Consider the following 280,044-nt stretch of genomic DNA (forward strand, 5'->3'; position numbering starts at 1 on the left):
GTCTTCTGTAGCATTTTTCCCTACACACACCCCTTCTGTGAGCAAATGGGCTTTACAGCTCATGCAGACAAGATTCCACCAGGGGAAGCTGCAGATAGGCTCGCAGAGGCCTCTGGAATGAGTAACTGAGTCTGGGTCCTTTTCTGAGGCCCTAAAGGACACTGGTATTGCTTTTCTCGAGTAGCCTATGTGGCCTAGAAGTGAACTCCCCACCTACCAGCTACTCCTCCGCGAAAGATAAGGGCAAGGAGGCAGGAAAGAGCAGAAGGAAAGAGCAGAGGAATCCTTTCGTTGAATCCTTACAAAAGGCCTTTATTATTATTATTTTAGGATTTTATTTATTTACTCATGAGAGAGACACAGAGAGAGGCAGTGACACAGGCAGAAGGAGAAGCAGGCTCTCTGGGGGAGCCTGATGTGGGACTCCATCCCAGGACCCGGGGGTCATGCCCCAAGGCGAAGGCAGATGCTCAACCACTGAGCCACCCAGGGGTCCCAGGAAAGGCCTTTTTAAAAATTTTATTTTTTTAAAAAGATTTTATTTATTTATTCATGAGAGATACAGGGAGAGAGAGAGAGAGGCAGAGACACAGGCAGAGGGAGAAACAGAGAGAGAGAGAGAGGCAGAGAGAGAAGCAGGCTCCATGCAGGGGGCCCGACATGGGACTCGATCCCAGGACTCCAGGATCACACCCTGAGCCAAAGGCAGGGGCTCAACCACTGAGCCACCCGGGCTGCCCAGAAAGGCCTTTAAAGAGAGTGGGGCATCCTCTGTATCCCAAACAAACCCTTGGCTCCTAGCAGCAAGTAAACATTACCTGGGGTGAGACCATTCACTCAGTCTTTATTGAGCATCTATTGTGCACCGGGGCCTGTGCTAGGTGCTGAGGATATAGCAGTGAAGTTATTCCCCTTGAGATGCTGCTAGGATAGCAGACAGTATTTATGTGTTTTCATTTTGTTATTGTTGTGTAATAAATCACCACCAACTCAGAGGCTGAAAACAACCTCTCTTACCTTCCTACCCAACTCCAGCCTATCAGCAAGTCCCGCCAGATGGACCTGTCAACCCACCTATACCTGTCCTCTTTTTCTCCATATCCATCGCACCTGTTCAGTTCATCTCCGCCCCTCCCCTAGATTGTGATCAGCCTCCATTCTGGTCTTCCTCCCTCATTCTTGGCCTTCGCAGGATACTCTTTTTGAAAAAAAAAAAAAAAAAAAAAATCAGTGTTGCTGTGATGATTCATGCATCATACAATTCACCCACTTAGGGTGGATAATTGAGTAGTTTTTAGCATATTCGTGGAGTTGTGCAACCATTACCAGAGTCAAATTTTAGGATATTTTCAGAACACCCCAAGAGAAAATCCGGTGCCTGGGAGCTGACACTGCTCAGATGCCTAACCCCTCAGCCTCTAATCTGCTTTCTGCCTCTATAGACTGATTTGCCTGCTCTGGGTGTTTCCTGTAACGGGGAGTCATTCGCTCTGGGGGTCTTTTGTGTCTGGCTTCTTTCCCTGGGTACCATGTTTTCAAGGCTTATCTATGTTGGTAGCATCTCCCAGTTCTCCTTTTCTTTTTTTTTTTTTAATTTTTATTTATTTATGATAGTCACAGAGAGAGAGAGAGAGAGGCACAGAGACATAGGCAGAGGGAGAAGCAGGCTCCATGCAACGGGAGCCTGATGTGGGATTTGATCCCGGGTCTCCAGGATCGCGCCCTGGGCCAAAGGCAGGCGCCAAACCGCTGCGCCACCCAGGGATCCCCCAGTTCCTCCTTTTTAATTGCCAAATAGTATTTCATGGGATGGGAGTAATACCACATTGGATTCGCCCACCAGGCCGGGCCTCCCTTTTAACTCATTGACTTCCAGGGTTCGTTTTGAACCAGGCCCCAAAGACAGGTTGGGTGGCACGGAACTGGGTAGGCATCACTTGTCACTCCCTGCCACCCCTCCCTCCACCCCGAGGTTCCTTTCTGCCCTCCCCCAAGCCTCTTGGGAGCTGGAAGGGAGGATTCCTTTGCATCTGAGAGCCGCTCATTAGCATTTGTGAGAATTTGTGTGAATAACAACACCTCTTGGGGATCTGGGGGTGACCCGGGGACTGGGATGGATTCCTGGTGAAGTCACTCCTTCCCTCTTGTTTGCTGCCTTCCTCGGTTCTAGCAAGAAATTCCCCTGGTGGGAAACCTTCGGGTGTATGAAATGCCCGTGTGCGTGTGGTGGGGGTGGTGGGGTGCCCCGTCACAGGTGAATCATACATTCATCTAACAGGTTCTTATTGGGTCCTTGTTGTGTCCTACGCATCTGGGACACCGCAGCGGAGAACGAAACGTTCTTTTTGGGGTGGGGAGATGGGACAGTTGCTGCCCGGCGGGAAAACTGGATAAAAGTGCAGGGAAAGGAGATCGGGCGATATAGGAGGGAGGTGCGAAGTGGGACGGGAACCACGACTTCTGGGCCACTTTGGGGCAGAATCGTATTCTCCCTTGAGACGGTCACCTGGGTGGACAGGTGCGTGGACGGGTCTATGCTTTCGCCCACGTTCTCATCCACCTGCGCTGCCTCGGTCACCCCAGGAAAAGACGCTGAGACGCCGCGGTTACAGCAGTCGGAGCTCCTGGGGCGGCGGTGAGGGGCTCCACTACTTGGCTTGGGCCGCAGCGAGAGCCCGGTTGTCCCCGCGGGCTCCTGGGGCCCGCGGGACCGCGGCGGGTGCGGGTGCGGGTGCGGGTGCCGGCCTCCCGCCTGGGTCCCCCGCCCTGCTCGCCGCCCCGGGTCACGCGGAGGGGCCCCGGGGTCGGGTGGTCGGGCCCGGGCCGGGCTGCGGCGCTCGCCCCCTACCGCCGGGAGGCCGGGGGGTCCGGGGACCCGCAGCGCCGCGCCCCGGGGCTCAGCAGCTCGGCGGGGGCGGGGGGCGCGGGGGGCGCGGGGAGCGCGGGGGGCGCGGCGCCCGGGAGCCGGAGCCCGAGCCCCCAGCCCGAACCCCGGTCCCGACCCGAGCCCCTGCCCCAGCCGCAGCCCCGAGCTCCAGCCCGAGCCCCCAGCCCCAGCTCCGACCCGAGCCCCCAGCACGAGCCCCTGCCCCAGCCCCAGCCGCAGCCCCGAGTTCCAGCCCCAGCTGCGGCCCGAACTCCGGTCCCGACCCGAGCCCCGAGCCCCGAGCCCCCAGCACGAGCCCCAGCCCGAGCCCGAGCCCCCAGCCCCCAGCCCCCAGCCCCAGCTCCGGCCCTAGCCTTCGAGCCCCTGCCCCCAGCCCCAGCTCCCCTGGTCCCGACCCGAGCCCCTGTCCGAGCCCCGAGCCCCGGCCCCAGTCCCGGCCGGAGCCCCGAGCCCCGAGCCCCGAGCCCCGAGCCCCCAGCTCGAGCCCCCGCCCCAGCCCGAGCCCGAGCCGAGCCGCAGCCGCAGCCTCGGTCCCCCGGCCCCAGTGCCCCCGCCCCGGGTCCCCGAGCCCCGGCCCGAGCGCAGCCGCGGCGGGCGGGCGGGCGGCGGTCCGAGGCGGCGGCGGCGGCGGCGGGCGGTCCGCCGGGCGCCCCGCCTCCCTGCTCCGCCCTCCGCGCCCGCCGCCTGCGCCGCCCGCCCGCTCCCGGCTCGCCGCTCGCTCTCGGGCCCCCCATGCGGATGTGACATTTCACGCCGCCGCCATTTTGAGAGCGAGCCGAGCCGAGCCGAGCCGCCGGGCGCCGCGTCCGCTGCCGGAGCCCCGACGCCGCCGAGGAGGCGGAGGCCGCAGCGCCCCGAGCGCGGCCCGCCCGCCGCCGCCGCCGCCGCCGCCTCCGCCCCCGCCCGCCGCCGCCGCCGCCGCCCCGGCCCCGGCCCCGGCCCCGGCCCCGGCCCCGCAGGCCCGCCGCGGCCGCCCGGGCCTCCTCCTCCGCCGCCGCCTCCGCCTCCGCCGCCGCCCGCCGCCGGCCCGAGGCGGGGCTGACCCCGCGGCCCGCGCCCGGCCGCCCTCCGCGCCCCGCCGGCCCGCGGCCCCGCAGCCCCGGCCCCGGCCCCGGCCCCGGCCCCGGCCCCGGCCCCGGCCCCGGCCCCGGCGGCGCAGGAGGCGGGAGCAGGCGGGCCCCGCGGCGGCGGCGGAGGCGGCGGCGGCGGCGGCCGCAGGGAGCGACGAGGCCGCCCGGCCCGGCCCGCCGGCCGCCCGCCCGCCTCGGCGCCGAGATTGGGCGAATCGCGAGCAAGTACGTGCGCGTCTCCCTGCCGCCGCCGCCGCCGCCGCCGCCCGCCGCCCGCCGCCCCGGGGCCGCCGCCGCCGACGACGCGCGGGAGGAGGACGAGGAGGCCGCCCCGCCGCCGCCGCCGCCGCCGCCGCCGCCGCCCGCAGGCGAGGCCCGGGCCGCGGCCGACATGAACCACCAGCAGCAGCAGCAGCAGCAGCAGCAGCAGCAGAAAGCGGGCGAGCAGCAGCTGAGCGAGCCCGAGGACATGGAGATGGAAGGTGAGGCCATTGTGGCCGGGGGAGCCGCGGCGCCACGCGGGGGGCTCGCCATCTTTACGCGGCGGCCGGGCCGGGTCGGGCCGGGGCCGGGGCCGGGCCGGGGCCGGGCGGGCGGGAGGCTGCACCGGGCCGCTCCGGGCCGCACCGTCACGCCGGCCCGCGCGGGCGGCGCCCGGAGACCCCGGCCCGGCCCATTGTCCGCGGCCCCGCGCGGGCGGGCGGGGGGGCGGGCGGGCGGCCCGGGGTCGCCGGGGGTCGCGGGGTCGCGGGGTCGCGGCGGCCCGGCCCCTCCGCGGACGCGGGGCCCGCCCGCACCTGCCCGCGCGCCGCCCGGAGAGCCCGCCCCGGGGCAGCCGCGGCGCGTCCCCCCACCCCACCCCACCCCACCCCACCCCACCCCACCCCCACCCCACCAAACCCGGGTCGCTTCTTTCTTTAAAAAGAAACAAAACAAAACAAAACCGGGCACTTCCTAGCTTGCTTCGGGCTTCATTTTTAAAAACACCTGCAAGAGGAAGGGCACATGCTCTCCGCGCTTGCTCCGGGCCCGAGCTCTGAGCCCAGCGAGCACTGTTGGTCGATCAGTTGTTTGCTTCTGGTTTTTTTTGGGGGGGGGGGTAGGGGGGGTGGGCAGTTTGGTACCTGACTCTGTGCAGCGCCTCTCCGCATCCGGCCAGGTGTGCGTGTGTATGTGTGTGAAAAACTGCGAGCCGCTGCACATGGCTACCTGCGGCCGAATCAGAGCTGACTCCCCGAGGTAACTGGATTTTCTGTCCATGTGGCAGCGGTTCTCCCAGGTGCCTTGAGGTGTGCAAGGTCCTGGTTGCAAAGGTTTGGCGTCAGGCGTCTTTGGTTTGCAGGGCTGAGGCAGAGGGGGCCTTGGAAGGCATCTCTTATGGTTCATGCCCCACCCCCGCAACTGCTTTTAAGGGCTGAGAAGCCAAAGAGGTCTCAAAAGGTCCTAGCTCTCTCTCACCTGCCTTCAGGGGTCCAGAAGGAAGGGGGGTACCTGAATGAGCAGGGGGGCAGCGAGTGTTATTACTTTGCTTTGAGCAGAGGTCTTGGGTTGTATAAATGAATGGAACCTTGCTCGGGAAGCTGAGTGAGGCCAAGCACCCCTCGTCCCGTGGGGTGGCCACACGTGTGGGACGCTGCACCCTGGTTGGTGGGAACGCTTTAGCCGTGACTGGTATTTCCCTGCGAATAACTTACCACGGGTAATTGGATGTTCACCGAAAAAAAAAAAAAAGGCTTGCCAGATTGCAGAGGGCAAAGCAGTGGAAATGCCTGCAGAAAGCGCTTCCCGGTGGTACTTAACAATGGCAGTAATGGGGGACAGGAGAGCAGAGTCCACGCCAAGGACCGGCCTCTGTGTTTCACTTGGCCTCAGCAAGGCAGTAGCTCCACAGAGCCTTTGGCACGTGTGACCTCACCAGCTAGTCGCAGGCATGTGTTGCCGAGACAGTTTTGTGTATTCTTTCTAGGCCGCGTAACAAAAAAGCCTTGCTTCTCTGGTTTCTTGTTGGATATCACTCAGTCCAGACAAAAGTCCAGTTAGTGCTGGCACACGGATTGCCCCTGTACGTTGTCTTAACCGCTTTGCAAGTGTCTTTGAACATGAGTGAGAAGTAATAGACATGGACCTCGCTGAAGAGCCTATTTCTGGTACAGAGCTGTGTGTTTGGGGAAATAGTCATGCCCACGAGTGCTAAAGGCTTTTCTTTCTGTAAGGTGGGAGAGCTGTTGAAGGGTGGTGGAAGATTTTTCAGAAGTCCGTGCATGCTTCCAAGACTACTCTCTCTCCTCCTAGGGTTTTATTTTTACATCAGAGTTTGCGTTAGAAAGGCCACCCCTAAAATCAGTAAGGTGCACGTTCGCTAGTGTCTCAAAGTTGGGTGGCAAAGGTTGCGGTTATTGCCGATTCCTTAAACTTAAGGATCTCGTTTCTTTTGAGCGGACCTCTGTCGCAGATTCATTATCCAGAAGGTACCTTGTCTCTGTGGGACCTGCGATCGTCAGCGCCCGGTGAGCACCTGCAGGTGTGTGGTTTAAAAAGCTGCCTGTATCTTTGGCAGTCTGTGCCAGCCCTTCTTAGCCTTCCCACTGCTGAAACGAGGTGGTGGGTTTAGATAGCGTAGTCTAGGATCCGGAAGCGTGAAGGAATCCTGGCTATTAAAAGCTAGAGGGGTGGGATTTAGCGAACGTCAACTCTAGTTGGCTTCGTATGCCAGGCTGTGGTAGTGCCTTGAACCTGCCCGGTATCTTTGCCCTGAGTCCAGTTGAATCAGCAGCTGGAACCTGTCAGGGTTCTGGACAGCCTGAGGAAGGGAAGGCTTTGTCAGTGAGGAGCATCCTACCCGCCCCTCCTGGGCAGGGCGGGTTTCGAAGGAGCTTGGGAGACTGGTTTGGTTGGTTGGTTTCTCCACCCCCCCCCCCCCCCCCATCAATAAGTCAATGTTAGTTTGCTCTCCTGCTCCACTTTATTGGGATAGCATTTGCTTTCAACCCAACTCTGCACAGCCCTTGCATATCCGCTGGAGAATAACAACGCTCGGGATTAGTTATTTTAAAAATGTCTCACTCTGAGCCGTTGGGAAAGTTATGAAGGGTGAAGGACAGAGAGGGAGAAGATGGGGGGTACGTGCTGGCAGTTCACTGGGGTCAGGCCACATGCTTCCTGTAAGGCCCGGAGCAGTTGATCGCACGTTTCGGGTTGGGAGGCAGATGAACTGTGGACGGGTGGCGTTATTAGGTCTGGCCAGGAAGGAATTTGCCTAGCAGTTTATTCATTGTCTTAACTCCGAGGAGGCCGCACAGGCCTCTGCCCTCTGAGTACTTGGGGAGGTGATAATCTGGTCTGTGTTAATGCCCTGTCCAGTCAACAGGAAGTTTTCCCGAGGCCTTGTTTCTGCTGCATAGACCAGCAGGCACAAATGTAAATACCCTGGTGTTTGTTCCCTGGTTCTCCTGCCTGTGTGAGCAGTCTCTGTTTCAGAGTGTAATCTCTCAGACTAATGGGGACAGACGGTTTCGTTAGACTTTTTTTTTTTTTTTTTTTTTGTACGACACCCAGACCCCTGCCATCAGGACACCAAGCTGGGAGCAAATCAATGAGTCATCTGCAGTTTTTGCAAAGAATTGATCATTGACGTCTGTGTTTTTGTCGTGGGGGGGGGGGGCGGCAGCAGTGCTAGTGGGTTTCTGTTTCTTTCAAACACGTGTGGGTAGGTGGAGTTTCAAGTTACTCTTCTGCTGAGGCAGGTTTGGGAGCGGAAAGTGAGTTGCCTTGCACACGTGCACGCAGGTAAACCAAACATGCACATTTTATTCTATTTAAAATGCAGTTTCCTCTCCAGGGAGCACCGTAACAAGACAAAAATCACAGAATATGAGAGTATTGATTCTTCTCTCACCTTAGCTTTGGTTGGTAAAAGAACTCTGCGGAGCTCCAGAGTCGAAGATCAACTCTGAGAACCTAGAAAAAATACAGACAAAATTAGGCCAAACCTAGAAATGTCTGACACAGAGCCTGTCAGGTTTTGATAGGATTGGGAGTTAACTCTCCGTGGGTATTGGCCCTCCTGATTTTCTCAGGCTGCTGATTTTGATCATCTCTGAACAAATACAAGATTGAGAACAGACAAATATGGGAAGGAAGCAAACACCTCCTCCTTGATTTTTTTTTTCTTTTTTTTTTTTTCTTTTTGGAATTAGTCTTGCGGAAAGGGAGGAGGAGGGACCATTGAGTAAAGAGCTCTTCGTGGCGGGGCAGTTGTGGTGCCTGAGCACAGCCTCGGCCCGCCTGAGTTTGAGTGTGGACTTTGCCTTTTAATTGTTGTGTGACCTCACGCACGTTGCTTAAGCTCTTGATGCCTCAGTTTTTCTGCTTCCTTGAAAAGGAGGTCAGTCTTATCTTGCCAGGTAATTGTGAGGGTGGAGGCACAGAGCGCTTGTCAGGTGCTGCACACCACAACCATGAACGTGGATGTTCAGTTCATGGTGTTTTTGTGTGATGGTAAAGCCTCGCCCCCCAGGAAGGGAACAAAGCATGTGATTTTCGGGGGTGTGCAAAAATGCCCTGGGGTCATTATATCCTAATGGGCATTGGGAAGAAAACCTAACCAGCCTCAATTTCGGCACCACTATGGACCCCTGGGCTTGAGATGCCTCAGTAGCTACTTAAGGTTCATTGTCTTAATATTTTAAGAAACGTGACACGGGTAATAGAGGAGATGGGACCCGGGGCATTGCAGTACGTGGGTACTGCCGTGTACTCAGCTGAGTGGCCCTCTGATAAGAGTATTCTCGTTCTTGGGAAACTTTTAGAGCATCTAGTGATGACTCTGGAGTTGGGAAATCGAGTCACCGAATCTCCAGACTTTGGGAGTCGGCCCTCTCTCTGGATCCCCACATTCTGTTACCAAGCCCTTTTGGTTTTCCAGCCACCACCCTAAGTGAGGCCCCTGTTGCCTCATGCTGGGACTTTGCAATAGCCTTCTTACTGGTCTCTGCCTCCATCCTTCCTGCAGCTCACACAGCTGTGAATGAAGATGGACTGCCCACAGGACTGCTTTGCCCTATCACTGCCCTGCTTAAGGGGGTGCAGGTGTGCTGCCTTCCCTGGATGTGGGAAGTCGCAGAGTCCAGGCTAGGCCACGAGGACCCTCAGGATTGGCCTTGGTCTCCTTTGTGCTTTGAGTGCCGAGCACACGCAGACTTGTGCTTCGTGGGGTGCAGCCCCAGCTTTGGGGCCGATGGCTTCTCCTTCTGGAATGCAAACAGGACATGTACCCCAGGACAGTGGTTCGGAACCGCTTCCAGTGCCATCATCTTCTCCTTAAACCTTTCTGCTTGTCTCGGCTGCTTGGCCTGCAGTTAGAGTCCTGTGGACCTTGTGGTCATCACTTCTGTACACCCCCCCCTTCCTTGATGTTGGATTGTTTGTGTGGAAGGTGACATCTTCTGTTCCTTTTCTGGTCAGTGTACTTGGGAGATACTCATTCAGGAAACAGCAATTCTGAGCCTGAACCGTGGGATGGTGGCTGGCTGGCTGGCAAACAAGGTGGTGTGTGAAAGAGAAAGCTGAAGCCATAAACCTGATGTTGCTTTGATAGCTTCTAATTCGGTTTTATTGCTTTGAACGTAAGTTGCTTCAAATGGCATTTTTGATCCTTTTGGAAGGAAAAGGTGGTTTTCCAGACAAGGGCATTGCTGGACCTTCATAAATTACGGAAGGTCTCGTCTGAGTATTTTAAATTTCTTTTCGTCACTCTCTCTGGTTTTTTGGAGGAGTCGTATGCAACCTGGGTATTTATTTCTGTTTGATTTCCAAGGCAGAGGGATCTCACTCTGGAGACCCAAATGTTGGAACAAGGTATTTCTTCACGCGCCCTGTGACAGAGTTAAGTGTTCAATGTCACCTGCTTCATGAACTTGTTCTGAACTATTTTGAACTTAAGAAAGTTAGAGGAAGCAGGATTTTAAGTGTCATGCGTAGGCAAGAGTCAGTTATGCCATTTTTCTAGTAAGTTAACACATGCCTTGGCTAATGAGAAGTCAGACGTGTTGAAATTCTCTTGAAGAGAAGCAGGCCTGGGGATCCCTGGGTGGCGCAGCGGTTTGGCGCCTGCCTTTGGCCCAGGGCGCGATCCTGGAGACCCGGGATCGAATCCCACATCGGGCTCCCGGTGCATGGAGCCTGCTTCTTCCTCTGCCTGTGTCTCTGCCTCTCTCTCTCTCTGTGACTATCATAAATAAATAAAAATTAAAAAAAATTAAAAAAAAAAAAAAAAAAGAGAAGCAGGCCTGCTTCTGAGGGTCGGTGAATTAAACTTGGGTGTTGGAGAAAGTTTCTTATGTCAGGAAATACACTGACCTGGGCAAGAGCTGAATGCTTCCAGAACATAGTGAGGTGAGGGCAGGGCCCAGTGAGGCACCAGTGGGAGCCTGGGGAGGGAGAGCAGTGTCTGGGAGGACACACCCTGAGAAGTGGAGTCCCGTCCTCCTCTGGGTGGAGGCTGGCTGAGGAGAGCGTGCTCCGGGGGTTGCGGTGAGTGCAGAGCTCGGTGCCTGGCGTGGGCTGGGCCCTCCCTGGGCTGTGCGAACGCTGCATGGTAGCCAGTTCAGTTCTCAGGGCGACCTTGAGGTGTGCAGCCCACACTTCTGAGGTGGCGGCTGCTAATAGTGACCGAGATGCCCAAGTGTCCTTTAGAAGAGCCCAGGTCACCTGCCTGAGGGGCTTCACCTACCCAGTGTTTGAAGCCTGAGTGTCAACTTGGAGTCTCAAGAATGGCCGGTTCTTTTGGGGGAGGAGGGCATGGAGAATCTAAAAGCTGTAGAGAGGGGATCCCTGGGTGGCTCAGCGGTTTGGTGCCTGCCTTTGGCCCAGGGTGTGATCTGGGAGTCCTGGGATCGAGTCCCACATCAGGCTCCCTGCAGGGAGCCTGCTTCTCCTCTGTGTCTCTGCCTCTCTCTCTCTCTCTCTCTCTCTCTCTCTCTGTCTCTCAAGAATAAATAAATAAAATCTTTAAAAAATAAGTAAATAAAAGCTGTAGAGAATTAGATTCCACTGTGCCACCACAACAGTTCTGTGTGGTTGTCCTGCCTGGCATAGAATATTCAAAACCCAGGTCCTCCCCTGGTTTGAATTGCATGCGGGTGGCTAAATCCCTTTTCCTGACTGGTACTGATACTGGTAGGGCAGTGCCAGGCCTCAGAACATCCACCGGGGCAAGTCTGGCTCTCCGAACAGGTTGCTAAACTGGCTTCTGGTTTGGAAATCGGTTGTATGAGTTTATTAAGGTGACCCATACTGCAGAGCGTGATACACCCCAGGGTGGAGCCACAGGTGTCTGGGTGGTAATCCGACTTCCCTTGGCTCCCCCTCCTGCCACCCGATTCATCGTACTTTCAGGAGTCGATGGGGGGCTTTTCCAGGGGGAAATGGGGTGCTGTTGCTCTGCTGTGTCTGCTGAGCAAACCCCGTCAGTGGAAGGCCTTCCCTTATTAAAAGGCTCGCGGGCCGTGTCGCTGGGGTTGCAGGTATATTTCATCAATGCACTTGGGGGAATTCCTTCTCTCTCAAGGCACTTAATTGACCCTGGGCACTGGCTGTCTTAAAACAAGTACGTGTAACACGTCTTGACTGTTCCCGCGGCTGCATAGTCCTGCTCGTCGTCCTAATGCTTGCTGCTTACGTTAGGTCCTTCTTACATTCTTACTGTGGAGGAGACAGGTGACGTGGAGGAGACAGGAGATGGTATTCAGTCAAAGAAACTGTATGTGAAGTGGTTAAAAACATTCCTCAATCCATATCTCTGTTTTGTAACCATCGTAGACACTTGTAAGAAATACCCCCAAAGATTCTCCGCCATTCTCTCTTATATTTTGAGGAGTGTGTTAAGGATTAAGAGGATGCACAAATAGGGTGGGAAAAGCCTGACTAGCAGAATGCCCTCAGAAGCATCTGGGAGGAGGGGCAGGTGGTTGTGGCCTCCTCTTTGTGAGCCCCAGCCTTGGATCTGCCCCTTCCCCTCAAGGCTGGGAACTGTGGTGGCTGAGGAGCTGCTTGGATTGGATTGGAGTCGTGTGCTGCTCTAGCCAGAAGGATTCCTCATTTCTCTGAAGCATTCCAGGTCTCTACCTGGTTCTGCTGAGAACAGATTGAGATCACGTTCCTACGTTAGACCCATCTTTCTCCAGAAATCCACTGGTTTTCTTTTTTTTTTTTTTTTATAAATTTTTATTTATTTATGATAGTCACACAGAGAGAGGGAGAGAGAGGCAGAGACACAGGCAGAGGGAGAAGCAGGCTCCATGCACCGGGAGCCCGACGTGGGATTCGATCCCGGGACTCCAGGATCGCGCCCTGGGCCAAAGGCAGGCGCCAAACTGCTGCGCCACCCAGGGATCCCAAATCCACTGGTTTTCACATGAGGGCAGGAGCAGATGCCCTGTGGGGGGAAGGGCCTGTGTGGTGCATGACAGCAGCCACCAGTTGCAGGGCCGCAGTTTCAGGTTTAAAATAAAATTGGGGTGCCTGGTGGCTCATTTGGTGGAGTACACGACTCTTGATCTCAGGGTTGTGAGTTTGAGCCCCACGTTGGTTATAGGGCTTACATTAAAAAGAAAAAAAATCCCATTCCTCAACCAACTAGCCACATTTCAAGTGTTCCATAGGCACATGTGGCTGATGGCCATCACATGGGACAGCAAGGTGCACAGCACATCTGCCAACCGGAGAAAGTGTTAGTAGCTGGTGCTGACCTACATGATCTGGTTGGATCCTTGGCTGGAGGTGTTCCTGGTAGCATTGGTATCGTGTTGGTAGTTGTTGGGCAAACCCTATAGAGCAGGGCTTCTCCATTTATTTGTGGTGAAGAACCAGGTTCCCCCCCGCCTTAATTTCTAGCCCATTGTGGACAATTTCTTTCTTTCTTTTTTTTTTTTTAGATTGATTTATTTATTCATTCATGAGAGACAGGGAGAGAGAGAGAGGCAGAGACACAGGCAGAGGGAGAAGCAGGCTCCACGCAGGGAGCCCGATGTGGGACTCGATCCCAGGTCTCCAGGATCCCACCCTGGACTGAAGGTGGCACCAAACCGCTGAGCCACCAGGGCTGCCCCATTGTGGACAATTTCTAAGTCATATTTTGTAGAAATACAGCGCAAATTACTTAAGTGAAATAAAATTGATCCACAAAATACAAGCCCCGGTTTATTATTAAATTCAACAAATGTAACATTAACTGTTGAAATCAGTTATTAGAACAAACATACATACAGAGAAAGAAAATTACAGAAACTGTTTATGTTCGTTGAAAGTGTGGGTATAGGCCATTAATACAGAGAAACTCGATTACACTTGTAACTCTGTCGTTCCACCATGGTAACCAAGCACAATTTTGTGTGAAATAGCAATTCCCCCGTATTGAAAGCCTATACGCACACTTTGAAGGAATGCGCACACTTTGAAGGAATGCGGCATACATGAGTAGTTTTTAAAGTAACAGTCTTGCTTCCTGCTCAGGTGGATGGCACGTCTGCTGCTCACAGGGATGATATTTATCCAGACCACTTCTGTTTTGCTAATACACCTATGAGTCCGGTGCTACAGAGGTACACTGAGAATGGGGGAGCGGGTTTCTAAAGCAATTTTGCAGAATTTATCTGTGGACAGCTTCAACTATCCTGTTAAATGTATAGCCAAGTTATCTTTCATTCAAATAAATGGATTGCGGGTTATATATACTTTTGGGTTACAATTAACAAATGAACACTAAAGTCTCACAAGGTGTAATGGGGTCCTATGAACACTAAAGTCTCACAAGGTGTAATGGGGTCCTATGTGACGTCCTGCCCAGTTTGACAACTCCCAGACTGCCCCGTGCTTCCGTGTTGTGGGAAAGTCAGGTGGCTGGAAAGTTTCTCCGCTTGCTTTTTGTTGTGCTTAGGTCCACAGACGGCACCTTTTTTTGTGGGCTCCGCACAGGGCATGTCATCTTTAGCCCTATTCTCTTGGCTTTCCTGTCTGGTTTCCACACAGTCGAAGGACTGAGCCTTGCTCCTGACTCCATTGCACCCTAGTGGCAGCAGAGCTGTCTTTGCTGTGGCGCTCACAGATCCCAGTTTGCAGGACAGACACATAGGAGTCCCCTCTGAACTGACAGGTAGGGTGCTGGCCACCCCTGGGTGTGACTGCCTGAGTGCAGGTGCCCAGATGCATGTGTGCAGGGGAAGCCCTTAGGGGAGGGCTCTGGGGGAGCAGTGGACAGGAGGGGGCTGGGCCACAAAGTAGGGATGGGACTGGCTTCCCTGGGGAAGGGTCGGTCAGCTGAGGCTTAGCTGAGGAGGGGACACAGCTGAATTTGAGGAGGAGGCTGATGTAGAATAGCACGATGAGGTTGGCTGGATCAGGACCTGTGACTGACAGGTGTAGGATCTGTGGTAGGTGGAATAATAGCCTCCAAAGATGTCCAGGTCCTGATCCCTGGGGCCTGTGACTCTTACTTACATGGCAAAGGGGATTGAGGACCCGTAAAGGGAAGTTTATCCAGCGCTACCTGGGCGGGCCCCGTGTAATGTCAAGGGTCCTTATGTGTGAAAGGAGGAGGTCGGGGTTGGGGTGTGTTGGGTGTGGGTGTGGTGTGGGAAGGCCATTGCTGGCTCTGAGGACGCAAAGGGGAACCAAGGAATGGGGGAGGTCTCTAGAAGCTGGAAAAGGCAAGAAAAGAGATTCTCCCCTGGAGCCTCCAGAAGGGACACAGCCCTGCTCTTGACACCTTGATTTTAGCCCAGTGAGCCCCGTTTTCAGACTTCTGTCTCCAGAACTGAAAAAGGAAACGTGTGTGTTGTTTAAGCCACTGTTTATGCTAATCCGTTCCAGCAGCAATCAGAAATACAGGATGCAGGGATGTGGGTGAGAAGCAGCAGAGGTGTGCCCCACATAGGTAGCTGGCCTCAAACCTGTAGGAGGCTTTGGAGAGGCTGGAGGAGCGTGTGGCGGCTCACCCTCCCTGAGGACTTCTCTCTCTGTGCCCGGCTGTCCACATATTATTAACTCCTGTGCTTCTTACTACGACTCGGGGATAGGTGCGTCATCATCCTTGGGTTACAGTAGTGCAAAACCAGGCATTGAGTCATTACTCGGGGTCAGTGATAGGATTTGAACCCTTGCAGTCTGGCTTCACGGCCATTTGCAATTCGTCATTCCCCTTGGTCGGGAGAGTTGTGGTTACTGCTTCTTAGTTGAAACACCTGTGCCGCCTTCTCCCACGTCTTACTCCACCGCCCCAAAGTGGTATGCTGCGATTGGGCATCGTAGCTGAACGTTTCTGTGTGGTTCACCACATGCTTTGAATATAGAAAGTAGCTCACTGCCAGACCTGGCTGGGGTCGCGTGTACGTTTCAGCAAGTTGAGTATGGTGGCAGGAGAAGACACAGAACAAAATAGTAGGTTTTTAGAGGTAGATTCCTCCTCCTTTGAGAATGAAGGTAACTGAATCAGGTATTCAGTAACACATTATAATAAGAGCCTGAGCTCAAATAAATCATCCCCAAAGCAAACCATTCAGGATTCTGGGTATATGGAGAGATGAAAAATTGAAATTGAGAAGGCTTAGTGGGGGCCGAGGGCACAGTCATACTGCATTTCAGAGTCCCTGATTCTGCGGACCTGGGTACCAGAGCCCTGGATTCCTTAATGAGGCAGGGGCTCAAAGAAGCGGGGTGACCTGGGTGGCCACCCTCCTTGCCTCATTAGCTGCCAGCTAGCTGTGTGGCATTGTTTTTATGGCATATTTTGAATTTTTCCTTCTGGGCGTCTTTCCCTGACAGGGGGTTCAGGGGAAAAAATATATTCATAGGCTACTTTGGGAAGCACATTTAATTTGGAAAGTGATTGTAGCAGTCAAAAACTATAGCAGAACAGTTTTAAATAAACCCTTACATGGCTGGATGCTAGTCTTTGCTTATTACGTACCTGATTGAAGGCAACTCAAGTGAATGTGGCCTTTTGGTCTTAGCTTTCCTGAATGTCCCCTCTGCTCACACAGTGCAATACAAGATCTTTTATTGTGTGAGCACAGGATCTTTCATTTCTATAATTTCCTCCAAAAGTATATATTTTTGGACATCATACCAGATGGGTGTTTTCAACTCGTGGCTCAGATAATAGATTTAGGATATTTATTGGTCATCATTTGTCCTTGAGTTTCTGCAGGAAAGAAAGAGGAAGATGGGAGACGCAAATTCTGGCCTCAAGGGGAAGCGGCCAGGAGTGAAGATGTCTAGAACAAAGGATAACGTGCATTGATGCCCAGGTAGCTGCTACCACATTGAGCAGCATGTAGGCAAAATTGAGGCCTTCAGGCAAGGTGACTTGCGGGGGGGCGGGGGGGGGGGGAGAAGATGCAGATAAGTGCTGTGGCTCTCAGGTGTCCTAGTTGGGGGTGCGTCTCATCTTGAGGTGAGCGTCACGGTGCCTGGTGCCAGTCCCACAGCGTCAGCGTCTGTGTATCCAACACAGCAGTGTGTGTGCTACCCAGCATGGGTGGGTACTGGTGGCCATCTTCAGTACTCAGTCCCAGTACTGAAGGGTGATGTGAAAGGCATGGTCCCTGCCATGCTACTGAGTCGTTAGGATGACTTTAGAGTTGGTTCTGAATGACCTTGGAGGGTATATGTCAAGAAGGAGGACTACTACTAACACATCTCAATGTTTTAGGGCCAGTGTTTCCTGGGGAATCGGAGGCTGTTACTTACAGTCTGTTTTCTCTTTTGATGAATTAAGTCCTTTCGTTGTTTTTTTTGTTTGCTTGTTTGTGTTTTTTTTTAAGGCCTTTTATTTTCCTTGAAATGCTGCGTCCATTTTGGGTATGTTATCAGAAGGTACTTGGTCACAGAATTTTGCTTTCACGCAGAAAAGTATCTGTCCAGCCCCCTGCTCTGCAGCTGAAGAGACCAAGGCTTAGAGGGATGCAGTGATTTCTAGCCTTATGCTGTCCAGTACTGTAGCCAGTAGCCACTCACAGCCGAGTAGATTGAAGTGAATTAAAATTAAATCTTCAGTTCCGCTGAGGGGGGCACTAGACGGAATGAGCACTGGGTGTTACATGTTGGCAAATCGAACTCCAGTAAAAAAAATATATACAAAAAATATTCAGTTCCTCAGTCTCGCTGGTTATCTTTCAGGGGCTCCAGAGCTGCCTCATGGGGGTGCTGACTTTGGTATTGGGTGGCACAGCTCTGGAATGTGACCATTAGCACAGAACATTCGATGGGGCAGGGATGCTGCGGCCCCAGCCTGTGAGCTGAATTTTAGCTCTGCCTCTCTCGTGCATGCTGCCTTGAACAGGATCGGCTGGCACAATGGAAAACCAAGCATTTTCTTCTGTAATTACTGAGGAAGAAGGTTCCCCCAAACCGGCTCAGCGGAGTGCAGACTTGCTGGTAATCTTGCAATCAGGGCCTTGGGCGGTGGGGGTGGTTCGCAAAGACACAAAAGTAATAAGATGTCTTTGCTTAAGGAAAGTCATCGGGACATAGATAGGTCCTGTGCGCACATAATTACTGCAGGGTAGAAAGCGAGTGCCACCAGAGGTGAGGAGGTAGGGTTCTGGAAGTGAAGAGCAAGATTACATCGGCTGTGGGGAAACAGGGAGACCTGGCACGATGGTGCTGGGGAGTGGGCTGAGAGGGACTGGTGCCTGGATGCCTAGCGTGTGTTCCAGGGAATTTAAGGTGAAAGCCAGAGGCAAGGCTTCTGGTAGATGCTAGGAATGGCACCTCTGTACTTCCGGGACGTGGTCATTGTAGTGTAATTAACATACTGTGTGCTGGCTGCTTGCTTTGTTCCCCATCAGACTTTGAGGTCAGAGGACCAGGGGAGAGCCTGGGTCGATTTCTGTGCTGTGAACAGTAGTTTCTCTCCAGGGAGTACAGACCATTCGGTGCACTGCATTTTTGTATTTTAGTTTCAATCAGATGGGAACATGCCACAATGTTTAACGCTAACTCTTGATTTTACCTGCTTTGGTAACAGTTATAAATGGTTAGATTTACACCACCCTTCTAGAAGTCTTTTGATAAAATGTGTTAGTCACCATGATTTTTAAAATAGCAGCTTATGTCCAGGCATAATCCACATACATCACCATCCACCCATTGACCGCATACCATCCAGTGGGCTCCAGTATAGTCAGTTGTTCAACCCTCAACAATCAGATTTTGAACATTTTCATTACCCCCAGATGAGATCCTATATTCATTAGGGACACTCCCTTCTCCCTACAGCCTCTGTGGTCAGCAGTCTCTTCTCCCTTCAGATAGCTTCCCAACGTTTCCTATAAGTGCAATCCTACATTATGTGTTGTTTTGTGTCCAGCTTCTTGCGCCAAGAGTCCTGTTGTCTGCTTTCTCTACCGCAGAGTTGTATCCATGTGCCGTCGTGTGGAGCCTCACTCGTGTGCGTTGGCTCAGGCAGATGTGTGGGCTCTCCTGGTTCTGTCATCTGCACTAGGTTTTCGTCAACATGTTTTAAAGGGATTTGGAACTTTTTTCTGTGGTTCTGCATGCGCTTCAGTACTACATTGAGTTAACTGGGTTGTGCAGGGTGGGGATAGCAGTGTCATTTGAGGGTTCAAGCAGAGTAGCAGTAGAGTTGAGGGATTTGTTAGATTTTACCATGCACAACCGTGGGACCTGCTCACAGCCTGTTGCTAATGGTGCTGGAGTCCATTGGGCATGTAGTCTGCGAGGGACGGTTAGTGTTAGTGGGAAGCAGGGTAAGTGAGGCTGAGCTGGAGCCACATCCCTGTGAGCGTCTCCTGACTTCCAGGTTCCCTAGCAGCCTGGCAGGCAGGGAAACCCCCACGCCTACAGGGATGTGGGCTCCATGGCTTCCACCTTCCAGATGGCTAGTATGGTGGCTCCTGAGGTAGGGCACATGGGTGTGTACACTGGAGTGTAGCTAACTCAGCACACCACACAAATCCACCATTTGGTCTGGCCTTCGGACTGTCAAACTTTTTGTTACTGGGATCCTGTTACAGTTTTAAAATTGATGAGAACCCCAAAGAGCTTTCAGGTAGTGGGTTATATCTGTCACTATTTGCTGTCTTAAAAAGCTATAACTATGACCAGTCTTACTCATTTAGGAATAATAAACCAATACATGGCAACACAAATAATGTGCATTTTATAGGAAATAAATATTTCCCAAACAAAAAAAATTTAATGAGGAATGGCATTATTTTTATATTTTTACAAATTTCTTTATTGTCTGGCTTAATAGAAGACAGCTGGATTCTGCTTTCTCTCTGCCTCTGCTTTCTATCACTTGCACTGTATTTTAGTGGAAATAGAAAACCCAGTCTTACAGAGGTGTCTGGTTCATAAAGGGAGCAGTAGTTTAATAGCCTTTTAAGATAATTGTGACAGTTCTTTGATACTACACCAAATTTGGTAGCTTCTTAAGGTTAATTGCAGTGTGCCAGTTTGAAACCCTACAAAGTAACTTTTTTTTTTTTTTTTTTAGATTTTATTTATTCATAAGAAATACAGAGAGAGAGGTAGAGACATAGGCAGAGGGAGGCTCCCCTGTGGGGACCCCAATGCGGGACTTGACCCCAGGACCCTGGGATTACACCCTGAGCCAAAGGCAGATGCTTAGCTGCTGAACCACCTAGGTGTCCCCAAATTAATTATTATACTAAGATTCATTGGTATGTATGTATGTATGTATGTAAGTATGTATTTATTTGAGAGAGAATAAGAGCATGAGTGGAGGGGGGTGGAGGGGTGGAGAGAGGGACAAGCAGATTTGTGCTGAATGCAGAGCCCAGGACCCTCAGATCATGGCCTAAGCTGAAATGAAGAGTGGCTTAACCAGCTCAGCCACCCAGGTACCCCTGTCTTATACTTGGAATGGACCTTTTCTATATGATTCATTGGTCGTTTGGAAAAGTTTGATTCACTGAGTTACCCAGATCTTGTAAATATTGACACATTGCACCGTACAGTTAACATTTAAAAAAAAAATGAGTGTAAGTCCCCTAAGTCACATTTATGTGTCCCAGCAACCTTGTGCTGTTACTTAATTGGGAACAGGGTTGTAGTTACAATTCGAGAAAGCTCTTTGGGACAAAGAGAGCTGTGACTTCGCTGAGTGAAGTAAGTCAGTCGGAGAAGGACAAACCTTATATGTTCTCATTCATTTGGGGAATATAAATAATAGTGAAAGGGAATATAAGGGAAGGGAGAAGAAATGTGTGGGAAATATCAGAAAGGGAGACAGAACGTAAAGACTGCTAACTCTGGGAAACGAACTAGGGGTGGTAGAAGGGGAGGAGGGCGGGGGGTGGGGGTGAATGGGTGACGGGCACTGGGGGTTATTCTGTATGTTGGTAAATTGAACACCAATAAAAAATAAATTAAAAAAAAAAAAAGAGAGCTGTGACTTCTGTTAGGTATGAAAAGTCTTAATACTTCCCAGAAGCATGGGTGAAGATGGTTGGGTGGTATTTAGGGTAGCCTGACTGTCCCCACCAGCAGGGTGGCCACTTTATGTGCATGGGCCGCTGCCATCGGGTGGGAGCAGGTGTTGTTGTTTGGCCCCCTGTGATGGGGAAGTGCCATGGACAGGGGTGTGGGCACCAGATTTGTCCATCTTCTCCCCATCACTTGCAGGTGTTTATAAGATGATCCTGTTAAGATGAGTAACAGATTGCATGAGAATTCAAGGAGGGAGCACTTAAACCAAAAATAACTTGTAATTTTTATTATTTTCCTTTCTAACCCTTTATAAGGGCTACCATTCCACTTGTTAATATCTGTTTTGTTTCTCTCCTCCATGCTCCCTCCCCCTCGCCACTTTCTCTATTTTCCAGGAGCTTGTATGGAACAGTTGGAACTCATTGGGAAATCATTCTGGATTCACTTTATTTTTAAAAAGATTTTATTTATATATTCATGAGAGAGAGGCAGAGGGAGAAGCAGGCTCCATGCAGGGAGCCAGATGTGAGACTCGAACCCGGGACTCCGAGATCACACCCTGAGCCAAAGGCAGGCGCTCAACCGCTGAGCCACCCAGGCGTCCATCATTCTGGATTTAAACATGATTTGTAAAACAGCACACTTCTTGATGTTCCTCAGTTTATTGACACATAGTATGCGCCTGTTATTAAACATACTGGCTTTCAGTTCTGAGCTCTCACTTCCCTGGCTCCTTCACATTTGCAGCTCCTTCTCCCCCCCCCCCAAAAAAAATTTGATGCAGACATTTGTGCACTGCTTTGTACAAGACCATCTGAAGGTCTTGGGGCAAAGAAGATTCAGACCGTCCATCTTTTGTATAAAATCTTTTAGTTCTCTTTTTCCCAGATAGTTAAAAGGATCTGAAACCATATATCCAGGGAGTGTTGTTTTAAAGAGTTAGTAGGTTATTTCTTATCTCTGCCCTACAGATGAATTTTTTTCCCTTTTGTTTTTTAAATTACTATAAAGTGAAATTGACTTGCAGGCGGGTTTCTGTGACTTTAACACCTGTACAGATTTGTGTAACCATCACCTCAATCAGGATACATAGCGGTTCCCTCCCTGCAAAATGCTCCTCAGGCTTTTCCTGTGTAGTCACATCTTCCATCTAGTGCAAACCCCTGGCAACCACTGATATGTCCTCTGTCCCTTACTGTTTTGTCATTTTGCAAATGTCATGTAAAAGGAGTCATACCATGTAAACTTTTAGATTGGCTGCTTTCTTCAGGGTAGTATCCACGCTGGGTGTGTCAGTCCTTCATTCCCTTCTGTGGCTCAGTAGTATTCCCATGTACACGTGCACCAGGGTTTATCCCTGTTCCCATGGAAAGACATCTGGCTTGCCTCCAGTATTTGGTCAGTTATGAATGAAGCCACTCTAAATATCTGTGGCAGGTTTTGTGTGGACGGAGTTTTCCTTTCTTTAGAGTAAGATGCAGAATGGTTGGGTCGTCTGGCACAGTATGTGAACCTTACACCAAACTGCTAAACTCTGACTGCTGTGCCATCTGCGTCCCACATTATTGTATGAGAGAGCCGGTTGGTCCACATCCTTGTCAGCACTTGATATTGTCAGTATTTTAAGTTTTAGGCACCCAAGTGTGTGGGTAGTAATACCTTACTGTGGTTCTCATTTGCACACACCTAACAGTCAGACAACTTTCCATGTGCTTATTTGCCATCCCTATATCCTGTTTGAAGTGTCCTTTCAAGTATTGGGTGGTTTGATTGCTGTCAAGTGTTGAGAGCCCTTTAAGTATTTGAGATGCAAGCCCTCGGTCAGGGAAGTGATATACACCCATTTTGTCCTAATCTGTAGCTTGTCCTTTCTCATATGGTCGGAGCAAAACCTTTTAGTTTTAGCAAAGTCTAGCTTGTCAAAATGTTCTTGTATGGATTCTTTGCCCCATCCCACGTGTTTTCTTCTTAAAGTCTTATGGTGTTAGGTTTTATATTTATATCTAAGCTCCATTATGAGTTAGTGTCTGTGTAACGTGTGTGGTGGAGATTCCTTTTTGTGGCTTATGGATGTCCAGCTGTTCCTTTACTATTTGTTATAAAGACTATTCCTTTTCCATTGAGTTGCTTACCCCTTTGTCAAAAATAGTAACATTTGTGTGGGTCTGTTACTGGACTCTACTGTCCTGTCATCTCTGTGCTCATTCCTTGGCTAAGACAATACTCTTCTTTTTTTTTTTTTTTTTTTTTTTAAGATTTTATTTATTTATTCATGACAGTCACACAGAGAGAGAGAGAGGCAGAGACATAGGCAGAGGGAGAAGCAGGCTCCATGCAGGGAGCCCGACGTGGGATTCGATCCCGGGTCTCCAGGATCGCGCCCTGGGCCAAAGGCAGGCGCCAAACCGCTGCGCCACCCAGGGATCCCAGACAATACTCTTCTGTGATTACTTTGGTTGCCATGTTGATTACTGAAGCTTTTGAGTGAGTTTAATCGGGTGGTATAATTCCTCAAACTGTGTTCTTTCCAAAATTGTTTAATTTACTGTATGTATCTCCTTCATTTTTCCACAAAAACTTAGAATCAGCTTATCTGTAAGTATAAAAAAAATCTTGGGATTTTGACCGGAATTGTGTTCAAACAGAAGGACGAGTTTGTAGAGAGCTGATATGTTGACTAGGAGTCTTCAGTCCACGAGCATGTTGTCTCCTCTTCTAATGACCCTGCCTTTTGAATGTCCAGTTCTCAAAGGGACGTTGCTTGTGCACAGCAGGTCAAGGTCTCCACTGGTTTGTGGACTGAAGTGTCTTGTCCCCATGGTTTTTTTTTTTTTTTTTTAAACCACATTTCCTTTGCTGTTCTCTGGGAAACTAGTCTTCCTCCTAGGAACAGTTTAAACAATTTCTGTGGCCACTGGTGTTTTACAAAGTCTTGAATGTGGCTGTTTCTTGATAGCTCTGGTGGGTCTGTTCAACAGGAGGGCAAGAAGGAGGTGTGGTGAGTGGTGATCAGCCTGCTCCAGTGTGTTAAGGAATCCAGAAACAACCTAGGGTTCTATCTTAGGTTGCTGTTTGCTTATTTATGTTTATTTTGAAAAGTTCTTTCTACCCCCTAGATGGGGCTTGAACTCATGACCTGACAGAGAGCAAGAGCTACATGCTCTGTCAACTGAGCCAGCCAGGGGCCCCTCTAGGTTGCTCTTTGTGGTGTTATTCAAATAGAGAACCCATTTGAAATGGCTCTATTTGACTACCTAAAAAAATTTTTTTTTAAATATTTTATTTATTCATGAGAGAGAGAGAGGCAGAGACACAGGCAGAGGGAGAAGCAGGCTCCATGCAGAGAGCCTGATCCGGGACTTGATCCCGGATCCCAGGATCACGACCCGAACCAAAGGCAGACGCTCAACCACTGAGCCACTTAGGTGTCCCTACTTTTTAAAAGTTTTAATTAGCACAATCAGGAGTTTGCTTAAAATCTCTCCTCTGTGTCTGACCTCACCCCCAGCCCCTAGAATCCTTTTTTTTTTTTTTTTTTTTTAAGTTCTTAAGGGAAATCCAGACATTAAAAAGATGCTGCCATCTGCCAAGGTGTAGACAGCTTCCAGACCACAAATAGTTGAGGCAATCTCTGCTCCGTGACTGTCCCAGAACTCCCACTCCTTCCTGACTCTGCATGTGCCGCCAGTACACCCTCTTTTTCCTTCTCTGGTGTACCTTCTAAGGACTCTTGGGCTGGTGTTAGGACGTATTTGGTTTGTACCCTTTGTTCTCTGTTTTGCTCTGTGTGTGTTTTTACATTGTTAAAAGATAGTAAGTATTCTCTGAACCTTCTAAACTAACAACATGGAAGCAAGATGGCAAGGAAGAAAGATGCCATTCCCCAGAAGTAAGCATTGTGCGCTTAATGTCTGGTGGGTCTAGTGGGTCTACGTCGTTATGTCGTGGATACATACACTTGCCTCACTCATTCTGTAGGGACGTCCTGGTAACTCAGGGATGCCTGTCTTGGTGGGATACCCCCTTAACTACAGTTTTACTTTCTTTAAAACTACATGAGTGTAAAGTGAACTTCTACACATAAGTAAATTTTGTAGATAATTAAAATTTTAAAATACCAAAATGTTTACTCTTTTTAGACCAATACTGCAGAAAGTAGAACAAGTGTGTTTCAGCTGACGTGACTCAGTTGTTTAGTACATCATTTGCTGTTGCGGGAGCCCTCAGAACTCTGTCCCCATGCAAAGTAGCTTATTTCTATTAAGTGCTCTTCTCGTTTTAGATACAGCTTTATTGAGATACAATTTGCAGTTCTCTCATCCCAAGTGGACAATGCAGTGGCAGTTAGCATACCTACAGAGTTGTGCAGCTGTCACCGTAGTCAATCTTGGAAGATTTTTTTTGCCAAAAAGAAACTCCTGCACTCCCTCGCCATGACCCCTCCTGCCTTCCCATCCTCCAGCTCCATGCAACCTCTGATCAGCATCCTATACATTTGCCTGTTCTGGACACTTCATACTATATGTAACCCTTCGTATTAGGCATTAACTGTTCTCTGTAAAAAAAATGGTGTTTCATTGTAAGAAATGCTTGTCTAGATCTTTGGACATGGATGTTAGTTTTCTTTGGAATAGATTCCTAGGAATGACATTTGAATAAAAGGATATTCAGCTTTTTGGTTTTAATAAATACAGCTTTTGGGTTGAATAGTTGACAGCCATTTGACACCACTCATTTTGTGACACTCTCCATCAGTGTGCATTTCCAGTATTTTTCACTGTTAATCTGGTACATAAACAGTGGTTTCGCCTTAGAGAAGTTGAGCATATGTATTAGTTGTATGTATATTTTTTTCTTTAGGATTTTATTATTTGAGAAGAGAGAGAGAGCACATGCACAGGTGGGGGAGAGGGACAGAGGGAGAGAGAGAAGCAGACTAGACTCCCCGGTGAGTAGGGATCCCAGTGCAGGGCTCGATCCCAGGACCCTGAGATCATGACCTGAGCCAAAGGCAGATGCTTAACCAACTGAGCCACCCAGGCACCAGAGTCATTTGTATTTTTTATGAATTTCTCCCTTGTGGTAGTTGGGTTGTTTCATTCATTCATTCATTCATTCATTCATTCATTCATTCATTGTTGGGTTGTTTCTTCTGGAGTTTTAGGAACTGTGTGTATTCTGGATATTAATCCTTTGGCCATTGTGTGATACAAATACTTCCCACCTTTGTCCTGTGGCTTCCCTGAAACTCGGTCTCTGCTGGGCATGCTGGGACTTCCTTTTCTTTTCCACAAGTGGTCTGTGCTGTACAAGCAGATAAGTGGCATTTCTCTTTTTCTGTGGAACAGGACAGTGTGTGTGAGCAAGCAACACAGACATAATTACAAGCTCTTCAGCCACGCAGTGTAGCCCTCTCCGTGCCTGCCAGCATTCACGCCAGTCGCCAGAGTGTGTGATATGACTGGCAGTTAGGGCGATCCTCTTGGGAATAGATGATTTTTTTACATAATCAAGCCAGACTGGAGGCCCCAAACAAATATTTTTATTTAAGGTACACAAATTTATATATGGCTGTCTTTGGGGGTTTTATTTTCATATACCTAATTTAAATCAGGATTGTTTCAGGGTATAGAGTTGTCAGGTCTCAACACAGTGGGTCTGCTTTGAACCTTCAGGCTCCATGAAGCTGTGTGTGCACTGCCCCTGGGCCCTGCAGTGGCCCACCAACGGCAGAGGACCAGAGACCTCCCTGGTTAGTAGGACAGGACTGCACTTGAAAGTGGGCTCCCAGCCAGCCTCATGGGGGACGCATATAGCCAAATTGTATATAAAATCATAAAAGGAGTAAAACCAGACACTTTAGAGTTGTGGTATTGATTAAGCCATGGTTTCATTGTTAACAGTACTGGCAGGCTAGCCCCGGGGGCAAGATAGTAAAAAAAACAGTAACAAAACCAAACCACCTCATCCACATCCTCTGTGGACGCAGAGGAGCTTCTGATGGAACCCACCTGCCTGTGATGGTTGGGACAGGCTCGACCAGGTGGATGCTTGGGGGTGGTGGCCCTGGTCTGGGAACTGGGACCATCTCAGGTCGCAATGCCCTGAAGGGCACGGGAGGCCTGCCCTGCTAGCGAGCCCTTATTGTAGCCATCAGGGCCCTCCGTGGCCTTGGCCCTGCCTGCCTTCTATCTGGACCTCCTCTTCCTCTTTTCCCCTCGCCCAGTGCCCTTGTCCCTGTTGGCTCTGTCCAGGGTGTGCTTCTCTGGGGTCTCTGCCAGCCTGGCTCCTTTGCACTCTGGGGTCTCCACGCAGATGTCACCTGTTCCCACGAGGTAGTGTTCTGCGGCTCTGTGACTGTGCTCTCTCCTCCCGTCTTGGCAGTTGTCCCTTCTTGTCTCCTCCCACAAGAAAGCGAGCAGCAGGAGACCAGGGGGCTTATCTCTCTGTTCCCTCCTGAACCCCAAGGCCCAGCCCAGCTCTGGGCACAGAGGAGACACTCGATAAGTAGGTTGACTGACTACTGAGAAAGGTGCCGGCTCTGCCTTGCCCGGCCTCAGGTGCCTGCTGTTCAACATCCTCCCCCACCTGGAAAGGACGGCACGCAGCAAGGAAGTAATGAAGGTGTTGTTTTAGTTAGTAGTTACTGTAATTGCAGGCGCCCAGGGCATGCCCGTGTTTTAGGGAGATGTATTGAATCCCTGGTAATGTAATGATGATGGACTAGGGAGGAACTTTTTGAAGCACAGTTGAAGCTTGCCATCTAGGACCTCATTCAGAAACTGCGTCTGAGAGGCTCCCCTTTCCTCGCCAGGCACGGAGAGCTGGCAGGGAGGCATCTGTGTTTCCTCCCGGTCCCCAGGTGTGTGGTCTTTGTGACTGGGGAGGCGAGGGTGGCAAACAGGCAGCATTCCTGGTCAGCACCTGCTGCTTTGCACCCGGTGGCTGGGAGGAGTGGTCACTCTTAGGGACCACTCTTTTCCTGGAAGAGAGAGGCCAGTTGCAGAGGCCTTGGGGCCCACCATCCTCACCTTATTGTCTCCTTGGGTGACTGTCACCCCTTTGTGACCTCCATGTTCTGCCTGAGGCCCAGTGTTGCCCTAGAAGAATCCCCCAGAGGGCCTGGAGTTGACTCCATAGCTTCTGAGGCTTCCCAGATACTGTGTTTGCCAGGAGCATTTCCCAGCTCTCAGGGGTCTCTGGTTACTTGGGGAGTGTCCCGCCTCTCCCTTCCCTGCACAGGGGCCTGCTCAGGACTGCCTTCCCTGTGCCACTTGTGGGGTCCCACGCATCAGTCGCCTGCTCTGTCTCCTGGTCTGCCTCTGTCTGTAGCCAGCCCTGCGCTCTGCCTCTCACTGTTGTTGGGTTATCAGCTATCACTTTGCTCCTCTCAGTGAGCTTAGTTCTAGGTCCTGTACATTAGGATTTATGCTGTGGGCCAGAGCATCAACAGATGAGTTGTATTTGAATTCTCCAAAGCAGGAATGAGGGAGCTGGGGCTAAGAGTTGGAAGAGCTCTCCTGAAAAGTGCATGAACGTTGCGCAGGACGTGGGTCATCTGATACATTGCTCTGTGTCACTTGGCAGCCTTGTAGTCTTGGATGCTCTGCCACTCGTTGCCATCGGGAGGAGTCTGGCTATCTACTGGTTGTGGGCGGTGGCGGGGAGTCCAACGTGTTTGGGAACGACAACCTGGTGATAAAATGTAGCAGGACCGAAATCATAGTACAGATGGTGGCATCATTCAAGTGGCAAAAAATCTAAAATAGATAACTGGAGGTAGTCTTGGTCCGAGGATGGTTGAGTAAATCATGGCATGTTGTGGGTGCTATTCAGAATTAAGTTCCTATGCATATTTATGTGTACCGACTTGGGGTAGCTCTAGTTTATTCGTGTAATGTTAATACCATTTTTTGTTCATCAGAAAACGCATGTATGTTGCTGCATACACATATATAGGAATAGTAAGGATGCCTGAAAGAGGATGCGTAAGACAGTGACTTCTTCCTTCACATCAGGATTGGAGTGGACAAATCATTTCCCTTAATTCATCTCTGTTCTTCCTGCCTTGCTACTGTGAGCATTTCATTCTTTCAAATCCAAAAGTAAAAATAAATATAGAACCAGGACCTGCACAAAAATGTTTATAGCAGCTTTGTTTGTAATAGCCTCAAATTGGAAACAGCCCAGATGTTCTCAGGTTCAGATGGTGTGTCCCTGCCATGGAATCCTACTCAGCGGTATATAAAGAAACCAGTTGTTGGGATCCTTGGGTGGAGCAGCGGTTTAGCGCCTGCCTTTGGCCCAGGGCACGATCCTGGAGACCCGTGATCGCATCCCACGTTGGGCTCCCGGTGCATGGAGCCTGCTTCTCCCTCTGCCTGTGTCTCTGCCTCTCTCTCTCTCTGTGTGTGTGTGACTATCATAAATAAATAAAAATTAAAAAAAAAAAAAAAAAGAAACCAGTTGTTGACCTGAGTCTCAAGGGAATTGTGCTGAGTGAGGAGGGCATTCCAAAAGGTTATATACTGTATCCATTTATATAACATTCTTGAAATGACAAAATTATGGGGACAGAGAAGGTTCATCATTTCCAGGGGTTATGGGAGAAGAGTGTGCACAAAGGGGATGGTGTGTGGGTGGCTATAAAAGGGCAATCCAGGGCAGCCCGGGTGGCGCAGCGGTTTAGCGCCGCCTGCAGCCCAGGGTGTGATCTTGGAGACCCAGGATCGAGTCCCACGTCGGGCTCCCTGCAAGGAGCCTGCTTCTCCCTCTGCCTGTGTCTCTGCCTCTCTCTCTCTCTCTCTCTCTCTCTCTCTCTCTCTCAATAAATAAATAAATCTAAAAAAAAAAAAAAAGGGCAACCCAAGGGTCCTTATGTTGGAACTGTTCATGTCTTGACTGGACAGCCACACCTATGCATGTCTTACAAGTTCAAGTGAACAGTAACAGGGTTAGTGTGTTGCATCAGTGTCGGTGTCCTGATTGTGAATTGAACTATGATTTCCCAAAATGGTGCCAGGGGAACTGGGTGAAGGGAAGTGGATCTCTATTATTTCTATAATTGTGAATCTATGGGACACTGGGTGGCTCCTTTGGTTAAATGGCTGCCTTTGGCTTGGGTCGTGATGCCAGGGTTCTGGGATGGAGCCCTATATGGGGGCTCCCTGCTCAGCAGGGAGTCTCCTCCCTCTGCCCTCCCATGTTCTCTTGCTTGCTCACTCTCAAATAAATAAGATCTTGGGCAGCCCCGGTGGCGCAGCGGTTTAGCGCCGCCTGCAGCCGGGGGCGTGATCCTGGAGACCCGGGATCGAGTCCCACATCGGGCTCCCTGCATGGAGCCTGCTTCTCCCTCTGCCTGTGTCTCTGCCTCTCTCTCTAGCTGTGTCTCTATGAATAAATAAATAAAATCTTTAAAAAAAAATAAGATCTTAAAAAAATAGTTATCTCAACAGTTATCCACAGTTATCTCAACAGTATGTTGGTTTTTTTTTTTTTTCTAAACATTTATTCACGAGAGAGACGGGCAGAGACATAGGTAGCCGAAGAAGCAGGCTCCATGCGGGGAGCCTAATGTAGGACTCAATCCCAGGACCCCAGGATCGCGCCGTAAGCTGAAGGCAGAGCCACCCAGGAATCCCTCAACAGTATGTTTAATACAGAATTAAGTCAGGGTGATCTAGTAGAAATTTGTAGGAGTATAGGTTATGTTGGGAGTAGACACTTAAAAAAGCATATCAAGAAATTCAGCCTTCAAAACAGCATCAGGCCCTGGTGCCTGGGTGGTTCAGTCAGGTCAGCATCTGCCTCTTGGTTTCAGCTCAGGTTATGATCTCAGGGTCATGAGATGGAGTCCTGCACTGGGCTCTGCACTTAGCAGGGAGTTGGCTTGATCTCTCTCTCTCTCTCTCCCGCTGGCCCCCCCTCCCCAGCTCTCTCTCTCTCTCTCTCTTTTATTTTATTTTAAGATTTTTTATTTATTTATTCATGAGAGACACAGAGAGAGAGGCAGAGACACAGGCTGAGGGAGAAGCAGGCTCCATGCGGGGAGCCCAACGTGGGACTTGATCCCAGGTCTCCAGGATCAGGCCCTGGGCCAAAGGCAGGCGCTAAACCGCTGAGTCACCGAGGGATCCCCCCCCCCCCTTTCTTTTAAATAAACAACAACGGCAAAAAGAAAACAGCACCATGCCTCTTTCCTCAGGACTTTTTACTTTATTTCTTCCTGCCTGGTGCCTCTGGGTTCATTTGGGGGCTCCATCTAACATGTACTGTATCTAAGAAGTGAGCACTCCTTCTGGAGGACAGACCACGTGGGCAGAGCTGGTCTTCTGGAGGAAGAGCCAAGAATGTGGACGGGGCTCCCCTGGGGACAGTGCCCCTCATGTCCAGCTGTAGCCTGAAGCCAGTGAGTCCACTGGTAAAGGGAGCTTGTGGTTGTTACCTGAGAATGTCTGCACTGGGCCTGGCACTCAGTGGGGGCTCAGTAAGTAAATGGAGTTTTACAGATTCATGAAACACTCCAGCAGACTTGACATCCTGTTTCCTCTGCTGCCCTGCTCCAGCACAGACCACGCTCGCTCTCAGGCGGCTCTTTTCTCCCTTGAATTGTGTGAGAATTGCAGGCTGCTGAGGTGGATGCTTCATGTCTAGATTTTCCACATAAAAATTTAATATCAGTTACATTCCTTGCTTCTTATGCTTAAGGGTTTTCTGTTTTGTCTTCTTTCAAGTAAACTTTCACTTTTGGATGAATTCTGGGTTTACAGGAGAAAGGTACTACATGAGCTCTAGGTCTGTGTTCCCCTCAGCCAGGTTCCCACGCTGTTAGGGACCCACAGCAGCAGCTGAGGAACCTAGTAATAGTAACCCCACTGTCGACTTTTTTCCCCATTAACATCCTCTTTCTGTTTCTGGACCACTTTGCCTTTTGGAAGTGATTATCTAAATTGATGAGATTGCTTGAATATATTCCTTGTCCTGAACCCAAGAATTGAGTGTGTGTGGGGGGGGAGGGGGCTTTAACAAAAAGAATGCTGAGGTGGAGCTCCTAGAGATTCTATGCAGTCACTCTGATGTGGAGATGAGAGAACCCTCCCCTCCCTAGCCCCTGCAGACACTACTATCAAGCCATGCAGACATGGCGGGGAATCACAAGCTTGGACAAGAAGGTGACTGGGGGGAGGCTCAGATGGGGCTTCTTATTAGGTGCTAATGGATTTCCAGAACCAGTACTGTTATTTCTGAACTGCCCCTACTAAACATATTTGGGATTGTTAATTAAGAGATCAATATGCAGGGAGATACCAGTGTTCTCATTTACCATGATAACCTCTACTTTATGTAAGGTTCTTTTTTTTTTTTTAAGATTTTATTTATTTATTCATGATAGACATAGAGAGGCAGAGACACAGGTAGAGGGAGAAGGAGGCTCCATGCAGGGAGCCCGACGCGGGACTTGATCCCAGGTCTCCAGGATCGTGCCCTGGGCCAAAGGCAGGCGCTAAACCGCTGAGCCACCCAGGGATCGATCCCCTGTAAGGTTCCTTAAACTGAGTTCGGTGCCAGGAGAGGAGACCAGGTAAGGAGGACTCACAGAAGTCAGAGGGCTTTTGACTTGGAATTCCAGATGAACTGGAGTTAGACTGTGTACTCTGTGTTGGCACCCATATAGTCTAGCCTTTTAACTGAGCTAGTGTTTTGTTCACTGGCTTGTATCACACTAGTTGGAAAGTTTGAGGAGGAATCTGGGGCCTGAGCAGAGACTGAATCTGAGGTGTGGCTGGATCTTTGTGGTCTAGGCACCACCTGGTGGCGGTACACGAATTTCTTACTTGGAAGGCTGCTGCGAGGTCTTAACTGTGTTGGTTTGTCCCCTCATCTCGGGCTGTTTGGGGAGAGGTTTCAGTAATTTTTGTAAAGTGACAGAAAATGTTAAAGCCAGCAAATTGAAATTCTGCTCGCTCTTATTTCATCCAGGAGTGAGATTCAGACGCTGAATTAGCACCACCTCATTTCCATAGCAATTGGCAAGTGTTCTTTGTTGAGTAGGTACTGTGTTATGACCTCACAAATGGAAGTTAGTGGGAAGGGAAGCTGAATATAAGCATGGGCTCCTCAGTAGAAAGAGGAGGAAGTGTATTGGGTCTGTAACCAACCACCCTAGCCTCCTGTGTATTTCTAGTCTTCAGAAAAGGCATTTTGTGTCCTATTGTATATATATTAAAATTGTGCCTCTGGTACTTAAGCTTTACCAGTCTCAAGTAATGGAAATGATCTTTGATTGTATTTGAGTGTCATAAATATATTTTGAAATAATCACTGCTTCTCCCCCTCAGATATTTGGCACATTTGGGACCTTTTGTCTTTTTATTTGAAGCATGCCATATTGTTCTTGGAAGTGCTCACCAAGCATTTTCCCAATCTTATTTGAGACCATTGTGTGTCAAAAAAGTAGTGCTGTGGTTCAGATTTGACCAAATGAGAGTTAACACATTTGGGGAAATTCCAACTAGATGAGACTTAAAATTCAGGAATAGGATCACCGTATGTATAGCAATAAATGCATATACACGCCAATCTTGCACTTCTTTGATGATAATGAAGGAAGCCATTTGAGATATTTCTGGAAGTCTAATACAGAGTTTTTGTGGGCTTTGGGTGCTTTCATCATTGAATTCAGGTCCAGGGATTTACTGTGTCTTAATTAAAAATTTAATCCTCCTGCTGAATTAACTCATTTATGAGGAGCTTTTTTTAACTGGATATTCAGTCCCTTAGGAGCTAGACTTGAGTTGCCAACTTTTTCTACCAAGGCCTTGTGGCAGTTGGTTGGGAGCATCAGTGGGGCCTGTTATTGGCCAGATTCTCATGTACGTGGTGGACCTACCAGGGACTTTTTGTCATTTCACAGCTACTGGCTTGGACCACCATCTTCATGCTTAAGGAGGGTAGAAAAGAGCAAATTGAACAGACCAGTACAGATGTGTAAAAAGGTGGGATATTGCTCAGGAGAACCTCAGTTCAAATGTAGAACTCTCTTACTTTGCCTTTAGGGGCCAACTGATCCTGTCTTATAATTTTTTTTTAAAATTTTTATTTATTTATGATAGTCACAGAGAGAGAGAGGCAGAGACACAGGCAGAGGGAGAAGCAGGCTCCATGCACCGGGAGCCTGATGTGGGATTCGATCCCGGGTCTCCAGGATCGCGCCCTGGGCCAAAGGCAGGCGCCAAACCGCTGCGCCACCCAGGGATCCCCATGATCCTGTCTTAATTAACACTAGAATAGGATCCCTCATTTGTAAAATATTAGATTTTTGTCAGTGCACTGTAGTTAATCCTACTTCCAAAAAACTGTGGCTCACTTTTTTTCCTACCCTACACAGTCAAGTGCTGTGATCCATAGATCTTTTGACTTGGTCTTGATTTGATTTTTTTTTTTTTTTTTTTAAGATTTATTTATTTGAGGGCAGCCCAGGTTGCTCAGTGGTTTAGCGCCACCTTCAGCCCAGGGTGTGATCCTGGAGACCCGGGATCGAGTCCCACGTCAGGCTCCCTGCATGGAGCCTGCTTCTCCCTTTGCCTGTGTCTCTGCCTCTCGCACTCTCTCTCTCTCTCTCTCTCTCTGTGTCTTTCATGAATAAATAAATGAAATCTAAAAAAAAAGATCTATTTATTTGAGAGAAAGAGCACATGAGAGTGCAGGGAGAGGGAGAGGGCAAAGCATACTCCACATTGAGCGTGGAGCCCCATGCAGGGCTTCATCTCACCACCCTGAGATCACAACCTGGCCAAAATCAAGAGTCAGGCACTTAACCAACTGAGCCACCCAGATGCTCCAGTCTGATCTTGATTTTTCTTTTTTTTTTTAATTACCATAACTCCTGGTTTAAAAAAAAAAAAAGGACTCTTATTTCAAGTATCTTTTAAAGAAGATACCTTGTTTCAGTTATAATCTGAATTCACTTGGATCTCAGAATCTTCAGGATTACAGGTCATTTGGAGAATTCTATGACCTGCTGTGGTTTATAGACTGCTTACATTTACATAGCATCCTTGTTACAGGTGTGATGCTCTATTTTGTATAGAGATTTTTGTTTTTGCAGTCATGCACTAAAAACTGTATTTTAAGGCAATTGTAGTAGGAGAGATTTCAACCGAGGAACTAAATTAAAATACCAGGCATACATCAAGCAAAGTATTTTAAGATTTATGGTATATTCATGTGATGTGAGTCTGTGTATAGTGCAGACTCCTACTACCAGTGCTTCTGGAGAGCCTTTTAATACTTTATGTGCCCTTCCAATGTTTATCATGTAAAGGGAAATGAGAATTTGTTCTTATTCCAACAAACTGTCTTTTATAACCAAAGGTTGCTTAGTATCTTTTTCTTTTTTGTAACTTAGCATAGCTTAGAGAACTTTGCATATGGGTACATTGAGAACTTTTATAAAACACTGCTGCATAATATTTCTATTGGTGGAATGTGCCATAATCTATTTCATAGGGCTTCATAGGGGTTTTTCCTCATAAAATATTTTTTAAAAGATTTTATTTATTTATTCATGACAGACACACACAGAGAGAGGCAGAGACACAGGCAGAGGGAGAAGCAGGCTCCATGCAGGGAGCCTGACGTGGGACTCAATCCCGGGTGTCCAGGATCACACCTTGGGCTGAAGGCAGTGCTAAACCACTGGGCTACGGGAGCTGCCCTAAAATATTTTTAATGATGGTTTGATGTTAATTTAGGATGATAAATGTGTATAAAAGACATTTCAAAGTACCGTATCTTTCATGTTGCTTTTTAAACACATATGTTTTAAGAGTTTAGAGTTTTAGCTAATTAAGCAACTTCAAAAAGGATTTCTCTTCCTCACCCCCCACCCCAGGTTTTTTTTTGTGTGTTTGCGTGAGGGTATGATGGTGGAGGAACCATTTCAAAAATGTATATGTTTGGGGATCCCTGGGTGGCTCAGCGGTTTAGTGCCTGCCTTCAGCCCAGAGCATGATCCTGGAGTCCCAGGATCGAGTCCCGCATCAGGCTCCCTGCATGGAGCCTGCTTCTCCCTCTGCCTGTGTCTCTGCCCCTCTCTCTCCCTGTGTGTCTCTCATGAATAAATAAATAAAATATTTAAAAAAAAATGTATATGTTTGTTTCTATTTTTATTTTTTTAAGGTTTTTTTTTTTTTTTTTAATTTATTCATGAGAGACGCAGAGAGAGAGAGGCAGAGACATAGGCAAAGTGAGAAGCAGGCTCCTCGCAGGGAGCCGGATGTGGGACTTGATCCCAGATGCCAGGATCATGCCCTGAGCCAAAGGTAGACTATTCAACCACTGAGCCACCCAGACGTCTGTTTTTAAAAATAACTTTAATACAAGTGTTAATTGTATATATTGATAATAGTTAATAAAACAAGAGTATCAGGATTAGAAGTGACACAAATTTGGTAATACTGGTTTCTTGGCCTCCAAGGATTTCTGAGTTGTGTTTTGAGATGCTTAAGGGGGAAAGACATGGTTTATATTCAGGAATTACTTGAGAGATGTAATCTGATAATTGGGGGTTTGGGAGAGTGTCTAGAGGGGAACGGGGAGGGTGCTGTCCGTGGTGCTGAATCAGACCCGCTGACGATCTGATGGGGGAAATGTTTTGAAAAGTTGAAGGCCTAGGACACACTTAGGTAGCTGTTTTAAAAACCGCATCTCCTATTTGTAGCTGAGACTGTTGATTTCAGTCAGAATGCATACAGGAAACATAAGGGGGCCACATTAGTTGCAGTGAGCTGTTCTGACATGTGGAAGAAGGAGAGGGTTTACATATGAAAGATGGACCCTGTTTGCCACCGAAGGCTATTTAAATCCCAACACTTGACCTAGCATTTTGTTTTGTTTTTTTCCTTTTAAGCCAACGACCTACATCAGTGTAAGAAGATTGCTTTTAAATAGAGATGAGAATGATATTTGCCATTCATTGCTTCAGAGTTTTGAATCCATGCCTTTGATTATATATAAATGTTTGTCAAGCCATATTTCAGCAAGCATTTAGAAATCTGTAGCACATCTTTTTATGTGCTTCTCAATCCTCCTAGGGACCCCCTTTCACATACCTTCTGCCCCACCTCCCCCATTCTGGTTTTTGCATGGATTTATACTTCAGTTACTACAATAATTGTCCAATGGCACTTTAGGACTCACAGTTTTTTGCTGTTTTAAAGCATTAACATGTGGTAGAAAGTTCCATTGCACGTTGCTATGTATGTATTTAGTTAACCATGTTTTTTCTAGGATTGAGTTTTATTTTTATTTTTAAAAGTATTTTATTTATTTGAGAGAGAGAGAGAGAGCACGCATGAGCGGGGAGAGGAACAGTGGGAAGGGGAGAAGTGGGATCCCAGCTGAGCAGGGAGCTTGACCTGAGCTGAAGGCAGACACTTCACTGACTAACCCAGGTGCCTCTTGGGGTTGAGTTTTAATGAGTAGGAAGCCTATTTCAAAATATCATTGCAAATGGAGCAAATGTGGTATACTGGTTGTTCGTGTCCCATTTAGCATTTTGAAAGCAATGAAAATTCGTAGTAAACATATTAGTAAATACCTTTTGGGATAGGGCATGTTTATTATGGCACATTTGGATCATATTAGTGACTAGAAATCGTCAGAAGTACAAATATGTTTTTATTTATTTAATTCAAGACCTAAAGGTAAAAACCATGGAATTTCTTTTTCTTTTTCTTTTTTTTTTTTTTTTAAAGCTGGAGACACAGATGACCCACCAAGAATTACTCAAAACCCTGTTATCAACGGGAATGTAGCCATGAGTGATGGGCACAACAACACAGAGGAAGATATGGAGGATGGTGAGTACTTGTGGTTTGTTTACTTGCATTGGGCAGAAAACAATCAGAAACACATTTCTTCCTTGAGTACTTCTGAGTTTCTTAGGCATAGCTAGTTTTCAGGAGGTCTATATCCGAAGAAAATTTAGGAGCCCGTTTTGGATTTGAATTTCAAGATTACCTGCTTATTTCAGGGTAAGGTGGTTCTCCCCAGCCTAGGCAAGAAGGTTTAAATACAGAAGTTTGTAGCAGATGGGGATTTACTCAGGCTTGCAATTTCCCAGCCACTGTTAGTGTTCAGAACAAGTGTATCTTACTCTCCTTTCCTTTTTATCTGCAGCAAGATACTTCTAGACATTGGAACTTGGGTTTCCATTGCATTCTTACTGTAGTTGTCTGTAGCTGGTAATTCCTCCCCGCTCCCATTAGGTGTGAAATTAGAATCGAGCTTTGGGTTTCATTCTCCCACACTAACTTTTGGTCTATATCTTCTGTGCCAAACGTGTATGCAGAGGTATATGCATGGACATTTTGTGCCCAGGAAATCACTTTCTTTTGAGGCCATTTCTTCTATATAATTTATCAGATAGGTGACCTGTACATTTATTTGCAAGGTCAAAATCGTGAGTCGATAGCAGCCAGTAATCACTTTATGCAGTCCCTGGAATCTTGCAGTGTAATATAAAACCATGTTCTGTCAAAAGCCTGTCCATCAATCCTCATGAGGGTTGTGTCCTTCCCAGGGGAGTAACGGGGCAATTGAAAGGAACCATCAGTCCCGGGCTGCGCCACCAGAAGGACTGCTGTTCAGACCTCCTGCCAAAAGTTCAGCCTCCATGAGAAACTGCAGCCGTAGTTGAGAGTTCTCTCACAGTGCGGTTTACCCCCTGGCAGCTGGCTGAGGCAATATCTGAGGAAGGTAAAGAGGCGTGGTCTAAACCCCGCTGCTTTGTTACCTGTGGAGTGCGCTTCCCACCGTAGATCAAGGGCAACGGTGTGGGTGTGGTCTCTTTGGTTGCTGGGCTCTTGGTTTCATTTCAGACACCGGAGATGCCAAAAGTGATTCAGAGCGTGCAGTTGGGAAGGTGCAGCCAGGCCCGGTGGGCCCGGTGTGAATCAGAGAGGGCTTCCAGTCACTTGAGCAGTAACTGGCTTACCCCAGGCAGAGAGCTCCCTGTCTAGTTCCACAGAGCAATTCTAAACGAATATTTCTGCACGTGTTTTTTTTTGGGGGGGGGAAGGCTTGGGATGAGGCACAGATGTAGATAAAGGGCAGGGTTTCTCTACCTTGGCACTGTTGCCTTTTTGGGCGCATCATTCTTGGTTTTAGGGGTCTGTTCTAGTGTGATCAGATGTCAGTGTCATCCCTGCAGTCATGCCCACTCCCTGCAGTCCCGACAACCAGAAATGTCTCTAGACACAGCCAGGTGTCTCTGGGGGTCCAGATTGCCTCACTTGAGAACCACTGTTAGGAGATTATAGTATACATAAAACCTCTTTCCTTTTGAGGCAATTTTTACTAAATCAGTAGTAATAAGTAATAGTGCCAAACCATAGAACCTAAAAGTGAAAATACTCCCATAGTGAGTTACCAGACAGGTAAAAGGCATTATAGGACAAAGCAGAGTGGTCTTCAGTGGCACTGTATTCCTTCCTGATTTGGGATTTTAGCTGTCTTTTGAAAGGCCCAGGCTAGGAGAGTGAAAAGATTGTCTCTCTATGATGATAAGGGGATGGAAAGGAGATTGTTCTGCTTCTAGGAGTAGAAGCCTTAGTTTAGGGCAGCATTTTCCCAATCCCAATAGGTATTTTGAAACTCTCTTCTGTGGGATGTTAGCATGTGATGAGAAATATTCAGTGGTCTAGGAAGTTGGAGCGGTGTTGGGTCAAGCAAATGTCCATATCATGGAGCTTCTCTGGACTGTCCACACCTTAAAATCTTTTTCCAAAAGACTCGTTTTGTTAGTGATTCCCCAACACTGAACTTTAGAACCCCCTTTGCTGAATCTGCTTTTGACATTGTAAAATAGGGCATGCAATCTGGGAAATATTGGATTAGGCTTATATCTACTGGGCAGAAGGGCCTTTTTTGGGAGGGCAGTTTCTCTACAAAAGTTAAGTAGCTGACAGCACAGGCAGGAATTTGGTTGAGATAGAGCCGTATTTAAAAGTCCTATTAAAAAAAAATATAAAAGTCCTATTAATGGAATTATGAGCAAGAGTCAGAGTCGTTTTCTGGTTGCACTTACTATGCTACTTTGATTTTGGTTTCTTACTCAGTTTTTCCTTAGATAATGATGAGAAGTTTTAGAGTAAATGCAGCCTCTGCAAATGTAGATTATCAGTACCCATGAAACAAAAGTAATTTCTGAGGGCCAACTAGGACTTGCAAAGAATAAAAAATTGAGGTTTGATAAAATTAACTGCAAGAGCGCCATTTGGGGACTCTTTAGGCTAATCTTCTGATTTAAAACAAAAGATTGTATCTTCCTCTACCTTTTTCATGCAACTGGATCCTAGTCTGTTACATTGGCCTTTGCCCTGGGAAGATAAGGTTGGAGTACAAAGGGCATGGTGGACGCTGCTCTGTAAGGGCAAGAGTGGAGGTGGAGGGTAACCAAGTTTTTATGTTGAGAATGTATGGTGACCGCAGGTAGCAGAAACTCCTCATCCTGTCCTTGTCAATAAAAAGAGGCATGGAGTAATGCACTAAATTCAGCATTCAGGCAGGGTATAGAGTCTCTGTTTGGATGAAACACTAATTCTGCAGGATGTGGGGCATCCTTCAGAATCTCAAGTGTACTGCTTTAAGTTTTTTTTTAATTTTGAAGTAATTATATATAGACACAGGGAAGTTGCAAAAATAGGATCTTGGAGTACCTTTTATCTCTTTTCTTGGGCAAAGATGTTTATGGCTCCCGTAATTCCTCATGGGAGTGTGATCAGGCCAGGTCTTTCTGCCAAAGATAGGTTTCAAGTCTGCTCTGCTTTTTTGTAGGCCCTCCTGTCTTGACCTTTTGGTATATAATGTTATTTTTCATTTATGTAATTAGTTTAAAAAGAGTTGAGAGCCATAAGGTGACATTTTTATTCGCATGAAATCTCATGTTAAATGTCCTGGTTGGCATTTTTCAGAAGTAAGTCTGTCCTAAGGGTGTGCCTTGAATGTGAGGTGGAATCTCACATCTAGCTCACATCCATTTGTGTGAGCTGAGCTCTGTGAGGCAGGATGGTGCCAGGCATGGGCTCCTGAACCTCTCTCTGCCTCTGAAGGAAGGGCCTGCCATCTTGTGGATTCGGTACCATGCTGAGTTTTGTTTGGGCCTATTTGATATTTAAGATTAATTTTGGAATTTGACTGAAGTGGGGTAAAACAAAAAGCATTTCTGATGGGCTTTGACTTTTGTCTGTAAAAATGTAATCGTACAGAGAGTGGAATTGTATCTGAAAACAAATGGGTGAGTTAGAAGAGAGGCAGAACTTGGGAACACTGAACACTTTAGGATCTCATGAGTACATGCCCTGAGGTGATTTTTATTTGGTTAATTGCAGTTCTTTGGTCCCCAAAAAAGAGGACCAGTTTTATTGAGATCTGCTTTTGGGGGATATTAAACTCTGGGATATGACATTTTACTTACCAGAGGCAAGGTCACTGTTAAGGTGCCACAGATCTCAGGTCCCGAAACCTGCTGTGCTCATTTTGTGAAACACCTCAGATAAGATAAACCACTTAGCTTCAGCAAGCCTCAGTTTCCTCATCTGTAAAGTGGGAGTACATCTGCACTTGCCTACCTTGCAGAATTGAAATGCTGCTCACATGTGATTTGAGTCTGTGAAATAGTGGCTAAGCCAGTCTAAGACATGACCTTGAACCTATCTCTTGCCTTTTCTATCTTTTTGCCCCTCAAAGGGGTTGAGGTCATACCTACCACTTAATGATGCTTGAGTACATGCTGCATCTCTTAGGTAGGACTCACACCTCCTGAGCAGCCCTTGTTTCTGAAGGGCTGTAGCTCTACATGAGCAGGGCTACATGTAGCAGAAAAATTGGGGATAAAGAATGTTGAAAGAAGGGGTCAGTGCCAAACTCTCAAGCTTACTTTTGGTTCTTATTTCTTTGGTAAAGAATACTACCCTCTCATGAGGATTGATGGACATGTTTTTCTTAAAAGCAAATTCAGATAGTCACAAACATAAGCAATTTCCATACCCCCGAGAAGTCCTTATCCTGAGCACCTGGTTGTCTTGGGGAAATTTGGAGACCGAAGAATGAAGGAGGGCAGTATGTTTTGCTTAACGTGCTCTTACCTCAAGCCTGAGAGTCCCCCTAGGTGCTTCAGTAGCCTGGGGATGAGAGATGCCAAGCCACAAAATGCCTTCCATGTACCTTAGAGTATTCTGGAGACCTACTGTGTCTCTCTGAGATATGGCTCCTGACCTGCCACCCTGTGAACTGTAGCCCTTCTGCAATCAGATAGGTACTGAAACGGAGAGCAAGCATTTAGAGACTTGTATAGAAGTTTGACCTCGTTGTAGCAGCTTCCTGATGTTTTATAAAAGTGCCAGCCGGTAAGATTGGCGCGGTGACCTGGGGAGGGCTGCTCCTTCACATGACTTTGAGAAGCATCCATCTGGACACTGCTGAGGTTGTCAGGGCTAATCAGCAGCCAGTGTCACTTGTAAATGAATAGTCACCGTCAGTCAGAGGTGAAATACGAAAGTGTGACTTTTAATTGAAAGTCTGCTAAGAGAGGCACCATATCAATACATCACTTTCTACTGGAGGAAACCTTAATTCCTTAAATTGGCCTTCACGTCTTGTTGAGTAAATTTAACAATTTTGACGATTCATGTGGATAAGAATACCAATTTCTTTCTCTTTAAGTTAATCCTCCTTAGGGAGTCCAGGCTGGTATTTCACAAAAATTGTGGACTGATGAAGTTAACATTTATTTGGGGGCTCACTTCTTAGCCAGACTTATGTCTCAAACAGTGCTCCCCTGCAGCAGGAGTGGCCGGGGCACTGCTCCCTCTGCACCCACGAGTGCATGGCCCCTTCACTGCTCCTCTCGGGGCCCACCCGGTGGCCTAACACCCAGGCCCACTCCGGCCCACCCCAGCCCGGCACAGGGGAGCAGATGTCACCCGAGCTGCTCCAGGCCTTCTCTGCCAAGCCCGTCTGCTCACCAAGGAGGACTCGGGAATTGCCAGAGTAGAGTAGATGAGTTCTTACCCAACTGTGGGATTGAGGAGAGCCGGCAGGTGTGTGTTAGCCCTCTGGGTTTGGGATTTCACTCACCCAGAAGCTGTGTGTCACCTCACTGTTCTAGCTCATCGGCACTTCCCTCAGAGTCAGGCTCTCGCATTCGGGTCGCCCGCAGTTGGTGGTGGTCCCACGCGGTGTCCCATGGCCGTCGGTGCTGTCTCCCAATGTCCAAGCCCTGTGACTGATGTGGCCTTTTCTTGCAGACACAAGTTGGCGCTCCGAGGCCACGTTTCAGTTCACTGTGGAGCGCTTCAGCAGACTGAGTGAGTCGGTCCTTAGCCCTCCGTGTTTTGTGCGAAATCTGCCATGGAAGATTATGGTGATGCCACGCTTTTATCCAGACAGACCACACCAAAAAAGCGTAGGATTCTTTCTCCAGTGCAATGCTGAATCTGATTCCACGTAAGACAGTTTAAATGATGCGATTACAAACCCACAAATAGTTACGCTACGTGATCGATCAGAGGCCCGATCTGATCGGCCTCTCTGAACTTAACAGTTTTGAATTTCCTTGCTGCCTCTGCATAGCCCTTTTGACATTACATTCGGTGACATACATTTCCCTCTTTAAAATTCACTGGTAGGTATTCTATCCAAACTAGAAAAGGTGTGTGTTGCAACTAAAAACACAAAAGTTCACATGTTAGAATCTACCAGCCCATGGAACATGGAATTGGGGCCCATGTGGCCTGGCTCACCGCTGGACTGCGGGCTTTCCCGTCCTCCCAGAAACTGCCTGAGAGGACAACTGTAGTTAAGGAAGATCCCTCAGGTCCTGCAGCTTCCCCTTCGGTGTGTCAACCAGTTCCTCTGTGTTAAATCAGAAAGTTGGAATCAAAACCTTTGAGGGCTTTATAACAGGAGCCTCTCCAGCTTATTTTAAGAAAATTGTTTTGTTCCTATAATTTTTAAAAAAGAAGTGTGCAATAAAATGTCTTCAAATTGAGAAAAGTCTCCATGGTCCCTTTATTCAGATGAAACCAAAGATAAGAGGCTTCACATTTTCTACCTATTGATTCATTCTCAAAAGTTTGATTCTTCCCTTAATTAAAAACTGTCACTGTTCAGCATCTATCAGAAGCTTAGTTGATATGGTTTGAGAGGGTCACTTGTCCCCCATTGTCCTTCTCGTTCCATGTCGAGGAGCCCATGAGAAGGCTGCTTTCTTGGCCCACGTCTGTCCAGTCACCCCCAGACTGAGGCCCTTTAGAGCACTCATGAAGGCTATTGCCCAAGGGCTCTGGCCCTCGCTGCTCTGTCCAGGTTCCAGGGAACATAGTGCATTTCCTTGGTTTTTTTTACGTGACTATATAAGAAATGCACACGTGATTATGTGCTGCTGCCAGGGCCTGTATGTAGGTTAAATTTTTTCTTCCCATGTTCACATTATGATCTGATTTCTGGTGAGTATTTGGGCTACACTGTAGTCTGACAGACAACTTTAGCCTGACAGTAGTTTGGGAGAACAGTGAGCTGTCTGTGTGCAGTACAGGCGGCCTGCGCCCGCAGCAGCAAAAATGCCAACATCGGCTCTTTCCGCTGAGCCGCGCGCGTCTGCGCTGACATGGATTCGGAACTGTCTTGCCATGTTGCTTCTGGGCAGTTCTCCTTTAGCACCAGGTCCTTAGCGGACCTTTAGAGGGCCGGATCTTTTTGGTTTTCAAATACTGCTCTAGAGGCCCTTTAGTGATCTGTGCCCAACTTGACAGTAGTGGGGACACTTCTGTGGCTGGGATTTGGTGCCCAGCACAGCCCTGCCCCAGAACCTGTGTGTGAGAGGGGGCTCTTGGACGGCATGGCCTTCATCTTTTCATTCTCTTCTTTTCACCTAACACCCTGATCAGATCCTAAAACTACCATGTGATCAGGAAACTAGTCACTCACAGAATCTAAAGACCAGTATCTAAAATGCAAAAATTTCTTTTTTATTGAGACCAATTTAAAAAAATAGCACCTGATTTAAAACTTTTTAAGGAAATAAGACCATAGGTCACGACACTACAGATGGCATAGGGGCACCCCAAACCCTTTTAGATGCTTTCTCCATTAAAGGTAAATGTGCCCCTCCCAAAAAAAAAAAAAAAGAGATAAAAGAAAAACGTGGGCATTTTTGTGTGCTGTGATTTTAAAAGTACAAACATTAGTTAAATAGGTCAACTGAGGCTTAGATTTTCTTTGAACAGGTCGTGGTCTTGCCATGCGCAAGCTGTGCTGAAGATAATAAATTACAGAGACGATGAGAAGTCGTTCAGCCGACGCATTAGCCACTTGTTCTTCCACAAGGAGAATGATTGGGGGTTTTCCAATTTCATGGCCTGGAGCGTAAGTAACCAAGTATTTATGCAGAATGATCTGAGCATTACTCCGTCTTCCCAAGTCCTTCACTCTTCAGAGCCTTCTCTTCATTCTAGAATCAAAACGTGTGCTTCCTAAGTAGGACAGGTGTCCGAAAACGTGTTTTCTCCAGTTTGCTAGCTGAGATTTTTATTTTTAAGCAGCCAACAAGGCAGCATTGGTGGGGCCCCCAAGTGAGGCATAGTTTCGGGGAACCTCCTCAGTTCTTGGTTCTCCAGCGTGGGTTCTTCAGAACCTCTGCAAGCCCTTGCTCTGGAAAGTGGGACTGATGCCTCGGGAGCCATGCCTCAAGGCCGTGCCCTGGCGATGAGCCCCCATTGCCTCCCGCATGCCTCCTACGGGAACCAGGCTCTTACTGATTTTGTTCAGAGGACGCTAGTTAACACAAACCAAACACTGCAAAATTAGCACAATTTGAGGGTTAGAAAAAGTAATGTTTTCCTCTAAGTAGAGGGCACCAGGGTTATTTTCTCTGGAATGAAGTGGGCATTCGTGTGTTCTCATGCAAGTTGGATATTCTTATTTTTTATAGGAAGTGACTGATCCTGAGAAAGGATTTATAGATGATGACAAAGTTACTTTTGAAGTCTTTGTACAGGCGGATGCTCCCCATGGAGTTGCGTAAGTTTTTCTTTAATTGGGTGCTATTAAGAAATGCCTTCTCTGCTGTGGTGAAAGACGCACTAGCATGTTAACAGATGCATATACTTAACAGATACGCACCCTCTCTGCGCTTGCCCCTTGGCACACATATGGGGGATACCCAGCTGTGTCTGCCAACTTCACCTTCGCCCCTTCGCCTGGCATAGTTTATGGAGTGGGTTCTGTCTGCCAGACATTGCTGTGCACTAGGAAGGTGATTGTGGTTGGCAAGACAGCCACAGGTTTCTGTCCTCAAAGAATGTTCAGACTGGTGGGACGGAGGAAGTTCATGCCAGTTCATAAATAACTACAGAGGAAACACCCTGGTTTTATTTTGAGGAAGGCAGGGATGTGAAGGTCTGGGAGTGGCGGGTATGATGAGGAAGCAGAGGAGGAATGATGGGTTGGAGGTGGTGAGCGAGGTGGAGCCGAGGTCGGAGGACCTGCAAGAGAAGCGATTATGCCTCTGTGGTGGCCGGTCTATGTGCCCGAGCAGTGTCCGGCCCTACAGGAAGCGTGGGCTTGGGTTACTTGTCACGGGGAGGGTAAGGGATTGGGACCAGAGAGAGCAACAGGAGCAGAGACACCGGCAGGAAAGTGTGGGGTTGGGCAGCACATCCAGAAGGTGTGGAGGCTGAGCCGAAAGCTGGAATCGGGCTGTGGGGCCCTACTGACTTCAAGGCCCAGGAGTGAGGCCGTCAAGTGCAATCTGGGAAGAAGTTGAGCGGCAGGTGCCAGTTTCTTGCCCACGTCACTTTGTCTTCACGTGGCTCTGGCACGAGTGTGTGTGTGGGATGACCTGGATAGACTGGGACAGAGAGCCGTGGGGCTGCCGAGAAGCAACTGTTACTTGGTCCGGGTCCTGGCTGGTGTGGTCCCGGAGTGTGTTCGGGAGGAATCGAGCTTTTCTTGACTAGCCTTTTCAGAGTTCAAACTGTATTCAGATGTCAGGAGTGGGGGCAAAAGCAAGAAACTAAATTTTTTGTGAGGGCGCTCCCCACCCCCATTTTGAAAACCTTTCCTCTGTTTATGATATACTTCTCTTGACTAAAAAAGTGGATTGGGTTTTTCAGCCTTCCCAATCAAAACAGATTTTTACTTTAGTCTTACCAAAACCTATTCAACCATTATCACCTAAATCTTTGATTATGTTTTTTTTTTTTTTTTGATTATGGTTTTTAAAATAACCTCTATAATGTAGGATTCTTAGATTTTCCTGCCAATTCTTAAAATTATCCACGGATAGGTGCACACACCCACCCACACACTTTAACCAGGGCACTTTGGCACGTGTGAGCGTGTCAGCAAGGTCATGGAGTAACCCCTGGAAGTACTATTGACCCTGACCGCAACCAACAATAAACATCTCTAATGTTGCTCACACTTGATGGCAAATGTGTTTGTGTCTTTGTATTATGTACAGAGGGAGATGGGGAAGGGGGTGGTTTCAACTGGCATTCTCTCTGGCTTATTGTTACGATGGGGGCAGCAAGCAGTGAGGGCTGCTAACTCTGAGAATATGTACCTCTTCTCCTCAGCAACCCCCACCGTAGACTAGGGAAAAAGCACTAGGAGTTGAGAAGCCCAAACTAACACTTGGCCCAGTGTATGTGCCTGTCTCAGCTTTATGTGTATGACTGCAGAAAAGACGGGTTTCGTCTGTTGGCATTTCATGCTGACTCCACACTGGGAGCCAGTACACACGCAGTGGGACCACACTGGGAGCCAGTCTGATAGGATTCAATGACTCCTGTGAGCGGTGATCTTGGGAAAAGGCAGCATTAAGCCGCTTCCTCCAGCACCGGGTTCATGCACTTGGGTGGACAGGGCCCATGACCGTGCTAAGAACTCCTGGCCCTGGTGCCCCTGGCGCCCTGGGGGCCTGGCGGTGAGTTTCTGCCATGGCGGGGTGCGTGGCCGTCGTTCCTGTGTCAGGATGGTGGGAGAGAGGTGATGGTGCACAGCAGTGCGGTGTCGGCCACACGCCGGCGTCTCGCCAGAACACTCCACACACACTGCAGAAGCGAGGAGGTGTCCTGTGCGGTTTTCCCTCAACCTCGAACTGATCTTGTAGGTGGGATTCAAAGAAGCACACGGGCTATGTCGGTTTAAAGAATCAGGGAGCGACTTGTTACATGAACAGCCTGCTGCAGACTTTATTTTTCACAAATCAACTACGAAAGGTAAATGGATGGTATTTCTCTCCCTCAACTTTCCACCCACCCTTTTGCTCAAGTACTGAGGGTCAGGCAGAGAGTCCTGCCCCCCAGCTTTGCCGTGTCTCTCCCAGTACCACAGTGCTGTCTCCAGAGAGGGGCCCCACTTCCAGCGTGTGGAAGCTCGTAAAGCTAACTTGGGTGATCAGACGTTTGCCAGCTAACAGACCTAGCTTTGGCGGGCTCTGTAGCCCCATGATAAAGTTGTTCTTTTTTTTTTTTTTAAATATGAAAGCCATTGGTAGGGACATTTGGGAAGTTTTATATCCAATCTGAATTGAAAAGCCCCTGGCTATGAAGTGTAGTTTTCACTTACAGGTAAAACTTAACGTTCATGAGAATTCTAGTAGAAACCACAGATGTCCCTTGCATCCAGTGTAGCTAGTCGTCTGTCCTAGCTAGTCGTCTGTCCTTTAGGAATGCCGTGTGAACAGCATGGAGCAGTACAGACAACATGTACTCCTGGTCATGGGGGGGCCGCTGGCTGGTCTGCTGGCTTCTCCTGTTCCGTCGGCACAGCACCGTAGCTGCCCCGACAGGATGGTGTGGGGACAGCTGGATGTGGATCATTACAGTGGCACTTAGGTCTTATCACATCTGTTCACGAGTAATGTTAAGCTAAAAAGTGTTGCTCCAAGAGGTATGAACTCAAAGTGGTTCTCTTTGGATGGTGAGCCGTGGGTAATTTTTAAATTCCTTTTTACTTTCTTGTATTTTTTTTTATATTGCCTCTCAAGACTTTCATGATTTAAAAAAAAAAAAAAAAAACTTTCTGCCCTATTTTGGGGGATAGTTAGAAGCCCAACCAACTACCGTAGCCATTGTGATACTAGAAATGTTACTTTCACATAAAATTCCACTTTTATTTCTTAATCAATTATTTTAGGCTGTGTACATGATGCCAACAGAGGGTGATGATTCATCCAAAAGCGTCCCCTTAGCATTACAAAGAGTGTTCTACGAATTACAGCACAGCGATAAGCCTGTAGGAACAAAAAAGCTAACGAAGTCCTTCGGGTATGTATCGGATATCTGCCTTTCTGTTCTGCTTCCTTCTGCAAGGAAGAATAAAGAGCGCATAGTAGGAGAATCCAGAGTGTAGTGTATGCATTTAAGTTTTAAGTCCATCTGAGTGTTTTTATCACCATATTTTTGCTTTGTCCTCTTGGGACATAAAGGCTCTTTTCAGAGTTTTGCTTGAGACCTGATTCTCCACCTGACAGCATCCTCTCACACACAGCAAGGTGTTCAGAACAGGACAAAGCTGTGAAGGTGTTGGTGGCCTGATAAAATCCAATATATCTTTTAATCTGGGCCCCCCAAAATAAATAATCTCAAAAAATGAATTGAAGAATAATGGCCGAGTATGCAGTTTACCCCCCCCCCCCAGTTTACCTTTTTAAGTCTGAGTTGCCTAATTTGTTCTTGCTTGAAATTTGGAAATTTAAATATAAACGTTCCTTTTCTCTTTCCAAGGTGGGAAACTTTAGATAGCTTCATGCAGCACGACGTTCAAGAGCTGTGTCGAGTGGTAAGTTCTGCGCTGTAATCCTGCACTCCTTAACATTGGCTGTTGTGAAGCACTTTCAGAAGTGGTAACCGAGTCAAAGCTCAGGCCTGCTTCACGCCAGTGCAACTCAGATGTGCCCATCCTTTCTCGGGACACAACCAGGCCAGGAAGAAGAGGCAGCATCTGTCTCATTTTCAAGCCAGAAAGCTTGAAAAGAAAATTGTTGGAGAGGGCAGTATGAGGGGAAACTTGGATTTCAGTAGCAATAGGTAGTAGCATCGTTTGAATTTGTTGAGTTGGTACATCTGCCTGAGTTACTAATCGGAGGAACCACAGATCAGCTTAGGTAGCTGTCCCGAGCTCTTGAGCTCTCTGCTTCGCTGTAGAATAGTGCTTCCATTGTTACTCTGTAGCGTCCAGACTCCTGGGCACAGAAGTTCTAACTGAGCAGCCATCTGTACAGGTGATTCTCCCCAGAGCCATCTTTAGGCACTAGCAAAATCCCGTCCTTCCAGTTGTAACCAGAGACACACAGACACACACACAGACACACATACACAACATGAAATGGTTATTCAAGGTGATTGGCTGGGCAAGGTGTGTTTTCTTTTTTGCAGCACTAGCTGGATTGAATCCAGTTCATTAAATATCCATGGACAAACCAGTCAATCCTGTTGACAGGCTCAACCTCATTAATCTCTTGGTGTGGACCAATACGAGTTAAGTTTAGTGCTCAATTTACATGCTTTTCCACAGAGGTAAAATGAATATAAAAAATGCTTCTAAAGGCACTACAGATTACTAATTCATTCCAAAGGCTGTATAGAGGTTAATCTCAACTGTTGCATGTAGATATTTTTGTAAATATCCAACCAAGAAAGAAGACTTTGTATGTTTTCATAATTGCATGCTAAAGGTCATAATATTTATAGTCTAGATCTTCTTTGACCATTGAAATTTCTTAGTCAAGTTTCAAATTATGGTATGTTAATTGAGCATAACATTTTCTTAAAGTCAAAACTTTCTCTTCCAGTTGCTTGATAATGTGGAGAATAAGATGAAAGGCACGTGTGTGGAGGGCACCATACCTAAATTATTCAGAGGCAAAATGGTGGTATGTGGTTACCAGTTTTCACCAATGATTTTATTTTATTTTATTTTTTTTTTCACCAATGATTTTAAACGATTTAAGAATGCTACTATTTTGACAATCAGTACTTAAGCCATCTTATTTTCCTTATTTGTAGTCCTATATCCAGTGCAAAGAAGTAGACTATCGATCTGATAGAAGAGAAGATTATTACGATATCCAGCTAAGTATAAAAGGAAAGAAAAATAGTAAGTTTTGAACGTCATGGCACAACCTTTTGCTAATTTCTGTTTTGGTTTAATACTTCATTTCCCCAAGTGGTTTTTGTTGAAATATGGCACAGCTAGAGAACATTGCCCAGGTGATAGGCGTGCAGCTACCCACGTGCACACAGGCTCGTGCCCGCACACAGGTCAAGCACCTCAGCATTTGCAGCACAGATGTTGGCCCTTCCTGGCCATGACCACCTCTTCTCAAAGGAAACCACTGTTTGGGCTTTTAACACCCCCCCCCCAAAAAAAAAACACCCCCCCCAGGTTATTTTTGCATGTTTAAAATATAAAGATCAGATCGTGTTGGATATAGCCTCTGTTTTACATTTCCTGTGCTCCACATCCTATGGACGAGAGAAGCAATAGTGTGATGTTTTTGCTGCTTTCCAGTATTCCACATGAGGAGTATTCATGGGTGTTTCCAGACCACACCTTCCTTGATAGACATTTGGGTTTTCAGGGTGTGGCTGTTGGGCTTGAGGCTCCCCCACTGCTCTTGGGCCCGGCTCCCATATGTGTTTGTGCGTTCACGGTGAGCGTAATTGTTGGCTCTAAGGGGGGGTGTCCATTCAGAACATGTTCATCACACTGAACATCATAGTGGGCGTATGGGGCTGTCTCCGCTTTAATATATGTTCCCCTGAAGGGCAGTCACCTTGTCACCTCTCCAAGTGGTTGCTGGTCTTTGGGATATCTTCTTGAATGTCAGGAATAGTTCCTAGTAACTTAATGTCCTAGTTGACCAGTTCTGTCACCTGTGATTTATGGATCTGTTTCTGTGGATTTACTTTTCTCTCTATTGGGGGCTGTTTTCCGGCTTCCTAGCATGTCTGGGCATCTTCTTGGATGCCTGCTATGGTAATTCTTCTCTCATTGGGTATTGGATGTTCTTGACCTTTGTTCTGGAGCACGTTGAGATGACTTGGACATGGTGTAGTTCTTTGGAGGCTGGTTTTCATGCCGTCAGATGGGAGCTCCACAGTGTTTAGTTAGGGCTACTGGTGCCTACGGCTGGGCAGCGCCATTCTGGGCCTTCTGCCTGGAGCTTCACGTACAAGGAGGCTTTTCACTGTGGGTGGAGGGAGCAGAGCCCCCATTGTCAGGCAGGTGTAAGCTCTGGGGACTGTCATCCTGTCCTGGGCGGTTCCTCCCCTGGCCTCAAATCATGTCATCCTTCTGCTTGCTGATGACCACCCCACAAGGCTCCAGGAGAGCCTTCTACAAACTGCTGCCGCCGTCTTCCTGTGCACTCTGTGCACTACAGAGTCCAGCTGCCTTGGGCCCTCAGGCTCTCAGGAGATAGGGCCCCATTTGGGTTTCTTTCCACACAGTGAGCTGGACAGTTGAAGGGCTTTCTGAGGCTCACAGTCCTGTACCGCCCATGGTCCAGGGTGTGAACTTGTTCAGCGCAGGAGAGAGAGTTGAGCGGGTGCCAGGCGGGGCAGGAACAGGGAGGAGGGGGGTTCCACACTCCACTCTGGATGCTGGCCTGGCTGCAGGTAGAGCCGCTCCCCTATGTGGGGCTCACCTCTGTTCACTCTTTGAGGGGTGCTGCTCCTTTAAGGGCATTTCAGAATTTTAGTGAAATCAAGCCTTTCGTTCTTTGCTTTTTATGTTAAGAACACCTGCCCTGAAGTCATAAGATATTCCCTTAGTTGTTGTTGTTTTATCTTTTCTATGTATACATAATCCACCCAGAATGGTTTTTTTTTTTTTTTTTTTTTTTTTTTTTTTTTTTTTTTAAGATTTTATTTATTTATGAGAGAGAGAGGCAGAGGGAGAAGCAGGCTCCATGCAGGGAGCCCGACGTGGGACTCGATCCGGGTCTCCAGGATCAGGCCCTGGGCTGAAGGTGGCACTAAACCGCTGAGCCACCCGGGCTGCCCCCAGAATGGGTTGTATGCATGTGGTAGGATGTCAAGACTGATCCTCCGCATGTGGGTCTCTGGTGAACCCATCACCTTCTCCCCTTGCTCTGCAACTTTGTCAGCAGTCAGGTGTTCATATCTGTGTGGATTTGTTTTTAGACTCTTTCTTCTGGGACATGGGTCATCCTTGCACGAATTCTACACCCTCCCCCACACCCTCCGGCATTACTGTGGTTTAGTTGACCAAATTGTAAGATGTTCACAGCATGCGTTGTGATTTTTCTGGACGTACTATGAAAGGAGCACTCCATCCTAGTGAGCACATCTATGCCTGTACATCGTCCTCTTTGTGTGCGTGTCAGAGCATTTGAGTTCTGATCTCGTAGCGAATTTCATTTACTCAATAGGAGGCTAGCGGCTCTAGTCCCCGTGCTCCCCATGTGGTCCTTAGCCCCAATTCATCTTATTACTTACTGTCCCAGCCTGTCCCTCTCGTCCCCACCTTCCCCTTCTCTACCTGTACTGTCTTGATTATAGCTTTGGTAAGTGTTTGGGTCAAACTGTGCACTTTAATGTTACTTGGTCATGTTAAAGTTAGTAAAACATTTGACTCCACATTATCACTTGCAACACCCTGAAGAAACCGTGTCTGTGTTCTTAGAGGTTCGGGACTCCTGTGGAGCAGTGGCAGGGTCACAGTGGGTGTTGGTGGGTCTCGGGCAGAGGCCAGGAGCTGCGGTTCTCTGCTTTCCTCCAGCAGGCCCAAGTAATCGGGACGGTGGTGTCACCATCAAGACTTTAGTGAAATCATTAGCTGACTTTCTTCTCTTTCTCTCTTTCAAGTATTTGAATCATTCGTGGATTACGTGGCCGTAGAGCAACTAGATGGTGACAATAAATACGACGCCGGGGAACACGGCTTGCAGGTAACGTGGGAACTGTGTGCCACCTTACCTGCCACGGCACTCACTGTGTTTCCACATCCTCTGTGTCACTTGTGGATGAAACAGTTACTTGTACCTTTTCATGTGCTGCTCAACTTTAGAGCTCAAAGGATTTTATTTCTTAGTGCACACACTGTATTTGGGGCCTCCGATTGTGCAGCTGCTCAGGCGGGCCTGGCGCACGAGAGGCCCTGTCCTGGTGCTCTGTGGTGTTGTCTCTGTTGCATCCAAGACCCCGCTCCTCACCTCACTGGTGTCCCTGGGAACTTTCCCTCAGCTTCCTGTTGTTGTAGACTTTCTTATTTGCTTGGGCTCTGCTTTTGCTTGTGGTGTACTTTGGCACATATATGTGTGATGTAGTTAGTTTTCTTGTTTACTTTTAAAGATTTATTTATTCATGAGAGAGTTTTCTAAAGGATCCTTACTTGTAGAATGAGCAGCGTGTTTTCTCTTGCTTGTTCTGTGAACACAGGGTGTCCCTGCTTGTCTTCCACAAGGCCTTGCAGGGACTCTAAGCTTCTGGCAGTGCAGTGAGCATTATGGACAGGTGACTGGTCAGTCCACAGTTGGGTGGAGAGACATGGACTATATGTTCCTGCCTGCCAGTCAGGCGAATGAGTGGATCAGCAGCATCCTCCAAGATGCAGCCATCCAGAGTCTGTGTTGCAGGTGCATAACCTGGACACGTGGGCTCAGCCAGTTTATAATTTCCCAGACCATCCTGTGTTTACCATACCAAGCTTGCTAATTTACAGTTTGTGGCGCTGATGTGCCTATTTTGCAGTTGGCCACAGATCTGCTCTTCTGCTTAGGCCGCTCAGGATGCTGTGTTGTGGATCAGAAAGTCACTTTGCAAACCTGCAACTAGATTCGCTTAGGGAACACTCTGGTCAACTCACAAGAATTGCCTTGGTCCACACTGGATAGTTTGGGGTCTGAGTGAGCAATACATATTTTGGAATCGTAGCCTCAAGGGACCATGGTAGAGAAACAATTCTTTTATTGTCCTTTAAAGTTTATCAAAACCATGCCACTCCTTTGTGTGGCAGGAAGCTCCTGGGTTTTCATTTTTCCAAAGATAATTTGTCCTCTTAATTACACTAATGTGATGTCAAAGAACCTTGTCTGTGATGGTTCTTCCGACTGGACCTAGCCAGCCCCAGAGGGAAGGCCTGAATTGGAAGCTGAGCTATGATGAGAGCCCCCGTGGTCTGGTAGTGGTTGGGTTATCAGAGGGTTATTTACAGGAGGAAACCAGAGTTGGCTGAGGTGAGGGCAGGGCTGTGGGAGCTACGGAGTCGGTTGGTCCCCTCCAGGGGAGGCCTTGTTCAGAAGCAGGGCACATCCCACTCCACAGAGGCCACGTTGCTAGTGTGAGGGTCTTGCTGCTCTTGAGTGAGGACAGTCTTCGGAAGTGGGTTGGACTGTAAGCATCCAGTGCGCACTCTGCAACATGTGCTCTGAATTGAAGGTGCTGAGAGCCCAGGGGCAGGAAGCCGGTTAGTAGCGTCCTCCTGACCCCTACCTCTGAGCACCTGTGCTTATTCCAGCCAGGTGTCTGGTTTTTTGTTTTGTTTTAAAGATTTTATTTATTTATCCATGACAGAGAGAGAGAGAGAGAGAGAGGAAGGGAGGGAGAGAGAAGCAGGCTCCATGCAGGGAGCCCAATGTGGGACTCGAACCTGGGTCTACAGGATCACACCCTGGGCCGAAGGTGGCGCTAAACCGCTGGGCCACCGGGGCTGCCCCAGCCAGGTGTCTGTAAGCACAGGTGATCACATCATTGTAGTCCTGAGCTTCTGCTTTTCCCATTAATGATTTTTGGTGTTCTTTTCATATTTCTTTCCCATAGTGTTTAATGATTGTGTAAAACAGCCCCAAGTGATTAAGCCCCAATTTGCTTAGCCGTTCCCCTGTTGGGCATCAGAATATAATGCAAAGTAAATCTCTCCCATGCAAGCTACTGTAGCAAACCTGAGAGAATGATCTAAGCAGAACATTGTATGTTTTTTATTTTAAAGATCTTATCTGGGATCCCTGGGTGGCGCAGCGGTTTGGCGCCTGCCTTTGGCCCAGGGCGCGATCCTGGAGACCCGGGATCGAATCCCATATCGGGCTCCCGGTGCGTGGAGCCTGCTTCTCCCTCTGCCTGTGTCTCTGCCTCTCTCTCTCTCTGTGACTATCATAAGTAAATAAATAAAAAATAAAAATAAAAATAAAAAAAAATAAAGATCTTATTTATTTATTCTGTGGACCTCGATCCCAGGACCCGGGATCATGACCTGAGCCGAAGGCAGACACTCAACCACTGAGCCACCCAGGCCATCCCTTTATTTTTTAATTGCAGTCTCATCGATGTGCAGTATTAATATTAGTGTCAGGTGTGCCACATAGTGATTTGATGTTTTACATACATTAGGAAGTGCTCACCACAGCACAGTGTTGCCAGACTGTCCCTATAATGTACTTTGTATCTGTGACCTATTTTTTAACTGGAATTTTGTATCTCTTGATCCTCCCTCACTTGTTTCACCCCTCCCCCACCCCTGCCCTCTGACAACCACCAGTTTGTTCACTGTTGATAAGCCTGGTTCTCTTTTTGTCTTTGGGGTTTTGGTTTTCTTTAACATCTTACTTATTTATCTGGGGGGGAGAGTGTGCGCATGTGTGAACTGGGGAGAGGGAGGGGGAAATAGAATCTCAAGCAGACTCCCCACTGAGCATGGCGGCCAACACAGGTTTGGATCTCCCGACCTTAAGATCTCGATTGGAACCCAAATCAAGAGTTAGACGCTTAACCAACTGAGCCATCCAGGCTTTTCTTAAACAATTTAAAAGCACCCCTGCTGGATACCTAATAAACCCCTTCCTCTCCCACCAGATTTCACCGACCACTATTGCTGTCCTTGCTTCAAGGACTAAGTAGGGCTGAACTAAACTTGCATTTCTTTTTCAATGTTCAGGAAGCAGAGAAAGGTGTGAAATTCCTAACTTTGCCACCAGTGTTACATCTACAGCTGATGAGATTTATGTATGACCCTCAGACGGACCAAAATATCAAGATCAATGATAGGTAATCTATAGTGGGATGTGAAAGTTAAGATTGAACATCGCCTGCCCTTGGGGGTCAGTCCCAGTGCTTTATTTCGTCTGTTTATGTTTTCAGTTCAACTCTGATGTATTTCGGTCTCTCTCCTGCCTCAGTATCCCAAGAACTATGGTTTTAAAGGATAATTTCCCTTATGAGATTTCAGAGGCTGCTCCTTCCATAGCTCCCTCTTAGGGAACACCAGCCTCCTCCACACTGTGGCAGGAGGAGGTCCCTGAGGGAAGGGTGCATTCACCAGAATATCACTGTTACCTCAGGAGTGGAATTTGATGTTGCTATATTTGTTTAAATAGGATTCTCCAATACTTTGTAACCTCTCAGTTGGCATTGACTTCTAGAATATGCTGGAATTTTCAGGAAGATGATGTAGATGTACGTGTGTGCTTTATTCCAGGTGTTTTCCAGATTCCTAAAATGCCAGGTTAAAAAAAGTGATAGTACATACTACCTTCCCTGGTTTAGAATATAGAAGTTTTGTCCTGGTTAGTTTGGGCACAGGATAGAGGTTGGTTATTCACCAATCAAACTTGAAGGAGGACGGGATCCAAATTATTTGCCACCAGCCAGGTCTTTGCTCTTTCATTCTTGCCCATCACTGTGGAATTTATAAGGAACTGTCTCCACCAGACCTCACATACTGGCGTCTTGTAGACTAAGTCCACCCTGCTCAGGTGTTTCATTGGGTCCTTACCTTGCTTTTGTTTCTGTTTTTATTGGCATTAGTTGCCAGCGTTTAAAAAAAAATCATGAGATTTCACGTAAAAGCCCAGATTCCTGGCATCCTTTAGGAATTTTGAACATTTGGCAGCCCAGCCAGATTTGCTGAGTGCAGCATTGGGCTAGTGCCGGGGCAGTTGCCCCTTCGGACTCTGTGCACACGCTCTCCTCTGAGTCCTTGCCGGCCCCCTCTCAAGGCACTCCTCGTGACCAATTTTGACTGTGTTAAAATATTTATGGACCCAGTAATCTAAAAATGAATCGAGTTCAGGATGTGTTTAGAAATCAGAAGGTTATAGGGGATCCTTTCTTACATATCTTCCCCGTTCAGATTCAATTTCCCATGTTTCCCAAACCTACAGTATATCCTCTGTGGTCTGATTCCTGGACAGCTGGAATTATCCGTTAATAACATTTGGAATTACGCACATCCTAGAAAAGTCATGGTGTGTATCCATCCCAAGGCTGGCTGTTGTGTAATACCCTCAGCTTAAAATTCTGTTAGGCATCTCAGTGCATGTAGAAGCATTTCCATCTACCTAACTTCAAATTTTGTACTGCTGTATGGAGAATTAACTTGTTCAGATGAATAGAAGCTACCTTAGAAATTGTTCAGGGGCCTCCTGAGTCACATTGATACTTCCTTGTCCAAATAAAGATGAGTCAGTAAATTAGAACGCCTAGCAATAAGTAAAGCCTAAAAGGTAAACTATTTCACATGTTAATAAACCTGGATTTCTTTTAAAATGTTTTTCAATAGGTTTGAATTCCCAGAACAGTTACCACTCGATGAATTTTTGCAAAAAACAGATCCTAAGGACCCTGCAAATTATATTCTTCATGCAGTCCTGGTTCACAGTGGAGATAATCATGGTGGACATTATGTGGTTTATCTAAACCCCAAAGGGGATGGCAAAGTAAGTGCTGGGCAGGGGGCAGAGTTGGATGTGATGGCATGTAGGCATTCACCCTGACGCTCAGCTTCGCCTTTTCCTCTTCCTGCCCGATTGCCTGGGTAGCAAAAGATTTCACCCTGGGCTCTGATTTATCTGTGTGCTCTCCTGCATTAGTTGCTGATACTTAAAGGTGGATAGTGAATTAGTGTTTGTGCTTTGTGTATGCCTCTCCTTATTAGTATCCAATGTTGGACCTTTATCCCCTCATGTAAAGTGAGGCACAAATTTTGCACTTATGAATACCAGCAGAATAATCACCCACGGCCTGGGGCCGGGCAGGCGAGGCAGTGATGATTTACGTGCCTGGTTGTCCGCAGTTGTGATGCTTCATCTTCCCCTGGTTTGCATGGATCTGCTCTCAGAGTCTTCCTGAGAGGATGAGGGTCTCCTTGGGGTCTGTGTCCAGGACCATAGGGCCAGTGAAGAACAGAACAGAGGCCGAGCCTGCCTCACTCCAGCTGAGATTTGGTAGAGGGACCCACACAGCACCAGACCACGATGAACCTTTCACTGCAGGATGTAGCAGCATGTAAAATGACTCAGCCCACAGTGAAGAGATTGAAAATAAGTATTACATAGAACTCTGCTGATTTTTTTTTTTTTAAGTCTGGCCCTCACTTGGCTGTGGTATGTCATGAGATAGGATCAAATGTCTCATTTAATTTTATAGCTATACCGTAAAATTTCCATTTTACTAGCAGAGTTGGGTGTGCCCTGAATGATTTTCTCAAATCTGTAAAGAGTTGTACTGGCAGTAGATTGAATCTAAATTGAAATGGGCCGTTGGAGTATATGACAGGGTCGCCATCAGAGGCACCTTCACGGTTCCGGCCGAGGTGCCGGTGAGCTTCGTGACGGGGCCAGTTGCCTGCAGCCGTGCCTGGGCCTGCACACCATCACCTCACAGGTTGGAGGAATACACTGCCTTTTGCTCCGTGTGCTTCTCAGAGCGCTTTATCTCTGCCGCGTCTCGTTGCTTCCCTCGCCAGTGGTGTAAATTTGACGACGACGTGGTGTCCAGGTGTACGAAGGAGGAGGCCATCGAGCACAACTACGGGGGGCACGATGACGACCTGTCTGTGCGGCACTGCACGAACGCATACATGCTGGTGTACATCAGGGAATCAAAGCTGAGTGAGTAGAGCTGGGGCGTGCCCTGCGTCCCCGTGGCCCTGACCTCTGCTGCTTGTCCTCGTGTGGCCTCGGTCACGGCGTCTCCGGGCCAACTGGATGGCGCATGCGGGTTCTGATGTGGCCTCGAGGTCCCTAGTAACCTCACTCGGATAAGATTGTGTGTTAACCACGACAGGACCCTGGAGCCTCATAAGGGTGGTGGGGGGAGGAGGTGGGAGACAGAGAGGAGAGCCTGTACACAGGTGAGCAGGGCCACATTTGTCGTGCAGGTGAGGTTTTACAAGCTGTCACCGACCACGACATCCCCCAGCAGTTGGTAGAGCGACTCCAAGAAGAGAAGAGGATCGAGGCCCAAAAGCGGAAGGAGCGGCAGGAAGCCCACCTCTACATGCAGGTTCAGGTCAGCCAGGCTTCCACGCACTCTTGCCTCATCGGGGCGGGGCTGCCACCTGAGCATCTGCACCTGAGGGGCCGCTCAGGGCCCCCGGCCAGCAGCGCTGTGTCAGGGTGTGGATGAGGAGCGCAGGGGGGCAGAGAGGGGAGCACCTCAGGAGGGGTGCACGGGAGGGCGAGCTCCCGGTGGGCCAAGGAGAGGCGTGACCGGTGATGGGCAGGGAAGGAGAGCTAGACGGGGAGGTGAGTTTCCAGACGGTTTGGCTTCCTGGTTCGGTTGCAATATTGGGAAGCAGCTGTTGCTTTCAGCAGGTTGGTTGCCGGGGAAGAGGTGCTCGTGCACGCGTTCTGACCGCGTGGTCTCCAGACGCTGGCACACAGCGGGCCTCCGGCTAGTGCTCAGGGGAGGGAGGAGTGGCCGTGTGGACGTGGAGCTCTTGGCACTTTGTAACTGAACACCGGATTCTGTCCTTCGTCATCCTGATGCTTTTCTCCTCGGGCCTCTCGAGGAAGGTTCATGGAAGCAAAAAACCAGCTCTTCCTTGCATTTTACTGTGGAAACTTTGTTCTCCTTGGGGTGGTCTCCTGGCATTTGTGCGTCCGTTGGGAACTCTGTTGTGTGTTTTCTTGTGTATTTTCAGATAGTCGCAGAGGACCAGTTTTGTGGCCACCAGGGAAATGATATGTACGATGAAGAAAAAGTGAAATACACTGTGTTCAAAGTATTGAAAAATTCTTCCCTGGCTGAATTTGTGCAGAACCTCTCGCAGACCATGGTGAGTGCCGGTCATGCTGGGGAGGGTTGTTTTGGCCTCCGGGGGCCGCCTGCCCTCCTTCCTAAGTGGACGGCGTGGCACCGGGCATCGAAGCCCTGGCACTGGGAACCCTGAAGGCCAGGTCTCCGTTGTCCACGTCAGCAGGGAGAGCTGTAACGGTCTTTTCCCTTCTAATCCTAGAACCATTACATTCCTACGGAATTAAAATATGAGCTTATTTTGTTTTTAATTAATTTAGTTTTAACTTTTTTTTTCAGGGATTTCCCCAAGATCAAATTCGATTATGGCCCATGCAGGCAAGGAGCAACGGAACCAAACGGCCGGCGATGTTGGATAACGAGGCAGACGGCAACAAGACGGTGAGGGTCACGGGCGCTGTGTGTCTTGGTTGGAGTCCCGGGAGGTGCTGGGGACTGTGCGCTGCTGCAGCCTATTGGTCCGCCTCTGGCCCACCTACGTGCAGGCAGGTGTGGTCTTCGCTCTCACTTAGCTACTGAAATATTCTAAAACCGGCATCTCTTCTGGAAATAGATGATTGAGCTGAGTGATAATGAAAACCCGTGGACGATATTCCTGGAAACCGTTGATCCAGAGCTGGCTGCCAGTGGAGCCACGTTACCCAAATTTGACAAAGATCGTAAGTGCTCTCCACGCAGCAGAGCTGGCTTCCCATACCAGCGTCTAGACACACACGGGGTTAGGCATTCCTCCCTTGCCAAGAAGTCTGGTTCCAGAAATGTCCCCCAACCCCTCCTCATGCTCAGGCTTCCTGGCGAAGCCCGGTGGGCCTCCCAGACTACTGGTGGCGGGAAAGTGGTGGCACCTCGCCTGGTGCCGTCCGAGGTGGAGGTGCCATCCGAGGGCTGGGTCCTCGTGTCCGCCCTTGCCGCGTGCCTCACGGGGGCTGCGACAGAGCAGGGCTGGCAGCCTCTTCCTGCCGAGGGCCAGGGAGTGAATATTCACGCCTGGGAGCCACTGTGGACCACTGTCCAAAGGCGGCCGCAGAGAATGCGTCGGCGAGCGGGTTGGCTCTGTTCTGGCACAGCGCTGTCTGACCCACGGCAGATGGGTCTGCTGACGCTCACCGTAAAGTGCTCAGTTGTTTGTGCTGACAGACACACATGCTGCCATTTTCTCATGGCGACGCTCAGCTAGCTAGTTGGTACCTGGCCTGGAAAATAAGACGCCTCATTAGTTCACTGCCTCGGATTAGTGTTTCCCAGGGGCTCGATGGTCGGAGTGGTGCCGTAGTCCTCAGCTCAGCCTTTTTGATTAACCTCGCCTGACACTGTAGGTTTCGGGTGCCGTAGGCTGTCATTTTGATTGCCACTAAGCTTAACATTAATATTTTTAAAACGTCATCCCAAGTGTTAAGATTCTAACAAAACCTGTTTATTAACCTTATAGATGATGTCATGCTATTTTTGAAGATGTATGACCCCAAAACACGGAGCTTAAATTACTGTGGGCACATCTACACACCAATATCCTGTAAAATACGTAAGTCCTCACTGCGCTCACCCCTGGAGCTGGTCATGCTGAAGTCTTGGTCCATTACAGCTTTGAACTCTGTTTTCCTTGAACCCAGGTGACCTGCTTCCGGTTATGTGTGACAGAGCAGGATTTATCCAGGATACTAGCCTTATCCTCTATGAGGTTTGGATGGCTCATTTTTCCATAATCAGTGTATCTATCCTGGGTGGTTTGGGGAGGGCTCTTGTTTGTTCTGCTAGCCCTGACTTGGTTGTCATGGGAAGTCTGCCACAAAGTGGTGGGGGCCTCGGGCGGGGTCGAGCTGAGGGTCACATCTGAAAGTCTCAGATTTTTCCTCAGTAAGGCTCACTGATCGTTATGTCTTTGTGGATTGTAACGTTCCCATTAGCGTCTTCACTCACTAGAAACGTAGGGCAGAGAGAAGAGGATGCTCGGGGAGGACATTAGACAGACGCTCACCTGCAACCACTCATCTCGTTTACTGTAGGAAGTTAAACCGAATTTAACAGAGAGAATTCAGGACTACGACGTGTCTCTCGATAAAGCCCTTGATGAACTAATGGACGGTGACATTATCGTCTTCCAGAAGTGAGTAGTGTTTGAAGGACTCTATCGCTTTGTACTAGGAGCCCCAGAACCAAGAAACAGAACTGGATTGAAACCCTGAGTTACATTTTGTTTGAAGTAGCTGAGAATGTTGACAGAAGTCGGCCTTCTCTTGGTTTGTGGGGGTCACAGGCAGTGAACCTTTCCCTCATTTGACGAATGGTCTCAGGTCCTAAGAATCAGTGATGAGCATGGCAGCTCTTAGGAGGATGGTTTCCCTGGCCTTTCACGTGAGGTTCCCCGGTGTGCACTTGCACGCGTTAAATCCGTGTGCGTGTCAAAGCAGCAGCCCTGCGGTCTTAGACGCCTTGTCTGAAAGCAGCCTTTCCCGTGCTCTTGAAGGAGCCATCTGGCTGCGGCATCCTGCAGCACTGGTTGTGGGGGGCCCCCGAGTGCAGTGGCTGAGAGCGGGGCTTGGCCAGGTAGTGAATATTTTAGGCTTAGCGACGACTCAGCCTGGCTGCCCTAGTGTGACAGTGGTCGCCTGCCAGCCCCTGGTTAAGGAGCATGGTCCAGAGTCCTTCCCTGTGCGTGAAACGTGTTTGTATCGAGTCAGGGAGCAGGCCGTCTGCACTGGCGCTGCGCGAGGCTCAGAGCACACACACAGCACCCTCGCCTGGGACAGACTCCCAGCATCCTCGAATGTTAGTCAGAACTTCTGTGCACACCTGTCCTGTGGTTTGAGAGGTGATGCCAGTTTGCTTTTTACCAATACCCCTGGCCTGGACTTCGGTTCAGTCCGGAAACTGTTTCTTTCTCCCCCCAGGGATGACCCTGAGAATGATAACAGTGAATTACCCACTGCAAAAGAATATTTCCGAGACCTCTACCACCGTGTTGATGTCATTTTCTGTGATAAAACAATCCCTAATGATCCTGGATTTGTGGTTACATTATCAAACCGAATGAATTATTTTCAGGTATTTGATAAATAAAAGCCCTTTCCCCTTCAGATTCCATACCTGAGAGCTTGTTATTTTTAAAAAGAAAGGGTTGCTGAAGAGGCTGATGGGTTTGGTTCTGGAAGAAGGGTAACAGCCCCATAGTCTGAGATGGTTCGGGGGCCGGGGGGGGTGGGTGGGTAGTGCTGTCGCTGCCACGAGGCTAGCAGCTGCTCGTCACCCTCCCGGCCCCCACCCCATCTACCTCGGCATAATTCGGTTTCAGAGATGATTGTTGTTACAGCCACTTGGCCTCAGTTAGAACATGCCATTGGAAATTAAACCTGTAGTCCTCACCATTAAATGTGAGAAACCCTTGGGGCACCCGGCTGGCTCAGTTGGAGGAGCTCGGAGTCATGAGCTGGAGCCCCACGTTTATAGAGTTTACTTAAGTAACCTTCAAAAGAAAAGGTGGCACCTGGGTGGCTCAGTCGGTTAGGGGTCTGCCTCTTGATCTCAGCTCAGGTCTTAATCTCAGAGTTCTGGGTTCAGGCTACTTAAAAGGGGGGCAGTGGCACAAAAATCCTTTAGCAGCTAATTTCCCCTCCCCATGGGGATACACTGGGGAGTTTATCCCTGGTAGATGGTGGATGTTGAGGCCATGTAAATTCAGGCTGTACATTTCACATTTTTTTAAGAACATTGGGTAAATGGTTAATGATAAAGTTTGTAAGCAGATCTCCGTTGATTCCCCAAGATGAGCCTTCTTTTCTGACTTTGTGTCCCTTCCCTCCTCCCAGGTCGCAAAGACAGTAGCACAGAGACTCAACACTGACCCCATGTTGCTCCAGTTTTTCAAGTCTCAAGGGTAAGGCACGCCCGCGGTCACTCGCTGTTGGTCTGTACTGCAAACCGTCCACAGTTGACCCGCCTATGGTTTAACTACTTCTAATAAGTAGCTGGCCATGGCAGCTGGCATGCCATTGCTTAGTTTCCGATAGCCGTCACCACGCACGTCCTGACCACACTGCTCGCAGATGTCCTAGTAATTGGCAGCCTCCTCTAAAGCCGGGCTTCCGGTAGCGACAGCACCCACACGTGTCCCATGCATCGAGATGGGGCCCGTCCCAGCCGTGGTGGCCCCGCACTGTGTCACCATTGCTGAGGGCACGCAGGTGGGCCGCCTGAGGGATTTGAGGCTTGGGAAACAGGAGTCTTGAGGGAAGCCAGGCCCAAATTTTGAATGTAGGCATAAGGCCAGAGTTTGCTTTTATGCTCACTCGTGGATATTTGTTGTAGGCAAATAAACAAGTCGTTTGTTGTATATGCTGTTTTCTTGTGCAGCTATAGGGACGGCCCAGGTAACCCTCTTAGACATAATTACGAAGGGACTTTAAGAGATCTCCTACAGTTCTTCAAGCCTAGACAACCTAAGAAGCTTTACTATCAGCAGGTAAGAGTCCCATTTCATGTAACCATGGGTCATAAGGAGAAGGCTTGGGTTTTGTGGAAATGTATCTAACAGTCTCTCTTTTCTTACTAGCTTAAGATGAAAATCACAGACTTTGAAAACAGACGAAGTTTTAAGTGTATTTGGTTAAACAGCCAGTTTAGGGAAGAGGTATGTGCTTTCCAATGATAGGATTTTTTTTCATGGGCGTGTGTTTCTGTCTGTCTAGCCCTTGAAAACTAAAACAGGAAGGTGTTAGAGGCCCTCTGTCCCCCTCCTGCCACCACCGCCGCTTCTCGAACCATTTCTGCCTCTGCTGGCCCCCTGGCCGTGAGCAGCCAGCCTGAGGGCGGGTGGGTGCTGGCGCCCACTGTTAACTGAGGGCATGCCCGCCCACTTGAGGTGGTGGTTTTAGAAAGTCTGTCCCTGTTTGCACTCAAGTGTTTCGTTGTTGTAGCTCTGCCAACCCTGTGCCATAAACATGCTCTTTGGGGCTGAACCGACAGCCTGAAATCCTCAGGTCCACCTGTGGTCACCACCTAGGCTGACACTGTGTCCCGTTGTCACTTTGCTGGGACAAGCAGGCTAGGAGATGGCCCTCCGTGGGCAGCGTCCTGAGAAGCTGTCCTATAAATGGCAACCTTTTTGCATCCAAGTGGCATTTCTTAAACTCTCCTCCGGGCCTAGGGTGAAGCCCTGGGGGTGGGGGCGACAGGGCGACAGTGGTGGGTAGCCAGAGACCACTGAACGTCTCTACAGTTTCTTCTCCAGCAAAGTGGATGGGTTCAAGCACACCCCTCAGGTTTTCTTTCAAATCTTGTCGTTTCCTAGGAAATAACACTATATCCCGATAAGCATGGGTGTGTCCGGGACCTGCTGGAAGAATGTAAAAAGGCTGTTGAGCTCGGGGAGAAGGCGTCAGGGAAGCTTAGGCAAGTATTTCTGAAGCCGAATGTGGCCGGGGGTGGAGGGGGGCGCCTGGCCCGTGGCGCAGAGCGTCAGACCAGCTCTTGGCCTGGCTTTCGTGGCAGTTTATAAATATTTCACAGTTGAGCCATATCCTCCTTCCCGTCTCTTGATTATTATTAAGCTGTTGTACACATGAGATGCAGGTAGAAAAGCCACACGCGGTGAAGAGGATCCAGATGGAATATCAGCTGGAAGTGGACAGAGCTGCTCTTGGTTGCATTTGAGAAATCAGGGCGCTTCTGATCCACGTCGCTAATGCTCCGGCTAAAGACAGAGGCCCAGGCTTGATGGGCTGGGCTTGTTTCAGAGGCAGGCATTCTCCCGGTGCCCTGCCGTCTGCTCATAGGACACAACAGGCCATGAGGCTATTTGGTTCCGGGAATGTTTGCCCCGTGATATTAATAAAAGAATGAGATCCTTATTCTCTAACGGGTGCGGGAGAAAAACACCCCCAGTCCCGCCCTGTTGGAACCGTTGTGGGAACGATGTGAGCGGTTCCTGGAGACTTGCTTTCAGCTCCATCCCTGTGCCCAGATGGGGCCGCCACGCAGGGTTCTGTGTGCTCCCCAGGGACGCCTGCGTTTTGGACATTTCAGCTCTAAAAGGGAGAAAATAAGCAAATGTCAGTAGCTTTTTACTAAAGAATTGTTTCAGGAAGCTACTTAACCTTCCTTCCTCTCGCACGAATTGATATGGTTCCCCCCCTCTTGTGTGCAGGCTGCTAGAAATCGTAAGCTACAAGATCATTGGTGTGCACCAGGAAGATGAGCTGCTGGAATGCTTATCTCCGGCGACGAGTAGAACGTTTCGAATAGAGGTAACCGGCCCGTCCTCGCCCTCGTCGGCGTCCTGGCCGGGTGGGACGGCCACCTGCCCGCCTCCTCACGTATCACCGACTTGCAGACGTGGCCCAAGTGTTTATGGTACCAGTAGAGGTGATCCCTGCAGTTAATTTTATTCTTCCAGATTTTGAGAAATTAATGTTTTATTGTGATACAATAGACGCAAAATTTTCCATTGTAAGCACTTAAAGGGTGTACAGTTCGGCGGCGTGAAGCCCGCTGACCGTGTTGAGCGGCCCCCTGCTGTCCATCTCACAGCTGCCTGCCTGCCCTGGCACCAGCATTGTCCCGTCTCTGGGTCTGACTCCTCGGGGTCCCCATATAAGGAAGGATCGCAGAGGATTTGTATTTGTGCTCGGGTGTAAATTTTAAATATGGGCCCCAAGTAAATGTGGTCAGAAGCTGGGCCTCCCTATTGATTTTAGAGCAGCTGAAATTTCCATAGTTACTGGAATAGTCCATTATCCGGTCCCTGAAAATCCAGAGCTTCCTTTAAAAATGCAGAGAGCGTCCAGCTCTTGAGTTCTCGTCATTCTTGGGGCAGAGATAGGACCTGACTGCCTTGTTGGAGCAGTGAGTCAAAAGCAGATGCGGCGTTTGTCCTGCATAGACGGAGTCGCTCAGCTCCATGTGTCTCCTTCCATGTCCCCAGGAAATCCCTTTGGACCAGGTGGACATAGACAAGGAGAATGAGATGCTGGTCACCGTGGCTCACTTCCACAAAGAGGTGTTCGGGACATTCGGGATTCCATTTTTGCTCAGGATACACCAGGTGAGGGTGTTTGGTAATTGGTCGAGTATCTATCTGCTCGCCAAAACGTGACGTCTCGTGGTGCCTTGAGATTCATGCTGCTGAATGTGGCCTCCTGCCCCGTGGGCTGATGATGGGCTTTGGTGGCATCCACAAAGGGGCACAGGCGAGTGTGCGCACACGTGTCCTTTACCGTTTGTAGGGCGAACATTTCAGAGAAGTCATGAAACGGATTCAGAGTCTGCTAGACATCCAGGAAAAGGAGTTTGAGAAGGTAACACACGTCCTGGGCACTTGCGAGGGAAGTAGGGGCAGCACCCCAAAATCTTGGCTCATGAGGCAGCCAATGTACACCAACTGGCCAGAGGTGTGTGTTTGCTCGTGCCCAGAGTTCACGGAGGAGGGCCCCTTCTGTCTTTCAGTTTAAATTTGCCATTGTGATGATGGGCCGACACCAGTACATAAATGAGGATGAGTATGAAGTGAACTTGAAAGACTTTGAGCCCCAACCTGGTAAGAGCCCTCCCGCGGCCCTGGGGTCCAGTTCCGTCTGAGGCAGGGAGGAACGGCGTGTGACTGGGGTTCCTCTAGGACACAGGCGGGGTGGAGGTGCCCTGGGCTCTGGGGTGGCCGTCCGTCCGGTCTCAGCCATGTCTCTCTCTCCACCAGGTAACATGTCTCATCCTCGGCCTTGGCTAGGGCTCGACCACTTCAACAAAGCCCCAAAGAGGAGTCGCTACACTTACCTGGAAAAGGCCATTAAAATCCATAACTGACTTCCTTACTCAGTGTGTGCAGGGCGAGGGGCCGTGCGTGGGTGTGTGCCCCCTTTTACCAGCCTAGAACTTTGGTACACGTGCACTCTATCCGAAGTCTTCAGCAAGAGGATTTGCTGCTGATGTTAATTTTATTTTGTTGAGGCTGTTCAGTTTGGCTTCTCTGTATCTATTGACTGCCCTTTTTGAGCAAAATGAAGGTGTTTTTATAAAGCTTGGATGCCAATGAGAGTTATTTTCTGGTAACCACAGTGCAAGGCGACTGCCAGCGTAGCGGGGGAGCAGAGGCGAGGGCCGCGCAGCTGTGAGCCTCTGGTGTGTTCGCAGCCAGCGAGGCTGCCTGGCTGCCTTCCTGGGGCCGCAGTCACCGGCCCCTGCGGCCGCTCGTACGTATAGGCTCGTCTGACGTATTTCCCTCAGTTCTACTTGCCATGACCTTTTGTGCATCTGTAAAGGCAAAACAGAGAAACTCACAACCTAATAAATAGTGCTCTTTCCTTCACTGCGTGTACTGTTCCCCTTCCTCGGTCCCCCGCCCGCTGCCTGGTCTCCGTCCCCGTGTCCTCACTCCGCCAGCCGCCGCCGTGCTGCAGCCCGTTCGCCACGTGGAGGCCCCGAGCACCAGTACACACCAGTACAGTCCCGACAGGCAGTCCGGGGGCTTTTCTGACATTGAGAGCCCCACCGAGTACGATCACGGTGTCCTCTGCTGCCCCTTCTCCACAGTTGACTCGTGTGGGGGAAGCAGTTGCCCGTAGAGGTTCCTCGAGACGGAACAGACGGAACGAGAAAAGGAAGGAGAGCCTTTTAGCAAAGAGGGCATGCTCACTAGTCAGTAAGCTGTTGACTTTGTAAAAAAGTTAAAAGGAAAAAAAAAAAGAGAAATGAAATTGTATATTTAATGAATGAACATGTACAATTCGCCACTGGGAGGAGGTGACTTTGTTGGGTGCATCTAAGTGACTCACCGATGTCGATATTCATTGTGTGTAGTTTTATTTCAGTCCCAGCCTTGTTTCCTTTTATTTTGGAGCTAATGCCGGCTGCGTGTCTAGTTTTGAGTGCAGTAAAATAGAATCAGCAGATCACACTTATTTTTCATCCTTTTCCAGGATTTTTGTTTGTTTCTGTAGCAGCAATGTACACCAACTCTTCCTGTATATTGCCTTTTTGCTGGAAAATGTTGTATGTTGAATAAAATTTTCTATAAAAACGACAATTCGGTGAGTGACGTGGAGGTTGAGGGAGGCCCATGTCCCCCCCACCGCCGGTCATGTTGCTCACTCGACAGCCCTGGTTTCCTGCGGGTGTTTGATCCTGCCTCTTCCTAGTTAGGTCTGAGCTCAAGCAAGAGGAGGTTTTCCAGGGGGAACCTGGGCACAAGTGAGGCGACTCGGAAATACTGCCGGCACCGTGGGAGGCATAGCCCTGGGGAGCCGGCCGCGCGGCCCACCCGGCGCGGGTTTCTGGACTCTGGGCTGGTCTGTTTCCAGGTCCAGGTGTAGGCCTCGGGCCGTAGGGAGGGTAGGTGTGCCCAGGCCGGCGAGGATCTTTCTCTGCATGTTTGACGTTGAGCGTGAAGGGTTGACGTTCCGTTCAGCTGGACTTCAGTTCTGGTCCTGGCCAGGTAGCTGGCACAGCGCGTGCTCGGGTTATCAAGGGACTTTTTACGAAAGACTTGACGGTGTGGCCACGTGCGTTTACTGCTCCGTTCCCTCCCAGCTCTGGGGTTGGGCGTCTGAGCTCACAGTGTTTGTGGGGGGCACAGGGGGGAACAGCTTCCGCTCACTCTACACCCCGAGGACGTTCCCGTCAGTTGACGAGGAGGAGCCCCTTGGGAAGCGTGATGTGACCTGTGACCTGCAACCTGGGTGCAAGTGGGCAGAGAAAGGCGGCCTCAGTCCACCCGTGAGCAGCATACCAGCCTTGCCATCTCCTTCCAGAACAGTCCCCGTAGGCAGGAAGCGCCTTCCCGAGGCGACGGAGGTGGCGGGGGCGCTGGCCTTTCTCTAGGAGCGCCCAGGCCGCGGTCCCAGGGACCAGCCCTTCCAGCGAGAGGGGGCGCGTGTTGCTCCAGCGCCCAACAGCGGGGTCCGCGGGCCTGCCCCTGGGAGGTGCGGCTCTGGTGCGAGACGGAGCCCACGTCTGGGATGGAACCTACGGACGGTGGGTTCGGGACCGTGTCTTCCGAGCAGGCCTCAGGCCTTTCCTGCCGCCATCTCCGCTCTGAGGCACGTGGTTGAGGGCTGCGTGGCTCTGGGGACGGAGACCTGGGGGGCGCTGGCCATGGGTGCCCCGGGGCGGGGGGCTCCACGCCACGGGAGCCTGGAAGCAGCCACGCACTGCAGGCAGCACACGGCCAAGCCCGGGGTCCCGCGGCACCTGGTACCGACAGGCAGAGGCCGTCCGAGCTCGCGGCCCCGACGTGGCAGGGAAGGAGGCCTGCGTGGCAGCTGGGCCGGTGGGGAGCCGGTGCCCGGGACAGCCCCCTCACGGACGACACAGGGAACATCTCCGGCACCTCGAGCATCCGCCCGCCGTGTAACTCCAGGTGCCACAAGCGGCGGGCATGTGCCGCGTCGGGAAAGCCGCGCTGACCGCTCTTGCCCGTGTCGGCGTTGCTCAGCCTGACCTGCCGTCCCCGCGAAGCCTGCGGCGCTCCTTTTCCGGTGGGAGCAAAGTGCAATCGAGACCTTCCCGGCGCCCTTTGCCTTGCCGCCCTCCCCGCCGTCCTTGAGGTCCTTGAGGAGGCCGTGAGGCCAGGCCCCCGGGGTGTGGAGAGCCATTAGAGCAAGGCTGGCGGGGAGGGCCCCTACCAGGGGTGCCCCGAAGGGCCCTGAGCTGGATCCAGGCTGCACACGCCGTCTGGCCGGAGTTGCCTTAGGCTCAGAGATGTGGTAGGTGCTGGCAGGGAGGGTACCTCAGGGGCCCCGTCCTCGCCGTGGGGAGCTGGTCCAGGGCTGCATCTGGCTGCTGCGTGGGGGCTGGTCGCCTCCAAGCCTGGCTTGAGTGCCCCCCCGCGCCCCACCGCCGCTCAGCTTCCTGAGCGCTCCAGGCTGGGGGCTCGCCTGCACCTGCAGGCCGCGCGGGGTGGGCCCCAGTCCCGTCCCTGGGCTTTGGCCAAGCGCGGGGGAGAGAGTAGCTGAGAAAGCTCCGTCAGCCACCCTGTAACAGTCGTCACCGTGGAGCACGCCGTGCAGCCTCCGGGCAGCCCAGGGTGACCAGCATGTGCCACCTGGCCGGGCTCCCCGCTTGCTCCGTGCAGACCTGGCCGCCTCAGCCCCCGCACCCCGGACGTCGAGGGCATCCCAGGGACCCACTTGCCCCCGAAGAGGAGCACGGCTATGGCCGAGCCAAGCCAGTGAAGGAGGCCCCCCAAACTCAGCACCCTGAGGCCCCACAAGCAGTGCCGCATGTACGTCGAGAGGCACCTGTCCTAGGACCGGCTGCCACCGCCCGTGGACCTCTCTGGGAATCCCAGTCAGAACCAGCGAGTTGCTTAGTGAGCCTGGAGTCCGTCCAAGAGCCTCGAGGCAAGTTCTGCAGATGCATCCAGCTCCGGCTCCAGTTCCAGACAGTCTTGGCCTCGTCAGCGGAGCCAGGCACGCCTGTGACTGTCCCCACGTGGCCTGGCCGCCTCTGCACAGGCATGCAGCTCCTCCAAACCAGAGACGGGCCCAGTCCCAGGAAGACTCCCCTGGGTGCTGGGGGCTGGCGGGCCTGCCCTGGCCTCGCTCCCCGCCGCCCGCCTCCCCCAGTAACGGCGTCCTGCCATGTGTGGGACGCGCCGTCTCCTTCAGGCGCTGAGCCTAGGTGGGCGGCCACCTGTGTTGTCTGCCTGGGGCCCTTCTGTCTCCCCGGGTGCACCTGGCCGGCCCGCTGTATCACAGACAGGGGCTGGTCCCTCCTTACGGAGTGCCCCCCATGGGTCAGATGCTTCACCTCGTCCTGGACACCTTGCTGGGAAAGAGGAGCTGGCTCGGGAACCAGTGCTCCCCCTGTCCTCCAGGGCCCCTGGGGTTCGGCCGGAGGCCTGGCTGACATCCAGAGGCAGAGATCCGGCCCCAGAGCTCGTGCAGCCCCCTGGGTAGTGTGACACCAGGCCAGGGCTGTCCCCACAGGCTGTGTGACCTCGTGAGGCTTCCGGGAACTTCTTCCACACGCACACACGCACACACACACACACACCCTCCCATCTCTGCTGCAGGGGGACAGGCCCTGGACCTGCAGCCGCGGGTCACTGGAGCCGAGGGCTCTTCTGCCTGGGCCTTTGCATCTGTAGGACCGGGGCACCCTGCCCTCCCCGGGGGTGATGAGCATCACAGCAGGTGAAGTTCCTTTTTTTTTTTTAATTTAAAAAAATTTTAAATCCCAAGAAGGGCACTCCCCCCGTTCCCTGTCTTTCCTGCCCCCTGATAAACCCACTTCCTTTCCCCCTTCTCTAGGAAATGCATTTCCATTGAAAACGTGGGTGGATAACCATCTTATTTTGCAAAATAAAATTCCTTTGTTGGGGGGGGAGCCTGGCTGGCTCCGTGGGAAGAGCCAACCTTGATCTCAAGGTTTGTGAGCTCGAGCCCCTGCATTGGGTGTAGAGATTAGTTAAAAATAAAATTATAAAAAAACAAAAAAAAAGACCCACAGCCCTCCCTCCGTTGCTTGTGTGCCAGGTTTCCGTATAGGCTGTGCCTGCCCCCACCTGCTGCCCTGCAGACCCTGCATGACCCCAGGGGATCCTGTTTGCCAGCTCAGGGCCTTCACTGTCCCAAGCACTTGCCAAAGCCCCTGGACACGTGAGGCCGTGGCTGCTGGGAAGGGACGGCTTGACTGCGCTGTGGATTCCCCGGGGTCGGGACACCACGGAGCCCGAGAAGGGGCACCGGACACCAGGCTCCCCAAAATTCGTTCACTGTGGCTACCTGAGCACCCGCTGTGTGCCAGGCGCCTGGCCAGCCCTCGCCCGGCCCTCCCTGCACCAGCAGGCACCCAGCAGGATAGACGTGGGCAGACAAGCGGCATTTAATGGACATTTATTTCACGGACATTCACAGGCGACGGTAGCGGAAGAGCTCGTGCTGGCACACGGGGCATGTGTGCTTCACGTCCATCAGGCTGTCCACACAGAAGGGGAGGAGGCAGCAGCCCAGGAAGCACCTGCAGCCTCAGGAGCAGTGGGGTGGGGGTGCAGCCTCGACGTCCTCACCTGGGCCCCCCGCCTGCCCTTGCGCCTGCCCTGCCCGTCCGCCCCACAGGCAGCCCTCCCCCAACCCAGCAGGCCATCTGTCCCCGGGGATGCTCAGGGCCCCTTCGGGGATAAAGGTGGGCGGGGGGGGGGGGTGCACTCACCCAAACACAAAGAAGCCTGTACACAGCAGCCAGGTGAGGGTCCCCGGGACCGGGTTGGTCACTGTGATGATGTAGTTCCCGCAGTAGGGACATACGGACTGTATGGGGGTAGCAGACCCCATCCTAGGCAAGCTGCTGAGCCCTGGGGGTGGGGGGGCAGCTCAGACCCCAGCCCCCTGCCCGCCCTGCTCGGTGGGCCCTCCTGCCCACTCGGCTCCACCTCCCTTCACGCTGCCCTGTCGCCGCCCCCCCCCCCCCCGCCCCCTGCAGCCACCGGCCCTCGGACCTCCCTCCACCTCGTCTCCCTGGCCAGGTGTCACCTGGGGGATGTGGGGGCCTCTCTGGGTTCCCCCGGGGGCTCCTATGATTCAGTGAGCCCCCCCAGGGGTAGCGTGCTCAATCCACCCCCTTGCCGGGGTGTCCGTGACGTCAGCCAGCGTGTTCTCGAGTCCCCGCCCCTGGTGGAAAGCTCCGAACAACCTCGGTGAAGCGTGGTGGGGGAAGCAACAAAACCTAGATCCTACCTGTCGGCATCCTTGTGTCCCCCTCTCCCAGTCATACAGAGAGGCCAAAAAAAATGGGCATTTAGCTATTTAAACATTGCGGCCGTTTCTGCAGTTGTGGGGTGTGCAAAGAAGGGGGGCTCTGGTGGGGGCTGAGCTGGTTAAGAAAGCCGTCCCGCTCAGGTAGGTAAGTAAGTACATAAATAAAACCTTAAAAAAAAAAAAGTGGGTGGCTCAGTAGGTTAAGTGTCTGCCTTTGGCTCAGGGTGTGATCTCGAGTCCCAGGATCGAGTCCCGCATCGGGCTCCCTGCATGGAGCCTGCTTCTCCCTCTGCCTGTGTCTCTGCCTCTCTCTCTGGGTCTCTCACCAATAAATACATAAAATCTTAAAAAAAAAAGAAAAGCAAGGAAGGAAGCTAGCCAGCCTTCCCAGGGGTCAGCGGTGAGGGGGGCCGGGGTTTGGAACCCCGACGGGCCTCTGGGCACCTGTGCACCTAGCATGGGTGGCCCTGCCCGGGCACCTGCGCCCGCTCCGGGCTCCCTGGCTCGCCCACCCTGGGCGGGGGCTTCGGGAGCACCTGGCAGGGTAGGGAAGGGGGTTTCACCAGGACTTTGCCCCAGAAGCCTTGCCTGAGTGCCCACCCGGGACCAGGCCCCTGTGCCGCCAATTTCACGTCGGGGAGGAGGAGGCACGGCCGGCGGTGGGGGTCATGCAGCTTGGGGGGGTCAGCAGAGAAGGGCTCTCAGGGGAGGTGCTGCGGGGGCAGAGTCAGCCAGGGGGTGGGGCACTCACCGGGGTGAAAGGCCTGGGGGCTTTGGATGTACAACGGGGGAGGACTCGGAGCACCTGGAGGCCGAGGACCAGGAGGAGGAGGAGGCCCTTGGGGAGAGAAGAAGGAGACTCACTCAGACCCGGGGGCGCTGGCAAGGCGGCGGCCTCGCGGTGACCCCAACTTTACAGCAAGGCGAGGCCTGGAGGAATGAGGGCCGGTGGCCGCCGAGCTGAGGTGTGAACCCGGCGTTTCTGGCTCCAGATGTGCCCTCACGGACTCGGATATAAGACCCTGGAGGCGCTGCCAGAAGTTGAGGATGTAACCAGCGCACGGGGCCCATCATCTCTCTTAAAAAAAAATACGGGGGGATCCCTGGGGGGCGCAGCGGTTTGGCTCCTGCCTATGGCCCAGGGCGCGATCCTGGAGACCCAGGATCGAATCCCACATTGGGCTCCCGGTGCATGGAGCCTGCTTCTCCCTCTGCCTGTGTCTCTGCTTCTCTCTCTCTCTCTCTGTGACTATCATAAAAACAAAAACAAACAAACAAACAAAACCAGATGTAGGGATCCTTGGGGGGGCTCAGTGGTTTAGCACCTGCCTTTGGCCCAGGGCGTGATCCCGGGGTCCTGGGATCGAGTCCCGAGTCGGGCTCCCCTCAGGGAGCCTGCTTCTCCCTCTGCCTGTGTCTCTGCCTCTGTGTGTGTGTGTGTCTCATGAATAAATAAAAATTTAAAAAGAGAATACGGAGCACTTGTTCCGTGCCAAACTCTGCTGCACATTTGACACGACCTCGCCGCACGGACTCGCCAAAAGCCCCGTGAGGAAGGCGGCGGCAGGGTTCCAGTGGTGCACAGGTGCAGACCCGGCTCAGCGAGGTTAAGCCCCTGCCCGAGGCCAGCCGAGGTCAGCCAGCAGGTATGGAAGTTGAGGACATGCGGGGCGGCCCTGCGTGTGAGGCCTCTGCCCCTGGTCAGGACGGCTCCAAGACGGCGGGGTCCACGCGCCTCCCGGGAGGGGCCGTCCGGGCCCAGGCCTGCCCACATCCCTCCCGGCCGTGGGTCCCTCCTGCCCCCACAGGGGCCTCTCGCAACCGTGTCGACAGCCCGCCGGCTGCAGCTCCCGGGGCTGAGCCCTCAGGTGCAAAGCTGTCTGGACAGGGGATTCCGGGATCCGGACACCCAGGGTGCAGTCTGGGGCAGGAAGGGTGGGAACCCCGTCATCGACATGACCCTCTGGTCCATGGGTGGGGCTCACGGGGTCTCTACGGGGAACCACGCGGACCCTCTGCATGGGGACCTGCCTCTCCCGGGGGAGGGGCCTCGTGGCTTGAAGGGGCTGCTGCAGACCCCCACCACCCAGTGCCTCTTCCCACACTGGGGGCAGCCGGGGGACAGGAAGCCCCTCCCCACTTTCTCCCACACGGCCTAGACTCCTGGGGACAGGAGATGTCATAGCAGGCCTGTGTCCCCAGCAGTCCCGTCTGAGGCTGACTTTTGTACCCATTTCACAGGTGAGCAAAGTGAAGGCCAGGGAGGAAGTAACCTGTCACCTGGCCTTGTGGCTGAGTTAGCAGCCAGCCCTGCACCAACCAGTTCCTAATCCTCTCAAACCATTCTCCAGACAGAAAATGGATCCAGCTGCACCTGGGGGGCTCAGCGGTTGAGCATCTGCCTTCAGCCCAGGGTGTGATCCTGGGGTCCTGGGATCAAGTCCTACATCGGGGTCCCCGCAGGGAGCCTGCTTGTCCCTCTGCCTCTGTGTCTGCCTTTCTCTGTGTCTCTCATGAATAAATAAATAGAATCTTATAAAAAAAGAAATTGGATCCAAAGAGATGGCTGGATCCAATGGGCGACTTGGCCAAGATCTCCTCGGGAGGGCCAGGCCCCCCGCACCCCCCCACCCCAGCCAGTCTAGGTTGTGTCTGGCCCTGGGGTGGGCAGGCGACCCGAGGGGCAGCCTGTACCCAAAACAAGGGAGTCATTAGTCTTCTTCTTTGACTCCTTGTTAACACCCTAAGAGAGGGCACCGGCTGCTGGAAACCCTATTTTGTCTCCTTCGAGTCACAGGGTCCCCAGGCTGGCAGAGGACCATGCGAAGTGACAGCAGGAGGACTGGATTCAGCCCCCACCGGGCAAGGGGACCCATCCTCTCCTGCTTCCCGGGGGCCCCCAGGTCACCTTGTGCCCAGGATGGGGAGACATCTCACCCTGGGGATAGTTCCACCGGGGTGCTCCGGGCGACCTTTGTTCCAGCAGTGGTATCCGGGTGGCGTCGGGTTCCGAGCCCAGAGCAGCCGAGCGCTTGTCCCGAGGGGACCCCATGGCGCCGCCTGGTTGCCCTCGCACCAGAGTGGGGGCCCCCCTGGCGCCTCTTCCCAGGCCTGGCTGGGGTGAAACAGCCATTGTGATGTGGGGCGTCACCGGGCGAGGGGTGGGCTCTGTGTCTCCTCTCCCTGCAGGTCGAGCCGGAAGACCCTGTGGAGGTGGCTCTGCTCCCCGCCCCACCGCCCTCCCCGGACCCCCCGAAACCAGCCCTCGGTTCCCGACGGCAGGGGTGGGCCGGGGTGCCACTCGGGGCCTGCAGGATAAGGGAATCTGACCATAGCCGGGGCTTCTGATTCCAGGGACATAGGCGGACACCCAGCCGTGTGGCCGGTCGCGTCCTGTGGCTGAGAAAGGGACCCGCGCTCCGTATGCATGTGCCCGTGCGGCACACGCAGGTGCACCGGTTCACGCACGTCTCTCCGCATGTCTGACGGCCCCTCTTGCCCGCTGAGCTGAGTTTGGGCAAGGTGCTAACTCTCCAGCCCTGCACCCCCCGGCCTCCTCAGCTGTCAAGTGGGGGTCCCGGCTGCTGCGCTAGAGGATTGTTGGGAGATTGTGAGACACGAGCCAGGTACAGCGAATGGTCGATGCTACCGTGGTGCCTGCGAGGCGGTGATTGGCTGGTGTAGCCCCAAGAGACACTGTCCCTGGTAGGGGGCGGCCTCTGTGCCCGGGGCTTTGGCGAGGGTCACGGCCAGTAAGGACAAGGCCAGGATTGGTGCCAACAAGGGCACAAAGTGAAGGCTGTGTGCTCAGACAGTAAACTCTGCGACTTCTCGTGTTGCCATAAAATATTGGGGGGAGGGGATCCCTGGGTGGCTCAGCAGTTTGGCGCCTGCCTTCGGCCCAGGTCCTGATTCTGGAGACCCAGGATCGAGTCCCGCGTCGGGCTCCCTGCATGGACCCTGCTTCTCCCTCTGCCTGTGTCTCTGCCTCTCTCTTTCTCTGTCTCTCATGCATAAATAAAATCTTAAAATATATATATATATATACTTAAATATATATATACTTAAATTATATGTATATACTTAAAATATATATATATATACTTAAATTACTTGGAATTCTATAGGGAAAAAATATATATATTATATATACTATATATATAATATATATATATATTGGGGGGAGTGTCCCAAACAACCCTGCTCGGCTCTCAGATTGGCCCAGACCGAAACTTACCGGCGAGTCTGGAGGGGGAGATGGGCCTCCTCATAGGACCCAGAAGGGGGATCCGGGGATGTGCAGCTCGCTTAGAGATGTGGGAACCTTGGATCTAGCGATACTGCTCCAGGGACCCATCCCAACGACAGACCAGCAAAAGTACCAAAGGACGTTGACACGAGGCTGTTTGATGCAACAGAAAAGTCTCGAAGGAACCCGAGTGTCCGTGTATGGCTCCTCTGCAGCTATCCAAAATAAAGGAAGGGGGCCCCTGGGGGGCTCAGCGGTTGAGCGTCTCCCTTTGGCTCAGGGCGTGATCCCTGGGTCCCGGGATCGAGTCTCGCATCGGGCTCCTCTCCGCAGGGAGCCTGCTTCTCCCCCTGCCTGTGTCTCTGCCTCTTTGTGTCTCTTGTGAATAAATAAAATCTTAAAAAAAAAAAAAAAAAAGAGAGAGAAAGAAAAAAAAAGGAAGGGAGGGAAGGAAAGAAGGAAAGAAGAGAAAAAGATTGAAAAGAGGACAAATTTCACGAATTACTATGGTGCAGTTTCTCTAGAATATATTGCTAAAAACCCAAGAAGTTGTGTATAACTATACCTGTATAACCACACACGCATATATATGTATAGTTAGTGTGTAAGTGTGCGCATATGCGTGTAAGGAGATGGGGAGGGATATATATAATCAAGACGAAATCAAGGAATGATTTTTTTTAAGAGCTAAAGGCTGACGTTGGGGGAGATGAGGCGGAAAGCAGGTTCTCTCTACGCCTCGCTTTATAGGTTTGACTTTGGAACCATATCACGGCTTTTACTAATTTAAAAGGAAGCACGCACAGAAGAAAAAAGCAACGCCGAACAACGGAAAGTAACGGAAAACAAACAAACGTGGCTGAATATCAAGATTTTTTTCCACGGGACACAAAGCACAGGCCATAAAAAGAAAAACTTGAAAAACGGGATCATCAAAGCACCTGCTCTCCCAAAGACGAGGTGGGGGAAGACAAAGAGCTTAGCCACACGCAGGAAGACGATACTTGTGGCGCAGGCGTCCAGAATATAAAAGAACTCCCAACTGAACAATTTAAAAAATGCAATATTACAAGTGGACAAAAGACCCAAACAGACACTTCACAAAAGAGAACGTGGCTGTGGCTGATACGCACATACACACACACACACACACACACACACACACACACACAAGAGGGTGTTCAGCATCACAGGCCACCTAGGAAATGTAAAAACCATAGGTGCTACTGGTTACATTCTTTTTTTTTTTTTTTAAAGATTTTATTTATTCATGAGAGACACAGAGAGAGATTGAGAGGCAGAGACACAGGCAGAGGGAGAAGTAGGCTCCATGCAGGGAGCCCGACGTGGGACCCGATCCCAGTTGGCCAAGATCACACCCCAGGCTGCAGACAGCGTCAAACCGCTGCGCCACCAGGGCTGCCATACTGGTAAAATTCTTATTTTTTTAATTTTATTTCTAAAGATGTTGATTTATTTGAGTAAAGAGAGAGAGAGAGAGAGATCACAAGCCAACTCTGGACAGCCCGTGTGACTCAGTGGTTTAGCGCCGCCTTCAGCCCAGGGTTGACCCTGTAGACCCAGGATCGAGTCCCACTCTATCCTGCCTGTGTCTCTGCCTCTCTCTGTGGGTCTCTTATGAATAAATAAATAAAATCTTAAATAAAATAAAATGATGGAAAGATTCTATCATGACTACATAAGTGTATTCATTTTTCCAAACTCTTGGAGCTTGCACACCTGGATTGTTAAAAATGTTCAAAGACTGACATGAAGGTGGTGACAGGGATGTCAAGCACCCCAAACTCTCATCGTCTGTCATCAGTGGGAGCATACGAAATCTGGAAGTTTCTTGCAAAAACAACCTAAGCCTATCCGATGACCCAGATATATCATGCGTAGGTGTGAGCTCAGGAGAAGGGAGACAAATCCACACACATAAAAGATATACACCAATGCTCAGAGCAGCCTTATTTAAAATAGCCCCAAACTGGGCAACTCGATGGCTTAGTCAGTTAAGCCTGCACCTTGGCTCAGGTCATGATCCCAGGGTCATGAGATCGAGCCCAGTGTCGGGGCTTAAGATTCTCTCTCTTGGGACACCTGAGTGGCTCAGTGGTTGAGTGTCTGCCTTCAGCTCAGGTCGTGATCTCATTCCGGAGACCCAGTCCCCCACTGGGCTCCCCACATGGAGCCTGCTTCTCCCTCTGCCTGTGTCTCTGCCTCTCTCTGTGTCTCTCATGAATAAATAAATAAAATCCTTTAAAAAAAAAAAAAAAAGATTCTCTTGCTTTGCCCCTCCCACAAGCCGCAAACTGGAGACCGCTCTGGTGCCCACAAACAAGGGAACAGATACACACACTGTGGTGTATATTCGCGTGCTCGACTACGACTCACCAATGAAAAGGCATCATTCACGCAACCACAGAAATGAATCGCAAATGCATTATGCTGTGTGAAAGACCCCTTGCATCTGAGTGCGTACTGTACGATCCTTGTTATATGGACTTCTTGATAAGACAAAAGTTATAGAAGCCATCAGATCAAGGCTTGACAACCGGGCTGTGGATTTATCAACAGAAAAGGCATGAGGGAGGGTATGCCTGGGTGGCTCAGTGGTCGAGTGTCTGCCTTCGGCCCAAGGCATGATCCCGGGGTCCTGGGATCGAGTCCTACATCAGGCTCCCTGCATGGAGCCTGTTTCTCCCTCTGCCTGTGTCTCTGCCTCTCTCTCTCTCTCTCTGTGTCTCTCATGAATAAATAAAATCTTTAAAAAAAAATAAATTCATTGAAAGGTAAGAAGGGTTGACGGATTATTAGATGGATACATCTGTGAAAAAAATAGAAAAGCTTGCAAAATGTCTACCAGGATCGAGGTGATGGGTGGGCATGGGGGTCTTCACAATCATTTCAACTTTTCTGTACGCTTGCGCATTTTTTGTTACAATAAAATTGGGAAGGGGGGGGAGAGCAAAAAGTAATTAGATTAAAAGGAAAAAAAAAGACATTTCTAAAGGTGGAAAGCCAACAAAAACAAGTGAATGCATGCCAACAAATTCAGTGACAAAACAATACAGAGTAGACTTATTTATTTTTTATGATTTTATTTATTATTTATTTGAGAGAGAGAGCATGCGCAGGGTCAGAGGCGGAGGGAGAGGGAGAAGCAGAGCCCCTGCTGAGCAGGGAGCCCGATGCATGAGGGACTCGGTCCCAGGACCCTGGATCATGACCTGAGCCGAAGGCAGACGCCTCACCGACCGAGCCACCCCGGCTCCCCCAGAGCAGACTTATTTACATGACGCAGCACCGCGCTGTGGTATTTATGGGCAGGATTATGCTTGAGCCACGCGCTCACGTCTCTGAGCCCCCTGCCCGCCCCCAGGAACGGGCAGCGACAGCCCTTCCTGCCACCCCAGGGCCCGGCTGGTTGAAGCGGGTGGAAGCCCGACCTGGCTTAGGCCAACCCGATTTCCTTGTGCGGGACTTTGGAACTGGGGCAGATACAGACCACTGGGTTTCTGCTGCTTGCTGGAACTGTGGGCATTTAAAGCCAGTGGCTGTGGGTGAGCTTGCATCACCCCCATTTCTAGAAAGGTAGCAGGGCCCAGGTCACCCTCCCGGGATGGGGATGCCAAAAGCTACGTGACATCATCAGGAGGGAGGGAGAATTGGGACCGTCGCTACAGTCCAGCTTATGGAACCTAGAGAGGGATAGAGAGAGACGCTTGGGTAGCACCTGCTTTATTAATATATACGCATCTATAAGGTCCCCGGGCTGTCCTCGGGCTGTCCCCGGGCTCCCGCAGTGCCACCTGCTGGTCGCAGTCATCCCCCTGGTGGAGGAGCTCCAGCTGGGAATGGGGGGAGGTTCCACGTGCCTGGGCGCCCAGCTCCCTCCCTGGGGAGACCAGCTTCCTCGGAGGCATCAGCGCGGCCCAGGACGCCAGCTGCGAGGTGTGGTAAGTGGAGGTGCCACCGGCCAAGGGCCGGGGGGTGGGGGGCGTCTGTGCACAGGGCGGTTGGGGGGCTGGCCTAGAAGGTGCCTCGCACATTGCGGGCGGGGCAGATCTGTGCATTGTTACAACTGCTTCTCAGCTGATGGGGAAAAAGGGGCGTCTGGAGGAAGCCCTTGCTTAATTCCCACGAAGGTGTTGTCTTCATGGACACCACCTCTCAGGTGGGGGCCCGGCTCCAGCAACCCCCCCCAGCTGTCCCTCTGATCTCAGTCTCTGTCTCTCTCTTTCTCTCACTCTTGCTCTCGCTCTCTTAGCAATCAATGCCTGTGGCTCCCCCAACCCACAGTCTTGAAACTTCCAGTTCCATGTTCCTGCCTGCATGGCCGGGCCCTTTTACCACCACTTGGTGACAGCTCACCATCGCTTCTTCTCTGTTCCACGGCAGGATTGGGGGCACGTCCTCGAGAGCCTGTCCACACCCCTGTATGTGCTGGTGTCTGAGGTTTGACCTTGCTGCACCCCCCAGCACCCGGCATGCAGAAGGTGCTCAGTTAACATAGGTTGGACGTGCGAATGAGTGACGGAGAGACAGTAAAGGAAGGAAGGAAGGAAGGAAGGAAGGAATGGGCTGCAGGCTCCACTCATCGCCCCCCCCCCCCCCCCCCCCCCCCCGTACTCCACTGGCCTAAAATCCCCTGGATCCCCTGCTCCAGCAAACAGGGTCCTCGTATAGAGCTGAGGCTATACATCGTGGGGTGGGGACAGCCCCCTTGTCTGGGGATTCTGGGGGGACGGCGGTCCCCGCTCCCAAGGGTTGAGACCCAGGCTGCGGCCTGTGCACTGAGGTGACCTGAGGGGGAAGCAATGAGAGAGCTGACGGGGTGCCCTCAGCAGCCCCCCACCGAGGCCACAGCCACCAGGGGGCAGCACCAGCCTGCACTGCCGGTGATGCCTCTTCTGCCAGAGCTGTGCAGCCCCTCCCCTCTGCCCTTCAGGGGCTGCCCTGGGGGCTGAGGACTCCTGTCCTACCCTGTGTCCTGCAGCCCAAGGCCACACTTCAAGGCCGCGGGGGAGCCGGCTTAGATCTGGTCTGTCGCCGGGACCCAGGGCCCCACGAGGGAGGCTGGAGGCCGGCCTGGGCTCCTCCTTGGGGCCCTCTCTGGAGCATTGGTGTGTTTTTTTTTTTTTTTTTCTAATTTTATTTATTCATTCATGAGAGACACAGAGAGATACAGAGACACAGGCAGAGGGAGAAACAGGCTCCCTGCAGGGAGCCCGATGCGGGACTCGATTCCAGGACCCTGGGATCACGCCCTGAGCCAAAGGCAGATGCTCCACCACTGAGCCACCTGGGCGTCCCTGGATTTTATTTATTTATTGAGAGAGACAGTGACAGAGCACAAGCAGGGGGAGCAGCAGAGGCAAAGGGAGAAGCAGACTCCTTGCTGAGCAGAGAGCCTGATGTGGGGCTCGATCCCAGGACCCTGAGATCATGACCTGAGCCGAAGGCAGACGCTTCAGAACTGAGCCACCCGGGTGCCCTTGCTGGCATTTTCTTATGAGGAGTCAATCTGAGGTGTCACAGCAGAGTCTGGCTTGCATTTAAGAGCAATAGGGGGGCGCCTGGGTGGCTCAGCGATTGACGTCTGCCTTCAGCTCCGGGCGTGATCCGGGGTCCCAGGATCGAGTTCCATGTCAGGCTCCACGCAGGAGCCCACTTCTCCCTCTGCCTGTGTCTCTGCCTCTCTCTGTGTCTCTCATGAATAAATAAATAAAATCGTAAAAAAAAATAAAGAGCAATAGGGAGTGACTGAAGTGTCTTGAGCAGGGGAGGGGCATGGTGACAAGATTCTCTCCCCAACCAGACCTCACTTACGTCCCTCTGCACCCTCTGCCCTACTAGGCTGGACTTGAGCTTCTGATCCTTTCCATGGAGTCTAGTTTTGGCAAGAATCCCGTCAGGCTGGTTTAGCCAGAATTCCCAGCCCCAGGGATCTGCCCAAGCTCCTCATCCCCTGCCACCTCCCATGGAAGGCCTGATTGCCCAGGCCTGGTTCTGCAAGGATCTTGCGGGGCCACTCAGCCACATTCCGCCCCCTGCCCCTGGGGGGGCCCTCCTAGCCACCTCCCCATCTCCAGCTTGTCCTAAATCCGCCCCCCAACGTGTCCCGGCCACGTGCGTGGAGCGGGGCTGCGTCCCTCTCCCTTACCGCAGAACCCCATGGCAGTGGCCCCTGCACCCTTCACCGCAGTCCTGACTAAAGTGCGTCTCACCGTGTTTAACAAACGTCATAAGCAATTTTTTCTTTAGTAGCAGTTGGATTTCTGCTTTTGAAGGCTCACTTGGGCTGCTGCACAGAAAACACACATGGGCACCGATACTAGGGGGAAGCACAAACCATGGGAGGGGGCTGCTCCTGGTGAGACGGTGGAGGCCCAAGTCATGGTGGGAAGGGACGGGGAGGGGGGGGGGGCAGGTGGGTGGAGTTAAACTCTGGGGTGGAGGGAGTCTCCACCTCTGCTTTTTTTTTTTTTTAAGATTTTATTTATTATTTATTCATGATAGACATAAAGAGGGAGAGAGAGAGAGAGAGAGAGAGAGAGAGAGAGAGGGAGAGGCAGAGACACAGGCAGAGGGAGAAGCAGGCTCCATGCAGGGAGCCTGACGTGGGACTCGATCCTGGGACTCTAGGATAATGCCCTGGGCCAAAGGCAGGAGCTGAACCGCTGAGCCACCCAGGGATTCCCTTCACCCCTGCTTTTATTTATTTATTGACTTATCCATTCATTGATTTTTTAAGAGTTTATTTATTTATTTATTCATGAGAGATAGAGAGGCAGAGACACAGGCAGAGGGAGAAGCAGGCTCCCTGTGAGGAGCCCGATGTGGGACTCGATCCCAGGACCCGGGGATCACGCCCTGAGCCGAAGGCAGATGCTCCACCACTGAGCCAACCAGGTGCCCCTCACCTCTGCTTTTAGACCCCACCTGCTGCCATCCCTCTACAAAATGAAGCTCCTTAATTAAGACCCATCAAGTTAGCCCACTCCGGCTCCTGCCCCCTCACCTCACACTCCTTTTCTCTCTCTCTCTCTCTCTCTCTCTCTGAGTCCAGCCCTACAGCACTCTGCCTCAGGGCCTTTGCACTTGCTCTAACCTTCCTCAGGAATGTCCTTTCCTTTGTTTAGTTCTTGATCTTCCAGAAGATCTCAGGTCAGCCAGCACTTTCCAGAGAAGCCTCTCCTGGCTTCTCCAGCCCGACGACTGTCCCTGCTGTGGGTACTGCTGGATTTTATTTGACATTGTGATGACTGGTTTAACATCTGCTTCCCCTATTAGACTGTGCCTCTCTGGGGGTGGGGACAGGACCCACATGAGTTTTGTGTAGCCCAGGGCTTGGAACAGGGCACATGTGTGATAAATATTTGTCACGTGGCTGGATAGGTGATTGGTCTTTATCAGAAAAGTTAGGCCGGATCTCCTCATCGGCGGCTGGCTCAAGTCTGGCCACTGGGCCAGTGTCATCAGATGGTGGCCTGATGTCTCGGGCTGCAGGAGGCTCACGCCGTGACAATTTGGGAGAGAGAACACCTCCCTGGGACCTATCTTATCTGACAGGGCCGAGGGCAGGGCACTCGCTGAGCCACAGAGGCTTATCCAGCCCCCCCAGCTGGCCCTCCTTATTCACCCCCCTGGCCTGCTGTCTCACCTGCTGTCTCACCGGGAGGTGACTCCTCCTGGGTGGGTACTGGGTGAGCACTTTTTGCTTCTGGATGCTCTCCGCACCCCAAACAGAGCCTGGGGGCGGACAACACAGGCAGCAAATGACTGAAGACCAGAACTGCACCAAATTTGGGTGTGAAATTCTCCGAGCCTATGGCTAGTTGTGGCGAAGGAAGAGGAAGGCCGAACACCACAGACGCTGGGTGGCACATGCCACAGAAACCGACCTCTCACAGCTCTGGCGTATGGAAAGTTCCAGATGAAGGTGCCAGCAATTCGTGTCCTGGTGGAGGCCCCTCCTCCTGGCTGGGGGACAGCTGTCTTCTTGCGGCGTCCCCAGTGGTCTCTTCTTTGTGGGCAAGGGAGGGAGAGACTGAGAGGCAGGCACCCGAGTGCCACCTCCCCTCCTAGTGCCAGGACAGCGTCGGGATTCCTCCCCCCTTCCACCAACCGGAGCCTCCTTCCAGGGCTGGGCTCCCTTTTAGGGGCTCCCCCCACCACCCCCGTGCTGCGACTCAGTGTGACCAGGTGGCGGCGGGTGGGGGGTGACCGTCACCTCTCACTGTGCCTCAGTTTCCTATCCTGGAACCTGAGAGTCTTGTCCTTTGCCTGCATAAGACAGGGGACTCCAGTACTCTAGGAGGGGGGTGCACGTTAAGAATAAAACAGAACAAACCAATAGCTTTCCCTCTTTTTTTTTTTCCTCCTTTACGATTTTATTTATTTATTCTTGAGAGACACACAGGGAGAGAGAGGCAGAGGGGGGAGAAGCAGGCTCCACTCCATGCGGGGCTCGATCCCGAGACCCCGGGATCACGCCCTGGGCTGAAGGCGGGCGCCCAGGTGGAAGCCGCTCCCTCCACCTGCTCCCGTTCCTGCTCCAGGTTCCCTGTGCTCGGTGCCCCGGGCCTCCGGACTCCGGCTGCGGCGGGCGGGGGGGGCCGTGCGCGCTCCCCCGCCAGCCCCGCGGCCCGCGCGCGGACACAAAGCTCGGGTCGGGCTGCCCCCGCGCGCCCCGCCCCGCCCCGCCCCCCGCCGGCTCTCCGCCCCGCCGCCCCATTGGCCGGGAGCTCGCGGGGGCGTGGCCCAGACCCCGGCCACGCCCCCGGCCACGCCCCGGCCACGCCCCCAGGCCCCTCCGCCCGCGCAGTCGGAGCCGAGCAGCTGGCGGAGCGAGCGGGTCGCCGCGGGGCGCGGGGCGCGGGTAGGCAGCTTCTCGGGGCGCCCTCGGGGGGGCGGGGTGCGCGCCCCGGGGCGGCGGGAGCCGCCGGGACTGGGCCTCGGCCTCCGTGCGCCGCCCCCGAGGCCGGCCCGGGTGCAGGCGCGGGGCTCCGGGCCGGGGCTCTAGGCCGCCGCGGTGCCCTCCCGCGCGGGACCTGGGGCGCCGTGGGGGCGGCGCGCGGGCGGGGGCGCCGTGGGGGCGGCGCGCGCGGGGGGCCTGGGCGGAGCCGCAGACCTGCCCCGCGCCCCGCCGGCGACCCCGGCTGCAGGCCGGAAATGCAAGGCTGTTTGGTTTTTCTTCTTCTTTTTTTTCTTTTTCTTCTCTGGGGCCGGAGGGGATGTGTGTCTGGGGTGCGGTGGGTGGGGGGGTGAGGGGGGCGCGGGGATCCGCCGAGCCCAGCCAGGGCCCCCGGTCCCGTCGCTGGACGTGCCTCCCTGCCGCATAGGAGCCTCAGTTTCCCCACTTGCACACTCGTGCTGCAACTCCAGTCGCTACGGGGCGAGAGAGAATAAAAGCAGCAGGCTCGCCCAGTCCCGGGAGAAACGTTGGCGGCTGTCGTGGATTTACTGGCCTTTTTTTGGTCTTTCTGTGTCTGCGCCCCCAGCCCTGTCCCCCCAGCCCCGCCCCAGCCCTCGCCGCTCCGAAGCCAGAGGCAACGCGTAAAAACAACCGGTTCAGATCAACCGCCGCCTTTAAACCGTCCGCTGGCTGCCTGAGCCCCAAACTTGTGCACAGGGCTTTCTGTTATCTTCCCCGGCCCGCAGCCTCCTTCCTGCCCCTGGGCCTTGGCACCGGCAGGTGCCTCTGCCAGGAATGACCCCTCCCCACCCCCAGAAGGGACCCTTTTCAGACCCCACGCAGCCTCCCCTCGCCCCGGGTCACCACGGAGGGTGGGTTCCTTCGGGGAGGGGAGCCGTGTTTCTTTGTCCCGCAAAGTGACCAAGTCAGGGCTTTTGGTTTGTGTCCCATCAGCAAGGACAGCAATGGCAGGGATTATCCTGGATCGCCCCATGCCGGACAATTCCACCCCCGGGGGCCGGGGTATTGTCGCCGGGCCCTTTGTAGCCGGCGCCGTCTGCCTGGCGTCCGGGGGCCTGGGAGCTGCATTACTGTCCCTGGTGACAAATGAGGAAACAGGCGTGCAGCGCGGAGGTCGCTGGCACGGGGTCATAGGGGGAGCGGGAGCCCAGCCCGGGCCTGAAGCCGCCCAAGCTCCGGGGGGATGGAGGCGGGGGTGCGCTTAGGGGTGTGTGACCTGGGGGTGATGGGGTGCAGGCCGACTGCTGGCTCCGGGTGGGCAGGGCGGGGGCTGGTGCTGGGGGACCTTCTCTGTCCGTGGGGCTGGTCCTAGCCGGTGGGGGTGGGGGGGTCGGGGTGCAGGGGGCAGAAGGGGGGGTCCGGAGGCCACGCAGGAGCCCAGAGGTTTCCGGCCTCCGCCCGGCACTCTGGGGGAGCTGGGGGGGCACTTCCTGGCTGGGCTCGGCCTCATCTGACCACCCCCTTGTTGTGCTGCTCCGGGCGGTGGCTGGCGCTCGCCCTCCACGCCCCTCCCCGGCCTCCCCTGCCCCTCCCCAGCCTCCCCTCCGTCCTCTCCTGAACAATGGAGGGGGAGGTGGCTGCCTCGGGTCCCCTCCTGGGGCCTCTTGCTTCCTGGGACCCCGCTGTCCCGTGGCCGCGGTCGCCAGCCCTCCCTTGTGCCAGGCTGGGGCCCAGCTGGGCGGAAGGTGGGAAGGGAGGCAGCGAGTCTCAGACTCAGTTTACAAAGGAGGAATCCCGGGTGCCCTGGGGTAACTTGGTGACTCATGCAGAGCCTCACCCCTGTGTCCCCCCCCATTTCCCTTCCACCCTCTCACTCGGGGTTTCAGCCCCGGCCCTGCCACCCGCTGGCTGTGGACGTGGGCAGGTCGCACCCAGCCCACTCTGGTGCCGCTGGGTGTCCGGGGATCAGGGACGGGGACCAGGGCCCAGCAGCAGCTGCCTCCCTCCCTCCCTCCCTCCCTGGTGGCAGCGCCTTAGAGCCACACAATCCCATTCCTGTCCTTCGGAATCAGATGTGCGGCTTCCCACCATCGGCACAGACTCGAGGGCACACTAAAGTGTGAGACCCTCTCTGTGCCTTAGTTTCCACACCTGTAAACCATCTAGGGGATGAATCTAGAGTGAATGCCCAGCGTAGAGCCTGACATGGAAGTTGGTGGGTGGTGGGCGCTGGACATTGGGTGAATGAGGAGCGCAGCCTCACTGTTGTCCCCTTTCCTGACCGCGGGGGAGGGGGGCTCTCCGGCGCCCCGTCCCCTCTTGTGTGGGCCCCTCGGGAGCCATCCCCACGTGCCACCAACAGTGGCCTGGCCCTGCAGCTGGGAAGTGCCCCCACACAATGCCCAGCCCAGGCTTTCCCCAGCCAGAAACCCACGCAAAGCCCAGACATCCCCAGTTTCCAGCCTAGGCTTGGAGTGGACTGGCCTTGCCAAGCACCCAACGTGATTGAACCCCACTTCTTGTTCCCCTAGCTCCCCCCACCCCCCCATCTGCCTGCCCTCCAGGAGAGGTGTGAGAGCTACCCAGAATGGAGCCTTGAGAAGTAAAGGGCAAACTTTTTCTCACTAAAGTGTCAATGAGTGAGAACCCTGCCAAGGCTCCCCTCTCTGGGGTAGGCTCCCCTCCCTGGGGTGGAGACTCCCAGTCTCCTGGCTGGAGACTGATTGCTCCTTGATATGGTTGGTGGGTTCTCAGGGCAGGAGGTGGGGGCTAACGGGGCCCGCAGGGGTGTCCGGAGTCCCCAGATAGGTGGGTCGGCTGAGAGGAGGGGTTGGGAGGGCCAGAGCCTGGTGCCTGGCTGGACTCTGAGACCCTGATGGGAGGACCAGTGGCCTGTGGAAAATTTCACAGGCTATTTTGGGTTGAGGCCCCCACCTCCCCCTCTCCCAGGAGGCCCTGCAGACACACCCCTCCCCCAGGGCAGCGGGGTGGGGGTGGTTTCCTGGCTCCCACACTCTAGACCTTGGGTCCCCCTGCCCTGGCCCTGGGCTCCGGGTACAACCTGGGGTGGGAGCTGAGTGAGGGAAGGGAGCCTGCCCCCACCCCGACCCCCCCAACCCCCTGCTCAGACCCCTGCTTTGGAAATGCAGCTGCTCACCCACGCTCCCTCCCCTCCTTGCTTTTTCTCTGGACTGTTTCCCCAGTTCCGTGCAGCCTCCCCAGGTCCCTGCCGGCTGGGGGAGCCAGGTGACTGGACCCTTCGCGCCTCAGTATTCCCATCAGTGAAGTGGGGTCGAACGGAGGTGGGTGAGGTGCTGGCTCCAGGACACTGAGCTTGGGGGTGTCCGGCCCAGGCCTGAGCTCCTGAGGGCAGGGGTTTGCTGACTGCGGGTCCGCTTCCTGTGCGCGCGGGGCCCACGCGGGACAGAGTCCTCGGGTGGCCGAGCTGGTGGCCGATCGGGGGGGAGGGGGGGGAAGTGGGGGGGGACGTGTGCCTGCCGGACAGACATGGCCCCACCTGGCCTCACACAGCCAGTGACAGGCCCACGCGGGGTGGGCGCCGACTGGGACACTGGGGACATTGGGTCCAGGTGGGCTCTGGGCTTCAGGCACCTGTGTGCCCTGAGGGGGGGGGTGTCCCAGAGGGTGGGCCTTGCCTCCTCCGAGTCTGGCCACCTGGGAGAGTTGTTGGGGTTGGTCTCTTAGGGGTGGGATGGGGGGCCCTCTGTAGGCCCCTCCCCATCTGGGGGGGTAGGGGGCTCTCTCCCCATCTGGGGGTGGTAGGGGGCCCTCTGTAACCCTCTCCCCGTCTGTGGGGTGGGATGGGGGGCCCTCTGTAACCCTCTCCTCGTCTGGGGGGTGGGGGAACCCTCTCCCTATCTGGGCGCTGTAGGGGGCCCTTTGTAACCCTCTCCCTGTCTGTGGGGTGGGTGGGAGTCTGGGGGGGTGGGGGCCCTCTGTAGGCCCCTCCTCATCTGTGGGTGGGGTGGGGGACCCTCTGCAGGCCTCTCCCTATGGGGGGGGTGGGGGGCCCTCTGCAGGCCCCTCCCTGTCTGCACAGGGCAGGGGGCGGGGGAGGTGGGGGAGGGAGGCAGCAGCTGCGGGGTTGGCTCCCGGTGACAGGCTGCCCCCTCCCCCAGCTGTTTTCCTTACAGCTGGACTCTGCCCCGGCCTCCCCCACACAGAGGCCATTCACGTCTGTCCCCTGCGGCCCCCGGGGGGCGGGGTGGCCCCCGGCCAGGCCTGCCCAGCTGCCCCAGCTGCCCTTCCCTCCCCTCAGATGGGCTGAGGTGTCCCAGGGCCTCCCCGTGTCCCCCCACCCCAGCCGGTGGTGGCCTCCACGCCCCAGTTTCTGGCAGTGCCCAGGGAGCGCGGCGGTCACCTTCCCCCGCCGGACACGGAGTGCCCGGTGGCTGCCAGCCGACGCCCCTGGTTCCAATGGGAACCCCGCTGTCCACCAGCCCCAGGGCTGGACTCGGAGGGACCCTAGGCTGCCCTCAGGTGGCCCAGCCCTGAGGCCAGGTGCTCCCTTTGGCACCTGTGAGGGTTGGGCGCACTTGGGGATTCAGGGATGCTGGGCTGGAGAGAAGGGGGCCCCCAGTTTGGGCCTGTTCCATTGATTCAGGGGAAGGTGGGCATGGTAAGGGGCACGGGACAGACAGATGGCCAGACGGGCATGGAGACTGTGGGCGCACACGATGCTGTTGGTGCCCATGCTGGTGTCCCGTCCCTGGGCCCTGCCACACTGCCGCCTCGCTGGCCCGCAGCCACACCCGGGCCCTTCCGACCCCAGGGTCTTTGCACGGGCTGCGCCCCTCCCTGGAAGAGCCTCCCTGGTTTTGAAACGGTGGATTCTCACCGTTCGGGGCCCAGCGTGCGCCCCACTGGACCAGCCTCTCCTGTCTGTCACCCTCCACCTCCTGTTTCTTACCGGCCCTTTGGGGGACCCGTGACGATTGTATTTATTTACTTATTTGGCTGTTTATTCCCTGGCTCCAGATTCGTGCCGTGTGTCTCGTGCCGTGAGCGGGGCCCTCGGCACCAGCCACCTGTTGCGGAGTGACCTTACGAGGACAGTTGCTGTTCCCGTGTGCCAGGTACAGGCTGAGGGCTTAGCGTGTGTTATGTGGTTTCGGTGTCCCGGGTGGCGTGAGGCCAGGCGTGCCCGGCTGCTGAGGACGGCCTGGGGGGTGTGGACGGCACCGGTGGGGGCCCCCGCGGAACCCCGAGCGTCAGAACATTCCGGGACTCTATGACCTGCGCTGCTGGGTCACGCTGGAGGCCTGGCCCCCACCCGCGGCCGGGCTCTTTGTGAGGTGGGGGCTCCCTGGTCCTCCCTGGCCACGGCTGCAGCGGAGAGAAGGGTCAGGAGGTAGCTGTGTCCCTGGCGTTGGAGGGCCCGCGGCCCCCTCCCTTCCTAGCGGGACAGACCCAGGGCCGGATGGGGGAGTGGGGGGCCCCGGGGCAGGGGTGGGGGGTCGCTCCAGGTGATGGAACCGGGTGGCAGACGGGGCTCAGGGTCGTCAGAGCTTCAGGCGGTTTCCAAGAGCAGCTGGAAGGCCGGGTCTGAGAGAGCTGCGTCGGTTTTTAAGATTTTATGTATTCATGGGACGCAGAGACACAGGCAGAGGGAGAAGCAGGCTCCCTGCGGGGATCCTGATGCGGAACTCGATTCCAGGACCCTGGGGTCATGCCCTGAGCCACCTGGGGGTCCCAAACCCCTGTTTTAAATTTGAAAACCCCACAGGCGGCCCAGAACTGGCAGGGCTGCCTGTGGTGCCCCTCGCTCTGCGTGGGCCCAGGGTGAGCCCAGGGCTGTCCCCGGGTCCCCATGCGGGGCTGAGGGTGAGCCCGGGGCTGTCCCCGGGTCCCCGCGTGGGGCTGAGGGTGAGCCCGGGGCTGTCCCTGGGTCCCTGCGTGGGGCTGAGGGTGAGCCCAGGGCTGTCCCCGGGTCCCTGTGCAGGGCTGAGGGTGAGCCCAGGAGTGGGGTCCCCGCACGGGCCGAGGGTGAGCCCAGGGCTACCCCCGGGGTCTCCGCATGGGCCGAGGCGTGCACTCAGCTCCCCACTTTGCAGGTGGGGAGTTGGTCCCTGAGAGGACAGGGCCTTACGCCGGCCCCCCCGGCTCCTGCGCTGGGCCTTTTCCCGGGAGCTGGAGCCAAGGCCCAGCAGGAGCAGCTACCTGGTGGTCACGTGTTCAGTGCGGGGCCACGTCCTGCTGTTGGCGAGGCTGCCAGAGCAGGGAGCAGCTGTGGAGCCCCCTGTGCCCCCACCCCCGCCTGATGCACGGGGGGTCACCCAGGGAACTGGAGTCCCCAGCGGCCGGTGGCGCCCGCCGCCTTGGGTCCCTCAGGCTCGCTGTCCTGGTGCAGGCTCGTGGCAGCCCCTAGGCATGGACCTGGGGCCAGTGGCTCCCCGGCTGGGTCCGGGGTTTCTTGGAGGGACCCCGCGAGCCGTTCCCTCTGCCCGCCCCCCCGGCCCTGCACGGGTCAGGTGGTGAGTGGCTGGAGGGTGACTTGGTGGCTGCCGCTCAAGCCTGCCCTGCCTCCCTCCTTCCGCTTCGCGGGTACCGAGAGCCCCGAGTGGGCCAGGGTCTGCGCTGTGCGCTGGGGACGTAGAGGGGACGGATGGCGCCCCTGTCACCGGGCAGGCAGGCATTTCCCGGCAGGCCGGTGGCACGGGGGTCCACGGTTGCTGCAGGGGCCAGGCCAGCCTGGCGCCTGCACTCCCCAGCCCAGAGCAATGGGTGTCAGGTGGGGGTGTCCCTGGGGCCCTCCTGGCAAGGCGTTAGCCCCTGAGAGTCCCCCGTCTCCCCCTAGGTTAGCCATGTCATCTGAGCCGCCTCCGCCGCCACAGCCCCCCACCCACCAGACTTCAGTCGGGCTACTGGACACCCAGCAGTCCCGAGATCGGTCACCGTCCCCTCTTCGGGGCAACGTGGTCCCGAGCCCATTGCCCACCCGCCGGACCAGGACCTTCTCAGCGTGAGTCTCGGGCTAGCGTGGGAGACCTTCCTGAGATGGGTCAGCTGCCCAGAGCCATTGTGTCTGGCCACCGCTGTGCCTCAGTGGTCCCATCTGTCACACGGGGAAACAGGTTGGGTGGAAGGAGCAATGGTGAGACTGGGAAGGCACCCTGTAAACTCCGCGGGGCACTGCCACAGGCCCCTGAGCCTGCCCCAGGCCGCAGTAGTGACACACAGGAAACCAGGGGGATCTTAAATCGTTGAGTTTTAACCATACACAAGCCTCTTCCTTTGTGGGACCTTAACTTCCTGACCTGCAAAATGGGGACAGTAGCAGGTTGGCCGTAGAGCTGCAGAGGACGTGCACGGTGCCTGGCGGATCCAGATCTCGGGCCCCAGGAGCAGTTAATTAATGACTAATCCTTTGAGGGATGCTCAGAGAGCTTTTGGTCTAACCCCCTGTCCAGATGGAAAAACTGAGGCCTGAGAAAATTTGCCAGGGTCATCAGGATCACTCGTATTAGAGTCTGCGTGAATGGCTCCCAGAGTTGTGCAGTGCACAGCCTGCATGGCTGTACATTGTGGCCTTGGCTATGGGCTGGGGCACAGCTTTTTGGGGGAGTGTTCAGGGATGAGCTGGGTGGGCCCCAGAAGAGTGGGTGGCTGTTTTGGAGGGCTGGTGGTGGTCCCCCCATCTCACTCTGCCCATCTCTGTCAGGACGGTGCGGGCTTCTCAAGGTCCTGTCTACAAAGGAGTCTGCAAATGCTTCTGTCGCTCCAAGGGCCACGGCTTCATTACCCCGGCCGATGGCGGCCCCGACATCTTCCTGCACATTTCCGAGTGAGTCAGGGGTGGTTTGGGTGGCTTGGGGCAGGTGCTGCCTAGGCAGGGGGAGGGCGGGATTTGGTGGGCGCTGCATGTGAGGGTGTGGGACTGCGTGTGTGGGAGGCTGTGCATGCAGGCATAGGTGCACAGGTGCTGGGTGGGGGAGGCTGTGCGTGCAGGCGTAGGTGCACAGGTGCTGGGGGAGGCTGTGCGTGCAAGCGTAGGTGCACAGGTGCTGGGTGGGGGAGGCTGTGCGTGCAGGCGTAGGTGCACAGGTGCTGGGTGGGGGAGGCTGTGCGTGCAGGCGTAGGTGCACAGGTGCTGGGTGGGGGAGGCTGTGCGTGCAGGTGTAGGTGCACAGGTGCTGGGTGGGGGAGGCTGTGCGTGCAGGCGTAGGTGCACAGGTGCTGGTGGGGGAGAGAGCAAGCTGGAGAGAGCGTGGAGAACCCCTGGGATGGGTCTGAGGTGGGTGGGGTGGGCGGGCGCCCCTGGGAGCTGCGTTTGGCCTGGGTCTGGTCTGCTCACCTGGGGGACCGCTTGCTGAGGCCGGGGGCTGTGCGACCCCTGTGCTCCAGGAAGGAAGTGTGGAGCTGGACCGTCCCCTGGCGCTGGCTCCCTGACGCCCTTCCTTCCTGTGTGGAAACCCTTGGGAGGCCCAGGGTGGGGCCCACACATCGGAGGCCTTGGGGCTGGAATGCGGCCAGCAGCCTGTGCCTCAGTCCCGCCCTCAGATGTGTGGGGCCTAATCTGGCACCCCCTTACCCCTGCCCCCTTTTTTGGCCTCTCGCACCCCCCTCACCTCCCCCGAGCTTTCATTTCAGTCCGTGGCAGCCTGAGCCCTACCCCACGCAGCAGGCCAGGCGATACGTACAAGCCACATTTTTGCAGACAGGTAGGGGACTGTCACAGGTGTACGTTGGGATGGGCGAATGAGCCCTTCCAGAGCCCCCCCGCCCCCCCGCGTTCTTACACATCGGGCACTGCACCAGCCCTTCTATGGTGCACACTCGAGGAAGGTGCCAACGCGGTGCATTTGCTGTGTGTACGAGCGCACGTGTGGATGTACTTGCGTCTTTCCAGAAAGGATGTGTAGTGGTTTACAAGAATGTGCACGGCACACTGCGCAAAAATGGGTTAGTAGGGAAAACGTGGGGGCGGGGAGCCAATCGGAGGTGGAGATTCAGGGATGTCTGGTTCCACTGCCAGAAGTGGGCAGCAGGTGTTTCCCTGAGCTCCCTGGGGACCAAAGGGGAGCACCATTTGCTATGTGACTCTTCATCCAGACAGACCAGTTCCAAGAGCTAAGGGAGGTTTCCTCGTGGAGGCGCCCCGGGGGGGTGGGCAGCCTGATGGGCACCACATGGCCTTGGGCGAGATGGTGGCTCGTGCCTGTAGTAAGTCCAGGAATCTCCCTGGACCCTTTGTGGACCTAGCTGTAAGCACAGAGGGACCTCCCTGCAGGTTTGCTGAGTATCCAGGGGATCGGGGGGTGGGGGCGGGCAGAGGTGCACGCATCTGGGTTTCTGGGGGCTCCTGGGACCGGGGTGGGTGTGCCGCAGGTGCTTTGGAAACTGGCCGTGCCAGCTCTCACCTGTGACGTGATGGCCTCCTCGTCTTCCTCTCTGGCCCGGATAGGCTCTCTGTCCCCAGGCCCACGGCGCCTACATTTGACAGAGTGTGAGCACCTGCGTAGGCTGAGCCTGCTCTCGGCCTCAGTGTCAGGGAGGCCAGGGGTGACGTCCAGAGGTGACATCCAGGGATGACGTCGGGGAGGCCAGGGGTGACGGCCAGGGGTGATATCCAGGGGTGACGTCGCCACTGAAATATGGTGGCTCCCTCTGGTGGCAGGGCAGGGGGCAGGGTTCCCCTGGAAGGGTGGCCCTCTGCCCCGCAGGGGCAGGGGTCCTGGGTGTGGCATGCGGGGCCTTTCTGCGTGCTGAGTGCGGTCTCCCCACCCCTGCAGCGTGGAAGGGGAGTACGTCCCCGTGGAAGGCGACGAGGTCACCTATAAGATGTGCTCCATCCCTCCCAAGAATGAGAAGCTGCAGGCCGTCGAGGTGGTCATCACCCATCTAGCCCCGGGCACCAAGCACGAGACCTGGTCCGGCCATGTCGTCAGCTCCTAGGGGATGCCGGAAGCGCCCCTTTCTCCTGGCCTTGTGGGTGACTGGGGGGAGGAGGAGGCAGGACCAAACTGGAGATGCTGACCTGCCGTTTGAGATGGGGCTTCAAAAGGGGGAACATGGTCCCTTTCAAGTATCTCCTGGAGGAAGGAGCGTGGGGGGCAGGCCCGGGGGTGCTCTCAGCCACCAGCACAGCCTCTGACCATGACAACAGCCTCTCACCATCTGAAAAGCATTAAAAGCATGGAAAACGGAGGGGCGACCGCTGGTGGCTGAGTGGAGGGTCCCATCCCAGCCCAGGGGGTGGGGTCAGGCGGCGCTTCCCCAGCCCACAGAGTCCTCTGAGCCCCTGGACTGGAGACTCAGAATCCCCGGGTCCAGTCCATCCGGGGCTGACAGGGGCCTTGCCCATTTCCTGGGAGGCTTTCTTACCCATGGGTCCGCCCTCCTGGTCCCTCTCCTTGGCCCTGCCCCAGGCTCTCCTGATGCTCCTCTACTGCTTCCTTGGGGCCAGGGAGCGGGAGGCGGGGGAGGGGTGCTTTGGTGCCTTTGCAAGTGGAAGCGTCACTACTGGGCATCTGGGGAAAAGTTTCTCTCCACAGCCCGGAGCCCTCCCCCTGGCCACGCCGTGCTCAGCCGCTTCCTCTCCTAGAAGCTGGTCTCCCTCTGCCCTCTGGAGGAGTGGTCATCACTCGGGAGGATTTCATATCCTGGCCTTTAGGTGGTGGGTGCGGGTGGGAGAAGGGGGAGGGTCTCTGTTTAAAATCAGACCTTTGTCCAGATTCATCCAGAAGGGAGTCAGCAGCTTGCTTCTGGGCAGGGCTGGTCCTCTCAAAAGTTGGAGAAATGCACCTTCCGTGATGGGTTTTTCTTGAAAACTGGTGTTAAGAAGTGCTTGGGATTTTTTTTTTTCTTTCCTTGGGATTTTTTTTTTCTTTCTTTTTGCATAACTAAGGCTCTCAGCCAGAGCCAGCCCTGTGTGCACTCCGCTGCCGACATTTCAAACCTTTGTAGATATTTCTCCCAAATCACATCCTTAGGAGTTTCTTTTTGGTGGTTTGGTGTTAGTTGTGATTTAAAAATAGAAATAGCTGGGTAATAATCTTTTGAAATATGTGTAGTCCAGAATCCACTTGTCAGCTTTAAAGCTGGCTTCGGGGCAGACGGGGATGTTGCACGCGGGGGCAGGCCAGGGGATGGTGGGAGGTGGTAAGGTCCTCATCAGGTGTCCCAGGCTGTGGACTGGTCTTTCGGTCTGGGAATGGCATCCCTTGGAAAGGGTCAGAAGGTAGAACTAGTTTGCTGACTAGTGAGTTTTAAAAAGATACACGGTTGAGTGTGTTGTGCAGTGAAGCAAGCAGTTGGTCAGCTTCCTCCTGGCCTCTCGTGCCCCTGCCCCCTTCTGGGCCCCTGGAGGTCTCCATGGCCTGGTCCTGGCCTTGGCACACAGTCGGGGCTCTGCGAGACCCCTCCCTGCTCCAACACGAGAGTCTCCATTTACAGAAGCTCCTCGAGGCTCTGGGAGGACGTCTGATGTTGGTGACAGAGCTGGGAATGGCATCCAGGATTCCATGCACATCTTTCCTCCCACCAGCCGCCCTTTTCTCAATAAAGTGTGTTTTGTGCAAGGCTGTGTTGTTTGTGAAGGTCGAGGCTGACCGCGGCTTCAAGCCAGCAGGTAAGGGCGTCTCCCCGAACGGGGGCGGACACAGGCACAGTCATCCTCTGTGTCATTCCGCTCCATGGGCTGGTTTTTTTGGGTGGTGAATAAGCGAGTGGGATCATCCCTTTCCCCTTAATCATCATTCTCAGGCATTGGGCAGCTTAGCTGTAGGGTCGGGCTTGGTGATGACAAAGTCTACTTACTCCGGCAGTTGTGGACGGATGCCCCATCTGCACTGGAACGTGTGAGCCTGAGCCGTGAGGGCGACGGCCAGGGCGGGCCAGAGAAGGCCAGAGAAGGGCAGTTTGGCAGCAGGAGGTCTGGGTGTCCAGGAGCGCAGCGGGGAGGTGCAGGGCAGGGCTGCTCTGGGTCAGGCTGGGAACGTTCCCCCCAGCCAGTGTCTCCCAACCCAGGACAGATGATTTCTGGGGGTGCAGAGGTGAGTATTTTCACTGCAGTGCTGATTTTCAAGGCGTATTAGGAAAAATTACAACCAGGCCCTTGAACCTGTTTAGGGAGAAGGTGAAGTGGGCATTTCTTCAGGGTGAGGGGATTTGTTGAAGGCAGTGCCCAGACCTGCAGGTGTGGGAATCCAGCTCCAGTGAAGAGTGAAGGGTGGGGCGGCTGCGGGAGGGAGCCTGGGGGCCTGGCTGCCCGCCCCGAGTGGCCTGATGGGGCCTAGGTCAAGGAGCTGGGAGGGAGGTGGGGAGAAAGCCCTGGGAGAGGAAGTGATTCAAGGCTACCTCTGCCTCACCCAAACCCGCCCCACTGTCCTCTGGAGGAGACACCTGGCAGTGTCCTGCAGATCCTGAGTCACCCCATTTCCTCCCTCTCCCCTCCCTCAGGAGCGCAGGAGGGACTCCCTGGGGGCTTCTCCCTCCAGGAGCCTGGGGCGGGGCAGGGCCGCTCAGGGCCAACCTCTGCTTCTCTCTTGCTCAATGCTTAGCTACTGTGTTGAAACTGCTCGTGGCATCTGTGCCAGGGGAGCAGGGGAGCAGAAGCTGAGGGACTGGCTTCCCCTCCACCCCCCAGCCGTCCTGGGGGTTGGTGCTGTTAGTGCTAGTCTGGCTGGAGGGAGCCCGCTCAGGTTACCTGTGAGGTGGGGGCAGAGGAGCCAATGGGCCGGGATGAACCCGTCCTGAGTCCCTCAGAGTCACGAGCTGGTCAGCTGCAGAGCCGGGATCTGCGCCCCCAGAACCAGTGTGTGTGGGGCTGCAGAGCCTGGCTAAGGGGAGGCCCTGGGTGGGGGTTAGGTTAGACCCGAGGAGAGAGGAACGGGCAGGTGGCTGGGGAAGCCGAGGCCGGGACGCAGGGACGGGGGCAGGTGGGGGCAGGTTGAGGAAATTCTGGCAGCATGGAGGGCGGCCCCAGGGATGGTGAGAGGGGCTCCCTCCGGGGGTGGGCGGCTGAGTGTCTGCAGGCAGCCACCATGGAAACCCGGGGAGGGATGGGCCCAGCCAGGCCACCTTGGGCACCTGCGTGGGGCAGCCCAGGCAGGGCCATCTCCAGTTACAAAGCTTAGGGCAAGTGGGAGTAAGACTCCGTGGTCTTGTTTTGCTGTAACAAGGAGACTCTGGGGGAGGGGTGGATCTTACCCCGTGGACAGGAAGGCGAGGAGCTGTGCCAGCCGGGAGGAGCAGAGCCCACTGCTGCAGAAACCCCAGGAACACCAGAGTGTCCGAAGCAGAGGCCTTCGGATCTGCAAGGGCTGGGTTTTCCTTCCAGAATCTGAGGAGATAGCACAGCTGACCGTCTACGTCCCCATTCACAAGATGGTCACAGAAGGAAAAAGTCATCAGAATGAGAACTAGGAAACAATAAAATCACTTTAATTTGCTGCTTTTCATCGGGAAAGGTCATTACAGTATCATTTGTGAAATTCAAGGAGAAAAGGTACCACTGGGTGGCCGCGTCCTGGGAACCACTGAGCAATGTACACCTCCCCCCACGGGACCCCACGCTAACATAAGCTTGGGGGAGCCAGCTGACGTGGAGATGGAAGCACCCAGTGGGGTGAGGGTGGGGGTGGGGCGGCGGGGGTGCAGACCCCAGCAGGTCAGCCAGCCCGGAGCGGAGGCCGTGCTGGGGCTGGAGTGGACTGAGGGTTTGTGGGTCCTGACGGGTCCAGATTCAGAAAAGCGCTCTGTGAACCGTTTCCTTGGAAAGTGCTCTTCCTCGGGGCCCTGGAGCTGCCTTCCGGCCACAGGGGCCCTGGCTGACCTCCAAGCTGGAGTGAGGGTCGCAGGCGCAGCCACGGCCCCGCTTCTCCGGTCCAAGCCCGGGGGAGGCTGGGGCAGACACACTGGTTCAGGCAACGATGTGCAGAGCCAGTGTGGCTCCTCTGCTCTTAAGCACCAAGGCTCTGACGAGATCCCTGAGACATGCGAGGTCGGGCCCCCGGGGAGGCCGCCAGGGCAGGGGCAGGGCATCCAGGGGCAGGGCCGCTTGCCCATTCCCCACCTGGCTGTTGGTGGCCACGGGCTCCCATGGCGACGGTCGGAGACCCAGCAGGCTCTCCCAGGTGTAGTGACTTCTGAGCTCACCTGTGTGGCAGGCCAGCAGTGGGCTGCGTCCCACCAACTGCTGAGCTCAGTGCTGGCCAGTGGCCTCAGTGCCCTGGGCTTCAAAGTCCCCCAAGCGGATGCTCAGGCAGGAGCTTCACTTCACAAGGCGGTTTGAAGCTCTGTCCTGGGGGGGATGGCTGTAAACAGCTGGTCCTTTCCCAATACCAGATCCCTCTGTTGGTATTGACACGCGGGGTCCAAGCACTCATACCTGTTACATTTTTCACAAGACCCAGGAGGGAGGGCCTGGGCACATTTGCTCTTTCTGTATCGTTCTAGAACAATGGGGAAAGTTCCCCCAAAACCGTGTGTACTGTGATTGCACGTATGGAGGGTCTGACCTCAGGGGCGGGGATGAAATCTGGTTGGAGGTGTTCCTTCGAGCCATTCTTGACTAGTCTGGTGGAGGCCACTCCGTCAGGACAGTGTGGAGGGCCTGGCGTGGGCCAGGGGTGTGGGAGGGAGGGAGGGGTCCTAAGTGTGGCCACCCGTGACCCGTCAGGCCCGTCAGTGGGACGCCCTGCCCTCCCTCAGGTGAGGGACCGTTAGGAGAACAGCTCTTCGCAGATCCTGCGGGTGTCCTCAGGCGCTGTCACCGTGTAGCCCACGGTCCTCGGGTCGGTGAAGATCTCATGGTCATTCCCTCCCTGCAAAGACATGAAGGAGGCGTGGGCCGCCGGGCAAACGAGGAACTGGCCCTTCTCCCGGCAGGGACCATGGCTTCAGTTACCTAAGCTCCCAGGAGGGGAACAACATGAGCACAGTCATCACAGGGAGGCTTTCTCACCTTCCCTTGAACTGCAATTTAGCTTGGAACATGTAATTACGCCAAAGAAAGAAATCACGATGCTCTTGTGAAGATCTGTCTCAGGCTTATTTTTCTATAAAGCAAACGCAGCAGGTGACAGCACTCTCTGTGCCACTGTGTTTCAACCGTGCCCAAGCCGTTCTCACCAGTCAGGCAGTGTGGCAGGGCGGACAGCCCACTGCGGCGCTGCCCTGGGAGCACGCTGCGACCTGGACACCCCGGCCTCCGAGCTGATGGCAGCTGCAGGTGACTGCTGCACACTGGGTGCTGCACACTGGGTGGCCAGGGCAACAAAGCAACTGGGTTTGATTTTGATTTGTTTAAAATTTTTAAAAGACCTTCCTTATTTGAGAGAGAGAGAGAGAGAGAGAGAGAGAGAGAGAGAGAACATGAGCATGAGCAGGGGAGAGGGAGGACAAGTACACTCCTGCTGAGCGGGGAGCCCGACATGGGGCTTGATCCCAGGACCCCGGGACCTCGACCTGAGCCGAAGGCAGACGCTCACCCACTGAGCCGCCCAGGTGCCATTTGACTCGTTTCAATGGAAAGTTGCTGTGTCTGGTGTGTGGGCCAGGCAGCCTGAGTGTAGACCCTGCTGGTACTGCGGGTCGGGGTTGGGGGTCAGGAACTGTGTGGAAGCCCCCTGCTGCTGGACAGGGGGTAACACGGCACCCCGCCCGCAGTGCCTGCCCCTCAGCTCATGTGGCCCCAGGCTTGTGTAGCATTATTTCCCCCGGGCCACTTCCAGGAGCGGAGGGCAAGGCTGCCTGTGCCAGGCCCCATAGGGGGGGCCCCGGGGTCACGGGTCCTCCAGTCTGTGCCGCACCCCCACCAAAAGCTTCTAGAAAGCCCCTGCTTTTCTTCTTGTGCAATTTCCTGTATTTTTCTCACAAAACTGGTCACTCTAACTCAAAACCTTGGGAAAATCATTTAGTGTATAATATGATTAAAATAATGGATTTTTCTCATTAAGATTCTCTAGGAAAAACCTGACATTCCTGTAAGGGGCTGACGGGGCTGACAGATGGGCTGACAGATGTAGTGATGAGTAGTGATGACGACTGCTCTCACCTTTGTGGGAATAACCCCTCCCCAGGCTTTAGGGGGTGCTGCTGCCTGGGCCCAGCGCGCCAGGAGGAGGAGTCATGTTAGGGAGAGGGGTCATTTCCCAGCACCAATGACGGGGGAGCTGCTGGGGTCCTAACAGGTTCCTGTGCCCTCTGAGCGTCTCATATGCCAGGTGCGACCCCAGCATGTCAATGTGAAACCGGTTCATGTAATTCTCAGAATTAAAGCCAGATTCCTCTCAGGAATAGCTCAGAGGGTAGAAACAATCGCAGAGACCCTAAGAGTATAAACAGACTCGTGCACTCTCCAGAAAAACCACACATCTACCTGGGACACGGTCACTCCCGGTCACTCGCTCACGCTGGCAGGAGGGAGGAGTCTGTATTCACGCAGTAACCCAGGAGGCCTGGCCAGCATCTACTGACTGCCCAGCAAAGGGCAAACAAAACCGAGGTCCCGGCGGCTTTCACAGCTTGCGTTGGGGGCAGGGAGAGAGCAGGAAGCAGAGGGGACAAGCCATGCCCGGGAAGGCGGCTCAGTGGCCCACCAGGCCTGGGAGGTGAGGAGGACTTGGGGTTTTATGTGAAGCTGCCCAGAAGGCTGCAACCTGGGGACATGATCAGATTCACCTTCTGGAGGATGGGTGGGGGGTAGGGTGGGGCATGGGGACGAGGAGCGGGAGCACAACAGGTAGGAGGCTGACAGCCAGCCAGGGTACCAGGGCAGGCGCCCTTTCCCGGGGGAACGAGGGACTGACTCCCAAGCAGGAAGGGGTTGCAGCTGCCGCACCTGCCCCTCCCTGGAGACCTCACCAGGCAGGGACAGGTGTGCACTTAACAGATGCCTTATTTGGCCTCTCCCATGGCCCTCCTGGGGGGGTGGGGTGGTAATGGATGGGAGGGTGAGCTCTTCTGCAGAACCCAATGGCACCAGGTCCAGAGAATGAAAATGAGACCCCCACCCCACCCCCTGCCACCACCACCGGGCTGGGCCAGCTCTCCCAGCCCCGTCTCTGCTCAGCAGAGTCAGCAACCCGAGACCTGAATCTCCTCTCCTGCCAGGGGACCTGGTTTCTGTGCCTTGAGGTGCAGCGCTGCTCCCTGGGGCTGCACAGAGCTCGAGGTCACATGCCAGAGTCAGAGGGAGGGCAGGAGAAGCAGAAGCACAACACGAAGCCAGAGTGAGGTCCCTTCTCTAGAACTAGGCTTCAGAGAACCAGAAATTCCAAACGCCCGGTTTGCACGGGGACTGCAGGTCACTAGGGTCAGGTAGGGAAGACCCGTTTCTGAGACTCGGCAAAGGGAGCAGAGCTGGAAGGGATGAATGCCAGATTGTGTTACCCGAGAGCCCAGAGGAGAGGCCTGCAGCTCAGTGCCAACAGCCCATTAATATTTAAATCCCTACAAGGCCAAGGTCTGAGGAGAAAACAGAAAAACAGAAGGCAGTGTCCGCCCTGTTCACACAGAGTCCAGTCTCCCAGCCACCCAGCCAGTTTCCGCACACGCTGTGGCCTCCCCGATGATCCTGACGGTGGAGGTGAGGAAGGGAACAGGAATCGAGTGTCCCTGGCCCGTGTGCCCTGCTCGGCAGGAAGCAGGCAGGACCCGCTGGACTTCCCAACACCCATCTGGAGAACAAGTAGACCCCCTCCAGCTCGGAGTCCACTCCTGCCGCGTGTGGACGTTTATCTCCGGTCAGTGTAACAGGATGTATCAAATCCCTAGGTACCAGGGTACAAAGGCCAAAGGGACACGGGCTCTGTCCTCAAAGGCCTGTGGTGGCAATGTTCCCCTGGCTGGGGTGACAGTCACTGCGGGAGCTCTACCAGTACTTCTGGGGCCAGGGTCCCTGGCCACTGTGCCACGGTGGGGAAGCCAATTGGATGTGAGTGCACGCCACGTGACTGGTATAAGGCTGCTTGCTCAACATGTGATCATCAGCTGGGGATGCAAACAGTCTCCACTTTCAAATATATTCAGAAAAATGTATGCTCTTAGATACTGATTTTCCCTAAAAAGAAGTAAATAGTCATGCTAAAAAAAAAAAAAAAAAAAAAAAAAGCCTGGCCCCATGATCATGTCTTGAAAATAATTAGGGGATTCCAGGGTACTTCCAGGATGTGATCCTGTGGCTTACAATCTGGTGACTAAGTGAGCTGGCTTGCTGTCCTGCTGATGCCCCCGGGGCAACCCTCAGGGGCTGGCATGGACGGAGACATCAGCCACTGGACCCAGGGGACTTCCCCAAGGGCCAGCCTCGCTCTAGGGGCCTGAAGCTGGGGTCTCTCTGAAGGAAGAGCTATAGCAGGGGCTGCTGACCACAGATTCTGGTGTCCAGAAGGCAGCTAGGTCAGCGGGGACCCCAACAACACCCCCCTGCACCTATGGGACCCCTGTCTGGTGTCCTGTTTCCTGTCCTCCCGCGGGGGAGCTGGTGCCAGGCCCTCAGCTCCATTAAATTTCTAACCCGGTCCAACTTACTTTTGTGAACTCTTGGGGAACAGTGGTTTTCCTCTGGGAGTGAGGGACTCCCCCCGCCTCCATGCTTACCTGCGTCTGCCACTAGCCCCACAAGACCTGGGTCTCAGATTTTGCACTGCAACACAGGAGTAGTAGGGCAGGTCTGCTGTGCACAGGACACATTCAGTGCCCTCAGGCCCTTGGGCATCCTGAGAGCGAGTGCGGGAGATACTGGGCACGGCGAGGATGCCCAGGTCATGGCCAATGGCCAACTCTGTCCACAGCTTGGCCAGGAACTCGAGGCTCAACATGTACCACTCACCCTGTAGGCCCCCAACCTCTCAGAGCAATCTTATAGCCCAATCTCATGGGCTTTTTTAAACTTCATTAAAAGCTGCAGACTTGGTAGCAGGCTGGCTCCCCTCCTGGGAGAGGGGAGCTGGGCCCCGGGGAGCCACCCTCCTTCTAGAACCTCCCTTTGCTCCCTGCTGCTTCAGAGGAACCATGGCTCATGGACACACAGGGACGTGTGTGGTCCCACGCTGGCCGCAAGGCTAGATCTGGGTCTTCTGGGATTCAAAGCTGCCTCTTCCTACCAGTCCGACGGGGACCTCTTTTAAGTTTAAAGACCTATCTTTTTTAGCATCTGTGGAAAACCAAGTGTTACATGATTTAATAGCCTTTTGGAGGTGATGTGGGAAAGTGATAAGAGATTTCTGGATGCCACTGGTGCTGACCCTGCACTGCACCCCGCCCTGCCTGCTATGCCAGGCTGCCCGAGGACCAGAGGACATAACGTCTAAGTACCCAGCTCAAAGCCTGACACCGAAGTGCTTTAGGAACTAAACATTTTACTTTTCCTCTTTTTCTCGATTTGACATTTTAAAGCTTTATTTATCAACAGATAGCACATGCATGCAGTTGAAAATTTAAAAACAGGACATAGCGGTAAGTCTCTCTTCCAACCTTGTCCCCAGCCCTCAAGAGGTCTGTCATCTGCTTTTTGGGTCCCTTTATGCGCTTAAAGCAAATGTGAAGAGAGATTACTTCCCCCTCTTAAGCTCACCTATGTAATCCCAGGGATGGTCTCCGTCAGCTGTCTGTATAGCTCAGGGCATCCTGCTATGTGCGTGGGCCCCCGTGACTGGTCAGTCCCTCTCACAGCAACGCAGGCTTTTGCCCAATGCTGCAGCTCTGCGTGTGCCCTTCCCGCGCACAGACAGCTAAATCACGCAAGAGGATCCACTGAGTCAAAAAGTCAATTAGTTGTCAATGTTCATGAAGTGTTAGAATGTTTCCAGGTTCCCACTGCCTTAAAGCCAGGAAGCATTAAGCCAGCAGAAGCTGTCTTGCCAGGGAAGTTGGAAAGGCTGGTGAGGAAGTTGGTCCAGGCAGCTCCCCCAGGGGAAGCCCTGCATAGCAGGGTGGGGTGTGTCTCTCTGTGCCCTTGTTATCCCTTCCCTGCAGCAAAGGGAAGCACTCCACACCAGAGCCCGGAGCCTCGAAGCTGCACTCAGAGCTCTGGGGTTTTCTTGTTTTCTTTCTTTCTTTCTCTTTCTCTTTCTTTTTCTTTCTTTTCTTCTTTCTTTTCTTTTCTTTTCTTTTTTCTTTTCTTTTCTTTCTTCCTTTCTTCCTCTCTCTCTCTCTCTCTCTCTTTTTTTATAAATTTATTTTTTATTTGTGTTGAATTTGCCAACATAGTACTAGAAGTCCTAGCCTCAGCAATCAGACAACAAAAAGAAATAAAAGGCATTCAAATTGGCAAAGAAGAAGCCAAACTCTCCCTCTTCGCTGATGACATGATACTCTACATAGAAAACTCAAAAGACTCCACCCCAAGATTGCTAGAACTCATACAGCAATTTGGTAGTGTGGCAGGATACAAAATCAATGCCCAGAAGTCAGTGGCATTTCTATACACTGAGACTGAAGGAAGAGAAATTAAGGAGTCAATCCCATTTACAATTGCACCCAAAAGCAGAAGGTACCTAGGAATAAACCTAACCAAAGATGTAAAGGATCTATACCCTAAAAACTACAGAACATTTCTGAAAGAAACTGAGGAAGACACAAAGAGATGGAAAAATATTCCATGCTCATGGGTTGGAAGAATTAATATTGTGAAAATGTCAATGTTACCCAGGGCAATTTACACATTTAATACAATCCCTATCAAAATACCATGGACTTTCTTCAGAGAGTTGCAACAAATCATCTTAAGATTTGTGTGGAATCAGATAAGACCCTGAATAGCCAGGGGAATATTAAAAAAGAAAACCAGAGCCGGGGGCTTCACAATGCCAGATTTCAGGTTGTACTACAAAGCTGTGGTCATCAAGACAGTGTGGTACTGGCACAAAAACAGACACACAGATCAATGGAACAGAATAGAGAACCCAGAAATGGGCCCTCAACTTTATGGTCAGCTAATATTCTACAAAGGAGGAAAGACTATCTACTAGAAGAAAGACAGTCTCTTCAATAAATGGTGCTGGGAAAACTGGACATGCACATGCAGAAGAATGAAACTAGACCACTCTCTTTCACCATACACAAAGATAAACTCAAAATGGATGAAAGATCTAAATGTGAGACAAGATTCCATCAAAATCCTAGAGAACACAGGCAACACCCTTTGTGAACTTGGCCACAGCAACTTCTTGCAAGATACATCCCAGAAGGCAAGAGAAACAAAAGCAAAAATGAACTATTGAGACTTCATCAAGATAAGAAGCTTTTGCACAGCAAAAGATACAGTCAACAAAACTCAAAGACAACCTACAGAATGGGAGAAGATATTTGCAAATGACGTATCAGATAAAAGGCTAGTTTCCAAGATCTATAAAGAGCTGGGTTTTCAAAGATCCTGGTTGTTGTGGCTGATGGGCAGGATGTGGCGGGGGTGGGGTGAGGAGGGGAGGGGAGGGCAGGGGGTGGAGGTGCCCTTAGAAAAGCAAAGGCCAAGTCTTTCTTCACCCTGCTTGCTCTCTGGGAAGTTCCAAGCAGGGAAGGGGTGGAGGGGGCTTCGTGTAACACCAGATTCTGCCAGACGGAGGGGGCTGCTAGGCAGGCCTCTAACTAAGCCTGTGGTGCTTGGCAGGGAAATGGCTTTTTTTTTTCCTTAATTAAATTGGCTCCATGCCCAGTGTGGAGCCCAACGCGGGGCTCCAACTTACAACCCTGAGATCAAGAGCTGAGCTGAGATCAAGAGTAGGATGCTTAGCTGACTGGGCCACCCAGGCACCCCTGGGAAATGGCTTGTTACTGACAGCTCTCAGCTCGGATGTTGTTGCCTTGGAAACCAGCAAAAACATTTGCCTTGGTGCAAAGAAAGAAAACTGCTTTCAAAATCTCTATCCCTGACTACAAGAAGTTTAGAGCTAGCGTTTGGATGGCTCTGTGCTTGTTTAAAGGTTTAGACAGCTGGACCATTACTTCCCATTTCCAGGAAGCCACTGACCGACCGCATCAGTGAGAGCAGAGAACCGTCACCACGGTGTCAGCCGCGTCAGCAACCACAGCCCCAGGGCCTCTGCTGGAGAAATGGGTCATACTGGCCCTGGAAATCTTGTTTTCAAATATTTACTAATGTATGTACTGAGAACACAGCAGAAAATAAAATAACGAGCACGCAGAGTCCAGTTTCGGGATCACATACGTGCACAGAGAAAAGCCTCAGAGGCAGATCAGTTGTGACCACAGTGACCCATTTTCTCCCTCGGACTTTCTCTAATGCCCCGTGATGAATGTGTATTAACAATCCCAGGGAAAAAAGAAACCCTCTGTAAATAGTATCCACTTTTAAAAAGTAGGTAAAACTAAAAACCCAACAGAATCAATATGTGGTCTTGTTGCAGTGAAACAGAACAGAACACTCTGTCATGCCCAGATGGAGAACTCCCCAAAGGCGGCATGCATTCTCTGCTGATCTCAAGACCTGCTTTCCATCCTGCAAAGGCCCAGCTGGGGCCTCGGACGGCTGTGCGCACACAGTGTCATCACGAAGGAAGACCTGGGCGCGCCTGCCTGCATAGCTCTCTCCTTGGCCTGCCGGGGCTGGCACGGAGCTGCAAGGGCCCGGCCCTCCCTTGGATCCCACTCATGTGCTTTCTCTAAAGACATCAAAGTCACAAACAGGCTTTTTTCAAAGCATTTCCGCATCTGAATAATTTCACCAAAAGGATGCGGTTGTAAAGCACTTCTCTCTGTCATTAAGAACCAGGCTAGAGAACACACCTCTCGAAAAGCAGCACCATGATGTTTGGGAACTAGAAGAGAATCCTCCCCGCTGGGCCAGAGGAATGGCTGGTTGGACTGGAAAGCCTATGCGCTTGAATAGCAGGTGGTTTGTTCTAGTGCCACCAGCTCTGTCCTGAGCTGTATGACTGTGGGCAAGTTACCAACCCTTTCTGAGTCCTGTTTAATTTTTTAAAGATAATTTATTTAAGAGAGAGAGAGAAAATGTGCACAGGGGGAGGGGCAGAGGGCGATGAGCAGATTCCCCACTGAGTGGGGAGCCCAATGCAGGGCTTGATCCCAGGCCCCAAGATCACATTCTGGGCTGAAATCAAGACTTAGACATTCAACCGATGGAGCCTAGCCCCAGAAACCCCTCCCTTTAAAAAGATTGAGAGTGAGTGCACGCGAGTGGGGTTGGGAAGAGAGAGAGAATCTTCAGACACCCTGCTGAACGGGGAGCCCAATGCAGGGTTCAATGCCAGGACCCCAAGATCATGACCTGAGTCGAGATCAAGAGTCAAACGCTTAACTGAATGAGCCACCCGGGCACCCTGGAATCCTGGTTTTATCATTTAGAATGATGGACACGAGACCATACTGATCAGAAGTTCCCTTCATGCTAGAAGACTGTAGGCGGTGACCTTGCTGAAAGGCAGGCAGGTCCACCAGAGAAACCTTAGTGGAGGGCAAGTACTCTGCAGTGGATGAGAGACCAGAGGGATAAAAAACTCTGAATCTGTAGCACCTAGGACACACCTGCTGGGAGCAGGACAGCCATAAGGCCTGACCCAGGACCGCTGATGGCAAGGTAAGTCCCATCACTTCACATGGCGGCATGCCCGGGGCCAGGCAGGGGTGTCTGGTCCGAGCCCCCTCTCGGAGCCCACCTGTCCTAAGGAGAACTCCGTCCTGCTGCCACGGTGGCTCTGGGGGAAATCCCTCCTTCAGTTTTCCTACTGGCGCTGGCTTTTGACACAGCTCTGTTCTCAGCCCTACTTCAGATTCAGTCAGTCTGGGACTTGGGACTTCCGACAGGGACAGTTCCCTAAACAGTGTGGGTCATGCCCACCTCTAAACAATCCCTGGGGTTGTCTCTTGAATTTCACACCAAGACTCCCCACCTTCCTATTATTTAGGACACCTTGTGCTCAACTCATAATCAATACCCTGGAGGGAAAAACACAGTGGAAACACGACGTAAAAATGGCCAAGGGCTCTTTGAAAGGCACAGAGGACCAGACAGCAGCACTGAGGGATGTGGCCTCAAAGTGATCTCCTGATCTCCACCTCTGCCTCCAGGGAGGTGTCTGATGTCTGAGCAGGGAGGGAGGGAGGCTTCCTTGCATCTCTCCCAGGACAGAAGCCCCTGCTCAGTGTGAGCTGGGCCAGTGCCGACCACACGGGGGGGGGGGGGGGGGGGGGGGGGGGGGGGTGTTAAGGCCCACTGGTCCATGTCCCCCTCTCCAGCCCAAACTGAACAATCCACCTCCAACACACACTCCTGTACTCACAGGCATGGTTTTGTCCCCGAAAAAATAGATGGTCTTGTAGCCGTCATTTTCCACGTGTCTCAGGCAATACCTCTTGTCCCAGCCATCAGGAAAGACGTCAATGCTGATCTGGCCTCCTGCAGAGATGGGGTGGGGGGATGGGAGGGGGAGGACAGAGAAGCTAAAGGTGGGAAGGAGGCCAAGGTCGCTAAAAGACCACGCAGTCTACTTTTGGGCAACTGGAAGGCCCAGGTGGATTATTAATACCCTTGTTTGCTACTCATGTTACTTTAGTGGCGGGTTCTAGAAATTAACGTGGCAGTGCTTTTTCCCAACATTATTTCAACCTGAAATCAAAAAGTGAGACACACTGCCAGCTCAGAACAAGGAATGCATTTGCGTTCAACTGCTGCATCAAATGCGTGGGTCTTAATGAAGCAGGCTGGTGAAAAATGGGGTAACAGCTTCACTTAGCTGGGCCGCCTCGAGCTTTAACATGCTCTGGTTCTTGGAGGATGCTGCCTAGAAGCAGGCTGCATGCAGTGCGTCCTGGGAAACCCACGTGGAAGGTCACTGGCAGGCAGCTTTTGGTGGTGAGGAAAGCCTCTGAGAGCTGTGGCAAGCAGATGTTCACCTCACAGTTCAAGAACACCTGAAAATCTACCCACTGGTCTATCAGACACAATCCCCTTGCACTTCCAGTTTTCCTCCAACTATATACTTAGTAGAGGTGGTAAAACGAGAGGGCTTTAAGTAATGACTCATCTGTGCCGCCAGAAATCCGTTTGCTTCAAGCATATGACAATGTTTTCGACCAACAGCTGAGTCTGAGACGCCAGCGCGGCGGGAAGAATTGTCGGACACTGGAAATATTCGCACGCTGGCTTGCTGTTGTAGATAAAACCTTTGTGGACTCAGACTAAGTCCCCTTTCCTTCCAGGGCCTCAGTTTCTTGACCTATAAGACCAACCCAACTGACTGCTAAGGTTCTCTGCTGCTCACGCCTCCTGAGATTCCAGAATCTATTCAGCCTAGCACTCTTCTGGGCCAAGAGGAGAGGTGCGGGAGGAGGGATCCTGTCGGGTGAGAAGTTAAAACCAAACCCAGCAGCCTGGGCCAGTCTCCACGAGGGCTGACCACACAGGGGAGCTTGCCTCTGGAACCCCCTTGCCCACCCTCACGCTGGGCACAGTCCAGTTTCAAGAGCTCACTGGCCCACAACAAACCCCTGGCAAACAGTTCCCGAAGCCCGAAACCCGCCCAAGTGCACGATACCTATGGAGAACGTGACACCTTTTCCTGCAAACTCTTTCCGCAGGTCTGCTACAAACTTCTGTCTTATGTTTTCTTTCTGAGAAAAACAAAGAGATACCGCTTATCTACCACGTGGCAGTTCAGAAAGCACCCTTCAACGACGGGCCACCAGGCTGCACATCTTCTCTCCATAGACCCAGGCTGTGTCTGAGGGACTCACTTTATCAAGTTCATGAAACTCAATGCGTTCTTCTTGGCTGCAGCTTCTCCCAATGGGGGACACGTTCAACATCCCGTTTCGGAACTCAATGAAAGTGCCCCTAGAGAGGAAAGGGGACGGGCCCGGAGATACATTACTTATGGGGGCGACATTATAGATGGATAAACTTCCAGGAGGCAGGGGCTGGTGTGATGGACACTTCACGGGGTTGTGCTCAGCCACGTGGGGCCGAGCTGAATTGAGGTTAGATTTCAAAGATGAAGCATGAAAAAGGAATGTCATCCTCATTCAAAATGATTTACACTGGGGATCCCTGGGTGGCGCAGTGGTTTGGCGCCTGCCTTTGGCCCAGGGCGCAATCCTGGAGACCCGGGATCGAATCCCACATCGGGCTTCCGGTGCATGGAGCCTGCTTCTCCCTCTGCCTATGTCTCTGCCTCTCTCTCTTTCTCTCTCTGTGACTATCATAAATAAATAAAAATTAAAAAAAAAAAAAGATTTAAAAAATAAAAAATAAAAAAAAAACAAAATGATTTACACTGTTAAAATGACTATTTTTGACTACATTGGCTTAAATAAAACATGATTAAAATTAATTTCCAGTGATCCTTTCTTTTTTTTTTAAGATTTTATTTATGTATTCGTGAGAGACAGAGAGAGAGAGAGAGAGAGAGAGAGAGAGAAGCAAAAGCAGGCTCCACGCAGGGAGTCCAATGTGGGACTCGATCCCGGGACTCCAGAATCACACCCTAGGCCGAAGGCAAGCACTAAACTGCTTGAGCCACCCAGGGATCCCCCATTTTCTGTTTTTTTTTTTAATGTAGAAAACTTAAAATTGCACATGTGGTCGTTACTGCTGTTGGATAGTGAATTTTGTCGTTAATAAAGAGCTATGAAATGATTACCATCTCTCAAGTGCCCTGAGGAGTCTGAAAATTCGTGCGCCCAACACTCTCGCTAGTGACCTCTTGAACACAGCGATCTGACCAGAGCTATGGGGAAAATGCTCCGAGGGCCGCCCTACCAGCCTCAGAAATCACTAAGGAAACATCCTGTGGCCAGCTGCTACTAAATGGCTGATCTGATCACAGAAAATGAGAATAGCTTAACGGTTTTTTAGTTACTTTGAATAAAGATGTTTAAAAAAAAAAAAATCCCCCCCCCCCCCGTGTTTCCAGTTTGAATCTCAAAACAGTTTTTTAAAAACCCAAATGACTGCGAGCTACCGATCCTTATGATGCAATTAAAGTGTTTTGTGACTGTGTGCTCAGAGGTATCTCCTAGTTCTAAACGCTGATGCCTGTGAACCTCTGAAACCCTTTCCCTGGGCCCTGTCTTCCACGCCCAGCCCTGATCTCAAGCCACCAGCCACCTGTAAATACTGGGGACACACGTGCAGTATTGAGCTGAGGGACTGCTTCAAGGCCAAAGTGGCCTCGGGCGAGGTGTGACTCTGGGTGCCTCTCGGAGCCTCACAAAGGCAGTCTTTCTGGTCACCTCTAGAGTCTTGAGAAAATCAAATGTCCCAGTTTTTGTTAACTGGGAAGCCATGGATACTCGTCAGGTAAAAATAAAAGCAGCAAAATCTCAATGGCTGGATCCTTCCCAGGGCTGCACACAAATTGCACAGAAGCAAATGATACAACAACGTGTGTGCATGAGATGCTTTTTCAAGAATCCCGCGCCTGGGACGTCCTGGAGTGGGTACAGAGCAGCCCTGTGCCCTCTACCTTCTATAGGTACCCTAGTGATTATTCCTAGGGGTGACCCTAGGGCCGCAGGTCCTAAACTGTCAGAAAAAGAGCTCGATGATTTCTCCCCGACTCAAGGATGCAGTATCACTCTCATTTCCAAGGGAGGCTGCTGCATTTTAGAAAGGGTTCTATTCTCAAAAACCAGGGTTAAGGCAGTTTATCAAGTGTTCAATTCCTCCCTGAAGATCTAGACTCACCTGAAGCCTTGCTGCCCCTGCGTAACCTACATGGGGTGTTCAGTGAGGGCTGCTAAGAGGTGTACACAAGTGCTGATCCAGTTGGGTCTCAGCTCTGCCTCCCGAATTTGGGGGGGTGTCTCATGCTAATGTGAAATTAAAGCTCTACACACCGGTCTCCCTTACTAGGATGATAATCTCTTTGAGGAAGGGATAGACTTAGACTTTTAAAAAATTTTTTTAGCCTCCATTCATGCTTAACCCAAAGAAAAGACTGAATTGGATGGGGGTGGAAGACACTATGTTTTCACTTTTTCCCGTGGGGACTTCCCGACATATGTAAGAAGTATACAGCCTAGGATAATGAAACCCCCACCTGCCATTACCCAGCTGCAGCCAGGACTGACTCCGGGTCTAGCCTGGCTCATCTATAGCTCCCACATTTGAGATTTGAAAACGGATGCCCCTGACCCCAAGTGGAGGTTCTGGTAGTCTTGAGCAGTCTCGAGAATGTACGTCCTGAAATTCAGCTGCCACTTAAAACATATTTCTTCCCTCCTCTTTAAGGTGTTACATGTTAAGGGGCAGAAAACGGAGAAGAAAATGAAAGTATTTCCAAGTAGCCACCTGTAACCTCACCACCGGGAAATAGCCACTGTTAGAGCTCATGGGTTCATCTGCCCATCTTTTGACCGTGGGCACGAACGGACATTATTGTTGTTCATACATCAAAATGGGAATCAACAGCGAGAGGTGGGTCCCCAAATCAGATGCTTACGGAGGTCAGAACAAGGGGGGGCTGGGAAAGATGGGGGGAATGGGGGTGGGGGCGTGCACCGCTTAGCTGACTACTGCCGTGTTGAACGGGCATCGAGCTGCCAGGTCAGAGGCTACTGAAGCCAGAAGTGCAGGTACTCTACAGGGTGAAACCAGACTTTCAAAGGAAGCAATTAATGCAGATTTCATTTCGCACCTTGGGCCCAGCAAACAGGGCCGCGCATGGGCCTCCAGGCGGGCTCCTGGGTCTGGGGCTCATGCTGCTTTTCACACTGCTGTTTTATAGGCCTTCCCCCAGATCCACAGCCTCCGAAAGCGTCTGGTTTCCGACTCCCATCATGTGGAAATGCCGTCACTTACGTGATCATTTTCCACTAGAAGGTTTCCAGGAATTCCTCACTAAGCACGGGGCCCAGGACTTACACTAGCACAAAGCCAGCGAATGACACTACTCTACCTGCTGGTGCTGCGTCTTGGCTAAAAGCAAAAACCCACCTCTTCTTCGGGAGTTTAATTTTCGCAATGTAGCTCAGGCAGTAGTTGATTAAATCTTGGATTAGGGCCTCACCCAGGTGACCTTGAATGTTCTAGACAAAGAAAATACTGGGGTTACTTGATTCAGGGGGAGGCGTTTTCAGAATAACTTTAGAGCAAAGCCAGGTCTTCAGCCACTATTGGCCGAGGGTCACCCGGCTGCTGTGGCGGCCAGGGTGACACGCCCCACTCCCTTTCTCCTTTTCCTGCTTGAAAACAGAAGACAAACCACAAAGGGCTTTCATTAAAGCATTTTCTGCTTCATTACTCAAGATTTTTGTGCTCATTATCTTTCAAATACTTCATGAAAGGCCCAAAGAGTTTATTATTGCTGCTTTTATTCAATTAAAACATCTACAGACGCTGACAGAAAATGTAGTTGTTCCACTTAGGCTTTCTCTCATGTCTGAGTAGAACGATCTTATTACTAATGAGACCCACACAGCACCTCTTAAAAATGCTTGTTGTGAGGCAGCCTGCCCTAGTCTCTGCCAGCATAAGAGAAAAATCAGATTAAGTATCCTTAAAAAACAGTTAAAAAATTTGACAATTTTGAAAACGCGATAGTCACATGGTTCGACATTCAAGATGTAAAAAAAAGAATACAGGGTGGAGATTCACTCCTTCCCCTGCTCCTCACCTCCCAGAAGCATCCAATGTCAAATATCTTTTTAGAAAACATTTTAACAATAGTATATAGTCCTCTGGATACTTGAGAGCCTACCTGTTTACACAAGAGTTTCCCATCTTTGTACGCTACCAGGCCATTTTCGGGAAACACATAATCATATTTTTTAACCACTGCAACCAAAACAAAAGAAAAGTTAGTGTGTGAGGAACTGCAGCCAGAGCTTCTATTTCTGGATTAACACGCATCACCAATAACATTGCTGAACTCCAGTAAGAACTGTGAAATATCTTGTCTTAACAGATTGGGAGGGTAGGACAAGCACCTTAAAATAATTTTTTTTTTTTAAGACTCTTAACTACAAGTGTGCAAGATGGTGGCCAGGCTGCAAAATGGAGACTTGGTGGCCGGCCCCTCACGTCTCTGCCTTCAGCCCTCTGCACCTGGAGAGGAAGATGGGACCTAAGGATGGCCCCCCCAGCCTCCCTGCGGGTCCGCCTCACCAGGGCAGCACTGAGAATGCACAGGTTCCCAGGCTTTGCTCTCAGGCTTTCTGAATCAGAACATGCAGGGGCTAGGCTAAAAATAAAAACCTAAAAAAAGATTCTTTTTTAAAAAATTAAAAACAAGGTCTTTAGGTGATTCTTACATGTAGCCAGATTTGGAGCCCACTCACATGAATCTAAATGGGTTCCCAAATATCAGTTGCTTGCGAAAATGCAGATTCCCAGGTTTCCTGTATTGGGTGGGACCCTCACATCTGGATTTTCACAAGTTCCTCAGGTGATTCTGATATAGCTGAATCTTCTACTTTCTTCTAGCTCGTGAACAGTTTTGTTGTTTTGACTTACAGTCTTTGAAATCTACAGATAACGCCCTACCCTGAAATAAAACCTCTCTGAGCCTCTGGTTAAAAATATGGCCAGAGGCAGAAGGGGCCGTTGGGTCCTAGTAACAGGATTTCCAGGGCTTAACATGCCCCATTATGTTGTTTCTAGTGTTTCTAAGTAGAGTATCTTCAAGGAAGATTAAGTGTGAGCAGAACAAAGAGTTTTAAAGAGAATGTATTGATTGTGCTCAGAGTAACTAATCCAATAAAAACAGCTTACCCAGATCTGGACTGTAAGATATTATAGTTAAAACACCGGTTCTCTACTGGGGGTGATTTTGTTACCCCAGAGAACACATGGTAAAGTCTGGGGACATTTCTGGTTGTCATACTGCAGGGGAGGTGCTCCTGGCATCACGTGGGTGGAGGCCAGGGGTGCTGCTGAACATCCTACAGTAGGCAGAACTGCCTCCGACGACAGAGAACGATCTGGCCCAAAACGTCAACAGTGTCCACAAGAATGATCAACTCATCTACGCTCCACCCTCCAGTGCTTACAGGCCAGAAACCCTGGAGGCACAAGAGAAGCAATCTATAGTCTGTGTAGTTTCAAGAAAAACGGGTAACCAGACAGTTTCCAACAAGCAGAGTGCTGTGCTGGCAGGACTGTGCATTACAAGGTCCTGGGTGGAGCTGCTAAAACACTCCCAGGCCCTGGAGACCTCAGAATCTGCAGCAAAGGGGTCCTGTGCTGAGGATTCTGGTTCAATAGGTAGGGGACCAGCCCAGGTGACTCCTGGTTAGGGAATTCTGGGAAATACTGTGTTAGGGCAACGGAGAGGAGGCCCCTAGACCTGGAGTGCACCTCCACCCCTGGGTGAGGATGGTCAGGAGATTGGGCCTGAGCTGAGCTAGGAGAGTGGATGGGGCAACAGGAAGTATTCCAGGTGGTGACACACACACTCAAACTTCTGGGGGACCCTGGCTGTGTGTCTGAGTACCAAGTGGTTCACCACCAACTCCAGAAAGTTACCTCTAAGATTAAGAACAGAGGAAAGAGAAAGCAGAGAGAATGTCTGCCCAAACCAGTGAGCAGGAAGCCTGCCACACGGGAGGAGGGCTCAGGGCGGCCCATGATCCTTAATGGCCACAGGCCCTACTGTCCTCACAGGAAGCTGTAATCAACAACGTAGAGTTTACTTACCATCATTTCCCAGCTGTTCCTGCACTTTCTCAAAGTCTGACCCGCCTACTACTCCAATTTTGATCCTCTGCCTCAAGTTTTGTAGAAAGCCATCCATTTCTTCGGTGATTTTCTACAAAAAGGAACGTAAAAAATCCTGAGCTGTAAAGTAACCGGGAGACTAAAACTGTAACAGTGACACAACCCTGACTTTCACGCGTGCCAGTTCAGGCTCTAGATCCGTATAGTAGGTTCAAATATTATAGTTGTCATTTGGGGACATCAACTTTTTACCAGTAGAAAATGTGTTAAATTTTATTTATTTTTACCTAGCTTAAAACATGCAAGCGATCTATTAACAGCTGTTGTGTGCTGCTCCTCTCTACCTTCATATACCTGTCCAAATGCACAAAAATATAAATAGGTCTTATTTCCTGAAACACAAGTGGCCTCATTCCATGTCTTGAGCAGTGAGCTGTGGTGACCATTCTATGCTGATACACACACATCTGGAGCATTCCTCTCAAATGCTATGCTGTATTCCACTTACGGATTTAAGTTGCTGATTTTATTTTATTTTTAAAAAATATTTTATTTATTTATTCTTGAGAGAGAGAGAGAGAGGCGCGCAGAGACACAGGCAGAGGGAGAAGCAGGCTCCCTGTGGGGAGCCGACGCAGGACTCTATCCCAGGACCTTGGAATCATGACCTGAGCCAAAGGCAGACCCTCAACCACTGAGTCACCCAGGTGTTGTCACTTTTTTTTTTTTTTTTTAAAGATTTGACAGAGTGGGAGCAAGCAGCAGACTCCTCACTGAGCAGGGTCAATTTTGAATGAACTGACTTTTTTTTTTTAAGATTTTATTTATTAATGAGAGACAGAGAGAGAGAGAGGCAGAGACACAGGCAGAGGGAGAAGCAGGTTCCCTGTAGGGAGCCTGATGCGGGACTCAATCCCAGGACTCCAAGATCACGCCCTAGGCCAAAGGCAGACGCTTAACCACTCAGCCACCCAGGGATCCCCAAGTTGCTGATTTTTTTTCTCAGGGGGAGGGTCGGGGGTCCGGAGAGGGGGCAGGGTGCAGCGGGCGGGGGGGGGGGGGGGGGGGGGGGCGGGGCGGCTGCCGGGCGGGGGCACCTTGGCTTGGGAGGGAGGGGCGATGGACTTGCCCAAGTTGCTGATTTTAAAACAAAATGTGGTAAGTTTAAAGAGGACGTTCAGAATTGATTTGTTATAATCATACCAAACTGGGACGCCTGGGTGTCTTGGTTAAGCGTTTGGGTTTGGCTCAGGTCATGATTTCAGGGTCCTGGGACCGAGCCCATGCCGGGTTCTTTGTTCAGCGGGGAGTCAGCTTCTCCCTCTCCCTCTGTGCTCTCTCTCCAATAAATAATCTTAAAAAAGGATTAATCATACAAAACTAAAAATAAGTACAAGAGTAAGATCACTAGATTTTTTTTTTAGCCTCTCATAAAAGAAAAGCTCCTATCAATAGTGGTCTCGATGGTATAATTTTACGCTAAAGTCCAAACTGTGCACTAATTCAAAAGAAATTATGAACATGACAAGATATCCCTGTATTAATCCCAGTTTGTTTTTTACGGTTATTGTTACTTTTAGCAATGTGAATTATACATTCACATGGGGAATACTTAATCTTTTTTTTAAAGATTTATTTATTTATTTATCTATCTATCTATTTATTTATTTATGATAGACATAGAGAGAGAGAGGCAGAGACACAGGAAGGAGAAGCAGGCTCCATTCCGGGAGCCCGACGTGGGACTTGATCCCGGGTCCCCAAGTTCGCGCTCTGGGCCAAAGGCAGGTGCTAAACCACTGAGCCACCCAGGGATCCACCCCCCCAACCTTTTTTTGAGAGAGAGAATCTTAAGTAGGCGCCATGCCCAGTGCATAGCCCGAGGCAGGGCTTGATCTCACAACCCTGAATGATCTGAGCTAAAATCAAGAGTAGGATACTTAACTGACTGAGCCACCCAGATGCCCTACTTTATTAATATTTTTAGAGTAAACTCTACCCTTAACATGGGGCTTGAACTCATGACCCCGAGATCAAGAGTCACATGCTCCACTGACTGAGCCAGCCGGGTAGCCCTCACACGAGGTATCTTTAGAAGTGAAGTGAGCAGAAATTAAAAACAAAAACACAACTTCAATATGTAAACATCTAGAGTGCAATCTTCTTAAAAAAAAAATGTTTTAGAGTAACACAAACATAGAATAAAACTGCACAAAAAGGCTTATAACAGAGCAATCTTTTCTACATCTTCCAGTGGAATCTTGACCTAGCAGATAAAATCGAGGAGTGCACCGGCAGCCTCTATGAATCAATGACCGTGAAAATGGGTCCCAGAGGCCCCAGAGTGGCTTACTCACACCTGACGTCAGGATGGCCGGATGCGGGGAAGACTCCTGACGTTAGAATGGCCGGAAGTGGGGAAGAGTCTCTGGATTGCAAAACACTAAAAATGCAATATTTCCATTTTTAAGCAGAACCCAAAGCTGCAATTTATCTTTTTTTTTTTTTTTAAGATTTTCTATTTATTTATTCATGAGATACAGAGAGAGAAGCAGAGACACAGGCAGAGGGAGAAGCACGCTCCATGCAGGGAGCCCAATGTGGGACTCGATCCCAGGACCCACAATGATGACCTGAGCCAAAGGTAGATGCTCAACCGCTGAGCCACCGAGGCATCCCTGCAATTTATTTCATCTGAACCCCTGTGCACTGAGGAGCTCTGTGGTATTGTGACCATCAAACGTGTCTGCAATGTGTGTGGGTCAGAAGGCACCTCTTCATTTCCAAGTGGCAGCAAAAATTTTTTGACAGGAAAGAAGACCCAGCTGCTTGTGAGCACAACAGAGCATCTAAACTATCCACTGCAGGGAGATCTTTAGAGCAAAATAGTCACACATCAAAGTTGTTGTGACAGTCCCAAACAACTCCTGTGTTGGTAATCACAAGGAATTCTTTATAAAGCATCCTGGACAAAAAGGGAAACGAAGAAAGTTCCACAAACTTGAAACTGAGGTCAAAGAATGTTAAAAATTCACCTTCTGAAGGTGAATTTCGGCCTTTTACAGAAAATGTTTGCCAACTGCTGGACTGGGGCATTAAATCATATGTAGGAATGGATGACAATCTCTGTCAGTGGTGATAATGGCACTACGGTCATCATGATGCCTTCAAGAAATGCAGGCTCAAATACTCAGGGGTGAAGCACCATGATGACCGTGGCTTTGGAAGCGATACAGCGGAAGAAAAAGGTGGAGAGAAAGTTAATGTCATTTGTTACTGAATTTAAGTGGGGGCGATATGGTTGTTCTGCATACTACGTTCTCCATGATTCTGTACTTCTGACATTTTTAAACATTTTTATTTATTTTAGTTTTTTAAGATTTTATTTTCAAGTGATCTCTACACCCAACACACGGCTCCAACTTACGATCCTGAGATCAAGAGTCACATGCTCTATTGGGTGATCTAGCCAGGCGCCCCTGTGTGTTTGAAATTTTTATGATATAAAGATAAAAACAATTCACTCAAGCTTTATGACTGCTTCTTTTCGCAGCCTTTTGTTCTAAGTCTCAACAGCTTTTTGGAGGGAATGGCATTTCTTAGGAAAAGTGCTCGGCACAAGAATATTCTACTAAAATAGTGAGATGTGTGAAGCTGTGGACTCTGTTCTACTTGTATTTTACCCCTGTTTATACTGTATCGTGTTTCAGCACCTGCAAGATAACCCATTCTTCCACTTCCGGATTGTAATACGCTTATCAGTGTTTGAGAACGTATGTATTGGGGGGTGAGGGGGAAAGGCTGTGTAATGAATAGCCCTGTTGCTAAAATAATTTTATTTTTTACCTGGAACACCCAGCACACAGAAACAATCTCCTTTCTTTAAGTTAGACTTTTTTTTTTTTCAGTATTAAAATTGTTTGCTGCAAAGAGTATCACGTTTCAAATGTGTTAAGGAAATGCGTCGCAGGTTTCTTTGCTATTTCATACTTCCTGCTTATCTATCCTGATTCCCTCTGGGAGACCTAAGCACCTTCCGGAAATGGCATAACCAGCAGCCAGCGCAGCTTCCATCTGAGAGCGGTGGCAGATAATGGCCAACTTAGCAAATAACAACGCCCAGTGGCCCAGAGGCTTGTACCAGATGGGCTGTGAGAAATCAAGGTCACAGTTTCACAGAGTCTCGGGTTCCTTATGTTTAAAAGGGTAAAGGAGATTAATCTGTGGGATGAAAGAAGGAGAAAGGGTGAGAAGGTCCAATGGTGTCAAGTAAAAAGGTCTGGAATGTGAACCCTAGACCATTACAGCCCATGGGCCAAAGTGAGCAGCTGTTTGTTTTTATAACAAATAAATCAGGGGGATCCCTGGGTGGTGCAGCAGTTTAGCGCCTGCCTTCAGCCCAGGGCATGGTCCTGGAGTCCTGGGATCGAGTCCCACGTTGGGCTCCCTGCATGGAGCCTGCCTCTCCTCTCTCATGAATAAATAAATAAAATATTTAAAAAATATTTTTTTCAAGTCCTGATGTGGGACTTGAATCTGGGACCCCAGGTTCAGGCCCTGGGCTGAAGGCAGGCGCCAAACCGCTGAGCCACCCAGGCGTCCCTAAATAAAGTTCTAACACATCCATGCTGTGTCTACATCAGGTCTACAGCTGCTTTTGCATTAAAGGTGAGCAGTTACTACAGACCACGTAGTCGGCAAACACAATAATTTTTTGCTATCTGGCCCTTCACAAACAAGGAATTGCTGACTCTGGCTCCAGATAGCCAAGGGCTTCTAACCGTCCACAGGTGCGAGCCGGCCAATGCCTCTGAAGCAGAAAAGGCCTTTGAATAACTTGGCAGTTGAATGTGGTTAGGAGCGACACTGAACCTGTGGCTCAGGAAGGCCAAACGGAAAAGAAAAAAAAAAAAAAAAAAAAAAAAGGGAAGGCCAAACGAGGGCACCTGGGTGGCTCAGTGGTGGAGCACCTGCCTTCAGCTCAGGTCCTGGGACGGAGTCCCGCATCGGCTTCCCCAGCAGGGAGCCTGCTTCTCCCTCTGCCTGCGTCTCTGTCTCTCTCATGAACGGATAAATAAAATCTTAAAGAGGAAAACGAAAGGCAAGGCGATGTCATGTAAAGTCCCACGTATTTGGTGCAGAAACGCGTGGAGCACACCGGCGCCACCCTCTGGCCAAAATGAAGAGAGCGGGGAGAGGCTGCGAAGGCCGTGAGGTCACTCGGGTCGGGTGGCAAGTCTGCGGCTCAGGGACCAGCTCCCCCGCCAGGGCTGGTGTGAGCCTGAGCTTCGCCGCAAAGGTCGACCTCGGCCGAGACCCGGGCGTGGGAAGCCAGCTCCCGAGAGTCGAAGGAGGCTCTCAGCGGGCGGCGTGAGGAAAGCCCAGGTCCCCTCCATCACTCGCGCCGGAGTGGGGTGGGGAAAGGTCGCGGCGGCGGCAGCGCTCACGGACTGTTACGGAGCACAGCCTGCTGCGCCCCAGAGACTCTTCCTGAATTTATTCCATTTCATGCGAGAGCCCCGCCCGGCACCGGGAAGGTCCCCACGTGGAGCCGTGGATGCTGAGACTCAGAGGTTAAGCGACGTGCTGTCAACAGGGTCCAGCTCAGACAGCTCGCAGGCGACAGGGCGGAGGGCGGGACGCCGCTAGCGGCTGGGGGCGCTGACTTGGGCTCGAATGCAGCGCGGCGGGGAGAGAGTCCGGAGCTGCCTTTTCCAACCCCAGCCACTTTTTTTTTTTTTTTTTTGCATTCGAGGGCTTTCCGGCCCCCGTCCCGTGTCTCCGAGCACCCTGGGGCTCTGCACCCCGCCGGGCGCCGCCTCACCTGCCGCGGGGCCGTCAGCGTCCCGTCCACGTCGAAGAGGCACAGCGCCGAGCCGGACGCCGCCATGTCCCCGCCTTCCATCCGGGACTCGTCGGCAACCCGGAACTTCCGGGTTCGGCCCCTTCCTCCCCGCGCCGCGGGGCACGCTGGGAGGAGGATGATTTTTTTTTTTTTTTTTTTCTCCTCCTCCCACAGTGCCGGGGACTCGCGCCGGAGAGCCTCTCGGAACCACAAGTCCCAGGATGCAACGCGCGCCCACCCGGCGTCCTATTACGGCCGAGCTAGGCGCCCTTAGACGTTCCGGGGCAAGAGGGGGTTCACTTCCGGCGGCGTCCGCGCGGCCATGGTAAGAGGGCGCGTGGCGGGAACTGCCGGGGGGCGGTGCGCTCTCGGGGTGGCGGGGGGCAGGGGGAGTCCTGGAGTTCTGATTCGGAGAGTCCGCGCGTGGGCGGGCTCCGGCGGGGGTTGAGGCTTGCCGCGCCCGCCCGCCCGCCCGTCTGCCTTCGAAAGCGCGTCTGGCTTGGGGAGGCCCCGGGAGCCCCCGCCGGGGACCGTGGGAGCCGGGGCCGGGCCCCAGGGCGGCGGGCCTCGCAGCCCGGGTGGGGAGCCGCGCGCCGGACGCAGCCCTCGTGCGGTGGGTTGGCGCCTCCCGCCCCCGCCCTTCCCCAGCCGGGCCTGGAAGGCAGCGCTCCCGCTCAGCCGCCACGAGGATGCTCTCACCGGACGGAGAACCGAGGAGGACTCACGACAGGTGTCGCAGAGGTTCGTGCGGGGAGGACGTTCCCACGGCCTTGTGCATCCGGGGCCCAGCCCGGAGTCGGCCCCCAGGTATTTGCCGGATGGACGCCGGCCCTGCCACCTCTCCTGTGCCTCTTGGAGCTGCCTGCGGAGAAGGGGGCCGGTCTGAGAGCCAGCCCCTGCCCCGCTCGCTGGCTGTGTGTCTTTGGGTAAACCTCTCACCTTCTCTGTGCATAACCTCCTCTGGTAAAGTGGAAGTACCCTTGACCCGTGAACAATACGGGGTTGCGTCCTGTGGGCCCACTTCTATGTGGATTGCTTTTTTTTTTTTTTTTTTTAAAGATTGTATTTATTTATTCATGAGACCCAGAGAGAGAGAGGCAGAGGCACAGGCAGAGGGAGAAGCAGGCTCCATGCAGGGAGCCCAATGTGGGACTCGATCCCGGGACTCCAGGATCGCGCCCTGGGCCAAAGGCAGTGCCAAACCGTTGAGCCACCCCGGCTGCCCGGATTGTTGAAAATAAATACATTGGAAGGAAGATATTTTGGAGATTTGCAGCAATTTGAAAAACCAGCCAGACCAACGGCATAGCCTAGAAACACTATAAAAATAAAAAGCTAGGTATGTCACAAGTGCCTAAAATACATGTAGACACTAGTTTGTTATTTGCTGCCATACAGTATGCACAAGTTTGTTATAAAAAGTTCATCAAAACGCACAGAGACACTTAGAGACTGTGCACGGCATCACTCACAGTCGAGGAAAACAAACAGAGATGCAGTCATAAATCCTGACTGCATAAAATTAAACGACAGGACGCCCCGTTCTACTGTAATAATCCCACAGCCACCCCCTGTTGGTGAGCCCAGGTGTCGTATGAGCTTAAAACGGTGTGCGCTGCTCATCGTCTCCACGCAAGCAGTTTGTCGCCAGTCAATTTGAATGGCAGAAGTGATCCCGTGGTTCTTGCATATTTTTCATGGTGTTTAGTGCAATACCGTAAACCTTGAATAACACCATGGACCCACACGAAACGCTGCTCGTGATTCTGGAAGTGCTCCCAAGAAGCAGAGAAAAGTCGTGACGTTATAAGCAAAAGTCAAATTGCTCGATATGTACCGTAAATTAAAGTCTGCGGCTGCTGTTGCCCATCATTTCAAGATAAACGAATCCAGCGTAAGAGCCATTGTCAAAGAAATCCGGGAAGCCGTCGAGGCAGCCACGCCCGCAGGCGCGAAAACCTTGCACTTTTTGCGAGACGCTTTTTTTTATCTCGTACTGAAAATGCTGCTTTTATGTGGGTGCAGGATTGCTATGAGAAAGGCATCCCTATAGACTCTAATATGATTCAAGAGAAAGCGAAGTTGCTGTATGACAACTTAAAGCAAGAGGAAAGTGAAGGAACTAAAGCTGGAGAGTTTAATGCCAGCAAAGGATGGTTTGATAATTTTAGAAAGAGGTTTGGCTTAAAAAATGTCCGGTAGCAGGAGAAGCAGCTTCTGCCAACCAAGAGGCCACCAATGAGTTCCCACCTCAAGAACCCATAGACACCACGCCAGAGGGATTCACTGAGGGCGCCTCGGTGGAGATGAGAGCTTGTGGACCAGGGCCAGGTGAGGGGGGTGTAGAAGACGCAGGGGCGGAAAACAAGTTGACATCAGAAAACCTGGCAGAAGGGTTTCGATTATTCAAGACGGCTTTCGACTTCTTTTCCGACATGGACCCTTCTGTGATACGGGCACTGAGACTAAAGCAGATGGTGGAAGAGGGATGGGTACCCTATAGAATCATCTTCAGAGAAATGAAAAAGCAGAAAAGTCAGACGAGATTACAATGTATTTCTGTAAAGTTACCCCAAGCGTGCCTGCCTCTCCTGCCTGCCCTTCAGCCTCCTCCACCTGTCCCACCCCTGCGACCCCAGGGCCAGCCCCTCTGCCTCCCGGTCCTCAGCCTACTCAGCCGGGAGATGGTGAGGAGGATGAAGGCCTTCCCGCTGATCCGCTTCCACGTAGTAAGTAGTCCTCGTGCCGCACAGTTAAACTTGCTTATTCCGTGTGTGTCTTCACGTGAAAATCTAGTCCCTGTGCGGCAAGAACTTGTCCCCCCTTCCCCCCCCCCCCCCCTGGGTCTTCATCCTGTACAACATCATGTGCAAGACTCCTTTGGAAATGGGTAGCCTAGCCTCAGAGGCGAAGGTGAGTGGTATTTAATATAAAAACGCCGTGTCTTCTTACGGTTTGGTAACTTTGCTTTCAAAGATTTACATTGCCCTGACGCGTGCCCCTCACCCCCTCCCTCCTCCCGCCCCCCTCTCTCCCCTCCTATAATTGGAGAAAATGCATATCAGACTATCATCACAGCTAAGTGGTTTTTTTCTTTAAAGAACAGTGTTTCTGATACTGTATTATGAGTGACTGTAACCCTGTGTGCCATAAAACTTTTATAAGGATGATTCATTCATTAGTGTACATACAGGCGAGGCTCCTGGGAAACAGTATTATCGATTACGTTAGGCTGCCATAAAGCAACCCTATTACTGCTTCTCTGTTACAATCCATGAATCATTGTCCTTACAAATAAATAGAAATCTCCCTTTCTTATTATCTTTCTTTTTTTGTGTCTAGTGTTAGTAACGTGTATACTATCCACAGTGTCTTATATGTTGTGCATAAGACAACGTAGCTACTGATAGTTCATCTGGTAAACAAGGTAAACTTAATGGTGTCGATAATACAGTGAAGTACTGTAAAGGTACTTATGGTTTTGATTTTTGTGTTTTTTAAGATTTTATATATTTTTTCATCAGAGACACACAGAGAGGCAGAGACACAGGCAGAGGGAGAAGCAGGCTCCTTGCAGGGAGCCCGATGTGGGACTTGATCCTGGGACCCTGGGATCACTCCCTGAGCCAAAGGTAGACAATCAATGGCTGAGCCACCCGTTGATTGTCTACCTTGATTTTTAAAATCACATGCTTTTCTCTAGTTGACTTTATTGTAAAAATACAGTATAAAATACATGTAACAAAAAATACGTGTTATTTGACTTACCAGTAAGGCTCCTGGTCAACACTGTGCTATTAGTAGTTGAGTTTTTGAGGAGTGGAAGGTTACATGTGGATTTTTGACTGCGTGGGGGGCTGGTGTCCGAAAGCCCCTGCATTGTTCAAGGGTCAACTGTAGGGGTACCTGTCTGGCACCGCTTGTGTGAAGATCACACGAGCTTAAAGCATCTTTCCCTGTGTCTCTGGCAATAGTAGTAGCCTCACAGGATTGGCAGGAACCTCTAGGTAGGATGCTCTGCAGATGTTTTATGTTGCAATTCTCATGGTTGAGTTTCAAAAAAGCAATGGTCTCTCTCCCTTCCAGGCTGCCCTCCTCCGAGCTGTGCCACGGTTGCCAGGCCCAGCAGCAGCATGGCGAAGGCCTATCTGCGGGCTGTGGTGCCGCACCGGGCAGGATCCTGGGAGGTGGCTGGGGAGCAGGGCCCCCACCCTGAAGGAGAAGGCAGCAGGCACGGAGGCAGAGAAATTCCAGATCATCTACCGGTTTGATGCTATCAGAACCTTTGGGTACTTGTCCCGGCTGAAGGTGGCACAGACGGCGCTGACGCTGCTGGCCCTGCCGCCTGGCTTCTACTGGTACTCGCACGGCCTCATGACCCTCAGCTCCCTGTACTTTGCGGGCGGGATAGCTGGCTTCGCCCTGGCCATGCTCTGCTGGATGAGCCATTTCTTCCGGAGGCTGGTGGGCATCCTGTATGTGAACGAGGCGGGCACCGTGCTGCGGGTGGCCCACCTGACCTTCTGGGGCCGGCGGCAGGACACGGACTGGCCCGTGGCTGATGTGGTGCCCATGACAGAGACCAGCGACCGGCCCCAGGAGCTGTTTATGCGTATCCAGCAGTACAGTGGGAAGCAGACCTTCTACCTCACTCTGCGCTACGGACGTGTCTTGGACAGAGAGCGTTTCACACGGGTGTTTGGGACACTGGACACCCCCAAATGAGCTGCCGGATCTCCGGCAGGACGGCTGAGGGTGTGGGTGAGGCCGAAGATCGGGGTCAGGCAGCTGAAGGCTTTGTCAGGGCCTCCAGAGCCTTGTTTCTGGGATGCGGAGGTTCATGGGGCAGGAACGAGTAGTCGGGTTTAGGAGAGGTCCTTAGTGCAAATTCATCTCACGCTTGCCTGGGACATGGAGCCAGGTCGTGGGAGAAGTTTCTGCTAACGGCCAGTTCTTGCAGGAAGCGGTGTCGGTTCACGCAGTGAACCAGAAGGCGGGGAGGTGCGGTGGGGGCCCGGAGGTTGGGTTGAGAACACTCGGGTGCTGTGAGCGCTCATCCCCCTGTCCCGGGGCAGGCTGTCGAGTCTGCATCCTTGAAAGGGAAAGGCTGCCTGTCTCACGGGCTGGGAGTGAGAGTACAGTCACTGTCAAGGTCGGTGTGGTGCCAGGCTTCCAGGCTGCCGGTGGGGATTTCCCCTCAGGGCTGGGAAGGAACTGCCCAGATGGTGACCGCACAGCCCCTGGGACGGGTGTCACCCTGTGAGCACGCCCTGCCCCCCCACGCCTGGGGGCCCTCCTGTCGCTGGGCTTTGCGGTCCAATAGACGAGACGAACCGTGTTCTGGTGCATTATGTTATAAACTGCAGCTTACTGTATGCGCTGCCCTTCCCTGCAGTCACTCCTACGTGTTTGTTATGCCCTCTGACGGAGTAAAGCGGAAGGAGGACCTGATCTTTATACTTCGGCCACCCAGAAGTCAGTAACTAAATGTTTTGTTGTGTGGACGGACTTCCAGGCTTTTTTTATTGTGGTAAAATATGCATAGTGTAAATGTATCTATCCCCGTAACCACCTTTCAGCATACGGTTCAGTGGCGTTAAAGTACATAACGACGTGGTGCGGCCACCTCCTCTGTCCCATCTCCAGAACTCCCTCATCCTCTCTTGGAGGAACTCTGTGCCCATTAAACATCGCTCCCCATTTCACCCTCCGGCTGGCCCCTGTAACCACTCACTCGTTTTCTGTCTCTGGATTTGCTTATTCTGGGCATTTCCTGTACATGGAATCCTACACTCTGTGGTCTTTTATGTCCGGCTTCCCTCAGCTGACTTTCTGGCCTCATGGTGCATCCATGCCGTAGCGTGTAGGAGAGCTTCGTCCCTTTCTGGGGCTGAAGAATGTACGTGTAGACCGTATTTTGTTTATCCATTGATGGACAATTTGGATTTTTTTTTTTAAGATTTTATTTATTTATTCATGGGAGACACACACAGAGAGGCAGAGACACAGCAGGCAGAGGGAGAAGCAGGCTCCATGCAGGGAGCCCGATGTAGGACTTGATCCTGGGACCCCAGGATCAGGCCCCGGGCCAAAGGCGGCGCCAAACAGCTGAGCCACCCGGGCTGCCCTGGACATTTGGATTGTGAGTAACGTTCCTGTCAACACTGGTGGACGGAAATCTGAGTCCCTGCTTTCGGTTCCTTCAAGTGTGAGAAGTGCAATTATTGGATCATACAGAAACTCTAGGTTTACCTTTCCGAGGAGCTGCTGAACTTCCCCAGTGGCTGTGTGAATTTATGTCCCTCCAGCAATGCATGCAGGTTCCAGTTTCTCCACGTCGTTCTGGATGACAGCCATCCTCATGGGTGTGCAGCGGGGTCTCCCTGCACGGCCAGGCTTCCCTAAAAACAGCAATGTCCTGTCCCTGGAACCGTTTGGGTTGTTTTGCTGCACGTAACATGTGACTGTCTTAGTTGTAAACCATTAAAAATATTCTGTCACAGGGGAAAAAATCTTGTTACTATGTGACATGCCTGCTGTGAACTAACCATGTTGTAGTAATCCCTGTGCAACACACACAAATGCAAACACAAGTCCTTGTGCACGTTGATACAGTGTTGAATGTCCATTAGATCTCTGTAGAATTGGGGAAAACAGGCAGTGTACCTTACCTGAAATAAAAGGTGCAGGTAATTATTTGAATTTTTTCATTTAAATAATCTACGTAGAAACAAATTCAGGAATTGCAAAATACTCCACGGAGTGGATGCAGCTGCTCCCTTAACCTTGACTGTGTAAGTCGCTTCCGTTTTCCCCCCATTGTTACAAAAGAATGTGGCCTATCATGGGGCGCCTGGGGGGCTCTGGGTTAAGCTCCCGATTTTGGCCCAGGTCATGATCTCAGGGTCGTGGGGTGGAGCCCGGGTCAGGCCTCACACTGGGCGTGGAGCCTGCCTGCCTCTCCCTGCCTCTCTGCTACCCTATTCCCCCCCACACACACACACCGCCCTCCCTCCCTAAAAAAAAAAAAAGTGGCATATCAAGTATATGAAGAGAGCCTTCTCCCTAGACACAACATGGCATTTTGGGAAAAGTCACTAACACGAAAGAAGTTAGGTTTCTGTAGTTAATTTATTCCATTTCACAGACGTGAGTAAAGCCCATAACACAAGACCGTCTGTTCCTGCAAGTTTCCAGATCAGCCCTTCATTCTGCGCAAATCTCTCATGCCAGGCCCTGCTCAGCACCGGCCATGAAGAGGGGGCTTTGGGGGAGTCTGGGGGAGGGAGGACGGACGTGAACCAGTGTATGGGGGACTTCGGTGACCGGGAGCTGTGGGGTGGGGGGCAGAGACGAGCAAGAGCCGGGTGTGCCTGCTGGGGGTGGGCCTGGATTTGATCCTAACACCTGGGGAAAGCCTGCAGGGTCAGAGAAAGGCAAGAACGGGGAGAGGAATTGTGGGAGCTTTAATTTTTATTTTTAAAGATTTTATTTTTTATTGGGGTGTGGGGGAAGAGGGAGAAGCAGGCTCCCTGCTGAGCAGGGAGCTCAATGTGGGGCTCGATTCCAGGACTGTGGGATCGTGAACTGAGCTGAAGGCAGACGCTTCCTTAATTGAGCCGCCCAGGTGCCCCGAAGAAGAATCAGCGCTTGGTAATTTGTACTCCGTTGTAGTAAAGATGCAGACGTGAGGTCGGAGGTTCATGGATTTGATTCCAGTGGTTGGAGACCCTAGTCTGGGGAGTGTGTGGTTGTGTTCCTCAGGTGTCTGGGGACATTGGGCACCAACCACCCACTATCTGGTTTTCCCAGATGTAAGGGCTCTGCATGCAGAAGAACACTCATGGAGCCCTGACCCAGAGCCTGGGCGTCCTGGGGGGCCTCGACCCCTTTCGGGAGCACCGGCTCACTCTTCAGGGGAAACGGCATGTGGTTCCGTTGCCTTCTTGTTTGGGCTGACTCAAAATACGACCAGAAGCTGGCCACCTCTCACCTGTGCACCCCTGCTGTTCTGATCCACATCGCCCTCACGGCTTCTCTGGGTTGTTGCGCCCTGCTGCCTCCATGATCCTTCCCCTTCTAGAGTCTGTTCTCACAGCAGCCAAAGTGATCCTGTGTGTTTTTTTTTGTTTGTTTTTTTGTTTTTTTTTTTTAGCGTTTATTTGTTTTATTTAGAGATTGAGGAAGTGTGAGCAGGAGAGGGAGAGACAATCCCCAAGCAGATTCCCCACTGAGTATGGTGCCCCAATGCAGAGCTCCATCTCAGGACCCTGAGATCACCAAAGTGATCCTAAAAAAAAAAAACCACATCACTGCTGTAAAAACTGAAGTCCTGGGGTGCCTGGGTGACTCAGCCAGTGAAGCGTCTGCCTTCGTCTCAGGTCATGATCTCAGGGTCCCGGGATCCAGTCCCTCGTCTTTGGGCTCCCTGCACAGCAGGGAGGGGCTGCTTCCCCCTCTCCCTCTCCCTCTGCTGCTCCCCCTGCTTGTGCTCTCATTGTTTCTGTGTGTGGCAAATAAATAAACAAGGTCTTTAAAAAAACACAAAAACCCAAAACTGAAGTCCTTACCATGGCCAACAAGGCCTAACGTGGTCTGGTCCCACCCGTACCCCAGCTGTCTTCCCTTCTCCACGACTCTGCCCTTGACCACGTCCAGGCAGAGACAGTCTCTCTGCCTAGATGTCTGCATAGGACTCTGTCTCTCCAGTTTCTTCCCCGGTGTAAGGGGGCTTATTATTCATGCTCAAGACGTAGTGAAGATTTCATTGTACAGAGAAGTCTGTTATATAGCAGTTCCGTGTGGCTGTGGGGTTTTTTTCATAGGGTTCCCTCATCTGCTTGCCAGCTCCTTCCGTGACTGTGAACCTCCTTCCCCAAAGATAGTCTTTACTATCAAAAGTCTTAAAAGGTATTAATTATTGGACTCGGACCTCATTAAAGACAGGAGTGAACTTGGATAACCCCTGGGGCTGGTCTAGCTGTAAGCTAGCGACTGCGTGAACCTCGGCCCTGGAGATTCTAGTTCTGTCTGGATGGGTCCCCAGAATCTGTCTTTCTGACAAGTGTGAAGCCGATTCTGAAGTGCAGCCAGGCTGGGAATTTCAGAAATAGACCATCAGGGCAGAAAACAGCAGAGTCAACTCCTGCCTTCGGGGACCTCGTGTTCCTGGGCCAACTTTTTTTTTTCCCCAAAGAAGTGGTTCTCAGCTCTTGGATCCGCGTGCAGAATCACCTGGAGAGCTTTTTAAAAATATCCTTGTGGGGCAGCCCAGGTGCCTTAGCGGTTTGGCGCCGCCTTCGGCCTGGGGCCTGGTCCTGGGGTCCCGGGATCAAGTCCCACATCGGGCTCCCTGCATGGAGCCTGCTTCTTCCTCTGCCTGTGTCTCTGCCTCTCTCTCTCTCTCTCTCTCTCTCTCTCTCTCTCTGTTTCTCATGAATAAATAAATAAAATCTTTAAAAAAAATATCCTTGTGCGGGCCCGTGACCAGGCGTTGCCATTGTCAGGGCTCCCCTGGCGATTCCCACGTGTGGCCTGGGTTGACCGGCGCTGCCCTGGAGCGTCGTCGCCGCACTGGAGGTGGGAGCCCCGTTCTCACCAGCCTTGGCCCCAAAGAGCCTGGGTTTCCGTGTGTGGTCTGCTCACACAGGACCAGCAGAGGGCACACACAGCAAAGGCATCGCTCCATCCCCTTCCTCGCGAGCTGGCGGCCCAGATCCCTGGGCACCTCCACCACCGCCGGGCTCCTGCAGCACATGGGCGGCCGAACCCTGGAGCCGTCCAAACTCCCCTGAATCGACACCAGCAAAGTCAACGAAACCCACCGGTCCCCGCCCCTGCGCACTCTAGTAGATGCCAGGCTATCTGTATTTTTTTTTTTAAGATTTTATTTATTTATTTATGAGAGACACACAGAGAGAGGCAGAGACACAGGCGGAGGGAGAAGCAGGCTCCATGCAGGGAGCCCGACGTGGGACTTGATCCCGGGACTCCAGGATCAGGCCCTGGGCCGAAGGCTGCACTGAACCGCCAAGCCACCCGGGCTGTCTGCGTATCTGTATTTTTATGATTCCCAGGTAATTCCAAGGCACCCCAACTTTTGAGAATCACTGAGATTTATTTACCCTCCTGAAAGCCACACAGCAGATGATAAATCAGCTTCTCAGGAGATGCAAGGGGTCCTTTGATTCAGGTGGTGGATATATTGGTGATTCCCCCACTTAGACGACAATTCCAAAATAGTGATCTAATAGAAATACCCAAATGGGGTGCCCGGGTGGCTCAGTCGGTTAAGCGTCTGCCTTCAGCTCAGGTCATGATCCCTGACCTGGGATCCCTGACCTGGTCCTGGGATGGAGCCCCAGTTGGGCTCCCTGCTCAGCGGGGAGCCTGCTTCTCCCTCTCCTCTCTCCTCGTGCTCTCACTAGCTCGGTTGCTAAGTTGGTCTTAAATAAGTACTTAAAAAAACCCCAAGCAGACCTATGAGGATGCTCACTGAATGTCTCTAATAGGAAAACAAACGAATAGCAATGACAAAAGTGGAAGTAAACTGAGTTTTTGTTAGTAGGCAGCACGGGTGAATAAGTGTTGGTGGAGCCATGGGATGGAATATTACACAGCCCTTAAAAAGGGTGAGGTCGAGGGGCGCCCTGGCGGCTCAGTCCGTTAAGTGTCCAACTCTTAGTTTCGGCTCAGGTCGTGATCTCCGGGTCATGGGATGGAGCCCCGAGATAGGCTGCGCTCAGCGGGGAGCCTGAGTGTCTCTCTCCTGCTGCCCCTCCCCACCACGTGCACATGCTCTCGCTAAAATAAATACGTCTAAAAAGAAAAGAATGGGGTTGAACTCTATCTGTTGATGCGGAAAGATAACCAAGCGTAGGGTAGTGATTAAGTGGACAAACAAGTCATAGAACAGTATAGTTTCGTGTGGTCTTATTTTTGTGTTTGTACAAACCCCGTAGATTCTAATTGGTTCACAGTGGTTACGGACGGGGGGGGGGGGGTGGTGGATGGGTTGGAGGGAAGGCGTCCACGGTCAACTTTATAACCTAATACTGGTTTTACGTTTTCACGAGGAGCGTGTTGTCCATCTTAACAAATGAAGAAACATGCAGTGAAAGACAAGATCCCTTTCACGTCAACTTTCAGGGTGAAAAGTTTCTCTACCACGAATTCCCATCCTGGCCTCCGAAGCTGAGCTGACATCGGGAAGCATTCAGTTGTGGAGACTGGTGACAGTCATGTCTGTCCCTTCTAGAGTGGTTTTCCTGCCTGTCTGCTGAGACCCCCTGGACTCTGGGCGGCTCCGGGCCCTGGGCTGCAGGGCAGGGGGTGGACTGCACCATGCCACTGTCCGTATGGTGCTTGCTATGGACAGAAAGGTGTATAGGCCCTCGGAAAATTCATATGTTGAAACCATAACTCAAAAAATAAAAGGGGGGGGGATCCCCGGGTGGCTCAGCGGTTTAGTGCCACCTTTGTCCCAGGGCGTGATCCTGGAGTCTCAGGATTGAGTCCCGCATCGGGCTCCCTGTAGGGAGCCTGCTTCTCCCTCTGCCTGTGTCTCTCATGAATAAATAAATAAAATCTTTAAAAAATTAAAAAAAGAAACCATAACTCCCAGTGTGAGGGGGTTTGGAGGTGGGGCCTTAGGGAGGTGACTAGGGTCCCCATGATGGGCTTAGGGCCCTTACAGGGGCTCTCTGTCTCTGCCCCCCCCAGGAAGGCCATATGAGGACATAACGAGGAAGACGTCCTCACTGAGAACCTGACCATGGCCCTCCAGCCTCCGGAACCGTGAGAAATACATGTTCACTGTCTAAGCCGCCAGCCTCTGGGGTGGGGGGGGCCTTGGAGGGCAAGCTGGCCCACTGACCCTCGAACTGGCCCCGGGCAGTCAGGGGCTCCTCCCCGTCCCCTGGCCTTGGTGTGTGTGTTGGTGTCGCTTGACTTCTGTGTTTCTGGAGCCACCCGAGGACGCAGCCCTGACCCATCACCAGTGGCCACCACTAACCTGGTTACGGCCCTGCATCAGCTCTTCAGGTTCTGGTAGGCGGGTGTGGGTCGCATCCCTCCTGCGGCCACCCCAGTTGAGGCCCCCAGCTTGCTGCCCTGCCACCCCCTGCGGGGGTGCCTCCCTATTCGGTCTCTCCCTGCCCTCTGTGCGTGGGGGCCGGTGGCAGTGTGTGCCTGGGGAGCGCGCCAGGGGCTGGTAGGCCCTCAGTGTCGTCCTGTGGTAGCCACCTGAGCAGACTGACCCCCAGGCCGTGGCGAGGGGACATCTCACAGCTGGTGTCCTAGTGCCCTGGCTACAAAGATAAGACCTCCGTGTCACGGGGCCTGGTACGCGCCACTCGGTGGCCGTGTTTACCGCACTCCCAGAGCTGACTTGGGGGGCTTGGCTGGGGGGTGCGGTCTGGGCTGAACTGCTAGGGGTGCGAGCTGTCCTTTCACTGCTGCTTTGTGACTTCAGGACTGGAGTCCCCAGATGGAAAGCAACAGGGTCCCTTTGAACCCCAGGCAGAGTCCAGCTTTTATGGCCTTGTTTTGATCCTGTGGCATTCAACTATAAAATCGGGCCCGATTCACCAGGCAGGGCCCCGGCCACGAGGCCGTGTTTGAACCAACTCTGGGGACAAAACATCCGTTTTGCTGATTAACAGCTGAGATCCACTCCGGGACTCCGTTGGGCCTGTATCCGCTTCGGGAAATAGATTTAATATCCATGAGCGGGACCTTTAGATGGTGACGGAAACATATCATTCTTCAGAGCCGTATGCGACACACTGTGTGTCCTGCCACCTGGTAACTGTGCCCGGTTAGAGGTTTCTCATGCCCTGGGTCCTTTGTCCGGGAAGCAGCGATGGCCACGGCCCCCCCCGAGGGTGCCTGGGAGGACCGCCTGACTTCTGGGGACACACTTAGAATCACGCTTGGTCCAGGGAAGCACTTGCTGAGTCCTAGTGTGCCTCACTAGCAGCGACCTCATTTGGCAGAAGAGGTTCAGAGGGGTGAAGTGACTTGCTGGGGGTCACCCAGCTAGAAAGCAGCCGAGTCAGGTCATTCCCCTGCAGCGCCCTCCCTCCCTGGCAAGGAAGCAGAACAGTAAGTAGAAAACAGAGTCTGCTTCTAACCTTGACGTTTTGATGCCTTCCACCACCCGCCTTAGGGAAGGGGTGCCTGGGGGGCTCAGGCGGTGAAGCGTCTGCCTTCGGCTCAGGTCATGGTCCTGGGGTCCTGGGACCGAGCCCCGAGTCACGGGCTCCCTGCTCCTTGGGGAGCCCACTTCTCCCTCTCCCTCTGCCCCTCCTCCCCACTCGTGCTTGCTCCCTCTCTCTGTCAAATAAATAAATAAAATCTTTAAACAAAGAAGAAGAAGAAAAAGGAAGGTACATTAGGAGCTCACAGCAACACTGACCGGTTCAGGTTGACTTTCCAAGGCTGGTGGCCGGGCTGGCAGCTAGGCTGGCCGAGACGAAGGTCCTGGAGTGCGGGACAGTGCCTCTCCTCACCCGATCCCAAGGCGGCCACACACATTTGTTTAACTAATATACCATCCTTCATACATACATCTCTGTTTCAAATCCTGGCTTCCAAGCTGTGTGATTTGGGGCAGTTCCCCCAACCTCTCTGACCTTGTTTCCTCATCTTAGAAACAAGCATACAAGTACATAGCTCGTGCGTTTGTCATGAAAATTATAAAGCCCCCGCAGAATACTCTGGCACAGAGCAGATGCTCACCAAATGATAACTCCCGTTACTCTATGTGATTATTTGAAAAATATGTTTGATGGTAAATCTTGCCTTCCGAGATTATTCCTTTATAGACGTGCTGAGTGTCCGGGATGGGGGAGGAACCTGCAAAACCACATGATCCACACCATGCATTTTACAGGTGAGAAGAGTCAGAGCCACCCACAGTCACTGACGCAGCGCGGGGGTGACCGGTGAGGCAGGAGCCCATGACCCCGCTTCCAGGTCGGGCCGCCACGTCACCTTGACTGTCGTCGCTTCCTGACTGGCCTCCCTGTCACTTCACAGGAGTGCTCAGCGTGTTGGGTGACCCCCTGCTCCGAACCTGCAGCTCCTGCACCAGAGCGTGGGAACGCCAGGCCTCTAGGCAGGGCGCAGAAGGCCTTTGGGGCCGAGTCCTGCCCGTTTCTTCGGTCTGGTCTCTGGCTCTTGTGGTCTCTCTGTGATGACACCATTGAGTGCCCTGCCCTCACCCTGCCTTCGTGCCTCCGGTTAGCTTTGCTCTTGGTCTGCACTGCCTTCCATCCCTCCTCAGAGTCACTCACAGTTCCCGCTCGACCCTGGAGATGGAACTTCCACCCCGACCTGGGGCCTCTTCTTGGTGCCTCCACAGCATCCGGGGTCCGCCCGTACTCCGGTCCCTGTGGGGTGCTGTGACCTCTGTCCCGCCAGAGGATGAGCTGAGCCCAGGGACCACGCCTCATCCACCCCTGGGCCCCTGTCACATGGTAAGTCCTCAACAAGCTCCTGTGAAATTTGTGGCCTCACGGTGCTTCCTGAGCCCGAGGCAGGCTTGTGCAGGCCGACGAATCCCCCAGGACATCCCTCAGAGGTCTGTAATAGGTACTGAATACGTACTTGCCAGACAATCACTTAAGGAAACTGTTTCCAACCCCAAAGAGGTCACATTCGTGCAGATGTTTCCGTTATAAATTTTTTTTTTAATTTAAGAATACCGATTAACACAGGAAACAGATTTAATTCACGGAATTGTGCGTATGGTCATCAGTTACATTGTGACATGTTAATTTCTTTATCATGTATTGGCACTGTCACCAGAATACTGTAAACAAGTTCACTTTGAATGCGTAAGTCGGCGGTACTCCCTAGCTGTGGTTCTCTACCATGAGCCGATGTGTGTGTGTGTGTGTGTGTGTGTGTGTGTGTGTGTGTAGAGATAGGTACAGATATACAGGTATATTAATGTTGTGCACAATTTTGCATGGTTACTGAGTGTCAGTAAAAATTATAAAAAAACACCCATTTATAATAAAAGTGAGGATGTGCTAAGACTTGCTATTACAGGACCTTGTTTTCTGGAAAAGTGACAAGACTTGCTAGAGATAGTTACTGAAGTCTATGGCACGGATGGAGATGGATTCCGTTCCCAGACCGTCGGCCACAGAAGCTCTCCGCGGGCCCGGCCCCAGGCGGCAAGCTGTCGGCTGGGCTCCCCGCCTCACCCACCTCTCCCCCTACAGGCTTGAGCCCGGCTGAGAGTTCCTTGCCTTGAAGTTCTTCCAGCTTGACCCCCACCCCCCAAGAGAGGATGCCTCGGGAACTCCTGTTATGCCCTGAGCCAACGAGAGTGTGTTGATAAATGGCTTAAAAAGTTTCACGAGAAGTAACTTCCCTTGGTAAGGAGTAAGTCTGGAAATGACTTTCCAGGTGAAACGATGTTATTCCTCTACGCTGGCCCCGTGGGAGAGAACAAAATATGTATAGCCCACTCCCTCCACCGAAGAGAGCGGAGTTTCTGGTTGCGGCCGGGCTTGCAAACCTGTCAGACTCTGGGAACCTTTAACCGAGCGTCTGCATCCAGCGCTAGGGTTCTCCAGAGAAAGCATACTTATGCCAATAAATGAATTATGGTTTGGTTTGCATCTGGCTTGTTTGTTGAATAAGGCCTTGGAATCTTGGGATATTGCCTGTGGGGTCTGGAACCCCAGTGAAAGGTGGGAGACCGTGGACTGATGTGTCTGTGAACGTGCTGTTCCTGTCTCTGCGACACTCCTCCGCCTCCTCCTTGCCTCGTCTGCTTGGAGAACTCTTGCTCATTCTACAAAAAAGCCTGCTCAAGTGCTACTGTCTCCCTGAAGCCTCCTGACCCTGACTGGCACTCCGTCTGATTTCCCTGTCTTCCCCCACGTCTGTTACAGCACTTGCTGCTCGGCTTTGATTGCTGGCTTAAGGGTCTGTCTTCCCCAGTGACACGGGAGTCCCTTGAGAGCAGGGACTATGCTGCGTTTCCCCTTGTACTCCTAGTACTTAGCCCTGGGCCCGGGGTGGAGCAGGGGCTTGACGAAAGTTCCATGAAGGAGTGAGAGTAAACGGATGGGTATACGAACGAGCGACACCGTGCACAGAGAGGGGGACAGCGCGCCCGGACAGCCTTGCCCAAGACCAGAGTTCTTCTTAACAGCGGCGGCTAGCGTGGACTGCGAGATGCACAGCGCACACAGCCCATGGCTCTGACCGTGCCTGTTAGACGTGCCGGTGCCTTTCATTCTCTACAGAAATAGGTCAATGACCGAGTCTGCTGGAGGGTGGAAGCAGAAAAGAAAGAGAGACAACAAGACAACCACCACCAGCTTGAGGTCTTTGGATGATTAGTTATTAGGAGAGCAAAGTACTGGACTGAAAACCTTGGTATGTCCACCCCCGAGGCGGCCGGCCACACACCTGGGGATGGAGCGCTTCCTATCGGGCAGGGAGGGCAGCCAGGCTTCCCGAGTCCGCCCACCGAACACCAGTCCGTTGCTGTGGGACAACCAGATGCTCTTTTTAGGAGCGTCTGGGGTCACCTCGGTTTCAGGAATGTCTTGCCTCCACAAGAGGCCCCTTAGCCTCAGCACCAGTCCAACTAAGCACGTAGCCCTCATCTGCCTGGTAATCTACCTACCCTTTACGTCGGGCAGACCTCTCACGCGGGGTGGGTGGCAAGTACAAGGAGACCACCTTGGACCAACAGGCGATCTTTATTCTGCGCGGAGCTCTGGCGCCTGCACGCACAGTGCTTCCCTCGAGAAGAAATCTAGTTCAGAGGCGGATTCCCTGCGATGGAGGAGCTGCGCACAGCTTTGCCATCCTGCGGGGCTGCTCACAGGTGGAGCAGAGGTGGAGGAGAAGTTAGAGACAGTGCCCCCGGGCGTGGGGTCTACAAGTCAGACCCCAGATGCCCGGGGACGCAGGAGGAGGTGGCCCTGCTGCCCCAGGCCCTGGGCTTCCGCTCCGGGCAACTGGCTTGTGCTTCCGACCTTTTGGCTCCTGCGTGTCCCTGTGGATGCTCAGGCTGTGCCCCCCACCCCGAGGCCTGGGATGACCGGTCACAGAGGGGACAGTGTTTGGGGAACGGAGGGTGGTAAGAAGTGCCACCGATGGCACCTGGAGATGCTTCGAGGCAAAGCCCCACCCAGGACAGAATTCACAGTTTAGAGGATCCCCAGCTGCACGGACCGGAGCGGCCCCATCGTAGGGAGGCCACAGGGCCCCTCCACACACTGCAAGCTCAAGCCTGCTGTCCTTGCTGTCCTGCCTGCGTGCCATCTGACCTGTCCTTCACTGAACCGTGCATGGGACCTGCTCAGGGCTCCAAGGCCGGGCAGGCAGGGGACAGCACATCTGTCTGCATAGGGTGAGGGGGGCCAGCATCCTCCATCACAGAATATGGCACTTGAGGGGGGACTGGAACCCACAGGTCCCAGCCCCCAGTCCCAGGAGCAGCTGTCATTCCCTTGCCTGGCTTCCAAAGAAACCGTGGGGGGGTCAAGGCCGGCAGATCCGTGGCCACAGGACCCTCACGGCCCCTGCCTAAGACGACGTCCAGGGCTCACGCAAGAATTTCTGGGCTTAGACCAATGTGCATCATTGGCTCTGCAGGGAGGAAAATCAAAACCAGCCCCTCCCCCCCTCCCCCCCAAGCCACCACGAACATCCCCTCCCCACGAAGAACCCTTCAGTTTACGCATTCGCCTCTGATACTTTAAGTGAAGACATGAATTAGGCAAACTAATCAATTTGACAACAGTTGAGATCGGGGCTTTCTCATTGCGTAGTGGAAATGGCTTCTTTACTTGAAGTCTGCTAAGATGTCGCTGAAAATATTGAGGAACAGGTGTGCGTGGTGATCCCTGAAGACCAGAGTGGGGCGGAATCGAATGGATTTGTCCCCGCAGCCTCCCAACACCACGCCTGAAAGCAGAGGCAGGAGGGGGTCAGCGGGGGGGGGCGCAGAGCCACACTCCCTCCACCCGCCTGCCCAGCAGGCTCTCTTTCTCTCCCTCCCGCCTCCCACCTCACATGCCTGCACTGCTGCCCCGCTGCTGCTGCCCCCCCCCTCCCCCCCCCCCCCCCCCCCCCCCCCCCCCGAGCCAGAAGCAAACAGGGAAAGGACAGAAGGGCAGGCAGGCAGGGCAGGGAGCAGGTGCGGGGGCCGGGCTGTCCCCAGGGGGGCCAGGTCTGCTGATTTGGGGTCCAGAGGCTTCCGCACTGACTGGCTGGGTGCCCTGGTCGAGGCCTCACAGCACCTGCAAAACCCACTTCCTCACTTTAAGAAGGAGGTGGGTTAGCCCTGCCCCTCGGGGATCCTGAGACACAAAGGGCCCGTCTGGGCCTGACCCACCTCGGGCCCTCTGCCCACACACTCCGACCCCACTGAGCCTCCCCCTCGGCTCCCCCCAGCCCAGGGAGGAGCCCAGCCTCTTGGACGGGCTCCACAGGCCACGGTGATGTGCACCTGGCAACCCCTCTTCACCCTCTGTTCTAGAGGCTTCCCGGTCTCCAGGGGCTCTGTTGGGCCTCAGACAACTGCACACGCTTCTGCCTCCTCCTCAAGGAAGCCTCTCCTGATTTCCTGGCTTTGAGCCCCCCCCCCCCCCCGCCCCAATTCTCCATCCTACCCCGTCCTCCTTGCTGGGACCTGCAGCCGGTGGTTTAGGGATGCTGTCTCCCCCATCCCCGCCTGCTAGGCCAGAAGCTCCTTGAAGGAAGGGCCCTGATGGTCTAGTTCACTCCTGTCTCAGTTCTCTCCCGTGTTGCTGCAACTCACCGGCTCCGAGAATAGCTACGGAGTGAGTGTGTAAGGACATCCCGGCGGCCTCTTTCCCTTCTTTTGAGAAAGAGCACCCGGACTGTTTTCAGCCCCAGGCACCCCCTGCTGGCCCGTGCCCCAAGGCGCCCCGAGCAGCGCTGTCACCAGGTGACCTGGGACCCCGGTGAAGCTCGGCTCCCGGTCCTGTTCGCTTACCTTTGTTTCTGGCCATTAGAATGAGTTTATTCCGAATGGTTTCATCGGGCGTGTCGAAGGAGCAGAAGGTGCCTCGTCCTCTCACTCTGCTGATGAACTGGGGGTACCGGGCCTGCAATGGGGGGAAAAGGTGATGTCAAAGCCTGTCACCTGTGCGGTGCTGCCCTGGGTCTGGCAGGACGGTGGTGGGGTTATGGGCTCTGGCTGGGGACACCTCCAGTCCCGAGTCCCAAATCTGCTCTGCCTCTTTCTCCTGATGCACCCTTGGGCCAGTCACGCAAGTGGCCCGTGCCTCAGTTTCCTCTTCTGTAAGCTGAAGCTTCTGTCATCTCCCAATGGGCCATGGTGGGAATTCAGCGACACAAGATCTCTGTGTCAAGCGCCGGGCCTGGCCCCTGGCAGGGGCTCAGAGGACGTTAGCCATCTTTATCTGTGCTTCCTCTAGAGAAGCTGTGGTTCTGGCAGGAGAGGAAGCTCATCCTCACTCCAGGCTCTGAGACGGGGTGCTGGCTTGAATGGTGCTCCCTCCCCGAGGTCATGCCCACCTGGAACCTGTGAATGTGGCCCTACTTTGAAGTAGAGTCTTTGCTGATGGAATTAGGTTGGGGGGAGGCCACACTGGATGGGAGTGGCCCTAACACTAAGGACTGGTGTCCTTATAGGAGGGAGGTCTGGATGGAGACACGGGCATGCAGAGGCTGGACTGGGTTCCCACAGGCGGAGGCTGCCGAGGATGGCTGGCAACCTCCAGAAGCCGGGCAGGGCGTGGGATGGGTTCTTCCTCTGAGCCTCCAGAATCAGTGCCTATGCTGCTACCTCGGCTTCGGATTCTGGTCTCCAGAACGGCAAGAGAATGAATTCCTATTTTAAAGCACCCAGCTTGTGGTCATTTGCCCAGCAGCCTGAGGAAGTTAGCTTCCCAGTTACGTCCACTGGGTGTGGGAGATCTTGCTCCTTCTCAACTCCAGCGTCCCTGCGAAGGCATGACCCAAACTAATCTCAGGGCAGGGGTGCCTGGTGGCTCAGTCGGGGAAGCATCTGACTCTTGATTTGGGCTCAGGTCCTCATCTTGGGGTTGTGGGATCGATTCTCTCTCTGCCCCCCTAAAATAAATAAATCTTAAAAAACAAAAACAAAAACCTCAGGACAGTGAGGGCAGAGCCAAGGGGCAAGTGTCATCTCATTGCAGTCCCTCGGTGGAGAGTGGAGATGATGCCACTTTCTGGTGGTGGTAAGGGCCCATGTGTGTGCCAGGCGCTGTGCTAGGCACTTACAATCAGGGTCTTGAATCCTTGATCTACCAGCAGAGGAGGGCCTCTTTGGTCTCTGGGGAACTGAGGTTTGGCAGTCACTCCAGCACTTTCTCTGCTCGTTTGGGCACCTGCCTATTGGCTGGGAGGCAGCGCTTCAAATATATTCCCCCCTCCTCTATTTTTAAAGGTTTCAACTATTTATTTGAGAGAGAGAGAGAGAGAGAATGAAAGAGTAAGCGAGCACAAGCAAGGGGAAGGACAGAGGCAGAGGGAGAAGCAGGCTCCCCGCTGAGCAGGGAGCCCGACCCGGGGCTCCATCCCAGGACCCTGGGATCATGACCTGAGCTGAAGGCAGACACTTCATGGACCGAGCCACCCACAAGTCCCATATTCTTGCTGTCTCTGGGGACATGGTCTCATCTACACACACACGCACACGTGTGCTGAGTGTCTGCTGACCTGATTAATCAGTGCAGGACGTGGAGCTCCCTCCCAACCCCTCCTCATGGCAGGGCCTCAACTATTGTTCCATATCCACAGGCATCCTTTTGTTTCACCCATTTGTCTGGCTCATCATTTTGGGGTGTTCTGTAACTCCTTCTTGCCTAAAGCTTTGTAGGGTCCTGACAGGGCCCTCTCCCCTTCCATCCCTTTAGATGAGCCTCTGGGGCCCCCCAAAGTGAGCGGCCAGTGTTGGCTCCGGGAGGTTTCCACAGAACCCTCATCTGGGGAGGCAGGGAGGAGGGAGGGAGGAAGGAAGGGCACAACTCTTGCAAAGGCTTTTCCTAGACCCACCTCTACCCAACTCCAGTTAAAATGCAAATCCAGCCCAGGAGGAGAGAAAGAAAAAGAAATTCTACACAGAGCCCACCCACTGCACCTGCTGGAGGGTCTCAGCTGTTCCAAGAGCCACACTTTACCAGTTCAGAGTCCGCAGTCAGGCGGGACTGGGGTTAAAGCCTGGCCTCCTTGCTGCTCACCTCCCCAGGCCTCCCATTTCTCACCCAGAAAATGAGCATCATTATGTTTTCCTAAGTTCAAATTGTTCTGAGCTAGGAGTGCCTGAAAAAAAAAATGCGGGATGACCTAGTTAAATCTGAATTTCAGATCAACAACTTATAATTTAGTATAAGTATGTCCCAAATGGTACACGGGATATACTCACTCTAAAAAGAAATTAGTTGCTATTTTCCAAATTTAACTGGTGGTGTTGTATTATGATTTGTTAAATCTGGTATCCCTACCTTGGGATGTTGTGGGGGGAGGGTGTCTGGAGCTCCTGCCACTGCCCAGTGTCTGGAGCCAAGTCCTGTGCCTGCCCCCTGGGCCTCAGACTACTGGAATTTAAATTTAATGGGGGTGGGCTGGCTTTCTTCTCCTCCTTCTAAAGGAGGAGAAGTCCACCTATTCTGAGGATTACATGAGATAAGGCTCTTAACACAATGCTTGGAGCTTAGCAAGTTCTCAATTAATGGAAATAACCATTATCATTAGGTCCTTGATCACATCAGAGAAGTAAACACCGGCAGAGACATGACTTTTTTTTAAAGTAGGCTCGGTGCCCAGCGTGTCCAGCTCACGACCCTGAGATCAAGACCTGAGCTGAGGGCAGCCCCGGTGGCTCAGAGGTTTAGCGCCGCCTACGGCTCAGGGCGTGGTGCTGGAGACCCGGGATCGAGTCCCACGTCGGGCTCCCTGCATGGAGCCTGCTTCTCCCTCTGCCTCTCTCTCTCTTTCTCCTCTCTGTGTATTCTCAGCAATAAATAAATAAAATCTTAAAAAAAAAACAAAAACAAAAAACAACAACCTGAGCTGAAATCAAGGGTCAGATGCTTAACCACCTGAGCCACCCAGGCACCTACAGAACTCGGCCTTTGAAGTCCACCAGAATCAGCTTCCAAGCCCATGGGTGTCACAGGGAAGCTGTGTCACTCTGGACAAGCTACTAGCCCCTCCACGCCTCAGTTTCCTCTTCTGTAAAATTGGGATAGTAATGGTGGCTCCACTCACTGTATTGGTACTGGACTTAACTCCACGGGCGTACGAGAGCCCCTGTTCCAGTCTGGGCATGCAGCGGGCACTCAATAAATGGAAGCTGTTACCACCACCAACTGACCCCCCCCTCACCACCACCACCACCACGGCCATAACCCCTTGGTGGTTCCGCTCAGATCCCGGCAGAAGGGCTCTCTGACCGGTGCGCTGGAGAGTCATCTCTCCTCCAGCTCCTGGGCTGGACTGGGCCCCCGACGGCCCCTGCCCTGTCTGGGAGAGTCACATGTGCGTGTGTGCACGTGCCTGTGCATGCGTGTGTTGGGTGGGGGCGGGTGGCAGGCAGGGAGCATGAAGTAACAAGGACAAGCGAGTGTAACCGGGAGCTGTGCTGTCCCGTGCGGCGGCCACACATGGCCTGAAATGTGCCAAGTCCAAGGGGAGCTGTGCCAGGGTGTCAGGGTGAAGGACGGGCTGGATGGCGAAGTCTTGGTACACGGAAGGCAACGCGAAATGCCCCCTTCGGTATTTTCTGTGCTGACGGCAGGCTCAAGTCAGGGTGTAATGGGTCAGGAAACTCTGTCATTACTAACTTTGCCTCCTTCCCTTTTACTGTTTGGTTACTAGAACGTTTAAAATGGCTTCTGGGGCTTCCCACGTCTCCTGTTGACGGTGCCGCTGCGGGGTGGCGTGTAAGAGGAGGGCAGTCGCGACGAGGGACCAGGCGACACGCTGCGGGGAATGTGAGTGGGGCGACGGATGCCTGCACTTGGTGTCAAAGGGAACCAGGAACTGGGAGTGGGGGAGGGATGGAGCCCCTAGGAACGGGAGATGGTGGCGGGGGTGGGGGGAGCCGCGGCCGGGGTCGGGGGTTACCTGCAGGTCCAGCAGCCCCGTCAGCAGGGCCTTCCCGGCATGGGCTGCGTTATTCAGCAGGTCCTCCCGCTTGATGATGTTGATGACCTCGGCCAGCAGCAGGTTCTTAGACGGGTCCCCCAGCCAGGTGTTAAAGATCCGGTAGGGCTGGAACGGGGCGTCGGAGGGGCTCACACACAGGCAGACCCTGGAGGGCCCCCTGCTTCCCTCAGACACACCCGTCCCTCCTTTAGGAGAGAAACGAGCCTGGCGAGCATCGACCAAGCTCAGGGAGGGCAACACACGGCATCTCCCTGGGTTCTTTCCTACAGCTAGGGGCTGCTGCTGGGGAGGCCAAGCTGGCCCACGCCCCGGGCAGTCCCTCGGTCCTGGGGAAGCCGCGACAGTTGGCCCGTAACTACGGTGACCTCACTTTATACAAAGGAGCCAAGTCTGAGAAGGTACGGGATTTGTCCCAGAAAATATGGTGGTGGAGTCAGGAGAGGCTCGATGGCCACTCACCATGACCGCCCATTTATTCCTCTATGAAGTACGCAGGTGTTAGGGGAGACACCGAAAACACACTTGCAGCCTCCCTTGCAGACAGGAGTGGCCGTGTGACCAGATCTCAGTCAAAGTGTTAGAAACAGAAATATTGTGGGATTTCTGGGAAGGCTGCTTTCTAAAGACAAGACGGGGGCCACTTTGTCCTTCCCTCTTTTTTTCTTCCTTCTGCTTGGAATTGGTATGTGATGGCTGGAGCTCCAGCAGTAATTTTGGATCATGAGGCAACCTTGAGGGTGGAAGTCACAGGCAGGAATGGTAGAGGAAAGGGTCCTGGGTCCCTGATAACTGTGTGCCTGTACGTATGAGCATCCCCGTGGATACCCGGCAGTACAGTGCAGTGGTTTAGAGCGTGGGCTCCATGTTTGAATCCTGGCTTTGTCACTTCACAGGCTATGTGACCTTGGACAACTTACTTAACCTCTCTGTACCTGATTCCTCATTAGTAAAGTAGGAGAGAAAAATAACACCTACTTGCTTAGATTGCTGGGAGAATTAAAAGTACTGGGCCGGCCACAGAGCACGTGCTCAGTTCACGGCAGCAGCTACCAACACTATGGTATGGGCACATGGGAAGCAGGGGACTGACGGTGGCTGCGAGGAAGTCGCCCTGCACAGAGCTGGGTGAGCATAACCACTGGCTAATTACATGGGTCAGGAGTGGTGTGACCCGGCCAGGGTCCCCTCTGCTCCTGGTTTGGAGGAAGAGCCAGGGGTGGTGAGCCAGGGGAGGGCAGGCGGCTACTCACGGCGTTGGGCCTGAACTCCTCCTTGTGGAAGAAGCCCCCGGTCATCATCTTCTTGCTGAAGGTCATCACATCCGCCGGGTCAGCCAAGCCCCAGTGCTCATGGGCCCAGAACTTGCCGGTGCAGCCGCCTCCTGTCTGGACCTCATCCACCAAGAAGGCACAGCCGTGCTGGTCAGGACGGGAGACAAGGGGCACATCAGCACCCACCACCGAGGACCAGCCCCGGACCAGCCTGGGACCCCGCGTCCACCCAGAGGCACGCTGCCTTCTGGCCTGTGGACCAAGCCCCCGCTCCTGGGCCTGCAGAGCAGCTCTGCCGCAGCGGGGTCTGAACCTGTCCTCAGACTGCTGAGCTGGGATAGGACCGTCACTTTAGGACGTCCTGAACGGAAGCGTGGCGGCGCTGCATTGGGCTTCAGGCCGCGCAGGGTCTTCTTCCTCCAGCAGAGCAGCTGACGCCTGCCTCCCAGGCTCCAGCTGGCCTGTGGCCAGTTCTGCTCACCACCCCGACTACTACTTGCTGAGAATCTGTGTTTAGAGCAACTCATCTTACTGGTTAGATGTGCCAGTTGCACATGTAAACACGTGGTATTAACCTAGAGTCTGCTCATTTGGTGTCTGTTGAGTGGACCACACTGGGCTGCAAGAGGAGATGGGTCTGGAGAGAGACAAGGAGGAGGCCGAGGCCTTCTCTTGATGGGGAACATCCCTGACTAGCTGGCAGGGTGGAGGCTGAGCCTGCAGTGAGGTTTTATGGAGAAACTCCCTCCCTTCCTGCCTCCAATACCGTGAGGCCACCGGGCAGCCTCTGACCTTCTGGACATGGGCAAGGATCCCAGGGCTAACCCTTTGCTCTGGAAAACCCACTGCAGAGGGCCCATGGCCCCGACAGGCCCTGTGCCCTGTGCACTGACCTTCCTGGAGATGTCTCTCAGCTTCCGGAAGAAGTCGTCGGACGCGTGGTTGTCTCCGCCCTCAGACTGGATGGGCTCCACGATGATCCCGGCCACCGTCTTCTTCTTTTTCCGATATTTCACGATCAGATCCTCCACCTGTGTTCCCAGGGGACAAGTAACAACAGTTGGCGGGAGCCCCAGAGCAGCATCTGTGGGTGGGCAGGTGGGTTCCACCCCCTGCCCCCGAAGCGATGCTAAACGTGTGTTCATCGCATCCATTCAGAGCCGCTCGTGTGGGTGGGAATGTGCCCGACTTGGGCCTGGTGCTAGCACCTGGTGGAGAAACTCAGGGCGCTGGTCACGGGGGGGTGGGGGGGGGTGGGGCTGAATGAGACCACTCAGCACAGGGTCGGGTGTAAAGAAGGGGTCGCTGCTGCCACCGCTGTTGCTACAGGGTCATTAGTGTGAGACCATTACTGGTAAGAGAGTCTCTTCTGTGCAGATTCTCGGATACGTATTTGTTTTAAAACCTGTGATTTCTAGAAAAACTGCAATGATGTGTAGTTAAATATTTCTATTGGACAGGGCTGAGTGGCCTCCATTGTCTTGTCTCTTTTATTTGCCACAAGTACCCAGCACCCAGCACCTTGCTTCCCACCCAGGACGTGTTAATTATTAACTGAAAAGGATGACAAGTCTAAGAGGCTGACCAGCCTCAAATCAGCCTCTTTTGAGCTCAAATTCCAAACCTGAAGAGTTTCCAGCTTCTTTTCCCCAGTGAAGACTCTGTCCAGTGCCTAACATGGAACCCCAGTATGTGGAACAGATTAAAGGATGGCTGCTGGTTGCGACGCTGCCCGTCCCCAGGCCCTGGCCTGCCCCTGCTGCAACCCCAAAGCAGCCCCAGCACTTGGGAGAAGGCTGGAAAGCGGTGGGCTCCAGGGTCCCTGGCATCCACTTTTTCTATGGGCTGCGCCACAGCCTCATAAAGTCTGTCTTTTTCTGGAGTCACGAAGCCTGCCCCCAAAGAAGCTTAAACGATAAGGTATCAGTACCCGAAACAGGGAGATGGATGCCAGGAGGCAAAATCAAGGTGTCTCATTACTTTTCCTGATGTGGAACGTTTGGGACACAAGGTGTCTGTCTCCGCGTCCCCCCCAGAGACTGCCACGAGGGTCCCAGGTGAACTCTGTGCTCCTCCTCCCCGGGGGTAAGGAGACGGGGCGGGAGAATGTGCACGGTCCCGGGTTACCTCTTCCAGGCAGCGGGCTTCTTCTTGCTGGTTCTCTTTCACAAACTCTTCCAGAGGGTATTTCAGCCGTGGGAACGGAGCGATGGGCCAGTCGAAGGAAGGGATGTCGATCTTATGAATAGCTTTGGAGTGTGTGGTCGCTAAGCATCCTGGGCCAGCAAAACAGAAGGTGGTTGGCTTGGGGACGTAGGAGGAACAGTCTTTGAAAAGGAGATGACAGGCAGTGCAGGCCACGTCTTCCAACACCCAGGGAGGCCTGCTGCCTGCAGTTCCGGTGACACCCCGAAGCTAAAGCAGAACCCGTGGGCCCGTGTGTGCGTGTGCATGTGTGCGTGTGTGCATGTGCATGTATTCTACTTTCTGAATCATCACAGATGAAGCCCAGGCTTTGGAGGCACGGAGCCAGGGTTTAAGTCCTGGCTCTGCCACTGGATGGCCTTGGGATGTTCCTTCTTTTCGGCGTCTTGGTTTCCACGTCTGTGAAGTGGGAATGACAATCCCCAACCCCCGCTCTGCAGAAACGGCGTGGAGTCAGTGAGACACCGCTGAGCTACCCAGGCATCCCGTGTCAGTGAGACACTACGTGAAAACTGTCAGGGTGGGAGCTACGGCAAGCGTCACTACGGTTGCTGCTGTCACTCATACCCTAACTGCCACCGGGGGATCACGCCGGGTCCTCCTTACCCATGGTCCTCCCGTGGAACGCGCCCATGAAGGAGAGGATGCTGTACTCGGGGCAGCCGGGGGCCTAGGACCAAGAAACGGTGGTTGTCAGTCGCTGCTGTAGGGATGGGGGCTGTACTGTTGGCCCTGCACACCTAGCGGAACACACGTGCATTGGAAGAACCGCGCTCCCTTCTCAGGACCAGGTTACAGACTGAGCCCGCAGGTCTGGCATCCAGCCCATAGGCGTTTTGTTTTGCCCATGAAGTCAAGTAAAAAATTCTTTAATCGAGAGATTTAATATAAGTATCTAAACTTCTGGCTTCTCACACGCTCTGCATCATCTGGGCCCCTTCTCCTCCCGTGGCGAGAGCAGGTGGCTGAGCACAAAGGCTGGGCGAGCAAGCTGCCCCGGGCCCAATGCTGCCTTAAGCCCCGACATCCCCTGCTGGGCTATGGGGGCTTTGGAGTTTTGAACTCCTCGTGCCAGCAGACTGCTCTGGCTTCCACTGTTCCAGGGGGGCCGGGTGCCTCCTGGGACACGGGGCTGGACCAGGCATCTCACCAGAAGTGCTCCAGGCCCTTGGAAGGGGTCTGCGGGGCTGTGGCCTCCTCCTACAGCGGCTGCCCTGGGCTCGGGAGGGACGCAGGAACTCCCTGCCGATGGCACAGCAGCCTTGTTTCCCAACCCCTTAACCTGGCCAGACCCGTTTCCAGTGGCTTCAGGCCGACTCTGGGCTGCAGAAGTAACCCCGGGACCCAGGGTTGCTGGGAGGCGCACACAGTGTTTTCTCAGGCTGGCTCATCTCCAGGTCCCTGAGACCTCCAGGAAAGCACCCCCTGCCTCCACACAAACTCTGGAATACCCTCCTGTCATTTTCCTTGTTTGCCCCGATGCAGCCACTAAATGTGAGCAACGGGATCTAAAAACGTTGATGGAACAAGATGCCCGTGGGTGTCGGATGAGACTGAGGGTCGGCACAATCCACTGCTTTCAAAGATGGCCAGAAGGAAAAAGAAAACGCTTAAGTTTGTGCAGGTTTGTATGAACACAGAGAAAGGGGTAGATTAGGAAAAAAAAAAAATTAAGGAAGCATGCAAAGAAACCAAAAACAACCTTACCACCCAGAGGCAGCTCACTGTAAACGTATTAGCAGGATTTCTTCTGGTAATCTCTCGTGTACTTATTTACGTGGTTGACAGCACAGTGTCTGTGCGATTTACCTCCACTGTTTTCACTGAATTACAGCACGTATGTCTCCAGGCCAAGAGAAACCCTTTGTGACTATTTTTGCTGTGGGTATGTGCAGGGGGTCACTGAGTATAGTGGCTCTTGATTTTTTTTTTTTTTTTTTCAGCAGACACTTCTGTCTAAATCACTGAATGAGGGAGGACAGGCCTGGTCTGGTTGAAGCTGGCTGGGGAGCTTGGCATCCACCCACCCTGTTCTCCCTGTACCCCCACCGCCAGCCCCCGCCTCCGACACCAGCTTCTTTGGCGCCTCTTTGGACCGCTGGGGTTCCATTTGGAACCCCTACACTCTGTCCCCCATCCCCCGTAACTGGATATACAAGTGGTTCCCAATCTTTCCCGGTTATCACGACTATAAGCGCCAATGGGGAGAATGCCCCTGTACGTGCCTCTGTGCTGACATTTTGGATGATTCTAGAAAGTATATTAAAGGCTCCTCAGTCAAATTCAGGCAGCTGTCCTGGGAAACTGATGAGTGCTGGCCAGGAAGGGCCCCACTCAGCCCTGATGCCAGGGGGATGAACCAGGGAGTGGGAATGCTTGGGGATCCCTCGGTAGGGACACAATGTCTGTGCGCCTCCCAGACATCTGTGTGGAAGCCTTCACCCTCACTGTGATGGTGTCTGGAGGAGGGGCCTTTGGGAGGTGGTCAGGGTTGGGGGGGTCCTGGGGGTGGCATCAGAGCGCCTGCACATGAGGCACCTGGGCACATGAGGACACGGTGAGAAGGCACCGTCTATGAGCCATGCAGAGAGCCTGTCCCAGGGAACTGAACTGAGCTGCCCCTAGGACTCCAGCCTCCTGAACTGGGAGAAAATACATCTCTGTTGTGGAAGCTGTCCAGCCTGAGCTCCCCGAGAGCCCGGGGTCCATCAGCCAGCACCAGCTGGAGGGGCTGTGGCAGCTGTCCCATGGCCTGGGCAGAAGGGCCCGCCGTGCTTACCTGGTTGATCATGCACGTCTCCAGCTCCTCTTTGGAGAAACCTGTTTGACCCCTTTCCTTGTTCTGACAAAACACAACAGACGAAATCTCAGACTCCCTGGGGGGAGAGGGGCTTCCACTTTGTATGCAAACCCACGTTCAGTTTGGATCCCTAGCGAGTGCTTTCTCGGGGCTGATCCTATACACTGCCTGGTGCACCTATGCACCAAAGCACGAGAGGGTTCATTGTGCTCGCAGCAGAGTAAGTAGAGGAACACACAGGTGCATTATTCTTCCATTGGAACAACTAAGAGCTGCTGAGGTGTGTTATGCCAAGGAAACTAGTGTAATTACACTGGGTAACTCAGCTCCTTACACCACCCACCATGGGATGTTTGGGAAGCCCCATCCAGGCAGTGGCCCTCTCTGGGTTTTAACCATGGTCACTGCTGTTCCGTACTCCGGCCGGGTAGGATGCACAGCTGGACAAGGGGCGAGTGTGTGGCTGGGGGTGGGGAGCCCGTGTGTACGTGTGTGTGTGCGTGCACATGCTCATGCCCCAAACCTCACCCGGTACCATATGAAGATCGTCTTAAAGGCATTTTCATTGGAGCAGGAGCCGCAGGACATGGTGATGAGCTGGGACATCCCTTTGGGAGCCACCTGCAGGGAAAGACAGTTGTGGGCTGGCTCTGTTTTGACTTCCACCTGGCCCTTGCTGGTGCTGAACTTCTGCAGAGGTGCACGCTGGACGCTGGAGGCTGTGGGGAGCTGGGAGGGATCCAGGAAGGTTCCCGAGAGCAGGACTAGGAGAGCGGACTTGGGCTCTTCCAGGGGGGTGGTGAGAAGCCCAGGAAGGCCCTGAGGCTGGAGGGCAAGGAGGACAAAACCACAAAGAGCAGCCCAGACTGTCCTGCCTGGCACCACAGCCATCCCCTGAAACACCCACATTTTACGGTGGGAAGTTGAGGTTCAGAATGACCTTAATTGTTGCAACCACGAAAACCGAAATGTTGGGAAGGGTTGAATAACACGCAAAGCTCCGATCAAGCAATAGATATCAATCCCCCCGGTTCCTTTTTCCTGCGCACAAGGAATCCCTTCTTCTCTTCAAGAGGAAAATTAAAAATGCCCTTCATGAAAGAACCAGCACAAGAGCAAGACTAACACCCCCATCCTCAAAGGAGTGGGTCTGGATCCTCTCCTCCCCCTGCGGGCACCCCCTCCCAGAGACCGGAAGGGCCTCCCTGTGGGTCCCAGCAGGTTGTCCTCCCACCCGCCCTACCCCTGAACTCACCGAGAGCAAGGACTCCCGCAGCTTCTCCACGAAGTTCTCAGGAGGAAGGATGCCCAGGGCAGGTCTGTTGATGAATGTGCTCTGCAAAAAGGCAGGAGACCCACAGTGACTTCTCAGCCCTGACCTGGCTCCCTGCCGGCCAGAGACCAACCGAGCTATTCACAGCGGGTGTGTTCAGGTGGGCGGACGGTGTTCGCTAGGTGCTGGCAGCAGCTGGCTTCCCTGCACCGTCAGAGAAATCTGCTAGGATCGCTCCACGTGTAAGAAGTACCGTGATATTTCCTGGTTGCGGTATTGCACTATAGTTCCGGAAGATGCTACCACTGGGGGAAGCAAAAGTTGCAAAAGTACTATTTTTGCAACTTCCTGTGAATTATGATTAAGTCACAATTTTATGATCATAATTTTGTAATTCTAATTTTATACACTGTAATTATGATCTAAAAAATCCACCCATCCTAATGGCTCAAAAACAAAGAGTGGACACTAACACGTGCTGGCGACGGTGCAGAGCACCCACGACCCTCGTTCACAGCTGGTGGGAACAAACTGGGAAGCGGCGTGGCGGTTTCTTACAATGTGGAACACGTGCCCTTGCACACGCACGCACGCGTGCACACACACACGCCCCGTCACTCGCCAATTCCACTCCTAGGCATTTACCTAAGTGAAATGAAAGGACGTGATCATCCGTGAATGTTTATGGTGGGTTTTATTTTTATTTGCCCCAAACTGGAAATGACCCGCACGTCCCCGCATTGAGGAAGGATAAGGGAATGGGTATCTGCACACCACAGAATATCCCTCAACAATAGAAGGAACCATCTATTACACATGTGGGGGAACACAGGGGCAGCTCAGTCATGATGCTGAAAGAGCCTGGAGTCAGAGAGGCACATGCCCCACTGTCCCCTTCTTAGGATATTCTGGAAAAGGCAAGACTAGCAAGAGACAGCAGCGCATGGTTGCCAGGGGCTGGCCCGGGTTGGGGGAATGTCTGGGTGCTGAACTGTGCTGTGTCTGGATTTTTAAAAATTGTGGTTAAAAAAACAACAGGTGACATAAAACGTACCCGCGTAACCATTTCTAAGGGTACAGTCCAGCAGTGTTAGGTATGTTGTCACGCACCCATCCATGCATCTGCAGAACTTTCTCATCTTACAAAACTAGGACTCTGTCCCCATTAACCACCGACTCCCCATCCCTCCTCCCCCCAGTCCCGCAACCACCACCGATGTTTCTGTCGCTAGGACTCTGACGACGACTCTAGGTCCCTCGTCTAAGTGGACTCACACACTGGCTTTAGTGACTGGCTGCTTTCACTGAGCATCATGTCCTCGGAGTTCATCTGTGGTGCAGAGTGACTCAGGATTGGTGAGGCTGAATAATATCCCGTCGTATGGGGAGACCACACTGTTCTATCCATTGATGGACACTCGGGGTGCGTCCAGGCCTGGCATCTGGCACGGTGCTATGAATGTGGGTGCATGAAGGTGCCTGGATTTGGGCAGCGACTACACGACTGTGTGTTTGTGAAACCCACAGAGCTACAGAGCACAAAGGATGGGTTTTACTACATGTAAATTATACTTTGATCAAAAAAAAAAAAAAAAGGGGTGGGGGAAAGGCATTAAGAGGCAGTGTTGGTCCTGGAATTTCCACACCGAGCCGGGCTTAGGAGAGCCATCTGATCACGATGCAGGCTGCAGCTCTTCAGAAGTGGGATGGGAGGAGCATGAAAGAACCAGTGTTAGAAAAATTACCTGACTCCCTATATATGTTGGTGTTTTATTCTAATTTTGATAGATGTGGGTCCAGAGGAGTATTTCCCTCTGCAAGGGAGTTGACAGTGCAAATCTGATTCCAAATGGGCACTCGCTTCTGATAATTCGAAAACGAGGGGGCCTGGTGGCCTCGGAGGTGAACCTGCCTGGCCCTAGTGTTGGTCAGCTCTGCCCTGTGACTTTGAAGCAGGATTGCAGGCCGAGGGAGCCAGCGCCTCCAAATTTCAAAAGAAAAGGGAAATGTAGATTTCAATGGGAAGTCACCCCACTATAAAATGCTGGCCAGAATTCTCTTAAAACAACCTCTGACCAAGGGACAGTCCCACACTCAGGTAGCTGCATTCTTGAAGAAAACCAGCCTCTCCCTGCCTGATGGCTTCAAAACACAGGCGTGGCCACTAGCTGCCCAGACAATGACAAGTTGGAGGCACATGCCGGGCCAAGGGCCCCAAGCCTCCCTACAGGCTTGTGGGGCTGCAGAGACGTGCTTTAAAGTGAGGATAAAGGAGAACATTTAATTCTGGAAAGATGCAGACCCCGTGGGGTGAGTCTGTGGGCTCAGATGGAATAAGGCCAGAGGCCCCCTCCCCTGGAGATCCTGAGTGCCCCAGGCTGGGGTCGGGAAGGGTCCAGGGAGGCTCTGCACAATGCGTAAACAGCGAGGTTCCCAGGAGTGGATCTGGGTTTTAAAAAGGGATTGTGCTGAATGCATCCTGGACTGGATCCCGGGAGCAGGAAATGGACACTATTGGGGAAAGTGGGGAAATCTGAACGAGGTCTGCACTACACAACGTGCTAATTTCTTAGTTTCGACAAGGTGCTGTGGGGAGAGAGGTGTCGGCACCGGCGAACTGGGTGAAAGGGAGGTGGGCACCGTCCCCACCTTGTCTGGGCACCTGAAGCTAGTCTATGGTCGCATCACCTCGTTAAATGCACAGGTAATGACCCGGCCTGGGGGCTGCTCAGGTTCCTCTCTTTCAGACGTAACCAGTGCAGTCATCTTAGGGCAAATCCAGGTAGCGCTCGCTGGACAGGGAGGCCTCAGATGCGCCCTCCTGGTGGCTCTGGAATTGGGCTCGGATGGCTAGAAATCGGGGCGGATTCATACTCTTATTTTTTTCTGCTTTGTGACCACCTGGGTGAGTCTAGGGTAAGTGGCTGGGGACGTTAACCCTCCTCACTGTAGAGCTGGGAAGACCAAGGACCAGAGAGGTCAAGCAACCCGCCCCAGGTCACACAGCAGGTTGGAGCAGAATCAAGACTCCGAGCAGGCTCGCTGACTTCAGAGCCACTCCTTTGCCAGACACGGCGGGCAGCCTCTGCCTGAGAACGTTAATGCAGGATATGAGTCGGCCCAGTGCAACCCAGAGAGACCTTGGCTGGCCTGGAGCGGCCTGGAGCGGCCTGGAGGGGGATCTCCTTTTGCTCCAGCTGTTAGTGGGGCTCCAAGGAAACCAAGCGCATCGTGAGGTCAGGGTCAAGGCGAGCTGCTGTCACAGGCAGTGGGGGGAGGGGCTCACGGAGGGGAGGGCCGTGCTGGCTGGTAGCCTGACTGCCTTTCTGGGGCCAGGGAAGATGTGGGGGTGGTGTTCTTGTTCAACAAAGCATGACATTAAGAACAGAGGGTATCTGGGACATTGGGTAGCAGAATCAAATGAGGACAGGTTTCTAGAACCCTTGCTGTCAGGCTCAGCAGTCCTAAAGCACAGTGTGAAGAGAATGGGTTTTGGTTTAAGAGGCTGTGCAACCTGGGGCATAGGGTGACCTCTCTGGTCTTCAGAGTCCTTATCTTCCAAAAGGGGGACGTCTCCCTTGCTGCCTGTACGGAGCCAGTGATGCATCAAAGTGCAAGATGAGGCAGCAGCTCAGTCTAGATGAATAGCAGACAGGCCAGGAGGTGACGGTGGCGGCAGGTGTCTGACTGGACCAGGTCAGCAGTCCCAGGTGTCATCGATGTCAGGCTGCACTCATCACTCAGCGCAATGACTGTGCACTGATCATTTAGGAACTGGGCACTGTAACGAGTGGCCCTGGTGACACAAGAAACTGGAACTGGGGCAGGAACCCAGAAATTGGATCCAGGGGCCACTGTTTCATTTTTTTGCAGCCACATGAAGTAATTACATTGGAGTTTGAGGGTGATGTGGTTGGGGTACAAAAGGGTTGATTAGCCCCTTCGTAGGACTACAATGACCTGGCAGGAACCTGTCCTCGATGGGCAAAGTCCCATAATCGCTGCCGAGTGCATCTCTAGCCAAGAATCTGGAAGACCCACCATGTCAACCAATGGTCCACCAGCCTGGTGCCCCAGGTGTACCCCCCTGAACTTAGGGCAGCTCCCACTTCTCTGAGACTGTGCCCAGGGGCTCCTTTCACTTGGCCGAACCCAGACTTCTGCAGGAGAACACCGTCAGCACAGACCCTGACCTCGCCAGCACCCAGAACAGTGCCCAGCACGCAGGAGGTGTTCAATCAATAATTGATGACTGAACAAATGTCAAGAAATGAGGCTGAAGAAGCAGGAGCCAAACCACCAAGGGCTTTGCACCTGAAGTGGGGGAGTTGGGGTGCATCCTGGAGGCAGTGGGTAGGAGAAGGAATTCTAGGCAAGGCGCAGCTCGGGGGCGGTGAGCACGGGCCCTCCGGGGTGGGGGTGCTGGTGGAGAGGGGCTGCTGGAGACACGCAAACCAGGGCCGGCTGGACAGGGTGAGGGGTGAGAGGCAAGAAGGGGAGGGGACACGAATCCTGGCAGAGAAGGGTGGGGGCAGGGCATCCCCTGGAATCAGAATCCCTGGGCCCCGAAGTCACGTGTTTTCGGGGATGATTCTGCCTCCGGATGCAGCTGACACCGCAAATGTGTGTGACATGTTTGTTGACACAGTTTTTTCAGCACCAACTGCTGAGGCATCTGGGATCTGCACAACGTTTCGAAACAAAGCCAGGCTTTGAATGTAAACATCCCCATGGAGCCTCCCAAATGGGCTCGCCAGGCACCTCCAGGGGACGCCCATTTCTGCTCCAGCAGCCCCTGAACTGGGGGCCGGGGGGCGGGCGGGGGGGAGCGGGGTGCGTCAAGGGGGTGGGGGGAGCCAGGCCCAAGCCCCTCCCAGGCAGGGCGGGGACATCCCTCAGGGGAAATGTGGTTCTCTCCTGTCACCTTCAAGTCTGACGGTTAAAAGGGGAGGGACTTCAAGCCTGGGAGCCGGGTCCCCAATGCGCCTGACCCCCACCGTCCACCTGGCTTAGATTTCTCTTCAGGAGCCCCACTTGCTGTGTCACTCTGAGTAGGATGATGGCCCCGCAGTGACACTTGGTGCAGGCGAGGACGGGGAGGGGGCGCAGTAGGGACAGGCTGGTGGGAGCCGCTGGAGCTGCCGGAGCCACCTGCACGTGCACGCTGCCAGGCCAGCGCCAGGCCAGCAGAGCCCAGCGGCGACGCACGAACATGGCCACCAAAACCCAGGCTCTCCAACGTTCACCAGTGTCTGCATGGGGAAGCACCCAAAGGCCCACCGGCGGTAGGACGGGCCGGTTCACTGCAGGGATGCACACACGGAGGACGCTCCAATGGCCCGGGCACGGCTGGTCTGCGGCTACACACCGGGATGAATCACACAGACAGACTCAGAGGGAAATAGGCCGAGTGCGACCACCGGCTGCAGGACTCCGCTTACGAGGTGGTAAAGCGTGTTAGAGATGCACCTATGCCGTCAGACTTAAGGGGTTGGCAGCCAGGTGCGGGGCATGTTGTGGGGAGCAGGTGCCACTGAGGCATTCTCCCCGGGGGTGAAGCACCCCCCCCCTCCCCGTGACGGGAGCGCACAGCCCATTCTGAGGTCTGTGTCTGGCAGGGGACTTGTAGGCGCTATGTTGGCCTCCAGGAAAATGCCCCACCCTCTTCCCATCCCTGACGGGATTGCCTTACATGGCAAAGAGGATTTGGGTAGATGGGATTAAAAGTCCTTGATCAGATCAGATAGGAAGATTACTCTGGATTTTCTGGATGGGCTGAGTGCAACCAGGGTAGCCCTCTGTTAAGAGCAGAAGCAGGAGGAGGGCAGAGAGGACTGGCCCGGCACTGCTGGCGTGGAAACCCCGAGAATGAGTGCCAACAGCCCGAGTGAGCGCAGAAGCAGGTTTTGCCCCAGAGCCTCCAGCTTTGTGAGACCCCAAGCAGAGTGCTCAGCTGAGCCGCCAGACTCAGGCCACGCAGCAGCAGGAAACACGGAGGCACTGAAGTTACGCCACGGCGGAAACAACTAGGAAGAGAATGTCTAGGAAGGCTCCTTACGTAAGTAATAACGAAAGCAGAGCTGAGAGACACCGGGTTATATGGGAAGGGTCACCGAGCAGTGCACCTGGGGGGAAGCGCTGCTCAGCGTGTTATACTCAGTGTGCCCCCCAGGGGTCAGGGGTGCGAGTCTTAGGGCACCTCTACTTGCACTTCCCCCCCCCCCCCCCCCCCCCCCCCCGCCGGGGACGTGGCAGTGTCTGCAGGCAGGTTTGGTTCTCACAACTGAAGAGGGGACGCTGCTGGCCGCCACTCCGAGCATCCCCATGCCCCGAGACTGACATCCGGCCTATGTGGTCCCTACATCTACACCCTGTCCGGTCCCTGCGGCTCCGCTCTGGCCACCTGTCCTCTTTCTCTCCTTGTCCTCACCATTGCTCTCCCTCCCATTCCCTTCTCCCTGCAGGGGCCCTGGAGGCTTCTCCTCCTCTTCAGTCACTTCCCTGGAACCCTTCCCTGACCCCCGGCCCCCTCAATCCCTGGAAAGCCCTGCTCCTGTGGGTTTTAGTCCCAGCACCTCCTCTCGCTGTGTGACCTTGGGCAAATCCTTGACTTCTCTGTGCCTCCGTGTCCTCATCTGTAGGATGGTGATGACAACGGGGCCCTGCCCCATGGACTTATCAACAATTACAGCTGCAAAGTGTTGAACACAGCATTTGGCACACATTTCACTCTCGATAGATGTCAACCTCTGCTGCCACCATCATTGTTTTGCACCAACACAGTACTGTCTGCCTCATTCTGGATGCAGATCCCTGCTCATGTGTGTGGTTAACTGACCATGGGGCAGGGCTCTGTGGTTTTGCTCACTAAGGCATTCCAAGTCTCTAGTGTATGGTATGTGCTCAATAAATATTTGTGGAATGAATGAAGGGTTGCCCAGTGATCCTCTGGATCACCACGAACACTGCATAACCCAGGACTCACCGCATTTTGAGGCTGTTGAACCAGTTTCAGGAGAGCAGGGTGGCTGTAGCCTGGGGAGAGAGGGCTCAGTTAGAGTCCTGGTTAGAGGGTCCTCGCGCCCCTCCCCCACGGCTTGTCACCCCCTCCCAATCCCTTCATGAGGGGCCTCTTTATCCCTTGCAGACAAGACCCATTCCTGGGGCCCACCCAGACCTCTGGACTCAGGATCAACTCAGGCCGCTGCCAGAGATCTTCCCAAATTCTCTAGTTGATCCTGACGCCCAGGTCTGAGCCGTAGGGGGTTAGACACAGACAAGGCAGTGAATGCAAGGCTGAGGCTCACTTCAGGACCGAGGCGAGTGTGATGAACTGTGGATGCGGCCCTCACCTTCCTCCCCCAGGCCACTGCTGGAGTTGAATCACAACACACATTTGCTCAGGAACCAAGCGAATGAATGGTGCAGCTTGTAACCTGTGACCCGCGCGCACCACCCTTTGTACATTCACTGCTTCCTAGAATCGACTGCATCGACCGTGCAGGCTGAGCCTGGGATTGCACGACAAGGCTCAGGATACATCCTTTGACTCAGCAGCTGGCCTTCTGTGTATTCGTCCTACACGCATGTACAGTGACCAATGCACACGCATCTTAACCGTGATGCTCTAGTATCTCCAGGTTTGAAAGCAACCTAACATCTACCAGGGGCCATGAGGAACAGAAAGCCTGCTGCATGGGATCCCTGGGTGGCTCAGCGGTTGAGCATTTGCCTTGCCTCAGGGAGTGATCCTGGGCTCCTGGGATCAAGTCCCAAGTCAGGCTCCCTGCATGGAGCCTGCTTCTCCCTCTGCCTATGTCTCTGTCTCTGTGTGTGTGTGTGTGTGTGTGTGTCTCATGAATAAATAGATACAATCTTAAAAAAAAAAAAAAAGAAAGAAAGCCCGCTGCACACAACAGATGCTTGGTCAGGGGAGGCATTTATCGTAAAGGAGGAGGGACACTTCACAGCACTGGGGCCAGAGTCCTGGGTCCCTATTTTCAGCTTCTGTTTATCGTTCCCAATCCTGGCAATGACTCCACTGGGAAGAGCAGGCCTGTGTGTGTCGGGGGGTGGGCACAGAGGTCAGGGGACCAGATTGGAGGACCCTCCAAGGCAGTGGCCAAGTATTGTGCTCGGTACACAGTAGCTAAGCGAACAAATGAGGTGGAGATCCAGCAACACGGGCAAGAGCCCAGAACTGTCGCAAGGGAGACCAGCCAGTGGGTCTTAGTGCAGGAGGCAGAGAGGGCAACTCCTGGTCTCCAGGATCACAATTTTTACCATGCATACGTTGTACCTATTTTCTTTAAACCAGTTCATTTTTAGTTTAAATAAACTTTTTTTTTTTTTTAAGATTTAGTTTTTTCTTTTAAGTACTCTCTACACCCAATGCGGGGCTTGAACCTACAATCCCAAGATTGAGAGTCACATGATCCACCTACTGAGCCAGTCAGGCAGCCTTAAATGAACTACTTGGAGGGGAGACTCATATCCCTTTGGTGAGAGGCCTGCCCAGGGCCCCGGGCCTAGGGCCTGCTCCACTCTGGCAGAGGAGCCTAGCAAGTTCAGAGGGGTGATAAGGTCCCAGCACTACCCTGGGGAGACTTTCTCCTCTGCAGCATCAAAGAGTGAATGACTTGATGAGCCTTGTGGTTTCACTCTGCCTGCTTGGAGGAGGGTGGACAGGTGTGTGTGCTGAGGCAGTGACCTGGGGGGCCCAGCGGGTAGAGCTGTGAGCAGCCTCCCTGCCCTCCTGCCCTTCTCAAGGGCATCCTAGGCCCAAGGCTGCAGGGTGCTCATTACTCAAGGAAGGAACAAGCACTCTGTGGGTTTTTTCCAACTGTATTTTAGCCAGAGGTCTTTCAGCTCTGGTTCTTTATCATGCTGCCTGGGTGTTTATGACTTTTCTGCCTCAGTAGATAAGCCAGTTCCAGGAAAAATCTTATTAAACCACAGATGCAGCTTGTCTTATTGACTTCAGAGGGAGAGATGAGAGCAGAGCTGGTCCCTCTGATCAGGGAAATCCATGCCTGGGCTTTTAATGTTGTGGGACCCTGCATGGCGGGGTGGGGTGCGGCAAGGCAGCCAACTGTGAGGCTGCTATCACAGAAGAAACTTTAGGAGGCAGAGGGCCTTTGGTTCAAATCCTTGGGCTCCTTGGACATGCTGGACAAATGCTGTGACCTTTTGAGACCTGGCCCCCACAGGAAAGCTGGAGATGATGTTAAAAGACCTACTGTGACAGGACGGTTGTAGGGTCTAATGGGATAGTGTGTAGGGTGCCACGCACGTGGCAAGTTCACAGCAGTTACGTTAGGAGAAATCATTTTAAAGACTCCAGATAGGGGAGAGAAGATGACCAGAGGAGAACTTTCAGAACTCCCCATGCTTTCTCAACTTCTGCTGGCCTGATCTCCCACATCCCCCCACACATTTGGCATCTGGATGGGGATGAAGACTAAGGGAGGCCCACAGGGGCTGGGGATGGGAGGACACAGAGCTAGCTGGGAAGAGAACGGCCTACAGCCCATGGCTGTTACAGGGTAGAGCTAGGATTTGACCCCGAGAACTCCAGAACTGGCCCTTCCACACCAATCTGGAATGCGAAGAAGGTTGTTCACAGAACCCAAAATGCCTTTGGAGACCATAGTGTGTCTGAATGATGAGCTGCCCAAAAGGAATGAGTCACCTTACTGTCTAATTGCATCTTAATGGGAAATAAATAGGGACTGGCACCATGCATGGAGGGACAGGCTTCACCCAATGAGACGCTCAGCCCACACACCATTGTGCGCAGCAGCTACCTGTGTGTCTGAGTCAGCCTTATCCATCCCATCGTCTGCCCTACTCTCCTCCAGCAGCAAGTCACGCTCTGTATGGCCCAGAGGTCAGCCTGGTGGGACAGACGCTGCTGATGCCCCCCACCGCTCACCTTGACTGGGCAGGCCACCCCTTTCCCAACTGCCTGTGTGGGGACCAGTAACAGCTCCATCCGCCTCTTTCTCTGGAAAACTGCCCTTGGTGAATGGAAGCCACTTTGCCCGAGAGATGAGCCATGTCCTTCCTGTTGGCAGCTGGAATGCACTGGAGTACAAAAAGGCCAGCCTCTTTGATGCAGTCAGGGACCAACTCTGGGGTGCAATTCATGCTCCAGAGCCCCTTGTGTGTCAGGCTATGGCTAGTCTCTGGCTGAGACCTCATCCTTCTTAGCCTTTCTCTCTTCCTTTCTGTCTCCTGAGACTGTGCCCTTAATAAGCAACTTGTACAGAACCCATGCCTCAGGCTCTTCTACAAGACCTAAGACAGTTGACATTAAAGGCTAGGGCCCCGCACACCTGGGCTCACGTCCTAGCCATGCTTCTTCTGCAAGCCAGGTCACCTCTCTGAGTTTTGCTTATCTGTCTACAAAATGGAGGTATTAATACATATTCACCCTGTGGGGTTTCAAGGAAGAGTAAATGAGAGAAGAGAAGTCACGTAAAGTCCCTATACTAGACCCTCTACCAATTACTTGCTCCATTTCTCTGCCCTTGAGGGAAGTGTCTGGCGGCACACAGGGATGTGCATGCTGGAAGGAACATGTAAAGTCTGGGCAGTCACGGCTAACAGAGAGGAGATACATATGAGGATGGATTTCTCAGCTCTTACCTATGGGGACAGAGGAGATCTGGGAGTAAAGGTCCAACATCCGGTTCCCATCCACGTCAACCAGGTAATTGCCTCGGCTCTCTTCATAATTGCAGAAAAAGTGCACAGCCTCTGCGTTCTTGGAGAAAGCAGGGACTGATTCAGGGTTGCTGCAATCCCCTAGATTCTCCATCTTTCAGGATGAAGCTTGAACTGGTGAAGTAAACCATGTCCTGTCTATTCAGCGGTTTCACAGAGGGTATCTGTGGGTGCTTACATGAATGGTTTGCTTTATGATAGTTTACTAAGGTGTAAGTTTGTATTTTATATATCACAAACAAAATAAATCTGAAGAAGATTCTGGTGTTAAGATAATGGTAAGCCTTAGAGCAACCATGAAGAAACCAATTATGAAAGAAATGAAATCAGCACATTAGAAGATATCCACTTACTGCAAAAAAAAAAAAAAAACAGAGTAAAAGAGAAACAAAAATATATGAGACATACAGAGAACAAACAGTAAAATGGAAGATATGAATATATCAATAATAACAAAACTGTCAGACTGGATAAAAAGATGCAACTATATGCTGTCTACACAAGGTGTACTCTCAGTTCAATACAAATAAGTTGAAAGTAAAAGAATGGAAAAAGATACATGATTCTTACAGCAATCCTAAGAAAGCTGAAATGGTTTATATTAATCAGACGAAATCAACTGTAAAACAAACAAAAATGTTTCTAGAGGTGAAGTCCACTTAAAAAGATGTAACAATTATAAACATGTAAGCACCTGAAAACAGAGCCCCAAAATACATGAAGCTAAAATGGGCAGAACTGAAGAAAAATATAATTATAAGAGAATAGCTAGCAGCTTTAATAGCTGGCTTTCAATAGTGGATAGAACAACCAGTCAAAAGATTAACTAGGAAATAAGACTTAACACTTTAAACCAATAGATCCCACACACTTATGGAACACTCCACCCAACAGTGGTTCTCCTCAAGTGCATGTGAGACATTTTCCAGGATAGACCAAATAAAAGCCTCAGTAAATTTAAAAGGACTGAAATCACACAAAATATATTTTCCAACCACAATAGAATGAAATTGGAAATCAGTAAGAGAAAGAAATTTGGGAAGTTCACCAAAATGTGAAAAGTAAACAACACACAAATAACAAATGAGTTGAAAAAGAAATCACAAGGGAAATTAGGAGAAAAAAGGTTTAGAACAAAATCAGTTGTATTTTTTTCTTTTTCTTTTTTTTTTTTAAGAGCCAGCACAGCCTAAGTGTTTGTGTCCCTAAGCTAAGTTATAATAGAGAAGCAGTGGAGAGAATGCTAGCTCATCCTCACTTACCTGAATTATATTCAGCTGTTTCATTAACTCCTGCAGGCAAGAAGAGCAAAAAGCATTATAGCAAGGACACACTCTTGCCAAAGAAGGTTCAAGTCTTTCATGTCTTTCCAAGTGTTGGGGCTTCTCCCCAGCCTTATGCCAATAACCTCATAGGTAATTAGTCATAGGTAATTTAATAATATTACAATTATTAAAAAATTGCTTAATATAAATAGTTGGCAGGAAACTATTCCTGCCAGCTACATTACCACTGTAAACAGAAATGTAGAAACTTGGAAGGATAGCAATAAAATAAAACATTAAAAATATTTAAGCTAAAGGTGTTTAGTGCTCATAAAACATAGGTTCCCCCTTCCTTTAAAAAAATTTAAAAAAAAAAATTTTTTTAAAGAGTTTTAATTTATTTATTCATGAGAGACACAGAAGGAGAGAGAGGCAGAGACACAGGCAGAGGGAGAAGCAGGCTCCATGCAGGGAGCCCGATGTGGGACTCCATCCCGGGTCTCCAGGATCATACCCTGGGCTAAAGGTGGTGCTAAACCGCTGAGCCACCAGGGCCCCCCCCTCTCTTTTTTTAAAAGTAGGCTTCACACCCAGTGTAGAGCCCAATATGGGGCTTGAACTCACAGCCCTGAGATCAAGACCTGAGCTGAGCTCAAGAGTCATATGCTTAATGGACTGAGTCATCTAGGCACCCTGGTTCCCTTTTCATTTGGGGAAAAAAGGCTTTAATATCCTGTTATAAAAAATAAAATTAACTGAAAATATAAACTTGCACATCAAAGAACCACTTGTAATTATAGTCTAAACACTCCAAAAACCACATGTACAAGTCTATACAGAAACTGGGAATTATGTATTGGGAATTGGGAACTAGTTGCTTTACTACTATATAGATTCAATCTCTAAAAATAATTCAACATAAAATCAACTTTAGCAATTGGTGTCATAAAATCATGTTTCCACATAAAAATAGAAATTAATGGGGATCCCTGGGTGGCTCAGTGGTTTAGTACCTGCCTTTGGCCCAGGGCCTGATCCTGGAGTCCTGGAATTGAGTCCAGCATCAGGCTGCCTGCATGGGGCCTGCTTCTCCCTCTGCCTGCGTCTCTGCCCCTCTTTCTCTCTCCCTCTCTCTGTGTCTTTCATTAATAAATAAATAAAATCTTAAAAAAATAGAAATTAATATTAATGACAAGAATATAAAATGATCATTCCAGGTATTTTCACCACAATGAAATTAAAATGCACCTCTCCTTCACAGAAATATGCATGAAAAATATCCCTTCTTTTGTTAGTAAAATGCTATCAAAATAACTACAATCACTTGCATTAATACATGAGATTTCCAGATTTATAAACTAATTGCAATAACACAAGGGGTATCTTCTGACAGTTAAAAAAAAAAAGACATTGTGGATAAAATCTGCAAATTGCCAAGAAAAAAGCCAATTTGTATTAAAAAGGTTTACATTGTTGTTTTTTTGATGCAAACATTAGAAATAGTATAGCGCATCACAAAACAGAATCAAGGTTAGTCAGCCTTCTGAAATGTGTTATATGCAGGTTTTGTAGCATCTCTGAGAGGTGCCAACCTTCCTCATCAGAGTCGTCTTGCACCTCTTCCATCTCACACAATAACATATACTCTAGGGATCCAGAGCTACCCAATGTGTCTCATATGCTGTGTCCTGTCACCTTGCACACCTGTCCACATACTGTTCCCCTCACCTGCAACAGAATGGCGCTCCTTTAGTGAGTTCTTCCTTTTTATCCTTCAAGGTCAAGATCAAGGGCCTTTGCTCTCCCTGTCCTGTGCCATCTGTCATGCCACGTTCTTCCATCTTGGTCAGATGTCCTGCCCCAGCCCTTCACTCTAGACTCCGAGCAAGCCATCTGACTTGCTTTGGCTAACAGAATGAGGTAGGAGTGATGGTGGACCAATGTGGAGCCTAGACCTCAGGAAACCCATTATGTGCTCTCGTCTGCCATCGCCATGAGGACGAGCCCAGCCCAGCTTGCTGGAGGACGAGAGACCCAAGACAAGCTTAGCCTAGACCAACCAGTGGCCAGTCATCCCCCAGGCATGTAGATGGGCCCGACGGAGCTGTCCTGCTAGCTCCCAGTTAACCCCAGATGCATAGGCAATCTGAACGCAACTGAGGTTTTGTGATTGTTTGTTACACAGCATTACTGTGACAATAGGTAACTGATACATCTCCTCTGAGAAGGCCTCTTTGACTTCTTGTGGCAGAACGGCCTCATTTAATGTCCTGCATCTCTAGTGGCAGGCTCTCTAAAAGCAGCTAAGAATGCAGGTCCCTATGCTTCACTGTGTTCTTACCACCTGGACCCCTTTCACTTTGTTCTTATGAACACCACTCAAGTGTGCTCAACTCACCCGAGATTTAGGCCCTGGGACTTCTGTCTTCATCAGGGGCCCGTCATAGTCAAATTCAACATCAACTTTGGCTGCGGCCTGACTGATGTGTCTGGAGCCTGTAATAAACAAAGATGATGAGAATCCCTGGTAACAGTAGCTGTAATGAGAATTCCGTCCTAACAGGTGCCTGATGTCTCCAGTGGAGACAGTGCCAGTGCCTCAACCCCATCCTAGTCAGACCATCCATGAACACAGACTCTGGCCAGACCTGGGCACCACAAAAACACAACAGATTAAAAACAAACAAACAAAAAAACCCCATGGGGAAGCCCAGTGCTAGCAAAGTTGTAGGCAAATAGGCATGCTCATGTCCTGCTGATGTATCAGCTAATGACACATTTCTATTCCTTTTAACTAAGCAGTCTCATTTTAGGATTCATCTTAAGAAAATAATGGGACCAGTACACAAAATGTAGGTTAAAGCTATTTATAATAATACTGCCTTTCAACAAGAAAACAACCTAAATGTTCAACAGTAGAGAGCAGCTAAACACGATATGACATATTCCACCATTTCATGGACATGGAAATTTTATTCTATTTTTTATTTTTTTGAGAGAGCATGAGCAGGGAGGGGCAGAGGGAGAGGGAGAGAGAATTTTATGCAGGCTCCATACCCAGCACAGAGTGCGATGTGGGGCTCGATCTCACAACCCTGAGATCACGACCTGAGTTGGAATCAAGAGTCAGACACTTAACCGACAGAGCTACTCAGGTGCCCCTGGAAATTCTGAATTTTTATGGACGTGGGAAGATGGCCATGGTATTACCATGTGAAAGCGCAGATTATAAAAATTATCCAAATGTTGTCAAAATTTAACTTATACCCAGATATATATCCCAATATATACATAAGCCAGAGTTTCGAGGCCTTAGCACAAATGGCATTTTGGGCCAGATAACTGTCGTGGTGGCTATCCCGGGCACTGAAGGATGGTGAGCTGCATCCCTGGCTCCACCCACCAGATGCTGGTAGCATGGCCCCTCGAGTTATGTCCCTAGTTGTGAGATTCAAAAATCACCGAGGAAGGAATAATCAAATGTCTAAATTCAGGTGGTTCCCCACTTATGTTTTTTTTGTTGTTGTTGTTTAAACAAAAGTTTGGGGCACAAGTCATTGGCTTGCACATTACTTTTGTACAGTAATTAATGCATGGGGGGGGGGGGGCTGGTCCCAGGCTCGACCCACAAAGGCTTCTGAGCTCAGCACATGGCTAAGATAAAGGGCAGCTCGGTCCCACATCTTGAGCCCTGGTTGAAAGAGGGCTGTGGTGAACCCAAGGTCAGTGTGGGGTGACTGACCCTGGGCACACATGTGGTGGCTGGGAAATGTTAGCTCCTCTTACTTGGGTTGCATCAAATAGGGAATCACTAGACATTTTGTGTAAGTCATCTACACCATCTCATTTCTCTTTATGCAACCCTGAGAGGCACATTGTTGCTTCTGTTTTATAGGAGAGAAAACCAAAACTCAGAGAAGCAAAGAATGTGCTAGGCTCTGTCCCTCCTTCCCTCTCTCGGACACACACACACAGCTTGCCAAAGTATACAAAACCATATTAGAAAACGCAAATTCATTCTTAATTTTCCATAATTGCTCTGGATATCAAAGAGGGCTTCTGAACTAATTATGCAACAAGCTGTAGCCCTTTGAACATAAAGTCCAGTTAAAATCTAGTGGTACTCTTATTTTAAAGCATGAAGCAGCCGGCTTCTATTGTCTTCTGTTTGATCTGAAAATGAAAAGGGAATCCCTACAGAGTCTGTTCTGTTAGCAGAGAGTAAAAGGTCGTGGAACATATTGATGACTTGTTTCTTACTGGTCCAAACTGATTCCAGCTAGACCTGTATGAAACAGGGACACATGTTTGTATAAAAAACAGTTCTGGACTGATGTGGATCTGCTCTGTTTTCAGTAAAGAGGGAAAGTGAAAAATTCAAAATTGCAAGCTGTCCTCCAGTGAGGACACGCAGGTCCTCTCTTCCTTTCTCTAGAAAGTGTCTTGACACCATGCGGCAGCAGCCAGATTTCCTGGGATCTGGAAAGTGGAGATGCCGGCACTGGAAGCAGCCCCAGTGGGAGTTGTAGCTGAAAGGGTCTTGAGAGGAACGACGGGAGTGAGTGGGGCTGTGTGGAGCTCTGGGTATGAGGACGTCGAGGCTGCGAGCAGACAGGGTGGGAGGGGCAGGGGGGAGAGATGGAGAACCCATCCCCAGGGATCAGGGATGGATGGGGCACGAGACGGGGAAGCCCAGGGCCAGGTGGCAGGCAGACAGGTCTGTTTCGGTTCCTGCCATGTGCCAAGTCTTCGTGGGTGAGGATGGAAGAGGGCCAAGGCCTCCAGGCAGAGATCCTGAAAACCACAGCCTGGTAAGTTGGCGGGCAGCTGTGCTATCGAACACGGGAAGATGGGGCAGCCGACACAGATTCAGCCCCCACTGTGTGCTAGGCAGGCCCTACCCAGGCGAGCTCCCTTCCACTGTTTTCATTTATCCACAACTCTCAGGAGAGATGGTTCTCAGGTTATAGATGAGGAGCAGAGAGGTTAAGCAACTTTCCCAAAGCCGCACAGCTAGTTAGCCTCAGAGCCAGGTTTTGAACCCATGTCTAATACTTTTCCTTTTCCTACTCTATCTCAATTTGACTTTTTGTAGGGGAAAATAACCAAATACCAATACAACAACTATTCTCGTAAGCATTTAAAGTAGGCTCCATGTCCAACGTCGGGCTTGAACTCACGATCCTGAGATCAAAAGCAGTATGCTCTACAGACTGAGCCAGCCAGGCACCGCCGATCTCTTATGATGATATGTAATGTTATAAACCACAAGAGAAAGTAATAAGATTTAAATGGTCAATGGGATGGCTTACAAGTCACATGAGCAGAGATGTCCATTCATGGGGTATTTATAGTGAGCATGCCTGGCAACGTCTCACTTAAGCCTCACAGCCCCCTGGGAGGTAGATGTTATGATTATTCCCATGTTGCAGAAGAAGACACCGAAGCTCAGAGAGGTCAAATAGTTTGCCCAAGGTCACACAGCTGGTAAGAGGCTAAGCTGCAAGGCTGTCCCTCAGACCTCTCCTTTCCCAGATACTATCTCTCATCTCATCTAGTGCTGGGCTCTGAGATTAAACATTTGCAGCAAAATAACCCACTTCCTTCAAAGACAAATTCCTAGAGGCACAAAGAAAGTGTGAATTAATACTGAACCATCCAGCATTTTCGGTCATGAGCAGAGCAGCACCGCCAGGACGCAGGCGTGTGTCCTCACCCCCGAGACCCCGCACGGTGGGGTCCAGCCCAGCTCTCCGGGTCTGATGACAATGCCTGCTGCCCGCTGGGGCCTCGCCAATCCAGAGTCAATGTTTAACTCCAAACTATAAAAACAGCCATCAAATGTTTTTAATGTTCTCTTAATCTTGATAGTGAGAGTCATAAATGAGCGCCAGTTTTCCCAAACAGCAAGGGCTCTGTATGTGAACCTGGCCGAAGTCAAGGTCAAGTTCAACTGGAGTTGCTTGCTCTGCTTTTCTTTTCTTTTTTAAAAAATCTTATCTCTTCTCCCCAATTGTCCACCCTACTTATTATTATTATATATATTTTTAAGATTTTAAAAATTTATTTATTCATGAGAGGCACAGAGAGAGAGAGAGGCAGAGACATAGGCAGAGAGAAGCAGGCTCCATGCAGGGAACCCCATGCAGGACTCTATCCCTGAACTCCAGGATCACGCCCTGAGCTGAAGGTGGGTGCTCAACCACTGAGCCACACAGGCATCCCTTTATTATTATTTTTTAACCGATGAAGATCTGTATCTTCGATAAACATCTGGAGCCTACCAGTAGCATAATTATTACATTCTACACTGTCCCAGAGAAGCATTGTTCCCTAAAATCTGACAAAGCCTCCAGTAAGCACTTCAAGTGTAACCTTCTTCCCATAGACGTGCCCAGACTTCTGCTGCTGGCACACTCGGCTGCAAGCCACTTCCTCCTTCCCTTGCTTCTGTGCAGAAGGGAAAACTGGGGCCTCTGTGTGGGGCTGATGTGAAGTTAGTTCAATTTAAGGACCTCCCAAGAGGAGAGGCAAAAAACTTGATGAATCAGTTTTGCTGTTATTCTCCGCACGTCGTTCTGGGTGTCCTGCAGCATCCTGTTTGGATTCCCTCCTCGCAGTGAGAAGAGCATTGCACTTCTTGCAGCTACATTTCAGGGTCTGAAAGTTTGGGCTCGTGCAGTCAGCAAGCAGATGTTGTTCTGAACAAGCTACAAAGGCCAAACGTCAGAGAGCAACCGTGCCACGAGGCCGGTAAGTCTGCGTCGGATGTAGCCTTGTGGCCTGAATCCTGGCATGATGTCAGCCGGTATGAGTCTTACTCCTGTGGATGGTCACACACATAACCACATCTTTGTGTCCTCCAAACACCTCCCATCAACTGTGCGACTGTACCCCACAGACACGGACAAATTTCTCCAGGCAAGCGGCCACCATCTCTTCTGCTAGGACGTTCGCACAGGGTATTCCCGTTGTGACTTTCACAGATCCATGCAAGGTCACCAGTACGAATGCTGTGGGCATGGGCTGAGTGGTCTGGGCAGGAGCCCCTGTACACGAGGCCATATACCACCTTCGTGCAAAGAACGGTTTGCTGGGGTCCTCTGACGCCTCCGGTCCATGCATCTAGTGGTACACGCCCGAGACCCAACAACAGCCTGCTTTGGGGCCCCTTCCTAAGCTGTGGCGAGACGGCTGACGGCCCGGGGGCCACGGCATTCAAAGATCTCAAGGTCTGGTTTGTTGTTTATGTTGAAGGTGACCACAGGGCGTCCGCCAGACCCGCACAGAGGACTGGCCATCTAGTGTGGCCCTTCCAGCTGTGGCTGCTCCAGACACCCTCACATCGTGGTGCTGTAGCAGCAGACGGTGCGGCCGCTGTAGCCAGTGTGAAGGGCAGAGACTCCCCAGAGGCTTCAGGATCCAGGGGGCAGCTCACTCGGGGGTACGGCCCTCACAGACACCACGCACTTGCGACTCACCAGACAGAAGCTTGGACACTTTCCTCTGCTGAACGGGCAAGTTCTCAAGCATCTGCATTGCATTCTTCACTGAGGCTGGGTGCCCCTCAGAGCTCCTTCGGGGGGCAACCCCCATCATCTCCGGGCTCTGAGGATACTTGTAAAGAGTTATTTGATCCCCTCACGGAGGAGATCACAGAGTTTGTGCCATACCTACAGGGACACCACCTTTACAGAAAGGGCCAGTCTCACTAGTAGAGCTAACTTCATCACAACCACAACGACGCGTTTCTAATGAGTTCTCTCTGTGGAGTCTCAAGTATCCTTTCTAGAATGACCATCTGGCTTCTCTTGTCCAGAGTCAGAGGAATCAATGGCCACTGCCTGAAACTGAGCATTAGGAATTTCTAGGACTTCTCATCCCTGACACTTGTTTGGGGCTAGTTCTGTTGCCTTCCCAGGGTCGCCACTTTGGTTGACCTTCCTGTTTTTACGTCCCTTGCAGGGCTAGTGGTAGACACATCCTGCCCAGTGTCACTGTTTTCAGGAAGTGAGCAGCCCACAGAGCCTTCTTCCTGAGTTTCTTTCCCAGCTGATGTCGGAGTGGACTCTGCCCGTGTGCAGGCCGGCCAGCTGGAGAGTGGGCCTCCTTCTCCAAGGGTGCTTCTGATGCAAACCACAACCTTGGAAGACCCACTATTGTCTTTGGGTGGCTCTTCACCTTTTTTAAATCTATGTTTGGTGGAGAGAGGGGTTGATTATGAAGAGGGGCGTCTCCTCTGTTCCTGGTGTTTCCTTGGTCCACGGAGAACTTCAGTTCTTGGCCAGGCTCCTGGAAATCTTCTGTGAGCCCTGAGAAGGATGATGTTGCAGGGATGGCTGGATAAACTGGACCACTGGCACTGTTCTCTCTGTTAGCTTGCAGTAATTCCTCGGACACATTGCAACTCACAGCCTCATGACACAGCATTCACATTCTCATCTTGTTCAGGAGATGTGGGTTCTCCTTTAACCTGAACTGAGGCGTTGGGAACAGGAACACTGTGGCAGACTGGGAAAGCAGGAGAAGTGGCTACTTGGACAGGGACTCCTGTGGATGATGGGGACTCAGGGGTCGATCCATCCCCAGTGGCTCTTCATTTCTTTCTGGTTCCCTGGTAGTCATTTTGCTGAGCCCTGAAGGGACAGCTACTATCCGTGTCTGCATCTGCCAAACCGGAGACCACAGGAGCTGAGGATGAACTTGGTGATAGAGGGTCTCCTGCATTACTTGCCTGAGCGTCCTGCTTCTCTGAAGGGCAGGGGACTCTTTGGGCTGGTCTCTTTTGCCAAATGCATCAAAGGTATGGGATGGTCAGAGGGAATTGTGCACTATGTTGCCTCTGAGTTGCAAAGTTCCAGCTCTTTCTCCTGTTCTCAGGGAGACAGCATGCCACCTATTTTTTTTTTTTATAACATGGTCATTGAGGAAAATGTCAATAATTTCACCACCCAGAGATAACTGCTTTGCTGTCTAGTCTCCCAGTCTCTGCACTCCATTTGCCAGTACACGATCATCAGTGATTTGGGGGGATGGGGCGTGAAACAAGGCCATGTCTCAGCCATAAGCCACTGTGTCTAACAGTTTCCAAGTGATCCGACAGGTGGAGACACCACACAAACACCTAAACATAGTGGGTGTGGTGGGGGGCTGAAGCACCCTCCTGCTCTCCCTCATTCTGGGGAAGCAGGTGCCGTGTGGTGAGCTGCTCTGTGGAGATGTCCACGTGGCACCAAATCCAGCCAGAACCACGGCAGTGAGGTTGGACATGGATCCCCCAGCTCCCAGGTGAGCTTTCTGATGAGACCACAGCCCTGGCTAACAGCTTAGCTGCACCCTCATGAAAGACCTGGAACCAGAGCATCTGGCTAAGCTGCCCCCCATATTCTTAATCCATAGGAACTGTGAGATAATAGATGCACATTACTTTAACCTGCTAAATTTGGGGCTGTCATAAGGCAATAAATAACTAATACAGTGGTTAACGCTGCAAGTTTTGGGGCCAGCCTGGCTCTCAACTCAAAGCCTAGTTCAGCCACTTGTTAATACTGAAGCTCCGGGAAGTTATATGATTTCTCTGAGTCTCCCTTTCCTCTCCCAGGGGACTAAATGGATTAAAGGTTAGCTATCATTTAAAAACTATTTCCTTATTGCTCCTTGCCCATCAGCAGTGTATGAGTCCACATGTACCTGTATCTTTGCCAACACTATGGTTTAGTATTAAAAGACTCATAACTATCTACCTATCCATCCATCTATGACTAGTTATCTTTAATTGACAAGCTAAAAGAAAAGAAAAAAAATCTCACAGTATGGTTCTCTATATCTGGTACAAGTGTGCCAAAAAAGATTCAGCTTTGGCCAAGAAAATGCAGAGCTGATACCTCTGATTTAATCATTTCTGTCTCCTTTTTTCATTGTGTCTCCCTATCAATTCTTGTAAAATGGGAGTAAGGCCACTTCCCACCTAGCGTAAGCATAAACAAGTGCTTTCACATGAACTGTTCCTTCTGATAAAAGACATATGAAAGGAGGGAGGACACCGGGACCATCCCCACTTTCCTGATGAGAAATGGAGGCTCAGGGTCCTGCCCACTGGTCAGGCTCACTTGATGGAACGAGGCCCAGTTGTAGGAGTCTTGACCTACTGCTCTTTCCTTGCTGTCTCCCTGGGGAGGCCCTCATGGCCTTGAGAGTGACCAGCAAAAGGGGAGCCACCAGGCTGGTGTCTCACAGGCCACTCTCTCTTGTATCCTTGGCACTTGGCACAGTGCTCGGCACCCAGTAGGTGTTCAACAGTACCCGCCAGGGACGATTCTCCCTTCTGCTTGGAGCACATCAAACCTGTGACATTTGAGTCAGGTTTCAGTTTACTTTTAACATAATAATGGGTAAGTGTTAATGTGCTTCTCTTATAACTGAATAAGGCAAAATTAAACCCCAAAACCTAATGCCTGGAGGCTATTAAGGTCAAGAAAAAGGGGAGGCAGAAACCTTCACAGACCATAGGAGACCACGTGACAACTAAGTGCGCTCTGGGAACTTGGGCGGGATCCTGGGATCCAAAGAGGCATCAAGGGAAAAGCTGGTAAAATCCAGAGAAGTCTAGAGGTTGGTTAATAGTAATGTACGAGGTCAGCCTCTTGGTTCTGACAAGGGCAGCCTGGTGATGCAGCATGGTAACTGTGGGGGACACTGGGGCACATGGGATCTCTCTGTACTATTTTGGTAATTTCTCTGTACTTGTAAGATCAACCAAAATTAAAAGATTTATTTTAAAACCAAACCTAGGGCAGCCCAGGTGGCTCAGCAGTTTAGTGCCACCTTCAGCCCAGGGTGTGATCCTAGAGAACCAGGATCAAGTCCCATGTCCAGCTCCCTGCATGGAGCCTGCTTCTCCCTCTGCCTATGTCTCTGCCTCTCTCTCTCTCTCTGTCTCTCATGAATAAATAAAAAAAAATTAATAAAAAAAATAAAACCAAACCTAATATAATACTCCTGTGTGTGTGTGTGTGTGTGTGTGACAGAGAGAGAGCGAGAACACACCTGCTTTTTATCCCACCTGGGACATAAACACCAGCATTCAACACGCCAACCAAGGCCATGGCCAGCTCTTAGTCTTCAGAAGGTAGATGAGACCAGCAAGAAAGGGACACCATGATGACAAAGCATGGGGCTCTGAGAGAATGGGACAGGCTGTGGGTGGGGTGTAGGGTTCCCCTAAGGGGCTTGCCGCTAGCCCCTCTCCCCCCAAAGCCCCAAGGAAACACATGGAGGAGTGTTTGCAGCCAGACTGACTTGCATTCAATTGGTCATGTGATTGGCTTCTCTGAGGCTCAGCTTCCTCACCTGTAAAACCGGATTCATGCGTGCTTTCCTCGTGGGACTACTGGGAGGGGTCTCATGAGAGCCTGCAAGCTGATGAGGCCGGCCTGGCTAAGCTGCTTAAACTCAGTGATAAGAGATGTGGCAGAAGGGTGGGCGAGCCAGCTGGGTGTGTGGGGTGGAGGTGAGGGCGAGGGCGGTGGGGGCAGCCGCCTCCTATCCAGTGCCCTTGAAGCACACCTGGCCTTTAGGTCAATCACGAGGATGCTTACAGCCTTCTTGCTTCTTGGAAGCAAGCTCAGCTATATGTTTTCCCCAACAGTCTCTATGAGGACAACCTGGACCCTCCGGCTGCTGGGGCCACCACTCAAGTCAGCAGCGTGGCTCCAGGCCCGATCAGCTTCCTGCTCGCTACAGAGCTGTTCTTTCAGGCCAGGAGCTCATGGCGGGGATGGGAGATGGGGGTGGTGGTGATGGGGACAGTTTTACTGTGTATGAGGGGAAGACAGCCCCCAAGGCACTGGCTGGCCAGTCCCTTTACCCCAACGGCTGTCCCAGCCCGTCCATCCCCAGTCTGGATTGTGTTTCCCATCAGGACCGGTTCTTGCCAAGACCCCCCACGGCTTACTGGGGGCAAGCAGGTGGTAGTTGTGCTGGAAGGTGCAGGGCAGCCGCCGGCGGAGCAACATGAAGGCCATGGTCCTCTCCTGCAGGAACAGAGGCCTCCCTCACACGCTTCTACCCTGAAAGAAACCAGAAACGCACAGTCAGGCCAGCCACCAGCACCTTCCTGCCGCCAAGCATCCCACTCCCTGCCACACCCCATGTAGTGGAGAAGGTTCTTCTGACATCCCGTCCTTTGCTTTCATACTGAACATACACTTGAAAAATCAAAGGCCAGGGGGACCTGGCTGGGTGTCAGAGGAGCATGTGACTCTTGTTGTCTGGGTCATGAGTTCAAGACCCACGTTAATTGTAGCGGTTCTTTAAATAAAGAGCAAAGCCTGTTCACAGGTGTTTTCATTTGGCCTTGACCACACCCTGGGCAGCATCCTTATACACATTTTCTAGGTGGAAAACCAGAGAAAGGGGACAGAGATCCCCCTGTAGCGAGCTGACAAGCTCAGGGCGTCATCCATCCAGGACAAGCAGGCCCAGTCTGCAAGATGGGAGGGCTCAGATGGAGGAAGATTCGGAGCAGATGTAGTGGCCACATGACATGGGAGGCTGGGCCCCCCTGCCCTGTCTCCACACAGAACACTGGTCCCCAGGGCTGTCTGGGAATCTCGGGACCCAGTGCAGTATCGGGGAGTGCATGTCTCTAGTGTGACCAGCCTTCTCGAGTTTGCTGGAGATGGAGGGGCTTCCCCTGGATGTGGGACCCTGCTCTGAAACCCAGGGAGCGAGGGTTCTGAGCTCCCATGCCCCCCTTGCCCAGCCATGTTGAAGCACCCCAGACCCCTCCGAAGTCCTGCCCTCCCTGGCTAGACCTGCTAGTCACCCTTTGCTTTGTGGGCCTGGATCAACCCCTCCCCACCTGGTTTGTTTTCCTTTACACTCCCCCCACCCCATCCCCAGGCCACCATTCAAGTGTGTTCCCCCTGCATCTTTTGGTTTGTGGGTCTTCTTGTTAAACCCCTGCTTTGGTATCTGGAGTGTGTATTTTCAGGTATATCGTGTTGGATCTCAGAACAGCGATGGAGCCATTCACTTCTCACGGCTCAGGGAGCTTGTTTCCCAAGTCCTCTGCATGCAGCACACTGGGCTAAGCTCTTTGCATAGGACACTGCTGACATTCATCTTTGTTATGAGTGCTCACAACAAGGCTTTGTGGTCCCCTATTTACAGATAGGGACACTGAGGCACAGAGAGGTTAATGGTGGGTCTGAAAACAGGTCTGACCCCAGAGTCACTGAGTCCTTACACTTCACACATGTCCCTCCATTCACTCTGCAACAAAGCACGGACGAAGTGCCAACTTGAGGTGGCGGTGGGCTTAGCAGCAGGGTGAGGACACGTGGGGGTGGGTCTGCGACCAAGCTCAGGACGATGTGCAGGCAGTGCTCCTGACCCAGTACCCCCAGAGCTAACGGGACGTGGGACAATATTAGAAGCAAGGACTGAACAAAGGAGGTGGTGTTGGCACTGGCTGGAGACTCACTCATTCCGTGAATATTCACAGCTCACCTACTACACGCCCCTCTACCCTTCTGGTGGGCACTGGGCACAGGGATCGGTCAGGGGCAGTGCTTGCCCTCCAAGCACAACCATGTCCTGAGCACCTAGCTGTGCTGCAGACACCACCCTGTTTCATCCCCAGAGCCCCAGGGGATGAGTGGCTCTGTCAGTGTCAACTCTTCACAGATGAGACAACTGAGGTGCTTCCTGGGAAGTGGGTGCAGGAGGTAACTTTGGGGTGTCTGTTCAGCACACCGTGCCTCCCTGCTCTCAGAAACGGCCCCCTTCTGTCTACAGGGGCGCATACCTGGCAGCCGTGTCTGTGTTGTGTGCCCCACTGGCCGCAGCCTGGACGGGGATAGGCCAGAGCCTTGGGAGTTGTGGGGTCCACCCCCTGCTTCATCTTTTTTTTTTTTTTAAAGATTTTATTTATTTATTTGGGGGGGTAGCAAGAGAGAGCACAAGTGGGAGGGAGGAGCTGACCCCCCACTGAGCAGGGAGCCTGATGTGGGGCTCCATCCCAGGACCCTGGGGTCACGACCCACCGGAGCCAAAGGCAGATGCTTAACCACTGAGCCACCCGGGCGCCCCCTCTACCCCATGAGAGGAGCCGGCATGCAAACCGGGTGTTTCAGAACAATGTGCAGCCGAGAAGCAGCTGCGGGAGAGGACGTAGAGGGTCCTGGACGCAGAGGCTCCCTGGGTCCACCTCAAGCCTGCAGCCCTGCCTGGCCGCGTGCGCACTGTGCATTGCTGGGCCTGCTGGGGCCAAGCTGAGTCCCCCTATCCCTGGGGGGGAGCTGGTGCGGTGGGGGGAGGGCCAGGAGTGTCAGGCTCATAGCTGTCCCTCCAAATGAAAGGAAACATCAGGACTGCGGGAGAAGTGTTCCCATCCGCCGGGTCCAGAAGAAAGCTCCCTCCACCGTCTTTTCCTCCTCCCAACCTTTTTTTTTTTTTTAAAGCTTGAGTATCTGGATTTCTTTTGCTTATAGAGTCTGGCTCACAGCATGGTTAGAGACTCAGACCGAGCTCCACATTTTGGGGGTGCCCTGGGAGTGCCTGCCTGTGGCTCTCCTCTTCAGCACTGCAGGTGGACCTGAGCCGGCAGGGTGGCTAAGGATGAAGTCTTTCCCGGTGGTGGCTGATCTGGGATGCGGTCCAGGTGGAAGTGACTGTCGTCTCAGGGCGCTGGGTATGATTCTGGAGGGCACTTTATCCCCCTCAATGTGCCCAACCATCCAGCGGGGAGGGTGTCCCCCATTTTGGAGATGAGACCATGGAATTTCAGAAGGGTTATGATTTGGCCTTGGTTACAGGAATGCCCGGGACTGTCCGACCCCAAAGCCCTTGCTTTTGCTCATTACAACATTGATTAATTCAGCGAATAACAAAACACCTCGCCGCAATAAGATCCTGGGGCTTGATGAATACAAATGGTCTCGTTCAGAGAGGAGATTTTGTTGCTTTTCACCAGAGAAAATGTTATCGGGGAGAGCACGGGTCTGGAAAGTGTGACCATAAATTAACTGAGAAACCATACTCTTTCCTTGATAACTCAATGGATTTTTTTTTTTTAAATCTATTCCAGCAGCATATCCAGCTCAAAGCAAGCCTGTTAATTTAGCAGCACAGTGACTATGCAGAACAAGCGGCTGCTGTCTCTCATTTAAAGCCATTTGTCTCAAACGGGAGCACTTAAGACTCCACACAATTTAATTTCCATTAAACATGTGTTTGAAAATGCGAGAATCTCTGAGAACGCTCATATTAACATTTGAATGCTCTGCAGAAGTGAGAGTCGCACCTGCACACTTTCAATTACAAATGTCACAATGCGAAATATATGGTGGTGACATTTCAGTGGCCTGCAGTTGAAATTGACCTTATAACAAAACCTGATCTTTATCAGACATGAATTCTCGGCACAATACGTTTCCAACAATCAGAAGAACTGATGTCATGCGCTCGCTTTCTCTAGCTCGCTAATTCAATCAACAAAAATTAATTAGGTGCCTGTTACAGGCAAGGCACTGCATCATGTAAGTATTGAGATGGGTAAAACGCTCTCTTCCTGAGGCTCATAATTTAGTGGCAGAGGAAGGAGGGGGAGACCATGGGAGAATTTAATGTACTAGGCTACTTTCCCCTTCATGTCAATAAATCCTTAAAATAACCTGGCGAGATGCGTACATAAAAATTTTCCAGTTCACTGTCAACAAGTAATTCTGTACATGGTGGGATGAGATCATGACTTTTGCTGGTACAAAAAGGTGCAAGTGGGAACGCAGAGAGGCAGATTTGTTCTGGTGGGGGTTACGATGCCAGTGTGGGGTCACCACGTTGTACCTTCAAAGGTGAGATTTTCAGAAGCCATGGAGGAGAGAGGAGGTCGAGGCTTGAGCAAGCGCTCAGGGGTGATGAGACGTGGAATGGGTAGGAGTCGGGTGCACAGGGAGGGCGTCTGGGACATCACCGAGGAGTGGAAGGGAAGGTGAGGCCCAGGGTTGGCTGGAGACCCTCTGTGTGTGTGGGGGGGAGCCCAGCGCTCCGGTCTCATTCAGAAGGGTCCTGGTCAGCCAGGACAGGACAAGGGGAGGGGTGCACAGAACAAGCCACAGTCAGTGAGATGCTGGGGTCACTGTGAACTGAAGGGGGGTGTTCCTGAGGCATGTTGGGGGGCACCTAGTGGGGTGAGGGTTGAGAGGGAGGAAGGAGCCAGAGACCACCTTCTAAATCCCCAGCCTGTAAGACTTCCAGGTTCCTGGAAAGTTAAACACAGGTTACCACATGGCCCAGCAATTCCACTCCTTTTTTTTTTTTTTTTTTTTTTTTAAGTAGTCTCCATGCCCAGTGCGGAGCCCAGTGCAGGGCTCGAACTTATACCTGTGAGATCAAGACCTGAGCTGAGACCAAGAGTCGGACACTCAATTGACTGAGCCACCTGGGCACCACTAGCAATTCCCTTCCTACGTGTACACCCCCAAAGAATAGAAAATAGGAGCTCAAACAAATGCATGCCCACGCACAGTGGTATCAGCGCCATTCACAATGTCAAGGGTGGAAGCCACCCGAGTGGCCATCAGCAGCCAGTTGGGGTTTGTCCACACCATGGAGCCCTTCCACACCAAAATAAGGAATGATGTGCTGACAGATGCTACAAAGTGGATGAACCTCAAAAACAGGATGCTCAGTGCAAGAATCCAGACACAAAGGGCCACACGCTGATTCCATCTGTATGGGATGTCTAGAACAGGTACATGCCAAGACATGGAAAGCAGGTTAGTGGCTCCCAGAACTGGGGGGAGGGGACAGTGGCGAGGACTGTCTAGTGGGTACGGGGTTTCTGATGTGGATAATGAGAAAGTTCTGGAGCTGGTGGCGATGTCTGCCTCACTGTGAATGTGCCAAAAGGCTCTGAGGTGTTCACTTACAACGGTTAATGGGTTAATCCTGTTACGTGAATTGACCAGGATAAAAAATAAAAGGAAACGCGAGAATTATGGGACTGGCCCTCCCCTTTTACAGATGGGAGACGACAAGACAAGGGTGTGGAATAAGGACACACTGAGGTCATGCAGGCCTGCCTTTGAGTTCCTGCCTACTACAGCTTGCCGTTGACCCTGCTTGCTTGGGTCATTTGCCAAGCAGATATCGCCGCACCCCGTGATATGCCCGGCGCTGTGTGTAGGTGCTGGTGATGAACGGTGACCCAGGCAGAGAAGAAACAGAGCTGTGATAGATGAATGATGTCTGTCGTGTGTGCTGTGACAGGCACTCCACACACGTGTGCTGTGCCCGGAGCCTGGGCTCCAGCTATAAAGCTCTACTGTCTTATGTAACTGACAGAGCAAAACTTTCGAAAGCACTCTGAGCCTCAGTGTCTTCATTTAGGGGATGCGGGGGAGCGGTGCCTCTCTTACTGGTGGTGCTGGGAATTGGGCACAAGTGATGTATACAGCCTGAGGGATCGTAGGCGCGTCAGGCACTTGAGTTTCCTCTGTCCCTGGTTTGTCCCTTCCTTTTGTATTCTCTGCCCGATGATGCAGTGCTTGGTTCTAGAGCTCGGTGGTCTGAGGTCCGTGGAGGTTTCTGGGGTCACGGAGGAAAGGGGCCCAAGAAAAGGCAGACTCTCCCTGGGGACTGGCTCTGGGGCCTCTCAGATGAAAGGAGGTCCCAAGGGAAGGCTCCCTTTCGTCTGACGGTGACGGCAGGGAGCTTGGTGCCCAAGGGTCCTGCTAGGGGCCACGGCTGCATCGTCTCACCTGCACCCTCGGTGCTTTCTTGGCTTCCTCACTTGTTTGCTTTCCATCAGTTTCTACTTGGTCCTCAACCTCTTTAAGGATAATTCATCTCACATCACTTTCCTGCCTGAAACACTCCAATCACACTTAGAAAAATACAAACCCCAAGAGAGACGGGATCAAGCTTTTCTTATTCTCCACGGGACCCAGACCTCAGCGCCGTTCCCAGGTCAATTTATGCAGTGAGTGAACTCAACACATGTCTGAGCTGTGAAACGGAGACAGCAACACCTGCCTTTTAAGAAGACCTGGGCAGCCTGGGTGGCTCAGTGGTTTAGCGCCGCCTTCAGCCCAGGGCATGATCCTGGAGACCCAGAATCGAGTCCTATATCGGGCTCCCTGCATTGGGCGTGCTTCTTCCTCTGCCTGTGTCTCTACCTCTCTCTCTCTCTGTTTCTCATGAATAAATAAATAAAATCTTAAAAAAAAAAAAAAAGATGACCCATTGGAGGACTCATATGAAGATTAGTGAGCAGGTCTCAGATTTGTATTGAAACAACAACTTAACAATAATATTCCCCTCTGCCCAAGTCTGAAGTTGTTGTGTACATGACTGTCCACCACAGCCCTCCCTTGGGTCAGGAAGACACGTGCTTCTCTTGGCTCAGTTTCCCCACATGTTGGATCGCATAGTCTCCATGCCCCTGAGGACCACCTGGCAGGCATGCCCAAAGCCCCACTGCATTGCTCCTGACCCCCTGCTCCTGCCCCAGAGGCAGTGTGAGCATCTGAGCATCTATGTCCCTGCTCTGCCCCCCCGCGCCCTGTGCAATCTGAACATCTAGAGATAGAGATCAGCTAGGTGTCAAAGGCAGGTGAGCATCACACATGATCAGAACTGAAAGGGAAATTTAAATTAACCCATAAACTGGAGAGAATAGGAACCACTCAAGTGCATGGCGGGCAATGGTGATTTTTGTTTGAGGCATGCAGGGCACCTGCAAGAAATGCTGTTTCTTACTGTGTGTCTCAGTCAGAACATGTTGCAAACCCTGGTCTAACCAGACAGTGAGCCCTCCAGGCCCACCCACCTCTCCCTGTCCCCCTTTCTTTAATTAAAATGCTAATTAGCTCTCTCTGCTTCCTCTTATCTGTCTCGTACATTTGGAGGGTGGGATGGGATGAGGAGAGGCCGGGGTAGTGTTTAAATCAATGGGGTAAGGAGAATTCAGGGAAAGGGCAAAAAGAAAAAAAGAAAAAAAATGCTCTGGAGAAAGAATAAAATACATCAACAGCTCACTTACTATATGCAATGTACCTTCTATTTGTAATTTCAGCCATCTGCAGGATGGCAGGCTCAGGGTACCTGAGCTCAAAGCCAGTGGTTCTTACCCTCGGCTGCCCATGAGAATCTCCAGGAGCATTAACAACAATGATGGGCTTCACCCAGCATTAGACCACAGTCTCACGAGTGTGACACGGGCACTGGTGAAGCTCCCAAGGGAGGCTGAGACTTACTGCCCTAAGAGGTGTATGGTGCACCTTGCACTTGACCTGGGTCTGTGTGGTCCCCACATCCCTGGAAATGGAGGGTTCTTTTTTTTTTTTTAAAGATTGATTTATTTATGATAGACACACACACACACACACACACACACACACACATACACACATACACACATACACACAGAGGCAGAGACACAGGAGGAGGGAGAAGCAGGCTCCATACCAGAAGCCCGACGTGGGACTCGATCCTGGGACTCCAGGATCGCGCCCTGGGCCAAAGGCAGGTGCTAAACCGCTCAGCCACCCAGGGATCCCCAAATGGAGGGTTCTGACTTTAGGAGTTAAATGTCTCAAAAATCCAGGAAGAAAGAAGCCCGTGGTGGCTGTCTGGAGAAGTAGTGTGCAGAGTGCTGAATGTGAAACCAGGCTCCTCTGCTGGCTGTGTGACCTTGGGCTTGTTAAGCAACCTCTCTGTGTCCCATTTTCCTCATCTGTAAAACGGGGATAATACCACTTGAACCTAACTCATAGGCTAGCGAAGTGTGAACTGAACTGAGACGTGAGACGTGGGTCCTTGCTGTATCCTCAGCCCCAGGGCAGTGCCTAGCTGCAAACACTCCCGGAATAAATAGCAACCACTCCATAAATGTCCTGAAGATGGTGTCTGACTCACCTTTCTGCTACGCTGCCTAGCAGGCCCGGCGAACACGAACTCTCTGCCTGCATCATTGGCTAGCAATGGACCCCAGGCCTCTTTGGGGCCCCAAAAGATGCTCTGTCTCTCATTCTCCTATCTTCTCTCGGGGCCGAGACAACAGCGCTGGCCGAGGCATGGGACGTTCCTTTCCTGTCTGCAGCCCTGGCTGTCTGTCGGCTTTTCTGCAGACTCAATGGGACACAATGACACACACAGCCAAGTGCGCCTCTGTTGTCAGGGCCAAGGGTCACCATGGCAACCAACAAAGCGGGAGCCCTGGGCCTGTGCAGATGGCTAACAGGGCCTCATTCATGGGGCTGTGATGGATGGCGCTGGGACAGAAGGCTTTATCTCAGAGCTGGCTTCCCTCCTCCCTTGCCAGCGCCGGCAGCCTCCCCTGGCTGTCTCCGCAGCATGGGCCCCAGCCCTCCCTCCCCGCGAGCATGGTGTCCTATGCCCTGCCTCTTGCGGCATCATACAATCATTGGTGACTCGTACAAGGGGAGGGCGATACTATTCTTGGGCAGGGGCAAGTGTCGGCTCCTACCAAAGGCAGAGGTGCAGTTGAGAAAGTCACGCAAGCCAGAAATGGAGTCCAGATGTGCCATATACGAGCTTGATGACTCTGGACTGGTTGTGCAACTCACTAGGGCCTCAGGTTCCCCATCTGTGAAATGGGAAGAATGGAAGCTACCCGAGAGGTCCTGAGGCACTCGATCTGGTCAGGGCCCCCCTGAAGGAGGCACACAGGACATAGAAGACACGGCACACTATTTCCTCAGTTTCCAAAGAACCCTCTGCCTGGCAGGGAAGGTGCTCCATGGCCTGAAGTGCTGGGAAGGGCTGTTTGCTCCCTGCTACGAGCCTGACCTTCCAAGTTCCACGACAGAGAAGCTGGTCTGTCCCAACCTCTTCCATCCTCATGCTTCTGTCTTGGAGCTCGCCCACCTGCCCTGCCCACCAGCTTCCATCGGGAAGAATGAGGCGAACTTAAATCATAAGCGGGGGAGGCTGAGTGCTTTGAAGCTGGAAGGCAGGTGGCCCCCAGCCTGTGAATAGGGTCAAGGGGAAAGAGAACAGACAAGGCGTCAAATCCAAGCCCTCCAAGAGGGAAAGACAGAGAGCCTTTGTTCTGGGGGTAGCAAGTATTTGGAAAGAAGCATCTGCAAACAGTTAAGTCAGTTTTGTATTTCTCGCCCTACAAGGGGGAAGGATGGAAGGAACAGAATCTGTTTGGAAAGGATGCTTGTGCCAACGGGGAAGAAGCTACCCCAGGTCGAAGCCGCAGAAGGGAGTTCTGGCCTTTAAAATCTGTTCAGTTCCACAAGTGCATTTGGAGCACCGAGGCAGGGCCCCCAAGATGCCACGCTGAATGAGGACATGTCCCACTTTGTTCTCAGGGAACTTGTGTTCCCGTGGGAAAGCCAACAGCAGCAAACAAATAAGGTCGGGTGATTGGAGGAGATACATTTCCTATTCAGGGAAAATATTTCATTTTAAGGACTCCAGGACCTGCCAAGGGTACAAATACCACAGCTGATAACAAAAGGAGCCAATTTCTTCCCTCCAAGTTCTGCAGGGCCAGTGACTTGGAAATACTGTTGCTCACTCGAGTTATGAGGCGTACCTGTGTTCCTACCGACCCTTGGAAAAGTCTTCCCTTTTCAGTAATTTAAAGGATTGTTCATTTCCGTGTGCACCCAGGGATCTGCTACAATTCAATGGACAGATGCCTGCCGTGTCAAGGCTCAACACACTGCCTGTTCTCGTGAAAGGTAAATGGTGCTTTTCCCATTTTCTCTGGTGGGAGAGGGGCTCAGAGGGGTTTTGCCACTTGTGCAAGGTCACACAGCTGAAGACAACAGAGCTGGGCTAGACCCAGGGCTGGGTCAGCTTGAAGGCCGAGACCTGGCCCTATTCCCAGGGTGGAGGCTTCAGTCCTTACCTAGAAATCTCATCAGACAACTCAGGTCGATGCATCTTTTTTTTTTTTTTTTTAACAAGAACGAAGAATTTCAAACCAACAGTTATCAGTGTCTGCAGTCTTCCCAAAGATTCTCATCTTTTGGGGCAGCAGCCCTGGTGGCTCAGCGGTTTGGCGCCGCCTACAGCCCAGGGCCTGATCCTGGAGACCCTGGATCGAATCCCACGTCGGGCTCCCTGCATGGAGCCTGCTTCTCCCTCTGCCTGTGTCTCTGCCTCTCTCTCTCCTCTCTGTGTATTCTCATGAATAAATAAATAAAATCTTAAAAAAAAAAAAGATTCTCATCTTTTGGCCACATGTTCATCAGTAGGGACCTACAATTGCCCTCACTGACAATTCCAACCTCAAGCCACACTTGGACTTTCCCCTGTGCCCCAACACTTGTCCCTGCCGTCCCTTCCAGGGTGCAGAAGCCCCAGTTCTACGAGGAACCCAATGGAATGGAAGGTCTTTTCGGTGGAAGAACTGCCATCTTTAGAGTCCTTAGTATTTAGGACAGCTCTAGGTAATGGAGAAGTAGTGCAGAGTATCTGAAACTTTAATCTGTGAAAAAGAGTTTGTCTACCCTTTCTTGTTTCCTAATTTTTCTGGCTAACTCTTTAAGCATTTTGCCATGGGTGAGCCAGTGGAGGGAGGGCAGGTCCAAGGATGTAGTCATGAAATAGCACCCCGATTCATCACCTTCTGTAAAAACTATTCCAGTCACACACAGGCAGGCTCACCCCGTGCTTTTGGTGCACCACAGTGGCTGTCAATCACATGACCCTGGCCAAACAGGCAGGCCTTTCGGATGGCCCTTGTGTGTCGACTTCAGGAGTCCTCAGGCCCAGCCCTACCTCCCCATCTGGTAGCTTGTTTTTCTGAGACAGAAAATGTAATCTGTTCACTTAGGGAGTGCTCGGAGTCTTCCCACAGGATGCCAGAGGGCAGATGGTGGGAGCCGTGAACCACATAGCTGACAGTGCCTTGTTTAGCTTATTTAGCAAAAGGAGTGGGGCACCTGGAAGACAAAGTACGGCACCAAAGAGAGTGCAAAGATATAAGCCTGGGGAAGAAGGGTTATCAACTTTTGAGGCCAGACAAGCGTCACTTTTGTCCAAAAACAAACACAACTGTGTTCCCTATGTTTTGTCCACATAGAGACAAACATCCGGAGTGAAGAAAATTGTGATGGAATTCATCCTGGGTTGGCACCTTCCGTGGTAGGGAAACCCGCCCAGGTGTCCAAATATTTCCTTCCTTCCTTTTGAGAGAAATGCTCCTGTTTTATGACTTTTTTTTTTTTTAAGACTTATTTGTTTGAGAAAGAGAGAGAGAAATAATGAGAGTTGGGGAGAGGGACAGAGGGAGAGAGAGAATCTCAAGCAGACCTGAGCTGAGTGCAGAGCGCAGAGCCTGATGCGGTACTCGATCTCATGACCCTGAGGTCACGATCTGAGCTGAAATCAAGAGTCGTTGGGCGCTCCATCCACAGGAACCACCCAGGCACCCCTGTTTTATGACTTTTTGATACCTTTAGGGGAAAACAAACTTGCTAAGTAAAAAAAATGCAAATCCCTACAATGCTACTCCTTGAGTGAGACGTACAAAAACTCTGGTCATCCTCCAGGGGAAATGAGAAGTGTTGGGGAAACAGGTTGAAGGCTTGAATGAAACCATTTTACTGTCTTACATAACACGGCTTCCCAGCCACTCTCTTACTTGAATACTCCCTGGTCCCCACTATCCCCGGAGTAAAGCCCAGCTGCTTGGCTGGGTGCACAGGTGCTCCTCCCTGCCCCGTGACACTGACTTGCTCACATTCTGCTTTTCCCTGCCTCCAGGTCATCTATCACCCAGGCACTAATGTCTGTTGAAGTGTCCTTCCTGTATCCCCACCCTGCCTCTGCCTCCTGTTTATATTTCCTTTACCCTTGTGTAATTTTTCATAGTGCACCTCTGGCTCCCTATACCAGGAAGCCTTCCTGATTCACCAATTCAGGGTTACATGCCACTCATCTGCATCTCTCCAGCAACCTAAGTTTATTTTTTAATGAAGACTTTCAAATACTCAGGGTCAGCCTGGCTGTAGCCACTGCCTTGTTTCAACAACTGCTAATGTTTGTCATGCGTATGTCATCTATAAACTGATATTACATATTCTTTTCCGGTTCACCTATAATGTCGACAGACAGAGACCATCTCTGTCTCTCCCTTTAGCCAGGGAAATTCATTTATTCACTCACTCGTTCATCCATTCATGGATTCATTGTCAGGCATTTCCTGATCACCTGCCGCCTGAAGACACAACGCTGAAACCCTAAGGACCCAGGCAGGGGTGCTGAACCAGACAGCAGCGTCTCTGCATTCTGTTCCAATGGAAGGAGCAGACCATAAATAAGATAATTTCATATTGTGATGGGGGATCATCAGTGTCACTTGCTAGTAGGTGACTGATTTCGGCTCAGCAGCCCCAGCACCTAGCACCATGTCACACGGAGAAGCCTCACCAAACGTGCTGCACTCCATGGAGTGGAATACTCCGACTGTGGGGTCCCACTGAGACAGCCTGTGTCCGGTGGTCACCATGGCAAGGGGACAGGCAGGGGGACCAAGATGACTGGGGATCCATCCACCTGCTCAGAACTGAGGACCGCCCCCCTCCCCAGTTGGCTCTCAGGCAGCTTTTCAAGCCTGTCAACACCTGGCCCACAACACCAAAGAGCCATGAGAGAATTTACAAACACTCCATCTCCGTTCTTTCTTGGTCACCCTGAGGAGTGAAACCATCAAGGTGGGGAAAGAAACACAAAACAAATAAACAAAATGTGAGAGGCTGGTGCCAGCCCTCTGCTGTGGATTCCGGAAGGTCGGAGAACTTGTGTGTTTAAGGGACAGGGGCCTGTCTTGTGTCACACAGCTCGTACACCACAGAGCCAGGCTTCAAACCCAGGTCTGCGAGACTCTGTAGCCAGTGCTGTTCTGCTTCCCTGCACAGAGAAGTTAAATACAGGGCCCAGGTTCACCGGACAAAGAAGGGGTGGTCTGGGATTTTAATTCTTGAGTTATTTCTTCTGATTCCACGTCCAGGGTTCTTTCTGCCCACCATTCTGTCTTGCAAATATATTTAGGCCACTCGACAAACTCTTTGGGTCTAAAAATCAGTATGTTGGGGCATTTCAGGAAGAAAGCCAAGAGTTACAAAAGGCTGGCCAGCAGCGATGACCCTACTAGAGAGAGGTGCCTGGTGGATTTTGGCGGGGAGATGTGGGTCTAAGCTGGAGCACCAGGGCTGGAGTTTGGTTTAAAAAAAAAAAAGCCCTTGGGGGGATCCTTGGGTAGCTTAGCGGTTTAGCACCTGCCTTCAGCCCAAGGCATGATCCTGGAGACCCGGGATCGAGTCCCACATCGGACTCCCTGTATGGAGCCTGCTTCTCCCTCTGCCTGTGTCTCTGCCTCCCTCTCTCTCTCTCTCTCTCTCTCTCTCTGTGTCTCCCATGAATAAATAAATAAAATCTAAAAAAAAAAAAATGCCCTTGGAAGTTGATCCACTGGGCTCTCATTTGCTGGCCTGGTTTGGTTTCAGGTCATGATGGACTAGTAGGTAATCTGGTTGAAGGCAACGCTGTCCAACAGAAATATAATGCGAGCCTCAAATGCGACCTACCTAAGTCGTTTTACACTTTCTAGTGACCATGCCAAAAAAGCTAAAACAGGGGCACCTGGCTGGCTCAGTCGGTAGAGCATGCCACTCGGGTTTGGGCCCCACATTGGGTAGAGATTACTTAAAAATAAAAAAATTTAAAAATAAAAATAAAAACGGGTCAAATTAATATATCTTATTTAATTCGATGTATCTAAAAATCATCTCAATATGTAATCAATATAATTATTACTAAGATATTTTATATTCCTTTTTTTTCCCTGTATGATGTCTTTAAAATTCAGTATAAATTTTATACCCACAACACATCTCTATTTGGATTAGCCTCATCTCAGGGTGCTTGACTGTCACACATGGGGAGCGGCCGCTGTGCTGGATGCTGCAGGCTGACGCACTGTGTTGGGGTTGGAGTGGAGCAATGTACGAGCCTGGTTGGGACTCTCTGAGCTGTGATGAGGTGACAGGGAGTTTAGTCTAAGAGCTGCTCCCGATGGCTGTGCAGAGGGAACTGGCTGGGTGATTGTGGGACCCAGTGCAAAAATGAATATTCGAAGTCCCTTGTCAAGAATGATTAAGAATTTGAAGACAGTGACAGTAGAGTACTAAACCAAGTGTGAATGGGGTTCCATGAGCATGGGCCCTGTGTGACCATATGGGTCACAAGCCAGGGAAGCTGGTCCTGGGTGCAGATGAGAAAGACCTTTCACTTGCATCCAATCACAGGGTGCCTGGAAAATGCTAACAAGAGTAACCAGGAGCTCCTGGGTGGCTCAGTTGGTTAAGCATCTGCCTTTGGCTCAGGTCATGATCTCAGGGTCCTGGGATGGAGCCCCTCATTGGGTTCCCCACTCAACCAGAAGCCTGCTTCTCCTGCTTCTCCCTCTCCCTCTGCCCTGATGCCCCGCTTATGCTCTCTCTCACTCTCTCAAATAAATAAAATCTTAAAAAAAAAAAAAAAAAAAGAGTAACCAGCAACAGCAACTACATTTACCAATCGCCTACTTTGGGACCCATGCTAAGCTCTTTACATATGATATAGCACCTTCAATTTTCCAAACAATCCCCTAAAGTAGTTACTATTATCGTTCTGTTAACCAAACAAAAAACAAAACAGAACAAGAGCATTCCATGTGCTCTCAGCACAAGTGATCTGAGACACAAGTATTTCAAGCTCAGGTGATTTGTCACTGACACAATGTTATTATCTAACAGCCCACGTTCAAGTTCGCCCACTTGAACCTGAAATGTCCTTTGTGTTCCAGGCGCCACTGCAGGACGGCTCTCTGCGTCTGCTCACATGGCTCTTGGTCTCCTTTAACTGGGAACCATGTCTCAGCCGTTATGCCTTTTATGACATGGATTTTTTAAGCGTCCAGGCCAGTTGCTCTGTATGTATTTCATCCTCATTGATATTTTTCTTAAAGTCCTTGTGAAACAAACTGCAGCTCATGGGCACGTGGAGAAAGGTCTGCAGGGTACGTGCTGCTGGAGGTACAAGGTATTTGGGGGCAGCTCTACTCGGGTGGAAGTTAAAGATTTCCTGGAGGCAAGGACGGAGGAGGTGATGAGGGCTTTGGCAGATGGACTGAGGAGATGAGGCCATGGCAGATGGAGGCCACAAGAGTGCTGGCCTCAAGGAGGTTCAAGTGGTAGCAGTCCTCTGAGGGTGAGGGTGTGGCACCAGGTGACTGGAGTCTGTCCCTCGCTGGCCTGCAGCCTTCCTGAGGCTGTGTCCACCTCCGGACCCATCCTCTCCCCGAGATGTTAGCATTCACTCCGAGCAGCCAGCTGCCAAGTCCCCCCCGGGATTCAGGGTCAGGCAGAGCATGAAGGAATCCCTTCCCGGGGTGGCGCAGCTGCCAGCTCTCACAGACTAACTACAAAACGGCAAGTCACCCGGATTGCCATGTCCTGCCCTACAAGTGAAATTTTGCTTTCTGAGCCTGCTTCCTTCTTGCCGCCCCTTGGGGCACGGGCTGCCGCAGTGAGAAAAACTCACAATGAACTTCTAATTGACCACAGAAGTGTGAGATGTGAGGGGAGTCGCCATCAAAGGTTTCTCCTACCTGCTCGTGGTGCATGGTACAGGCCATCCTGGCTGTCAGGCAAGAGGGTCTCCCTGCAAACTCCGCTCTCCTGGCGGGCGAAGCAGAATACCCCTGCTGGCGATCCCCTGAGCCTCCCGTTCCCGAGTTTCAAAGACACAGGTGCATGTGTGTGTGTGCTGTTTTAGCCCTCAGGATGGAAAGGATCTATTTTAGCTCTTGAGCAAAAAGAGCTTTTCAAGGTGACCCTTACTTCATTTCCTGGGGACAGAAGGCGGACACGTGTAGAAGTGCTTTTGCAAGCCGGCTGGCAAAAGCGACTTGCTTATCTGTCATTTTAATACCACTTTTTGTTAATTTTGTTCCCACTTTAAAGGGGTTCATCCCACTGTGTTCCTTCCACTGAGCATCCTTGAAAAATCTGTCATGTACAGTTGTGTGTCCTTTAGACCAAAAGCCATACACAGGCACACTTGCACACATGACCATGGGTACACACATGCACACACACACTCGCATACCCAGCACCACAGATAAGAGCCACTGACACACATTGACACATACCTCCACATACCAGTAGATATGCACAAATGCATATCTCACACACACACACACGCACGTGCGCGCACGCATGCACACACGTCTGCACTCACAGTGCCGGGTAGTCAGGGTCCTGCAGCAAGCCCAGCTCCCGCCTGCTCTATGCCATTATGCAGAGTCCCAGGGATGAGAAAGGCTGGGTTCATCCTAAGAGGTGCCTCCAGGTACCAGCTCCCCCTCAGGAGGATGCTCCGGACTTCCAGGCAGTCCCTGAAACATGGGCTCAGGTACCGGGGGAGGAAAGGAGCCTCAGAAGCAAAGCAGATTTGGGCAAAGGATGCTCTCAGCTGGTTCCCAGCAAATGCTAGAGGCAGGGGGATGGAGAGGGGGTGAAGGAGGAGGAGGGAAGAGAGTGAGAGGCTGAGAGGTGGCTTCACAAAGAGGTTTCAGGCAGAAACAGAAAGGAAAAGATCCACACAGAAACAAAGACAGACAGAGACTGAAAAAAAAAAAAAGAGAGATAAACACACAGAGAAAAATAGAACATGGATTTTTAAAAAAGATGTTTTAAGTACAGCTCAGTTCAAACCGGAAGAATGAGGCACCTGACCCAGGACCTTCTAAATAGGCTCTCTGCCCGTCCACCCCCCCTTCTTCCAGGAGCCTCTTCCTAGATTGTTCTCTCATAGGCTCCGGACCCCTGGAGTATGAAGCAGTGATCCACGGCTTTGGATTTCTAAATGACCACCCCCCCCAGCCCTCCTATGGGGGCGATGCAGCAGATCCTGCCTATGGCATGGCCCCAGACCTGAAGGGGCTCTGAGGGGCACCAAGTCATCTCCAAGACCCCTGGGGGCCAGAGGGGTGGCTCTGGCTCTGACAATCCACCTAACCCCCCACTCTCCGTGGAAGGTTTGGGGCATCGATTACTCTAGCCCCCCAGTATAGCCAAGCTGGGGTCAATGCCTGTCCACAAGGGGTCCAGGAGAGGAATCGGGGAATGGTTGCAATATGGGGAGGGGAGAGGGAGGGAGACACAGAGCTTTTGGTCATGTGCTGCTCATCAGTTGCCATGACGACAGCAAGGGGGTGGGGGCACCCAGACTGGAGGCTGCAAGAGACATGTTGGTTCTAAATCACCGTGACAGTACTTCAGTTGAGCTATTACGCTGTTGCTGTGGCAACCAATGGGATCAAATCGCAGAGGAAATCTATAATTATTACAAGCCAGATACCAACGAACTTGGCGCAGTAATCAGCTCATTAGGGCAATTCAACATTAACTCCAGGAGGGAGGAACGCCGACCCCCAGCCCCCAACTCCGGGAAGAATAAGACCAAAGAGACTGTGAGGCAGATCTGTTGATGCCACAGATGGGAACCCAGAAAGCTCTCTTGGCCAAATGAGGAATACATATTAAGTGAAACCACATGAAATTGCCAACATTTGACCACTGAAAATCATTTTCCATGAATTTACTGCGGAAATTTCCAACATAAAGAAAAGTTGAATTTGACAGTGAATACCTGTATGCCGCCTCCACCCCCAGCTTCTGATGATGCCATGGTACCACGCTCGCTTTATCACATATCTACCCTGCTATCCATCCATTAATCCTCTCTACTTCTGATGTATTTTAAAGTAAATTGCAGACGGCATGATGTACCTTTCCCCCTCACATACTTTAGCCTGCATCAAGTTAAGTATTTTGTCATTTGTGAACAATAAAGACAGCAATTTCATATGGTTTAATCCAAACAGAATAAAATCTAGATTTCTGTCTGTCATTGCCTCTGCCCATCTATCCTTCCATCCATCTACCCACCCACTCATCCATCTTTTCTTCTATCCACTCACCCACCTGTTGGTCCATCTACCCATCCACTCACCTACCTGTTTGTCCATCCATCTATCCATCTACCCATCTACCCCTCACTCATCCATCTACCCACCCACCTGTCTGCCTGTCCATTTATCCATCTACCCATCTACTGTCTATCCATCCACGTATCCATCCACCCACTGTTTGTCCATCCATCTATCCGTCTACCCATCTACCTGTCTATCTATCCACTCACCTACTCACCTGTCTGTCCATCCATCCACCCACCCACTCATCCATCCATGCACTCCAAGAAGATCTCATGCACACTCATGATTTCCACAGATTTACCATCCCCAAATCTTCCTCCCTGGGCCTGCAGACACCACCAACAGGATGTCCTGCATATTGAGCTCGTAGGTTCTCAGCTAAAACCATTGTTTCCCTTTACACACTTGTTCCCTTTCCTATGTTCAGCATCTCAGTGAACAGATCCAATTTGTTCAAGTCGGAAACCTGAGACCCATGCTTGGTTCCTCTGTCCCATTACCTTCATTCAGCACCACTGTAGCTCTATCCTCCACCCTCCCCTCTTTTGCTCTTGTCTTGGTTCAGTACCCAGTTTCCTAGTTGGACAGCTGCCCCAGCCTCCCAGCTGCCACCTCACCCTCCCTCTGCTTTTTCCACATGGACTTCCCAACGTGAACTATCTGGCCATGTTGATGGTGTGGGGGAACTGGCACCTCATACCTTGTTGGTGGGGCTACCCATTTATACGCATACTTTGGACAGCACTTAATCAAATCCACAAACTTTTAAATGCCCCAACCACTTTTTCTAAGCATCATTCTACTTGAAGGAATTTGCCTCATTGGTATAAACAGAAAGCAACCTAAATGTCCATCACTGGGAACTGGCTAAATAAATTTTGGTGCATCCATAACACAGAATAACATTCATCCGATAAAAAAGAATGAGGTAGCGCTTTATGTGCTGATGAGAGAAAGTGTCTAACATATTAATTTAAAGCACATTGCAATGCAGCATGTCTGCTGTGCCCCAGAAGCTTGTACTCTTGGGTACCTGGTTGGTTTGAGACATAAGGGGGTGCCAGTGTGTCCAGGGCGCATGGCTTTGGGAGCTTCCTCTTCTCCGCCACAAGCAACAACACTACTCTCCACCAGGCTGGGGAGCAAGAGGCCCAGGGGTGCCTTTCCTGCCTTTCAAATCGCCTCCATAATGCACAGCACCCCACCGGCTCTACCAGGTGAGGTTGCCCTGCAGACTGCTGGACTGTATTAGGTGCTGGTCTTCTTTTTGGTTCAGGGGATGCCTGGGGATGCTGTCTAACTGGAGGGGAAACGACACTGAAACCTGTCCCTGGAAAACTTTGCAAGTTTCCAGAAAGCACAAGGTTGACAGGAGAACACCTGGCTTCCGCTTCCTGCTCAGACCCTAAAGGGCCCCTGTGCCTCTGTTCCTTCAGCTCCACGAGGAGCTATTGCTCCCGGGGTCATTCTGAAGGTCAAATGTGGCAACGGGGGTGAAAACAGCATGCCATGGTCGGCTTGCTGCACCACTAAGTAGTTATGAAGGTATCCTCAGGATCTACTTTGCCCCCTTGGGATGCTAAACACACCCCGCACCTGTAACAAAGGCTATAACCTCTGTTTGTGTCTGAGCACCTGTCCTGGGCCAAGGATGCAGCTCAGCACTTCATACACACGGTTTCACTCAAGACTCAAAACTTGTTTGTGGTAGGGATTTTTGCTTCCACTTTGCAGATGAGAAAGGCGAGGCACACGGAGGTTAGGGGACTTCCCTAGTAGCATACAGAGCATGGTACTACCCTGATTAGCCCATAAATCTTTCTTCCTTCTTTTTGAGAGAGAGCGAGAGAGAAAAAGCATAAGCAGGAGGAGGGGGAGAAGGAGAGGGAAAAGCAGATTCCCCGTTGAGCAGGGAACCCAACAGACATGGGACTCGATCCCAGGACCTGAGATCATGACCTGAGCCAAAGGCAGATGCTTAACCGACTAAGCCACCCAGGTGCCCCAAGCCCTAAATCCTTCTGTAAAGTCTATGCTTTTCCCATTTCTTAATTATTCCTGCTTCTTAAATCATGCCGTTAGATCAGTGCTGTCAAAAATAAATAGAAATGCAAGTCACAGACGGAATTTAAAATTTTCTAGTGGCCATATTACAGAAGAAAAAAAAGAGGAACAGATGATATTAATGCTAGTTGTATGTTCTATTCAACTTGATATATCCCCAAATCATCATTTCAGCAGATAATCAATATGAAAACTAATCAATGAGATTTTACTATTTTTGATCATACTACATCTTTGAAATCTAGTGTGTGTGTTATGCCTACAGCACCTGGCAGTGCAGACCAGTTACACTTCAGAGGCTCAGGAGCCACACGTGGTGGCTTGCTGGAGAATGCAGCTTGTGCATCCAATCCTCATCACTTGTTGAGCACCTGCTATATGCCTTGCCCTGTTCTAATTATTTCATATATATCGACACCACTTATTCTCATGACTCTGGGAAGCAGGTGCTCTTATGAGCTACAGAGGAGAAACATGAAGCTCAGGTAGTTTAGGTAACATGTCCAAGGTCATAGAATTAATTACCTGCCTAAGGAGCTGCAGTTTGAACTGAAGTTCATCTAGAAACCTGGCCCCAAATGTAGCCACCAATGGATGCCAAATATCCTATTACAACAGGCCAGTCATGTGGGTCTGTAAAAATTAAACCCCTTAGAGGAGGATTTGACTTGTGGCACTTAATTTTAAACAATCTGATTAATCAATACATAAGATCATTTAAGCATTAGCTAAAAGCATGCAACTTACTCTGAACTTTGTACCAGCCTGGGACCTTAAGAATCGATAATAAAGCAGACATTGGATTCCCCCACCAGTCTTGACGGGATGTGAGTTAGAGGGACCTGTCTAGTCCAGCATCTACACTCCGAGCAGCTCCCTGTCGGACATAGTGGTGGCTTCCCATTCCTTCATGAGATCACATGTGGGAAAGCCAGCTGGCTCTCGCTTGCTCCTCCCATTCAGGCCAGATTTGACCTGATCTGTGACATGCAAGAATTGGCTGTGTCTCGCTGGGGATGGGGATGGTGGTGCTCACTTTGTGACTCATTCTGAGGTGATTCTAGCCAAAGCCTGAGAGATATATGCTCTGGTGCTGCCAGCATCCCCGACTCCTGGCTGGGATGCACCAGAGCTCAGTCCAGCCAGTTTTTTGGTTCCAGGGTGTGGCTGCTGTCTCAGAGATGCAGTCTTCACTCTTGCCTCTCACAAACTGGCTTAGAAGCCAACTGCTCTTTAGTGCTGACTTCTTGAACATGACCAGAACTACCTGGTCATCAGCTGGAGGATGAAACCAGAGAAAGGAGCCTAAAAGGGAACTCTGATCTGTGTCTGAAATAGGACTCGTCTCCACCACCTCCTTTAGACCACCATGGTCATCGACCGCTGGGACAGTCACCTTCCTGCTTCCTCGCCTTCAGCTGGTCACTTCTCAGCTCAATTTTGGTTCTCAGGCTTTCATGAGGCCTTTGAGATGCTGCCCAAGCAACCACTGCCTCCGATTCCTGGAAAAGTACAAAGCTCTCTGGCCTCAGGGCCTTTGCGTGGGCTATTCTTGCTGCCTGGACTGCTTCCCTCACTCCTGCTTGGCCAACTTCCATGTGCACCTCAGATTTCAAACATCCTATGTTATCTCAGAGAAGCTTTTTTCTTTTCTTTTTTTTTTTTAAGATTTTATTTATTTATTCATGAGATACACACACACACACACACACACACACACACACACAGACACAGGCAGAGGGAGGAGCAGGCTCCATGCAGGGAGCCCGATGTGGGACTCTAGGTTTCTAGGATCACACCCTGGGCCGAAGGCAGGCGTTAAACCGCTGAGCCACCCAGGGATCCCAAGAAGCTTTTTTCTTAACTGCATAGAAGTAAAAGTATCCACTGTAATTTGTTAGAGTAGTATTGTTTCTTCCCACTCACCACCGTTTGCACGTGTATATTCATTTGTGTATCACCTGAAAGTGTGCCTTCATGCCATTCGCCATTTGCCATTCCCCAGAGATGCAATGCATCCCCAGCAGATGGCACAGTGCCTGGCACATATGACAGGCATGCTCAGTGTCTGCTGAATGAATTCTTACTATTCTCATCTTACAGATAAGAGATCTGAGGGCTTGGAAGAAAAGAAACTTGCCCAAAGGACACTCCTGTTTTTAAAAAACGTTATTGATATCCTACTATGTGCAAAGTCCTAACCCAAAGGGTCTGAAGGCTCTACCAAGAAATGTGGGCAAAGGCTAGTATGCAGAAATAGCATCCTTCGCTATGGGCATCCTTCGCTATGGGACTACGCAGCCTGCCTCCTCTCTTAACTGCTTTGTGTGTTAGGTGTGGAGCCAATTTCCTCTCTTTGAAATGATCTCCGGGAGCAAAAACCAACAGACCAACCAAAAGTTATGTTAATGCCTTTCTGATCTCAGGTCTGAGTGTCAGAACATCACCCCTGCCTCTCCAAACACATCCTGCTGGAGAGTCCCTGGGTGCAGCCTTTTTGGAAAATATAGCCACAAGGAATCAAGAGATACTAAATATTTTAAACCCAAATAATTCCACCTCCAGAAATTTAGCTAATGCAAGTAATCCTAAACAGAGGAACAGGTCTGTACTCAGAGATGGTCACAGCAGTGTAGTTTACGAGAGCGGACAACTGAAAATAATGTAAGCAACCAGCAGTAAGGGATCGCCCAAAAAAAAAAAAAAGCTGTGATACGATAGCTCATTTATTTACCGAAACTGCAGAAAAACGCAGGGAAACGATTTTTGAAGCAACGCGAGAGAAAGAACTGGGAAATTTTACATGCAGTCTGGCTATAATTTTGTCAAGGCAGAAAATAAAACCATAAGCCAGTACATGGGGAAGCAAGGCTCAAAAGAAAGAAATGCATTTCCTGTTCAACACTTTTATCTTTCATCTGTGGGGTGACAGTCTACTTTTCTGCATTTTCTGAATCATCGTTGTGACGTGTATTATTAGCTTATTCCAATGTTTGGAGGAAAGACGCCCCTTTGGCTTTCTCAAATAATAATATACAGAAAGAAGGCAGAGGAGGGGTAAGTGCAACCTCAGTTCATGGCAGCCGAGTGCGTCTAGACATTTAATTATAGGAAAACAACTAATGAATAATTTGACATGGCATTAACACAGAGCCCAGAGGCACTTCAAAATCGATCCACATTCGGTATGGTTTCGGAAGGTGTGGAAAGAGGAGACGGGCTTCCAAATGGGCTCTAAAAAGGAGATTACTTTCTGGCACGGAACCAGGTCAAACTGGATTCCAATCCCCAGGTGGAAATGCTTACGAGGTTTAAGTGGGTCAATGCCAGCAGGAGTTCAGTCGACTCGAAAACAGGACACGAAACGGGGCTGCTCGGCTCACCCCGGCCCACGGGAGAACGGGAAGCTCGGGCTTCAGCTCAGTGTTGGCAGGCCTGGGGTTCACAGAAGGTCCCTGAAGAGGATTCAGACTCTAGGCTCAGGGTCTCCAAATGCCGGCCAGCTGCCTGATTTTGCAAATAGACACTTCTGGAACACTCGATCATTTGCGGTGGCCGTGGCTGCCTTGAAGGGTGAGGCTGGCAGAGCAGAGAAGCGGGGACCGAACCCGCAGAGCACTTGTCAGCTGGCCCTTGGTGGACAGTTTGCCCACCTTCCGTCCAGGCACTGCGGCCAAGAAGCTGCAGATCTGTCCCGTGTTCCCCACAACAAACCGATGGTCCGCATCGGCCCCTTCCACATGGAGTTGGGTTTTCCGAGAGGGCAAGAGCACCCTGCTGCTTCCCGCAGCAGACAGTGTCTCGTTTTTCTGCCAACGTGTCACCAGCGCCGGAGGGTCATGCTTCTCCAGACGCGGCACCTGCAGTCCGCCTTGCTTTGCTGTGTTTGCCAGTATTCGTAAGACCCTTTCCCTCCAAATGATCTCGCATTTTAACAAATACACTTAGGTGATTTCACATCGCTGTTCTGTCTGGAAAGCAGTATCGCTCGCCACAAATAGCAGGTTCCCATAGAAATGACACGATGGCAACAGAGGTGCCCAACTCAGTTGCCTGTATGAGGCTCCGGGCCACCCCATCCCTCCTGGGGCCCCCCTCCGGCATCCCATCTAACCCATCGGAAATCCTGCTGGCTTTGCCTTGGAAACCAATCCAGAATCTGTCTGGTCATCCCACCTCCACCACAGCCGCTCATGCCCAAACTCCCAGGACACCCCCCACGGCTTCCTACCCAGAAGCCAGACCTAGAAGGTTGGCGTGTGGTCCACTTCCACGACAGAGCGGAGGCAGACAAATTCACAGAGGTGGAAAGTAGATTTAAGGTTACTGGTTGCTGGAGCTACTGCTGACTGGTTGCAGAGTTTCTGTTTGAGGATATGAGAAGGCTTTGGCACCAGACAGTGGTAAAGGTTGCACAGCACTGTGTGTGTGTAATTCACGCCACTGAATTGTACACTGAAAAATGTCAAATTTTGCGATATATATTTAACCACAATTTGAAAATCTTAATAATGTCATGTACCCAAAACCTGCTGAATTGTATACTTTGAAGGGGGTGAAGTGGGGATGGCTGTGTGGCTCAGTGTTTGAGCTCCTGCCTTCGGCTCAGGGCGTGATCCTGGGGTCCTGGGATTGAGTTCCACATGGGGCTCCCTGCATGGAGCCTGCTTCTCCCTCTACCTGTATCTCTGCCTCTCTCTCTGTCTCTCATGAATAAATAAGTAAAATCTTTAGAATAAAAAAAATAAAATCAATTATAGCATTAAAAAAAAATAAAGGTGGTGAAGTGTATGGTATGTGAATCATATCATGATGGAACTGTAAAAACAGAACAACGTGGTGGAAGCGACGTGGTGCCAGGCCATGCATGACCTCTGTCTGCCTCCATGGAAGAAGGGACTACCTGGGACACATTTGGGCCAGGAGAAGCCCAAGTCCCAGGAGAGGTCCTGGAGGCTGACACCCACATAGAGGGAGAGGTCAGGAGCACTGCAGTGCAGGCTGGGGGGTAAAGAAGCCATCCTGGACGTCCAGCCCCATTGATGATTCCAGCTCCAGCTGCACCCAGCCCATCACTGCATGAGACACCCCAAGCCAGAAGCGTCCAGCTGAGGCCAGCCAGACCGCAGGGGTGGGGGACATAATGATGCAGCGCTGTCTGAAGCCACTGAGTTTCAGAGGCTCACGCTGTGGGAGCCATCTGGTAGAGGGAGAGCCCTCCAGGGGCCACTTGCCATAGGAAGGAAAATACACCAGTTCTGCGCCAAATATTGGCTCTTCTGGTCCCTACTGTTAGCTCTGGCAGGTCACTGGGAGCCAGCTTCCTTAAGACAAGGGGCTATACCTGTTTTATCAGGCGGGTCTAAGGAGAGACCTACAGCCAGGGATGTAGCCCCGCTTTGTCCACTGCTCTGGCCAACCCTGCTGGCCTGCCCGACTGCCTCCCCCATGCAGCTCTCCTCTCTCAGCAGGTTATGATGGGGCCTGGCTTTAGGGGCCACAGGCTCAGCTTCTCTGTCCTCCCTCTGGCAGCAGGAATACTCAGGCACCTGAGCCGGAGGCCTCGTGCCTTTGCGGGGAGCATGGCCCTGCTGACACCTTGACTTTGGAGTCTGGCCTCCGGTACTGTGAGAGAATAAACTCCTGCTGTTCAAGGCACCTTGTCTATGGTACTTTGTTGTCTCAAGTTTGGCAAATGTGTGCATTATCTCAAAGAGTGTTTCTACCCAGTCATGTGTCATAGGCCCCGTTCTCATCACCTCTAGTCTACAAACGGTCGTGTCCTCCACTTTAACATGTGCACGCGAGGGAAGGAGAGGCCCAGCTCGTAGATGTACCACTTGGGCCTGGGTCTGAACCCAGGCACTGACTCCCCCCCTCGTGGCCTGATGTCACTCCAGACAATTCCAGGACATCTTCTCTTTCTGTCCCCACTCAAATCCAAGCTACCGCAACTGCAAGCAGCCTCCTAAATGGTCTCCTGCTTCCACTGTGGCCCCCATGTAATCCACTTTCCGGGGCAGCCGGAAGGATGAAGCTCAATGTCTCCCAAACCTGTGCCATACACCTGCTGTGCCCCCATCTCTGAATAGCCAGCGCCTTCTTCAGCTCGGCTAACAGCTTCCCCTCCCTTAGGGGAGGTGACTGCCCATCTGCGAACGTTATTGTTGTCATGGCCTGTCACTGTTTTCTCATTTGTTTATTGACGGGATTGTCTTCCTGCCCTGGAATGCCAGTGCCTCATCTCTTTGGCTCTCCTCTGTTTCATAGTGGGTGCACAACATAAATTATGTGTTGAATGTTGCTATGTCCTTGGGATGTGGACAGTTCTGTGAATGGGGGTGGCAGGATGACTTTGTACAAGGGAAACCTAAGATCAATAAATGATCATTCAATCTGGGCAGCTTCCCTCTGGGGAAGTAGGCGGTCTTGGGTAGCTCAGACAGGCCTGTCTTACATCTGTCTTGCAGGGCACCCAGCTGCCGGGAACACTCCCACACCTCTCCTGCAGTGGTCCCATCAGCCAGTCAGCATCTGCAGACAAGAAGGGCTGGCTCAGACTCCAGGAACACGGTCAGATGGCTGATCCCCCAAATTCTGGAGAGCTCACAGGCCAAAGGCAACCTTCTAATCTGGGATTCCCCCTGCAAGGTCACACTGGCCCTGTGTGTGTCCAGAGGCCTGCTGAGTCCTGGGCAAAGTGGAATGAACCCTGAATGACAGAGGTAAGAGGGTCTAGAGGCTATGGGCATGAGCTGTGTGCTGAGATGCAGGTTTGAGCTCCAGGCATGCCTGTACTGTGGTTGTAGTCTTGGATAAATTACAAAACAAGAGAGAAATAACCAAAATGGGCAGATCTCAGGTTCACAACAAAGAAAGCTTCTTGCATTGGAATGAGTTCCCCTGCAGGGGCTGGACATCCCTTCCAGGATGCAGGAGAGGGGCTTTAAGCATCGGGAAGAGCTTGGTTAGGCTGGATCAGCACAGAGGTCCATCCCAGGCCCAGGTTCTGAGACTCTGTGCCTGTGTGCCTGCCCACTCTCCTGGGGCCACGGCTCTGCTCCAAGGAACGGCAGGTAACTGACGTCCGGGGGCAAACTGCTGCACTCGGTTATCACCAGTAGCTGCTTGTGCCTGTGCTCACCGCGAGTGCTCTTCGTTCGAGACTTAGTGGCGCTCTGTTGCAGGCAAGACTCATTCCCATTCACTGCCAGGGAAACTGAGGCTCAGAGTAGTTCAGGTCAAACTCACCCCCACCCTTGCAGCAAGTAAGTGGCATCTGGGATTTGAACCCATCAGCCTAGCTGCCTGGCTTTTCCACAATCACGAGCACGGTGCTATGGGGTGATTCTAAAAAGATGGAGGAGCGCAATCTCTACCGTCCTTTGGCTCCTGCAGGAAATGAAAACTCCGGCAAGGCACCTGCCTCTTATCACAGCCAGTGTGAACCAACCATCTGCTTCTCATTCGGTCTTGAAGCAGAAATCTCTGAGGAGTGCCCCCCTTTCTCCCACAATGCCAGATCAAGTGGGGAGACGTCTTGTACACTCAGCAACTTTCCCCTAAAACCACGTGGCACTGACGTGCCACTCTGATTTCCAAAGGACGTTCCCCAGCAGAGCTAGAGGAGACTGGGAATAAAGAGCTCTGGTCACGAGCACGGATGCCAGGGGCCCCAGTACCAGTGGCTCGGGCTCAAGCCTGGTATCCCTAGCCGAGCAGTGCGGGCAGCATGTGGCCTGCCAGGCCTTGTGTCCCCATGAAGTACATTGGAACAGGAAGCACAGCCTGGGAGTGAAGAAGGGAGCGCAGAGCTATGTCCCCAAACCAGAACTCCGGTGTTAGGATGTGATAGCCCGCCACGTTTTCCTTTTCCTTCTCTGCCTGGATGCTTCTGCCTGGGTGTGGTGCATGGCCAGATTTCTAAGTTACTCTGGGGGTGACTCGGCCTTCAGAGGCACCTGTCACAGCCAATTCCGATGCACCATCCCACCCAAACACGAGACCCTCTTTCAGCAAAGTGGTGGCGGTGACTGGGAATCTCAAATTTAAAACTGAAAGCCGGATAATCAGATCTTGTCCAACCCTCCCACTTAAAGGAGTGAAAAAACAAGGCTTGGAGAAGATGAGCAATTTGATGCCTTATCAGAGGTTCTAGGTGGCAAGGAACAGGGCTCCATTTCCAGAGGGTCAGCCGTGTGTCTCGACAACCAAAATCTCACAACAAATTCTGTGAGGCGGGTCCTATCATCACGCCCATTCTCCAGGTCAACAAATAGGCTCAGAGTCACGTCACTTCCCAACACCCACTGAGTCACCCCGGGTCCTAGAGTCTAAAACCGCATCAGTATGCAGATATGGGTGCCTGGAACGAAGCGCAGTGAAAACAGCAAATTGATTTGATGTAAAGGCATGATGTCAAGGGTAATGCTGGTTTCCACTGAGCAATTAACTCCGTGTCAGGCACTCTTCTGAGTGTCCCCCTGTATTACCTCACTTAATCCCCTCAACGATGACCAGGGTAGATACAATGGTTACCCCCATCTTACAGTTGAGGCACTGAGAGGTTAACTGATGAGCTTGAGGTTTTACTGCTGAGTGGGGATTCAGACCCATGGACAAGGATTTAGGTGGTACTCGGGGAGCACATGGGCTGCTTGCAGGGATTTATTAGACGTCACCTTCAAGGCTCTCATGGCTGAGAGGTCACATTGCCTTTGTCTTTCCCCCTGGGGCACGTTTTAGGGGACAGCCACACCATGCTTTCAGAGTGCAGTGTCCTCCATCTCTGAGCCCAGGTAGCCGGACCACAGGTAACCAGGCACCCACAGGGTGGCCCTACCTCACCATCCACAGCCTCTACCTCTGAAGACCCCAGCCCAAGTGCTGAGCCACCCTGGGATGCTGTTACTTTCCTTGTTTTAGCTGGCACCCTCGTGAGGACAGAAATCGTCGTTGTTTGGAAACATACAAGATGCATGTGCGCAGAACTGAAGAATTCTGAATATGATGGGTAGACGGCATCCATGCCGAGTTTCTGGTTGTGACTACACATTAGCAAGATGTTACTAGTGGGGGAAACTGAGTGAAGGGTATACGGAATCTCCCTGTATTTCTTATAATGTGTGAATATACAAGGATCTCAAAACAATGAGCTTACTGGAAAAAGGCAAGATGAAACCAAAGAAATCCCTCCAAGCATATTTGGGACCTGAATGTACACGAAACCCTGTCAAGAACTTCTCTGAAAAAGTTCATCCAAAGAACGTATTCATGTATTATTCAACAAACACTGGCCATGTGTTTATTTTATGCCAGTTCCTGGGGTGATGCTGGGGATACGGAGAGGACCTAGAAAGCCTGTGTCCTCATGGGATTCACAGCTGAATGCTAGAGAAATATGACAGAGAGTGGTAAGCCCCTGTGACAAGGACGGCCCTGAGAAGGACCTCCCCGAAGAGAGGCAGTCACCCTGGTCTGGGGCAGCAAGAGGACTTTCCTCTATGAATGATGGGGGGCCTGCCCCAAAAAGAGGCTGCGTCTCTGGGTCAGACTGTCCTTGAACTCTCAATCACTTAAGATGGAAATTTCAAAATTTGCAACCATATCATATAATCTTGGGCGAGTTACTTATGCCCTCTGTGCCTGCTTCCTTATTAGTAAGACGATGAGAACAGGACCTACCTTGGGGGTTAAATGAGAATAACTGTAAAGCGCTTGCAACAGAGGCTAGTCAGAGGGTTTCTTGTGCCCTTTTGTTCCCTGTGAAAAGCAGAGGCGAGCCTCCGCATCACCCACATAGCTAGTCCTCACGGTGAGGGCGGCGGGCTTCGTGTGCGTACATCCCTGAGCCCTGCAGCTGGCTCTGCTGGTTTACGCCAGGGGCAGGATGCACAGGGGGTCCTTGCAGCCCCCAGCTGAGCCCTGGCCGGACTTTCCTGGCAACTCGGGCACCTGGAAGGGGAACATGCCTCATTTCATAACCTTCTCCAGGTTAATGATAACCAGTCCCAGCAAAATTCAGTTACTGTCTACTATCTCCTACAACATACCTTTGGCTCCTTCAAAGGTCTAAACCAAGTGAATCTCTCCCTATCTGTACTGAGGAAAGTGTTCATCTGGTTGTGCAAGGCAGTGGAATCCCTATGCGAAGGGCAAGGGGAGGTTTGCACGTCTGCTCATCCCCTCGAGATAAACCTGTGGACAGCTCCCCTGAGTAAACGTGACCTTTGGCATGCCATGCTGAGCAGCATGGCCTGAGTTTATGAACATTCCTCATTCTCAGAAGAAGGGCAAGAATGTGACATGGCAGGTGCCCCGGGTTTCAGGCCCCCACCGGGGATTTTTCTCAACTTCCCCAACAACCCAGGGGCGTATGTGCACTATTGGAAGCTGCCTGGAATGCAGGATCTGGAATGGTGAGTTTTAAAATCCATGCTGAGCTCAACATCACGGGTTCGGCTGCTCCCTCCTTACTGATGTTATCAAAAGCATTTTACTGCCTCCAACCCAGAGCTCCCATCCTAGCGGGAGAACACCCAGAAACCCTGTAAGAACCCATCACCAGGGACAAGGTGCTAGAGAGAGAGGTGCTCCCCAGTGGAAATGTCCTCTAATAACTCTAGAGAGGGTATGGAAAAGGCGTGCTTTTCAAGCAGGGTCTCTCGGGCTTGGCACTATGGGTTTTGTGTATCAGGTCATTCTTTGTTGTGTGTGGTGGAGGCTGCTGGATGGTTAGCAACATCCCTGGCTTTTCTACTCACTGGGTGCCAATATTGCCACCTCCCCCATGCTGTGACAACCCAAAATACCTCCAGACCGTGACAAATGGCCTCTAGCATGGGAGGAGGGCAAGGCACATCTGCCCCAGTAGAAATCTCCTACTCTTGAGGAACAATGGCAGGTCATCCCCCCACCCAAGGAGATATGAGGGAACCCACAGAGCAGTTCTGGTGGAGTGGTTCAAATTCTAGCTCTTGCTCTTGGCTTCTGGGGAGTTTGGTGCAAGTTTGGTCATGGCTCTTCCTCAACAAGATGGGTCTGAAATCACATCACAGGGTAGTGAGGGGGTTCCTGAGAGGGTACTTGCGGCACCCAGCACACGCACTGACTGCCAAGCACAGAACAGATGCTCAGCACACAGACTGTGCGCTCATCGAGGGAGCATGGTCTGACAGAGGTAGGGACTCACAGAAATCTATATTCTGCTTGGTTTCTACCCCCTGACATATGCCACCAGAGAGGGGAAAGCCAATCCTTATTTCCAAACTGCACCATCTCTCTGAGCTCTGAAACCTTCCCGGAGCTCCTGGCTTCTTCGTTCTCTCAACAAATTCCTTGCCTTGAAAACTCACAAGGAACACAACAGATGCCCAGATTCATGAAAACAACATCAATCTTGTCGGCTCTGTCTGGATCTCCTGTCTCCAAACAGGGATGGACCCATTTAATGAGATTTTGAGCTCTGGTGTATAGAGAGCTCCTCCTCACTTCCCAATTCTATAAAACCCCAGCAGACATACACCTTGATTAAAACCTTCTCAGTTACTCTGCTTGGCACAGAAAGAACCCAAACCCCAAACTACAACAGCAGTGCCAGGAGCAGGATCGGGGCGGGGTGTGTGTGGGGGGATGTGTCTCAGGCCTAGATACTCATCAGCTCAGGGCATGGATCTGGGGACATTTTAGAATTCTGACTCAGAACAGGGCTGTGGTGATGCTCACCAGTCTGACCCACTCCTTTCTTTGAAAAGAAAAAAGTACCATTCAAGTTTAGAAATTAAATTTGTAGAGAGCCAGCAACTGTGACATTTGTCCCTTGTAAGCTATGTGGTCTTAGACAAGTGACTTAAGCTCCCCAAGCTTCCGTTTTCTCATCCATGGAGTGAGGATACCTGTGCCTCCCTGGGGTGATGAGCAAGGATGGTGATGAAGAGTGAGAGGAACAGTTCCAGCCCGTGGCACGGTGTCTGGCACCAGGCCCATCCCAGCGGAGTCCAGCAGGCAAGACATGGTTGCCAGGCTGGGGGCAGAAGGGCTCCAGACCTGACACAGTGCCGGGTAGACGCTGCTGCTGGCAGCACCCGGGCAGACCTGTGTGGAGGAGCTGTCCCTTCCACGGCTGGCAAAACCCAACTGCTCAGCTCCAGATGCTGCAGGATGATGTTAAATGAACAGAGGCATCACTCCAGAGGTTGCTGCACATTTTCTCCTGCAAAGAAGTAACCCTAGGTGTGCTGAAAGGGCTCTTGGGACTGCTCTTAATCTGGAAGATTCAAGGGGACTCTTGTTATTTGCTCAGGATAATGGTTCTTGGTACAAAAACCAGACCTTGAACATGGTTCAAAGGCCTGGAAGTCTGGCCTCACTCACCGTTCTAATTCCCACATATACTCCCTTTCTCTCCCTCTGGGTCTGCCCCTTGGATCTGGTATCTGCCTTATGTAGGCTTCTACCTCAGAGCCTTTGCAGATGCTGTTCCCACTACCCCAAATGCTTTTCCCTTGCTTCTAATTCCTTAGTTTCTTTTTTTTTTTTTTTTTAATTCCTTAGTTTCTATTCAACACATGGCGCATCTCTTCTAGGAGGGCTTCCCTGACCCTGTCCCACCAGATCAGATCCCCCTCTTCACACACTCTTAAACCCACAAGGCCTCTGCCTTTTGTGTCACCATCACATTGACATGGCATCTCTGTTTCTATTTATTTGGTTCATGTCTGGCTGCTTAAAGACTGCAAAACTCTTTAAGCTGTGTTTATACTAAAAATCGTATCCCCAACATTATACTGTCTGGCACCACATTGGGACCTCAATACATTTTTGTTAGATTTTAAGAAGCATTGACTGGTAAGTCTCTTTGTTTAGTTTTTTTTTTTTTTTTTAAGATTTTGTTTATTTATTTGAGAGAAAGAGAGAGCACAAGCATGGGGAGGGGCAGGCAGAGAGGGAGAAGCAGACTCCTCTCTGAACAGAGAGCCCGATGTGGGACTTGATCCCAGGACTGTGGGATCATGACCTGAGCTGAAGGCAGAAACTTAACTGACTGAGCCACCGGGCACCCCTGGTAAGTCTCTTCAGAAAGCAATTTGGCCATGTTCTATCATACTCTAAGGCTAGTGGTTAAGACAACACGGTGTGGGGACAAAGACACGCTTAACAAGGCAACAGAACAGAGGGCAGAAGAACAGACCTTTGACAAAGTGGCAGTGATACTGGGTCAGTTAGAGTATCCCTATGGAAGGAAAAACTTGTCATGATCCTCCTTAACGCCGCACATAAAAATCATCCCCGGGCGTAGTAGACATAGATCTGAAAGGTAAAATGTGAAAGCTTTTAGGAGATAAGAGGGGGTACTATGAATGACCCCGGGTTACTGAAATAGGACACAAAAAGCACTGACCATAAAAGAAAAGATGATAATGTGAGCTATACAAAAATTAAAAAATTCCAGTCACCACTGAAAATGAAAATTGCACCACAGGGTAGAAGATATTTGCAAAACATATGACTGCCAAAGAGATCACTATCAAGCATGACAAAGACTCTTACAAAGCAGAAAGAAAAAAAAAACCAGACAATTCAAAAGAAAAATGGACAAGAGATCCAAATAGGCACTTCATTAAAGAGCAAATGCAAACGGCCGAGAAACACATAGAAGGGATGATCAAAATCAGTGAGTAGGTACGGAAATCTTAAAAACCAGTACACACTCACCAGAATGGCTAAAAGTACAAAACACAATAGCAAGTCAAGGTATTGGAGCTGGATGGGATATGGAGCAAGTGAAGTCTCATGATGGCTGGTGGAGTCTGAATTGGGCAGCCACTTTGTGCTCATGGCAGCACTATGTGTAACAGTTTGGTCTGGACTGTGTTGTTTCCTCCTTCAAACATCGAAGCCCCAACCCTCAGTGTGATGGTATCTGGAGACGGGGCCTCTGGGAAATAGGTTTAGATGAGGTTGTGAGGGTGGAGCTCTCATGGTAGGATAAGTATTCTTATAAGAAGAAGAGATGTCGGAGTGCTGTCTCTGCCATGTGGGGACATCGCAGGAAGGGGATCGTGTGCAAGCCAGGATGACAGCCCTTGTCAAAACTGGATCGTGCTGGCATCCTGACCTCAGACCTTCAGCTTCTGGAACTGTGGGAAATGCAGTTCTTTTATTCAAGACCCCCCAGTCTCTGGTATTTTGTTTTGGCGGCTTGGGCAAACTAAAACAGACCTCACACTGCACACAATGCATGTGTCCACCAGCAGTGGGGTAGATGAAGAAATGATGGCCCATGTACACACCGACTACTGGCCAACAATGAAAATGAATGGACGAAGCCACAGGGCACAGCATGTATAAAATCCCAGTGGTCACAGCAACGCAGAAGAAGCTAGACACAACCCAACACAATGGAAAAAAAAAACAGGCAAAACTAACATGTCATGAATGGACACATCCTTAGGTGGAACACGTGCAAGAGCACAATGCAAGAGCAGGGATGGGCTCTGGGAAAGACTGGAAGGGGTTCCATGGGCATGGGATCACAATTAAGAAGGGCATGTGGAGCCTGCTGTTTCCGGCTCCCAGTGGACGGATCTACTTGCTGACTTGGTTGCAGTTATAGGACCGCTGGCTTCGTGAAAAAAAGACTGAGCTGTTCTTTTGCATTTTGTGTTTGTTTCCCTACGTATGCTATATTTAATAAGAAAAGGGTTTATGGAAAGGATTTGAAAAAAAAAAAAAACCTACACATACAGCTTTTGATGTAGCAATACCACTTCTAGGAATTTATCCTACAGGAATATTTGCACATGTGTGAAATGACCATGTGCACTGCGGCCTCCTCTGGGATGGCCAGATACTGGCACCAAGCTGGAGCCCATGGACGGGGGCTGGTTGGGTAAGTAAGTAAGTAAGTGCCCTACACCACAGAATACTCTGCGGCCATGAAACGGGGTAAGAAGAGGTCTCTGTGATATATTAAGGATAAAAAACAAAGCGTGAGGGGCACTGGGGTGGCTCAGTCGGTTGAGTGTTCAACTCTTGATCTCAGCTCAGGTCATGATCTCAGGGTCCTGGGATCCAGCCTGGAGTTGGGCTCCGTGTTCAGCGGGGAGTCTGCTTGAGATTCTCTCTCTCTCCCTCCAATCCTCCCCCTTTAAAACAAAAAAACAACGTGCAAAACAGTGACCCCTCTTAAAACACGGAGCTGCCTCTAGGGAGAGAGGAAGAGGCCCAGGAGATGCAGATAAGGGAGGGAAATTTACTTTTCCTTCGTAGGCTAAGGTTGCACTGGCTGAGCATTTTACCAGGCATTACTTTGCCTATTCAGAAAATAAATCACCAGTCAAAAACAAAGTATGTACGTATAGGCCAGGTGGATAAAGGCACGGGAAGGTGAGGAGCGGGATTCTGACTCTCTGGCCCTTGGAGGTCACGTGTTTGAGGACAGGCATTGGAGCCAGGCAGGTTCCAGATCAAGTCCAGATTCTGGCCCTACCTCTGACCTTGATCAAGGGATTTAAAAAATTCTCTGGTTCTGCCTTCATCCACAAAAGAAGACCTTCCCATCTGGGTACTGAGAGCATTAAGAGATCATCCAAACAGAGCCATGGCGTCTGGCAGGTAGAAAACATTCAACCACGTTTGCCTTGACCATCCTACCCAGTAACCACCAATATGTTCAAGACGGGCTAGCATGGCTGCCATTTTACAGATGAGGAAACTGAGGTCCAGGAGTCACTATCTGCAGGGCCTTCAGCAAGCTGCAACACGGCTGCTTTCCAAACCTGTGACTTTTCCCTTGACCCCTAGGAGCATCCAGGAAACAGACCCCAACCCACATTCACAGGGGACCCTCAAGGGTGGGGGTGGTGCACATGACTGAAAGGGATCAATGGCTGCAAATGATCCAAGTTGTTTGTGGGCAGTGGCTACTGAAGGAAGCACTTTGGACTTTCCTCTGCCTATCGCTGTTCTTGCTTGGCATTTCTGACTTTTTAATTCTGCTTTCTCATTTGCCACAGCAGCTGGTCAAGGGATAAGATATTATTATTCCTGTTGGCTGATTGAGAAGTAAAGGGAGGTCAGACGGGGTGGGGACGATCCACCCAACGGCATCCGTGGGGGTCAGGGTTACACCTGGGTTTCTCTGCGGACATGCTGCTGTTACTCTGAGAGCCCAGGCGAGTATGCTATCCTCTCTGCACCTGCATTCCCCCTCTGCAACCTGACCAGTCTTTCCTCCGGGGGTGTTGTGAGCATTGACCTGAGAAAATATACATAAATCTCCCAGGATAGCCTTAGCACCCACTGAGTTCTCAGCAAATACGAGCAGCCACTATTACGGGTTGTTGTCATGAGGGTAGGTCCTCTGAGATGTTTCCTCTCCTCCCTCTGGCTTGTCGTTACTCTGACAGCCTCGCTCTGAATCCCTCCTGGACCCTGTCCCCGGGTCAGAACGCCCGTGTCCTTGTGTATGCCCATCTCCCGTGAGATGGGCTTTCAGGCCCTGGGAGGACTGTGCACTTCAGGCTGGGGCAGGATGCCAGGCTCGCAAACCCACATGCAGGCAGTAATTTGCACAAGTGCTCCTTGGTGTGCTCATTTCCAGCCTGTCCCCAGAAGGGCGCTCAGCCTGCAAAGCCAGCAGAGAGCTATTTACAGCTCTGGGCAAGGAGAGGGGAAGCAGACTCTGTTCCCATAGAGGAACAGCCCTCCTGAGGTGGCTTGCTCTTTTGGCTGCTTGTAAGAGGCTATATGGCCAACCTTGTCCCCAGAGGAGTTATGAGGTCCTAAAAGCTTTTGCTGAAAGGCCAGCGATCTGCCCCAGGGGTTGTCTGGTTCCTTCAGGGAACTTGTGCTCAAAGGCAGATGGGGGAAAGTGTCCCTAGGCTCCCGCCAGGAGAGCTGCCAATGGCTTCTAAAGATCCAGCTGGAGGAGGGCATACAGTAGGCCTGTCAAAACCATGGACAGCTCTAGCCACTCCACTACCACTCTAGGTAGGAGATGGACAAGCTGTGGGGGAGGGTTTGGGTAGGGGGAGACATCTGGTTCACTGGCCCATTTTTTAAATAAAGTTTTATTAGAACACACACCTGCCCATTCATTACATTGTCTCTAGCTGCCATCCTGGTACAGCTGAATAGTGATTGTTAACTGTACGGTCCCCAAACTCTCAAGTATTTACTATCTGCCCCTTTACAAAAGAAATTTGCCAAGCCTTACTCTAGGTGATATCCCCATCATCCCATCTTTTATCAGGCTTCTCTGACCCACCTATAGTTGCTCTCCACCCAGCTTCCAGAAGGATCTTTCTCCAGTGCTAATCAAATCAGGGCATCTGCTTGCTTAAAAACCCTTCCGTGGTTCCCTACTTGTCTCTGCGTCAAGTCTGCTCACTCTCATGGGCCACCTGGATGTCCATGATCTGGTTCTCCTGCAGCTGCTCCTCTCTTCACTCACCGACCCTGTGCTCCACCAGAGGCCTCCCTCCCCCAACCCCTGAACAGTAGTTGTACAGGGGGAAAACTGTGTTAATTTTTCAATGGAATATTATGCATTATCTGCATACAATACAAACTTTCGGGTTATGTGATTCTAGTCCTGTTCACTATCTTTGAGCTCTTTTTTCCAGTCCTTTGTAAGTTGCAGGAAACTGATAAGACAAGCAAATTCAGTCTTGTCCAATCATTTCCCCCCTCCATTTACAATTCATTTCAGCATTCATTTCCTCCATACATAATTGTACTTTAGTTGACTTTGCCTTCAAACTGGTTCTAACATCTGTCCAGTTCCCTCATTGAGTGAACTTAATACAATCTTTTTTTTTTTTAAGATTTTATTTATTTGACAGAGAGAGCAAGAGAGCACAAGTAGGGGGAGTGATGGGCAGGTGATGGAGAAGCAGGCTTCCCTTGGAGCAAGGAGCCCAATAATGGAGCTTGGTCCCAGGACCCTGGGATCATGACCTGAGCTGAAGGCAGATACTTAACTGACTGAGCCACCCAGGTGCCCCAGCATAATACAATCTTAAACAAGTGTCTGTTTTTGTGTCTGCATAGAAGTCATGATTTTACCTTTATCTCTGAAGATTTTCTTTTAACAGTTTTCTGTGAAGTCTCTGAGCTTCTATTCATGTTCTCTTTGTCAAGAACATTTTTCCTGCCTTTTCCTCCCACAATTTCTTCCCCAGCATCCCTAGGGTTTCTCTGAGTTCCAACCTCTATGTACCCCCAACCTCCCCAGGACGCATCTCGCTGAACAGCAGTTGTTCTGGTCTGTCTCCCCACAGCTAGCCTAGAAGATCCTCTGGTGTAGCAGTTGGGTCTCTATCTCTGCCTTATCCATACACATACTCCCCTAGTACTCTACAGGACACATGGAAACTGTGCAACAAGCAGACACATTAACGAATGAACAAATGTCAGGCAATTAGACTGCTTACCTAGACAGAAGCCACTAAGGATGAGGCCATATATAAGTGCCAATGTCTGGCATCTGCTGAATACCTAATAAATATTTGTTGAATAAATGAAAGCATACCACTCACCTTCTGGTTCTTGGCCTACTTTTAAGTAATCTCCCATTTTTCTACTCTGGAAGAACAAACCCAGCAGGTTCAGAATGCCCCCCTCCCACGCCATGCTTTCCTGTGTCACCACCACAACACTTCAACCCCTCTGGGTCCTGCTCCCCTTGAGAGAATGAATGGCAATCTCCACTTTGCATCATGGTCATTTTGCGACCTTGAGCAAGGCACTGCCCCACTGGGCCTCTGTTTTCCCATGGGTCAAGCCCTCAGCTTAGACATTCCAAGAGACAAAATGCGTAAGGCAAAAATCAGAATGACTAATAATGCCCAGATGATGTTCCAGCCCAGACACCATTTACACTGTAACAAATCCTGCCAATGTAACTCAGTGGCAAAGCTAAGCCGGGGGGCCTAGCTGAGTTGTGAGGGTGATAGAGATAGATGTGCTAGGACAAGGTTTCTAAACTTGAATGTGACCATGAGTCTTAAGTCTCACTCCTCCTCCCCACCCTATCCCCCCCAACCTGGGATATTGTTAAAATAAAGATTTGCATTCTGTAGGCCAGTGTAGCTAGGCCTACAGTCTGGATTTCTTTCTTTCTTTCTTTCTTTCTTTCTTTCTTCTTTCTTTCTTTCTTTCTTTCTTTCTTTCTTTCTTCTTTCTTTCTCTCTCTCTCTTTCTTTCTTTTGATTTCTTTATTTTAGAGGGAGGGGAAGGGGCAGAGGGAGAGAGAGTATCTCAAGCAGATTCCCTGCTGTGTATGGAGCTGACTTGGGGCTCCATCCCATGACCCTGAGGTCATGACCTGAGCCAAAACCAAGAGTCAGTTGCCTAATCGACTGAGCCACCCAGGTGCCCCCAACAGTCTGCATTTCTCCAGATGCTGACATGTGTATCCAGATGCTGAGATGCTGCTGGGCGCTGTACCACATTTCCAGAAGCAAGGTGCTAGGACACAATGGGTCCCAGCTTTGAAGAATTCTCAATGTGGCTAAGGAACAGATTTCCTGCATGCTGCCAATAGTTCAAGGCAATAAATGTGAGGACCGAAATGGGAGGTGTTGGTAGTTAAGCCCATAGACCTCTGAGAAAGGATGGGTTGGCAAGGTGGGGGATTCTGGTTTCCATGTTCTCAAAGAACATGGAAACCAGGTTGGGAGCATTCTGCTAGGCCAGTGACTCTACTGAATCATAAAGTCTCATGGTGGGGTCCACCAATCTGTGTGTTAACAAGCCCTCTAGGGGCCTCTTATGGTCAAGCATGAGAGCTGCTGTGCTAGGTGGAGAAAAAGGGTAGAAAGCTCTACTTTAAGGTATAGTGGTCTACTTTTAAGAACAGTGTTTTGTTTTTCCATAGTAGAATTTCAGGCGTATGTCTGGGCTTTATAAATTGGATTCATCTATTCATCCATTCATTAACACATTCATCCAACCAACAAAATGGTTGTGTCCATCCATCCAACAAGTATGTCCTGAATGTCCACTGTGAACTCTCTTAGGCACAAGAAATATGACTGAAATTGCAGATATACACATCTGTCTTAGCTTCTAAATAGTGATTCTCAACTAGACAGTTTGTTGCTATGGGACATTTGGCAATGTCTGGAGACATTTTAGGTTGTCCCAACATGGGGGGGGGTTATGCTACTGGCATTTAGTGGGGTAGGGGCCAGGGATCATGCTAAACATCCTATCATACACAGGATAGCCCCTCAAAGTTAATAGTGGAGGTTGAGAAACTTTGTCCTAGACCGTGAGCCCCTTGTAGGCAGTAACTGTGTTGTAGTCATCTTAATATCCCAAGGTCGCAGGACTGCCTGACCCATAGAAGCTGAGCAAATGTTTACATGTAGGAGGAAATGGCAACACAAACATATATTTATGTATATAAAGAGCTCTTAAAACTCAACCATAAGGGGAGCCTCGGTGGCTCAGTCAGTTAAGCATCTGACTCTTGATTTTGGCACTGGGCATGTCCTCAGGTTGTGGGATCGAGCCCCACAGAGGGCTCTGCACTGAAGACAGAGTCTGCTTGAGATTCTCTCCTTCTCCCTCTGCCCCCACTTGCATGCTCTAAATAAATAAATAAATTAATTAATTAAAAATAAATAAATAAATAAATAAATAAATAAATAAATAAATAAATAAAATATTTTTTAGAAAAACCTCAACCACAAAAAGACAACCCAACTAAAAAATGAGCAAGGGACTTTAAATAGACGTTTCTCCAACGAAAATAGACAAACAGCCAAAAAGCATATGAGAAGATGCTCAACATCCTTAGTCACTAGGGAACTACAAATCAAAACCACAATGAGATACCACTTCACACCTACTGGAATGGCGGTAATAGTAATAAGAATGATAAGTGGGAAATAACAAATGTTGGTAGAGATGTGGAAAAATTGGAACCCTCGCACGTTGCTAGTGGGAATGTAAAATGGTGTCGTTTGGCAGTTCTACAAAAGGTTAAAGAATTACCAGATGACTGATCCTATGATCAAGTGGTTCACTCCTGGGTATATAGCCAAAAGAACTAAAACCAAAATTGTCTTTAAACCAAAACTTGTACATATATGTTCATAGCAGCAGAGAAGACCAGGTGTTGGAACACAGTTTTGGTTGATCCTCTAAGGATAACCCAAGAAGGGGGTCCTACTACTGCCCCTCCTCCCACTACTTTCCTTTTTTTTTTTTTTTTTTTTTTTTTTTGCTTTCCATTATTATCCTGTCTTCCAAGGTGGGGAAATGAGATGCTGAGAGGTATAGTGGTCACAGTGTGAAGCCATCATGCTGGTAGGAGCCCAATTCAGCTGTCATCACTTTGACCCCAGAGCCCACTGGAATTCTAAGGAGCTCTCCAAGGCCAGGGCAGAAGTTCAGCCTGGGGCGGGGAAGCCTCAGATTCATGTCTCAAGGCTCCCGAACTCTCAGCAAGTGCAGAGGCCTGAGTTTCAGCCGCTGGAATTGCTGGCGTGAGCACTTCCCAAGTGTGTGGTCCTCAGACCTCGCTTGTGCCCAGCATGCTGACACTGGGGACAGTGACAGGGCTCCTCCTGTGGGCTGGAGTCCCTCAGCCATACCTCTTGGCAGAGTGACCTGGAGGAAGTCTGTCAACCTCTGTGTGCTGTGCTTTGCTCAATTTTAATGCATGGGAAGCTGGTTAGAGGATTCTTTTCTTTTTCTTCCCCCATGAATATATATATATATGCCCCTTTCATGTCCCTTGCTTGCCTGACTAATCATTCTCATATGCATTCACATATATTTTTTTATACTATAGATATTAATTCTGCAACTTTATTGTTTTCACTAAATATCTTGGAGAACTTTCCAGGTGAGGAATATACATTGCCCTCATTTTTCTACAGTGACCACTCATTTCCCTGTGTGAATACACGGTAATGTAGCCCCTCCCTCTGTTGGTGTTGCAAAGTCCTGCAGCAGACATTCCTGTGTTCGCTGGCCTGCACGCATGAGTGCGGACTGCTATAGGAGAGTCCTAGAAGTGGGAGGGTAGTTGGAATTCTAGAAGAGACTCACAGATGACCTTCTAAAGAAGGCTCCGGAACCAGGTTATTTCTGAAACTGTTGCTGGCATGACTATTTCCTTGACCTCTAGCAGGGAAGGGGGTAGTCCCTTTAGGCAAGCCATTTAACTCTGTGAGTCTTAGTCTGCTCAGCTGTAAAATGGGGAGGCCCAGAGCAATGCACACGGAGGTGCTCTGGAGGTGGCCAAGTCCTGTTTGATGTGAAGGACAGAGATTGTGGTTAAGGCTGAGAGGCTCGGCGGCTGGACATCCCCTACCCCCCATTATGCAGAAGGCAGAACAAGGAGCTGGAGGAAGGGGAAGGATGCTGTGTTATGTCAAGACACATCAAGGATGTGTCTTAGGCCAGCAGTTCTCAGTGGGGTGTGTGTGTGTATGTGATTCTCCGCCCCTCCCCCCCGAATGTCTGCCAGTGCTTGGAGACAGTTTAGTTGGCATAGCTGGAGAGGCTTGTACTGGCATCTAGTAGGGAGAGGGTCAAGAATGTAGCTAAACACCCTCAGTGCACAAGACAGCCCCCGAGACAGAGAATTATTCTGACGCCAGGGTCAATACTGCTAAGAATAAGACGGCCCATTCTGCAGCTCTCAACTGATGCCCACCCCTCAACAAATCCCATTCAAAGATGAGGGAGGGGGACCTTCGAGAGGGAGTAACCTGCCCAAGGATCCCCAGCCAGCAGGAGGCAGGAGTCAACTCAAGGCTCCATCTGACTTTATGGTCTGCGGTCCTAAAAGCACAAAGGTTTTATGACTTTGCACTTGAAATCAGAACCATTGCTTCTACCCGTTTGTAGGAGAAGCTACACACTTTATGAAGATTAACTCCTTTTATGGGATGAGGTTAATAATCTCCTCAAGAGCACACACCGAGTTGAAGATTTGGGCTCTAGACCCAGATAAGAGGGCTCCAGGGACCGATCTCTTAACCCTTATGCACTCCACTTCCCCCTCATGCTCTGAACTTTCACCTCAGCTCCTTGGACTTGGTTCCCTGTTCTAAATTGAAGCATGACAGCCAACCCTTCAGCTGGAGGCAGGGGGGAGCCCCCTCCTCAAGACCCAGCCATCTGCAGGGACCCGGTCACTGCTGCCCAGCTGGGTGGCTCTGGAGAGCCTGCTGCTGGTTTCAGCTCTGGTCCCATTCAGTGCCTCAGGAACAGAAATCATACCCTGAGCCGAGACAGGAGGGAAGGGGCCTGTCCAAAGTTCCTGGAACAAACCCAGATATACAACTGAGGCTCCTGCAGTGGTCTCAGGCACCAGTATATTGCAACCCATCTTGTTTTTCATCCTGGGTCAATTTGGTTTTTGGCAAGCGTCAGTTTGGTGGTGGGCTCAGTAAAAAGCTCCCATGGGGTGAGTGGTTAAGTGCAGACCCCCAGGAATGGATTCTTCAAGGTGGCCTGTGTGGGGTGGGGGTGAGGGTAGGGTCCCCTCAGTGCCAGCTCTGCCCCTTCCTGGCTGCGTGGCATTCTCAGAGCCTCTGCACCTCCTCTGACAAGTGGAGAGGTCAGTACCGTCAGTCCCAGTTGTAAACGTGAGGACTGGAGCTTCCGTTCCAGACGCCAGCACCCCACAATCCCTGGAGAGACTGTGACCAGCTTTGCCACCCACTGGGCTAGATGACCTTGAGCAAGTATCTTCCCCTTTTTGTGCCTCTGTTTGCTCAACTGTTAAATGAAGGGGCAGGATCTTTAATCTAGAAGCCCTTTGAGGTTTGGAGACACCAGACTTAACCTCTCCCTGGGGCTGACCTCTTTGGTCATCCCGGACACACATTTCTCCATACCCCATGTCCTGAGTACAGCTCTAAAGAGCAAGGCAAAGCTCCTTGTCTTTCTCTTTCCTGTCCTCCACCCTCGCCGGTTTCTGACCACCCCCCTCAAGTCACCAACATCCTGACCCTTAGCCCAGCAAAGCCAGCAGTATCTCCAGCCTGATGGATGGTTCCTGCAGCATCTACCTCCTCTGGCCAAGTGCCCAGGGATTCCACTGAGCAGTGCCCACTGGAGCTGAGGGGAAGGGGGCAACCCCAGGGAGCAAGCTGGACCCTCTCTGTGTTCTGACACTCTCTTCTCCAGAGGAGAACATCTTGAACACCAGCCCTTTGTGTGGGGTGTGGGGGTGAGGGTGGGGTCCCCAGTGGTCCTGCTGCCTCAGAGGCCATCTTGCTGTCAGAGTTCAGAGGGTACTAGAAGGGTCCTTAGGCCCAGGATCCTGGCTTTAAGGGCTTCATTCTTAAACCTCCTCTGGTCTCATCTCTGGCCAGGGTGGGAGAGGGAAGGTGGGATGGGATTAGGTGGGGCAGTGAGGTGTGGGAGTATAGGCGGGGAAGGATGAGATTAGGGAGAGGCCAGCAGAGTGGGTGTAGGGTGTTAGTGAGAGGCTGTTGGCTTGAATGGGTTAGAGACATGGAGTGAGGTGGGCTACTTGGTCCAGATGGGCAGCCAGGCCCTTGTCCTATTGCTGAGTATGAAAGCCCCTGACCTTACATCTGTTGGAGGAAGAGGGTACCTCCCCAAAATGCTTTAATGTGGTGGTGTCTGAGGCAACCATACCTCTGTAAGGGATGGAAGGGGGTCTTGGGCAGGGTGGGGGAGGGAGTCATTCATATCTGAAGGCAAATCCCAGAGTCCAGTTGCTGAGGTGAGGTATGCAGGGAGATCCCTACTGGGTTTGAGGGTGACTTGCCAGAGTCTCTGCCTTGAGATTTTCCTGTGGTAAGGACGGGCGTATCTCCCAGGACAGCTGGGGGCTTTCATTTTCCATGGGAGGGAGGATACTGCTATCTACGAGCTGAGAAGACCCTCATCCTGGCGAAGCAGGGGTGGGAGAAGAGACCCAAACTTAGTTTCTGAGGGAGGCGGAAGGCGCATCTCCGAAGAGATGGGGTGGGGGGGCCTAAATCCGTGTGGAGGCTGGACTCCACTCTGGGAGGGTGCATTCCATTCCAGGGGCAAAACGGGGAGAGGAATCCTAGCTCTAGAGCCTGGGGCCAGGAGGAAAAAAAAAGCCCATTTTTGGTGGGAAAGGAAGCTGTTTTGCTCTCTGGGAGGTGAGAGACCCTCTCGTTTTGGGGGAGGGGGCCCGCGTCTCGGGAAGAGAGGGCCCCGATTCTGGGGGAAGACGCCCCGGTTCTGCTCCCTGGGGGCACGGCCGCAGGACTGCATCTCGCGTGGACGGCCCGCCCCACGCGCCCCGGCGCCGGGCCCTTACCTGCAGGCCGGGGCTCCGATCCGCGGGCTCCGGCGGGTCTGCGGGCTCCGATCCGCGGGCTCCGGTCCGCCGGCTCCGACCTGCGGCTCCTGCGCTCCGAGCTCCGGCGCGTCCAGCCTCTGCCCCGCTTCCCCCAGCGACTCGCGGGGCTTCCTGGCTCCCCGAGCCTCGCCGGCCAATCGGCGCTGCCGGCCCCGGCCCTCGCTCGCGCCGCAGCCAATGAGCGCGCCCGCCACGGGCCACCGCCCCCGGGGGGAGGGGGAGGGGGAAGGGGGAGGGCAGGGCGGGGGCAGAGTCCGGCCTCCGGGGGCGGAGGAGCCGGGGGCCCGGAGGAGGGAGCGCGAGGGCCGGGAGCCGGGGCTGGCGCCGCGGAGGGGGCCGAGGACCCCCGTCAGGCGGGAGGGGAGCCCGTCTGAGCGGGGGCGGAGGGCGCGTCCCTAAAAGGTTGGTTTCACCTAGACCTTAATTACCTCCTGCCCCCTTTCCCGGGTCCCGGGGGCTCCAGGTGTGCGTAGCTGCCCCACGTGCGCCCCGCGCCCTGGCTCTGGAACCCTAGATCCGGAGTCAGAGTCCGTGTATGATGATGCCCTGCCCCTCTCCGCCCCCCGGGGTGGGCGTTCATGGCTCTCGCCCTCAGCCCTCCCAGCTGCCATTCATTTAACACCTCCTGGCCCACCAGCTCTGCAAGAGAAATAGCTTGTGCACGCTGGAGGCAATGCAAAGAGCACTGGACTAGGAGTCCATGGTTCTGTGTGCATCATCTACGGCGGGTCACCCCACCTACCGATCCTCACTTTCCTTAACAGCAAATAAAGACAATAGTCATAGTACCTCCTTCGTGGGGTAAGTGAGATTGTAGGTGTGATGGAGGTGATTTTATAAAACTTAAAATGTGGTGTGAAAGCTAGTTAATACTAAAGGGTGAATGTGTGATAACCTCGTAGCTTTCTAAAGGTATTTGGAAAGAGGACACCTTCACTCAGTGGTAGTCAGAGACGCAGAAACTGCCCATCAGAATATGAGATCACCCAGAGCTCACAATGAATGGAAATTCCAGACCCTCAAAGGCCACGAAAGAACACAGTTTGCTTTTCCTTATTCATCTTGATCAGTAATTATTTCTTTAGTCTGCTGGTATCTTGCAGAAACCTGATACCCTCCTTGCTGCTTTCCAGGAATCCAGGCTGCCCTATCTCTGGTTGGGCAAGGACTGTGGTGCTAGAAATTAAGGAATTCAGACAAATAATGAACAAGCAAATAAGCAAAATTTTAAGAATAGTAAAAACAAAAAACAAAAAACAAAACCCTTACCTGCCCTCTAGTGTGACCTATGACCATAGGGACCAAAAGGAAACAATAATCATTCAAAGGAACAGATAGAAAAAGTGATCGATCCAAGATTCTGCTGAAATTAAGAGAGCTTTCCCAATCTTTGTGGTATGTTTATCCTGCCATCTTGCTTGCAGAGCTTTATGAAGCCTGGATTATAAATCTAGTAATTTTTTTCTTGGCCTAAGTCATACAGAGAAATGCTCTTTACTGCCTCAAACCCACCCAAAGACATGAAATGGTCAATAAATATAGGAGGGAATAAAGTTTGTCAAAGAAAGGCATGTTAAAGAGATGGAAAGAGTTCATCTACCAAAATTGCCTAATTTTTATAATCATAACTACAATTATTTGTGGGGGCTTCATGGACGTGGACAATTTCATGAATTGCTGAGAGGAGTACAAATGATCAAAGCCTTCCTGGAGAGAAACTGGGTATTCCTATTAAAAACATTTTCCAGAACAATGAATGGTGCAAAGGTTTAGTGATTAAGTTGGTTTAGTGTCATTTTGTTTATTGTATCAAAGAACTGGAAACAAATGTACAACCACAGAGACTCTAAAGGGACATCTGTTGCATGAACAGAATGCCTCTAGTAAAACATAAGTATTGAGTATTGAATGGTATGAAAATGTCATCTCAAAATATTAAGTGAACAAAGATATTCACCAAAAAAGTTTATTTGGTATCATTCTGTATTTGTTAAATCTATGTAGATAGACCTAGATAGATCAGTGCTGTCCGACAGAACCTTGTCTGATGGCAGAAATGTTCTGTGTCTGTGCCATCCAATATGGTAGCCACTAGCCATACCTAGGCATTGAAGACTTCACGTGTGCTAGTCAACTGAGAAACTGAAACTTAAATTTTATCTGAGTTTTGTTTCAGGTCAAATAGTCATATATAGCTAGGGGCTATCACTTTGAAGGCACCAATACAGATAGATAGTGAGAGGGAGAGAGACAGATTAAAAAAAAGATGCTCACTAGTATAGTTAGAACTGTATATTACAATTATAGATGATTATAGTTTTACTTTATTTATATATCACCAAGTTCTGATTATTCTATAACAAATATATATTGCTCCTATAGTAAGCAAAAAAAATATTTAAAATGAAAAACAAAAAAGCAAAAGCTTAACCACATGCAGCCTACCATGTGTTTTATATGTCCTGCAAGCTATGGTAGAAAGTGGGTTTTATATTTTAAATGGTAGGAAAAAATAAAAATAAGTGATATTTTCTTTCACATGAAAATAACAATGAAATTCAAATTTCGCTGTGCATAAATAAAGTTTTATTAGCACACAGTGATATCACCCCCTCACTTGTGCATTGTCTATGGCTGTCTTTGTGCTATAATGGCAGAGCTGAGTAGTTGTAGCAGAGACCACACAGCTTGCAAAGGCAAAATATATACCACAAGGCCCCTTTTAGAAAAGGTTTGCCAAGGCCTGGTCCAAGACCATCAGGGGGAACAAACATGCACAGCACCCACTGGGAGTTAGGCCCTGGTACTGGGCATTCAAGAGTAGCTACATTGCTTCTGGTTAAGGAAGGGTGAGAGAGGGATATTAGCAGTCAGGTGCTTTGCAAGCTGATTCTCAAGTAGCTTCATTGTGACACTTGTGAAGAAAACTGTCAGCATGCTGGCAAGGCCTTTCTCACATTAGCTCCCCTTGCATTTTCCACAGTCCCAGTTCTCCTACGGGGCTGCTTGGGCCTGCAGGTGTCTTGCAGGGGATGCTGACAATGTTTTCCAGGGGCTGGCTTTGGCCCAGGATGGAGCTCCTTCCAGAAAAGCATTTCTGAGAAGGGAAATGAGGGCAATGGAATGTGAAGCTCTCAGGGTGCCAGCAGTCTGAGCAGGAAAGGCCCTTAGAGATGGGCCACCCATTGTACAGAGGAGGCAATGGAGGCCCAGAGATGGGGATGAACTTGCCCAGAACCAGACTAGAATGTGTGCGCCTTATTTCTTAGGTCCATGCTTTCCACACTCCTAGCTCACAAAATAGTACATGGATATCATGGAGGGCTTTTGGGACTGGCTGGGGACTTGGTAGTGAATTGGATCCAATGATGACATTGGATGAGTCATTTATTCCCTTTCAGTCTGTATTCTCATTTTTGAACTGAACAATTAAAGTGTCCAGCACAATATCCACATGTAAAAGAATGAAGTTGGGCCCTTACCTCACACTGTACACAAAAATTAACTCATAATCAATCAAAGACCTATATTTTTATATATAAGACCTAAAACCATAAAACTCTCAGAAGGAAACACAGAGATCTGTAAATCTTCATGACTTAGGATTTGGCAATGGCTTCTTAAATAGGACACCAAAGCATAAGAAAAAAAAAAAAAGAAAAAACCGATAAATTGGAATTAATCAAACCAAAAGCTTTTGTGCATCAAAGGACATCATCAAGAGAGTGAGAAGACAATCCATAGAATGGGAGAAAACATTTGCAGATCACATATCAGAAAAGAGTCTAGGATCCAGAATACATAAAGAACTCTTACAACTGAACAACCAAAAAGACAGACAACCCAATTCAAAAATGAGCAAAGGACTTGAATGGATATTTCTGTAAGGAAGACATACAGATGGCCAACCAGCACATAAAAAGATGCTCATCGTCATCGGTCATTAGGAACATGTCAATCAAAACCACCCCGAGATACCACCTCACACTCCCTGGCATGGTGGTAATAACAAAATGGAAAATAGTGAGTATTGGCAAGGATGTGGAGAAATTGGAACCCTCACACACTGCCAGTGAGAATATACAAATCAGCCACTGTGGAAAAGTCTGGCGGTTCCTCAAAAAGTTAAACATAAGTCACCATATGACCCAGCAATGCCACTCCTAGGTAGATATCCAAAAAAAGTTGAAACCAGCTGTTTAAACAAAAACTTGTATATGAATGTTCATAGCTGCACTACTTACAGTGGCCCAGAAGTGGAAACAAGCCAAGTGTCCACCAGCTGATGAATGGACGGAGAAATTGCGGAAGGTCTGGACGGTGGAGTATTATTCAGTCATACAAGGGAATGGAGTACCGGTACATGACATGTAGATGAACCCTGAAAACAAAAGACCATATGCTGTATGGATCCAGGATGAAATGTCCAGTATAGGTAAATCCAGAGACAGAAAGTGGATTAGTGGCTGGGGGTGGAAGATAGGGAGGAATGGTAGTAGAAATGGGGTTTCCATTTGGGTTGATGACAGTGTTCTGGAACTAGACAGAGGTGATGGCTGCACAACATGGTAAATGTACTTAACACCACTGAACTGTTTACTGTAAAGTGGTAAATGCTGGGGCGCCTGAGTGGCTCAGTCGGTTGAGCATCCGACTTGATTTCAGCTTGGGTCATGATCTCCGGGTCGTGGGATTGAGCCCCCCTGTTGGGCTCTGCGCTCAGTGGGGAGTTTGCTTATCTCTTCTCTCTTTCTCTTTTTTTCTCTGCCCGTCCCCCCTGCTCACTCTCACTCTCAAATAAATAAATAAATCTTAAAAAAATAATGAATTGGTAAATGCTGTGTTACATGTATTTTACTAGAACAAGAAAAACATATCTAGCAGAGTAGGTCACCGTTTGGGGCAAATGACAGAAGTTCAGCTCCGCGCCTGGTGGATGTGCACACATTGGGCAGCTGTTGTTATTACCAGCTTCCCCAAGTGACCCGCCCAATTGTGTGAGGTTGCCCAGAGCTTTCTCATTCACTCATTCAGTAATTTGTCTGTTCATTCAGTCAGCCAGTCAACAAAGACACAGTTAGCATCTACTCTGTGCCAGGTGCTAAGCTGTACTAGGGTTGGGGATTTGAGGTCCCTCCTCCATGGGGCTTCCATCTTCCATAGGCCTGAGAGAGAGGATAAGAAAGGCAAACATGAACTAAGGAAACAAATTTCTGACAATAAGTGCTTTGGGGGGAATGAAAAGTAGGATAATGTGCCCAGAGTCGGAGCAAGTACAACAGCCATGATGACCAGGGGGTCGCCTGGAAGGATGTGACATCTGCATGGAGGCTAGAACGCTAAGAGAGAGGCAGGGTGGATTTCCCATGCTTTTGTCCCTTGTGCTGGGCTCCTCGAAGACCCAGGGGCTGCCTCTGGCTCTCCTTACCTGCACGACCCCCATAAGGTGAGTGTGCCATCCCCAGCTACTACCTCTGATATGTCACGGATGTGTCACAGCTTTGTTCCACTTCCACTGTCATTGTGATGACTGGGTCCCTCAGAGCTGCCAGCCCCCAAGAAACACAATAGTGCAGTTCTCCTTCTAGCTCGGGACACACTGAAAGGACAGGGGAACTGTGTCATTGCCCAGCTCCATTCTCATGCCTGAGGGGCTTCCCAGGTGCAGTAAATGCATGGGCAACCCTCAACAACAGTTATCCTGCTCAAAATGTGGCTAGTGCTGAGGTGAAGAAGCCTCTTGTTAAATAACACGTATGTAGTTTCAACAATACGGAAGGAGCTTAATACGTTCTAGGTCCTTTCCTCCTGGGGCTGGAGATGCACTTGTATTCACCCCAATTCTTCTTGCCCATACATGTGAAGACACTGCAGATGGAGGCGTGTGGCTCCCTGACTCATCTCCACTGCTGGGGAACACAGCTAAGCATTTATGTCTTATCTGAGATCTCTGAGGACTTTGTTGGCATGTCTGAGACCTATGGCATTTCTGAGATCTCTGAGGACAGTACTTGGCATGCAGCAGGTGCTCTATGAATACTGATCCATATCATTGTGTGAAAAGGACAGTATCAAGCAGGATGCTGAGGGAGAGTGCTGACTCCTCTCATCTCTCCCTGGGGGAGCTCTTGGCCTCCGGGAGCTGTCCATCAACTCCCTGCTGAAATCTCATCAAACAGATCAAACTCTTCCCCCAGGGCCAGCAAATCCCGAAGTTCTTACTCCACTCTCTCCCTCTCCTCCCTACAGACAACAGAAGACAAAAACCAGGACACAGAGCGGTAGAGCAGTTGTATCTTTAAACTCTGGAGATCTAGCTGTGACAATGAGGAATTTTAGACGATGAGGATGATGATAATAATGCCTGCATGACTGGGTTCGCCTGCGTGTCAAATGGGAGAACCATCTGTAGAGCATGTGGCAGACTGGATGGCTTGCAGGAGGTCCTCCACAAATACTGGTGATTATCATGACCATTCTCATAATCATCACTCATATTTTGGGTTCCTCCAGAAACATACCCTGAGACAAGATCCTGAGGGTTTTATCTGGGAAGGGACCCAGGAGACACCAATAGGGGTAGGGTAGTGAGCCAGGATGGGAAAGGTAGGCAATAATGTGATCACAGCGGTCAACCAGGGTGGCATCCTGCTGGGAGTGCTGGGAATTGGCCCAGGGTATCAACTCCCCAGCACTTCCAGCTTGTCCCTTTTGAGCTGGACAGGCAGAGATGGCCATAGAGAGCCCACATCAGGCTGAGTCTCAGGCAGTAACAGACTGAAGGCAAGTGAGTGTGCAAAGACATAGAGAATGCTGGGCAGAGCATTGGCAGTGGCTGGGCCCCCCACCCTCTCTACCATCAATGGCTAAGGTATTTTTCTTACTTTTTTTTTCCTATCAAATGACTTTAGAGCAGTTTTAGGTTCATGGCAAAATTGAGGGAAAGGTAGAGAGATTTCCCATGCACCCCTGTCCCCATACATGCACGGCCTCCCCCACCAGACGGGGACATTTGTTAGGACTTATGAACCTGCATGGCCACACCAATGCCCAAAGTCCAGAGTTTCCATCAGGGTTCACTCCTGTGCATTCACAGGTTCATGCCGTGTGTCTGTCATTACAGCATCCCACAGGCTAACACCCTCTGTGCTCTGCCTGCCAGCGCTCTCTCTCCCTCGCCCCCGGAATCCACTGTCTTTTTACTGCCTCCATAGTTCTGCCTTTTCCAAGAATGTCACATAATTGGAATCATACAGTAGGTAGCTTTTTCAGATTGGCTTTTTCATTAAGCGATATGCATTTAAGTCTCCTCTGTGGCTTGTCACGGGTTGGTAACTCTTTTTTTTTTTAAGCACGGAGTAATATTCCATGGATAGACCACAGTTTGTTTATCCCTTCATCTAAAGAAGGACATTTCGCTGGCTTCCAAGTTTTGGCAATTAAGAATAGAGTTGCTATGGGGCTCGTGGCTGGCTCAGTCGGTAGAGCATATGACTCTTGATCTTGGGGTTGTGAGTTCAAGCCACACATCAGGCATAGAGATTACTTAAATAAAATCTTTATTTTTGGGATCCCTGGGTGGCGCAGCGGTTTAGCGCCTGCCTTTGGCCCAGGGCGCGATCCTGGAGACCCGGGATCGAATCCCACATCGGGCTCCCGGTGCATGGAGCCTGTTTCTCCCTCTGCCTGTGTCTCTGCCTCTCTCGCTCTCTCTGTGTGACTATCATAAATAAATAAAAATTAAAAAAAATAAAATCTTTATTTTAAAGATATATTTATTCATTCATTTATTTATTTATGAATGAATGAATGAATGACACGAGAGAGGAGCAGAAACACAGGCAGAGGTAGAAGCAGGCTTCCCGCGGGGAACCTGTTGTGGGACTTGACCTCGGGACTATGGGATCACGACCTGATCCAAAGTCAGATGCTCAACTGCTGAGCCACCCAGGCGTCCCTAAAAATAAAATCTTAAAAAAAAAAAAGAAAAAGAATAGAGCTGCTATAAACACCTGTGTGCAGGGTTTTGCATGGATGCCAGCTTTCAACCTCCTTGGGTCAATACCAAGGAGTGTCATTGGTTGGTCATATGGCAGGAGTATGTGTAGTCCTGTAAGAAACCACCAGACTGTTCCAAAGTGGCTGTACCATTTTGTGTTCCCACCAGCAAAGAATGAGAGATCTTGTTGCTCTACATTCAGAACTGGGTGCTGTCAGTGTTCCAGACTTTTTTGGATTTCTTCCTCCTTCTGTCCCATCCTCATCTTTGGTCACTGCTGAGGTTTTAAAATGCCATTCTCTAGGCTCCCATAGTCTGTGCTCACCATTTCCATAGCACTTACGTATTCATAAATTCCGTCATTCCATCACGAATTCACAAGCTGATTCCAGTCCTCATTTGCTCATGTGTGTACTTGCCCATTTATTCTCCCACTCTCACCAAAACTGCTGACCAGCTACTTACTGTGTGTCAGGCAGGCTGTTAAAGGATCTCTTTCAGGGCCATCTCCTCTGGCCAGTAAGCTCCACAGGGACAGGCCCTTGGCCTTACTCATCACCCCACGCCAGGTGCCAGGCATAGTGCCCAGCACAGAGCAGGGCTCAGTATATGTTTAACTGAACTGACAACATATTAGAGGAAATGGCCTCCTTTATTTTTCTTTCTTTCCAAACTGAACGCCCCAGAAAGATCTGGACTTGGTGGGAACTAGACAGTTGCTTGACTGATATTTAAAAGACCTTTCCCATGGAAAAAGGTCTTCCTGAAAATGAATCCCAGGCTCCCTGGGAGTTGGCGGGCGTGAAGGGCGTGCAAATGCTCCTTCTCCTGCTGAATCCAGAGGCAATAGATGGAAGAGCTTTGCCAGAAGGTACCAGACCTCACACTGGCTCCAGGGAGCAGCTCCTGAGCTGGATTCTCCAGGGTTCCAGCCCCAGACCTACCACTGCTCTGTAGCTGTGTGACTTAGGGCCTGTCACGGACACTCTGACCTAAGTTCTTTAAAGGCGGCTGGCAGCTTCTTCTTGCTGGTTTGCTCAGAGGACTGAATGTGACAGCTTGTGCACATAGCTTGGGAAATCAATCCTGGCTCCACGGAAGGCCCCTTGATGGGGACCACCGCATCAAAGCTGCGTTCCTTGAAATACCCTGTACTCGCCTCTGTAACCCCAGGGAGACCACAGCCCTCCCCCCATGCCACTTCCCTACTTGTCGCTGAGACCTGACATCTGCTGTGCTGGCCTGGCTGCCTTGGCCTGTCCCCAAGTCTGTGATACAGCACAGTAAGCTGAGCTGGTGGCATCGTGTGAGCAAGTAAGGCCCCTGGGGTCTGGAGGGCTTACAGGCTACACCGGAAACCGCCCAGCCACCAGTTGAACGCCCGCCCGTGAGCCTCCAGCAAGCCTGTTGGGGGCCCCTCGTCCCTCTGACTCCTGGTTTCCTTGCCCACAGACCGAGGGCAGCCCAACGGGGAGCTTGATCATTGGGTTTCAGCCTGACTTTCTGAGCACCTCCCCTGACTGGTTGCCACAACTGGGAGGAGAGAGATGCTCCCGGCAATGAGTGGAAGCCAGGGAAGGTGCTAAACTTCTACAGTGCATGGGATGGCCCCACAACAAGGGTTATTTGGCCCCAAATGTCAACAGTGCTGAGGTTGAGAAACCCGCTCTAGTGCGGCTCTTGTAGTTTGACGAGTGAAACCCAGAAAGGCCCAAATCACCGAATATGTTAGCCCATTTCAATCTCTCTGAGCCTCTGCCTCTCCATCTGTAAAGTGGGGGTTAGAATGGTAGCAGGGCTGTGGAGGGGCTCAAGAGGGAGAGCCCGTAAAGTGTCCTGCTCAGGGCTGTCCAAACAGCCGGCAGATTAGGAGTGGGAGGACCCCATCCCCACCCCTGGAGTCTGGTTCTGACTCTTCCCCCAGGGGCCATCCTCCGCCTGGAACATCCAGGTGTGCGTTGTCGTGGAAACCTTTCAGGGACAGCAAGAGCCTGACTGATTTTTTTTTCCTCTCCTCAAAATAACCCATGCTGTCAGTCAAGTAACACTCAGGCACAGTGGTGAGGCGAGGGAGATTGTTTGGCCATCATTAACCGCTGAGCAAGGCGCCCGCTTGGAGAGCTTCCACCCCTGCCACCGGCAGTTAATAGCAATGCAACAGCGAGTAATTAATAGTCACGATGATGACCGTTACGGCGATGGCGGCCTTGCCCTACCCTGGCAGCCCTCCCCAGATGGCGACGGAGATGGCCACGGCCACCGTGCCCTGCGCCGGCCCTCCCGGCCAGTTTATGTGCCAGGTGCTTCACGTGCTCACCAAGTACGTCCTTGAGAGTGAGGTCGGTATTGAGTCCGTTTTACAGATGAGGGTGCCGAGGCTCACAGGCGTAGTGCTGGGGCTGGTCTGAGCCCAGTTCGGACGCCATGTGCCATGCTCTACCCGCCGAGGGCGACCGCCTCTCAGGAGCCTCCAGCGGAAGTGGGCGTCGGGAGAAGGCTCGGTTCCTTCGAACTGTGGCCCCGACATCTAGACTGTCAGCTCCAGGCTCTTTCTTGGTGAGCTCTGAAGCGGGAGACACTACCACCTGGCCTGACCGACTCTGAGCGCCGCCCGCCCGGATCCAGACGCCCCTGGTGGCAGAAGAGCTCCTACCTGGCTCTGATGTCTGTGCTTCGTAGAGCCTGGGTGGAATTCCTGGCGCACCCGCGCCTCAACCTCCCCCAGGACAAAGGCCCAGCACAGCCTCCAATCCACATCACTCCTTCTGGCCCTCAGCAAACAGTCCCTGTTCTGGGCAGGAGGAGATAGAAAAATGCTGGCCACAGAATCCAACAGACCTGGGTGTAGACCACACCCCTATTACCTCTAGTCCTGGCCTCACACAGCCTACGTATGCTTCCTAAGCCTCAGCCCACCGGGCAGCTCTCAGAGCCAACATGCTACTGTGCAGCACGTAGCAGGCTACGTAGGGTGCCTCGAGAGTCCCTGGGGACCCACGCTTTGGAGCAGCTGCCAGCGACTAAGGCACTGAGGACTGCCCTGGATTCCATGGGGCAGCTCCCGCGGTCAGTTCATGAGGCTGGTGCGCCACCTCGTGGCCAGGGTCCTCCATGGAGCCAGCCCACAGTGAAGAGCCCATGAGGCTGGCCTCCTCAAGCCTCACAAACTTGCAACCTCAGGGAGGAAAAAATGACCTTCAGGCTGCCCGGCACGTGAAGCCAAGAACAGTCTCCGCACCTGTCTTCACCACTGGCTGGCCCAGAGCAAGGAGCCCTGGAAGCTCCGGGATTCTGTTCATTCACTCACTCATCCTCTCATTCTCTCAGACCCTGGGCTCCTTCTCAGACTGGGCTCCTCTCTCAGCCCGCCCCTCGCCCCCCCACAACCCCGTCCCTGCCCCTCATCCACGCTCACCTACCCCTCATACGTGCTCGCCTAGCCCCTCTTGGTCCTAGCCCTCATAGACCCTCATGGACCCTCACCTAGCACCTCACGGACGCCAACTGAGCCCCTCACAGACGGTCGCTTGACCCTCACAGACACTTGCCTGGCCCCTCATGGTCCCTCGCCTGGCCCCTCACAGATGCTAGCCTGGTTCCTCATGGTCCCTCGCCTGGCCCCTCACGGATGCTCACCTGGCCCCTCACGGATGCTCACATAACCCCTCAGGGATGCTTGCCTGGCCCCTCAGGGACATTCACCTGGCCCCTCAAGGACACTCACCTGCCCCTTACGGACGCTCACCTGGCCACTACAGTCCCTCACCTGGCCCCTCACGGTCCCTAGTCTGGCCCCTCAAAGACGCTCAGCTGCCCCTCACGGACACTCATCTGGCCCCTCACAGATGCTCGCCTGGCCCCTCACAGAGTTGGCCTGGACCCTCAGGACCCTCACGTAGCCCCTCAGGGATGCTCACATGGCCCCTTACGGACGCTCGTCTGGCTCCTTCCCAGTCCCTTGCCTGGCTCCTCATGGACGCTCGCCTGACTCCTCATGGCGCTCAAATAGCCCCTCACGGATGCTCGCCTGGCTCCTCATAGACGCTCACCTGGCCCCTCACGGAGGCTCACGTAGTCCCTAACGGACGCTCGCCTGGCCCCTTTCAGTCCCTCACCTGGCCCCTCACAGATGCTTGCCTGGCCCCTCACAGTCCCTCGCCTGGCCCCGCAGAGTCTGTCACCTGGCCCCTCACAGATGCTCGCCTGGCCCCCACCGACGCTGGCCTGGCCCCTCAGCACCCTCACATAGCCCCTCACAGACACTCGCCTGGCCCCTCACATTGCTGGCCTGGACCCTCAGGATCCTCACGTAGCCCCTCAGGGACACTCACATGGCCCCTTATGGACGCTCATCTGGCCCTTTCCCAGTCCTTCGCCTAGCCCCTCACGGACACTCGCCTGGTCCCTCACAGTCCCTTGCCTGGCTCTTCATGGATGCTCACCTGGCCCCTCAGGGTTCCTCACCTGGCCCCTCAGGACCCTCATGTAGCCCCTCACGGATGCTCGCCAGGCCACTCACAGTCTCTTGCTTGGCTCCTGACAGACACTGGCCTGGCCCCTCAGCACCCGCACGTAGCCCCTCATGGACTCTCACCTGGCCCCTCACGGATGCTCACCTGGCCCCTCAGAGTCCCTCGCCTGGCCCCTCACCGACGCTGGCCTGGCCCCTCAGCACCCTCACATAGCCCCTCACAAACACTCGCCTGGCCCCTGATGGACACTGGCCTCACCCCTCAGGACCCTCACGTAGCCTCTCACGGACGCTCACATTGTCCCTCACGCAGGCTCACCTGGCCCCTCACGGACGCTTCACTGACACTTGCCTGGCCCCTCACGGACGCTGGCCTGGCCCTTCATGGATGCTGGCCTGGCCCCTGAACCCCCACGTAGCCCCTCACAGATGCTCGCCTGGCCCCTCACGGATGGTCACCTGGTCCCTCACGGACGCTCACCTGGCCCCTCACAGACGCTCACCCCGCCCCTCACAGAGGCTCGCCCCGCCCCTCACAGAGGCTCGCCTGGCCCCTCACAGTCCCTTGCCTGGCCCCTGATGAACGCTCACCTGGCCCCTGATGGACGCTGGCCTGGCTCCTCAGGACCCTCACGTAGCCCTCATGGACAATCACCTGGCCCCTCATGGATGCTCGCCTGGCCCCTCACAGTCTCTTGCCTCCCCTCACGGATGCTCACCTGGCCCCTCACGGACGCTCATATAGCCCCTTACGGACGCTTGCCTGGCCCCTCACAGATGCTGGCCTGGCCCCTCAGGACCCTCACGTAGCCCCTCACAGTCACTCACCTGGCCCCTCACGGATGCTCGCCTGGCCCCTTACAGTCCCTTGCCTGGGCCCTCACAGTCCCTCGTCTGGCCCCTCACAGACGCTGGCCTGGCCCCTCAGGACCCTCATGTAGCCCCTCACGGGCACTCACATGGTCCCTCATGGAGACTCTCCGAACCCTTCATGGACGCTCGTGTCACCCCTCAGGACACTCATATAGCCCCTCAAAGATGCTCACCTGGCCCCTCAGAGTACTTCACCTGGCCCCTCAGAGTACTTCATCTGTCCCCTCAGAGTCCCTCTTCTGGCCCCTCACAGACACTCGCCTGGCCCCTCATGGTCCCTCGCTTGGCCCCTCACAGATGCTCGAGTGGCTGCTCACGGTCTCTCGCTAGGCCCTTCATGGTCCCTCACGTAGCCCCTCACGTAGCCCCTCACGGACGCTCGTCTGGCCCCTCAGGACCCTCACCTGGCCCCTCACAGACGCTCACATGGTCCCTCACACAGGCTTGCCGATCGCCTCACGGACGCTCACGTAGCCCATCAAGGACGCTAGCCTGGCCCCTCACAGATGCTCACAAAGCCCCTCACGGTCCCTCACCTGGCCCTCACGATCCCTCACGTAGCCCCTCACAGACACTCACCTGGCCCCTCACAGTCCCTAGCCTCCCCCTCACGGACGCTCTCCTGGCCACGCACGGCTGCTCACATAGCCCCTCATAGACACTCGCCTGGCCCCTCACGGACGCTCGCCTGGCCCCTCACGGACGCTCACGTAGCCCCTCAAGGATGCTTCCCTGGCCTCTCCTGGAGGCTCACTTGTCCCCTCACGGACGCTCACGTAGCCCCTCATGAACACTCACGTAGCCCCTCACGGACGCTCATTAGCTCCTCACGGATGCTCACCTGGCCCTTCATGAACGCTCACATAGCCTTTCACAGATGCTCATCTGGCCCCTCACAGTCCCGCACCTGACCCATCAAGGTCCCTCATGTAGCCCCTCACAGACGCTTGCCTGGCCCCTGACAGACACTCGCCTGGTCCCTCATGGATGCTCACCTGGTCCCTCACAGACACTCACGTAGCCCCTCACAAATACTCACCTGGCCACTCCCAGTCCCTCGCCTGGCCCCTCACAGACATTCACCTGCCCCTCATGGATGCTCATCTGGCTCCTCACCGTCCCTCACCTGGCCTCTCAGGACGCTCACGTAGCCCCTCACGGATGCTCGCTGTGCTCCTCAGTCCCTTTCCTGGTCCCTTGCCTGGTCCGTCATGAACGCTTGCCTGGCCCCTCAAGGACGCTGGCCTGGCCCCTCAGGACCCTCACATAGCCCCTCAGGGATGCTCACATGGTCCCTCACAATCCCTCGCCTGGCCCCTCATGGAGGCTGACCTGGCCCCTCAGGGACGCTTGCCTGGACCCTCAGAGTCCCTCGCCTGGCCCTTCATGGATGCTCGCCTAGCCGCTCACTGACGCTGGCCTGGCCCCTCAGGACCTTCACATAGCCCCTCATGGATGCTCACCTGGCCCCTCACGGATGCTTGCCTGGCCCCTCACGGACACTGGCCTCAACCCTCAGGACCCTCACCTGGCCCCACATGGATGCTGGCCTGGCCCCTCAGGACCCTCACGTAGCCCCTCATGGATGCAGCCTGGGCCCTCACGGATGCTCGCCTGGCCCCTCAGAGTCCCTCGCCTGGCCCCTCATGGATGCTCGCCTAGCCGCTCACTGACGCTGGCCTGGCCCCTCAGGACCTTCACATAGCCCCTCATGGATGCTCACCTGGCCCCTCACGGACGCTTGCCTGGCCCCTCACGGACACTGGCCTCACCCCTCAGGACCCTCACCTGGCCCCTCACGGATGCTGGCCTGGCCCCTCAGGACCCTCACGTAGCCCCTCATTGGCACTCACATGGTCCCTCACGGAGGCTCACTGGGCCCCTCACGGACACTCATGTCACCCCTCAGGACACTCACATAGTCCCTCAAGTATTCTCACCTGGCCCCTCAGGGACCCTCACAAAACTGTTCATGGATGCTTGCCTGCACCTCAGAGTCCCTCGCCTGTCCCCTCACAGTCCCTCTTCTGGCCCCTCACAGACACTCGCCTGGCCCCTCATGGTCCCTTGACTGGCCCCTCAGATACTCGAGTGGCCGCTCAAGGTCTCTCGCCTGGCTCCTCATGGTCCCTCACGTAGCCCCTCGCGGACACTCGCCTGGCCCCTCACAATCCCTCGCTTGTCCCCTCACGGACGCTCGCTTGGCCCCTCACAATCCCTCGCTTGTCCCCTCACGGATGCTGGCCTGGCCCCTCAGGACCCTCACATAGCCCCTCATAGATGCTCGCCTGGCCCCTCACGGATGCTCATGTAGCCCCTCATGAATGCTTGCCTGGCCCCTCACGGATGTTCATGTAGCCCCTCTCAGACGCTCACCTGGCCCTTCACAGTCCCTCGCCTGGCCGCTCACAGATGCTCGCCTGGCCCTTCACGGACACTCGCCTGGCCCCTCACGGACCCTCACCTGGCCTTTTCGGATGCTCACCTAGTGCTAGATGGCTTTACCTTTCTTCATTGCCCTCATCAACCTCGTCAAGGTTATAAGGCTCAAACCACTAAAATGTACTTTTAAAAAAATCGATAGCACAGGTCGGTCTCGTGCAATTCACAAACGAGGGACGAAGCCAATGACCTTGAGATGTCAGATGACATCGACGACTCAGGGTGACACCTCGAGAAGCAGGGATGTTTACCATACGCAGGAAAAACCAAAGATGAAATCGCCATAGAAGACCCAAATTTGGTTAACATCTCTCAGGGCAAAACTACCGTTCCCCTTGGGGTTTTCCTCAGTCACATGGTTTGAGTTTTCCAGAACTGCCAGATGCTTGCATCCTGCCCAGTGGGCTCCACAAACACGCTCTGCCATGGCTGCAGCGAGCAGTCAGCCCCAGGCCATACTGCTGGTTTTCGGATCATTGTTCTGGACACGACCTGATGCACGCTATGTGTTTATGCTTTTTGCCTGTTGCCTCATCTAGTTTTGGACCCCACGAGGGCATGGATGTGAGATGTCTCGCTCCCTGCTGCCTCCCAGGCACCCAGTCAGCATCCGGCAGATGGAGAAGGGCAGACAAATATTTACAGAATGATGGGTTGTGTCAGGCCTGGGTTTGAATGACGCCAGTCCTGTCCCCACAGAGCTCACCATCTGTGAGTGAGGAATGCAAGGAAACAGACCTATCACACCAAGTTTTAAAAAGGTCATATCAGGGATCCCTGGGTGGCTCAGTGGTTCAGCGCCTGCCTTTGGCCCAGGGCATGATCCTGGAGTCCCGGGATCGAGTCCCATGTCAGGATCCCGGCATGGAGCCTGCTTCTCCCTCTGCCTGTGTCTCTGCCTCTCTCTCTCTCTCTCTCTCTCTCTCTCTCTGTGTCTCTCATGAATAAATAAACAAAATCTTTAAAAAAAAATAAAAGGTCATATCATTGAAGGCTCAGGGGCTGTGGACACCTGGGAAAGGCTTTCTGGAAGAAGACGCAGCCGCCCAAGTCACCTGGGGCCCCTCCCCTTCCACCCTTTCTATTCATCTCTTCAGTGAGGCAATCACAGGACTGAATGCCAGTCTGGGCTGACAAGAATGAGGGTCTGTGTGGGGACAGAAATCGGGGCTGTCCCCAAGAGTCCAGGGCACTTTTTACTACGCAAGCCCACGGTCTGCGGTGACAACCCTGCCCACTACCCTCTAGAGCAGCCGGGTCCCTGGGGGTGCATCAGAGGGCTTCGGTGCACAGAACTGTCAGGTTGATGGTACCGGCCTGCTGGGAGCCAGGCTCCGACACCACCTAACAGTCCACGGATTTCCAAGCCCAGTATTCCTGGGCAGAATCACTAATCCATGTCGGCTGAGCAGACCCTTGCTGATACCTGCTTTGGGACGCTGCCCTGAGCTGCCATGTGAGAAGCAGCACAATCTGGAAGGTCTCCCTGGTTTGAGCCGGGATCCAGGGTTGAAACTCCCGCTCCTTCCAATGTCTGTGGCACCGCTATTTGCTGGGCAGGTGCACTGGCCGAGTGGCAGAGGTGGGTTCCAACCGGCAGTCCCTCCTGAGATGCAGGAGGCTGCAACCTAACTAAGGAGAAAGTACATTCTTAGCTTTCTAGGAGCATACAGGGCAGGAAACCAGCACGCACAGGGGTGTCATCCCCTTGGGAGGACAAAGCACACGGTTTTTTCACCCTGCACCCAAGGTAGGGGCATGTATGGCTGTTGCGGCTGAGAGTCAAGACGTGTGTGGGTCACCTTGATGCACAGATGGGGAGCTGGGTCTCCTACCCATGTTGTAGGTCAGAGTCACATAAGGCCAAGGTCTGCTCACCAGCTTAGAGCTCTTAGAGTCCAGGTCACCCGGCACACGACCGTCTCACTGCAGACGGGCAGGCACCACGGCCCACTTTTATCTTCACTTTATAAAGAACTTGGTCTCTGAGGTCACGTCCCCAGGAAACATGTCTCTTCCTGCCGGCAGCCCACGGGGTGTCTCGTTGGACTTGGGGTCCGCGGTGTGGATGATGGCCTGACTATTCCGAGGGCCTTTTAGGTGTCCAAAGTGACCCTTAGTGTGTAACGCAGAGCCCAAACTTAAGGCAGGCCTGTTCCACATGACTTTTCACATTTGCTCTTTGCCCAGCTACTGCTGGAGGATATGGGAACAAAGATTTCTCTAGAAGGTGGTGATGTTAGGCCACAGCGTACAAGCTGAAGATGCTCTTGAACCAAAAAATTGTATTAGGACAATACCCGCACTCTATTGAAAACTTCCCTGGTACATCTCACGTGGATTATCTAGTAATCACGTTCACAATCACTCTCAGGACAGAAGCCTAACTGCTTCACAGATGAGGAAAGCGGAGGCTCAGAGAGGCTAGGCCACTTGCCCCAGGTTGTTTGGCAGGTCTGGGGCAGAGCCAGGATCAGAATCCGGGTCTGCCCAGCCCAAGTTTGTGCTCTTAACCAGGAATGACATGGCCTAGCTGCGTGCCTCACGGTGATTGCTGGACCAGTCGTGCCAGCAAGTCCCGGCAGCTAGTGAAGTTCCAGCATGAAGCCCCACCCAGAGGGACCTGAGTCAGAATCTGCGTTTTGGCAAAACCCCATGTGACTTGTGTGCACAGTAATTTGAGAAGTGATGGAGGCCACAGTATCACTGTTTGCTGGTTTTATTAAATCTTTCCTGCACAGGCTTGAACAACCAAGTTCCCTCCTTGGGCCATATATTCTCCGAAAAGGTTGCACTGTATAAAAAAATAATAAAATAAGTGCAGTGGTTTATCAAGGTTAATTCCCTAGCAGAATATCCCGATGGTTTGAGGACTCTGAAATACAGCTGCCAAACGAACACTTCTAGAGGCTCAAGCAAAGCCGTAAAACACAGCAAGAAGGGTGCATTTCGACTCCGAGAAGTGAAAACCTGACGATGCTTTGAATTATAGTGGATCAAGATTAATTCTGGGCCCCACTTAGAGGACGCTTTCAGGCCAAGAGCTTTAGACATGAAAGCATTCACCCTAATGTGCCAGGTGAAAGGCGCGGTGACTCTATTGCTTAGTGCCAATTACATTTATGGGCTTGTCCCCGGGAGTGCCAGGAAAATGTCAGCTAGTGCTGACACATCGCCAGCTGGGGGCTCAGCCTCGTGGGGCTGTTTGGAGGACTCGTTATTAATATATCCCATTATGATCTGCAACTCTGTCCAATTAGGGGAAGTCTATCGGGGATGGTTTTGTGTAGGAAACTCAGAAAATGGGAAAAGCTCAAAGGCTAGCTTCCCGAACCACTCACTGTGCACAAATCCCTGGGGTCTTGTCAAAGAGCAGATTCCGAGTCAGGCTGGGGCTGGGGCTGCTGCTGCTGGTGGGCCGGGAAACTCACTGTGGGAAAAGGGAGAGTGTGGGCTCTGAGCCCAACTCTGCCACTTGGTGGCTGTGCGATGTCCGGCAGGTGGCCCAACTGCCCTGAACTTCAGGTTTCTCATGTGTAAGGTGGGGTTAATTTCTGCTTTCTAGGGTCTTTGGAAGATTTAGAGATGATGTGTGTGACTCTTCTTCCCACTCCTAGAGGGGAGGGTGAGACTCATTCTCTTGGGTCACCTTCTCTGCACGTTCAGCTGAGACCAGTTTTTCCTTCCTAAAGAAGCTTATGTTCTTCCTAATAGGATTCCTCAACCTCGGCACTCCTGCATGGAGGGCTGGCTGTGCATTACAGGATGCTTAACCAGCATCCCTGGCCAGCAGCACCCATCGCCCTTTCCAAACACTGCCAAATGCCCCTGAAGGCAGCAGTGTCTGTGATGGAGCAGTCTCCCCAACACCAGCTCCTACCCATTGCTCATTCAACAGTAGGTGTCGAGTACCCACTTTGGGCTACACCATATGGCAGGAATGTACTGATGTCTAAGACAGACAGGGCTCTGACCCATGGAGATGTTTTCCTTTTAGAGCAGTAGTCTTCAAACTGTGAAATGGGTGTAACCAGGTTGATGTCCTAGCTGTTGGGAAGATGGAGGGAGTTAATCTGGTGTCTGGATGGAGCTGGAGAGGCAGAGGTGCCAGGGGATATCTGTGCTGTGAGGGGCAGGAAGGGAGCCGGGGTGGGCCGGGACCTTCGAGGAGGGCCAAGGCAGCAGGAGGGTGGGACCAGAGCTGGGAAGGAGGAGGAGGGAGAAATGGTGGGAAAGGGTGTAAAGCAATGGGGAGGGGTCGAGGTGGGAGGGGCACAGAGAAAAAGATAAAAAGTCAGACAGAGATATGCACATGTGGTGAAGCAGGAAAGGGGCCCAAGGGGAGGAGGGGAAGCTTGGGCTCTGGGAGGGAAGGCTGTGAGGCAGATCACGGCTCCACCCTGGGTCAGCCCACGGGACCAGGAAGAGCTGCTCTTGTGTGTGTGTTTTTAAAGATGTTATTTATTTATTCATGAGCAAGAGAGAGAGAGAGAGAGAGAGAGAGAGAGAGGCAGAGACACAGGCAGAGGGAGAAGCAGGCTCCATGCAGGGAGCCTGATGTGGGACTCGATCCTGGGATTCCAGGATCACATCCTGGGCCAAAGGCAGGTGCTAAACTGCTGAGCTACCCAGGGATCCCCTCTTGTGTCTGTTCTAAGCTCACCCCGGTTTTGGTTATAATGAGCTAAAACAGAAAAGAAAAGCCTCTTTGCTGGCTCCTGCCACCTCCTCTGAACGGGCCCTCACTTGAGGGATGGGGATGGGGCACACACAGCTGTGGAAGGCAGTGAGGCTCCTGTACCGCATACTGTGTAGTGTTCCTACTGTAACTGTGGCAACGATGTTAAATAGGTCTGCAAGCAGATAATCGAGGGAGCACTAGATGCTACTGGCCCGGCCCTGGATCCCCTGCCCGCCAGGGAGCTTGAAGTAATCGACTCTAGTGGAATCAAGCTGAGAACACCTGCCGGACACGGTCTCCGCTCTTGAGGTATCTTGGAACATGCAGCACAGAAAACATGCAACTAACTGGATTAGAATTCCAGCCGAGAGCAAGAACATTCTCTGGCTGCTGTTGGGAGGTAGCAACTGACTCCAGAAGACAGTCCTGGGGCATATACACTACATTTGTCCCATTTCTAAAATGATACGACCTCAAACACATTACTTTGTGAGCTTTCAATTTTATTAGAAACGTATTCTGAGAGCAGTCGAGAAGCCATGCCTGTGGATGCGATGATGGGTCACATTACCGGTTCCACAAAGATCTTCCAGAGTTCCTGCAGCAAACAGAGAAAGCAGATTCCCGAGGTTTGTGAAGGAGACCTCACTACGTCAGAGGGAAGTAATTAGCAAAGGAGAAGAGTCAAACCACACGTGAACCATGGGCAGCATGCAAGCTCACGCAGGGGTGGGGAGCTGCTTCTGATTGCTGCTCTGGGCCGTTCTTTCTGCCTCACTCTGGGAGAGAAGCTGGGTTTATGGGAGTTAAAGCTGGCATCAACCCAAGATGCATCAAGATGGACCAGAAGAATGGCAGCGAATCACAATTTTTCCATTTGGGGAGATCTTAGGTGTCACTTCCTGTGACTTCTGCATTTTATGAGGAGCTGATTTTCCTGGCCATGTGCTGCTCCTCTCGACACGGCAGGTGGAGGAGGTACAAAAACACACCAAGTTCTTAGTGGAAACCTGAGTCCTCGCTGGCAGGAGTAGACTGTTTGCCATCTACAGGGAGGCAGTCCAGAGGCGGCGTAGCCATGAACAGAAGGTTGCTCCTCATGCATGGCAACCACACAAATTCAGTGCTGTGCTTGTTTGGGGAACACAATGGGGAACGTGAGAGGGACAGCCCTTGGCCACCCCAGCCCTCCCCTCTCCTCATATCTAGGACTGGTTTCCATAGACCCAGGGAAGGGGTGGTCACAGCTGAGAGGCAAAGGGAACAGGAGCCAGGCATTCCAGACCTTGGGACTTGCAGCTCCTGGTAATTATAAGGGATTTTCTTTCTTTCTTTCTTTTTTGTTTTTTTTTTTAATATTTTTTAGTGACTTTTTTTTTAAGAGATTTATTTATTTATTTATTCACGATAGACAGAGAGAGAGAGAGAGAGAGAGAGAGAGGCAGAACACAGGAGTAGGGAGAAGCAGGCTCCATGCTGGGAGCCCGATGTGGGACTCGATCCCGGGACTCCAGGATCGCGCCCTGGGCCAAAGGCAGGCGCTAAACCGCTGAGCCACCTAGGGATCCCCCTATAAGGGATTTTCAAGGGTAATTTTGATTTATCAGATTTTCCCCATGAGCTGGGTTTAAAAATTCTAATAGGAAGTGACATGGCTGTAAGATTAAGTCCCAGCTCTGCTGTTGCCTGGCAGGGTGACTTCCCGTTGTCTGGCATCCACTGAGGCAGGGGAGGGAGGAGCTTGGCCTGGGACCTGGCCTGAGGACCATTACTAGGATGATTACTCCGAGGCCTAGTTTGATGGCCCCCTGTGCCCGGTCAGAAGGGCCACTGGTCAACTGACAAGCCTGCCCAGTCTGCGAGGCCAGGGTACCTCCCACAGTGAAGATGTGGCCTCTAGCACTGCAGCTTCTGCATCAAGAACCCCACCAAGTGCCCCTCATCCCAACTTCCTGGGTCACCAACCACCTCCTGGGCTCAGCCCTGCTTCCTCTGGGCCCTGAATTGCTCAGAGATAGAATGTGGTGTGAAGTCCAAGGTGACAACTGCAGGCCCACCTGCAGACACAGTGACCCCTAAGGTGGAAGACCCCTAAGTGGGGAGACCCCACCACAGCCTTTGGCTGCCAGCTGATCCTCTGCCCGACAGCACCAGGGTGTGGGGCCCGCATCTGGAGGACCCTGGGGTCAGCAGCGTCATGCACAGCCACAGTGGCCTGCGTGTAGAGGGGGCCGCACCTACCAGCTGCTGGATGCGCTCATACACGAGGCGCTGCGGGAAGGAGGCCTCCACCGGCTCCACCACAAAGCGCAGCTGGCCATCCGCAAGCCTCTCCAGGCGCTGCAGCCACGAGCGGAAGTGGTCATAGGCTTCGCACGTGACGTCCAGGTGTCTGAGTGTGAAGTTCAGCCTGCAAACAAGCAGCCGACACACACGCCTTGCCCTCCTGCTGCCTCCCTGACCTCACTGCCCTCCAGTGGGTTTGCACGGAGCAGCTACTGTGTACTGAGTGCACTTCCTTCCTGAATCTAGAAAGCCTGGGAGGGGACACAGTAGGCGCTTCCATTTTACAGACACAGACACCAAGGCTCAGAAAGGCAAAGTCAGGTGCCGCAGATACCACTGCCTGAAAGACAGGCCCTGCCCTGAGCTCCAAAGCAGAGCAGGAGGTGGACGCAGAACACCGCCTGCTGGCCTCCCCAGCTTCCTCCGGCACAGAATCTGCACACAGGGTGCAGGTGATGAATGAACAAAGGGCAGGGCCTGAGAGCAGCAGCGAAGGGTGCTGGGAGGTGGTGGGTGGGGAGCTTCAGGATCGGTCCTCCCAGCCTGGCCACACGGCCACTTCTACACCCGAACCTGCAACATGGTTTGACCTGAAATTCAAATTCTTTGCCTCTTTCCTTTTTCTTTCCAAGGTCTCTCACTACAAGAGATTTCCAACAGTGTGATGAACTGTCCCGGCGTCAACCACTGCCAGCTCGGGGCCGCTGTGGGCCCTGCCTCCCCACATGTCCAGACCCGATTATTAAAAAGCTAATGCCAGCCATTATGGTGTTTCCTCTCGAAGTACAGCCACATGCATCCCGAAAAGATAAGCCCTCTTCTGCTTCTGTTTCACTTAAAACAAATTCAAGGATAATTCTTTAACATTCCAATATCCAGTCAGGGCCCAACATTTCCTGACGCTCTCGAGGCTTCCCTTTGTCTATAAAATCAGCATCTAAGTGAGGTCCGTGTGCTGCCCTTGGTCACCTGTGCCTTGAAGAAGCTCCTTGACATTACCGGGATGAATAACATTGTGATGACCACACCAGGACGGTGCACACACAGACATGAGTGCTTCCAATGGGGTGGATTTCGAGATGCTGGATGCTGGGTGAGTATCGTTGGTTTCATAACTTTTTTTTTTTTTTTTTAAGATTTTAAGTAATCTCTATACCCAATGTGGGGCTGAACTCACAACCCCAAGATCAGGAGTGACATGCTCTACTGCCTGAGCCAGCCAAGTGCCTCAGTTTTATGGCTTTTGCTACTTATTCCAAAGTGCCTTCAGAAAAGCTGTGCCCTAGCATAAGAACTGGAGAAAACGGTGTAGCACTATGTCTACCACAAAACTGACACTCCCTCAATGGGAGCCCTAATGCTTCAGGATGTTCAAGTGCACGTGTCCTGGGGGAGCTCTGTCTGCATCAGAAGAGGGTAGACAGGCCTGGGGCCCTGAGGATACAGGCGGCGTCCAGATGGGACATTCAGAGAGGCCCTTGACAGTGCCGTGGCCAAGTGTCCTGGCTCTGGGCACTCATCCACTCACAGAGCAGCTGTGCCAGGTTCCCTGCTGCCCCTAAGCCCTCCTCTCTCCACCAGTGATGGTGGGACGGCAGCACCCAGGCACAGGGCTGGCCGGCAGGTGGCGGGAGGCCACGTGTGAGGGGCGGCACGGAGGGCACATGGCACATGCTCAGTGAGTGACAGGACGATGCTGATGGAACGCATCCAGAAGGGGGAGTCTGGCTCTTGGGGGTGCAGAGCTCACCTCTTCTCCACAGACAGAATGGCTGTGCAGGCGTTTTTCAGTTTGTGAGCGAGGCGGGAGAGTGTTTTAAACAGAGCGTCGGTGAGATCATCATCATAAAACACTGTGGGGAAAAGAACGGGCACGAGGGGAAAATGTAACCATTAGGGGCATGTGTCCTTCGGAGGACCCCGGGGCCCTGCACTGGGTCTCCAGGAACATGCAGCGACAGCCACGCTCAGACTGGAAAGCTCTCGGGCTGAAAACTGCAAGTGGGTGCGGGGGGCGCCTGGGAGACTGGAGAGGGCTCAGGGGAGGGCTCAATGTGCTGATGCCCCACCATACTGGCGCTGCTGATCAGGATGTCCTACCTTCGGCCGCGAGCAGGATGGTGGTGTGGCTGTACAGGTCGGAGACGTCCTCCTGAGACCAGCTGAAGGGGACCTCCGGGTCTATGAAAGAAGAAAGGCCATTTTAGGCACGTTCCTTTCTCTGCAGGCCAGCTCTGAGGCTGAATAAAGAAGCTCCAGGAGAGGAAACAGAGCTGGGGGTAGCTTGAAATGGCGGGCATTGCCAGGTAGGTCTGAATCTTAGCGCCCCAGCCTCAGGCCACAGCTGCCTACGTGGGACCGGGGATCTGCCTCCGCTGCTGAGGGGCAGGCACTGCTGCCCCCACAAACTTGGTGTGTGGCCCTGAGAGAGGTGCTTCACCTCTCTGGGTTTCATTCTGCACCGGAATGGGTGTAGTAACGCTGCCCTCAAGGTCTGCTGGGGAGACAGAGGGCCTACGGGGCTAAGCGCGTGGCAGATGACGGATAGTCAATGAGCCACGATTTTCCTCGCCTGCCATTGACAGGAAAAGAAGTTTTTATACAAGGAGTGAGTGAGCATGCAGGTCCAAAACAGTGAATAATAAATTCAGAAAACTCTCCCCCTCAATCGGCCCTGAAGCCACATGGAGGACTCCTTGCCATGGACAGAAGACACAGCGCTGTGTTGGGAGGCTGCCTCCCAGGCCTGGGCAGGTGTTTAACCCAGAGTGTCAGGCCTCACCTGTAACTCAGGGACTACTGGGCCTACAGTACAGGGACACTGCGAGTCTGAGTGACATAGTAGGTGGAGGCTGCCAGCAGCTGTAACTCATCAGCCAAGAGAGTGGAGTGGCTGTGTACTGAGGGACCGCGGCACCAGCCAGGACCCTCTGCTCAGCCCAGGACACAGGGCTGACGGCCTCAAGGTGTGACAGGGGGACAGGGAGGTATGCACCTGTGCACAGGTCGTCTTGGAGCCAGTCCAGTTCTTTGACCTTAACTACACTGCCTGCAAAAGCAAAAACAAGCAGAACTCAAAACAAGGAAAAGGGTGACACTTCCCATTCTGTGCCAAAATCCCTCCACCTCTCCATCAACGTCCTCTCTACATCCCTCCTTTCCTTCAGCATTTCTGAGTGCCAGGTATCAGGTCTGGCACGGAACACAGGGAGTACAGAGGTTTCTGGGGTGCGTCCCTGTCTCTGGGGCCCAGCAGCGGCTGGTCAGCATGCACCGACAAGGCAGTGTGGTCAGGGTGTGGTTGAGGGGACGTGCCAGGGGCACAGGAGACAGGAGCTCTGGTGTCAGACTAGGGTGTCAGGGGAGGCTTCCAAGAGCGGCTGAGTCCTGTGTGCTCCTCCCCTCCAGCTCTTGTTGACAGGCATTCAGCAAATGTGACAGGGTGTCACACACACAGACCCCTGCCCCATGGAGCGTGTGGCCTAGTGGGCTGCCAGATATGTATCAACCAGTCACACAAACGTCAAAATGCAATGGTTCAAGATGAAATGAGGCTCTGGTAGAGACCCGTGACCTCGTCTGGAAGTCTGGAGGTCTGGGCGTGATGAGGAAGCAACAGGAGGCCTTGCGGCTCTCAGACAGGCTGGAGCGGCAGGAACAGAGGGGTCCTGTGAGGCAGAGGTGATAGATGGCAGGGCCAGGCCCCCACAGGCTATGAGACTGGCAGAGGAGTTCGGAGTCCACTCAGACTGCAAGGGGAGACCTCTGAAGGGTCCGAAGCCCGTGGGCTGGAGTGACCTGAGCTGAGTGGGAAGGTATCCCCCAAGCTGCTTGGAGATGCTCTGGACAGAAGTCCGGTGAGGAGCGGCTGCCGGCATCTATCACATCAACTCATTTCTGCGAGTGGTGCAGAAATCCAACAATCAGGAAGATGGGGGGTGGGGAAACGGTCTGGGCAGAGGGAAGAGCACGTGAAACGAGTGCTCAGATCACTGGACACAGGGCTGGACAATAAGGCTGTCAAGAGAAAAGGAAAAGCAGGCAGGGGTCAGACTAGGAGATTTGGGAGCCAGAGGGAGAGCTTGGACTGCACCCCTGAAGATTTTCTGTGGGGAGTAGAGGGTCTGGCTCACATTTTCAAAAGGTCATTGTAGATGCTACAGGGAGGATAGCCTGGCTGGATCAGACAAGGAGCTGAGAGATCGGGCGGGGGCCGCTGTGCTGTCTGGGAGGGAGGGCTGAAGCAGGACGCAGCAGTGGGCATGGGGAGGAGGGGATGGCTCGAGGGCAGAGTCATCGGATACAAAGCTCTGTGAAGCCAGGACCGTGCTCCCTCCATTCATGGGGGTGTCAGGGCAGTGGGCACACCCCAGCTCTCAGTGTCCCACCTGCCAAACACAGACCCCTCTCACCCAGGCAGAAGGGCCGCTGGGCCTCACCTGCAGCAGCAGTCAGGTGGCCATTGAGGGCAATGTTTCGCTGGCACATGGCCAAGAGATCTGTGCCGACATCTGAAATAACAGAAGGGCACGCCATGAAACACCAGCCATCACCACACCCCTCTCCAGGTTCGACAGCCTGACAGCAGAAGGGTGCAAAATGGAAAGTTAAGTTTCCCCATGTGCTGACAGCCAAAATTAAGTATGTTCACCTTAAGGCCCTTTCTAAGGATCTTTCCCTTAAGAGATGATGGTGCTGGTGGGGACGGACTCTGTGTAGTCCAGAGGGAAGTGGTGAGAGCTCCAGTTCTGAGCGTGTGTCAATCAGGTGCGGTGTCTGGATGTGATTCATGGAGATACACAGCAGGTTCCTGCAGGCTGGGGACGTGCTCTTGGGAGCATGATTCGCTGTCTCGGCCATCTGTGTCTCCTGAGCCACTGCTGCTCTGATGAGCTGGTGCTTCCTTTCATTTCAGCAGAGCCGAGACTCTGTATACTGCATCCCTGATGAAGTGTGGGGTGTGGGCATTTTATCAAAATCTGATTTTCACTTAGGAGAATGTATGTGTGGCAGGTACAGAACGTTGTGTAAGTGACATCTGGCTGGCCCACTATAGCTGTGGACGCCCCGACCCTGTCCTGCCACCCCCTGAGGACTCTCCATTCCAAGGAACCTGCAGAGCCTGAATGGGGGCGGGGAGATCCCCGCTCACCAAAGGGACACACCTATTCCTTTCCCGGGGCCACTGGGGAGAGAATATTGGTGGTGTGTGCCTGACAGTAGCTTGTAAGTCTTTATGGGAGTTTTTGTCCAAACAGATCTTCTGTGGGGTTCTAACACATAAAACATACAAGAGAGGAGCACCTCTGGCCAAGTAGCAGTGGGAGACCAGAGCCCTGGAGCTGCCCCCAAATTATCCCTTTGCTGGCCCCTCCCTATGCTTCATGGAAAACAGTCTGAACCACGGGGGCCCTGCCCACCCATAGTGTGAGCAGCTGTGTGTACAACCTGGGGCCAGCCACCTGACCTTACACTTACTTAGTCTGCTCATCTGGACAATGGATGGGGACAGGTGCCCCGGCTACTGCCCGGGGTCACTGTGAAGTTATGAGTGGGCACTGAAGCACGTGCAAGGCTTTGCTAACAATAATGTGCCATGTAGATCCAAGCTCCCTTCTTTGTGCCAGGAAACCTCCCTCTCAAAGATAAGACAATTTGATTCTGTGCTGCTGTTGGGCACCAGGCACAGGGTAAAGCTCTTGGGTGTTGCATGATAACATGACTCTGGGAAGTACTTGTTGACAATTTATGTGAACCTTGGCATGAAGTGGAACCGGGGGCCTGCCCTGTACACTCCTGGCCAGTGGCTAATGCAGAGTATCTGGAAAGTGTGCCGGCATCATAGGTGATCCCTAGCTTCCCTTTCCTGTCTCAGAAGCAAAAGACGTGTGCCATGGGGATGGGAACTAGGAATCAAGGAAGTGCAAACCAGAGCAGCAGATGTCCCCTTTCTGCCTAGCAGACACTGAAGATTTAAAGTGCAGGGACACTTACCTGATGAAATCCTACCCTCTTACGAACTGGTACACTCTTTAGGAAAAAGCTGAAAAAGCGCATGGGCCAGTGGGGTGTAGTTGGGAGCACTGTGCCCGCATCAAATTGCTGGTTTCATCAGTGAACTATGGTACATGAGATGCCATCACTGAGGGGAGGAGAGGAGGAGTCTATGGCACTTTCTGTACCATTTTAGCAGTTTCTATGTGTGCCTAGTACTGTTTCAAAATAAAAAACTGAGAAAGAAATCACTTGGCAATATGTATCAAAAGCTTAAAAAGGGTCACACCTGCTTCACACCTAGTCTGAGGATCATCGCACAATGGTGCACCTGACAACGTTGCAAAAAGAAAAAGAAAAACTCCAAAGCACATGGGAACAACCAAAAATGCCCAAACACAGGAAAATGGTTAAAAAAAGAGATGAGATAGTACCTGGTCATTAAAAGTCATACTTATAAAAAGTTTCTGATGACTCTGAAAAACGCTCTCAAAGAAATGTTTTTCCACGTTTTTGGCAACATATAGCAATGAATACACAATCTGATTTCAGCTACTATTTGGGAGTATACACACTCAAAGAAAAAGAGGAAAAATGATTAAAAACCATACACAAACAGTGAAAGTAATGGTTCTAAAGCTCCTGGGGGACAGCGACTCTGTTATTTACTCCTGGATCTCTTGCATCTAGGACTGTGTTTGGCATAGAGTGGGCGCTGAATAAATTGCATACTGCTGAACAAATCTGGGGATTGTAAAAGTATGAGTCAATTTGATTTCCCATCCTACAAGTCTCCACTAAGAGCAGGCACAATTTCTTGGGGGCGCCTGGGTGTCTCAGTTAAGCGACTGCCTTCAGCTTAGGTCATGATTGTGGGGTCCTGAGATCAAGTCCCACATTGGGCTCCCAGCTCAGCGGGAGCCTGCTTCTCCCTCTCCTCGCCCGCTCATGCTCTCTCTCACTCTTTCTCTCTCTCAAATAAATAAAATCTTAAAAAAAAAAATAAAGTAGGCACGATGTCTATAACTGGGAAGAAAATGTACACCTGTTTTCAAGCCTATAAAAGGCGTATCCATCCTGGTTTTCTGAGCCACCCGTGCTTTCACGGGGTGTGAGAGGTGGTGTCAGCAGGACAGCGATGTCTCCTGCCGTGTAAGTGCTCCTGCACCTGCGGGCGCACTGGGCCATCCTGCTGTTATTGAGAAAACAACCCAGGAGAGAACCAGCGGAATGGGATGGCAAAATCAACCACACCCAATTGGGATGGCCCAATTTCCAGCTGTTCCCCCTCACTTTCTGACACAGTCAGGACACGCCCTGTGAAGGGACTGCTCCCCTTAGCCTGGGATGGCGGCCTACCTGTACAGTAAACGGTACGTGCCACGGTGGCCGCGATGATGCTGGCCAGCCCTGTGCCCGCCCCAAGCTCCAGCACGGTGCGTCCTTGGAAGAGGTCCCGTTGGAACAAGATGTAGTCTGCCAGGAGCAGGGCACCCCGCCACACCTGGGGGTGAGATGGACAAGGAATGACAGCCGACGTGAGGCTCTGAGGAGACCCTTTGGGGCCACAGGGAGTGGACAGGACCTACCCACCTGCTTGCCAACATCTTCCAGGGGGGTGGCCATGGTGTGCTCTGGACAGGATGGAAACCAAAAGAGAAAGGGCCACCATGAAAATGGGGACAGATAGGACACAAGACAGACAAGGTGCATGGCAATCTGCAAACATGGCCTGATGAGCGCTGGCCTTGGGCGTTCTGCAGGGTGGCAGGAACATGGGCCGTGCAACAGTCGGGAGAGTACAGTGTGTGAGCAGCACTCCCAGGCCAGGCACGGAGGCTTGCCTGGATAACAGGGAAGCTCTGCCCCACAGCCCGAAGACCAGGGTCACTGCACGTCCTGGCCCAATCCAGCCAAACACACACCCCGCCCTCCACCCTACTATGTCCCGTGACTGGGCACTACAGTCCCAGCGTATTTGTGCTGTCTGGGTCTCTATGCTGACAAGACTCACAGTGCATTCCAAGTATTTCTTCTGCTTAGAACCACACCAGATGTTAGCAAAGTAAGCTGGAATTTATGTCCTTTCTTAGGTGAACTATGGTAAGAAGCATTCTCAAGCACAAAACGTATTAAGACAAAATCTGATGGTGGTGTGGGGGGCAGGGGAGAGAACAGAAATATGAGACCAAACAGAAAAAGGAACGTGGCAAACATCCTTGCTGTTAAAGAAGAATTAGCCCTGGTATTTTTAAGCAAGACGGCGATGGCTATCAAATTAAAACATGCCCAACACGTGCACGGTGGGGTAGCTTTGTGTCCTTGTCAGAGTTGCCCAGATCAGACCACGTGCTTGTGACAAATAGGAGAAGGGGCCAAGGGCAGAGGAGAACTGCAGGGTCAGAAGCAGCACGGGTGGTGCTGTGCACACTTTGTCTGTGAGGGTCTGCCCTACGAGGAGAGGGGGGCAGCCTGAAGGCCCTTGTTTTTGGACCCCTGAGCTCTCAAATACCAGCATCTCACAGAGTCCTGTTTAAAGCTGAGTGGGGGGCAGCCCCAGTGGTGCAGCGGTTTGGCGCCGCCTGCAGCCTGGGGTATGATCCTGGAGACCCGGGATGGAGTCCCACATTGGGCTCCCTGCATGGAGCCTGCTTCTCCCTCTCCCTCTGCCTGTGTCTCTGCCTCTCTCTCTGTGTCTATGAATAAACAAATAAAATCTTTAAAAATAAAGCTGAGTGGGGTCCAGAACAGAAGGAAACCTGTCTGTCTGGTGCTCAACGGAAGCAGTAGCCATCTGTCCCCAGGTTAGAGGGGAGAAACCCGCCATGTGTAGTCTTCCTGGGGACCTGGGCCCCTGCTCTGCAGGCTTCTCCATGATAAATCTGACCCAAGATTTCTGCCCTGCATGGAGACTTAAAATCTGATCCTTAAATAGAAGATGACTGAGGCATTGTCCACCAGCATCTTGGCTGGACTGGATATTGGTGGCTCGGAAGAGGTCACTTTTAGTACAATACACTCCCTTCAGGATTTCAGGTTCCTGAAGCCCAACACGTACCTGTCTACCTGGTTTGAAAGTGGAATAAAAACATGTCCACCAACAACAGAGTTAACTCACTAAACACTTAGTGGAGAGATGTCCCCCAGCCAGGCCTGGGGCCAGGCAGGCTGTTCCTGATGGGTCACAGCAGCCCTGTGAAATAGCTACCACCGCTTCGACTTACAGATGAAGATACTGAAGCTGAGGCATTTGTAGAAGTTATAGGGAAAGCACTTTTTCTCTGAGCTGAGCACCATGCCAAATGCTCTGTGAATAACCTGTCAGTCAGTTATTTATTTATTTATTTATTTATTTATTTATTTATTTATTTATTTATTTTAAATTTTTTTTTTTTTAAATTTATTTATGATAGTCACAGAGAGAGAGAGAGAGAGAGAGAGAGAGAGGGCAGACTCCATGCACCGGGAGCCTGATGTGGGATTCGATCCCGGGTCTCCAGGATCGCGCCCTGGGCCAAAGGCAGGCGCCAAACCGCTGCACCACCCAGGGATCCCCTAACCTGTCATTTAATCCTCAAAACCACCAGTGAAACAGGCTTGAGTGTTACCTCACAGGTGAGGAAATAAGGCTGACGGAGGTGGTGCAGGTGGCCTGTGGGCAGAGCTGGGAAGTGGCAGGCGTAGAGTGGGACCTGAAAGGGTGTCCATGGAGCATTGGGGGTGGGGAGGACCTGCCTGTCGTGGTGAAGGCTCCTGCAGCAGAGAGCAGGCAGTGAAGAGGCTTCCTCAGGGTCCTTGCTTCTCCAGCCCTGCTCCAGACCCTCGGTGTCGGCTGCCCCAGCCGGCCCCTTCCCCAGTCTCTGCACCCCACCATGCACCATCCCCTGGGTGGGCCTCCTCCCAGCCTCAGGATTATACCCGTGAGAGACCAAGCTTAGCAAACCGGGTGAGGAAGATTGTTTAAGAGTCTGGTCTGTATCCTGCTCCCATCAGGATAGGGTCTTTGGACCTGCAGGGACCCCACTCTCTCTCATCCAGTATCTTGTCTCCTCACTTAGAGCAGACCCCAGGGACTAAAGCTGACAGCAGATCACACTGACTGAATAGCTACTATGTGCCAGGCACTGTGCTAAAGCTCTATGGGAGCCATCTCTTTGTTCTTTATAACTGGAAGTAGTTATACCTATTTTACAGACAAGGAAACTGAGTCCTGAGTGATTAAGGGACTTACCCAATTCACTGAGTCAAGGGAAGAGGCACAGGACTCAGAATCTGAGTTCCAACCCTGCCTCTTTCTCTTCTGTTTGGGTCTCAGTTTCTTTGTCTTTTCTCCAGGAAATGATCATAATTTATTTTGAACCTTGGATCTATGGATTCCTAGAAGGTCCATGGAAAACCTTTATAGGGTTTTTGACAATTCTCTCAAATGATTTGGAAAAAAACATCCTCCTCCCCTCTGGGTTTTGTTTTCTTACAGCAGACTCCATGCCTAACATGGGGCTTGAACTCACCCAAGACCTGAGCTGAGATCCAGGGTCAGACACTCAACTGGTTGAGCCACCCAGGCGCCCCTCCCCTCCGGGTGTTTTTTAATCGGCTCCTTAGATGGGTCCATAACCTGAAAACAATGGCCTGGTCTATGGGGTCAGAGGAAAATGGTTGTCAGGAGACAGACATCTGCTTGGGGTCGACTCTGTATCAGGCTCGGTACAGGCACATACTGGGCGTTATTTACCGAATGATCACCAGAGAGCAGTATTCTGTACCCCATTTATGGGTGCAAACACGGGACAGGCTCTGTGGGTCAAAGGTCACCTGGCTCGTGAGGGGTGGAGTGGGTTGAAGCCCAGATCTGCAGGGCGCCAGAGTCCAAGATCTGGTCCCTCACATCACACCTTCCAGCGGGGACGGCACAACCGGGGTTATCCCTGGAGCTTGAGCATTTAATTGCCTCTTGGCTCCCTCAGGCCGGGCAGGAGTGACAGCATGCTGAAGGAAGGGCCTCAGCACGAGGTCTGTGATATGGACAGGCCAGGAACCTGGCCATACCCTGGCCCTCTGCTGTGGGACTTTGTTCTCAGCCTGCAGGAAGGTCAGGAAGGTAAATTCCCAGGACGCCAAACACACACACACACACCAGAGACCAAGCCCTCGGTATAGAATACCCAAGTCTGCCATTCCCTGCTCAGCGAAGCTAATCAAGTGAAGGCTGAGAGTGAAAAGAGTCATCATGCCCCCTCCACCTCCCCGCCCCAGGACAGAACGTTCCAATGGTCTGATCACGTGACATACAAACATAGGCTGCGGTGTCAGGCAAACCCGGGTGCAAATCGCCACTCTGCCACTGACTGGCTGTGTGACCTGGGGCATGTTCCTCAACCTCTCTGAGCTGCAGCTCCTGCCTCTGTGAAATGGGGACGCTCATCCCTGGAAAGGCCGTGAGGAAGAGAGGTAATCCATGAAAGACACAGAGTAGGGTTCTGGAGTGAGTTCCGCACCACCCCCAATGGAATGGCCTAGAACACAGCCTGCCTGTACTTACCTATTCTGATGATATCGTGGGGGCTGCTCTCTTGTGCTTCGTCTGCCAGGGGGTCATCTTCCTCCTGCGTTAGAATCGTGGGATGTACCTTGTCTCTTGGAAGCCCTGCTGGTTTGGGGTCCGTAGCAGCCCGGGGTCTCCTCTTGACGTCCAAATCCCCGTCCTCGTCCAGCTGAGCTCCCACACCCTCCTGGCCAGTGTCAATCCTGCAGCCACTCCCCAGAGGGGGCTTGGCACTGCCCGACCCACGTGGGGGCGTGTCCTCGGCGGGAACCGTGCCATGACTGCCGCCCTCTGCCCCTGAGTCTGTCTGAGAGTCTCGGTTCCACAGAAGCTTGAACTGGGACAGGAAAACTGAAAGGCAAGACGAACACGGTATCTCCGGGCTGTCTCCTCCCTGCAGAAAATCCAGATCTCCACTGGGACAGAGTTCTAAAGGCCAGGCATAGTAATGCCCACAGAAAAAGCCCGTTTGACTCAGCCGAGAAGCTGGGGCCACTCACTGAGAGCAGCTAGCATTTGACGAGCATCTATAGAGAAAGTGCTCGGCCTCCATCACCCTAACCCTTCCTGCGCTATGAAGACAGTGGTGCCAGCTCCACCCTATGAACGTGGACACAGAGGCTTGGGGGGATGAAAGGAGCTGACGAGGCCACACAGCTTCTGACACGGCCAAGGTAAGACACAGACCCAGCCCAGAGGACAGGACAAGGACACCATGCCGCCTCCCCCATCTGTGGCTGGAAAGTTACTGGGACAAGTATGTGTTCCAGACAGGTGGGCTGGAGGCGGAGGTACAAGGGATTGAGGGGATAGACCTGGGCTGCAGTCCCCCTCTCCCCTGGCTATCTGACCCAGGCTGGGCAATGATCCATCCATGAATCTCAGGCTTCTGAATTCAGGGCCCAGACTGGGACATGAGGGAAAGAGGAGTATTAATCACATCACAAGTGGAAACAGGGTGTCAAAGCTGGGGAGGGCCCGTGTGAGGAGACATGTGGAGTCAGGGCTGGAAGGGAAGAAGTGCATGCAGTGTGTGAGGAACAGAACAGAGCACAGAAGGGCAAGTGTGAACACACTGGGTCAGCCTGGGCTCACAGGCCAGGGTGAAGAGTCCAATTTTATTCTAATAGCAAGAGGGAGACACCAGAGGGTCTCAATCAGGGCGCTGATGTGAGTCACATTTCTAAAAGATCCCCTTGGATGCTGGGGAGATGAGTAGGGGAAGGTGTGCAGAGCAGAGCCAAGGAGCCCTGGTGGGAGGAGCTGGAGGCATCCAGCCAAGTGACAGAGGGGCCTGAATTGGGGTGGGGCAAAAGGAGCCCAAACTGGGCAACAGGCTCCCCAAGGGCAGGGCTTGGCTTGTTCCCTTCTCACTCCCAGCAGGTCCTGCCCACCACTGCCATCCACTTCCCCGCACCCTACACAGAGTAGGTGCTCAGGAAAGCACAGGTGTTTACTCAACCCAACAAGAGTAGCAGCTGAACAATGTAAACTTGCTGATCTTTTCCCCCCAAAGAAGAATATGAGAAAGTAGAAAACAAAACAGATCCACAGGGTGCTGGGCCCCTCTGCACACTTGCAGGACCTTACCGGGCTGCCCCATGCCATTCAGCCGCACCATGAGGTGCCTGTGGTTTGGGGTGTAGAGGTGGACATCTGAGAGCACAGTGTCACTTCTGAACGTAACCTCGTCCATGGCTGGGGTAGGGGCCAGCTACCATGGCCGGGCTCCACGTTAATCATGGGACAGCAGCACCTGGAAGGCAAGATCAAGTCCTCAGGACAGCAGGTCCCAAAGGGGAGCAGTGTAAATACTCTCCAACCCGGTAGTAAATAACTTTCTCTGGGGGAAGATGCTTCCCTTTTCTGATTCTCTCAATTTTTCAAGGATTCTCTCCTTTCTTTCAAAGGAGAAAGTCTCGGAGGCTTTGCAAGGGAAAAGAATCCAGCTAGAATTGTGTTATTCTGTTTACAGTGTGTTCAGTTTCACAGGAGTCTTTTATTTATGGCAAAGGATCCAGATTTCCATTTATACTGATAAAGTTTTCCTTCACTTTTAATTTTTTCCTACTTTTTGCATTTGACAATTTTCAAAGAGACAAGAAAGTTGAGGGCATAACAAAATAAACTGTTATATACCCACTGCTTAGATCCAGTGGTCATCAACACCTTGTCATATGGGGTCAATTGATCTGTCTACCTGGGTTTTTGCTCCCTTGAACCAAAAGGAAATTCTAGACACATTTTATCTCTAAATTTCTCTACAGTTTCTTTCCCCCTTTTTAAATATTTTGTTTATTTATTTGAGAGACACAGAGAGAATGAGAGAGAGAGCATGAGTGGGGTGAGGGGCAGAGAGAGAAACAGACTCCTACCGAGCAGGGAGCCCGATGCAGGACTCCATCCTGGAACTCCCAGATCATGACCTGAGCCGGAGGCAGCCGCTAAACCGACTGAGCCCAGGTGCCCCATACTGTCTTTCTCTTAAGACATGCTGTCATATAACCACAAGATCAGTAGCAGATCTAAGATAACCTAAGATTTCTTTGTACCATTTAAAACCCCAACCCTGTCCATAGCCAACTTTCTCCATTTCTCATGCTTTTATAGCTGGCTTTTCCTAAAACAGTATTCAATCACAATTTACGCTTTGCATTTAGTTATTTCTCCTTTAGGTTTTTTTTTTTTTTTTTTTTTTAATTCTAGAAGTTGACTTCAACTGCCCAAATACCCTTGTTGCTCTAAAGCATTCTTTTTTTTTTTTTTAAATAAGTTTTTACTTATTTATTTGATGGGGGGGGGGCGGAGAGAGAGAGCGAGCACAAGCAGGGGGAGCAGCAGAGGGAGAAGGAGAAGTAGACTCCATGCCAAGCAGGGAGCCTGACATGGAGCTTGATCCCGGGACCCTGGAACCATGACCCAAGCTGAAGGCAGACACCCAACCGACTTAGCCACCCAGATGCCCCTAAAGCATTCTTTTTAAATTAGAAAGAGAATGAGCCACCAAGCGGAGATTCAAAGATAAAGCAGCCAAGGGAATCACTGTACCCGTGAGGTACAGATGTGAGAGATTATGCAGGTGACACAGCCAACGGCTGCGGAAACTACCTCTGAGGCAAAGGGGTCAAAACAGGAAGGCTCCCTCTGCAACTAAACGTCTGCCTCACTGCATGGCAGCAACACACAGCCATGGGCTGGGATGCTGGCGGAGTGGGTGTAAACCCGTTTCTGAATCGTCGCCATGTGACCTGGGGGACATCACTTCACCTCTCTTGACCTGTTTCTTCACCTCTAGGCTATATTCTCACCTTACAGGGTTCCCGGGGCATAAAGAACTGAGCAGAGTCTGTGGCCCCACAGCAGTTGTTAACTCCTTGTCTTGGGCTGGTTTCAGGCGCGTTTGGCCCAAACCTGCTGATAACCCCTGACCTTCTACAGGAGCTGTTCCTACCTGGGTAGGTGCATGCACTAGCCGTGTGTCCTAGGCATGGCACGAAACCTCTCGGGCCTATATTTCTTCAATTGGAAAGTGGGATTACGGTAACCTGGGCTGTCCTCACAGTCTGAGCGCACCTAATTAGAGTTCCTACCTTTAAGGATGTGCCATGGGGAAGCCAAAGGTGTCCCCCCACAAAAAATTTTTGTGGAAAAGCTGATCCCTTGTTAAATCAGCCTCCATGCTGGCTTTCTCACTTGACACCAGAAGCCGGCACAAAGTAAGTGGATTGAGAAGTGATGTTGTGAATCTAGTAAAATGATGTAGGATTTCACAGTGCCAGTGAAAGTGATGGAGGAGAAATGCTCCTTCCTCAGGCAAAAGCCCTCAACCAATGTGGTCTGGAACAGTTAGGCTGGATCCAAAGACAGGAATAAATGTCTCAAAGGTAGATGTGGCTCTCCCAGGGCTGAAAGATATCCTGAGGACTTCCACATACAGTTTTGGAAGAAGAAGAAAAAAAAAAGATCCTCTGTGACGATGCTCTGAAAGTCAAACACAACCAAAGGACGCTTGCTGTTCCTTGCTATAGTGCAATTTCGTTGGAAAAATCACATCCCACGAAGGAGCATAATATTATAATTCGACACTAACTCTTTTTAAACATAGACAAAAAAAAAATCAAACTCAAATTCTTCATTTCTGGTTGAATTTTTAGTTTTAAAATTCAAACTACCTGGGCTTCCCAGAAATGTACCCTACGACTGAGAACCAGGAAGTGGGATCCCTTTAGAGGCCTTCTCCTAGGACCAGTTATCTGGGAACAGTAGTGTCTTGTACCTACCTGCCCCCCCCCCCCCCCCGCCTGTATGAAGATTAAATGAGACCATCGGTTTTAGGGTTCAGGACAGAGTTAAACGGCCAACATGTAACGACAGTAAGTGTCAATTGTTGCAGCAATAGTAATTACTAGGGATGCCTGGGTGGCTAAGCGGTTGGGCTCCTGCCTTTGGCTCAGGGCATGATCCTGGAGACCCGGGATTGAGTCCCACGTTGGGCTCCCTGCGTGGAGCCTGCATCTCCCTCTGCTTGTGTCTCTGCCTTTCTCTGTGTCCCTCATGAATAAACAAAAATAAAAAAAAAAAGTAATTACTATTGGAGAGTGTGCTGGAGGGTGGAAAAAGGCAAGAAGAGCCAGTGTTTCTACTTAGGAACAGCTGACTCAGAGTCTCTGGGAATGCTACAGTTGGATGGCTTCAGTCCGGGCGCCTCTGGAGAGGGGGGGAATGGACCCCCAGCCTGCAGATGGGCCTCCCTGGGGCTGAGGCTCATCCCGCAGCAGCTCGCCTCTCCAAGGCTGTCGGGGGCCAGGCTCATCCTTTCTCCCCTCGGGCCCCCCAGTCAGGGTCTCCTATTTGTGGATTAGAAGACCTCCCGGCCTCCCAGGCTTTCCCTTTGCCAGGTGTCGGTCAACTCACGCATTCACCAACGGGGCCCTGGGCGCACGTCTGCGACGGGCTCACACCGGGCGGGGGCTGAGGCTGGGCAGGTGCTGCCGCGGGGCGGGGCTGCCGCGGGGCGGGGCTAACACGGGGCAGGAGCCGACGCGGGGCGGGGCTAAGGCGGGGAATGGGCAGCGGCGGGGCAGGTGCTGCGGCGGGGCGGGGCGGGGCTGCGGCGGGGAACGGGCTGCGGCGGGGCAGGTGCGAGGGAGGTCGGGGCGGCGGAGGGGCGGAGGGACGGCGGCCCGGGGCGCGGGAGCCCTGCGCAGACTCGGCGCCCGGAGTCGGGGGCTGCGGGGACCCCTCCCGTCTCGCCGCCTCCCTCAGTGCCGCCCACAGGGCAGTCCCTCTCCGGCCTCGCCCTCCCGTCTTGGTCCGCGACCCGGGGGCGGCCTGGACCCCCGGACCGAAACCTGCAAGGCGGCGCGGCCCCGTCTCCCACCGGCCCGGGTCGGCAGGGGACAGCGAGGCCGAGTGGGGGCTGGCGTCAGGGCCAGGCCGCGGCCAGGAGGCTCCCTGCACCGTCCCCATCCCGCTGCCTGTCCCGGGAGCTTACCCGCCGCGGGCTGCAGGAGGGAGTCCGGCCGAGGCCTCTCCCCGCCGGGCTCAGGCGGCCGCCATTGTGGGCGGTCTGCGCAGGCGCGGCCACGCCCCCTCCGCCGCCGCCGCGCCGTGGCCACGCCCACCTGCGGAGCCGCGCGGGGGGCGGGGCCGGGTACCCTGCCTTGACCTGCAGCCCTGGGACTTTGCGCCTTTCGCCGTTCACGAGGCTTGGCACAGACCGACCTGCACGTCGGGCCACGAGGATCCTACTGTAGGCTATGGGCCAGGGGCTAGGCTACTTGGGGTCACCTCTTCCAGGAAGCCTTCCTGGATTCCCCCTCCTCCAGCTCTCTCCATCAGAGCGCCTGTGACTCTGGTTGTCAAGACCTGTTTACCGTCTCCCCCACTAGGTTTTGAATGCGTTGGGGAGAGAAAAAGCTGCTGGTTCACATCTGCAACCCATGCTGGGCTTCTCTGAATCGGAAAGGGGAAACACAATAATGCTCGGAAAGCAGTTAGCATCATCCTCGGCATGCTGCGAGCACCCAGGAAATGGCAACTGTACTTGCACGTGATTTATTTTGGGGGGAGGAGAAGCTTTAATTTTTATTTTTTAAAAACTTATACTTACACGTGATTTATTTTTTGGGCGGGGAGAAGCTTTAATTTTTACTTTTTTTAAATTTATACTTACACATGATTTAGTTTTTTTGGGGGAGAAGCTTTAATTTTTATTTTTTTAAATTTTATTTTTATTTTCTTGTCATCGTAAGTATACTCTCTCATCCTCCTCCTCCCCCCACCTCCCCTCTGGTAGCCATCGGTTTGTTCTCTATCGTTAACAGTCTGTTTCTGGGGTTGTCTCTTTCTGCTTTTCCTTTGCTCGTGTGTTTTGTTTCTGAAATGCTGCCCATGAGTGAGATCACAGGGTATTTATCTTTCTCTGACTTAATTTCACTCGGCATCACACACTGTAGCTCCATCCGTGTCATTGCAAATGGCAAGATTTCATTCTTTTCTCTGGCTGCGTGATATTCCACTCTGTGTCTGTGCCACACCTTTACCCATTCATCAGTCGATGGACCCTTGGGCTGCTTCCGGATCTTGGCTCTTGCAAATAATGCTGCTAGAAACGGGTGTGTGTGTGTGTGTGTGTGTGTATCCCTTTGAAGGAGTATTCTTGTATTCCTTGGGTAAATACCCAGGAGTGCTCTTGCTGGATGATAGGGGAGTTCTATTTAATTTTTTGAGGACCCTCTGCACTGTTTTCCACAGTGGCTGCACCAGTTTGTGTTCCCACCAGCCATGCACGAGGGTCCCTTTTTCTCCATGTCCTCGCCAACACCTGTTGGTTTTTGTATTGTTGATTTTATCCATTTTTTAAAAAAGATTTTATTTATTTATGAGAGACACAGAGAGAGAGAGAGAGGCAGAGACACAGGCAGAGGGAGAAGCAGGCTCCATGCAGGGAGCCCGACAGGTTCAATCCCCGGTCTCCAGGATCATGCCCTGGGCCGAAGGTGGCGCTAAACTGCTGAGCCACCCGGGCTGCCCGATTTTATCCATTCTGACAGGTGTGAGGTGATATCTCATTGTGGTTTTGATTTACATGTCCCTGATGCCCAATCATCACCCCGAGCATCTTGTCATGTGTCTGTTGGCCATCTGTATGTCCTCTTTGGAAAAATGTCTGTTCGTGTCCTCTGCCCATTTTTTTGACTTGGATTATTTGGTTTTTGGGTGCTGAGTTTCACAAGTTCGTTATATATTTTGGATCCTAACCCCTTCTCAGCTATGTCATTTGCAAATATGTTCTTCCATTCTGTAGGCTGCCTTTTAGATTTGTTGATTGTTCCGTTAGCTGTGCAGAAGCTTTCTGTTTTGATCAAGTCCCACTAGTTTATTTTTGCTTTTGCTTCCCTTGCAGAAACAAGTGAGACACATCTAGAAAGAAGTTGCTAGGGTGGATGTTGAAGAAGTTAACTGCCTGCGTTCTCCTCTAGGATTTTTATGATTTCAGGTCTCACACTTAGGTCTTTAATCCATTCTGAGTTTATTTTTGCGTGAGGTGTAAGAAAGTGGTCCAGTTTCATTCTTTTTGCACGTGGCTGACCAGTTTTCTTACCAGAACTGTGGGAGAATAAATTCTTGTCAACAGCCCTGGGTGAATCTCTTCTTCATCCTTCCGGGCCCTGGGAATGTGAGCCATGAAACTGTATTAATGTCCTATGGCTGCTGTAACAAGTTACCACAAATGGGATGGCTTAAGTCAACACGAGTTTATTCTCCCACAGTCCTGGAGGCCAGAAGTTCGAAATCAAGTGTCACCGGCCCTGTACTCTCCAGAGACTCTGTATTAGTCGGTTCAAGCTGCCATAACAGAACACCATGGACATCATGGCTTAAACAGCAGACATTTACTTCCTCACAGGTTAGGGGGCTGGGAATTCCAAGCCCGAGGTGCCAGCGTGGTCGGGTTCTGGTGAGAGCTCTCCCCTTGGGTTGCAGGCAGCTGCCTTTTCTGCGTTGTCACCTGGCTTCTGCTTCATGTGTACAAGGAGAGAGGGAGCAGGTTCCCTGGTGCCCCTTCTTACAAGGATGCTAATTCTCCACAGTCAGGCTCCACCCTTAGGACCTCATTGAACCTTACCTACTTCCTTAGAGGCTCGGTCTTCAAATATGTCCTCACTGGGGGGTCGGGGTCCTCAACATATGAATTTGTGGGGACACAAACATTGGGTCCACACTACCTCCAGAGGCAAGGAGGTAGCTTCTGATGGCTCTCAGCAGTCCTTGGCTTATAGATGCATTACTCCAATTTCTGCCTCTGTGTATGTATGTGTTTAAATTGCCTTTTCAGGGCGCCTGGGTGGCTCAGTCTGCTAAGCCTCTGGGCTCAGGTCATGATCTCAGGGTCCTGGGATCAAGCCCCACATCAGGCTCCTGCTCAGTGGGAAGCCTGCTTCTCCCTTTCCCTCCATCCCCTTCTCTCTCTCTCAAATAAGTAAATAAATAAAATATTTTAAGGAAATAAATAAATTGCCTTTTTGTGAGGGTACCGGTTACTGTATTAGGGTTCACCTAACCCAGCATGACCTTATCTTCACCTTATTACATCTGCAAAAACCCTATCTCCAAATAAGGTTGTGTTCAGGTACAGGGTTAGAACTGAAACATATCTTTTGGGGAGACACCGTTCAACCCACAATAGAAAGCATCTTGGAAGGGATGCTCTGGACCCAGCTCTTCAGCCCCCTGCTTTGTGAGTACTGCCCCCCCCCTTCCACACCCAGCCTCTTGGTCCTCCCAGCTGAGGCTCCCAGACAACCTAGAACAGAAGCTAGCCCCACGGTGCCCTGCCTGAATTCCTGACCCACAGAATCCAGGAACATAACAAAAGGGTTACTGTTTATGCCACTTTGTCCTGAGGTCCTGAGGTCCTTTGCCACTGGAGAGGAGCCTATCAGAATAAAGGGGGAGGAGAGCCAGCCCTTCTTTGCAGAGCTCTGCAGGTGTCTGGAGAGGTCTCTCCCTATTCCACCACTCAGCTATTTACAAGCCACTCTGCTGTCCCCTTCGTGTTCAGTTCCTCCATCCACACGACCACCCCGGAGGCTCAGAGAGGCCCAGTGCCTTCCTGGGAGTCACCCAGCTTCTGCATGGCGGAGCTGGCAGGCCGTCTCCCAGATGTCCAAGCCTGCCTGCTGGATGACGCCTCAGTGAAAGGCCCTTTCCTGCATGCCTCCTCCCTCCAGTGGCTCTCCCAAGGCTTGGCGACCCCAGGGTTACAGTGCTAGCTCACACTTGCCGGCGTGTACATTACCCCCACCGCCTGGGCTAATGACAAATCATGTATGCGACAGAGGACGGCGGACGCACTGCCAGATGTGTGATGAGAAGCCAGGCTGCAGGAAATTGCCGTCAGGTGATTATGACTGGCTGGGGCATCCAGAGCAGCCCCCTTGCCAAAGGTGCTGTGTTTACCGAATGCTTCATGTGTTTTCTCAATCAGCGCTGGAAGATTTTGTCCTCCGAGGGAGAGCTCTTCCCCTAGGCGATTATAACTCTGCCCCCTGCCTTCTGCCCACTTCTAGCTTCTAATAACACCTGCTGCAAATGCGCAGCGATCATCGCCTGGCTCTCTGGTTCCTGGTTCTGGGCCCAGAGGCACCGAGCTGACCTGCCTGCTCGCCAGCGCTGGGTTCGAATCCTCAGTGGGGCCGCTGGCCAGTCCTTTCCACTCGGAATCGCGGGGAACGTTCCACATGCTAGGTGGTCGGGCACGTTATTACTTCCCTAGAACTTATCATTCGAATTTCTCCAGAATTGAAATCATACCTAGTCTTGAAGTGTTGTTTTGAGAATGAATAACAAAAATAGAACACGAGGAAGGTGCCAGGCATGACTCTCCTGCCCCCTTGGGGTGATCTAATAGCATCCGTTGCATTTTGAAGAATCCCTGAATTTCACTAATTTTACCAAGTCATGTTGTTAGATTAAAAAAAAAAAAAAAAGCACATTGCAGGACCATACAAAGTGTATAAATATCAGTTATATAAGAAAAAAATGCTCACCAAATATTACATGGTTTTGTTTTTCTAGGATGCACACAGCTGATGTAAATGCTCAGAGGTCTGGAAAGATGTCTTCAGATTGATGTAGCGGTTTGTTCTTGGGTGAAGATAGGATGGGGGCAGGTTCGGGAGGATTTCTAGCCTCGGATTTCCAGCCTCCAGCACTTTGGGAAGGAAATCTCCATGGCTTATGAACCACTCTTTCTTTGGCGTGCTGTTACAGCAGCCCCAATGAGCGGGTGTACGGATCTGTGGATTTAGTGTATTCACGGGGCCATCCCGCTGTCACCACCATCTCATCCCAGAACGTGTTCATCACCCCAGAAATAAACTGTGAAACCATGAGCATTCACTCCTAGTTGCCCTCTTCCCTGGCAGCCCCTAATCTGCTTTCTGGCTATGGGTTTGCCTGTCTGGGGTATTTCATAGAAATGGAATCTTACAATAGGTACTCTTTCGTGTCTGGCTTCCTTAACCGAGCATATTTTCAAAGTTAATCCGTGTTGTAGCTTGGCTCACTGCTTCATTCCTCTTTAACTACAAAATAACATTTCATTAGACGGTTAGACCACATTTTGTTTGTGCCTTCCCTGGTCGATAGGCATTTGGTTGTTTCTACTTCTTGCCCATTATGAATAAAGATGCTATGAATACGCATGTAAAGTTTTTATATGGACATAAATTTTCCTTTCTCTTGGCTGCATACTGAGGAGTGGAGCTGCTGGCTCCAATGGTAATGCTATATTTAACTTTTTGAGGGACAACCAGCCCGTTTTCCAAAGTGGCTGCACCATTTTACATTCCCTCCAGCTGAGTGCAAAGGCTCCAGGTCCCTGGAGTTTAATCTTGTTGGGGAATTCTTGGAACCTAGGTAAAACATGGGCTTCTGAGTTACTACACCTGAGAGGTGAGAGCACCGGGGAATTTGTACACCAAATCCTACAGTCATTTCTTTTTTTTATTTCTTTTAAGATTTTATTTATTTATTCATGAGAGACACACACATACACAGAGAGAGGCAGAAACACAGGCAGAAGGAGAAGCAGGCTGCCTGCGGGGGGCCCGATGTGGGACTCGATCCCAGGACCCCGGGATCACGCCCTGAGCCAAAGGCAGATGCTCAAACATTGAGCCACCCAGGCATCCCAAAATCCTACAGTCATTGATTGGGGCTGCTAATTCCTTGGCTTTTCTGGTCAGCTGTGTGTGTGAACAGAGTGACTCCAGAGAAAATGTCCTGGGGCCGCCTGTCCAAAGTCAGGCCCTGCAAGCACAGAAATGGTGCAGACGAGGGGCTATGGTAGACGAGGGGCTATGGTAATGAATCCATATCGCCTACTACTGTTGTTCTTGCGAACTGTTTGAGGATCACCTAGCCAATCTTCACCTCCTTCATTGGAGGTGACCCCCCGCAGTGTTAAAATCATACCATTTCCAGTGTGTAGCGGGCTGAATGGTAGCCTCCAAAAATTCCTGTCCACCTAGAACCTCCAAATGTGACCTTATTTGGAAATAGGGTCTTCGTAGATGTAACTAGGTAAGGATTTTTGAGATGAAATCACCCACCATCCTGGGAGTGTCCTTACGGAAAGAGGAAGGCACGTGGAGAGAAGGAGGCCCTGTGAAGACTGACGCAGAGATTGGAGGGATGTGGCTACAAGCCGGGGATCCCAGAAGGCGGGAGAGAGCGTGGAGCATTCTCTGCGTCAGAGCCTCTTGCAGGAACCAGCCCTGCGGACACCTTGACTGCAGACTTCGGGTGGTCAGAAGTGCAAGAGAATCCATTCCTGTTGCTGAAGCCTCCCTGTTGGTGATGCTCCATTAGCAGACTAGCGGGAGAGTCCCAAACTGGCTCGGGCCTCTAGGCTCCGCTCCTGCCGCGGCTCAGGGTGCCAGTGCCCAGCCCAGTCTCTGTGGGCTCCATGGGCTTCCTCAGGGCTGGGCCCAAAGCTAAAGCGCCCTGCTCAGAGAGCTCTCCTGGCCCACTCGGTGCTGCCCCTACCACCTGCCTGGGCCGGGGAGGTGGGGATGGGTGGGCAGGGGCTCTCCTCACACCCCTGTTTTATGTTCTGCATAGGCTTGTTGCTCTCTGGAATGCTCTGTTACTTATTTTTTTACTTGTTCATCGTCTGTCTCTTGCGCTAGGATGTAAGCTGCATGAGAGCAGGGCCTTCCCCATCCTGGTCGTCCTTATAATGCTGAGCACCTGCAGTTGCAGAATGAGCGAGAGCCTGGAGAACCTGGGAACGTGGCTGGAGTCATCAGGAACCCCGACTTCAGAGAGGCTGGCCGTGGACCCTCTACCCACCCCCTGTGTGTGTTGAGCAGGAAAGGTTTTACTGATCCACTTAGACCTGGATCAAAACGTTCTCCTCAGAGATGAGCTTACAGAGTCGCCCTGTTCTCTCCTGTGTCTGGGGAGTAATGAATATTTCCAGTCGTCACAAGCCTGCTGTTTTTCTTCTTCCCGCTAGGTTATCCGGGATCCAGGATGTTGGTGACGGACACCGAGCAGCCACATGTCTTCCCAGCTGGGTTCCCTCCCTCCTCCAGTTATGGTCCTGCCCAACCAAGGCATCCCAGTGCTGCAGGCTGGCACTTATTGTAAGGTCCTGGGGTAATCGCAGGGGGCCCCAATGGTGGGGTACATCATCTCTGAGCACCGAGAGCGGCAAGAGCACGCCAGGGTCAGGGAGGGGGGCTAATGTGCCATGTCCCCAGAGAAGGGCCCCCACTTCTCAACAGCCTCTTGGGTCTGTCATCTGATTTCTAATTCATTTTATTTAAAATATGTCTGTTTCCTTGGAGCTGGGCATGGGCTGATCTTCTTGAGCTGTAAGGGGAAGTGACTCTGGAACACAAAGCCAAGTCCTGGTTGGTAATCCCAGAGGAATGGAAGGCAGGCCAGGCATCCTGCATAGTGCATCACTCTTGGTCATTGTAGCAGGGTCCGAGGACAGAAGGCTTGCTATCCCTATCTTACAGATGAGGCCGGAGAGGTAAGGTCACAGGCCCAACACCTTTCCCTCCTCGCCTCTCCTTCGTTTCTGACATTTTAAAAAAATGAATAAACTTTATTTTTTTAAATTTTTAAAAAAGATTTTATTTATTTATTCACGAGGGACACAGAGGGAAGGCAGAGACATAGGCAGAGGCCCCACAGGGAGCCTGCTGTGGGACTCGATCCCGGAATTCCAGCATCACGTCCCAAGCTGAAGGCAGACGCCCAACCACTGAGCCACCCGGGCATCCCAAACTTTATTTTGTTAGAGCAGGTTTAGGTTCCCAGCAGAACTGAGGGGAATTATAGAGACTTCTCATATGCCCCTAGGCCCCTCCTGCAACATGCGTGGGGCCTCCCCCACTCTCAACACCCTCTGCAGAGGGGCGCATTTGTTACAACTGAGGACCACACATGGGGACACGTCATCATCACCCCAAATCCATAGGTCACCTTGTTCTTCACTCCTGGTGGTGGTGTGCATCCTGTGGGTTTGGACACATGCATAATGACATGTGTCCATCATCATAGTCATACACAGTGTGCTCACTGTCCCGAAATCCTCTGCACTCTGCTCATATATTCCTCCCTCCGCTCTAGCCCCTGGCAGCCACTGATTTCTTTACCATCTCCATAGTTTTGCCTTTTCCAGAAGGTCATATATAGTTGAAATCCTATGGCATGCCATCTGTTCGGATTGGCTTCCTTCACTTAGGGATATGCATTTAAGCTTCCTCCATGTCTGGTCATGGTTTGAGAACTCATCCCTTTTTAGAGACAGATCACATTCCATTGTGTGGATGGACCAGAGCTTAGTTATCCACCCATCTACCAAGGCACATCTTGGTTCCTTCCAAGTTGTGGCAATTAAGAATGAAGCTGTTCCAGACAGGTTTTTGTATGACGATTAAGTTTTCAACTCACTTAAGAGAATACCAAGGGGCACGATTGTTGGATCACCTGGTGAGAGTATGTTTAGTTCTATGAGATACCACCAAACTGTCTTCCAAAGTGGCTTTGCCATCTTGCATTCCCACCAGCAACAGATGAGGCTTCCTTTTTGCTCCACATCCTCACCAGCATTTGGCGTTGTCAGCCTTTGGATTCTGGCGATTCTAACAGGTGCGTAAGGGTACCTCGTTGTTGTTTTCATCTGCAACCCCATAAGGACTGTCTTAACCCATTACGAAATACAGCATTGCTGTGATATACCCACGTGACATACGTGTAAAGTACAATAGTTATAAAGCCAACACTCGTGTTACTACCGGGTGAAAATCTATGCATTACCAGAACCCCCAGAAGGTAACTTAGGTAACTTAGGTAACGAGGGTAACTTAGGTGCTCAGTTACTAGTTTGTCCTTAGAGTTTTACCACTTGTGCATGCACACCCTCAGTATAGTGTAGTTTTGCCTTCTTGGACTTAAAACACACTCATACGAAACTGTCTATTCTTTTGCGTTTGAGTATTGTTGCCCAGTGCTTCAAGGTTAGTCTGTGCCATAGGTGGGGCAGGGCACTCATTTTCACTGCAGCATGATATTTCATGGAAAGAGCATATCGCTATGGACGCCTGGGTGGCTCAGCCATTGAGCATCTGCCTTTGGCTCAGGTTGTGATCCTGGGGTCCTGGGATCGAATTCCGCATCGGGCTCCCCATAGGGAGTCTGCTTCTCCCTCTACCTTTGTTTCTGCCTCAGTCTCTGTGTCTCTCATGAGTAAATAAATAAAACCTTTAAAAAATATATACTGCTATTTATTTATTCACACTACGGTGATGGACATTGGGGTGATTCCATCTCAGCAACTTTACATCTGCTCTTTCAGTTGTATTCAGCTGTGTTGGCCCCACGTGGAGCAAAAAAGATGCCATGAATTTGTTCAAACAGCCTCAACTTCACTTGGACAAGTAGAGGGATGCACCTAGCAGGTGAAATTCTAAACTCTGTCCAGCCCTGTCTAGGAGGAAGTGCATTTAAATCTCTCCCTGTGCCACCAGAGTACTTTTTCATTACGTCATTCATACACCAAAACTAACTGCAGAGATGCTCCCAGCTTGAGCTGTAGTTAGCTGTTTCCTCGCGACACTTTGAAATCTGCGCAGGTGGGCAGTCATCCAGGAAAATGATGGCCTGATGGATGACCATTGCTTGTCACATGGGGACGCTTTCTTGTTTGTTTGTGAGACACCATCATTCCTCTGGGGGTCATGGCTGTATTGAGTAGGAACCTCCAAAAATGCCTGTGATTTGAAATGCTGAATTTGGTGGAGATGGAAGAGGCTGGAGGCTGGAGAAAAGCAGGGTCAGGAGGGACCTTGGGCAGCATCAGGGAGGCAGGGGCTGGGAGTCCAGGCTCTGGACTGGAGCTGACCTGGGGTTGAGATTCCCCCCGCCCAGGAGACTGTGGGCAACCTCGCTGAGCTCTGGCTTCTTTCTGGATGACCGAGGGCAGGATTATTCAATGCTTTCTCCCTTGCAATGCTGCCCCCTATGTCAGCACCACCCTTGGGGACAGAAATGGGGACTGTTATTCTAGGGTCCCAATGCAGGCTGTTCGGCCTTTGTGGTCTATCTTCTTTCCCTCTCTCCAATTTGCGTTTTTCTCTGTTTTATCCTAAGATATTTCGTGAGCCTTCACATCTCACAAATACACTTTGATTATATGGTTCGTCATCAGCTCCTTTTATCTTGGGAACGCTTCACACACCAATTCTGGTCACCACCGAGCAGCCAGGGGCTCGTGGAGAGTCTGCATCTTCCAGAATGTGCCTCGAGAGCCTGCCTGGGGGTTTAGTTGCTTTGCTTGGGGAACTGCCCACCCCGCTCCCACCACACAGTGCAGAACATGGCACCCAAGCCCAGGCTTACATACCTGTGCTTACATACTCCAGGCCCCCTGATGGGGAAGGTTCAAGGCTGGCCCTGTTTTGCAGGTCAGAGATGCGAAGTCACTTGCTTGCAGTCACTCAGCTCCCAGAGGACTGGCCTGGGGAGAGTCTGGCTGCAAATTGTTTCAGAAATTTGAAGCTGTGTTAGGTCAGGCTCTCTCGAAAGCAGACCCAGAGATGAGAACTCACATGCATGTGATTGAACCTGGAGAGAGAGAGAGAGAGAGAGAGAGAGAGAGAGAGAGAGAGGCAGAACAGGGCCGGCATGGGAGGGCTCAAGGGGAATCCAGCCTCTGTGGTTGAGTGGAGGAGTTTCCTGGGAGCTGTTGCAAGAAAGGACCTCAGACTAGGTGGCTTATATGGCAGAAATTCCTTCCCTCACTGTCCTGGGGGCCTCTGAAGTCTGCCGGAAGGATCTGCTCCCTGCCTCTCTCCCAGCTTCGGTGGTGACTGGCCGCCCTGGGTGCTTCCTGGCAGGTGTGCGTCCCTCCAGTCTCTGCTCCTGTCTTCATGTGGAATTTGCCTCCATGTCTGTGTCCCCTCGTCTTCTTTCTTTTTAAAGATTTGGTTTATTTGACACAGAGAGAGCACAAGCAGGGGGAGGCACAGAGGGAGAGGGAGAAGCAGGCTCCCTGGTGAGCAGAGAGCCTGATGTGGGGCTCCGTCCCAGGACCCTGAGATCATGACCTGAGCCAAAGGCAGATGCTTGACCCACTGAGTCACCCAGGAGCCCCAAGGAGAAAAAAATTTAAATATATAAGGAATTAGGACAGAGCCTATCACAGGTTTTTTTTGTGTGTCCTCCTTAAAAAATATATACCGCAGTCCTAACCCTAGGACCTCCAAGTGTAACTTGGTTTGGAGATGGGGAGTCTTCACAGAGATAATCAAAGTAAAATGAGGTCATGAGAGTAGGCCCTAATCCAATATGACTAGTGTCCTCAGAAAAAGGGGAGATTTGGAGAAAGAGATAGACATGCACACAGAAAGAACACCAAATAGAGGATGGCAGAGATTGGGATGATGTAGCAGAAACCAAGGGATGCCAAAGGTTGCCAGCAAACCACCAGAAAGTGGGAGAGGCATGAACAGATCCCTCCCAGCCTCCGAAGGAACCCACCCTGCCAACACTTTGATTTCAGACCCCCAGGCTCCAGACTGTGGGAGAAGAAATTTCTGTTGTTTAAGCCACTCAATTTGTGGCACTTTGTTACAGCAGCCCTAGTAAGCCAACACAGTCCTGGGACATAGTAGGTACTCAGCAGATGGGGGCTTTTGTTATTATTTGCTTGAGTTGCCTGAGTATCCCATAGAGATGGCAGGTGGAGGAAGAGCAGTATTGTGACTTTGTGGTAGTTTTAAAATATGTCCATAAATTCTTTGATGTGCCTCCCTTCCTGCCTCGCATGTAGATTCGTGACTTACTTATAACGAATAGAAAGCAGCAGATGTGTGGCTTCCAAGACTGTGTCATGAAGGCATCGCAGGCTCCTGCTTGCTCTGTCTGGGATCACTTGCTCCAGGAAGCTGGCTGCCATGTCGTGCAGATGCTCAACCATGGAGAGGTCATGTGGCAGGAACTGAGCCTTCCTGGCAGCAATCAGAAACTTGCTAGCCATGTGACCAAGCCGTCTTGGAAGCAGACTCTCCAGCCCCAGTCCAGCCGTCAGATGACTACAACCTCAACTGGCATCCTGGCTGCAGCTTTGAGACAGGTCCAGAGCCAGAACCCCCGAGGCCTCCCTTAAATTCCCAACTCACAGGAGATAACAAATGCTTATTGTATTAACTTGTGCTGTCAACTTCTGGGGTAGTTTGTTGTGCAGCTACTGCAGGAGACAAGTGGCAGATGACCAAGAAGCAGGCAGGTGGGCAAATGCCAGGTGCTAGAGAAATGCTTGTGATTGAATGAATGATGCACATCTCTGGCATTGGGCTGGACCACAACCCTCCTCTTGGTTCCAAACGTCATTGTCACAGTTCAGGCCACCTTGTTGCTCACCTGTATTTCTGCAGTAACTGCCCACCTTGCATTTCTGACACCAGACTCAATCACTCTAAAGTCCAATCGTCCAATCCCTTCTCTACTATCTCCCATGACCGCCTGACCCTATGCAGCTTGGCATCAGTTTGGACGGCCTGGTTAGAAGCCCCTGGAACCAGCAATGGCTGATTGATGTTAAAAGGTGTGACAATGCATGTGGGGGGTCTCATAGCAAATGGAAGGACAAGCTGGAGAAGCCAGGCCTTGAAAGGGACAGGGGCTGGAGAGGCTCAGAAAATTTAAGACAGAAGCAAAGGGATCTTCTGAGAGGCATCATCTTAGAAATGAGTAAACCCAATGCCCCCAAGCATTTTCCTTCATTGTGTTCTGTGTTCCTGAGGCAAATTCCAGAAACAGGAGCATCTGAATGGTCTAGCTTGCTGTGAGGGGGTGGGACACCTTGACTGACAGCCCCACTAGGACTGTGCAGTGGAAAGTATGGTGCTCCTGTGTAGAAGGGGGAAGAGGTGCTGGGCAGCCTGAAACCCCAGATGCCCACAGACAGCCCTCCCTCCTGGTGGCCAGCCACACCAGGCTGCTGGCTGTTTCACCAGGACCATGCTCTCCTTCTAGACCTTTGCACCGAAATGCCCTTCCTTGTGACTTTCCCATTGATGAGCTCCTACAAGCTTCCCATCTTTTGGAGTCTCCCCGCTTCCCTTGCCAGGCTGAATTAAGGGAACTCCATGCTCCTGCAGGAGGGTCTGTGCTTGCTTCCATCCACTCCTGGAGATGGCTCTTCATTCTTCCTCCTGCCTCTCCAGTTTCTAACCAGCACCTAATCAGCTGCCGGCTCATGTGCCAGCTCAATATATATCGACTTTATGTACAACTTTGGTTATTATTCCTGTTCTCTGGGATTTTAGCCATAGGCGAAGAGGACAGCTTGTGCAAAAACAAAGTTTTCGATTTCTTCTTTCCCGGGTAGGGAAATGTGTTGCTGACAGAGCAGCGCTGAGCTCCGGGGGAAGGAAACAGCAAGACAGCTGTCGGGGCGGGTGGATGGGAGGGAGATCCAGGGAGGGTGGGCTGCTTGGAAGGGCTGTAGGCAAATGGGGCAGGTTGCATACGGTCAGGGATGAGCAGGCTTCCACAGGCGCAGGGCGGGGGTGGGGGGAGGCTGGAATGCCAGTGGGGATAGGGGTGTACAGGCGCTGAGGGACCTGGAGGGGGATCACTGGAACCAACAACCATCCTAGTGCAGTCAGTGCAATGTGGCCACAAAAGCCAGGGCTTTGGAGTCTTGGATTCAAGTCCTGACCTTTGCTAATGAGCCACGTGACTTTGGGCAAGTTATTTTGCCACCTGGTATATATAATAGTTGCTCTATAGCACAGATTCTTCTCTTTAATCCCTGAAGAGTTCATGTAGAACCAGCCAGCAAAAATCCAGTGGGGCTGTCTGCTTTGAGAAGTAAAATTTTATTGAAACACAGCTAGGTCCACTCATTTGCAACTGTTTACAGCTGCTTTCATGCTACAGTGGCAGAGTGGAACAGTTGTGATGAGGTCATACGGCCAGGAATGCCTCAAATATTTACTTTTCTGGCCCCTTGAGTAGACATTGGTTGAGTCTTTATGTATATATAAGATAGATGCTTATAGGAAACCTCAGCTCTCTTTAGATTTTCACTGAAGACTAGGGTTCCACAGCTAACCTCAAATGCTAAAGGCATCAGGCCGGTCAGGCCAATACGTGGTTTGCTTACACAAATGTTTCTGCAGGTGAATATGCTCTCATATGCTCTCATCCGTTTTTTCCTGAAACAAGAAAACAGGACATCTCTGGGTCTCCTCTGTTGTGTGTTTGTTTTTCACAATTGATAGAGATCGGGTCGTAAGAAATGTACTTTTTCATGCAGTAAGCACATGTTGAGTGCATGTGAGGTGTCAGGAAGGTTCTGTAAGCTGAGCATAAAGCAGTGGCTAGGGGCGCCTGGGGGGTTCAGCGGTTGAGCATCTGCCTTCAGCCCAGGACGTGATCCCGGAGTCCTGGGATCAAGCCCCGCATCGGGCTCCCCGCAGGGAGCCTGCTTCTCCCTCTGCCTGTGTCTCTGCCTCTCTCTCGGTGTCTCTCATGAATAAATAAAATCTTTATTTATTTAGCAGTGGTCAAAAGAGACAACCGTTCCCACCCTCATGAAGCTTATACTCTGGCAGCAGGGACAGACAACATGCCAGCTAACATACAGGGCCGGGCCGTCATAACTCCTGTTAGGAGAGGCGAGGCGAGGCGTGGGAGCGGCCCGAGCCCTGGGGCTCTACTGGGCGGGGTGTCAGGAAAAGTCAGCCTAGTCGGAAATGGAGTGGGTGGGCTGTTTCCTGAGGACCGAACCTCTGTATGCGAGGAACATGCAATGTTGCATGCAGCTCCAGCTCCAGCTCCAGCCAGCTCCAGGTCCATGGGTGCTGGGGCAGCCAGAGACCCAGTCCTTGTTCTCCTTGGAAGTCACACTTCAGATAGATCTCAGCCACCACTATAATTGCCAATTTATAACCATTTCCATTAATATGGGGGCGACCTGGGAGAAGTGGCCAGCCCCACAGCCTCCTAGAGGGCCTCCCCTGGGCTGGCTGCATCGCCAGTGGTGTCAGCAGCACCGGGCCGTTGCGTGCGAGGACCTGGGGGGCCTGTCATGATGCTCTGCTCGGCTCTGACCTTTGCATCCAGCTGGTTTCATTCACCGAACTCTCCGACGAGCTGCTTTTCACCGCATGCTGTCAGGCCTGGGAGCAGTTTTCCAGGCCTGCTGACAGCTGCCTTCGGCTTGACTCTGGAGCTGCCCTGAAGTTTGAGAGCAGGGAGGTAAGAGATGGGGGTGTGGTGTGAGCTCCAGAGCTGACGGTGGTGCCTGACTGTGGTCTGGCCTCAA

At 51.9% G+C, this 280,044-nt stretch overlaps 7 protein-coding genes, 2 long non-coding RNA genes and 1 pseudogene across 38 annotated transcripts; 4 read left to right on the top strand and 6 right to left on the bottom strand.

Moving 5' to 3' along the window:
- Positions 1-4,150: 4,150 nt before the first annotated feature.
- Positions 4,151-69,507, top strand: USP7 (ubiquitin specific peptidase 7). 4 transcript variants are annotated; one of them, XM_025416540.3, is made up of 31 exons: positions 4,157-4,439; positions 37,188-37,292; positions 42,741-42,939; positions 44,721-44,859; positions 45,425-45,513; positions 47,609-47,717; positions 48,637-48,767; positions 49,227-49,281; positions 50,294-50,374; positions 50,508-50,598; positions 53,334-53,416; positions 56,398-56,507; positions 58,021-58,177; positions 59,206-59,350; positions 59,620-59,750; positions 60,385-60,519; positions 60,777-60,878; positions 61,051-61,156; positions 61,927-62,019; positions 62,108-62,175; positions 62,501-62,601; positions 63,386-63,539; positions 64,301-64,368; positions 64,845-64,953; positions 65,044-65,121; positions 65,782-65,882; positions 66,637-66,736; positions 67,414-67,533; positions 67,715-67,786; positions 67,935-68,025; positions 68,182-69,507. In XM_025416540.3, the coding sequence occupies exons 1-31, from the start codon at positions 4,349-4,351 to the stop codon at positions 68,286-68,288; spliced, it is 3,321 nt and encodes a 1,106-aa protein (XP_025272325.2). In that variant the 5' UTR covers positions 4,157-4,348; the 3' UTR covers positions 68,289-69,507. The 4 variants fall into 4 exon arrangements, 3 of the variants coding, with proteins under 3 accessions (XP_025272325.2, XP_025272326.1, XP_025272327.1); XM_025416541.3 differs by lacking the exon at positions 4,157-4,439 and adding an exon at positions 31,454-31,601; XM_025416542.3 differs by lacking the exons at positions 4,157-4,439; positions 37,188-37,292 and adding an exon at positions 38,059-38,190.
- Positions 69,508-73,302: 3,795 nt separating this feature from the next.
- LITAFD (LITAF domain containing) lies at positions 73,303-77,250 on the bottom strand. Of its 6 annotated transcripts, none has more exons than XM_049111421.1 (4): positions 77,117-77,250; positions 75,044-75,257; positions 73,635-73,776; positions 73,303-73,442 (listed from the first exon to the last, which is right to left on the bottom strand). In XM_049111421.1, exons 3-4 carry the CDS (start codon positions 73,754-73,756, stop codon positions 73,334-73,336), a joined length of 231 nt encoding a protein of 76 aa, XP_048967378.1. In that variant the 5' UTR covers positions 73,757-73,776; positions 75,044-75,257; positions 77,117-77,250; the 3' UTR covers positions 73,303-73,333. The 6 variants fall into 6 exon arrangements, with proteins under 6 accessions (XP_048967378.1, XP_048967379.1, XP_048967376.1 ...); XM_049111422.1 differs by lacking the exon at positions 75,044-75,257 and adding an exon at positions 74,931-75,017 and having other exon boundaries at positions 73,635-73,766; positions 77,088-77,215; XM_049111419.1 differs by lacking the exon at positions 75,044-75,257 and adding an exon at positions 74,931-75,017 and having other exon boundaries at positions 77,088-77,211.
- Positions 77,251-87,244: 9,994 nt separating this feature from the next.
- On the top strand, positions 87,245-98,852 carry CARHSP1 (calcium regulated heat stable protein 1). 3 transcript variants are annotated; one of them, XM_025416551.3, is made up of 5 exons: positions 87,245-87,315; positions 92,311-92,408; positions 94,130-94,294; positions 94,994-95,116; positions 97,065-98,852. In XM_025416551.3, the coding sequence occupies exons 3-5, from the start codon at positions 94,137-94,139 to the stop codon at positions 97,225-97,227; spliced, it is 444 nt and encodes a 147-aa protein (XP_025272336.1). In that variant the 5' UTR covers positions 87,245-87,315; positions 92,311-92,408; positions 94,130-94,136; the 3' UTR covers positions 97,228-98,852. The 3 variants fall into 3 exon arrangements, with proteins under 3 accessions (XP_025272336.1, XP_025272337.1, XP_025272335.1); XM_025416552.3 differs by lacking the exon at positions 87,245-87,315 and adding an exon at positions 90,595-90,614; XM_025416550.3 differs by lacking the exons at positions 87,245-87,315; positions 92,311-92,408 and adding an exon at positions 92,542-92,683.
- Positions 94,524-97,067, bottom strand: LOC112640397 (uncharacterized). The gene is made up of 2 exons (XR_003124017.3): positions 95,627-97,067; positions 94,524-95,157 (listed from the first exon to the last, which is right to left on the bottom strand). It is a non-coding gene; the product is annotated as an uncharacterized LOC112640397 (long non-coding RNA).
- A 1,843-nt stretch (positions 98,853-100,695) lies between the features above and the next one.
- PMM2 (phosphomannomutase 2) lies at positions 100,696-124,894 on the bottom strand. Of its 2 annotated transcripts, none has more exons than XM_025416546.2 (8): positions 124,737-124,894; positions 118,892-119,003; positions 116,955-117,031; positions 116,192-116,283; positions 112,990-113,089; positions 112,791-112,866; positions 111,537-111,652; positions 100,696-102,098 (listed from the first exon to the last, which is right to left on the bottom strand). In XM_025416546.2, exons 1-8 carry the CDS (start codon positions 124,815-124,817, stop codon positions 101,997-101,999), a joined length of 756 nt encoding a protein of 251 aa, XP_025272331.1. In that variant the 5' UTR covers positions 124,818-124,894; the 3' UTR covers positions 100,696-101,996. The 2 variants fall into 2 exon arrangements, with proteins under 2 accessions (XP_025272331.1, XP_035574023.1); XM_035718130.2 differs by lacking the exon at positions 100,696-102,098 and adding an exon at positions 106,650-107,498.
- TMEM186 (transmembrane protein 186) lies at positions 124,033-131,453 on the top strand. 3 transcript variants are annotated; one of them, XM_025416545.3, is made up of 3 exons: positions 124,033-124,485; positions 124,932-125,082; positions 128,844-131,453. In XM_025416545.3, exons 2-3 carry the CDS (start codon positions 125,080-125,082, stop codon positions 129,480-129,482), a joined length of 642 nt encoding a protein of 213 aa, XP_025272330.1. In that variant the 5' UTR covers positions 124,033-124,485; positions 124,932-125,079; the 3' UTR covers positions 129,483-131,453. The 3 variants fall into 3 exon arrangements, with proteins under 3 accessions (XP_025272330.1, XP_025272328.1, XP_025272329.1); XM_025416543.3 differs by lacking the exons at positions 124,033-124,485; positions 124,932-125,082 and adding an exon at positions 125,422-127,486; XM_025416544.3 differs by lacking the exons at positions 124,033-124,485; positions 124,932-125,082 and adding an exon at positions 127,506-127,670.
- A 7,976-nt stretch (positions 131,454-139,429) lies between these two features.
- ABAT (4-aminobutyrate aminotransferase) lies at positions 139,430-225,006 on the bottom strand. Of its 3 annotated transcripts, none has more exons than XM_025416553.3 (16): positions 224,849-225,006; positions 179,413-179,527; positions 169,858-169,955; positions 167,457-167,486; positions 166,117-166,234; positions 162,452-162,501; positions 155,449-155,529; positions 154,722-154,814; positions 154,173-154,235; positions 152,000-152,063; positions 151,316-151,464; positions 150,082-150,219; positions 149,168-149,335; positions 147,876-148,022; positions 143,755-143,866; positions 139,430-142,700 (listed from the first exon to the last, which is right to left on the bottom strand). In XM_025416553.3, exons 2-16 carry the CDS (start codon positions 179,480-179,482, stop codon positions 142,579-142,581), a joined length of 1,503 nt encoding a protein of 500 aa, XP_025272338.1. In that variant the 5' UTR covers positions 179,483-179,527; positions 224,849-225,006; the 3' UTR covers positions 139,430-142,578. The 3 variants fall into 3 exon arrangements, with proteins under 3 accessions (XP_025272338.1, XP_025272340.1, XP_025272339.1); XM_025416555.3 differs by lacking the exon at positions 224,849-225,006 and adding an exon at positions 195,732-196,047; XM_025416554.3 differs by lacking the exon at positions 224,849-225,006 and adding an exon at positions 187,383-187,574.
- On the bottom strand, positions 174,849-176,653 carry LOC112641092 (zinc finger protein 106-like; annotated as a pseudogene).
- LOC125755287 (uncharacterized) lies at positions 181,844-186,339 on the top strand. 2 transcript variants are annotated; one of them, XR_007411279.1, is made up of 3 exons: positions 181,844-182,154; positions 182,551-183,001; positions 183,798-186,339. It is a non-coding gene; the product is annotated as an uncharacterized LOC125755287 (long non-coding RNA). The 2 variants fall into 2 exon arrangements; XR_007411278.1 differs by having other exon boundaries at positions 181,844-183,001.
- Positions 225,007-225,927: 921 nt separating the features above from the next.
- METTL22 (methyltransferase 22, Kin17 lysine) lies at positions 225,928-264,815 on the bottom strand. Of its 14 annotated transcripts, none has more exons than XR_007411276.1 (12): positions 264,676-264,815; positions 260,772-260,937; positions 259,179-259,532; positions 255,230-255,270; positions 254,996-255,140; positions 252,055-252,153; positions 250,638-250,691; positions 249,743-249,823; positions 249,393-249,495; positions 247,598-247,766; positions 229,135-229,271; positions 225,928-226,066 (listed from the first exon to the last, which is right to left on the bottom strand). XR_007411276.1 is itself a non-coding variant. In XM_049111416.1 (12 exons), exons 3-12 carry the CDS (start codon positions 260,875-260,877, stop codon positions 246,356-246,358), a joined length of 1,284 nt encoding a protein of 427 aa, XP_048967373.1. In that variant the 5' UTR covers positions 260,878-260,937; positions 263,625-263,732; positions 264,676-264,752; the 3' UTR covers positions 245,843-246,355. The 14 variants fall into 14 exon arrangements, 12 of the variants coding, with proteins under 12 accessions (XP_048967373.1, XP_048967372.1, XP_035574016.1 ...); XM_049111416.1 differs by lacking the exons at positions 225,928-226,066; positions 229,135-229,271 and adding exons at positions 245,843-246,487; positions 263,625-263,732 and having other exon boundaries at positions 264,676-264,752; XM_049111415.1 differs by lacking the exons at positions 225,928-226,066; positions 229,135-229,271 and adding exons at positions 245,843-246,487; positions 263,588-263,732 and having other exon boundaries at positions 264,676-264,752.
- Positions 264,816-280,044: the final 15,229 nt, after the last annotated feature.

The sequence above is a fragment of the Canis lupus genome, chromosome 6, assembly GCF_003254725.2.
Source record: "Canis lupus dingo isolate Sandy chromosome 6, ASM325472v2, whole genome shotgun sequence".
Lineage (NCBI taxonomy): Eukaryota > Metazoa > Chordata > Mammalia > Carnivora > Canidae > Canis > Canis lupus.

What these genes read in the sequence shown, in the direction of transcription:
- PMM2 (XM_025416546.2), bottom strand. Translation starts at nt 124,817, where the DNA reads ATGGAAGGCGGGGACATGGCGGCGTCCGGCTCGGCGCTGTGCCTCTTC. An exon ending in CGCTGACGGCCCCGCGGCAG is followed by an intron (nt 119,004 to 124,736) that starts GTGAGGCGGCGC and finishes TCCTTTTTGTAG; the next exon opens with AAAATCACCGAAGAAATGGA. An exon ending in AGGTGTCACGTTCTCCATAG is followed by an intron (nt 111,653 to 112,790) that starts GTATCGTGCACT and finishes CCATCTCTGCAG; the next exon opens with GAGGCCAGATCAGCATTGAC.
- CARHSP1 (XM_025416551.3), top strand. Translation starts at nt 94,137, where the DNA reads ATGTCATCTGAGCCGCCTCCGCCGCCACAGCCCCCCACCCACCAGACT. An exon ending in CGGACCAGGACCTTCTCAGC is followed by an intron (nt 94,295 to 94,993) that starts GTGAGTCTCGGG and finishes CATCTCTGTCAG; the next exon opens with GACGGTGCGGGCTTCTCAAG. An exon ending in ATCTTCCTGCACATTTCCGA is followed by an intron (nt 95,117 to 97,064) that starts GTGAGTCAGGGG and finishes CCACCCCTGCAG; the next exon opens with CGTGGAAGGGGAGTACGTCC.
- USP7 (XM_025416540.3), top strand. Translation starts at nt 4,349, where the DNA reads ATGAACCACCAGCAGCAGCAGCAGCAGCAGCAGCAGCAGCAGAAAGCG. An exon ending in CCAATTTCATGGCCTGGAGC is followed by an intron (nt 44,860 to 45,424) that starts GTAAGTAACCAA and finishes TATTTTTTATAG; the next exon opens with GAAGTGACTGATCCTGAGAA. An exon ending in AGAAGCTTTACTATCAGCAG is followed by an intron (nt 64,954 to 65,043) that starts GTAAGAGTCCCA and finishes TTTTCTTACTAG; the next exon opens with CTTAAGATGAAAATCACAGA.
- TMEM186 (XM_025416543.3), top strand. Translation starts at nt 127,064, where the DNA reads ATGAGAGCTTGTGGACCAGGGCCAGGTGAGGGGGGTGTAGAAGACGCA. An exon ending in CGCTGATCCGCTTCCACGTA is followed by an intron (nt 127,487 to 128,843) that starts GTAAGTAGTCCT and finishes TCTCCCTTCCAG; the next exon opens with GCTGCCCTCCTCCGAGCTGT.
- ABAT (XM_025416553.3), bottom strand. Translation starts at nt 179,482, where the DNA reads ATGGCCTTCATGTTGCTCCGCCGGCGGCTGCCCTGCACCTTCCAGCAC. An exon ending in AAGCCCGCTGCCTGGAAGAG is followed by an intron (nt 150,220 to 151,315) that starts GTAACCCGGGAC and finishes CTGGGAACACAG; the next exon opens with GTGGAGGATCTGATCGTGAA. An exon ending in TGAGAGACATCTCCAGGAAG is followed by an intron (nt 149,336 to 150,081) that starts GTCAGTGCACAG and finishes CGTCCTGACCAG; the next exon opens with CACGGCTGTGCCTTCTTGGT.
- METTL22 (XM_035718119.2), bottom strand. Translation starts at nt 260,877, where the DNA reads ATGGACGAGGTTACGTTCAGAAGTGACACTGTGCTCTCAGATGTCCAC. An exon ending in CCACGATATCATCAGAATAG is followed by an intron (nt 255,271 to 259,178) that starts GTAAGTACAGGC and finishes CATCCTGTCCAG; the next exon opens with AGCACACCATGGCCACCCCC. An exon ending in CATCCTGCTCGCGGCCGAAG is followed by an intron (nt 249,496 to 249,742) that starts GTAGGACATCCT and finishes TTTTCCCCACAG; the next exon opens with TGTTTTATGATGATGATCTC.
- LITAFD (XM_049111421.1), bottom strand. Translation starts at nt 73,756, where the DNA reads ATGGGGTCTGCTACCCCCATACAGTCCGTATGTCCCTACTGCGGGAAC. An exon ending in ACAGGCTTCTTTGTGTTTGG is followed by an intron (nt 73,443 to 73,634) that starts GTGAGTGCACCC and finishes CTGAGGCTGCAG; the next exon opens with GTGCTTCCTGGGCTGCTGCC.